Source organism: Taudactylus pleione, unplaced genomic scaffold (genome assembly GCF_031769625.1).
Source record: "Taudactylus pleione unplaced genomic scaffold, aTauple2 ptg000083l, whole genome shotgun sequence".
NCBI classification, from domain to species: Eukaryota; Metazoa; Chordata; class Amphibia; order Anura; family Myobatrachidae; genus Taudactylus; species Taudactylus pleione.
The window spans coordinates 1,128,977-1,372,769 of NW_028284485.1; the positions used below are offsets into that span (position 1 = coordinate 1,128,977).

Genomic DNA, 243,793 nt, shown 5'->3' on the forward strand with positions numbered 1-243,793 from the left:
GGAGGCAGAGAAGGTAGAATCTTTTCTACTCTGCACTCCCGGAGTCGCCAGTCAATTTGAATGGCCAAACTCATGAGGTTATATAAGGATTCCGGAGAAAGATGTTGGACTAGGATATCCTTTATTTGATCAAACAATCCCCATTGAAACTGGCTTCGTAAGGCCGGGTCATTCCAACCTGCATCAACTGCTCATTTACGGAATTCTGTACAATAGTCCTCGGCTGCTCTGTTCTCCATAGCTGCTTTATCGGGGTCATCATAAAGTAAACCCAATGCGGTGAAAAAGGAGTCCACAGTCTGTTATGCCGTACTAGTGGAGGGAAGACCAAAGGCCCAAGTCTGCGGGTCTCCATGTAAAGGGAAATTATAATCCCAACTTGTTGGACCTGCGAGCCCGAGGATCTGGGCTGGAGCTTAAAATTGAGTTTGCAACTCTCTTTGAAATTCAAGAAATCCTTCTGGTTCCCTGAAAAACTGTCAGGTAGATTAAGCTTAGGTTCAAATACCGCAGGGGCTGAAACACCTCGAATCTCCTCAACTCAAAGGAAAAGCTCCTGCACTTTCTAGGTCAGAACCTGAATCTGTCCAGCCAGAATTTGAGCAGGATTTTGTGAGGGATCCATGCTAGATTAAATCAAAATAATACCCTTAATATGGCTAGAAAAAACTCTGTATTTTGGCAGGTGATACTGTTAAGATTCAGGTATGTCAAAAGAGGATGAGTCCAGCAACAGCCTTGAGAGCTGAAATACTTGGAGCAGCCCTGAGGGCTGGTAGGCTGTAACTAGTCGAACCCGAAGGATGGAGAAGTTTATGTAGCTTTTGGGATATGCAGGACTGGATATGCAGGACTTGAGGACTGGTAAGTCTTTGACTAGTCTTGGCCCGTGGGCAGTGAAATTAGATGCGGCCCTTCAGCCGTGCAGCAGCCTTGAGGGCTGGTAAACCTTGGCAAGCAGTGGCCTGTGGGCTGTAGAGCAAGATGTGACCTTTAGGCCGTGTAGCAACCTTGAGGGCTGTTAAGCCCTGGAAAGCTGTGGCCTGTTAGCCGTAGAGCAAGATGCAGGCTTTGGGCCATGTAGCAGCCTTGAGGACTGGTAAGCCTTGGCAAGCTGTGGCCTGTGGGCCTTAGAGCAAGATGTGTCCTTTGGGCCGTGTAGCAGCCTTGGCAAGTTGTTGCTGATGTGAGACCTGTGCCGCCGAGTTGACATAAGCAATGGTATGCTGGATTGCGTAATTTGGACACTGGATTGTGGCCTGTGCTGCTGGGTTGACACAAGCGATGGTACGCTGGATTAAGTACTTAGGATGCTGGTTTGCGCCCTGTGCAGCCAGGTTGCCACAAGCGATGGTACGCTGGTTTGCGTACTTAGGATGCTGTATTCCGGGTTGACACAAGCAGCTGGACGCTGGAGTGCGACCTCTGCCGCAGGGTTGACACAAGCAGCTGAACATGGAACTGCGCACTTAGGACAATGGGTGCAGTCTGTGCTGCCTGGATAACACAAATGGCGGAAAGCTGGTATGCGGACCGTGCCGCCAGGATGACACAAACAGCAAGTAGTAAATATGCAGACCGTGCCACCTAGATGACACAAACGGCAGGTAATACAAAACTGACAGGAGAACTGGACACTCGACTGGAAACAGGAGACATCCCAGAACCAGAAACACATGAAACACTATCACTGGCATTGGAGCAGCCTTGTAGCAGGAAACAGCCACAGGAGCCAATCCAGAAAAGACCAAGGATGATGGACAGCGGATGGAGAGGAGTTCAGCAAACGATCACCTGGTGTTCTCCTCACTCTGTGTTCTCAGTTCGTCGGCTTGTGACAAATACCTTGCTAATGGTCAGAAGCTTTCAGCTGCAGCCTCTAAAAAATGGTCTGCCATATTCACAACTATGGTACTGTGAGTGGTGACAGTAAGCTTCCTGATGCTCTTAAAAACTTGTGCCAAAACCTTATCGACAGAGGATATAATGCTAAAGTGGTCAAAGAGGATATCCAGAGATTATTGCAGCTTGACAAAAATTAATTATTAACTCCAAAGATTAAAGACGACAGAGAAAATACTTTTTTCTATGAGTTTCATCATAAAAGACCAGATTACATACTCGGACATCAGTCCAAGGGTCATAAGTAAATCAAACTAGCTAACATTAAGGAATTGAACATACAAATGTGCAGGCTGTGTGAACTTCCAATTTATACAGGGGCCAAATATCGGACCAAACATCGTCTGACGTGACAGCAAATGTGTTATATATTTATATATTGATTGATTTACGTTAGCAAAATGATACATATGGTGCATCGATCTTCTATTAAGATGGCGCTCTCAACAATTGATCAGACCCTCCACCGGTGGCTAAGCATTTTGCTGATGAGGCCATACCATGAATGATTTTTATTTCTCAATATTTATATTTGTACCATCTCAATTACTCTTTGTACTATTTTTGGATTGGCATTCTTTGTGTACTTCCTTCTTTGTACTAGTACCTTGGGCTTATTATTGTTTATTTTTTATATTAATGCTTCTACAATAAATATGGCATTATTGGATGTTCAGAGCCGTAACTAGACTTTTTGGTGCCCTTTGCCATAGAGAGCATTGGCACCAAAGCGCCCCCCCTTCCCGATTTTTAAATAGGGATATGAGATAGTGCACCTGAAAAAGGCCCATGGCTACCTGGGGAAGGTCCAGGGAAGAGATGGGGGTACTCCTGGGGCATCCAGGAAATCCTGGGGATAAAAGGAGAGGAAGCTACAAGTGAGAATGATAATAAACAGGAAAATTGACAGCAGGCCCAAACAGCGCCCCCTACCCTGTGGTGCCCTGTGGCACAGGTCGCACTATCCTAGTTACGGCCCTGTGGATGTTTCTTTGATTATAATGCTGCTATGAATATGATGCTGCTTACTCTGACCCTTTTGGATTAACTGGTTACACATAGCACTTCTGTATATTTTGATTTCCTTTATAGCTCCACTGTACTAGTCTTAGGGGGGAATTCAATTAGACCCGTTATATTATTGGGTGCGATAAATGGGTGTTTTTCATGTTTTTTTATAACGCCCAATTTATTTACTGTAGTTTCTGTTTTCCCACACAAAAAATATTTTCAGGTAGCGAAAACACATAGGATCCGCGTTAACACACGGACCAATGTATTTTTGCGGCCCCAGCTGCGATAACAGGGCTGGTTATTGGGCATCTTTTTCACCCGCCTGTGACGTCCTTTTCTTTTTTTCTATAAGGGGGGCATGGCCACACCTCCCATGATTATGCCACACCCCCAACAAGTTCCGACTTTGGGGCTAATTGAATTAGCCTGGGGGATCAATTAGCCGGTGGTAAACTACTGCGACTAATTGATTTCCCCCCTTTATGTTATTTGTAAATATCACCATTTTATAATTTTTCCCAATATGATGATGTATTTAACTAGATGTGCTTTATATACAACAACAGCAACTTGGATAAGGTTAATAAATTCACCAACAAAACAGTACATTTTGTAAAGGAAAAAGCTTATGATTGCTGCACATTACATTAAAACATTTTACTAGCAGTGTTCGAAACAGATTTCGTAAGAAAGGTAAAATTTTTAAACTAACATTAATGTGTTAATAATTTTCATGTAATTAATTTCTCTTTGATGAAAAATCTAGAGCTCCCATTTCTGGAGCAGGTAAGCTTCAGGTTATGTGAGGTCTAAAGGTTTGTGACGGGATCCTTGCTTGAGCCAATGCAAATCATGCCTACTGTAGGTAATTTTCCACATTTAAAAAAGTTTTGTATTTTATTTTATGGAGGGCTACGGAAACATATTACTACAGTATGTTTGCAGAAACTTGTTGAATAATGTCTGCCAAAGTCCTGATAAGAATTCGGCAGAGTGTAATGAGACAGAACAAAACTCCTTCATTCTGAACACAGCATCAACAGGGTGTGTGACAAATGAATCAACACAGCTAAACCAAATGTGTAGGACGTTAGGAGAAACAGGAAAGGCTGGGTCACTGGAAAGTCTGGAAGTAGGTAAAAGAGGAGAGTGTACGATTTCAGAAGGACACAAAATCAGACGGTTATGATAGAGTACTAAGTTTTCCTGTAGTGGGATGGATCAAAGCCATAGAATATAATGATAATATATATTTTGATCTGGTGATGTCTGAAGGGTACAGTAGTCTGCTTGATATTTGTCATAACATGTCAACCACTGTGTTATTACATCACATAACAAACTACATCTGAAAAGTAACTGAGAAACAGACAAGTGAAGATGATAGATGCCTTCCGCTTGCCCTGCTGAGCAAAACTGGTACATTTTGTATTAATTTAAATAGAGAATGTATTTTCAATATGTGCAGAAAGACCATAGAAATGCATTACCCACAGAAATACATTGGATGAACTCAGCCAACTACAAGCTATATATACATGATGGCTGCATGTGATTGGCTGAGCCCTATTGAAAAATAAAGACACTAGCAGCAAATCAGTGTAATACAGTTTCATAAGTCTCAGCAAGGCCTGGCAGCCATGACCTGCTAACACTTCTTGTCCAATCATAGGGGCCTATTCATCATCACTTATTTTTCATAAAAGCATGCGAAAATTAACATTTGCACATACTTTTGTAACAAATAAGTGTCAGGGCCATTCACCAAATTCCAAACGGATTTTTTTCGAAACTTGATGGTGTTACTGAACGCCACTCTGAGATGGCGTTCAGCCCCCGATAATATTCACAGGCTGCCGTGTAAACGGCAATACAGAAAAAGAAATACATGCCAGCCACAGCAGAGGGATCTATTAAGACCCCTCTCTGCTGTGTCTGCACTGCAGACATCTGCCCACACTGCTTCTGCTGGACTCACTCACCGCCGCAGAAGACATGGAGACAGGTTAGAGGGAGTCTGGGGAAAGGATACATCAGCAGGGGTGGTCAGGAGTATGAGGGGGGGCCGGGTGGGGGTAAGGGGGGTACTGAGACACTGGAGGTTGCATTCAGAGCAGTAAGGGGGAGACGGGGAGACATGCAGATGTGGTACACTGCGGAGACACTGATAGGAGGTCGGGGCAGTGAGGGGGAGACACAGGGAGATGAGGCAGCCAGTGGGAGGGGAGATGCGGCGAGCAAGTGCCGGCAGATGCAGGGAAAGCGGAGAAACCGTGGACAGGCTGCGTGCAAGGAAGCTCAGAGAGAGGAGACACCGAGGGAGAGGAGGGAGGCAGAGGCTGCGGGCTGGAGAGGGGAGACACAGGGCAGAGGCAGCCGGCTGGGAGCGGAGACCGCACAAATAAATGGGAAATGTATGACTTTTTCGAAAAGCTGACTCTGTAAAAAGAGCAGCTTTTCGGAAGTGATACCTAATTAGGGAGGCTTGATGAATGCCTCCAAAACATTTTAAACTCGCAGCGAGTTTAAAACATAATTATCATTACTAGTGATAATTCTTTCATGATAAATAGGCCCCTTGGTATCAAATCTTTCATGACTAACATAGAAATTAATTTAATGAAACATTATTCCATTCATTTCAATTAGCTATGCTTTTATGCAATATGAGCTTTCTGCCTCCACTGAACCACTGAAATGCGTTGCCCATTGTAATAATTGGGAAATCTCACTAATCTCACTGGTTTTTGTGCAATCTACTGAATCCAGTGAGATTATTGTTTTTTAGAGATGTGCGGGTTCGGTTTTACTAAGATTTACTCGGTTCTTTTCACCAAAATTATTGCAAGTTCGGATTAGTTCGGATTTATTTTATTGGGGCACCAAAACAAGCGATAGCCGATAGCCAATAAAATGCTGTTTTTGAAAGCCGAACATATCTGAGTAAAACCGAACCCACACATCTCAAATTTATTTGAGACTATATCAGTGATCTTTCGAATCATCCTTTGATGTTCCACAGAATTTCAAAATTGATTATGAAAATCAACCTAATTCACAAGTCTCCATTCTAAGGGGGATATTCATGAAAGCTACAGATAAAATTGTGAAAGATAAAGTACCAACCAATCAGCTCCTGTCATTTATCAAACACAGCCTGTACAATGACAGTTAGGAGCAGATTGGCTGGTACTTTCTGTCTCCATTGTATCTCTCTCCAAGGCTTAGTGTATAGACCCCTTTATCTCTCACAATTTTAGCTCTCTCCAATCTTTCATGAATACCCCACTAAATAATTTGGTTAATTATAGCATTGTATAATATAACCAGTGGTGGCTCCAGAGGTGGGACTGCAGCGCAGTCCAAAATTCAAATAGGGGAGGCCCCAGCTTTTCTCTAACATGTGCCTCTGCAGTACCGTATTCCTCATATGCCACCGTGTGTGCCCATATTCTCCCAGCTTCTCCCTCACATACCCCGTCCACCGCAGCATCTTACCTTAGAGTTTACCTCCCATTGCAGCAGCTGGCCAGAAGAAGCACTATGCAGCAACATAACCCAGAGTGTGGGTGGGATGTATCAAGCCTTGAAAAGAGTTAAAGGGCAAGATTAATCAAAGCTTGCAGAGAGATAAGGTGGAGAGAGATAAAGTACAAACCAATCTGCTCCTAACTGTGATTTTTCAAATACAGCCTTAAAAATGTAATTATGTATTGTATATATTATCTATATAGTTTGCTAAACAGTAAAAAAAAATACAAATGTAACTCCTACTGAGAAGTTCTGGATAATTGCTTTTAAACTGCACAAAATACACAAGTAGCATGGTTCACCAGCCAAAGTAGAAGTTTGTATGGAATGTTGTGCAGTAATGTGGAGATAGACCTAAGCCCACTGTGCGATATAAAAGAGAGAATTTATGACTGGATTTGCAACATACTTGCCTACCCTCCCGATTCGGCCGGGAGCCTCCCGAAAATAGGGTGCCACTCCAGGGCCACCCGGAAAGGCAAGCAACCCCCCCGGCCTCCACACAGCGGTTATAATTGAATCCCCCTGATACACAATGACGAGAATGACGCATTCGCGGGGCCATGCTCCCCGCTCCGCCCACAAATTCCAGCCACGCCCCCTTGATTTGCCAATCTGGCTCCCCCTCCCGGAAGGGCAGCCAGAAAGTTGGCAACCCTGATTTGCAAGATGTAGATTTCTGTGTGATTGGTAAATTATATTCTCACTTTCTGTAACATTTTGTGATATGATGCAGTGTTAAGGAGAATGCACCTGTTAAATTCACTCTAAACCTTTGATGGTCCCCATGGGTATTGGTTTTGAGGTGTTTCAGTGATCGATGTCAGAGTACATTAAATGTTGGTTCACCTCTCAAAGGGGTCTATTCATCATCACTTAATTTCTACAAAAGTAGGTGAAAATTAAGATTTTCACCCACTTTTGTAGAAATTAAGTGTCAGGGCTATTCATCATTTTTGTAACGCAGGAGATATCACTGATATCTCCTGGTTACAATTGTTCCCTGATAATTTCCACAGTTCCCATACGGGATGTAGTCAATTTGCCGGTGGACGAGTAATTGGACGTCGATATACTGACATCCGGCATAATGCCGATGCCGATATCCCGAAGGTGATCAGGATACCGGTGTCAGCATCCCGACCCCCGCCATCCTGAACGTGTAAAGCCGGGTAAGTAGCGAGCAGTACCTGGGAATCGGGGGGTTAGGCACTAAGGGGGTGGGGTGGTTAGGGTTAGGCACCCCCCCTGGAGGGTTAGGGTTAGGGGGGGAAGAAGGGTAGGAATAGTATATTTGCCACCCCTGTTGGGATCTTCAGTCTTTGGGGACCTGACGTCGGGATTTGAGCTGCCGGTATTTCATACCGATCCCCCCCATATTATAGTATAGGGATGTGGAAATTATGAAATTCATCAAGTTCCGAAATATCTTTTTTTTCAGAAATTAACAGTGATAACAGTACGCCACCTTGAGATGGCTTACAGTATCCGATACAGCAGAGGGATCTGAAAAGATCCCTCCCTGCCGTGTCCTCTTACCTTGCTGGAGCTGCCTCCCGGCTTCCTAAGCTCTCCTCCAGTGAGCCGGGGTGGGTGAGGACACAGCAGTGGTGGTGGGGGACTGGTGGTGCGGGACTACACTGTCTCAGTGGTAGTCACAGACTCCTGCGACGGCTGCAGCTCTCTCTGCAGAGGGGGACACCATCAGCCTGGTTTGCCAGGAGGTGCGAGGGGTCGAGCGGGGGAGGGAGGCTGGACTCCTCCTGCTTCTCCCCTGCTCCTTCACTGTCTCTTCGCAGCTTGTCTTCAAGCTGCACATGTGCAGCTTCAAGACTGGCTGCGGAGAGACAGTGAAGCAGGAAAAACATCCCCTTTTTCCTAAAAACTGTCTCCGCAAAAAGAGCAGCTTTTCTGAAGTGATAATTAAGTATAGGAGGCACGATGAATGCCTCCAATACAAGGATTGAACAGCTAGTTCAATCCTTAATTATCACAGGGGATACTATTACCTTCATGAATAGACCCCAAAGACAGTTATTTAGTATTGGACACATTTTCCTGCACATAAAATAAATGTGTATTTTGACTTTGAGTTGCATATATTGTTAAGATCTTATGATACATGAAAGTCAAAATAGTGTGTTAAATGCATTAAGATACTGATTAAGATAAAAATAGCATACATTTTAAGAATTTTAGTGAACTATTTAAAATAAATAAATATTAAAAAGGCAAGCAGTGTGAGAGCAAGCTATGAGAGGATGTCGTCACACTATAGCAGGGAAAATAGCAGTGTGATGTCCCAGCCTATTCAGCACAAGGCTGAATTTCCCGAGAGAGGCCGATTTATCAATTACTATTTGCTGCATATCCACTGAAAACACTGCAAATATTAAGCATCTCCCGAAAGTATCTAAGTGGGACCACAGCAAATATATCTGGGTTGGGCATTATTGCCCCGTTTGTAACCGCAAACCAATAGGGGCTGTTTTCTTAAATACTAAAGCTCTGAAATGCAGAGCATTCTGGAGCTTGGCCCCAGTAGCTAACACCATATGAAGATGGTGGTAGCTTTTGTAGCCTATAGATTACAATCCACAAAAAGTACCAGGAGAGGGATCGGTAGGATCCTTCCCTGACACTTACCCCTCATGCATGTGCGGTCAGCAGACCGCACATGAGCTGTAGCGCGGCAGCCCTCAGAAACAAAAAGTAAAGTGATTGCAATCACTTTACTTTTACACATCACAGGGATGGGCTCCAATCACAACCCCTGTCTCTGCAAGTGTTTAATGATACACGCCTGTGGTATTTAATTTCTTATTGCCGCGAATAGCAGTAATAAACATGTGGATGCCACTTTAGGAAAAGCTAGCCTTGTGTTAACAGCACTGTGTTACAGTAGGTAATAATTTAAAAGTCAGAAAATTGTATATTAATATGTGCTACTAGTGGGGATAGAACTACAAGTTCCAACATACCTATGGCTGCCAGAGTATACAAGTGCATGTAGAACTACAACTGACTTCATACCCTGGGATCCAGGGCCCTGTTGGGACCCATAATGCCACATAGTAAAATACTTTGCTGTGATTGATTAGATCATGAGAATTCCGCTCAGATTGGTTGTTTGATCTCTTCCTCAACAGCATGTAAGATAACGCTTTCTGGCATAGCAAATGCTGTAATTGCTAGTATTTGTAGAACCTATATAGTTGCTGTAGGTGTCAGCGGAATGTGAAATGGATGTTAGTCCACACAGACATCCTTAACCAGTATGATGGTTTATTAGTAACAATGGTAAACACAGGGTTAATGCGGTGATAGCAGGAGGCAGTAATAACAATAAAACAAAGATGTACAAACTAGAAATGTGCGCCGACCCTCGTGTTTTGGTCTTGGATCTGGATCCCCCCTGGTTTTGGATCTGGTTTGGTTTTGCCAAAACCTCACCTCCGTGTTGTTTTTTCGTGTTTTGGTTTTGGATCTGGATTTTTTCTTAAAAAATAATAAAAACAACTAAAATCACATAAAATGGGCCTGTTTTAGTTCCTACATTATAATTAACCTCAATAACATTTATTTCCAGTAATTTCCAATCCATTTTGACCACCTCACAATATTATTTGCTTCATCTAGTTAAGGCCAAAAGGTTGCATAAAGCTAGCTGGCTGACTAAGCTAAGTGACACAGTGGGCGGCACTAACATGTGGCAGTTCAGCTTCTAATTTCCAACACGGATACAGTGTGTTATACAGTGTGGGTTGGATACACCAATAGTGCACTTACTGTGACAGCAGTGTCGGCAGAGCGGGGTTGCTGATGGTGTCCTCAGTACATGGAATGGCAGTGCTGTGGTGCTGTCAGTGTCCTCAGTGAAGGGTACTGGTGATGTTGGCAGTGCGGGGGTGCCAGCGGTGTCTTTGGTGCAGGTTTGCTGGCTGTGTCAGCAGTGCAGGGGTGTCAGTGGTGTCTTTAGTGCAGGTTTGCTGGCTGTGTCGGCAGTGCGGGGGTTGGTGGCGGTGTCCTCAGTACATGGAATGGCAGTTCTGCGGTGCTGGCAGTGTTCTCAGTGAAGGGTACCGGCAGTGTCGGCAGAACGGGGGTGCCAGCGGTGTCCTCAGTGCAGGTTTGCTGCCAGTGTCGGCAGTGCAGGGGTGCTGGTGGTGTCCTCAGTGTGGCAGTATTGGCAGTGTGGGGGTCGCTGACAGTGTCCTCAGTATGTGGGGCAGCAGTGCAGGGGTGGCGGCAGTGTCAGTAGCGGTGCTGTCGGCAGTGGGGGATGCTGCCAATGGGGGTGCCGGAGGTGTAGGCAGTAGGGGGTGCCGGCGGTGTCAGGCGGCGGGGGGTGGCGGGCGCTTTCTTATTTTTCTTCTGTGTGCATTTTCAATGGGCTTAACGCTGATTGGCTGAGAGCCGTGACAGACCTCGCGAACCTCGCGACCCGACAGCTCGGATCCCCCCGAATAACCGAAATCTCTGAGATCCGAACCCAATCTCTGTACAAACCCTATGGTGCTGCACTCCAGTGCTGCAGAGGTTAATAATAAGTCACCACTATCTAATAGCACAGAACAAATGAATCAAACTCACTTGTGCTCTGAATTGTTCCAACAAATAAACAAAGAGCCCATCAAAGGAAATGTCCCAAATCCTCCAGTGTGATGATTCACAATATGAAAATAAAAAGAAACACAATATAGTGTAATACAGTCAGAGCCGGATTTAGACCTCATGGGGCCCTAGGCAAGATACCAGTTTGGGGCCCCCCTCCCTCAAACAATCCATAGCACTTTATTTCCATTCCTGATTCATGCAAAGCATCCCTACCCTAATGCTGACCCTAACTCAACCCTAAGCTCAAACCTGACCCTAACCATAACCGCTAAACCCTACACCATCTCTAATAATCCAACTGATACACCTAATCTGACCCTAATACCCTAACCCAAACTGATACACCAACCCTAATACCTTATCCCTAATACCATAACCCAAACTAAACCTCATACCCTAAGGTTTTACTCCTCATTATCCATTAAATACAACACATAAACCAGAGGAGTGCTAAGGATTAGAGGTGGCATCTGCAGTGGGGGCTGTGGTGTGGTCATGCCCAGTATTGTGTGTGACTGTGCTCAGCTGAGTACAATGATGGGGATGAGTCGTCGGCATTACACCCCCCCATTTTTTTTAAAGTACACTATAGGATTTATTTTTTTAATGGTAGGTGGGGAGTGGACAGGACTGCATTATAGTACAAGTATATTACAAGTATCTAACATGAAAATACCATCATCCTGGATTGATGTATTAATAATATCATGATCATCATAATGTATATTACTATATGCTTGTAATATAAGGCAGTCCTGTCCACCTCCCAGACCCCACCTACCATAAAAAATAAATCCTACATAATTCAATCTATATTAGAGTAGTTGAGAATAGCACAGTACTTTACCCTACCTGTCTGGCTGCTGTTCTTCCCTGAAATCTGGATCCCCGGTCACTGTCTCACTCAACCAGACTCTGCCTTGGCCTGTTCCTCTGCTCCTCGCTGGTTGCCACCGGTGCATGCTGCTGGTGGCAAGCTGCAAGCCTGGCAGTCAGTAGCAGAGGCTGCTGTGCTGGGGATGGGCTGGAGCTGGATGGGGCTGGTTGGAGGACCCGGTGACCCTCCTCCTCCCTCTTATGCACAGTCACTCTGTGACAGTGCAGACAGGGGTGCCACAGCGGGACTCTGGGAGTATAAGCGGGTCCTCGTGAACTCATGAAGTCATGCGATACTCGCACAGTGCACCTCTGGGAGCATTTTGACTGGCCAGATTTCTTGGGGAAAAGGGGCCTGTCTAGGTCCCGGCGAGCCAAAAGGGGCCCATCCACAGGCCCCTTGGGACTCGCGGGGCCCTACGCGAGCGCCTAGGTTGCCTTGTGGGAAATCCGGGCCTGAATACAGTCACTATATGATAGACACCCGTGGATGTGAACATGAAGAAAACATGGTGGTGGTATACTGTATGTAGATCTTCTCCCAGCTTTTGATAGTCCTAATTGCCATAAGTATCACCCAGATGTGAATGAGGATACATCTTGTGAGAAGTTCTTACATGTATGCTTATTTGGAAAAGTGGTGTATAGGCACATAAAGCTATCTTTGTCGTCTAAAACCTCGACTTGCGGTCCTTGTTGGAATATGGGGGACTCTCAAGCCCGGATACACCAAGAGAAAGTCAAAAGAAAAGGCAATCATCCAATAGCATAAAAAACAGCTATTTATTGTGGTTAAAAATGCAGCAAAAACCCGTACCATCAGATGGTAATGATATTCAGAATCCTATTGCCCTAATGGAGATGGACCCAGGTCAATAAATGCAAATGGACAACATATATGGATGGATGGGGCACCACATTAGATACAGCAAAGTGATACTCTTCAATGCGTTTTGGCGCACTGTGGTGCCTTTTTCAAGACGAGTGTCATTTCTGTTACCTCTATGCTATTTCCTGCTCTGTCCTGAAGTTGTCATTACTGTGAGGGGGGAAAAGCAATATGAAACATAAATGAATTTCATGTATGTAGATAAACTTTGTTTGAGCCACAAATTTATCGAAAATATTGTATGGAATGACCTGCAGGATGTGTGTATAAGGTGTATATGAAACATAAATGCTCTTTGTGTTTAAATTTGGGTCCCATTCCCAAGAGATCTCATTATGGTATACAAATATTCCAAAATACGGAATATTCCAATATCCAAAATACCCCTGGTCCCAAGCATTTGGGATATGGGAGGCTCAACCTGTATATATATCTTCAAAATTCATGCATAGTTCTCTTTATGTATTTATAATTGGTGTAAAAAAATGACTTATGATGAGCTTATAGCTCAACTCCTAGCGAAGCCACATAAAATCAGTAATGTTCCAGATACTTAATATTTAATGTTTTGTGTAGTATCCATCTGTAAATGTATGTGCAATGTTTATTGAATTCAATATGATGATGCTTGTATTTTCCCAAGGAAATTAGTCTTTATTTATAGATTTCACCACTACAATGATTATGTAAAAATGCTTGCCATCCGCCAGTCAATCATATCACAGGACTATACATATTGTTATTTCTTTTTATTTTCAGAAAATATTTACATAATGTTATATCTCTTTATGCCATTTTGTTATTTTATATATGTGTGTGTATGTGTGTCTATCTTTGTCATATTTAAGTCCTTGTCATAACATTCTGTTTTGGTGTTCATAAGGAATTCAGTAACTAGATAGCTAATTTATACAGTATGTGCTACATAACTGATATGGTTGTTGCTTTTTTGTTTACCATAACTCTCTGTAATTTAATCTTTGATTGCAGTGGTATATAAGGTGGGGAGAACTGAAGACCATCCACAAAGTGTTAGCTCTGGAATACAAATTTGGTAGTAGCAGTATTAAACAATTATTAGGGAGTATTAAAAGGGGGCATTTAATACTTTTTAGGCTGACCAGATGTTTTGTTATGATTAAACCTTTGGCACACAAACATTGTGCAGGCTCAGGTGAATGCTGTATATGATAAGTTATATTTTATGCATAGTTTTCTTCTAGCTGCTACACTGTGAAATTCAGTTTTCCCTCAGCATCTGCCTCCAATCAATCCTTATGCTCTTCAATGGAAATTTCCTTTGACTGAGATCCTCACCATTATAAGTGCTAGCAATTACTGCTAGTACTGACATCCCAGATAAAAACAAAACTACTTGAGAGACAGAAGCTGCTTGAACAGCTAAGACGTGGGGTAAAGAAGCGATGTCAGCTCTCTCTTCTCCCAGAAGTCACACTAGCAAACTGTGCTGCTACTTTACAGTAACCGTAGATCTATGCGGTAGACCCCAGCAAAATGGAACCCTGAGGGAAATGCACCTAACTAATACATGTTGTACAAAGGTGCTCTTTTTAATTGATGATGATGATGATGATGATAATGTTATTTATATAACACTTTTCTTCCAGTAGGACTCAAGGTGCTTTATAATTGCCTTTTTTTAAAAACAATATACAAAATAAGCTTAACAGAAAAGAGAACTAAGCAATGTATTTTCTTTTAGAAATTAAAAGTACACTAAGAAAATGCTTGAGTAAACAGGTGAGTCTTGAGTCTGTTTTTTTAAGGATACCAGAGTGGAGACCTCTCGAACAGTGCGATGAAGCAAGTTCCATAGAGTCAGAGCCACAAAGCAAAAAGCTCGACCCCCAAGTTAATTAAATTTTCAAGATTAACCCATTCACTGCCATTGATTTAGGATTTACATTTAAACATACAGTACTTGCCTACTTTTGAAAAAGCAGGGTTAGGTTTAGGCACCACGTGGGGAGAGGTTAGGGTTAGGCTTTGGGGGGGATGGTTAGCGTTTGGCACCACTGGGGAGGTTAGGGTTAGGCACCACTGGGGGGGAGCTAGGTTAGGCACTATGGGGGGATGGTTAGGTTTAGGCACCAAGGGGGGAGGGTTAGGTTTAGGCAGTAATGGGGAGACTTAGAGTGTGGGGATGGTTAGGGTTTGGGTGTAAGAACTAAGAAGGGAGGGCTAGAGGGAGAAGAGGGGAGGGTTAGTATACTTACTCGACCCCTGTCAGGATAATGAGCTTTGGGATGCCGCTGTCGGCATATTGACAGCAGGCATCCCGACTGCTGGTATTTCATACCCAATCCCAATTAATTCATTAAACATCATTAGGCTTTCATGTAATCATGAATGTACTGGAGTGCAGGGATCATTTTCTTGTAGCCCACATCCTTGTTTTTCTTCTCCCTTGTGTTTCCTCCATGCTGGGTGGAGAGTGATGACATCATCATTGCATTCCACCCACCAGGCCGCCGCCTAGTCTATTCTTGACTCTACATTGCAAAAGAATCTCAGGAAATTACATGGTAATATTAGGTTTTCAAAGAATATGCAATTTCTGTGCAAACAAAACAGGTATAAAGAGAACAAGAAACTGTGTATTGTCTACTCATATAGTACGGAATATTTGGGAAAATAGTACAGATAGATAACACATCTATTTCCTTGAGAAACAAGCTTATATTATTGTGTAATTCTGTCTTCTTCACATATACTCCCTGTCACAAATCACGGATGGATAATGGATGCTAACCCGTACTTAGGGATTGACGAGACCCAGTACTGAGGCGCGGAGTCTAACGTGCCAGGGCTATTCACCAGGGCCCCCTTGCAAGGAGTTTTGGACTTATCTGCGTCTGACATGCAGGTCGCGGCGCCCAGATTTGGTTCCCTTGTACAGGTGCTGGTGTTCCTGGATCGAGCAGAATACAATACAGGCGTAAACGTAGACTACAAGTCGTGTCAACGAAGCGGACAAGAAGCAGACAAAGTCAGGTCACGAAGGACAGCCAAGGTCAAAACCGGAATACCAGTGCAGTACCAGGGAGCAGACGGAGTCAGGTCACGAACAAGCCTAGGTCAGGAACGAGTAGGCAGTAAATACGGGGAACGCCAGAGTACGATTTGGGAGCCTATAATCTGGCACAGGAGTGCTCCCATGGACTTTTTTATATTAACAGGGCTTGAATTAGACACCTCCTATGATGTCACAATGGGAGGGTATGGCCCTTTAAACTTTACGTAGCTGGCGCACGCGCCCCCAGGGGTGCCGCGGCTGTCCACACCATGACACCTGATACCGGGAAGAGGAACAGAACTACACAGCAGCGGGTGCTGGGGTCTCCCTGCCCTCTGCCCTGCCACTGATCAGCGCCGCTGGACCCAGTAAGTGCATGCTGGTGTCCGGCACGCTGTGACACTCCCACACATAATTCTACCCTTATAAACAAAAGGTTTTGTGCACCTTAACCCTTGTCATTTAATAAACCTCATTATCCCTCATCTAATGCCTTTAATAGCATAACATTTAATTATACACTAGAGATGGGTTGGTTACATTACTTAGACAGTAAAAATGTAGGTATTTAAAATATAGACACCATAATGTCAACAGGTACAATATTTAGATAACCAAAATGTTGACATGGACTGTGGGCCTGATTCAGTAAGGATCGCTATTGCGTACGCAGCTGCAATTTCATACGGAACGCAGCAGCAAAAATATGCTAATGCTTGCCAAAGCTCATCCACCATAAAGACGCCCACTGCTGCCTTCTCATATCCGTCCAACCTCCCTCTTCTGTATAAACATCAGTACCATCAATGCACATCAGCCAGTCATGCAGCATTTACACCAGGTCTGACCAGCCTCATCTATTGCAAGTCCCGTCGCACACAGTAGGCTCTCAAGCTGTGTATGCAATCGCTATGGCTAATTTTTCCATGCCCAAGCAACGGCATTCAAACAAGCACTCCTGCGTTTTTCTGACCACTCCCCTGCTTTTTTCTAATTTATAAGTTATTGATTTTAATATTAGGATTTTATATACAGATTTTATATTATTAATGATATTTATATGATGCCTATTTTTATATCTCATGCCCCAATGATTTGTGATGTTGGTATTTATCAAATATGGTATGGTCTACAATATAATGTGATTTCCCTATTTTTTTTTGGAGATAACATTATGCAACCGAAGTATTTTTAATATTTGGGCTATTTCCCTTGTGGGATGTCCGGTATGTGTGTTGCCAGTCTTTTCTATTGTGGATTTGTTTAGATGTTACTAACAAAATGGCACACTGCTATCTGTGTCAATCTGGACTCCAACATGGAGGCCCCGTAATTAAGAGACTGTTCTTTCACGATGAATTTACGCCGTATCCCCGTCCTATTCCGGAAGAGCATCACCAAGGTGTGACGCGACTTCCGGTTTTTCCGATGAACCACGCGGGCGGCGTCCTGTGACTGTGTCCGCCGGCTGGCGTAGATGGACGCCATGTGCTCCTGGGGGGGGAGAGATTTGGATGATACACAAATGGAAAGTTAGAGCTGGATGGGGATTGTTATTAGGGATACACCAGTCGTCACTTCCGGTGGGCGAATAAGCATACAAGTGAGAACAGCTGGGCTAATTTTGTGCCCAGGAACATGAATTGATACATGGTACACTTAGGTTCACAATATATATGTTTTGCAATATACACCAGTTAAGTTCCTTTGTTTAATTAATTGGTCAGACAGGGTATTTAAAGCACCCTGATATGTACCTATCCTTATACCTTGAAAAAGACCTGCAGTGACAGGTTGAAACGCGTTGGTTATAAGGAACTTACTGGACAACTAAACGGGAGACCTGGCATTATCTGCTATATACACAGGTCATTATATTTCTTTTTATTTTGATTTTATGTTTTGTGTTTTGTGTCACTTTTTCATTAAAGACATTGTACTATATTTGGCACCATTCCTCTTTCTTTTGATGACTCACTGTATGGAGATACATTACAAGAGTATCCTGTTGCAAGTCTAAAGAAACCTTTATAGGCAGAATACAAGACCCTTACCACGTGAGTAGGGTACGCATGACCTAATCCCCTTTTCATGAAAGCGGCATACATGCAGAAAATCATTTAACAAATAGAAGGGATAAAGAAACCTTTTTGGGATTATCTTTACCTATTTTAACGTGAGTCAGGGTACGCTTTCACTACACCCGACCAACGAATAGTATTATAGATACCGTAAAGAAAACCCACCAGTCCTTTAAAGACATTTTTTCTGTATTTATTCTTTTTCATGTACTAAACGAACAATATTGGGAGACCTTGAGAACTCCACATATGAGGAGATACGTCAGGATTCTACATCTGCCATAAGGACTAAGTACCACATTATCTGTCCTATATTTTTACATTTGAATATCCAGCGCCATTCGGCTACACAAAAACATTTCTTATCATTTTGTTTATATTGGGATTTTGTGAGTTTCCCTCTTTTTGTGTCAGGCAGTAGGCAGCAGGTGTTGCGCACCACATCTTATAGTTGCTTTTTTGTGATTCAAGTGTTCATTTTCTCACTCCAGACTATTGGAAGAGTGCTGCAATTTATTGTTATTTGGCCTTTTTGGCCCCTCTATTTAAATAAGAATGTTCTCCTTTAGAGAAACAAGAATAGATAGATTCGATAGTCTATTTGAAGATAACCCAGATGATGTAGATATCTGGGATGATGACTTTGAGACCATTGTAAGGGATTTAGAAAGGGATCTCATTCGAGAAAGTAAGATCTGGTGGGAGATAGCTACTTTAGAAAAATATGTGTCCCACCAGATCATCCCAAAAGGGTTAAAAATAGACAAGAAGGCCTCTTTCTCTCCAATATCTGAAAATTTTAGAAATAAGTGGGACACCATTGTTAATAAATGCTCTTTCTCATTGATTAACCTTATTATAGAAGAAAGACAGATTGAATTTGAGGAGATAAAAATAAAAATTGAGACTAATAAGTCTCTTGTACAACCCTTCATGAATTCACCGGAATGTAAAAGATTAATAGAAAGAACAGAACAGAAGGTAATGAAGATCGAAAAAGATTTGAGATTAAAAAAATTTAACAAATTCAATAGGGATAAAAAAGGGATAACTGTGGAAAACCATTCAGAAAAGGTAATGGATGGGGAAGAGGAATCAGATAATATTCCATATCAGATTACTGGTTCCTCTGCAAATCGACAGATAAAATCAATAGATCAAAATTTTAGAGACAGGGAGACAGGCAATCATCATAGGATGACTTTCAAACATGATAGAGGGAATAACCGGAACCAACTAAGATCTCGCCATGCAGACTATAACAGAACTCATCAAGGAAGATATAATAGGGATAACTGGTGGAGAAACAAATGGGAAGACCAGATCCAGGAGGATCAGAATCTTGGAACCCCTGGTCACTATAGGCATGATTTAACACCAGATGTACCTGTCTCCATTCGAAGGAGACATTTTTTAGGGGACAGATGGGAAAGAAGGGATTACAGATGAACATACGTAATAAACGTGGCAAATGGGGTGGGAAGAAATATAAAAAGAGAAGGGGTCTGATCCATAAATCCAAGAGAAGAGCTGTAGAAGCAAAAGAATGTAATCAAAATATTGAGACCGCAGACGGTAGAGTCAAAATTTTTAACCTAAGTAACTATGTTCTGAATCATAACGAAGAATCAGTCCTAGGTAAGGGTTTGAAATATGCCCCTTCTACAAAAATAAATGACTTCTCCATATATATTGATATACAAAAATACATAAGGAAACTCACAATAAAGAATTTTTTTTCATTAAAGGAGCAAGAAGACCAGAATGTATAATTGGATTCAGACACCAACCCTACGTTTAGACCAAAATCAACCTTCTTTCCATCCCATTTAAAGGGCAGCTTCATTGACACCTTTTCGTCACAAATACTGGAAGATTTAAAAGGGATAATACCAAAAAAAAATTAATTATAATTTAACATATGGAGAGAGGAATGCATTGAAAGAACTGGCAAAGAGAAAGGATCTGATTATAAAACCCGCTGATAGGGGGGGGGCAATTGTCCTGATGGACACCTCAAAATATGAGGATGAGGTCTTGAGACAACTTAATGATATCAATACGTATAAGAGGCTAAGGAGAAATCCTACAGAGAATTTCCAAGAGGAACTAAAAGTCCTGATAAAGGAATATACTGATATAGGGACATTGACAGATATGGAGTCCAAATTTTTGGTTAAGGAAAATCCAGTCATTCCGGTTATATACGTATTACCAAAGATCCATAAGGACCCAGTATGCCCCCCAGGCAGGCCGATTGTTTCTGGAATCGGCTCAGTCACGACAAATCTCTCTGAATTTATTGATTTTCACTTACAACCGTTGGTTCTTTTTAATAAATCACATTTGAAAGACACACGTGATTTTTTAAATAAATTATCAGATATTGAATGGGAAACTGATTATACAATGATAAGTGCAGACGTCGGCTCCCTATACACTATTATTAAACACAATCAGGGCATAGAAGATGTTAGATTAACATTAGAAGGATCCCTCATTGAAAATGACTTGCAAGAGTTTTTAATCCAAGGCATCGATTTTATTTTAAGACATAATTATTTCCTTTTTAAAGACACTTTTTATCTTCAAGAAGTTGGCACCGCGATGGGCACCAGGTTCGCACTGAGTTACGCAAATATCTTTATGGGTGTGTGGGAGGATTTAACCATTTGAAACCACAACCCCTATGGTGCGAACCTGGTGCTTTGGTGCCGTTATATAGATGATATATTTTTTATTTGGAAAGGGGAGAGGAGTCTTTTAGATGACTTTTGCATTAGACTAAATTGTAATGATAGAAACATCAAATTAACATTCAACATCCAGACCGAACGAATTCATTTTTTGGATGTGATGATTTACATAGAAGAGGGGAAGATACAAACCAGAACTTACCAAAAACCTACGGATTCCTCAACATACATACAAATGGGCAGTTGCCATCATAACCAATGGCTTGAATCTATTCCAGGAGGTCAATTGAAAAGAATAAGAAGGAACTGCTCCAAAATAGAGGATTTTAAAGATCAAGCCGAGGAGATGAAAAAAGCCTTTATAGCCAGCGGATATAAAGAAAATATAATACTGGAAAAAATGGAGTCAGTAACAAAGTTGGATAGAAAGGATCTACTAGTAATTAAACCCAAAACAATTAAAGATGAAAAATTTAAGTGGGCATTCATCTCGGATTTCAATTCCCAACATAGGGAAATTGAGAGGATCTTTAGAAAACACTGGTCAATATTGTAAAGGGATCCAGTTCTGGGAAAAGTAATTCCCCAGAAACCAGTCCATATATATAGGAAGGCAGCGAATCTCGCCACTAAATTAGTCAGAAGTGCACATCTAACCGAGGAAAACTCGAATACTAATAAAACCGTTGGGTTTCATCGATGTGGCTTATGTTTAGGGTGTAGGAACGTGAAAAAACCTGAGAAAGAGAAAAAAATTGTAACCATTAACATTAATGGACAAGAATTCACCATAAATGAATTCATTACATGTAACTCCAAAAATGTTATGTATGCCATTGAATGCCAGTGCGGGCTATACTACATCGGAAGAACAATAAGGAACTTGAAAACTAGGATTGGAGAGCACCTTAGGAACATTAGAAAAGGTGTAGAAACACATTCATTATCCGCCCATTTCCAAAAATTCCACCACTGTGCGACTGATGGGATAAAAAAATGTTTGGGATTAAAAATAGTAAAAAAGCCCATACGATGTACTGTACTGACAATAAGATGGCGATCGCTAGGGAAGAAATGAAAATGATATACCAATACAAAACATTAACCCCTGGTGGCCTTAAGCAAGATTTCGAGGTTAAATGGTTTATATAAGCTTATAAATCATCTTAGACTTTTTCAAATCCCTTTTAATAATTGCTTTTTTCTAATTTATAAGTTATTCATTTTAGTATTAGGATTTTATGTACAGATTTTATATTATTAATGATATTTATATGATGCCTATTTTTATATCTCATGCCCCAATGATTTGTGATGTTGGTATTTATCAAATATGGTATGGTCTACAATATAATGTGATTTCCCTATTTTTTTTTAGGAGATCACATTATGCAACCAAAGTATTTTTAATATTTGGGCTATTTCCCATGTGGGATGTCCGGTATGTGTGTTGCCAGTCTTTTCTATTGTGGATTTGTTTAGATGTTCCTAACAAAATGGCACACTGCTATCTGTGTCAATCTGGACTCCAACATGGAGGCCCCGTAATTAAGAGACTGTTCTTTCACGATGAATTTACGCCCTATCCCCGTCCTATTCCGGAAGAGCGTCACCAAGGTGTGACGCGACTTCTGGTTTTTCCGATGAACCACGTGGGCGGCGTCCTGTGACTGTGCCCGCCGGCTGGCGTAGATGGACACCATGTGCTCCTGGGGGGGGGGAGAGATTTGGATGATACACAAATGGAAAGTTAGAGCTGGATGGGGATTGTTATTAGGGATACACCAGTCGTCACTTCCGGTGGGCGAATAAGCATACAAGTGAGAACAGCTGGGCTAATTTTGTGCCCAGGAACATGAATTGATACATGGTACACTTAGGTTCACAATATATATGTTTTGCAATATACACCAGTTAAGTTCCTTTGTTTAATTAATTGGTCAGACAGGGTATTTAAAGCACCCTGATATGTACCTATCCTTATACCTTGAAAAAGACCTGCAGTGACAGGTTGAAACGCGTTGGTTATAAGGAACCTACTGGACAACTAAACGGGAGACCTGGCATTATCTGCTATATACACAGGTCATTATATTTCTTTTTATTTTGATTTTATGTTTTGTGTTTTGTGTCACTTTTTCATTAAAGATATTGTACCATATTTGGCACCATTCCTCTTTCTTTTGAGGACTCACTGTATGGAGATACATTACAAGAGTATCCTGTTGCAAGTCTAAAGAAACCTTTATAGGCAGAATACAAGACCCTTACCACGTGAGTAGGGTACGCATGACCTAATGCCCTTTTCATGAAAGCGGCATACATGCAGAAAATCATTTAACAAATAGAAGGGATAAAGAAACCTTTTTGGGATTATCTTTACCTATTTTAACGTGAGTCAGGGTACGCTTTCACTACACCCGACCAACGAATAGTATTATAGATACCGTAAAGAAAACCCACCAGTCCTTTAAAGACATTTTTTCTGTATTTATTCTTTTTCATGTACTAAACGAACAATATTGGGAGACCTTGAGAACTCCACATATGAGGAGATACGTCAGGATTCTACATCTGCCATAAGGACTAAGTACCACATTATCTGTCCTATATTTTTACATTTGAATATCCAGCGCCATTCGGCTACACAAAAACATTTCTTATCACCACCCCCAAATGCTTACAGCCTATCACTCACTCTGCAATGGGTTTCTCTGTGCATGCGTAATCACATTGCAGTTGCAGCGTACGGCAATGCGGCTTATACACATGCGCAATAACGAACAATCGCCCGATCTGCGTACGTAGTTGCATTTGCGAGCGCTGCTGAATCAGGCCCTACTGTATATGTAGACAATTAATATGGGGCTGGTTTGCAGGTGGTTTAAAAAAATGCCACTAAGTACTGTAAATTGGCAGAAAACTAAACCCGTCTCTTAGTGTGTTTGATTCGTGGATGCATCAATTCTCTCTTTAGTAAGTTTGCTCTGGAGATTTATTTTGGTTATACTGTTTTCACATTAAGGGCCGGATTCAATTAGATGCGAAAACGTAAAGTTTTCGCATGTGCAAACTTTTCGCACCCTTCGCCCGAATGTTTCACTTTTTGCCGCTATCGGGTATGCAGGTTTTCGGGCAATACTATTACTAAAGATGCAATGCGGCATTCGTTCGAAATAAAAAATACAGCGAAAAGTGCATTTGAAAATGGGGAAATGTGCCTGTACCCTAAAAAAAGGTAAACTAACATTGGGTAATTGTTTAGACGTGTTTAAATAAGCAAAATCAAAAGGTTATATTTTTGGGTCATTTAAGGATACTTTTTTAAAACAAAAGTTAAAAATACACCTGCTGCAGCCACCTGCAATCCCCAAAACACTTGTCCCATCCATACAGCCCCCCAAATTACCTACCACATTACTTTAAACCCATTTTCCAACACTTTTTACATTTTGACCCCAAAAATGACATGTCATTATTACAGGGAATTAAGTTAATTTAAAAACTAATATTGAATAATTAGTCATTAAGGGGTGTTCAAGGAGTTCTGACCAAAATAGGGGTTTTGCACATTTTGTTACATGCTCTGAGATAGTGAAAACTACCGTATTTGCCGCTTTTAGCTGCACAAAATTCACATGTGCGAAAATCCCCGGCTAAGAGGATAGCATGATACGCATTTTTGATGATAAGTTTGCACAAGTGTAAACTTTTCGCCAAACTGCGGCTTTTCGCGGCTAATTGAATCCGGCCCTTAGTGTTTGGTATGATCAAAAGCTATTTGGGATCCAGGTACAAATTAATAACTGGTAGTGGCCCTGGAAAAAAAATCTTAATATGGCTTACTGTAGACGGTACCAAATTAAAAGTAGGAGGGCCTCCACACAAATGTATATGGGGTTAGCAAATTGTTAGTCCTGGCTGCAATACAATAAAGATCATCCACTTGACCGCCAGACAATGCAGAAAGCGTCCACATGACCACCATAAAAAATAAACAGCAACCACATGACCGCTATACAGTAAATACAGCAACCCAGTGACCAGACTATACAGACAGCATCTCAGTGACATCCTATTGACCACTTTACAACACAGACAGCTTCCCAGTGACATTCATACAGTGCAGACAGCATTATAGTGATGCCATACAGCACAGACAGCATCCCAGTGAAAGCTAATCTGACTGCCAATATGGAATATAATTTTCCTCTGTGCCCAGACTGCACAGAATGCAGTTTAAACCATACATATTAAATTCCATAAAAACATAACATAAAATATTTGCATAATGGTGTATTGTTGTGTTAGGGTATATTGTGGCAAGGTAACAGTCACAGATGAAGAAGACAAAAATGAAATCCTAAAAAAAATATGCCCACTCTCGGTTTTACCCATATTGTGCAATGTACGTGATGCCAGCTGCATGGCAATACAAAGGTCATATAAGTATACAAAACTATTGTTAATAATAGTGTACTGCAAATCTGTGTGTATCTAGCAAATAAAAGCATGCAGATTTTATTCACATTATGAACAAAACATTTAAACTTGCTGCCTGTTGTCAGGGGACCCAAATTCTCTTATGTACAAGGGAAGTAGATTTGGTTACTGCACCAGTAATATTATTATCTTCAAATTTCTGAGATATAAACCCCCTATAAATCCACAGTTAGTGTATACACTTATGATTTATTTGATAATATTATTCTGGGGATGCTGCCGTCGACAACTTTCATAGGTAATAATATCAAGACAGAAAAGAGAGGTGTTGTCTTAGATGGTGCACTAAATTGAAATATAACTTTTATTATTTGTACTATTAAAAATTGTTAGACTAACAGCGAAATATAAGCACATACATGTACAAACATAAATTGGTGAATTGTATAAAAATAAAGACAATTGTGCTTAATAAACAAAAGAAAAAGTCTCACTGCGTATTTATTAATTAACAATAAATTGGTCTGTTGTGTGTTTTACAGGTATGTTAGTACATTGAGACTTAATTTTTGGTGAAAATGTACCATATTAGAAGGCAGTGTAATTAAGTTCCGCTACTATGATTGGTTTATATTGTGAATAATAGTAACCCATACAAATCATATACAGTTTAGTGGACACAATGTATATTTATAAAGTGCCTTAGGTTTAATTTAATTCAAATATTTTCACCTACATAAAGATGTTAAGTATACACCCGTACTTGCAGCTATAATGTGTGTTATTAATATAGCCTTCTGTTTTCCTAGTGGTAAATATCCAATAACAATTCCCTGTTATTGTTACTGTGTGTTGTTATTATAACAATATAATTCTGTTAAGGCAATACGTGGATATTGTGTTGAATTGTCTACTCTTTAGGTACAAATACATCTAATATTGTACTTATGTCACAATATAATATTGATAGTACGAGTTGGTATATAAGTTAAATACTCTGAGTTCAATTCCGCTCAGGTAAGGTTTGCTTAAGATTAATCAATGATTCCTTTTAAAATATTCACAGGTCATCATCTGCCTGTTATTCTCTGTATAGTGATGTTTTATACTATCCCTTTAGTGAGCTGTTACATTAGTATCTATAACAGAATGTTTCACATTTGTATCATAATGTAACTTGGCGAGAGAAAATCATAATTTGAAACTTTCCCTTGGTATAATTAGAGACTGAACACAGTACTGGTATCCACTATGTTTAGCATTCATATCACAGTGTAACTCTGTGAATAAGCAATATAGACCCGTCAATAGAATCTGTTGTGAATGGCTATGTATAATGCTGCTATGTGCCGCTCTCCATTGGTTGCGAGGCCGCTATATCAACACACATAGACATACAAAGTCATACTTCAAATACATTGCATATCAGCAGTGAGACTGCCGCCGATGCACGTTTCGCTGATAAATGCTTTGTCAAGGCTCAGACCAATATGATTGTTAATTAATCAATAAATACGCAGTGAGACTTTTTCTTTTGTTTCACAATTGTCTTTATTTTTATACAATTCACCAACTGATGTTTGTACATGTATGTCCTTATATTTCGCTGTTAGACTAACAATTTTTAATAGTACTAATAATAAAAGTTATATTTTAATTTAGTGCGCCATCTAAGATGACCCAAATTCTCTGCAAGTTTCTACACTAGCATACATGCCCAACACACCATTAAATTCAGTAAATGTACTCACCTCTCAGGTACAAAAGGTAAGATCCAGACCAGGGCTGGCTTGTGAGCCATACCCAACTAGGTCTTATATAGCCTAAAGCTAGGTACACACTATAAGTTGTTGGCTGGTTGGAATGAAAATATGGTCATTTGTGGGAGCGAATGACAATCAACATTTTCTCCCAAACACTGGAAGATGGACAAAAATGGTAGTTTGGAAAAATTGGTTAATTCAATCGGCTTTAACCAATATATCTGAACAACCATTTTTTGTCTATTTTCCAGCATTTGGGAGCAAATGGTCACTTGTCATTTGTTCTTAATCATTACATGATTTTTGTTCCAACTAGCCAGATTGGATTGATAATCTAATATTGTGTAACTAACTTAAGGGTCTGATCTTGGACTGATTTCCAATCAATACCACCAGAACAATATACCAGCTGGATTAATTATTTTCCTGTTTGCACTGTGGGACTGATTCAGAGCCACTAGCTAGCAAGTGGCCGCTCGTTGCAGACGATGTTTGCTAATGTGCGCCTGCTTGTAGTTCGAAGTGCACGTGCGCAAACTAGTATGAGCAATCGGAATGTGCTCGCTCGCCCTGCCAAGACAGCCCAGTGGAATGAGTGACAGGAGTGGCCGTTTGTGGGTGGTAACAGGGTCAGGGCAGTAGTAACAGGGGAGTGGAGTTGTGGATGCAGACGTGCCAGAGTGTTAATTGCATAATTAACAGGCAGCATCATAATACACGTCACCTGGTTGATCTTTACTCTGAACTGCTCGCAGTGCTTGTGGTAGGGTACAGTCAACCACAAGCACTGCGGTCAGATCCGATGGTTCCCGATGTACCGATGGTTGTATATACTTCCTGGAGATGACATACGCCAGTGGGTGGCTAAAGACAGGCTGGTGGGCATTTATAAACACAAAGTGATCGCTCGCCAAGACATAGTGGGTGTACTTATGTCTTGCTGTGCGAGCGGATGCCTTGACATCACTTAGCTGAATTTCCATACACTGAGAGCGAGCATTCGCATCTAGCGAGCGGGTCTGAATCAGGGCCTGCACCCACTGTCATACTACTGAGATTTGATATAAAAATGATTAAAATAATACAAGGAAGATATTTATAACTTATAAACATTTTTTCTTTCTTTATTGTAATAATTTTTATAGTTAGCACTGGAGCTCCCTGGGACTGCAGGGAGATGAGAGATGAGGCAGCAAGAGCTCAGCCTTGCTTCCATATGGTCAGACACTGCTTGCAGAGCTGGGGACGGGGCCACACCACGGGCAGTAAGCTGCACAGAAAGAGAGCTAATAGAAGCATGCCTTTGAGTATTGGAGGGCATGCCTTGAGGACTAATGAACACCTTGGATGTGTCATGTGACCAGGAAGTGCACTGCAGTGTTTAGAGACCAGAGCTCAGCAGGCAGAGTAGACACAGTGATGCAGGTAGGAGGATCAATGGAAACTGAAGCTTAGTGTAGTGAGGGGAGAGTTACAGTGAGTAGAGGGTGAGACAGACTTTCATGTAACAGACTTTCTTCACATTCAGACTGTAACCTTCAACCCGGGTTTTCCATCTCACCAGATTGAGAATGAACCTTTGTAGAAGGTCTTCTGCCTTTGGTATATTTCTTTTTATTTCCCATAATTCTTGGCACAAAATACCCAGGAACAACTTGCTTTTGTTTTCATTATATCACACTTTGTCTTCAAAAGTATTTTCAACACCGCAAAAAATGTTTCTTCATGTGGCACTACAATTACCAGCATGTATCAAGCAGTCTCAACAGCCTTTCAATAGGAATCTCTGCTCCCCAGTACCACACCTTGACTTAATTAGCTTGATTTCAACAGAATAAACCACACAATTCCTTGGCAGCGGCCATCTCCCCCATCTCCTGTGTAGCCAAAATGAGCTTCTGTGCAGAAACTCATTCTGACATGCATCTGATTAGCTGACTGCTGCACTGCCCAATTAGAGCTGAGCGGCAGTGGGGAGATGGACGCTGCAGAGCCGTGGAATGCCCCTAGGCATTTGCTTATAATGCCTATGCCTAGGACCAGCTCTGTGATTTGGTGTTACTAAGAGAAGGGCTGAATTAAACCAGTCAAACAGAACAGCAGGGCTAGTCACCTTTAAATAGGGAAAGAAGGAGCTGCCAGACTCCTGGACTCAGAAGACATGTTGAAATTTGTTAGATTGCCAAGGAGAAATTGTTTGTTTCTGCAAGTTATCTGCCATCCTGACAAAAAAGGCAGACAGTTGTTATAAGAGAATCACTTTGTAAGTTTCATTTTGGTGGTGTTACTGTCACAATAGAGGCACAGCCAAAGGACCATGGCAAGAGGGAATTGGGCTTTATTAAAAACTGAATATATGTGTTACATTGTGAGATTTTATGAAGGGTCTCTGGCCCTCATTCAGAGGTGGTCGTTAGATGCAAGCGGTCGCACTGAATCAGGGCGGCCGCTTGCACCCTGAACGGCCGCCTCCTTGTCGATTGTTAAGCTGTGGGTTACCACCCACAGCTTAACGACCGACCAGGTTGATGGTCGCGATGGTGATGCTCTGATGATGTCAGTGCGGCTGCCCACAAAACGGTAGGCGTTCATAAAGGAATGCCTCCATTTTGAAAACCATCCCCCTGGCCCGCCTACCAAACGGGGGTAGCTATCGATCAACATCGACAGCCATCCCTTTGGTAGCGAGCTCCGGAGTTTCTCTGTCACTCCGGGGCTTGCGCACGCGCAGTGCAGGTGCTGCACGTGCGCAGCCATAACCCATTGAGTCGGTTACGAGCGCATCCACGCTCGTGACCGACTCTGAATAAGGTCCTGTGTCTTAGCAGAATTGTCTGTCAATGTGTTCCCATGAGAGACCTTTATTTTATAACAGTGGTTTGTACCATGCATTTGATAAAGTTATTTCTGAGGGTAATGTAATATCATCTAGTAATAGATCTACATAGGGACTATTTTTGATTAGTACACTTCCAGTAGTAAAATAACCCCATTATTCCAACAGCTGTCCACAGTAATCAAAGGCATACTTGACGTCAGTAAAAATTAGAGATGAGCGGGTTCGGTTTCCAGAGATCCAAACCCACCCGAATTTAGCAGAACCAAGCCGGATCCAAGCAGGCTCGGAGTTTCCTGCATGACTTGGATCTCGAAACCGAGGGAAAATGATAGAGTCTGAAATCTCGCGGTTCGCAAGCTTTCGTGTCTATGATCAATGCAGTAGATAAGGGACTGTCACGGCCAGGGTATTTCAGCATGGCGCTAGGCGGGTGTTACCTGTGAGGTCGTTGTGGCGCGGGCTGTCTGGTGGCGGAGCTGGTGTTTGGCGGGGGCTTTGGCTGCGCGCGTTGTTGTGCGGCCCTGTTGTCACTCTGCGCTGGTGAGGCCTGGCGGTGTCTCCGTTTCGTTTGGCATGGGCGCCGCCATCTTGCCTTCTGGCCATGTGATGCGGCTGGCCAATCCTGGTGAGTCACATGTTACCTCCGGCCAGTAACAGCACGGCATGGGGTATTTAGGAAGGGTCAGTGCCTTCCTTCTTTGCCAGTGCAACGTGTATCTCAGCCTAGCTGAGAGGGAGTTCTCTGTGCTTTCCTGTTCCTGTGAATTCGCTGTCTGCCAGTCTGCCTGTCAGCTCCTAGCTCCCACTGGACTACCCCACTTCCTCCATCACCCTTGCCCATACCTGAGTGCCTGAGCCTGCTGACATCCTGTGCTTCAGTTCACTACCTGTATACCTGGCTTGTTTATTTTCAGTTCACTACCTGCAAACCTGGGTTGATTATTTTCAGTTTCACTACCTGCACACCTGGACAGCTTTAATTGTTTCTACTTGGACATTAACCCTTTTACTCCCACCACAGAACTCTTGTGCACATTATATATTCCTGGACTTTTATTTACTGCCATTATCTGTCTACTCAAGCACTTATTAAAAATTCTAGTTTTATTTTTAAATCTGCTTCTGTGATCACTCCTGCTACCACCCCGGGTCCACAAACAACCCAGAACATTACAGTTTGCACTGGCCACATGGAGCCGGCCACGGATCAGGAGTCAGGAGTGGATTTGTTCAGGTGCATTTCTGGTCGTTTAGAAAATCTGGAAAACATGCAGCATCAGATGGCTCAATTTCTGCAAGAGATGTCCAAGCGACAGGATAGTTTGCAAACTTCCTTTTCTACCCCTGGAGTACCAGCATCTACATCCGCTTTAGCGTCTGGGAATACAGGAGGCAGATCATCTCCCCGCTTACATCTTCCTTTACCAAGTAAATTTGATGGCAACCCTAAACTCTGCCGAGGATTCCTAAATCAGTGTGACATACATTTTACCCTGCAGCCTGACAACTTTCTAACTGCAAGAACTAAAGTGGCTTATATAGTCTCTCTGTTATCCGGCCAGGCCTTGGAATGGGCTTCCCCACTCTGGGAGCGCTCAGATCCGCTGCTGGATAATTAGGCAGGCTTTGTGTCATCCTTCAGGAGGATTTTCGATGAACCTGGGCGTACTGTATCAGCATCATCAAACATCATGACACTGAGACAAGGGGTCCGTCCTGTCAGTCAATATGCCGTGCAATTTCAAATTTTAGCATCAGAGCTCAAATGGAATGAGGAAGCCCTCACCTCGACCTTCTGGCATGGGTTGTCAGACCGACTAAAGGATGATCTAGTCACTCGAGAGCTTCCTACTAATCTGAATGACATGATTTCGTTGTGTATCAAAGTTGACCTACGCTTCAGGGAACGTCAGGCTGAAAAAAACAGAACTGACCGGAAAAGGTCATTTACCCCCTCCATTTCTACCCGTCCCATTCCTTCCCCTACTGAAGAGGAGCCTATGCAGGTGAATCATACACACCTCTCTAAAGAAGAACGTCAGAGAAGAATGCAAAAGAACCTCTGTCTGTACTGCGGAGAGTCCGGTCACCTGCTGATCTCCTGCCCCCGTAAACCGGGAAATGCCAAATCCTAACTGATCCTGGAGACATCAAGTTAGGAGTTATGAACCCGTCTCCGAAAATTTAAGATTTCACGATTACCTTAGCCTTTGATCTTAAACCCAAACCTGTCTTTGCTACTGCTCTACTTGACTCAGGAGCAGCCGGAAATTTCATAACGTCTAGTTTCATAGATAAATTTCAGATTCCTTGTTTGTCTCTCAACCATGCCATCTCTCTGACCTCTATAGACGGACGCCCTCTAACTAACGGGATAGTCACCAAAGAGACTCAACCAGTATTGGTCCGAATTGGAGCACTTATTCTGAGTCCTTGGATTCCTGGTGATATCAGAGGCCTCTCAAGAAGTGTTTCTTGGTCTACCCTGGCTACGTCAAGATAATCCCAGGATTGATTGGAGTTCTATGCAGATTCTGTCATGGGGGATGGACTGTCAGAGATCCTGTCTTCCAAAAATTCGACCTGTGAGAAAGACAGTTCCATTAGTTTCTTCTGCCATTCCCAAGGAATATCAGATGTTCGCCGACGTTTTCTCTGAACAACAAGCAAATATCTTACCCCCTCATAGGGAATGGGACTGTCCAATTGAATTGATACCTGATAAGATACCACCTCGTGGTCGTACCTATCCGCTGTCCTTGCCTGAGACTCAAGCCATGACCGAATACATCCGGGACAACCTGGCAAAGGGGTTCATTCGCCCTTCTACTTCACCTGCCGGAGCTGGGTTTTTCTTCGTTGGCAAGAAGGACGGTGGTCTAAGACCATGTATTGATTATCGAGGCCATAATGACATTACTGTAAAGAATCGATACCCTCTTCCCCTGATTACTGAGTTGTTTGATAGGGTCAAGGGCTCTGTCATTTTTTCGAAATTAGATCTAAGAGGGGCTTACAACCTCATTCGTATCCGAGCTGGCGATGAATGGAAGACCGCTTTTAATACCAGAGATGGACATTTCGAGTATTTAGTAATGCCTTTTGGATTGTGTAACGCCCCTGCTGTCTTTCAAAGTTTCGTTAATGAGATTTTCCGGGATCTGTTATATGTTTCTGTTGTTGTCTATCTGGATGACATACTGATTTTTTCACCCTCTGTGGCTAAACATCAAGAACATGTTAAAGAAGTTTTGACCCGTTTGAGAGAAAACCACCTTTACTGCAAACTGGAGAAGTGCGTCTTTGGAGTGCCCAGTGTACCTTTTCTCGGCTATGTAATATCTGGCTCCAGTTTAGAAATGGACCCCAAGAAGGTACAGGCAATTCTGGATTGGACCCGACCTCAGACACTGAAGGCCATCCAGAGATTGTTGGGCTTCGCAAATTATTATAGACGCTTCATTAAGGGATTTTCTACACTGCTGGCTCCCATTACAGCCTTGACCCGCAAAGGTGCTAATCCTGCCCAATGGTCACCTGAGGCAGAGTCTGCCTTTCATCTTCTAAAACAGGCCTTTATCTCAGCACCAGTTCTTCGACAACCCGATCTGGACAGGCCTTTTTTGTTGGAAGTAGACGCATCATCTGAAGCTGTGGGAGCAGTCTTGTCTCAACGTTATGAGGACAACCGAGTCCATCCGTGTGGGTTCTTTTCTAAAAAATTCTCTCCTGCTGAAAGGAACTACGCCATAGGTGAGCAAGAACTACTAGCTGTAAAGTTGGCATTGAAGGAATGGAGATATTTGCTAGAAGGCGCCAAGTTTCCATTTACTGTATTTACGGACCATAGAAATCTCCTATTTCTCAAAAACCTCCAATGTGTGAGTCCTCGTTTGGCCCACTGGGCAATATTCTTTCCCAGGTTTCAGTTCACCCTGACCTTCCGGTCTGGAGCACTTAATCAGAAGGCTGATGCCCTATCGAGATCTCTCCTCTGTGATGATCAATCTGAAAATCAAAGCAATACTCCTGTCTTAGAATGAAGAGTTTTCAACGCATTACAACTTACGGGAAAATCATTTGTGGCCCCGGAATTAAGGAAGCAGCTTCTCACTTGGGCACATTCCTCTCGCTTCGCAGGGCACTCAGGCACTCGGAAGACCTTGGAATTCCTGAAAAGACACTATTGGTGGCCTTCTATGAAGGCAGATGTAATGGAGTTTATCTCTTCCTGCTCCTCCTGTGCCCAGCATAAATCAACACGACAAGCTCCAGCTGGGGAATTGCTTCCATTACCTACTCCATCACGTCCATGGACGCATCTCTCCATGGATTTCGTCACAGACCTGCCAGTCTCTCAAGGTTTCAACACTATCTGGGTTGTAATAGAACGATTTTCTAAGATGGTCCACTATATACCGTTGAAGAAGTTACCTTCTGCCCCTGACCTGGACCAGTTGTTTGTCCAACACATATTTCGTCTACATGGCCTTCCTGCTGAAATTGTCTCTGACCGTGGTGTGCAGTTTACTGCAAAATTCTTGAGGGCTTTGTGTTCTGTTCTTCAAGTGAAGTTAAACTTTTCCACGGCCTACCATCCGCAAAGCAACGGCTCCACCGAGAGAGTTAATCAAGATCTAGAGACTTTCTTAAGAATTTTTATGTCATCATCCCAGGACAATTGGGCTGCCTTGCTGCCGTGGGCTGAGTTTGCACATAATGCTTCCTACCACTCGTCAGCTAACCAAACGCCATTTCAGGTTGTATATGGCCTTCATCCTCGTGTTCCCGAATTCCGAAGCCTGCCTGTTTTCGATGTTCCGGCCGTGGAGGACACGGTGCGGAATTTTGCTGCCATCTGGACTCAAGTACGGTCTGATTTGTTGAAGGCATCCTCTCGCTATAAGACCCAGGCCGATAAGAAGGGAAGAATAGTCCCACGCATGCAAGTAGGAAACCAGGTCTGGTTGTCTACTCGGAACCTTCATCTAAGAGTTCCGTCTATGAAATTCGCACCCCGCTTCATCGGTCCCTTCACCATAACAGAAGTCATTAATCCAGTGGCCTACCATTTACAGTTACCCCCATACCTAAAAATTCCCAATTCCTTCCATGTTTCCTTATTAAAGCCCCTAGTCCTGAATAAGTTCCATAATGCTCTACCTGCTTCTCCTCGAGTCCAGACGGAGAGAGGAGTTGAGTTTGAAGTCGCCCAGATCTTGGACTCTCGTCTGCGCAGAGGTCAACTTCAGTATTTGTTGGACTGGAAAGGTTACGGTCCAGAGGAACGTTGCTGGACCGATGCTCGTGATGTCCACGCTCCCACGCTCATCAGGAGATTCCATTCTGCCCATCCGGAGAAGCCTGGTGAGTGTCCTGAGGCCACCCCAAAAGGGGGGGGGTACTGTCACGGCCAGGGTATTTCAGCATGGCGCTAGGCGGGTGTTACCTGTGAGGTCGTTGTGGCGCGTGCTGTCTGGTGGCGGAGCTGGTGTTTGGCGGGGGGGCTTTGGCTGCGCGCGTTGTTGTGCGGCCCTGTTGTCACTCTGCGCTGGTGAGGCCTGGCGGTGTCTCGTTTCGTTTGGCATGGGCGCCGCCATCTTGCCTTCTGGCCATGTGATGCAGCTGGCCAATCCTGGTGAGTCACATGTTACCTCCGGCCAGTAACAGCATGGCATGGGGTATTTAAGAAGGGTCAGTGCCTTCCTTCTTTGCCAGTGCAACGTGTATCTCAGCCTAGCTGAGAGGGAGTTCTCTGTGCTTTCCTGTTCCTGTGAATTCGCTGTCTGTCAGTCTGCCTGTCAGCTCCTAGCTCCCACTGGACTACCCCGCTTCCTCCATCACCCTTGCCCATACCTGAGTGCCTGAGCCTGCTGACATCCTGCGCTTCAGTTCACTACCTGTATACCTGGCTTGTTTATTTTCAGTTCACTACCTGCAAACCTGGCTTGATTATTTTCAGTTTCACTACCTGCACACCTGGACAGCTTTAATTGTTTCTACTTGGACATTAACCCTTTTACTCCCACCACAGAACTCTTGTGCACATTTATATATTCCTGGACTTTTATTTACTGCCATTATCTGTCTACTCAAGCACTTATTAAAAATTCTAGTTTTATTTTTAAATCTGCTTCTGTGATCACTCCTGCTACCACCCCGGGTCCACAAACAACCCAGAACATTACAGGGACCACATGACGGACGCCATTTCACTTCGGCTGTGGAGACTGAAGAGGGAGGGTGGGTAATGTAGGGCTGGGAGAGGTGCTGGAGCTGTCCGCTGTGTCCTGGGCTGGTGACTGCTGACCCATTCTGGGCTGGTGCCTGGGACAGCTGTCACTGTGCTGTCTGTTGTGTCCAGCTGGGCTGTTGCTGATCCATCTGGGCTGTATGTGCTGTCTGCTGTGTCCTGTGCTGTTATTTTTATGTCTGCTGTGTCCATCTGGGCTGGTGCAGATTCATAACTGTAGATACATCTGGGCTGGTGCTGTGTCCATCTGGGTCCAAGTTGTGGACTCCAAAAAAAAATAAAAAAATATATAGTCAGAAAAAAAAATCAATCAAATGTCTTTTAGATTTTTCTGTGTTTGTATGTGTGCGTGCATGATAGGCTTAACCGCAGTACCACACAAGATGCAGCCAGCAACGCAAGTTGCAAGCTAGTGCTGCCCAACTCCAGTTGTGTTAAGTAAAAAAAATCAATCAAAGTGTATTTTATATTTTTCTGTGTGTGCGTGCATGCGTGTTAGGCTTAACCGCAGTACCGCACAAGATCCAGCCAGCAAGCAGCAATGCAAGTTGCAAGCTAATGCTGCCCGACTCCAGTCGTGCTAAAAAAAAAAAAACGATCAAAGTGTCTTTTATACTTTTCTGTGTGTGTACGTGCGTGTTAGGCTTAACTGAAGTAGCGCACAAGATCTAGCCAGCAACGCAAGTTGCAAGCTAGTGCTGCACAACTCCAGTCGTGCTAAAAAAAAAAAAATCAAAGTGTCTTTTATATATTTCTGTGTGTGTGCGTGCGTGTTAGGCTTAACCGCAGTACAGCACAAGATCCAGTCAGCAACGTAAGTTGCAAGCGAGTGCTACCCGACTCCAGTCGTGCTAAAAAAAAAAAATCAATCAAAGTGTCTTTTATATATTTCTGTGTGTGTGTGCCGGCGTGTGAGGCTTAACTGCAGTACCGCATAAGATCCAGCCAGCAACGAAAGTTGCAAGCTAGTGCTGCCCGACTCCAGTCGTGCTAAAAAAAAAAAAATCAATCAAAATGTCTTTTATATTTTTCTGTGTGTGTGTGTGTGTGCGTGCATTTTAGGCTTAACCGCAGTACTGCACAAGATCCAGCCAGCAACGCAAGTTGCAAGCTAGTGCTGCCCGACTCCAGTCGTGATCAATCTGTGCTCTGAGCTCAAGTTCTGGAGCATAAAAAAAATAAAAATCAATTGTCTTTTTTTCTAATAATTGTCTGTGTGTCTGTGCATGTTAGGCTTAGCGGCACAAGATCTAGCAAGTCGGCAGCGCAAGCTAGTGCTGCCTGACTCCAGTCATGATCAATCTGTGCTCTGGGCCCAAGTTCTGGAGCATAAAATTTTTTTAAATCAATTGTCTTTTTTTTATCTTTTACTGTCTGTGTGTGTGTCTGTGAGTGTTAGGCTTAACCACACAAGATCCAGCCAGCAAAGTAAGTTGCAACCTAGTGCTGCCCCACTCCAGTCATGATCAATCACTGCTCTGGGCCCAAGTTCTTGAGCATAATAAAATAGAAATCAATTGTCTTTTTTTTTGTCTAATATTTTGTGTGTGTGTACGACTGCACGTGTGTAAATTTTGTAACCGCACCTTGGCTACACTATTGGTGCTTGTGACACTGCTCCAAGACCACAGAAAATATGGAGGGCTGTCACATGACAGGAGAGCAAGGCCAAGAACCACATGTTGAAGCTGCCACCAGCAGTGCAAGGCCGTTAAATCTCCTCGTCCTCTATGAAGGCCCATGCCCCAGGGCTTAAGTCACACCATCAATATGGTAAAGCTACATGTACTGAAGTTAAGAAAAAAAAATGTAAAGTAAATTTGCCTTTAGATAAACAAAAAATTGGCAATATGACCTTCACTACACAAAGTGGCAAGGAAAGGATAAGGCTGCTGATTGTGATAGCCCTTCGGAAAAAACAACTGTGTGCCCTGAGAAATCGAAATCACAAATCCCAGAGGAGAGTGCAAGTGTGTCGATGGTTGCCATGTGTGAGCCAGACCTAAATACTAGTGTACTGGAGGATCCTCCAAGTTCCAACATTTGTGTGCCCTCTGTAAATGTGGGGAAGGGCAGTCAACATCTTGCAGATGTAGTCATCGAGGATGCTTCTGTGGAATTGCACATGGAGGAGGATATTTTGGAAGTTGAAGGTGCTAAGGATGATGAGGCTGTTGATGATGAAGATGTTGGTGATGATGATGTTGATGCCGAGGATGTCCTTTGCGTAAGTAAGGCAACAGCTGTTGCCTATGGATTGAAAAAGACAAAGCCCATTGTTGTCATGCCGGGGCAAAAGACAAAAAAATCTACTTCTCACATGTGGAATTATTTCAGCCCTAATCTGGACAACAGTTGTCAAGCCATATGTACCCATTGCCAAGCAAGAGTGAGTAGAGCGAGGGACCTAAACCACCTAGGAACCTCCTCCTTGCTACGTCACTTGGAACGCATTCATCAAATATCAAAGTGTATGTCACCAAGTTCCAAAACTCAAAACGTAACAAGTCCAGTGTCACCTACCTGCTCCCTCTCTGTGGGATCCAAGTGCCTTCGATCTACAACACCAACACCTTTATCATCAACATCCTCATTCATCATCAGGAGTAGTCCTGCTGCATCCAATGTTGTTATTCAAAGCATGATTGATTCCTCTCCTATCCGTGATTCCTCAGAAGGATCCTTGATGACTATTCCTGTTGCTGCTGCTGCTGTTGCTGTCAGTGGATCTTCATCCCTGAAGGAAACCAGGAGGAAGACTACTTGTAGTGTAGCCTCCAAAAAAAATTAACTGTCAAACAATCATTTGTAAGGGCAAACAAGTTTGACAGCAATCAAACAGTTGCACAGTGGATTACTGATGCCATAACAACTATGCTGGTATTAGATGTGCATCCAGAATCCGCCATTACTGCAGTGGGTTTTCAACAGTTAATTCAGGTCCTGTGTCCTCGCTACCAGATCCATTCTAGTTTCCACTACGCTAGAAGAGCAATTCCAAATCTGTACAAGGACATTAAAAAAACCTTATTAATGTCCTCAGAAATGCCGTTGTACCCACTGTCCACTTGACCACTGATATGTGGACAAGTGGGACAGGGCAAACTAAGGATTACATGACTGTGACAGCCCACTGGGTAGGTGTATTACCTACAACAGCAATAGCAGCAGCAACATCTACCAAAAGACAGCTGATACAGAGGCAGGCTACTCTTTGTATAACTGGTTTCACTAAGAGGCATACCACTGAGAACCTCTTAGAAAAACACAGGGAAATCATTGCTAAATGGCTTACCCCACTTGGACTCTCCTCGGGATTTGTGATCTCAGGCAATGCCACCAATATTGTGAGAGCATTACATCTGGGCGAATTCCAACACATCCAATGTTTTGCTCATACAATTAATTTGGTGGTGCAACATTTTTTAAAAACTGACACGGTCGTGAGGGAGATGCTCTCGGTGGCCCGCAAAATATCCGGACATTTTAGACATTCGGTGACCACTTGTCGAAGATTGCATGACCTGGTACTGTTAAATTTGCCCTTCCATCAGCTGAATCAACTCGGTGGAATTCTACCCCCTATACTGTATGCTTCAGCGGATGGAGGAACAGCAAAATGCCATCCAGGCCTATACATATATGACATAGCCTGTGGAGGGGGAATGCACCTTACTCAAGCGCAGTGGAGAATAATTTCCATGTTGTGCAAGGTTCTCAAACCCTTTGAACTTGCCACACGTGAAGTTAGTTCAGACACTGCCAGCTTGAGTCAGGTCATTCCCCTCATCAGACTTTTGCAAAAACAGCTGGAGAAACTGAAGGAGGAGATGAAACGGAGCGATTGCGCAAAGTATGCCGGACTGGTGGATCAAGCCCTTGATTCACTTCACCAGGATCCAAGAGTCGTCAATCTATTGAAATCTGAAAAATATATTTTGGTGACCATTCTGGACCATTTTCCAACAGACAAAAATCTAAAACTGTGCAAAAAGATGTTGGTAAAAAAATTGTTAGCTGCAGCCACACGTGAAACGCCATCATCTCCTCCTTCAGTTTCTGCAGCTGCCAGGAAAAGACTCAATTTTCCTTATAGAATGCCTGCTGGTCATGCAGATCGTTCACCAAAAATGACATCTGGTCAGACCTGAGAGAACTGCCTACTAGTGACATGTCTTCTACCGTGACTATGTGTGATACAGTCTACATTCACAGAATGGTGGAGGACTATTTCAGAGATAACATCCTAATAGACAGGATATACACATTGGCATATTCTATTATTGAATCAAGATCTGAAGAACCAATTGGACCAACAGGCAGCCTTCAGTTGGCATAGATCAACAAACCTAAAGGATACTTTAACTAAAAGCCACTGTCATTCAAATCCCAGGAAAATCAGCAAGATCAAAGGTAAATTTCCATGTGGAAATTGTAAAGCCTGTCCCTATATGGCTAGGGTGGACTCAATCAAAGACAGATATAATAACACCCTAGAAATAAAGCAATTCTTTAATTGCAATACTATTGGGGTAATCTACTGCCTAGAATGCCCATGCCACAAAAGATATGTAGGTATGACTACGAGACCGTTTAAGAATAGACTACTCGAACACATTGGTAACATAAGAAATGCTGCTATAGATTCTCAGAAAATGAAGAATCTTACCTCTGTCGTAAGACACTTTTTGAAACACCATGGTGGCTCCTCAACGAACCTAAGAGCCTTCGGTTTAGAACATGCAAGATTAGGCATTAGGAGAGGTGACCTGACAAAGGTCCTGTTACAGAAAGAAAGTGAATGGACCTTCAAATTAAAGACCGTTCAGCCCTTTGGCCTAAACGAATATATCAACTACATGGCTTTCCTCTAATCAGGAATATTTTAGAGTTGCATTTTTCTGTATTCTTTCATATAATAATTATATTATTGATTACTATCATATGATCCCTATAAGGTAATATTTCCTTACTCTTTTCATTTAGAGACTATGGGGATATGATTGGTCTCATCTCTTCTGATTCACCAATATGCAAATTCATTCACTGTTTTATATAGTTACATCCTTCTAACATTCAGTATAGTAATATTCACACCTTACACTCACATACTGGAATCACTATATAACATTCATTATTTATATTATATAACAACATTGATGTTCCAGCACTGCACTGCATATCTGTAATTATTCACTATCACTTTTATATTATAATTTTTTTGCAATAATATGTTGCATATTCTTTTTTATATTTTCTCTTTTTAACATATTTTTTCCATTCAATAATTATTATTAGTATATTTATTAGTTTATATTACCGGATATTACAGGATATACACTGTTCTTTATTCATGACCTATTCCCCTCCTTACATTTTATTTTAATTGTCAATTTTCAATTCTATATATTTTTTACATTTTTTTACTTTTATCCTTATCTTATTTCTATTTGCAATATGTATTTTCTATATCTGAATATTCCAATGCATTCTCTATTTATTAGGTTCTCTCTATATACCTACCTAGTTTTCCCAGCATTAATTTATAGACTGGTTACTTATATATCCACACAGTCTCCCCTAAGTCTTCCCAGAGTGTAATCCATAGAGACTAGTCACTTAGGATACGTGGTTTACAAGCCAATTACCAATAATAATGGGCCTGCATCCTAGCCCTGCATCTGATTGGCCACATGTGTAAACAAAAGAGGCCAGCCCCCGGTGAGATCACGGGACTTACTGACGAAGCCGTAGGTGAAACGCGTGTCTGCAGGTATACAGGTATCTCTCCTGTCTTATTCAAGGGACATCCGGACTGCACCACTTCACTTACTGTTCCCACTGCACTGGCATATGATAACAGTGGGGTGAGGTGCGCTCATTGCAGGTACGGGCACTGTCTCTCTCTTTCACTATTCTCCACGGTGCTGTATGTGCCGTTCATTACTAATACTTACCAACTGTATATAGCAATAAATGTTCCTTCCATATTTGACTGATGTGGTCTTTTATTCTGCTATCACTCACTGTTCATCACATTATTTCTGGACATCTCTCACTCTCCCAGTTTTCCACCAATACACCGGCATTTATATACCTGGCCAAGGTGGACATATAGGGAAGACAGTACATGTCCGCTATCACAATATTTCATACCCTCATGGTATATCTGGTGAGTCTGCTCATATCCCATTCAATACTTCGGTACATGGGATACAGAAGCCACTTAACCCCTTACCTTAAGTGAGTGGTATCTTTATTATTTGATCTTTACCCATAAACCTACTTGTGATAGGCATTGTATTAATCACTCATGTGGTCTGTTTACTAATTGTTTTATTAATGATTGAACATATGTACTGTATATCAAGGGTCAATACCGCTTAGACCCATGTGATGGTTATATTTTTTCTCCACACAGTGTATATATATATATATATATATATATATATGTACACATAAGATTTGGGTACATTCTTCTCTCTTGTTTACAGTGAATTAATTGTTTTGCCTATGATTGGACATGTGTACTGCATACTAAGGGTCAATATCGCTAAGATCAATATGATAATTTAATTCCGTGTATGTACACATAAGATTCGGTCATGTTTTTCTCTCTCTTGTTTACAGTGAGTGTTTTTTTGATTGCTTCATTTTGACCTATTCAGCTTATTTTCCTGTGTTTGTGTGTTGATACTTACACATGGTGACTCATATGCTCACTAGTATCAATTTATATCAGTATTATTTTTTATATATATTGTGCCTAGGTATATAATCCTGACGCTACAATCTAACCAAGTATACCATTGCTTGGTCATTTATACTGATACGGCAGTTGATCGGTCCAGTTCTCAATTCAGAGATTATCTGTCGATATATTTTGAATTTACATATATATATTCACCTATAAATTCGATTATATAGAGAAGTGATGACAGTATATATTATTGACTATGGGCCTGATTCAGACCCGCTCACGAGCGTTGAGCGCTCGCAAGCGGGTCGATGGTGCCCTAATGCACATGCGCACGACGGAGGGAGCTCCGTCGTGCACATGCGTGAGACCCGCATAGCGACGGCCAGCCATCGCTATGGGTCTCGCACCAAAGGGAGCGTGCTGTTGATGGTGAGTGACAGCACGCCCCCTTTGGTGGGCGTGCCGGGGGCGTTGCTGCCCAGACGGAGGCGTTCCCATGGGAACGCCTACCGTCTGGGTCCGGCCCCACTGACATCACTAGTGATGTCAGTGGGAGTGCTTTTGGCTCTGATAGAGCCAAAAGTACTCCAGGGCTTGCGTCAGCGAGACCCTACTGCAGGGTCTCGTCGCAAGCCCGATGGTCGCGATGATCTTGACCATCGCGACCATATTTTTGGCCGCTCGCATAAGCTGTGGGTGGTCACCCATAGCTATGCGAGTGGCCAGGAGGCTGCTCCAATTTTAGGTAGGAGGGCACTGATTCAGAACGAGCGCTCTTGTCAGAGCGTCCGGCTCTGAATCAGGCCCAATATCCTTTAGTCTGATTATAATAACCAATCTTTACATACTGTCATGCTCTCATGTATTATCCTATTATCCAATACAGGATGGTCATTGACAACCTTTTCTCATGTATATAGGATATTTTAGCTCATTTTTGTTTTATGTTGTCTAAGTCTTAGTTAGTGCTCGTTTTACAATTTATTAAAAGTTAAGTTTTATTTTATATAGGCGGATATTGTGCCCCAACACAAGAGAGTACTTTCTTTTCTTCTTTTTGCTATATTTTACTCTCAAGGGTGCACCTCCTTTTTCTACTATCTATTTGGGATATACACCCCTTCTAGTGAATTTTCCAATATCATCGGAGTCATATCTGTCTTTCATTGCATATATAGTGTCCTTTGGTACCAGTGCTTAGAGTTTCCCTTTATCCTTCTTCCCTTTTGTATACAATCCTAATAGGCATGTCAGGCAGTCCCTTTCAGTACTGGCAGGAAAAAGAGGCAATTTGGAGTCACATACACAAACTGGCTTTGCATTACTTAAGTTGCCCACCCTCAAGTGTGTACTCCGAAAGAGTTTTCAGTGCAGCTGGCAACCTTGTCAGTGATCGGCATAGGAGGTTATTGCCTCAAAATGTGGAAAAGATGATGTTCATTAAAATTAATTACAAATTCCACGAGGAAGACCTCTACCAAAAATTACATAAAAAATGACAGAGGCGCCTATGGTGGAATCCAGCGGGGACGAATTAATATTGTGTGAAGAAGAGGATGTACACACTGATGGGGATGACAAGGACGATGGTGATGACAACTTGTAATGTAAAGCAGTTTGTATATGGGATCATTTTCATTTCCATGTCCAATGCACATTGGCAGCTTGTTTTATGGGAGTCCGAACAAACCAATAATTTCAGCCACAATTGGCAGTCCTTGTCCCTGAAATGATTGGTTTGTTAAATTGTCCTGTTGCGTATACAACATAAGGGTGGGTGGGAGGACCCAAGGACTATTCCATCTTGCACCTTTTTCCATTACATTACATGCCTGACATTTTAAATTAATGCTATGGTTGGTTTAGGAACCAATGATTTATTTTTAAATTAATTTATTATCAATTTAATAGCCAGGGGCTGTACCAATGAATTGCTTTTTATTAATTATTCAGCCAGGGGTGCACCCAAAGAATTGTTTTTTAATTAATTCATCAATTTTACAGCCAGGGGCTGCACCAACTATCAACTATCAATTCTTCAATCCTCAAGGGTATCCCAACCATCATCTTTGCACAGTCCTCAACTTTGTTAATAATTATATCAATCAGTTTTGAGCCAGCAAGCTGGATGTAACCTTTTGGCCCTATAACTAGATAAATATAACTAGATATATTAGTTATAGATAACTAGACAAAAAAATTTAATATTGTGAGCTGTGAGGTCGTCAAAATTGACTGGAAACAAGTGGAAATAAATGTTATTGAGGTTATTACAAAAAAGGCCCATTTTATGTGATTTTAGCTGTTTTTTTTATTTTTTTAAGAAAAAATCCAGATCCAAAACCAAAACCCAAAAACAAAACACGGAGGTGAGGTTTTGGCAAAACCAATCCAGATCCAAAACCAGGGGAGATCCAGATCCAAAACCAAAACATGGGGGTCGGCGCACATCTCTAGTAAAAATAGGCATTATACACAAACAGTAATAAGCACAGCATTTGGAGAAAGAACTATGAGCTTAAGATATGAGTAGAAACTTATACTTACTAAAAATTAAACATGTTTAGTTTTAATATTTAGTAGAAGTCATATACAGTATGCCAGGAGGGACATAACACTGAGTGTGGATCCAAAACAAGAAAATAATTGGCCTCGAATTCTGGCAAACACTCCTGAGGATGAATGGGCTAAATTATTTTATATAAACCTGACATTCATGTGCACCGCTGGTAAAATGCTAAATATTACGTCCAGTGCAGGTAATGTAAAACATACTGGCCTGCCTACGGTAATTTTTCAGGAGTCCCATGGAATCTCAGGGCAAAACAATATATTGACATATATTATGACCATGTAGACACTGCGCATGTCAACATACCATACATCGACATTATGTCCATGTCGATATTCAGACCAGGTTGACATTCTGGTGTTTTTTTGTGGCATTAATAGTTTTTATGTGCTATTAAAATTTACAGGTTAAAAAGTAGCATGGCACTCAATAAGTAGAAAACAGTGGATGCCAGATTTTGAAATTAAACTTATAGAGGTAAGGGGAGCAGAGAAGGAGAGGGAGGATAAGGAGAAGAGGGAAGCTCTTGGGCGGTACATCATAATTTTCTCTTCCTGTTTTTTTAATTTTTGGCTGCTTAATTTCCCCAAACTAACTATATCAGTATCAGAGGCATTGCCGTAGCTCTAAATTCCCCCACACCCCCAAAAGGGGGCATGGCCTACCATAAAGTGCGCATGACCTCGTGGAATGTACTGTGTCACTCCCTTGGCATGCCTGGCATCCCCAGTGATACTGTCCCTGGAGACTAGTTTCTGCACTGTTGGCTCCTCCTCTGTTAGCTTCAAGTAGTTGAGCATATTTTTTACAACTGTGCATGTGTGCCATTATTTCTGAACACCCCCATACAGTGGAGTGACTACGGTATTTGGAGCCCAGGGCAAGATGAAAAATGGAGCCCCCTCCCTCCTCCCATGTGCGCATGCCAAAAAAGTAGGTGTGGTCACACGCAACAAGGGGAGTGACGACTGAAAAATGGGGCATGTCAACATGACACCACCATTTCTCATCACTCTAGGAACATTCCTTTCCATTCCATATGCACCTTAATGAAACCAGTAGTACTGCCCCTTATGCAATGCCCCCAGTAGTAGTGCCCCTCATGCAATGCCCACTGCAGTAGTGCTTCTTATGCAATGTCCCCAGTAGCAGTGCTCCTTAGGCAATGCCCTCTGTAGTAGTGCCCCTTATGCAGTGCCCCAGTAGAAGTGCCCCTTATGCAGTGCCCCCCGTAGTAGAGCCCTTTATGCAATACCCCCTGTTGTAGTGCACATTATGCAGTGCCCCCAGTAGTGCCCCTTATACAGTGCTCCCAGTAGTAGTGCCCCTTATGCAATGCCCCCTGTTGTAGTGCATATTATGCAGTGCCCCTTATACATTGCCCAATATATAGTGCCCCTTATTCAGTGCCACCAGTAGTGCCCATTGTGCAGTGCCCCCAGTAGTGCCCAATATATAGTGCCCACTATACAGTGCCCCCAGTAGTGTCCAATATACAGTGTCCCTTATGAAGTGCCCCCTATAGTGGCCCTTATATAGTGCCCACAATAGTGCCCCTTATACAGTGCCCCAATATACAGTGCCCCCAGTAGTGCCCCAATATGCAGTGTCCCAAGTAGTGCCCCTTATGCAGTGCCCACAGTAGTGCCCTATATATAGTTCCCCCAGTAGTGCCCCTTATACAGTGCCCCCAGTAGTACCCCTTATGCAGTGCCCCCAGTTTTACCCAATATATAGTGCCCCTTATACGGTGCTCCAGTTGGCACTATAGTGCCCAATATATAGTGCCCCTTATACAGTTCCCCTAGTAGTCCCCCTTATGCAGTGCCCCCAGTAGTGCCCAATATATAGTGCCCCATTAGTCCCCCTTATAAAGTGCCCCTAGTAGTGCCCAATATAAAGTGCCCCCATTAGTGCCCCTTATATAGTGCCCCCAGTAGTGCCTTTTACACATAAGACACACACAACCAGGGCTACCATCAGAAATTGTGGGGCCCGGTACTAACAAAATAGGCAGGGCCCCCCTCCCCCACGGGGGATGGGGCAGGGGTGGGCGGAGCCACATCCATTCACACCCCCGGAAACACATAGAACATCAAAACAGCAGGATCCACTTAAAAAGCCAGAAGGAAGGGGACAAGGAGGGAGACAGGAAAGGCTGGGTGGCTGGACTGGGGGTAGAGCAGGGAAGGTTGTCTGGACTAGGGAGGAGGACAGGGAAGGCTGGCTGGAAAAGGGGAGGGGGCAGTGCAGGGAAGGCTGGCTGGAACAGGGGGGAGACTGGCTGGAACAAGGGGTGAAAAGGACAGGGAAGGCTTGCTGGAACAGGGGGGAAGGGCAGGTAAGGCTGGTTGGACTGAGGGGGGAGCACAGGGCAATGTCAGGGCCTATGTAGTACCTCTTTTAGTTGTTTTCTTCAGCTGGCTGCACTGATGCAGGTGCAGCCAGCCAGGTAGAAACAGCGCTGACAGCTGCTAATAAGAGGAAGGATCTGTGACCGTCGCAGGTCACGTGGTTTGCTCTTGCTCAGTTCACTTTAGGCAGCGCCAACAGCAATTACTGCATGCTTGCTTAACCATTCCAAATATGGCATAGGCCGCCAGCCAATCACAGCGCATGGACCGACAGCAAATCAGGAGCTCCTGATTGGCTGCCATTCTGCGATCTCTAGATGGCTCGCGGTCGGCGCCGTATGTGTGAACTGCCTCCGGTGTTATATCAATAGCAACTTTTCACCCTGCGCTCCTGCTTGGGCCCCCTTCTCTCTCCACTTTCTCCGGGACTCCAGCGCCAGCAGTCCCCCCCTGATGGTGGCCCTGCACACAACACTTAATTTACTTACCGCTCCTGCTCCCGCCGCCGCTGTCTGCTGCTCCCGTCCCGCTTGGCACTGTGGGAGAGACGTCATGACGACTCTCCCATCACCCAGTGCAGGAGCCGGAAGGTGGAGTTCATGAGTGAGCTCCAGCCTGGATCCAGCCCAGGGTGCAGTATCCAATAAGAGTCTGTCTGACTCTTATTGGCTGCAATGGAAAAAACAAACACACTGCCGCCGGTGTGTTTGTTTTAATGTGTAGTGCCACGGACTGCACATGCCCTGGATTGCAGCCGGTGGCCGACAGCACCCAGGGCACGTGCCCTGCTAACCCTCCCACAATGTTACGCCACTGCCCCCATAGAGTGTATGCACGAAGGTGCCGTTGTAATCGAACTGTATCAGAAATGTGGAAGAAAAGTGATGGGCACTCCTGGCGGTTACTGGGAAGTGACTAGGAGTGCAACCAAAACTGGGCTGTTCAGTGGGCATATATAATGGCATAGTCACGGACATGTCAATGCAAGCAATTACATTCACAAACGCACAGCTGCAGGCATAGGAGACCATGGTCAGATGGAGAAACTGCACTTGCCATAGGGCTTGTGCTAGTTTCACTGATGGCATAAAAGAATGCACCAATCAGTACTATAGCTTGCACGGACACATAGCTAGCACGGACACATAGCTTGCACGGAAACTAAGGCCAAATGTAATTGGGTGATAATTTTGAAAAAGTGAGAGTTTAGCAGTAAACTCTCATATTGGTTGAGTTTTATCTTCAAAGTGGAAAAACATCTGGATGAGATTTTAAATCGTGAAAGTTTTTTCAGTTTGAAAGACAAATGAGTTTGCTCTGTGCTTTGTTCTCGGACTCTATTACATTGGCAGAGTATAAATAGTGTGAGAGAACTCTCACATTTTCTAAACTCTCACCCTATTATATTTGTCCCTAAGGACATGTTTCAGAGACGGACACAATGCCGATATTTACACAGAACGAGCAATTGTTTGCTAATGCACATGCGCGATCACCGCACTGCACACAAGCAGCAATTGTTTTACAACTACGTTTATACAGAAGAACCAGTCACCTAGTGAGTGACAGGTAGTCAAAGTTTGGGGGAGGTAATGGGAGGGTGGTTAGAAGAAGGCAGGCGTGTCTGACCGTTTAAACGACGCTTCATGGGCATGAATAAATTAGTCATTGTGAGCTCTCTGCGTGTCAGTAGAGCTGCAGTGTTTGAGGCTGGTCAGACTTGCCATACATGTTGCGTGACTGCCTGCTGCGTGTCGATGTTTCCGATATTTGCACATTGATGGACTGATATTAGGCAGCAGTAGGCGTCCCTATACAGTGCATCCGGAAAGTATTCACAACGCTTCACTTTTTCCACATTTTGTTATGTTACAGCCTTATTCCAAAATTGAATAAATAAATTTTTGTCCTCAAAATTCTACACACAATACCCCATAATGACATCGTGTAAAAAGTTTTTTTGAGATTTTTGCACATTTAATAAAAAAAAAAAACACTAAGAAATCACATGCACATAAGTATTCACAGCCTTTGTCATGAAGCTCAAAATTGAGCTCAGGTGCATCCTATTTCCACTGATCATCCTTGAGATGTTCTACAGCTTAATTGGAGCCCACCTGTGGTAAATTCAGTTGTTTGGACAAAATTTAGAAAGGTATACACCTGCCTATATAAAGTACCACACTTGACAGTGCATGTCAGAGCACACACCAAGCATGAAGTCCAAGGAATTGTCTGTAGACCTCCGAGACAGGATTGTCTCGAGGCACAAATCTGGGGAAGGGTACAGAAAAATATCTGCTGCTTTGCACAGTGACCGCCATCATCCATAAATGGAAGAAGTTCGGAACCACCAGGACTCTTCCTAGAGTTGGCCAGCCGTCTAAACTGAGCGATCGTGGGAGAAGGGTCCTAGTCAGGGAGGTGACCAAGAACCCAATGGTCACTCTGTCAGAGTTACAGCATTCCTCTGTAGAGAGAGGAGAACATTCCAGAAGGACAGCCATCTCTGCAGCAATCCACCAATCAGGCCTGTAAATTAGAGTGGCCAGACGGAAGCCACTCCTTAATAAAAAGCACATGGCAGCCCACCTGGAGTTTGCCAGAATGCACCTGAAGGACTCTCTGGCCTGATGAGACAAAGATTGAAATCTTTGGTGTGAATGCCAAGCGTTATGTTTGGAGCAAACTAGGCACCGCTCATCACACACCATTACCATTCCTACAGTGAAGCATGGTGGTGGCAGCATCATGCTGTGGGGATGTTTTTCAGCGGCAGGAACTGGGAGACTAGTCAGGATAGAGGCAAAGATGAATGCAGCAATGTACAGAGACATCCTGGATGAAAACCTCTTGACCTCAAGCTCTTGACCTCAGACTGAGGTGACGGTTAATCTTTCAGCAGGACAACAACCCTAAGCACACAGCCAAGATATCAAAGGAGTGGCTTCAGGACAGCTCTGTGAATGTCCTTGAGAGGCCCAGCCAGAGCCCAGACTTGAATCCAATTGAACATCTCTGGAGAGATGTGAAAATGGCTGTGCACCGACGCTTCCCATCCAACCTGATGGAGTTTGAGAGGTGCTGCAAAGAGGAATGGGCGAAACTGTCCAAAGATAGGTGTGCCAAGCTTGTGGCATCATATTCAAAAAGACTTGAGGCTGTAATTGTTGCCAAAGGTGCATCAACAAAGTATTGAGCAAAGGCTGTGAATACTTATGTACAAGTGATTTCTTATTTATTTTTTTTATTAAATTTACAAAAATCGCAAAAAAACTTTTTACACGTTGTCGTTATGGGGTATTATGTGTAGAATTTTGAAGACAAAAATGAATTTATTCTGCTGTAACATAACAAAATGTGGAAAAAGTGAAGCGTTGTGAATACTTTCCGGATGCACTGTACATACTCGGCTATGCTTTGGAAGACATTAGCATATTTTAGCAACTGCGACCTGTGAGAGAATGCAGTTGTGATTACCATCCATCTCTGAAACAGGCCCTCAGTCTGTGCACATTGCCGAATGGATGTATACAGGACCTCATTCAGGGCGGCTGCTTTTTTTTTTAGCCCGGCCTCCTGGCCGCTCGCTAAGCTGTGGGTGACCACCCACAGCTTTTACGAGTGGCCAGGTGATGGTCACGATTATCGCGACCATCAGGTTTGCGATGAGACCCTTGTGGTAGGGTCTCGTTTTCCGCAAGCCTCAGTGAGCTTCCTGCTCAAATAGAGCAGGAAGCTCACTACTGACATCACGAGTGATGTTTGTAGGGCCGCCCACAAACGGCAGGCGTTCCTTCAGGAACGCCTCCGTTTGTCCAGCCACCCCCCCGTCCCCGCCTACAAAACGGGGCGAGCTATCGATCAACATCGACAGCCGCCCCGTTTGCAGCGAGCCCCGGAGAGAGAGAATTTCTCACACGCTACGGGGCTTGCGCACACGCGCTGCATGTGCTGTGTGTGCGCAGTGCTCCACCATCGACCCGCTTGCGAGCGGATCTGAATGAGGTCCACTGTTTCTAGCGCCCTTTGCATACAATGGGTGACCGCCAATAGACGCTGCTGTGTCCGCTTTGCGTGCAGCTCAGATTCAGGCCAATAATATCTTTAAGCTCTAAATACAGCTCTGGCTGTATAGATTAAATATGGAGGTAGATGAGTTTTTAAATTGGTATTGTCCCAAAAGTATTATTTGAACAAAATGCTCCTAATTTACTATCACCTCTGAGGTAGAAGTATTCACTAATTGTTTACTTATACTTTTTCTGTTACTTCTCCTTTGACTATTTACCCTATACATAATCATAATAAGAAGTATGTTTTATTATTCTTCATGTGTATATCATTGTACTTAATATGTTAAAATGAAATGTGAATTAAAGGTTGACCTATGCCCCTTTGGCTCATTGGTAGTAAAATAGCTAAGGTCAAACCAGCAGCAGTGAAAGAAGAAACTGTTCCAATTAGCGAGTCTGAGTTTCCAAATATAACACTACCCAATGTTTTTTCCACTTTTGCATTCCATGGACAATGACTAAGCAGACTGTCTTCACAGAGGAAGCATAAGTTGCCCTTTGGTGTTTATGAGTGATGCTTCAAAATAGGAGCAATTTTGCATCAAATGCGCTACACTAACCTTTTGTTTACATAATTAATAACCACTAGGAAACGCAGGGCCTGATTTAGAGGTGAACGCAAATCCGATGTTTGCAGATCTGAGCAATTTTTTCATATTACGCATGTGTATGAGTCACCTGCACATAAGCCAAGTTAGATTACGTTATTAGGCGTGTCATTTTGGGGGTGAATTTGTATGCAGGCTCTGGTTGCATTCTTGCAATGTACTGAAATTTTTAGCGACTATAGGGTAATTCAGAAGATCGATGGTGCGACCGATGTGCAACCGATGGTGCCTCTTTATATGCAACGGGTAGATTTGAGAAGGCACTAGTGGGCATCTCAGGACCTGATTCAGCAAGAAATGCAGTTGCTAATACGCATGCAATTGGCCTATTGCTGCGTACTGCGTATGCGTATTCATTGCAGTGCGTATGCGCAAACTAGTCATTGTGATCAGGACTGTGATTACACTGGCTACACAGATCCATCGCACAGTGATTGACAGGAAGTGCCCTTTGTGGGTGGTGATGGGGGTGGTCGGCCGAATGTAGGCATGCCAGTGCGTTTGAATGCCATTGCATGGGCGTGCATAAATTATCCACTGCGATGTCCTACGCAGTCTGTGCACTCATAGCATGCGATGAAGTTAGCAATTCCTGAGTAAAGTCAGAGCTTGTGCAAGTTTGCGTGAGGCTGCGATGGTACTCGATAGTACCGATGGTTTCGCAGTCCTGCTAAACATTATGGATTTGTATAAGGTAGGGGTGTGCACCGGCCACTTTTCGTGTTTTGTGTTTTGGTTTTGGATCTGGATCTTTCTTCATGTTTTGGATCTGGATTGGTTTTGCCAAAACCACCATTCCATGTTTTGGGTTCTGGGTTTTGTGTTTTGGATCTGTATTTGGAAAAGCATAAAAACAGCTAAAATCACAGAATTTGTGGGTTTTTCTGCTCCTATGCTATTATTAACCTCAATAACCTTAATTTCCACTCATTTCCAGTCTATTCTGAACACCTCACACCTCACAATAGTGTTTTTATGTCCAAAAGGTTGCACCGAGGTAGCTGGATGACTTTGCTAAGCGACACGAGTGGGCGGCACAAACACGTGGCCCATCTAGGAGTGACACTGCTGTGGCAGACAGGATGGCAGTTTGAAAAACTAGGCCCCAAACAGTACATAATGCAAAGAAAAAAAATAGGTGCAAGATGGAATTGTCCTTGGGCCCTCCCACCCACCCTTATGTTGTATAAACAGGACATGCGCACTTTAACAAACCAATCATTTCAGCGCCAGGGTCTGCCACACGACTGTGTCTGAAATGATTGGTTCGTTTGGGCCCCCACAAAACAAGCTGGCAATTAATCTATCCCTGCACAAACTGGCTCTACAGAGGCAAGATGTCGTCCTCATCCTCCTCATCCACCGATTCCTCACACTCTTCAGTGTTTATGTACATCCTCATCCTCACAGAGTATTAATTTGCCCCCACTGGAATCCACCACCACAGGTCCCTCTGTATGTTCTGGAGGCTGGTCTCCCTGGAAGATTTGATAATTAATTTTTATGAACATCATATTCTCCACATTTTGTGGAAGCAACCTTCTACGCCTTTCGCTGACTAGGTTCACACTGGAGGGCAACTCAGGTAAAATAGAGCCAGTTTGTACAGAGGCATCCAAATTGCCTCTTTTTCCTGCCAGTACAGGTACTGACTGTCTGACATGCCTACTTGGATGCTGTCACCGATGTAATCCTCCACCATTCTGTCAATGGTGACAGTATCATATGCAGTGACAGTAGACATGTCACAAATTGTTGCCAGGTCCTTCAGTCCGGAACAGATGTCCAAACTTGGTCCTGCCTGCCCTGCATCCCCGCCAGCGGGTTGCTTAGGATACCTAAGTTTTTTCCTGGCAGCCCCAGTTGCTGGAGAAAATGAAGAAGGAGCTGTTGATGTGTCACGATCCGCTTCAGCTGACAGTGTTTTCACCAGCAGGTCTTTGCACCTCTGCAGGCTTGTGTCGGCCGGAAAGAGAGACACCTCATAGGCTTTAAACCTAGGATCGAGCATGGTGGCCAAAATGTAGTGGTCTGATTTCAACAGATTGACCACCCTGGAATACTGGCAAAGCGAATGAAGGGCTTCATCTACAAGTCCTACATGCCGAGCGGAATCGCTCCATCTTAGCTCCTCCTTCACTTTCTCCAGCTGCTTCTGCAAAACCCTGATGAGGTGAATGACCTGACTCAAGCTGGCAGTGTCTAAACTGGCTTCACGTGTGGCAAGTTCGAAGGGCTGGAGAACCTTGCACAACACGGAAATCATTCTCCACTGCGCTTGAGTCAGGTTCATACCCCCTCCTTTGCCTATGTCATAGGTAGATGTATAGGCTTGAATGGCCTTTTGCTGCTCCATCCTCTGAAGCATATAGAGGGTTGAGTTCCACCGCGTCACAACCTCTTGCTTCAGGTGATGGTGGGGCATGTTCAAGAGTGTTTGTTGGCACTCCAGTATTCGGCACACAGTCGCCGAATGGCGAAAGTGGGCAGAAATTTTTCGGGCCACCCAAAGCGTCTCCTGCATGCCCCTGTCACTTTTCAGAAAATTCTGCACCAACAGGTTTATTGTGTGAGCAAAACATGGGATGTGCTGGAATTTGCCCAGATGTAGTGCCCGCACAATTTTGGTGGCGTTGTCAGATATCACAAATCCCCAGGAGAGTCTAAGTGGGGTAAGCCACTGGGCGATGATTTCCCTCAGTTTCTCTAAGAGATTGTCGGCGTTGTGCCTTTTGCTGAAACTGGTGATACACAGCGTAGCCTGCCTTGGAACGAGCTGGCGTTTCTGAGATGCTGCTACTGGTGACGCTGCTGTTGTTGCTGCGTAAGGTGATACAACTACCCAGTGGGATGTCACAGTCATATAGTCCTTAGTCTGCACTGTTCCACTTGTCCACATGTCCGTGGTTAAGTGGACATTGGGTACAACCGCATTTTTCATTTTGGTGCGAGACCCGGAGCGATGGAGAGCCCGTCGCTCGCCGGGTCTCGCGCATGCGCATGACGGAGCTCCATGCGCAGTGGGGGAACATCGACCCGCTTGCGAGCGTACAGATTGACCCCCAAAGTTTGGTCCTCCATTTATGTTATATTGATATATACATGCGGCTAAAGCGCAGACAAACACAGAAAAAAAAATTTTATTTTTGTTTCAGACTAGTGCACTTTGTGGGTTACACCACCCTTTAAGAAATGAGCCAGCCGGCTCTTTACTTATGGGACACAGGCGCACACTTGGAGCTGCTACTTTGTTGATGCACGTGCAGCTACAGTGCACACAATTCACAAAGACAGAAAAAAAAGAAGAATTTTTTATTTTTTGTGGAGCGCACTTTGAGGGTTACACCACCCTTTAACAGACAGATGCACGCTTGGCGCTGCTGCTCTGAGGATGCATGTACAGTGCAGAAAATTCACAAACAGAAGAAAATGTTTTAATTTTTGTTGGAGTGCACTTTGGGGATTACACCACCCTTTAACAGACAGATGCACGCTTGGCGCTGCTGCTTTGAGGATGCACGTACAATGCAGACAATTCACAAACACAGAAGGAAATTTTTTTATTTTTGTTGGAGTGCACTTTGGGGGTTACAACACCCTTTAACAGACAGAGGCACGCTTGGCGCTGCTGCTTTGAGGATGCACGTACAGTGCACACAATTCACAAACACAGAAAATAATTTTTTATTTTGTTTGGAGTGCACTTTGGGGGTTACACCACCCTTTAACAGATGAGCCAGCCGGCCCTTTACTTATGACACAGGCGCACGCTTGGCGCTACTTTGTTGATGCACGTGCGGCTACTGTGCACACAATTCACAAACACAGAAAATAATTTTTTATTTTGGAGTGCACTTTGGGGGTTACAGCACCCTTTAACAGTCAAGCCAGCTGGCCCTTTACTTATGACACAGGCGCACCCTTGGCGCTACTTTGTTTAAGCACGTGCGGCCACAGTGCACACAATTCACAAACACAGAAAATAATTTTTTATTTTGTTTGGAGTGCACTTTGGCGGTTACAGCACCCTTTAACAGATGAGCCAGGCGGCCCTTTACTTATGAAACAGGCACACGCTTGGCGCTACTTTGTTGATGCTTGTGCGGCCACAGTGCACACAATTCACAAACACAGAAAATTATTTTTTATTTTGGAGTGCACTTTGGGGGTTACAACACCCTTTAACGGTCAAGCCAGCCGGCCCTTTACTTATGACACAGGTGCACGCTTGGCATTACTTTGTTGATGCACGTGCGGCCACAGTGCACACAATTTACAAACACAGAAAATAATTTTTTATTTTGGAGTGCACTTTGGGGGTTACAACACCCTTTAACTGTCAAGCCAGCCGGCCCTTTACTTATGACACAGGTGCACCCTTGGCATTACTTTGTTGATGCACGTGCGGCCACAGTGCACACAATTTACAAACACAGAAAATAATTTTTTAATTTGGAGTGCACTTTGGGGGTTACAGCACCCTTTAATGGTCAAGCCAGCCAGCCATTTACTTATGGGACACAGGCGCATGCTTGGCGCTCCTTTGTTGATGCACGTGCAGCCACAGTGCACACAATTCACAAACACAGAAAATAATTTTTTATTTTGTTTGGAGTGCACTTTGGGGGTTACAGCACCCTGTAACGGTCAAGCCTGCCGGCCCTTTACTTATGACACAGGCGCACACTTGGCATTACTTTGTTGATGCATGTGCGGCTACTGCGCACACAATTCACAAACACAAAGAAAAAAATTTTTTTTTGGAGTGCACTTTGGGGGATCACTCCTCATGCACAGATCACCCCCTGGACAACACTACAGCACCCCTCTAGGACTACAGCCTTTATAGGACACTGCACAACACAGTGAAGCCAGCCCCTATAGACTTTGGAGTGGACACAGCCCCTATGGACAACTGACTGCACAACACAGCCCAGCCAGCCCCTATGACAGCAGCACAACACAGCCCAGCCAGCCCCTATGGACAACAGCAGCAGAACACAGCCCAGTCAGCCCCTATGGACTGAGTGGACACAGCCCCTATGGACAACAGCAGCACAACACAGCCCAGCCAGCCGTAGCTCCCACCCTCCCTCTTCACTGTAGACAGCCGGAGTGAGAAATGGCGCTGACGCGGGGAGCTTTAATAGAATCCAAAACCTGCGAGTTCCGGAAGGCGGGATGATGACATTTTGCCTCGATTTCAGATCCGGGAAAAGTCGAGCCTGACTCGGATACGACTCGGATCAGGGGGGCTCGGGGGGTGGTTCTGATTTCAGAAATCCGAACCCGCTCATCCCTAGTATAAAGTAAAGTGGGCGTCCTTATGTAGTGCCAAGATTGCATTGTGATAGCAATGGATTAGCATACTATCGCAGTTGAACTGCGTGCGTAATTGCAGCTGTGATTGTTTCTTCAGAAGATAACTGCCATTTTAATCAGGCAGAGAAACGCGTCAAGGACATCTATAGGGACATTATTTGAACCAGTCCTGACCCTCTGCATACTTGTGGATTTTTACCGGATGATATTTGTGGAGACTCGGATGCTGGATGTGATTCCCTCTATACACGCTACACGCTACAAAGAATAGCACAGGAGCCTAGCCAGGAGTGTTCGATACAAGATTGTGAGTACGCCCAATACTATTCCACACAGGGCGGTACATGACCTATGAATGGTAGTGAATACCCATTACTCCTTGGCGATTAACGGCGGGTGCAGCGTTACCAGCGGTGACGACTGATGTCGGATTGTTAAACGGGATACTGCCAGTGAGAGCTCTCAAACATCGGAGCAGTTGTTACTATTATATCCAACTGATGTTTGCTTTTTTATAAGGAGAAGCCACTAAAGAGGTATTATTCCTCACCTGATGAAAGACCTTTCATATTTCCTCCATAAATGATTAGGAGATCATCAATTGACATTAGATAGGATATATGAACAATTTTTGCAGCACTGATTTACTGCTATCTAGAGTGAGATTGTGGAAGAATATGATCGGCTGCTTGCTTTAGTGGTCTCTAGATAAAATTTATACGTCTATTAGTCAAGTGGGGTTATATCAGGTATTGTTTCATTTTAATTACGTGTACATGTAATATTGGAATTGTGTGGTGTATTGTTTTATGAAAGCCTAGCTGAGGACTAGGTATTTTTATATCACATTATTAAATATAAATGTTTTTTTTTATATCTGTTTCTCAGTTAATCTATGTTATCGCGCACCCTCAAGTGGAATAGTTTATTCTATTCCTCTTTTTTATAAAATCTATAATGTAAATTTATGCTAATGGTGCAGGTGACAGGCTGTCTACTGAGACGCCCACCGAGTATAGCTGTAATCCGCTGCACTGCGCAAATAGTCGCACCATCGCGCTGATATCGGCCACACCATAGAACATTAGAGCAACCCTGTGGTTGCTAAGGATTTAAGACAGTACATGACTGCCAGTATCATTGAAACTGCATCTTCCAAGGTAGTCCCAGACACCGGCTCGCCCCAACACACCCACCGACATGCCTGCCGACAAAAGACACTCCCCAGTCTCTGCCCAGGAACAACTATCGCAATTTCATGGATCTCTATGTAATTCCGATCTGCTTACCACAATGTGCCTGATGTTTTAAATGTGTCCAAGTTTGAATCAGGCCCATATTCCCTCTGTGTAACACACTTACGGCCTGATTCTGAGTTGTATGCAATGCCGATGTTCACGGAGATGAGCATTTTTTTGCTATTGCGCATGCGTCTAAGCCTCTAAAAAGTTGCATAGCTCCATCCCACTGTGTGTACACACGGAAACGCAGCTGCAATTGAGATACGCGGTATTGGAAATGTATTGGAAATGTGCTGGGCATTCCTGGCCAGTGGCTAGTAAGATTCATAGAAATGGTCCATATTTTGGGTGTGTTGTGGGAGTATTGCTGTAGTGGTTGTAAACTCAAGGCCTGATTCAGAAAAGGACGTTGGTAGCATCGTTGCTGTATGCAGAAGTGATGCTTACATATGGTAATGCAGCAGGAGGCATCTGAGGAGAAAAGACGCCTCCTGACAGCATTGCGGGGCTGGATTAAGGGGGGGCCACAGGGGAAGTTGCCCCGGGGCCGCCACACACAAAGGGGACCCCACCACTAGAGCATGCAGCCCTACACCGGCTGAAGTGGGGGCAGGCCAATATGGCAAGCCCAGCCCCCATATCACTTGCAAATTACTGTGTGAGGGAGCGGGGCCTAATGAGGTGAGGTGCTCCCGATTATCATCCTGGTGCTGCTCATTAAAATGTTAGTGTGTGTGTACTAATTTATAGTGTATGTATGTGTTAGTGTGTATTTATGTGTATCAGTATGTGTTATTGTATATACAGTATGTTAGTGTGTGTATGGTGTGTATGTGTTAGTGTGTATATATGTGTATGTACTGTATGTATGTTAATGTGTATATCTGTGTTAGTGAGTGTATACTGTTTATGTATATGTGTTAGTGTGTGTATACTCTTTATGTATATGTGTTAGTGTGTATATATGTGTTTATGTGTGTGTATACTGTATATGTGTGTTAGTGTGTATGTTATATATATATTATATATAATATATACGTTTGCTATATATATATATATATATATATATATATCTATATATATATTATATGTGTGTGTGTATATATATATAAAACACCCCAACCCAAAAAATCCTATATTTGCCCCTGCCCACACAGGGTTGGTGTGGCCCTTCCGAGAACAGGTGTCCAGTGGGGGTTGGGTATGAAATACTGGCAGCTGAATAATCAAATCCTGAGAGTGGCATCCCGATGAATGAAGATCCCGACAGGGGCGGAAAGTACCCTAACCCTCAATCTCTCCGTTAGTGGTGCCTAACGCTAACCTACCCCTGGTGGGGTTTAACCCTAATCTCTCCTCCCGGTGGTGCCTAAACTTTACCTGCCTGGTGGTTGGGTGCCTAACAATAACCTCAACCCCAGTGGTGCCTAACCCTAACCCCCCGTCCCTGCAGTCTAACCCTAGCCCTCCCCTGGGGGGGTGCCTAACCCTAATATCCCCCGGGGGTGTCACAAGCTGCCACGGAGACCTCCGCATCAGACCCCGCTGCTTACCTGTCCTATCCACGAGCGCTCCTGCCGCACTCCCAGTACTGATGGGCGCAGCCATCTTGGTCCTGAACACGTGATGCTGTCTCCACCAATGGAGCAGCTCTCCCCCTGGATCTGGCCATTCAGCATCCAGCAACTGGTATAAAGGGACCTCCTGCCCCAATAGCAAATTGCCAGTGCAACTAGTTTCCTAGTCTAACTAAGTGAGCCTTCCCACTGAGCTCAATAGGTATTTGCTACCATCCAGCTTATACTTCACCTTACAGCTTCACAGCCACACCAAGTAGCCGTGCTACCACCATTCAGCTTACGGCTTCCTAAGCCGCTCCAAGCAGTCCATACTGCCACCATTCAGCTTATGGCTTCCTAAGCTGCTCCAAGCAGTCCGTACTGCCACCATTCAGCTTACGGCTTCCTAAGCCGCTCCAAGCAGTTTGTACTGCCACCATTCAGTTTACAGCTTCCTAAGCTGCTCCAAGCAGTCCGTACTGCCACCATTCAGCTTACGGCTTCCTAAGCTGCGCCAAGCAGTCCATACTGCCACTGTTCACCTTACGGCTTTCGAAGCTGCTCCAAGCAGTCCGTGCTACCACCACTCATCATACGGCTACCCAGCCACTCCAAGTAGCTTCCATGCTACCACCACTCATCATACGACTACTCAGCCACTCCAAGTAGCTTCCGTGCTACCACCACTCATCATACGGCTACCCAGCCGCACCTAGTAGCTCTCATGCTACCACCGTTCCCCTTACAGCTTCCCAGCCACACTGAACAATTTCCGTGCTGTCTTCGGCAGCCATCCTTCTACATGCATTCATTAGCATCTACAGTTCTATACTCTTTCATACGTAGGAACTTTATCAAACCAAGTCTCCTCCAGAGAGCATCTGAGTTTAATAACACAGGTCCAAGACCCTGCCTGGGAACACAGCCTCAAGATCCCATGACTGTGACAGGGGGTCCCTAAATTTAACCCTCTCCCCCCCTGTGGCTAACAGCTATCATGCCCGTTTTACCTTCGTTTGGCATGGTGGCTCTCAGGATTTCCGCATCAGCATTTTGATGCCTATCTTTAATTCCCAGTCATCCTTTAGACGCTGGGATTCTTGAGGCTGGTAAAAAAAACTACATCCCGTCCAGGAGCACCTGTTCCCAGATGGGGGCTGAGCTGCTGCAGTTTGGTTTTCTGAATGCAGCAGCATGATCAGCGATGCCGCATAGAGGCCCCTTATCTGCATCACCTGACACATGTCCATGATGCTGATCACTGATGTTGGGTCTCAGGAGCCGATATGCACTCTATGCAGCAGCGCTGACTGTGCTGCTTCATTCACAACACAGAGCCAGAAGGTAAGTAATCAGGGGGGGTTAGGATAGGCTCCGCGGGGGGTAGGCTCCATTTGGTGTGGTGGGGGCCCCCACAACTTAGTTGCCCCAGGGCCACCACAAGCCTTAATACAGCCCTGCTAAGACACCATCAGCCATCTGAGTACCCTCCATTGCCAGGGCCAGGAAGTCTGAATTGGAAAATGCAGACCCTGGACTCAGCAGTCTCAGAAAACATTAGCGACATGCTCCCATTTTCCAGAATGGAGGCAAGCACTGCCCCCAAACTGTGTGCAACAATGCAGGGCTCATTCTGTAGATGAGCAGGCTCCCCACCATAGAAGATGTATGCAATAATTGGGTTTGCATACATTTCGGAATGAGGCCCTCAGGCGCATAATTGTTCACATTGGAGGCCTGGTGCAAGTTTTGATGGTGCATCTGATGGTTGCATCTAAAGGCGCTCAAAGTGGGCGTCTCTGACCTTGCACATGCAGGTGCTCAAATGTATACCAGGGGAGGGCTTGTAGTGGAATTGGCATACAGTTGCACAAGCAATACAAGCACACACAGACGCTGCGGCGTCTGACTTAGAATTAGAGATGAGCGGGTCCAGTTATCCAAGAACTTGACCCACCCGAACATAGAGGATCCAAGTAGGATCCGAGTCCGGCTCGGGTTTTCCCTCCCTACTCGGAATTCAAAACGAGGCAAAACGTCATCCTCCTGCTGTCAGATTCTCTCGGGTTTTGGATTCTATAAAGGTCCTTGTGATTGGCGCCATTTTCACTATGGCTGTGGAGAGTGTGCTGAACAGACGTGCTCTGTTATGACCTGTCTATGCACGTGTTCTCAACTCCTCAAGGGTGCAGTGTTGTCGGGCTGGGGCAGCTGTTGCTGCTGTACTGTCAATCAAGGGGCTGGGGCTACAGTACCATCAAGGTGCTGGGGCTGCAGTACATAAAGGGGTGCTGCTGTGTTGTCCATAAAGGGGCTAGAGCTGCAGTACATAAAGAGGTGCTGTGTCATCCAGGGGTACTCTGTCTATCCAGGGGTGCTCTTCCCCAGTGCATAAAGGGGTGCTGCTGTGTTGTCCTGTCCATCAAGGGACTGGGGCTACAGTACCATCAAGGGGTTGGGGCTGCAGTACATAAATGGGTGGTGCTGCTGTGTTGTCCATAAATATGCTGTGGCTGCAATACATAAAGGAGTGCTCCTGTGTTGTCTTGTCCATCAAGGGGCTAGGGCTGCAGTACATAAATGGGTGCTGTGTTGTCCAGGGGTGCTCTTTCAATACAGGGGTGCTCTTCCCCGGTGTAAAAAAAATAAAAGTTAAATAAAATTATCATTCCGCATAAAATAGAAAAGAAAGGATATTTTTTTCAATTTTTTTTTGTATGTGTGCTAGCTACGCTATTATTGTTCGGTGACACTGTCGGACAGACCGCAGTTTATCATCCACGTATTGTGACACTATAAGTCATAGCGCAGTGGGTTATTCTTATTCATAAAAAATATTGTGACACTGTAAGTGGCAGCGCAGTGTGTTCTTTTCTTCTTATTCATAAAGAAATCTTGTGACACTGTAAGTGGTAGCGCAGTGTGTTATTCTTTTCTTAGTCATAAAAAATATTATGACACTGTAGGTCAGTGATACCACAGTGTAATATTAAAATTGGTACAAATTGACGTGTGTGCTGTAGCCCATTTCATTCATGCTTGTTGATATGGAGAATGATCAGTTGAGAGGAGAGCACCACATATTAGTGCTCGAGCTGCTGCCAATGCCACCAGTCATAAAAATACTAGTCCGTCTACATCATATACTAAAGCTGATGCCCAAGGGCATACATGGCTTAAGTCAGGGCATCTAAAATCAAAGAACCAATCTTTTACAGTGGTAAAGAAAAAAACATCAAATGGAAAGTTAGCTGCAATAAGACTTAAAATTGGCAATATGCCTTTCACTACACGAATTTGCAAGGATAGGCTAAGGCCTTGGTCTTTATTTATGACTGTTGGTTCTGCCTCTTATGATGATGTAAGCCCTTTTTTCTGTAGATGTTTGAAAAAAACTGAAAATTGTTAAGGCACAGGAACCAACTGGGCGCTCAGAAATGTCACAAATCCCTGAGGAAAGTCTAAAGAGTATATTTATTAATGTGAGAGTCTTTAGAAGTGGAGATGTTGCCCTTACTAACCAATCAGATTCTAGCTGTTATCTTCTAGAAGGTGCTAGTTAGATGTTAAGTAGAATCTGATTGGTTGCTATTGGCAACATCTCCACTTCTGAAAACTGTCACTTTAGTAAATATACCCCAAAGTGTGTTGGCTGGTGCCATGTGTGAGCCTGACCTTTCCAATACTGTACTCAAAGAGGAGCCTCCTTCCACCACTTGGGCATCCTCTGCAAATGTGGGGATGAGCAGCACAAGTCAACATGCTGACATAGAAATTGAGATTGCTTCTGTAGAAATGCACCAGGATGAGGAGGATATTTGAGTAGCTGACGCTAATAAGGATGTTGATGATGAGAATGCTGATGATGAGGATGTTGTTGATGAGGATGTTGTTTGTGTAAATCAGACCCCAGTGGAAACAGTTGTTGTCCATGATAAGGAAAAGCTCATTGTCATGCCTGGGCATAAAACAAAAATATCCACTTCTTATGTGTGGAATAACAAGCAGTCCAGCATCAGCTAGCTCCCTTCTCTCACCACCAACACCTTCAACAACAATATCCTCAATCATGTTCCTCAATCAATATCCTCAATCATGATCCTCAATCATGATCTGCATCCAATTTTATAAGGCTAACTCAGTCCTCCCCTATCCTAGATTCCTCAGAAGAATCCTTGAGCATAGCCTGCTGCTGCTCCTGCTGAGTGGATTTTCATCCCAGAAGGGGACCAGGAAGACTACTAGTAGTAGTTCTAAAACACAATTAACTGTTATACAATCCTTTGCAAGGGGGAGCAAGTATGACAGCAATCACCCAGTTGCACAGCGGATCACTGACACCATAACATCTATGCTGGTATTAGATTTGTGTCCGATATCCGCCATTAGTGCAGTGGCTTTTAGACAGTTAATTGAGGTCCTCTGTCCACGCTACCAAATCCTATCTAGGTTCCACGTCACTAGAAAAGCAATTCCCAGCCTGTACAGGGACGTTAAAAAAACATAATTAGTGTTCTCCAAAATGCCGTTGTACCCACTGTCCACTTAATCACAGATATGTGGACAAGTGGAACAGGACAAACGCAAGATTACATGACTGTTACAGCCCACTGGGTGGGTGTATTGCCTTCAGCAGCACCAACAGCAGCAGCAGCATCTAAGAAAAAGCAGCTCATCCAGAGGCAGGCTAGAGGCATACTGCTGACAACCTCTTAGAAAAACTCAGGGAAGTCATTGCAAAATGATTTTCCCCTCTTGGACTCTCCTTGGGATTTATGATTTCTGACAACACCACCAATAATGTGAGAGCATTACAGCTGGGTGTATTCCAACACGTCCCATGTTTTGCTCACACTATTAACTTGGTGGTGCGATTTTTTTTTTTTAAATGACAAGGCCATGCAGGAGATGCTCTCTGTGGCCTGCAAAATTTCCAGGCATTTTCGCCATTTAGCAGGTATATGTAGAAGATTGCAGCACCTTCAAGAAATGTTGAATTTGCCCTGTCACCAGTTGAAGCAAGAGGTAGTTATGAGGTGGAACTCCACCCCTTTTATGCTTGAACTGATGGAGGCAAAAAAACATCCAAAGCTACACAACAAAGCATGACATAGGAAGCGGAGGGGGCTGTACCTTACTCAAGCTCAGTGGAAAATACTTTCTGTGTTGTGCGGAGTGCTGAAACCCTTCCAAATAGTCACCTGTGAAGTGAGTTCAGACACCAGCTTGAGTCATGTAATTCCCCTCATTAGACTGTTGGAAAAGCAGCTTGAGAAACTGAAGGAGGAGCTGAAACGAAGTGATTCTGCTAGTATGTCGAACTTGTAGATCAAGTCCTTTATTTGCTTTACCAGGATCCAAGGGTTGTCAGGATCTTCCAATCGGAGCAATACATTTTAGCAACCATGCTCGATCCTAGGTTTAAGTCATATGTTGTGTCTTTCTTCCCAATGGAAAATGATCTGATGAGATGCAAAGAGCTGTTGGTAAGCAAATTGTCAGCTCAAGCGGCATGTGATGCAGCGAGTGCGGCTGCCAGGAAAAAACTGAACTTTCCCAAAAAAAGACCCACTGGTGATGCAGATGAGTCAACATAACCAAGTTTTGACATCTGGCCGGGTCTAAAAGAATTGCTTACAATTAATGAGACATCTACTGTGACTTCATCTGATATGGTCACCATTCAAAGAATGGTTGAGGACTATTTTAATGTTAGTGTCCAAATAGGCATGTCAGATAGTCTGTTTCACTACTGGCAGGAAAAGAAGGCAATTTGGAGGCCCTTGCACAAACTGGCTTGTCAGTGAATGGTGTAAGAGGCTACTTCCTCAAAATGTGGAAAAGATGATGCTCATCAAAATGAACTAAACATTTCACGAGGAAGATCTTTACCGCCAATTACATCCAAAAATTACAGAGGCACCTGAGGCTGTATCATATATCTACCGCAATGTGCTATACAATCACATAGCGAACTGTGCATGCATTACAGTGCAAAACAATAACTGTGAATTTTGATTTATTTACTAAAATAGATGCTGCTAATAAAAAGCAATATTAATGCTATAACTACATACTGAGTTAATATAACAAAGTAAATATTCCTGCATATCACTTGCACTTTTTGGGAACCAGCTTCATGGCAATATAATGCACTGTATGAAAAATATTATGATCGGTGCAGTACATGTTTTAATATATTGTCCAAAGCAAACATTGAGTGGCCCTGTGCTGGTTGCACTCCAACAATGACTGTAGTTGCACCAGTGCTCACAAAGTCAAATATTTTTCTACCACGATGGGCTTTATTCAGAGTTGGACACAAATGTATCAAGCTTGCCTACCCTCCCGATTTGGCCGGGAGCCTCCCACATATCGGGTGCCACCCAGCCCCCCGGGAAAGGCAGGCAATCCTCCTGGCAGCTGCCATCCCTCCCGACCCCCCCAGAATAAATAGAGAAACTCTCGCAGTGGGGGGCCCTGGGGACGCAATTCGTGCTGAATTGCATCATTGTGGCCCTACCCCCTGCTTTACAACGCCGTTAATTCCTGCATTGTGAAGAGGGGAGGTGTCCACGATGACGCGATCTCGCAGTCACACCCCAGGCTCCGTCCTGTCAAAGTCAAATAATTGGATGTAGTCGTTTCCAATTAATATTCATCAATACTGTTATCTTTGCATGAAAATATGCGAATAGCACGCTATGTCATGGAAGGGCGTATTTAACCACAACACATGTGAACATTTCTACACACAAGTACACTTACACATTCACTTATAACATAGATCACCTTAAAATAGTTCAAACACACAGTCGTTTATAACCAAGGTTAATAGAAGTTTATAGTTAAATATAATAATGTTAAATATACTTTAGGGAGATCTAAGGTTCAGGATACAGAGAACATATCATATTTGGTATCATTCTAATCCCCTTTTTATCCTCAGAGATCCGTTCCTATCGGCCAAGAGATTGCACCTTGTGTATGCGAGTTATGGATGATAGGGAATTAATGATCAGAATGGTATTGTGTGTGTGTAATGTAAATAGACAAGTTTGAACTAGCTTTTTGGAGGGAAGTTACATATGCCGCTGTTGGAGAGCTGACCCCCACCCTTGGAGGGCATCATTTGAACTGACCTATGTCCTTCATTATACCAGACTGACCTGAAGCCTGAACCAATGGAAACATTCCCAATCATCTCTACTGTTTTCAATGTAACACCAGCTGTATATAGACTGAGCTTTGGGACTAGCATACAGTCTCTTTGTTGACCACAGACTTCAGGATTGAATGACTGTATTCTGGATCCAGAGCGCCTGCATATGTAATTGGCTGTACTTATTTTATTAATTGTTACTCTGCTACCATTTGCTATTAAATCATTTTGTGAGTTGGAACCACACTATTGTAATTGAAAAGCATTCATTGAATAGTGACTAAACAGACATAACAATTTGGGGGCTCTTCAGTGGAGTTCACACTACCGGAAGTTCACAAAGCCTACAGATTTCGGTTCCTCAACAAAGGTGGAGAGGCGTCATATAGAGGTAAGAACACAATGTGTTCGAGGCCTGTTTATCATTCTGTGTTGTGAAACCGAATGTCCATTTTTGTGTAATCCAAGGAGCGCTGATTAGAACCTAGATTTAAGAAAGAAAAACTGTTTCTTTTTATTGTCACTGTGCAATTTAATGTGATTTATTTTGCATAGTGTATGTGTACTTCCTGTATTGTGTTTAATAAATCATTTTGATAGATAGTCCTGTTGTATTTATAGAGTGATCACTTTTTAAAGCCTCTGAACAGTTATTAAAATTATTTGGGAAAGTATTTTTCTGCGCAGTAAACAAAGGTGTATGTGAATTGTGTGGTTGTGAAGTGAAAAGTTGATTTACTGTTGAAAGAGACAGGGAATGTCGGTTACTGTTTGACGAGACAGGTATACTGGAAATGAAAACAAGGGATTTTTGTCGCACTCCCAATAGTAATCGCAAAGTTTATTGATAGTTAGTATCTCTAAGCGGTGCAATCGGACCGCATGGTTGAGCTTGCAGCCGTGATTGTGATTTGGGAGTTGTGGGAGGAAATATACGCTGGCAAGGCTGGTATTAGTAAATACTTAGTGCTACCAGTTGTAAAATACTCAGCAGGTGTGCTGGAAAGGCAGGATATTGCAAAGTTGATATTTTTGTTCTCCCAGTTTCTGTGTCAGGGACCTCGCTGGATACACTGACAATCGCGGGTGTTGTTCAGTTGTACACAGTTGAGATGAAGTGAGTGTTCGCAGCTTGTGTAAATTCGTCCATAGCCAATAAAAATATCTAGTGGTAGTTGTGTGCTGCGAAACATTGGAAAAGTCAGTTTCCACATGGGTGCTAAGGAAACGCTAAAGATGGTCGATGAGGTGCTGCTTATGGAAGGGCCGATTGGTTCAGCAAGATATCTTATGTGTGTGAAATATGGTGTGTATGCAACCGCGTACAAATGGGCAAAATGACCAGAGAAGTTTCGATTCAGAGGTATTAAGTACTGTTAAGAGATAAAATATGTTTGATTAAATCACTGAAAAAGAGAAATAAAAATAATGACTGCTTAAAACTGTGACAAAAAGAAGGGAACACGTGGCAAGGTAGTGCTTGCGAACCGGAAGGAAGTGTTACAAAGTGAGGAGAAGGGAGTGCAAGCATGACCCCGCCGCCATATGCTTTTGGGGAGTAAGTACAGCCGATACCAAAAATAAAAAAATGAAACAAGTAATATATAACCTGTGCTAAGCTGTTTTAACGGTAATGTTTCTAAAGAAGATGATGAACCCACTGTTATTTCAGCCATTGCCCATGCTATTAACATGCAAGAAGTACCACGTAGGCAAGGAAAGGGAGCAGTCCCAACAGCAGGGGCAGCGGCGGAAATTGGTGAGAGTAGTGGAGAAAGTAATGGTTTGAAGAAATATTTCAAAATGTATTGGGAACAATTACATTAGTTTAATGTGTGGCCAATCAAAATAATTTATCATGGCCACAAAGGAGCAACTGTTGACATTTAGGTATTTAGGTAATTATTCATAATTTTGGAATATTAGGATTAAAGGGAAATTGTTTAAATCAAAATATCATTAATGGTTAGTTAGATATATATATTTTTTAATGTAAGGCTTAGTCATTGTGCATCTTTGGAGAATCAGGTTTCCTTTTTTTGGGTAAATATTGAGATTAGGACCTGAAGTCAGAATAGTTACTATATGTTAATAATAACTGGTTTTCCTTTGATCTACCTGGAAGTTTTGACCATAGATCTATTTGTTGTTTACAAGAGGTTCACTTTGATCAAGTCATTCATAAAGGTCTTTGGCAAGGCCTCATGGCAATTTAATATGCAAAGTAACACAGGCAATTATCATCAAGTATTGACCTAAATTAGGATTCTAGGTTACAATAGATTGATTGTTGATTAGGTTATTTAACAAGGGAGTGTCTCAATAGAATGGAATGAGGGTATTCCTTTGAAGAGAGTGATGTATGCATATAGAGCAAAGAAGTGCACACAGAGGTAGACAAATTTTCTAAGGTGCAAATTCCAAAGGTAATCAAAGGTGTTACACTTGTAAACCCTGAAATGAGTTCAGCCACAAAAATGTTTAAAGAGCTGAACTTTTAAATTAATTCAGAAGTGCAGACATCTAGTGACACACACAGCTCCAATATCTATGTAAAACCCACACTGCACTTAGAGCCATCTAGTGGTAAAGTAAATGTTTTCAGTCTCTTAGAGAGACCACATGCAGCTTGACATTCTGAAAACACCACACCAAATTACAACAATGACAAAAACAATCACCAGGAGAAAATGATTTTTGTGCCTTGGGGCCACAACCATTTTATTGTAGATCTGAGCAGCCTGAAAGCCCTGGGTCCTACAAAGGATATATGGCCCAGTCTAACAAGTTTTTCTCCACATGAGAATATTTTCCAGGACGCTATGACTGAAGAATGGCTGGATATTGACTAATTCACAAGGGAGTAAGATCACAAGTAAAGATGGTGCTATCACTTCTTTACTTGGTTCACTTTTTATATCAAATGCAGCCACTATGGGGATTGAAATTAGAGAGTGCCCTATAGACCTCCCACATGGTGAAATAATCTCTCAATTCATGATTGAATCCAACCTGCAGATTATCTGCAGCAAAGTTTGTGTTGTCAGTGACCAGTGGCATAACTAGGGCAGGGCGAGTGGGGCACGTGCCCTGGGCACCATGGGACCAGCAGCATGGGGGAGGAGGCAGCGCCGGCCACAGTGCCAGCCTGTCCTAGTTACCCAGTGTTGTGCCGACTACAGTGAGTGCGGTCAGCACTACACATTTACACAGGACCGGCTCTAGGCTTCCCAGAGCTGGTCCTGTGCTGCATAGCCGTGCCCCTTCCCTCCCCCTGAGCTCTTACCCAATAGTGCCAGGCGGAGGATGGGAGGCGGGCTCAGGTTGTGCATTCTAACACACACATCACCGCCAGCGTGGCGGTGATGTGTGTGTTAAACAGCAGCCAATGAGAGTCAGACAGACTCTCATTGACTGCTGCAGTGCCCACTGCAAGAGCCGGGCTGGAGCTAATTCATGAGCTCCGCCTTCCAGCTCTTGCAGTGGGTAATGGGAGAGACGTCATCACGTCTCTCCCATAATGCAGAGCGCGCCAGCCTGGGAGGGTTGATGTGCGGACGGTGGCAGGAGCTGTAGCGGGAGCCGGAGCCAGAGCAGGAGTGTGGATGCAGGTAAGTTTTATTTTTATTTAATTTTTTTGCTGTGTATTTGGGGGGGGCACTAATTGGGGGACTACTACTGGGGGCACTAATCAGGGGGACTACCACTGGGGGCAGTAATCGGGAGGACTGCTACTGGGGGCAGTAATCGGGGGTACTACTACTGGGGGCAGTAATCAGGGGAACTACTACTGGGGGAACAAATCAGAGGGACTACTACTGGGGGCAGTAATCAGGGGGACTACTATTGGGGGCAGTAATCGGGGGGACTACAACTGGGGGCACTAATTGGGGGGACTACTACTGGAGGCACCATTGGAGGGACCTCTACTGGGGGCACTAATCGGGAGACTTCTACTTGGGGCACTCCATCAGGGACCACTACTGGCGAGACTACAACTGGGGGCACTATATAAAGGGCACTGCATAGGGGGGGACTACTGGGGGCACTATATAAAGGGCACTGCATAGGGTGACCACTACTGTAGGCACTGCATGGGGGGGACTGCTACTGGAGGCACTATATAAGGGGCACTGCATAAGGGGGGTCTACTACTGGGGGCACTATATAAAGGGCACTACATAGGGAGGACTACTACTGGGGGCACTAAATAAAGGGCACTGCATAGGCGGACCGCTACTGGGGGCACTGCATGGGAGGGGGGACTGCTACTGGAGGCACTATATAAGGGGCACTGCATAAGGGGGGTCTACTACTGGGGGCACTATATAAGGGGCTTACTACTGGAAGCACAAGGGACACTGCACTGGGGGCACTAAATAGGGAGGATCACTCCAAGGGGCACTGGATAGTGGGGACCTCTACTGGGGGGCTGCATAAAGGTGATTACTACTGGGGGCACTGTATAAGGAGCACGACTGGGGGCCTGCATAAGGGGGACCACTACTGGGGGCACTGTATAAGGGGAACTAATGAGGAGCTGCATAAGGGGGACCACTTCTGGGGGTACTGTACAAGGGGCACTACTGGGGGCCTGCATAAGAGCCACCACTACTGGGGACATTGGATACTGGGGGTACTGTACAAGGTGCACTACTGTGGGTCTGCATAAGAGGGACCACTACTGGGGGCACTGCATAGGGCGGACTGTATAAGGAGCACTACAGGTGTTAAGGTGCATATGGAAAGGAATGTTAAGAGTGAAGATAAAGGGGTATATGTGTCCTGTTGACACGCCCCATTTTTAAGTGACCCCGCTCCTTGTGACCACGCCCTTCGGCACGCGCATACAGGGTGGGGGGTCCATTTTAAAATTTGCCCTGGGCTCCAAATACCCTAGTTACGCCACTATCAATGACACACAATATTATTGAGATAAAAGACTGGCACAGGCCAGAAACTTGATGTTAGTAAATCTTTAAAGCCCCAGATATATAAACCAACGCTAAAATCATTCCTTAAATTGCCTTGATATTCAATGTGTTTTTTTGTTTGTTTGAATTCTAGTTTACAAGTTCAGCTTCACTGCATAACCCATGATGTTGGTGATGTCAAAATAGCCGAAGATCGTCAGCCCAGCAGAGTTGATACCTGTCTGAATATACTGACACATGGAAAAACCCAAATTAGCTTTAGTTCCACAAGAAAGGGACAGTTTCTGTTAACCCTTTCATTAAAGCAATCATTGTTTGTCTTGTTTTTCAACCCATATCCATTACAGTGCACCTTTCAGTTCTGCAATTGTACTGTATACCTTTGAAATCACATGCCTGTATACAAGTCCAATGTGCATTGTTTATTGTCACAACATCATAGCTTGTAAATAGTTTATTTAGTTTTAGTTTATATTACACAGTAGATGGTTGGTATACCTCATTGGGACAAATTTATTAATTGGGAGAAATTGTTCTCTTAATACAGACTTTATGGAGTCTAGGAGAATTTAATTTTAGCACATAAAGGGTCATTGTAATTATATGCTCATTGCGGCATATTGCATGATGCTGAGTGGGGTTACACATAGTGAAAGCCATTCCTGAAAGATATTTTATGTCTGTATGTCTGTATGGAGTCATTTATTTTATTGATAGGATGTTATGATAAACACATCAAAGCATTCCAAATAGTATTAATAATTGACTTATAGATTAGACATAGAAAGCTATTAAATAGGGTTTTCCTGGTGTAGGGTTATATTAGTTTTAAGTTAGTAGATAGATACTATATAGGAACATGGTAAGAATGTGACCTGACTGTATGGAAGTTTATTCAGTGAGGATAATTATACAGAGTAAACATGGTAGAGATTCTCTACCCCAGCCATTTGGAATACCACTGTGCAAAACAATTAAGATACATTATCTACAATTAAAAAAAAAAGAAGAGACTTTGGCCCTCATTCAGAGCCGCTCGTTAACAGCAGTACGCTCGTTGCGTTCCGATGTTGACTAACCGCGCATGCGTCGGTGTTACACTGCGCATGTGCGTACGGCAGATTGCGAGCTTATTTTGTCTCGTTCGTCAAATAGCGTACAGGAAGTGACATGTCAAATGTGATTGACAGAACAGGGCGTTTTTGGGTGTTGACGGGGGAGGAGATGGAAAAACGCAGGCGTTTTTGGGGCGTACATACATTAACAAATGCGAACGTCAAATGTGTTCGTACCAACTCATACGTCACTGGATGATCCTCTTTCCCTTCAAAATGCTTGCACAGCTTAGGGGCTGGTTAACTCGACCACAGTGGCGATGGCCTTCTCCTCCGTCCCGACACTCCACGATGTAGCATCGATTAATCACGGCTTGTCAGAAAATCAATTAGTATTGGATTGAAAACCGGCTTGGTATGTGTTTGGAAAGCAGTTTTTTTGGATAGCACAAAACCGAACGCAGGTGGAAATCATAGCTGCTAATGTCTGGATTACACAATCAATTAGCGTACATTTGTGGGGGTGTATTTTGGCCGCAATGTGTTCTTTTTGGACTATTGTAACAATAATGTCATCATGTTTAGGTTTGGTGCCTCATTTTGTGTTTGCAAGGTGATTTTTCCTCCTTAGGTAATGTTTTAAACGTTCCTTAACGAGCCCTTTTTTTCCAATGTGTAATTTTTTAGGTTGAACGTTGTTGGCTTGTGGGCCCGGATTAAATGTAACCCTTTTTTACAATAATGTCAGAATACAAAGTCGTACATTTGATGTAAATTTATTGGTATCCCCAAAAAAATTAATGCACATATTTAACACAAACATTTTTGGCAGTGTTCATTCCACAATATTTATTAATTGTGCAAATAATAAATTGTTGTTAAACGTAAATGCAAAAATTAAAAACAATTCACAAGAAAGGAGAGGGAAGTTTTGGCCAGAAAGGAATATGAGGCAAGCACAGAAGGAGTGTGGGAAAAGTAGCCAATGCTGTCAACGTTTTTTCGGCCGTTTGGCTGGGGGAGGGAGGGCGCCAGACCGGGTCCGGGATGTCATCGGGCTGGCCTGTCCAGAGGCAGATGTTGTGGCCTCTGGACTAGGCACAGGGCTAGGCACATTTGGAGGATTGGCTGCTGTTGTGCCAGAGGTGGAGGATCCTGATGTTCCGGCAGGAAGGGAGGTCGGCTCCACCATGTGCTGGCGAACGAGCTGCTCCAGGGCATTGGCGATGCGGATGTTGGCCCTGGTATTTTCCGCCAGGGCCTGACCAATGGTCACGTTGGCCGCAGCATTTTGCTCCAGGGCCTCAGCCACCCGTACCAGACTGGCGTCCATCCTCTGCAGAATCTCTGTATGGAAATCCGATTTAAAATTGAGTTCTGTGAGGAGGGACACTGCCTGCGAGGGGGATTGCCCAGGACTGGCTTCTGCAGGGTCCTCAGCCGGATGTACTGGTTCATCCCCTGCAGAGCCTGCAGAAATTCTGCAGCCAAGGCTCCCCTCTGGAGCAGACTCATCCGCCTGTGTCTCTGTTGGAAAAATGAGAAAAGAGTCACATTAGAATCTACATATTGGCACAATAACATTTCAGAGTTGGTGACATCACAATATTTACCTGGGACAACATGAGGAGCCGCAAAGTCTGGCATGTCCGTATCCATGTTGGACAAGCCAAACACCTCCACAGGCTGCACACACCCCTGTGCCAGCTCTTCTAAATCAGTCAACTCCAATGACACAGGGGTGGGACCCCCACCTGTCCCCCTTGCATGCCTAGCCCTGTCCGCCAGTTTTTGCTTCAGGCGATATTTGAAGTCGGCCCATCTGTGGGTGAAATTGGAACCATTATCCTTTTGTTTAAAATGGGTTTTGGTTTTAGGGTGGTCAAGTGTTTACTTACCGCCGTTTGACATCCCGGGCTAGACGGACATAATCACCCACCCTATTGACATCAACGGCTACCTCTTCCCACATTCTCCACTTCTGGCTTGCACTCATATTCCTGTCTGCCTGTGGCAGGATGTCCACACACTTCTGAATCAAAACCTCCATCTCCTTTCTTGTGAATTGTGGCTGCCTTTTCTTTTTGGCAGCTTTGCCCGGAATACTGGGCCCAGCAGCCTCTTCCATGTCATCCTCCTCACCTATTTGTGTAATTTTGGAGAATTCTCAACTTCACAACTTGCACAATATTATGTTTCTAATTAATCATTGAGTCAAAATGCCTGAAATACTTACCGCCAGACTGTTGTCCATTGTTTCCCTGGTCTGTAGCCATGTCTGAGCTCCAAACAAGAAATACACCAGAATGTTTGTTTTGGCTCATGACGTATTTATACATGCGACCTTATTTTTCGGCCGCATCATTGATTGTGCGTTCCTATGATCCCTCCTTAATTTGTGCGGGAAACTAAACACTATTTATGGCTTGGGGCGTCTCGAGTCGAGGTGGCGTTTTTTGAATGTTGGAGGTTACGTTGGTTGTAGTTTATTGTTGGCTGGTGTTGGAGTTTGCGTTGTTGGAAGTAGTTTTTTTGGATATATTCGTTTTTTTAGTTCTGTTCGCTTTTTTTCGTTTTTAATTTTTTTGGGGCGTTTCCAGTTTTGGTAAGTTTTGGGAAGTCAAACTTTGGTACAATTTGTGTCTCCTTCTGTTTAAGATTTTTCTAACTTTTTTTGGGCGTCATTTCATCTCTCTTAGGTTTTATTTTGGCTCTGCCCCAAAGACCTTTTGATCCGGATTCTTATATATTATCTCTTGGTAAGTTCATTTGTTAAATTGTTTTGTAAATGTTCTTGTTTGTCTTTACACAACTTTGGTTGGCCTTACACATGTAACCTTTGATTTTCAAATTCCGAAATCTGTGTTTTTTGTTTTTTTTAGCTGCGTTTTTATAACTTGTATTTGCGAACTAATTAGCGCATTTTTATTACTTTCTATTGTGACTTGTATTTGCGAACTAATTAGCGCATTTTTATTACTTTCTATTGTGACTTGTATTTGCGAACTAATTAGCGCATTTTTAATACTTTCTATTGTGACTTGTATTTGCGAACTAATTAGCGCATTTTTAATACTTTCAATTGTGACTTGTATTTGCGAACTAATTAGCGCTTTGTGAAATGCTTATTCATCCCTTAAAATTGTTTGTGTTTTCTCTTTAGCATTTGTTGCTTACATTTGGCCTCAATTTGACGTAGTGTGTGCAATGTCATTTTGCTCTTTGCCCAAATATGTGTTTCTCCCCTTTTATGTTTTGTCTTGCTTACATTTTTGAAACAGAAATGGCCAGCATAAAATGATGTATATTTATGTTGTGATTATTTCCAGTTTGCACATATCATGACAATACCCCGGCATGTAAGCATCAATGGATGGTATCTTCAAGCTAAGTAAAAAATGTTATTTTTGTGGGGGTTAAAAAGCCTGACATTCAAATCTTGCCATTTCAGGTTGATATGGGTCGGATTGTTCTGGCCATGCTCCCGGAAGCCGACCAACCTCAATCTCGTCCCAGGCGTAGGCATCGTAGGCGTGCAAGGCCCCAGATATTTCGAACACGTGTCACCCTTTTTGGAATGCCCGATGATGAGGTTTTAAGACACTACCGTCTTCCTCCCAAAATCATCATAGACACTCTCTCATTAATAGAGAGTGATCTTGAGCGGCAAATTGACAGTCCTACAGCAATACCACCACTTACGCAATTTATGGCGGTGTTACATTTCTGTGGGTCAGGATCGTTCCAAACAACGGTGGGAATAGTGGCAGGCATATCACAATCCTCCTTTTCCCGGATCCTGAGGGCAATGATGGAGGCACTTTTCAAGCACCTCCATCATTGTATTCAAATGCCTTAGGATATGGGTGCCCTTAGTGTGGCCAAGGCCAATTTTTACCAAATAGCTGGCTTCCCACACACCATAGGGGTTGTGGATGGTACTCACATACCACTTCAGCCTCCAGCACGGCTGGAGGCAATATTTAGAAACCGGAAACACTATCACTCCCTCAATGTAATGGTGGTATGTGATGCCTCCCTCCAGATCCTGTCCCTGAATGCAAAATTACCAGGAAGTGCACATGACTCCTTCGTCATCCGGCAATCAGGGATATGGCACAAATTAACCAACCTACAAGCTGGTGATGCGTGGCTTCTGGGTAAGTGGAGACCTTTAGTACATAACAATGTTAAGCTTCATACAGAGTGATCCTGATGTTGTATATTGTTTTTCACAGGAGACAGTGGCTACCCTTGCACGCCCTGGCTGCTCACTCCTTATTTGGCTCCCACACCAGGGCCACAAAGTGAGTATAATTCCGCACAACATCGCCATAAGGAGTGTTGTCCCAATGCAGCCAGAGGATGCCTTACCTGAGGATGGCCCCCCCGAGGTTGGTCGGAGGTCAGTATGTGGGGGGGGCCATACGCGATGATGTGGTGGCCAGATTTTTTAGGTAATTATTGTCAAAACAACAGTGTTTATACCCAATGTGGTAGGGTTTGTTTGAGAACATCTAATTATTTTTTTTTATTTTCTCCATCTTCTGTTTTTTCACATAATCTTTGGCACTCCAACGATGACTACTTCCTGCTACCCTTAAAAAACCTGTATGTGGACATTTTGGGGATATATTATGGAACCCATATTGCACCGCCATATTTGTGGAATCATGTTGGCATGGTCCTTCGTCAACCAGTTCTTGATTTGTTGTTTTTTTATTTGGTTTTGTTGGTATGTGTTGTATTTGTGATTATCATTGTGTGTTTTGTTTGTGAGTGACCACTTTGATTTTTCAGTTATGTTGTGAATAAATGTTTTGAGAGTGAAATTTTGTACCTTTTTTGGGACGTTACAAGCAAGTGTAACCAGGTTCACACACGTTACATTTGACTAAGGGGTAATCCAGTACTGACGCCAGTTGAGCTAAAATGTAATATGTTTTCAGGGTCCAAACCAACACCCAAAGGAATCCTGTACAATCATTTGGCTTCGTAATATTGGCCTAAGCAGCTTGCACCCCAACTAGGAACCCCCCAACTGTAAAATGTACTAATATCTAATTGTGACTACACCAAAAAAGGGAAATGAGATTGTTACTGTTAGGTGTTTCTTGTGGCTGTTTTACATAAAAATACAACACAATCTTAGTGACAAAAATTGCTAATCCTTGCAGGAACAGTCTACTTATGTCAGGGTAAACAATCTCTGATTTTGAAATAACGAATGAGCCAGAACGTTACTTAGAAAATAACACTTTATTTATAAATGGGCAAAAAACAAAAAAAACTAGTCCCTAAGGAGGACCGACATATGGTCAAGGACCACCAGCAGACCGATGATATTGTGGCGCATCCGGCCCACACAGGCGGCTAAATTCTGCCCGACGCCTCTGTTCCTCTGTGGGTGAGAAAAGTGTGGGGATTAATACAACAATAATGAAACCACATTAAAAAACAAGGCAAAACCAAAACCCCCCCCAAAAAAAAAAAAAAAACACCATTAAAACCCATCAACCAAAAATGGTGTAGGCCAAAAATACAAGGCCAATGTACAAATTCCGACAGGTGTGATATGTGTATGTTGAAATCAGCAGTAACAGGTAAAGGCAATCTGCAAAATCTCCAAAAGTCTAGCAAAAAACCCCCAAAAAAGGAACGACACATGATTACATACAAACAGTTTGTGTGGAACAAAAAACCCATAGAAAAACATACCGGAAGATAAAACGGTTGTTCCGGAAGGTCCTCCCTCGTCCTCCTCGGAGGTGCCTCCATTCCCCAACGATCGGGGCGGGGTAATTACCGATTCCGGGGAGGGGGTAATTTGAAGAGGGGTGGTTGAAGGAGAGGGGGAATTGGGACGGAGGGGAAGGAGCCCCGAAATTTCAGCCAGAGGGTCTTGGAAGGCTGGGGAGGAGTGGGGAATAGGGGGATTTGTGGTTGTGGAGTGTTGGCTGGGGGTTGGGGAGAGTGGCCATGAGCGCCATCTGGGCTGACGATGATGGCGTAGTCTTCGCTGGGCCCCTAAAAGATGTGAAACAAATTGTGGTTAGTTTCAACACAAATCCGCGAAAAACACCATTTTCTAATCCCCCCCCAAAAAAAAAAACAACATGCAGATATGAGTACAATGAATAAATATGAACTACAGGGAAAACATGGCCATACAGATATGAGTACAATGAATAAATATGAACTACATGGAAAACATGGCCATGCAGATATGAGTACAATGAATAAATATGAACTACAGGGAAAACATGGCCATGCAGATATGAGTACAATGAATAAATATGAACTAGATGGAAAACATGGCCATGCAGATATGAGTACAGTGAATAAATATGAACTACATGGAAAACATGGCCATGCAGATATGAGTACAATGAATAAATATGAACTACATGGAAAACATGGCCATGCAGATATGAGTACAATGAATAAATATGAACTACATGGAAAACATGGCCATGCAGATATGAGTACAATGAATAAATATGAAATACAGGGAAAACATGCACACGCAGATAGGGCCACAAAGACAAACATGAAAACCACAGTCCATAAAACTTACTTTCGGCGATCTGCATACGAAAGCATGCCAGCAAGCGGGGCGTCCGCCGTTGCAGGTCCGACCACCTGCGCTCCAGCTGCCCGATCTGGCGGCGTGAGCCGAAGGAGCGCAGGCGGGCCCGTACCTCCGCATATGCGGAACGCTTTTCGCGGTTGGTGATGGGTGGAGGCTGGCTGGTGATCCGCCTATCCATGACCTCCGTTAGCACCAGCAGCTCGCGCCTGGTGAATGCGGAGGCTCTCATGATGGCAATGGTGTATTTGTGAAAATTCATTTTTAATAAAGTGCCCAAAAAATTTTTGATTGGCTAATGTATTTGGGTAATTAACAGGACCAATTCTATTGGTTAGTGTATGAGTCATGTGTTCGACAGGGCCAGAAATCTCTTGAGACTTATGATAGGCTTGATGCAGTGACATGCGTAAGCAAATTTAAATACAGAAATGAACTCCGGGAAATATGCGGGTAGAAAAACAAATAGAACAATTGTTTAATTGGGGCTAACATGTATTTTGACAATTAAAAGCGAATGTTTAAGACGTACGTATTCTGCGGGTAAACACAAACACAGACATGAATAAAGTTTATTGCATTGTGTTAAAAAAAAAAAAAACAATTAAGCTAATTGATATATTGATTGGCATGATACGATTGAGGGAGGTAGGCAGAATAAACGAGCAGTTAATCGAAATCTGACAGTCCAACTTCCGGGTAGTACTTGTGCGTGCGTTCCCTTCAAGCCACTTCGGGGATGTACGCTCGCTATTTGGCACGCTCGTTAGTTAGAGGAGGGGTCGCTTCAGTTTGGGGAGGATGTTTGGCTGCGAGCGAAAATACGAGCGAGTGCTGGAATTTAAATATTTTTTTACGTACGCCGAACGTACGAACGGCCACTTGCGTCCGGGTCTGAATGAGGGCCTTTGTTTCATATATTTACCTGCTCTCTATTCAATATCAAAATCTTGTTTAAAGCAATGAAGATTTGAAGATATGGACTCTTGTCAGAACTGCGGCATTTCATAATCGTGAAGTACGCACAACGCATTTCTGGGAAAGACTATTACTGAGAGTGACACTGGAGGTACTGAATGTTGCAGCATTGTGGTAAAGAGATAACAGATGAAGACCACAGCACTCACAGTACACAGCCCTATGCGTAGCAAGCAAAATGGCAGCTTTTACAAAGAATTCTACTGCCTCGCGTCTCCAATGGCAAACAAGACACACAGATGACAGTCCTAACAGGAACAAATTGTTGTTGGCACAGTACCGAAGATGTATCTTAAAGACATCAGCACAGATAGAGAACAGTATATATACCACAATGGTTATTACTGTTATCTTTATGGTTAAAATCCTGGGTAGAACGAAAAGTAATGGTGATGAGAAGCACAGGTATCAAAGTTAACGAAGAACTGGATTATAATCCTGAAATCAAAAGCACAATTAGGTGATAGTTTTGTGCACTATCAAAGAGTGGAGCTGTCAAAGTCAAATAATTGGAAGTAGTCGTTTCCAATTAAAATCCATCAATACCGTAGTCTTTGTATGAAAATATGCGAATAGCACGCTACAGCATGGAAGGGCGGATTTAACAACAACACATGTGAACACCTCTACACACTTGTACACTTACACATTCACTTCTAAAATAGTTCACCTTAAAATAGTTCAAACACACAGTCGTTTATAACCAAGGTTAATAGAAGTTTATAGTTATATATAATAAAGTTATGTATACTTTAGGAGATCTATGGTTCAGGATACAGAGAACATATTATTATTATTATTATTATTATTATTGTTTATTTATATGGCACAACAAGTGTTCTGCAGTGCCTTACAAAGTACATAAACAAATAGGTTGATTTACAGTGACTTACAGTACAGTACAATACAATACAATACATTACAGGACATGGATAATATACATTGCTACATTCGCGACCATAACACACAGATAAGCAACAATGCAAAGCAACCAAGTGTTAGGTGCCCTGGTAGAGAGTAAGAAGTAGATGAAGGTAGAGTAGGGAGAAGCACAAGAGGGTAGAGGGCCCTGCTCATAGGAGCTTACATTCTAAAGGGGAGGGACATACAAACAGGTGTGACACAGATGGGGTAGGCAGGGAGGAAGGAGAATGTAGCAGCAAGTTAAGATGAGATCTGGAAGGCTTTGATGAAATAGTGGGTGTTGAGAGCCCGTTTGAAGGATTGAAGAGAGGTGGAGAGTCTGATGGGAAGCGGGAGAGAGTTTGAAAGGTGGGGAGCAGCATATCATGTTTGATATCATTCTAATCCCCTATTTATCCTCAGAGATCCGTTCCTATCAGCCAAGAGATTGCACCTTGCGTATGCAAGTTATGGATGATAGGGAATTAATGATCAGAATGGTATTGTGTATGTAATGTAAATAGACCAGTTTGAACTAGCTTTTCGGAGGGAAGATACGTATGCAGCTGTTGGAGAGCTGACCCCCACCCTTGGAGGGCATCGTTTCAACTGACCTATGTCCTGCATTATACCAGACTGACATGAAGCCTGAACCAATGGAAACATGCCCAATCGTCTCTACTGTTTTCAATGTAACACCAACTGTATATAGACTGAGCTCTGGGACTAGCATACAGTCTCTTTGTTGACCACAGACTTCAGGATTGAATGACTGTATTCTGGATCCAGAGCACCTGCGTATGTAATCGGCTGTACTTATTTTATTGTTACTCTGCTACCTTTTGCTATTAAATCGTTTTGTGAGTTGGAACCACACTATTGGAATTGAAAAGCAGTCATTGAATAGCGACTAAACAGACATAACAGCCCCCAAATCATCACTATCGCCTGGCCACGCCCCCTGCTGCAAGCTGACATTCACCTTCCGGAAGGAGGGAGCTGAATGTCGGCAAGTATGAATGTATCCGCAAAATCTGTCTGAAATTTGCAACTGCGGCTTCCTCCTCTTATATGTACTGGGTCAGGAATACCACAAGATGGCTTCAGTGTAAGTACCAAATATGCTAAAATTTGCAGTACACATTGCATACACATTTGGTGGCAGAATATTGCAGATTATAAGTACCTAAGTGGCTTGGAGCATCTGAAATGCAAAATGAACCAGATACAAATATACTGTAGCAGTTTATTTTCTTTAGACATTGGGCCTGATTCAGAGTTGTATGCTATTGCTGCTGCAGCTGTAATTTTCACAGCTGTTGACGTACGAAAATATGCTAATGCAGCAGCAGCCGAAACTTATACAGAGACGCCCATCTGAGCCATTGTAGCGGCCCACAACTGAGTTCACATACGCAGCATCAGATGCAAATAATGCAAACATCGCCTCCTTGAGTGAGTCTACTGTATGGTCAGAATTGGTGCCATAAATGAGACACCGGAGCCATGTTAATTGCGTACAGATGTGACACGCTCCCAAAACGGTCACAACATGTTGGCATTTTGAGCTGACACTCCTCATTGCCACCCACAAAACGCTCCCTGTGTGTCAATCACACTGCGATGAAAGACTTGCAGTGTGTGACTACCGTAATGTACCATGGCTCCATTTGTGAAAACATCGGCATAGCAGACCATAAATCAGGCCCAATGTGAGAGGTATCAGGGTGATGATGAAGACCTGTTGCCATGCAGGTGTAGTTGGGCACTTACCTTACTTTTCTCGCTCTCACCTTCAGGCCGCCAAAAAATGAAGGTCCAGGAATGCAGGTCAGATGTAGACAGTGCAAGAGAGACAATCCCGATCCTGAACCCTGCAAAGGACCCTGCCCCAAATGCTGCAGCATGATTGACAAGCTGGTGGCGTTTGGGGGTGGCGACAGCTAGCATCCCAGAAAACAGGGGTGTGTTGGCCCCATTTTGTGGGCGTGTTGAAGCCAGTGGTTGCATCCTTGGATGCAACTTTACTGACTTCAACAGACTGAGGGCCTGATTCAGAGATGAATGCTAATGTGCTTTTGTATGCAATGTATCTGCAAAAATATGCTAATAGTTACAAAGCTTACTTGAGCATAAAGACGCCCACAACTGCCTTCTGATATGCATACGATGTTGCATACCTGCGTAAATATCCATAACATCGATGCACATCAAGCGGCCATCTTGCCCTTGTGGCAGTCTGACCAGCCAGACTTTATGAAACTTTAGGGTTACAGTGTTTTGGATAATCAACTTTGTTAGCATTATTGATGTTTATTGTTTGACATGTTCGTTGTTGGACATGTTTTCTGCTTTACCTTTATGTCCAATATATGCTGTCTAATTGCCTTCGACTAGCATTCTCCATTTGTGGCAGGTGGATTGAGCGAGAGCTATTCACTGACAGAGTCCCGTTAGGGTCATATGAAGTTAGTGGTATTTTACTATATGACAGTCATCTGTATTTAGCCTAGCCTGGCATCTCACAGATCTATTATTATTATTACAGTATATATCTGTTTATTATGCTAGCACTAGGTACTGTGTACTAACTGTTTTGATATCTATCATTATATGCATGCTGTATTTTACAGCTATTTTAAATGTATGTGTTATTTGTTCATTTATTGTTTGTATATCACTATGGTAACAGCAGGGCTTTGCCATCACTTCCTGTAATGATGGTTTCCGGCACTGGATGCAGCCAGTGGCGTCGAGCATGCATGGGTGATGCTTGTTATTTAAAGCTTGGTAAGTCAAGTTACTGTTTATATTTGGTTTGACAAAAACGCCAATAAAGGCGTTGAAACGTTGCACTTCATGCCGCATTGAGTGTCATTTTATTTAATAGTCCGGAGTGCCTCCTATGGGACTTTGAATTTCGGCAACCCTGCTTTGTGGTTTTGCTGTGGAAAGGCACCCGGCGCAATACTAACAGACTCCTACTGAGTGCCGGATCGTGGATTTTTATTCTATAGACAAAAAACCTTATGGTTTCACATGTACCATTAACACTTCTTAGACATGATCTGAAATTTCACAAAACCTATTGAATTTCTGCCACTCAAAATTAAAAAAGCTATGAAATTCCGATCATTACGGCTGATGCCTTAATGGATGTGTTCCTTGCGCAATACAGATATAGTATGCCATTACATCCTGTGGTTAACTGCAGATTCAGCACTCTCACAGAATGAGATTGTCATCACTCAAAAAATGGTAGAGCTGCTAATTCATAGAATTGTGTGCTCATTGGAATACACACATGCAGTCTATGCAACTGAGGTCTGAGCAGTTATGTGGCACACACATCCCATTCAGTGCCCACAGTCTTCCTATTCATTCACCACAACAATCCCACTGGGTTCCAACATCCTTCTCATTCAGAATACACATTCAGCTCCCTAATTTCTAAAACTATCATACTCTGTCTATGCATGTACACTACCTGCGCCTCCATTGTGCTCGATCTTCCCCTACCACTGCAGCTGTGTGGTCTCCTAACTGTGCTAGTTCTATATTCCCTCATCTGCACCAATTTGTCTTTCCCCACCTGCATCGCCTTCCCCAATCCCTACTGTTGTGTTCTCCCATTTGTGCTAGTCTGTATTCCCTCATCCGCACCAATCTGTCTTTACCCATCTGCACTGCTCTGTCTTCCCATGTTCATGCCACTCTGTACTCCACGTCGCTCTGTTCCCTCAAACCATGCCACTCTGTTTCCCCCCCATCCGCACCACTGTTTTCCACCCATATGCATCACTTTGTTCCTCCCCCCTATCTGCACAACTGTTTTCCACCCAACTGCATCACTTTGCCCCCCCTCTGTACTGCTTTATATTTCCCCCTCTACCTGCCTTTCTGTCTCACCCATCCACATCACTCTGTCTCCTCCCCCCATCCACACCACTCTTATCCCATCTGCGCAGCTCTTTCTTCTGCTCAGACCTCAGTTGCATAGACTGTATGTGTGTATTCCAAACAGCACACAATTCTGTGAATTAGCTGCTCCACCATTTTGTGAGTGACAGCAATCTCACTCTGTGAGAGTGCTGAATCTGCAGTTAACCACAAGGTGTGATGACATACCATATCTATATTGCGCAAGGAATATAGATATATGTCTATTAAGGCATCAGCCTTAATGATCAGAATTTCATTGCTTTTTTAAGTTTGAGTGGCAGCATTTTGTAAAATTTCAGCTCATGTCCAAGAAGCCTTAATGGGAAATGTGAAACCATAAGGTTTTTTGTCTATAGAATTTCATTGCTTTTTTAAAATGTATTAACTATCAGGGTTTGGAGGTGCAAACAAGGCCACCTGCAGGGCAGAAGGGCAACAAAATGGTACATTAGCACAGGTGGAGGAAGGCCGGCACACAGGAGGTGTTTTGGGAGTGCACAGGGAAAGACAGCTGAGGGGGAGGGCTGTAGGAGTGCAGGGCAGTGGCAGCAGTGGGGTCACGGAGCAGTGGCAGCAGTGCACAGGTGCTGAGCATTCATCTAAGAGATGCATGGATGTATCAGTGAGAACCATCTATGCATCTGTGTTAAAAATTGAATATGTGTAAAAAAAAAAAGGACATGGCTTCTCCCCACCCAAAGCACAACCAGCCCCGGGCTTTTTACTGTGAGTACTGGCTGTGAAAATACAGGGGACAAAAAGCATAGGGGTCCCCTGCATTTAGCACAACCAGCACCAGGCTTTTTAGAGCCAGTCCTGGTTGTCAAAATACAGGGGACAAAAGACATAAGGGTCCCCTGTATTTAGCACAACCAGCACTGGGCTCAGCTGAGCTGGACCTGGTTTTGAAAATACAAGGGACAAAAAGCATAGGGGTCCCCTGTATTTTCCATAACCAGCACCGAGCTCTTTCTAACTAGGGGATAATGCCACATCCAGGGGAACCCTTCCACCGAGTCCCCCGGCCAAAGCATTAACCCTGTTCGCTAGCCAGCCCAGGCTGGAGATCCCTATAGAGCAGAGGACCCCCCAAAAAAGGGGTCCCCCACTCTAGGGCACCCCAGATATGGGCTGATAGCCTGGGACTATCGCTGACACCCCTGGGCGGTGGGTGTCGGGTTGATTGTGTAAAGTAGCCCCATTCCCCTAAAGCACAACCAGCCTCAGGCTCTTAACTGCCGGTCCTGGTTGTAAAAATACAGGGAAAAAATGACATAGGGGTCCCCTGTACTTACCACAAATAGCACCGGGCTAATCAGAACCAGTCCTGGCTGCCAACATACAGGGGACAAATGACTTAGGTGTCCCCCATATTTAGCATAACCAGCACTGTGCTCTGAGCCAGTCCTGGTTCTTGAAATACTAGGGGAAAAAACTGCGTAGGGTCCCCCTGTATGTTCCAAAACCAGCACATGACTTTTCTAGTGGGGGGTAATGCCACAGCCAGGGGAGTCATTTCACTGGGTCCTCCTGCCAAAGCATCAACACTGACTGCTACTTAGCCCAGGCCAGGGATCCCTGGGAGCTGGGGATGCCCCCAATAAAGCGGTCCCCCTCTCCAGGGCACCCCAGGCCTAGGCTGATAGCCCGGGGCTATCCTCGGCACCCCTGGGCGGTGGGTGCCAGGTTGATTATGTAACATGGTGCATTTGAAAGAATATTATCTTTTGCAGGTAAACTATAGGTCCCAGCAAACCTCACCCGCATGCTGGTACTTGAAGAACCACAAGTACCAGTAAGTGGGGCATTTAGGGCCCACTGGTACTTGTAGTACACCTGCAAAAAATTTTTTTCAAAATAAATAGACTACACTGATCTTTTTAAAAATAATTTATTTAGTATGCACAGTCACCTGGGGGGCGGCATCCTATATGCTCATTTTCATGGCCACCGCCACCCCAGGACTTCGTCATCTTCACCTGGCAGGCACTAACCCACCAGGGCTTTGGCATCTTCACATGGTAGATGCCAACCCGCCAGTACTTCAACATCCTCACCTGGTGGGCACCAAACTGCCAGGGCTTCGTTGTCTTCTCCTGGTGGGCACCAACCCGCCAGAGCTCTGGCATCTTTGACTGGGGGGAGCAGCAACCTTTAAGCTCTTTTTCACAGCCGTGCTATCCCAGGACTTCACCTGGCAAGCACCCAACCCGCCAGGGCTTTGACATCCTCACCTGGTGGGCACCAACTCACCAGGGCTCGGTGTCTTTGCCTGGTGGGTACCAACCTGCCAGAACTTCATCATCTTTGTCTTACCTGGAACCAATACACCAGAGCTTTGGCATCTCTGCCGGGGGAGCGGCGGCCTTTAAGCTCTTTTTCATTGCCATGCAACCCCAGCACTTCATCATCTTCACCTGGTGGACACCAACCCGCCAGAGCTTTGGCATCTTCACCCAGTGGGTGCCAATCCGTCAAGATTTTGACATCTTCGCCTTGCGGGCTTCAACCTGCCAGGGCTTCAGCATCTTTGCCTGGGGAACGACAGCCTTTAAGCTCTTTTTCATGTCCACCGCCACCCCAGGACTTAATCGTCTTCGCCTGGCAAGCACTAACCCACCAGGTCTTCGGCATCTTTGCCTGGCAGATGCAAATCTGCCAGGGCTTTGGCGTCTTTGCCTGGCAGGCACCAACCTGCCAGGGCTTCGTCATCTTTGCCTGATGAGCACCAACCTGCCGGAGCTTTGGCATCTTTGCCTGGGGTGAGCAGTGGCCTTTATGCTCTTATTCGTGGCTGCCACCAACCCAGGACTTCGCTGTCTTCGCCTAGTGGGTGCCAACCTGCCAGGGCTTTGGAATCTTCACATGGTGGACCCCAACCTGCCAGGGCTTTGGCATAATTGCCTGGTGGGCACCAACCTGCCAGGGCTTTGGCGTCTTTGCCTGGTGGGCACCAACCCACCAGGACTTTGGCGTCTTTGCCTGGGGAGCGGCGGCCTTTAAGCTTTTTTGTAGCCACCACCACCCCAGGACTTTATTGTCTTCACCTGGCAATTGCCAACCCGCCAGGGCTTCGTAATTTTTGCCTGGTGGGCACCAACCACCAAGGCTTTAATGTCTTTGCCTGGTGGGCGCCAACCTACCAGGGCTGCACTTTAATATGGCCACTGCCCACTAGGACTTCTGGCATCCTCACCATTTGGGCAGCAGCATGTGCCAGCTCTTTTGCATAGCTGCCGCCCACCAGGACTTCCAGCATCTTCTTTCTTCAGGAGCTATCCACTGCTGACTCCCTGCCATTGGACTGCCATGCCGCCTCCTCGCACTGGCTTTATGTCACAAGCCATGATTGGTGATGATTTCATATGCCGTGACTGGCTCGCGGCGGCCATCCTTGAATTTCAAAAATGGCGCAGGAGTGCCATTTTTGAAATGGGCACCGCTGTTGAACTCTGCGATGGCCGCTGCAAGCCGTGATTGGCTCGCAGTGGCCATCTTTACATTTAAAAAATGGTGTAAAGGCTCCGTATTTTAAATATGCACTGCTGCCAAACTCTGCAGAATGGTTGGCAAGGACTGGATCCTTTCAGATCCAGACCTGCCACCAACACCCGCACCGCTGCAGGGTCCCACCACCACAGAGTTCTGTTGCCCCATTGCCACTGCTGGTGCAGTCAATGCACCCGGCCAAACCTAAGCAGGGTCCTGCTGCCTCAAAACCCCGCACCTAAGCCGGGTTCCCGCCACTGCCGGTAACACCAGTACTTAAGCTGGGTCTCTGCTGCCACTAATGCCTGCTACCTCTGCCGGGTCTCAGATGCTGTTAACACCCGCTACCTTTCCCGGGTGCTACCGCTGCCACTGCCCGCAAAGGAAAGCCATCTTTTTGCACCCAAGTGAAGTCACAGTACACTCCTTGCTGGAGTCCCCTACTGAGGCTGCACAACAAGTTGAAGCTCCCTATCTATATAATGGGGCATTTGTGAGGTAATAGTTTAAAAATTGTTACTTTCTAATTTACCTGACATAGAAAAAAATCCAACAATAACAAACACAGGAGTGTGGTTCCAAATAACAGCCTTCTCACCAAGGTTCAGCACTGTGGTTAGCTGGTGCTAGATTACAGCATAAGATCCCTGGCTCAGCAGCTTGGCACCAATGCAGGAAGCCCAAGGTTCACATGCAATCATTGCTGCAACGCATTTCCAATCATTAGGATCCTTCAGGCAATGGTTAGCATGTGGTAAAGAGTAAACACTATTTATACCTTCAAGTAGTCCCTGATTGGGAGTTCAAATCCCACTTTTATGTCTGATTCTGGTTGTTACAGCTTCGTTACGTCTGGTCCTTACCAGTAGTAGGTTGCGTTCCACCAACCAAATTCCAGCAGAATCAGAAATTTGTGCATTCCACCTTGTGGACATCTTTAGTTTTGTATTCCACCTTTACAAGCTAGAGGATGAAATATAAGGCTTCCACTGTGGCCATTTTATTGAGGTTACTTAGTCTCTGTATAAGCGGTATTGTATGCATCTCCACAGACATAGATGGAGATAGAAAGATGCTATTTTATAGAAGACTGATTGAGGTGTCAGATATTTTTTATTCTGCTGGATATAACTATACCATATCTGCATATTTGAAAGACTCTGTGGTTACCCTAAGAAAATTGGACCAGATCAAATGGGATAACAAATGTTTTTTAGGGACAGCTGATATAAGTACTTTGTACAACATGATTGCGGAAGAGAAAGGCTTGCAAAGTACTTACCAGGAAGATCTCAAAGAATTTATTTTAGAAGCGATTTGATTTATTTTAAATAACAATTATTTTTATTTTAATGGTACTTTTTATTTGCAGATTTTAGGTACATCTATGGGCACCAGGTTTGCCCCTAGTTATGCTAATTTATTTATGGTGTACAGGGAAACCATAAACATCAACCCTATTAAAGGGGAAGGGGCAAACCTGGTAGCCTGGTGGCATTTTTTTAATGATATATTTTTTATTTGGAGAAGAATCTGCACTTTTAAGTACTTTTTGTGATGTTTTAAATAACAATTATTTTAATATCAACTTAGTTTTTAATATCAGCCAGGCAGAAGTAGTCTTTTTAGATAATTTATATAGATGATGGGAGTATTTGTATAAAAAAACAACTGACTCTAATTCATACATTGCAACCACAAGTGAGCACCACACCAAATAGCTAGAAAACACACCACTTGGTCACTGCATGGATGAAGGCACTTTAAGTATGCAACTTGATGAAATAAGTCAAAGGTTTAGAGCGAAATGATACTCTGTCTCTTTACTTTCTAATGCTAAACAAAAAAATAGCAAAACAAAGAGAGCTGTCCTACAAGATAAATCAAAACAACAACAAAATACTAAAAATGGTTATAAATGGGTATTTATTATCCAATATGGGGCATACCACAAACAAGTTGAAAAAATAATAAAGACAAATTGGAAAATCCTTAAGAACGATCCCGTTCTAGGTGAAGTTTAGCCCCAAAGACCAGTATATATTTATAGAAAGGCTACCTCTTTGATGGACAAGTTAGTTAGGAGTATTCTCTCAGAAAAAACTTACAGTGAAAGGAATGTAGGTTTCCATAGATGTGGCACTTGTTTAATGTGTAAAACAACTGCATCAAAAAATATTGGTAAAAAGAAAATTACCGAATTTGAAGTGAAAGGAAAATCATACAAAATAAAATTATTTATAATATGTCACTTCAGAAATGTAGTGTACCTGCTGGAATGTACATGTGGATTATTTTATAAAGGTAGAAGTACTAAGAATCTAAATATACGACTTGCTGAACATATTTATAAAGTTAGAAAATGTCTTAGTACCCATTCTTTTTCAGAGCATTTTTCATCTGTACACAATAAGAATGAAAACCATATAAAAAGTTTTTTAGGCATTCAATTAATCAAACCACATTGGACATCCAAAAATATGGAAAAATACCTTTCCACAAATGAAATTAAATGCATATTTAATCTTGATACCTTATCACCGAAAAGTTTAAATCTTGATTTTGAGCTCAAATGGTTTTTAGACTAAATTATTTTTGACATTATTGTATTTTAATTGCTTTTAATGTTTTTACAGTATTATTATAGTCTTTTATGTTTGTTTTTATTCTGTAATGAATTACTGTTGTGATTTTTATTAATGTATAATTTTCTCTTTTTATTTTTCATGTCATTTATTTTCATGTCAACCCTTGGATTTGGGAGGTATATGTATATGTTCTGCCTGTTGAGGGATGGACATTACAGGAATACCAAGTATGGTATAGTTATATCCGGCAGAATAAAGAAATCTGATACCTCAGTCTTCTCTAAAACAGCGTCTTTTTATCTCCGTCTATGTCTGTGGAGATCTATACAATACCACTTATACAGAGACAAAGTAACCTCAATAAAATGGCCACATTTCAAGCCTTATATTCATCCCCTAGCTTATAAAGGTGGAACGCAAAACTAAAGATGGCCATGAGGTGTAACGCATGAACTTCCAGTTCCGCTGGAATTTGGATGGTGGAACGCAACCTACTTCCGGTAAGAACCAGAAGTGACGAAGCTGTAACAACCGGAATCAGACATAGAATCGGGAATTGAACTCCCAATCAGGGACTACTTGAAGGTATAAATACTGTTTACTCTGTACCACATGCTAACCATTGCCTGAAGGATCCTGATGATCCGAAATGTGTTGCAGCAATGATTGCATGTGAACCGGAGGGAGTCTACTGGACCCAGCATACCTTGGACTTTACTAACCTTCCTGCAGTGGTGCCGAGCTGCTGAGCCTGGGACTTTATGCTATAATCTAGCACCAGCCCACCGCAGGCTGAACCTTGGTGAGAAGGCTGTAATTTGGAACCACACTCCTGTGTTTGTAATTATTTGATTTTTTTCTATGTCTTTATGTATGTTTATCATGGAATAAATGGAATTATTACTTTCCCATTAATATTGTGGGTAATTTATGACTATTGACCTATATAGGGCACAATTAAGCACCAACCAGTAACACATACAGTATCTGCATTTTATCTGAATTATCAAAGTTTGATGTTAGTTCTCCTTGTGTTAATGGGGGCTGCATGATTGTTTTTTGCACACAGAGTGGTATTACTACATTTTTGGGATAATTCTCCCCTCACTAGACTAAGCTTCAGTGTCCATTGATTATCTTACCTGCATCACTGTGTGCTGACTGAGATTTGATCTCTAAACACTGTAGTGCACTTCCCGGTCACATGACACATCCAAGGTGTCCATCAGTGCTCAAGGCACACCCCCACTCTCAGAGGCCTCTATTAGATCTCTTTCTGTGCAGCTTACTGCCCATGGTGTGGCCCTGCCCACAGCTCTGCAAGCAGTGTCTGACTATACAGTAGCAAGACTGAGCTGTTGCTGCCTCATCTTGCGTCTCCCTGCAGTCTCCCTGAAGGCTGGTGAGTGTTAACTATAAAAATGATTACAATAAACAAAGAAGTTGTTTATAAGGAATAAATATGTTATCTTTATTATTCTAATCATTTCTATATCAAATCTCAGAAGCATGACAAGGGAGGCTCTGCCTCCTCTAACTGCACATCCTATATATATATATATATATATATATATATAATATATATATTAGCTGGGATACCTGACGTTGACCGGGTTGAAGACTGGACCCTGAAGTACACCTGCAGCCTTTATTTGAGGGGTGGGAAACCTTTTTTTCTGCCGAGGTCCATCTGGAGATATATATATATATATATATATATATAAAACATTATTTGCGGGCCTGGTGGAGGCCACGTCCCCTCCTTCTGACATCACACAGGGCGGGGCCTCAATCATTACAGCAATGCCAAGAGCATCCTGAATGATGCTCCAGGAGGCACTGCTGCATAAATTCTGGCTGCAGGTTGCCATTCTAGGCACCATGCTAGCCATAAGAGGCTAGCTGAAAAAAGCTCAGAGGGCCAAACCAAATAATTCCACAAGCCTTATACGGCCCCTGGGCCTGAGGTTCCATATCCCTGCTTTATTTGCTTACATTGTCCTCGCCTATAACCCCATTCCATTGATCCTGAAAGTACCCCACTGTTTGCAACATGCTTGCAAACAGTGGCGTAACTACCGTGGCTGCAAGGGGTGTGGCTGAAATGGTGACTGAGCTATCTCTGTGGTCTACCACTCCCCCTGCATAAAGTCATGCACAAAAGGTGGGCCGGTCCAGTCAGGGCCGCCGAAGGGGCCCCGGGTGTCACAAATGTTGCCGGCCAGCTGATTACATATGGCACACTGGCAGGCAGTCATGGAGAGACAGCGCCACCGGTCGCGAGACAATCAGAGCTCGCAGAATGGCAGCCAATCAGCAGGACCCCGATAATTAACATTCTAACTCACCGCAGCTGCTTCGGCGCGGTGACAGCTGATGCAAAATCCTTTTTGGAGCAGTGAATCTTTTCACTGCAGTGATGGCGGTGCGCATGCGCGACCTACAGGTCATGCATGCGCACAAGAGCCTCTACATCCAGCTGAAGGAGTCAGACAGGGGCGGAGGGATCCGACTCCCAGGTAAGGAGTGGGTTGCGATGCCGGAGCAGGAGCATTCGCCATCTGAAGATGGCGAATGCTCCCGCAGTCAAGTTCCGAATATATTATATTTTCGGAGCTTGATGAATTCTGTCCCTATACTAGTGTATGAGGACAGCGGGCCATTCCTCAAAAGGAAACTAAGTAAAAGATATCTGTGACAACTCCTGCTTTACCTTCTTGATGACTGGCCCGATAACTTAATTTTTACAATTGCAGGTGAAATGTGCATTTTCACCTGCTTTTGTAAAAATTAAGTGATGATGAATAGACCCCTGAGGCATGATTTGAGAGGGGTATCTCTCTGATCTAATGGCATATAAATGGGCATAGCATAAGGGAGCTCTGACATATATATGGGCATAAAGAGTCTCTTATGGCATAAGAGAGATTTGATGCTATATAAAGAGGCAAGAGTTTATTAGACTGGTAAGAAAATGGCCTGAAACCTTAAAATGGTCATAACCAGTGGTGGCTCCAGAGGTGGGGCTGCAGCGCAGTCCAAATTTCAAATAGAGAAAGCCACACCAACTGTCATTTCAAATACTGCCAAACATAGGGGGGTATTCAATTACAGGCGAAATCGCCCGTTTTCGCCGTCGTTGGCGAAATCGGCCGTACGATTTTGCAGCCGATTTCGCCAACGACGCCGAAAAACGTCCGTTTTTTACCTACAACTGGAGAACACTTTTCTCCAGCCTAGTGCAGGTGAAAAAATTAGCAAAATCCCTATTGTTGGGTAAAAATGTGGGGATTTCTTACAGAACACTTTGGACAGCCCCCCTAATGATACTTTAGCGGAAAAAAAATCGTAAGTTGCGCACTTTGGCGAAAAACGACAGCTGAAATTTCGGTCAAAATGATTTTTTTCCACGAATAATGCATTTAACGTATTGGGGCTGGTATTTCAGAAGGCCATAAGGAGGCGCCAATTGTATTAAACATCGCACGTGGCTGGCAGAGGCGGTTTTTTATAACCGCTAAAAAAATGCCTGCACCAGCCACGTGCAATGTTTAGAACACTTGACGCATCCTAATGGCACTCCGAAATACCAGCCCCAATACGTTAAACAAATTTTTCACAGAAAAAAAAAAAATGTGAACAAAATTTCAACGGTCGTTTTTCGCCAAAGTGCGCAACTTACGAATTTTTTTTCACTAAAGTATCATTAGGGGGGCTGACCATAGGGTTCTGAAAGAAATCCCCACATTTTTAGCCAAAAATAGGGATTTTGCACTTTTATTCGCCTGATCTGGGATGGAGAAAACTTTTCTCCAGTATTTTTCTACAGTTGCGTTTTCGCCTGTTTTTTGGCAAAAAAACGGACGTTTTCGCTGCTAATTGAATACAGCCCTTAGATGGCTGGGACTCACTGGCAGTTGGTGTGGCTCCCCTATTTGAATTTTGGACTGCGCTGTAGCTCCACCCCTGGAGCTGCCACTGGTCATAACCTTACTTCATTTTTAGCCACGCTCCCTGTATTGGAATCTGAAAATGAAAAGGTGGTAAGCCTACTGCTAGTATATATTAATACTCACCTGTCCTGTGAGGTTCAAAGGTGTCCTCCTCCTCAGCATAGTCCTCTTCTGTGTTGCTAGCAGCCTAATGTTGCTGGGTAGTCAGGGGTCTATTTACTAGGCAGTGTTAGGAAAAGTGAAAAGTGATAAGGTGCCAGCCAATCAGCTCCCAACTGTCATTTTTCAAACACAGCCTGTGAAGATGACATATGGGAGCTGAATGGCTGGCACCTTATCACTTCTTTATCACTTTTCACTGTGCCTCCTAACACTGCTTAGTAAATAGACCCCTCAATGTGAAATGCGCGTCACTTCTCTGCGCTTAGCTCTGGTAAAGATTCATCAAAGATGGAAGAATTTGCAGACAATGAGGTCTTTATCGGCAATGGGTTTTATTCATGTAGAACATGAACTGGTCGCTGAAAAATGCCACTATATATCGCATCACATCAGTGCAATATATAGTGATGTTTTGTAGCCGTTCATGTACACTTACTTGTCTGGCGTCTTCTTTTGGTAACTTGCCCCACCGCGATCACTGGAAGCAGTGTGAAGACAGATATGTCAGGAGGCCGCTATTTCTACTTCTCACTGGGCATACACTGGCATCTGAGAGCAGCAGCTCACATCAGACCTGCTGCAAAGAACGCTGGTATAAAAGAGGCGGAGACAGCACTGGGTGCCGGCCCAGGCAGAGAGCAGGGAAGTATTCAACTTCTCTGCTCTTTTCGTTTCGTTGTACAGATTACTACATCCTGAGCAGTGGAACGGAAAGCTGAACTTTCTGATCTTCTATGAATCGCTCTCCCCATACTAGTCTATTGGGAAGCGATTCAGCCATGGAGCAGGAGCGCCGATGCAGAAGCCAACTTCTTCACAGCAACCCACTTCATGAATAGAACGAAGCCGTGAAAAGTCCTGTTTTCATTACTTCATGAATAGACCCCATTGTCATCTATAGACAGCGTTATTATTTTAACTAAAACAATGGTGAGCTTTCTGCTGTTTGATAAATAGCAACAGCATTGCATGCCCCTTACACGTGTATGGAGAAGTGAGAACAACTCGTAAGTAGGTGGCCGCCTTACAAATTGTTGATTTCTCAACAGGAATACCCTTGATAAATTTATGACTCATGATAAATAGAGGTTATCATTGGGTGATTTATAGAGTCCTTTGTTATAAAAGCATAAATATTAAGATTTGCAAATAGAAGGTAAGCGTTGAAGTTAAACTCAGCTAACAGCCCTCTAGACACCATTACTAAGCACAGAAAAGCTATAGGGGCATATGTATCAAGCTGATTTTTCCATAAAATTATGCAGAAACTGCAGTTTCTGCATAATTTTATGTATTGTTCCTATGTACTAATAGCACAATGCAGGAGATTTCACAGAAATCTCCGGCAAAGTTCTAATTTACACTGCAGATCGCAGTCCCCATTATTATCAATGGAGACTAAGATCTCACCCCTATGTACTGAACTCCAATAGTGAAGCTTTTCGGAGTTTAGCACTGGTAGTCTACACCATTTTCAGTTGGTGTAAACTACTGTTTGTCTATGGGGTCTCCAGGGGCAGGAGATTTTTCATGTTCAGTGTCAGCTTCCCCAGGGGAAGTCTTTCACTTCTGTGAAAGACTTCTCCTAGATGCCAGGGATATAACTCATGGGGACAGCGGTTATCGCAAACTGCTGTCCCTGCGAGATCCCGGTAGTACATAGCCGGGAGATTTTTATTAAAAATTAAAATATCCCCGGTGATTTGGACCATTAATAATCGCGGCAGTACCACGATTATTAATACTTCCCTTAGAATGTAAGCTCTCATGAGCAGGGACCTCTTCCCTCATGTGCTTCTCTTTACATTTTCTTCTACTCTCTACTCCCCATTAGGGCACCTAACACGGGACTGCCAACTCCCGGCAGCTTATTGTGAGTGCTTTAATCACTATTTCAGCAATGTGTATAAGTCGTGTCCTTGTCCTGCACTGTAATGTACTGTAAGTTACTTGTTTCTTGTTCACCTATTAGTTCTTTGTACGGCGCTGCGGAACACTTGTGGCGCCATTTAAATAAAGGATAATAATAATAATAATTAGGGGGAGAATTAATAAAGCTTGGAGAGAGATAAAATTAGAGGTAAATAGCACCAACCAATCAGTGACAGTTAGGAGCTGATTGGTTGTTGCTATTTACCTCCAATTTTATCTCTCTCCAAACTTTATTAAATCTCCCCCTCTATCCCTTAATCCGTGCCACCCTATGGAATTATTCAATCACTAGAAACTAGGAGTTTATTTATTAAAGTGAGAGTTTTTAGAAGTGGAGATGTTGCCCATAGCAACCAATCAAATTCTACTTAACATTTAACTAGCACCTTCTAGAAGATAATAGCTAGAATCTGGTTGCTATGGCAACATCTCCACTTCTAAAAATTCTCACTTTAGTAAATTTACCCCTGAAACAATTCCTTCTGTCAGTGCTGTTAGCCTGGCTACTACCTGTGTCACTGTGCTGTCTGGCAGCGAGAACTACAGAAGGAACAGAGCGCTTTTTGTACCATGGGCACTAGCTGCCCTGGCATCCAGTAGGTAGAAAGCATGCACCGTGATAATGTGGGACTGGGAAGGAGGTACAGTACTTGTTGTACACACATGTGGCCGCATGGTGTCCTCTCCGAGCAGAGGATACCACTCTGTCCTTCCCCTTTCATTGTCATGTCATCATGCCCTGATGAAGGGGGGAGGAGAGAGGACTCAGCAGCAGCAGTACAGCCATGCACACACATGACTAGTGACCTCCAGATTATGCATAAGCACAACACAACCTGGCTCTCACATTATACCGCAGACACCGTGCTTGCTTTACACACTATTTCCAGCTGGGATTTGTATTAGCCTGCTGCTCCTGTTTTCTTCCTATTCTTCCCTATCTGGTGATGGAAAATCTGTCAGCAGATAGCTGTGCCGTGCCCCCTCCTCCTGGTTGCAGATCATTGCTGTGTGGGAGGGCAGGGATGGTCCTGATCTTTTGCATTTCTTGCTAGACATCCACATGCGGACCGTTATCCTTCTGCAGGTTGGCTGCCGCCAGGGGTTTGCTGTGCATAGTGCTCCTTGGCTTCCTGCTGTATCAGATGCGTATGTGTTCTCCTGTGTACAAGAGACATCATGGTGAAACTGCCAGCGCTCACTCCTTACTGGCCTCTCATCCGCTTCTTGGTTCCTTTGGGGATCACCAATATAGCCATCGACTTCGGGGAGCAGGTAAGACTCACGAGGCTTCTACACTGGCAGCCATGGATGTGTACAGTGTGTGTGCACACAGATATTACTGACATACACAATATATATATATATATATATATATATATATATATATATATATATATATATATATATATATATATATATATATATATAGCCACAGTTAATGAATGCAGCTTCTATGCAAATCACAAAGGTATAGCTAATTTGTAATTTATTAATGTCAGAGTTGCATTTGGACATCACCGTGTATTCATTTTACACTGGTATTAGTTTATAGCGAAATTAGCTATGTGAATCCAGTTTGGTGTTTTCCCATGGGTGCATGGAATCAGTGATGGAGGTGTGATACAGATGCAGAGTTGTGTGTGATTATGGGATGCTGGAGGAGAAGGGAGCAGGTATCAGACACACAGAGGGCACCTGCTCCAGTCCCCAACATATATATCCCACACAGTTATGAAAGACATGCACAATGTATTGCACTATCTAGTAAGAGTTAATAGACATTTGCCTCTGTTGTGTGGCCTTGTTCCCACCTTATCACAAACTCCCCAATGTTCCAAGTATTTGACAGAGACTGAGCTGTATAATCTCCCCTGTACAGTCATTAAAAATGTACTCTGCCCTGACTGATTATGCAATTTAGCATTATGTAAACCTTTTCTTCTCACTACTAAAATGTATTTACTGTTATTTTATTTATTAAAATGGTCTGCGGTATATCCACACTTGCTATCTGATATAGATATTTTATATATTATATATTGTAATACTCTAATAATATAATGAGATATGTAATATAGCAATAATAGCCACCATTTTTGTAATTGTACAATATTAATGACTACACATTCTGCCAGGCCAGGAAGTTGTGAGTTGGTGAAGTACTGAATGCCACAATTTGATGGGCATATGTATCAAAGCTTGATGTGAGATAAAATTGTGAGATATATATCACCAACCAATCAGCTTCTAACTTACATTTTGCAGGCTGTGTTTAAGAAATTATAGTTTGGAGCTGATTGGTTGGTGATATATATTTCACAATTTTGTCTCACATCAAGCTTTGATACATATATCCTATCTGCCTGTCTGTCTGTATCTATCTACAATTAGGATATTATTTGAGTCCAAAAATGCACACATTGTTTAATATGTTTATTATTCTCACATGTTAATTGTACCCAAGAGACAGTGCATATGGTGTACAGAAGTGTGACAGAAATAGCACAGTTTACTGGGTGGCAACAGCTATAGAGCACTATTGGTTCATTCTAATCTAATTTTTACCCACAAAGGTAAAACTGAGACTCCCAAACCATAGACATGAATTGTTTTTTTTATTTCAGAATATCAAATTTAGAAGCATATGTTATACAGACCTGTTTCTTTGTGCATTTATTAATACTCTTTGATAACAGTGACATACCGGTAGATATATCTTACGAGCAGGGCTCTCTACTCTCTTGTGCTTCTCCCTACTTTAGTTTCATCTACTTCTTACTCTCCACTAGGGCAGCTAACACTTGGTTGCTTATGTTCTGTTGCTTATCTGGGTGTTATGGTCACTAATGTAACAATATATATTATCCATGTCCTGGTCCTGTATTGTATTGTTCTATAAGTCACTTGTCTACAACTTGTTTATGTACATTGTAATGCGCTGCGGAACATTTGTGGCGCCATATAAATAAATGATAATAATAATAATAATAATAGATCCTATACAAGAGTCACACAGATCAAAAAACCTAGTACTAAATGGCTGTTTTGTTTTCAGAAGAGTGACTGCAACTGACCCTCTGGGATATAGTAAGCTTCAAAAATGAAAAGTAGAGGTGCTACCAATAGCAACCAATCAGAGTCTGTGTATCATTTCTCTATTGCATTTTAGAAAATGATAGACTGATGGGTCTATGTACTAAAGCGTGATGAGAGATAAAATTGTGAGAGAAAAAGTATTAACCAATCAGCTCCTAACTGTCGTTTTTCAAACACAGCTTGTAAAATGTAAAGGCCCCATACATCAGCAATTGATTGCAGCAATCATGCAATTTGCAATCGATTGTGTATAAAAATCTTTCCCTTTTTAAATCGATTGCAGATTGCAGAATTGCCACAATCGATTGAAAAGGGAAAGATTTTTATACACAATTAAGTTAGAAGCTGATTGGTTAGTGCTTTATCTCTCACAATTTTCTCTCTCTCCAGTCTTTGATAAATACCCCCCTGAATCTGGCTGCTATGGGCAACACCTCCACTTGTCTGTTTTAGACAAGCTTTAGTAAATCTGTGCCTCTGTCTCATTATGTTGTGGTCACTGCTGTGAGAATGGGAGGGACATGATATCTCTAATTAGGGATCTCCTGACTCTGATTACCTTTCCAATTCAGTCCCCTAATCTTTGATTCCCATTGCTTATTATTGAAAGCACTAAAGCATCCAAAATAATTGTATAAATGGAGAGAAATACTTAGTACTGCTTTATTTCATTTGGCCGCCAACAGTAAGTCAACAATGGATTTGGTAGCCACAACAAATGTCAGTCCATGCGGGTGTAAAACTGGCTACACACTATACAATGTGTGTACCCAGCGATGGAACAACACGATGTGACGCCATACACACTGTGTGATCCGGGGTGCAACGGCACAATATATTGTTACATGCTACATGTAGCAACATGGCGTTGAACGGCGGATTGGGCGTACACACCACACGATCCGTACGATATATCGTTCTGATCCGCAGTGGGACAATATATCGTATGATGGATCGTATAGTGTGTACCTAGCTTAATAGTTATTCTTTAATAAATGTTGGGTACCCTGACATAATTTCAGCACAACAAAGTCTCAAAATGTAAATGTAATGTAAATGTAATTGTAAGATATGGACCAGTATGGTAAAATCTATTGTTCGGGGTTACTGTGAGATTGCAGTTGTTACATAAAGTGTGAACCTCCCACACCACACATACGCACACACAGTCTCATTATAGACAACTAAAGCTCCTACTACATATTAAGTACAGTGTCCTAATGGGACACAGGTAAAAGAAAAACCCCATCTAAGTCACTGTGCCTTAACTGGCCCAGCCGCTGTGTATTAATCGACCATTCCACAAACTGCATTTCTGCAGAGCAAGTCTGCTGAGCTATAATTTAATAGAGGTCCTCTAGGAAGCTCAAATGGGCATAAATGCAGCTGTGCTCCTCCTGTTTGCACACTTGCAATGAAGTTCTCTTTGAGGCTGATAGGCTAATGTAGAATGTGGCCACGTTTGAGAAAGCAAATCAGTTTGCCCAGGCAGATAAAAAGAATTAAGCGGAATGAAGGCATTTGTAGTGGTTTGGAATAGGCACATCAGTGTTCCGCCTTTTATAGGGCAATAAAAACAGAAAACGTATGAGAATTTTGTGATGAGAAAAAGGCCTGAAGAGGGCATATTTCTTCTAGTTGTATTCCTTGCCTTTTCTACTCTGTAAAAGTCATCAGGTGTTAAATAGCAAGAGCTAGTTATGTTCAGGTCTCGTCCTATAGCTTATATGGTATGCATTTTGCACTTCTATGCTGCATTTGTGCATTTCTATTTTATTTGCACTTGGAGCAATGAATATAAATTCTCTAGTTATTTAATGTATGTTATTCAGCTCTGTTATACATAGCTTTTGCCATATATTAATATTAAATAGTGGCTTGCTCTTTAAACATACATTTATAATTGTCTCAAATGTGTGTTTTTTTCTTGTAAGTGTCAGCATACTAAAAGGTATGTGGGTACCCATTGAGGCAAATCTAGATAAGAGCAGGGCTGTGGAGTGCTGACAAGTTCCTTGGTACTGGGTGGTGTAGCCAAATCCAGGAGGCAAGGCGCCATGCACTGCAAATGGGGACCCTCCAGCAAGCTTGGACCTGGTTAATCAGTATCCCCCTCCCCACCTCGGCGCCCCTGGATTAGGGCAATGTTGTTCAGCAGTTTCAAATGACTGAAAATCGTTCATAAAATTGGGAATTCATTTTCCAAACTCTCTAATCTAGTAAATAGCAATTTTATTCTTTATCCTTGCATATTTTGTTGATTTAGAACAACTTGAAACTACAGATTTAACTAGTTTTGTTTTACGAATCTCGTCACTTTCCTGCCTTTTTTTAGTGGCCTATGCATTTCATTGGTTTTTTTTTTAGCATGTGCTCTACATGCAGGAATTCCAATGAAATGAATGGCACATTGAAAGGATTAAGGGGAAGATTTATAACATTTTATAAGATGACTAGTGGAAACGTTGCCCATAGCAATTTATAATAATAATTTATCTGATACATTCAATAAAATTATAGCTAGAATCTAGTTGCTTTGGGTAACTTCTCAACGGTATGCAGTCGGGCAGCCGGCGGACCTAATCCCGACAGCCAGCTTCCCGACTGTCATATCCCGGCAAGGGTCTAAAGACAGGCGTTCGATATGCCGACCACTGTCATTAGACATACGCCAGGAGCCTGACAGCCGGCATCTCAATCGAAGGGACGCCGGATCACCGAGCGCAGATAGCAGCGGGGGGGGTTAGGTTTAGGGTTTTCGGGGGGGACTTAGGGTTAGGCACCCCCGGGGGGAGGTTAGGGTTAGGCACCCCCCGGGGGACTTAGGTTTCAGGCAGCGGGGAAGGGGGGGTTAGGGTTAGGCACTTAGAGGGGGGATTAGGGTAGGTACTGGGGGGGGTTAGGGTTAGGCACCCCTAAGGGAGGGTTAGGGGAGGGGAATTAGGTTAGCTAATACTTACCTGAGGACGATCAGGATTTCCACTGCTGCCGGGATGCCGAATGGGATTCCAACCGCCGGAATCATACCGATTCATTCTCAACTTGTCCTCTTTGGAAGGTATGATACATGTCCTAGTAGGAGAGAATAGTGATTGACATGCTGATGTCTGCAAATCACCCATTACTGGATCACCAGAACAGAGTCGTGGTAGACATAGAGATTAGGTGCTGCAGCTACACAATGAACAAGCACTCTATTGAATTAAATGTTCATATTGACTTACTATGTCCTGCCCTGGAATGTGCAGCATAAGATAGCTTCACCCCTGCATTTTTCCATATAAAAATGACATACTTAGGGGGCAATTAATTTTGACAATACTTAATAAGCGCCTATTATCACGCTTGTTGCACCCAAAAGCAGCTAAACCCATCTAAACTAATAGGCGCAATGTAAAAAGTGCCTTTTGGGCGGCCAAATTACCGCCTTTTCACATATTTTTGCTCTCCACCTCAGGAGGGTGCAGGCAGATATGTGGGCACCTGCGGTAATCGCGCCCGATTGGAGAAACAATTGAATTGCTCCGTAGGGTGCCCTTTAAGAATGGGCACTCAGAAAACAATTGAATTCTCACTTAGAACCTTTCACAATATATTTAAGTGACACAAAGCTTTCAGCTTCAAAGATTGTTCCCTGTCACACGAGTATTTCAACTGTCAAAAATGTTACATCAGTGTTCTTACACGTTAAAGGATAATTCCAGCAGACACTGAAAATGCCGTTATTGGTGCACTGTCCTTAAGTGAACTCTGATCCTCAAAGCTTACTTATCTGGGGCTTACTGTACTTTGCAGATCTCGGGTGGATACCTTGACATCCAATGTACACCCATAAGTAAACGCTGGGGGGTTTCCGGTTGCGTGGAAACCTTCCTCCCCAGCCCACACCATGACCACAATACAATTAATTTTTAATACAATTTTACTAGTGCCTAACTCTTACCCTTCTGTTGCCTAACCCTAATGTCGATATTCTGAGAATATAAATCAGGGATTGCAAATTGCGCCTCTAGAATAACTAATTGTAGGGTCTTGCTACTTACATAGAAAAACAAAGAGGATGGAGTGTATATGATACAAAGCAAACTATGGGCCTGATTCAGACCCACTCGCGAGCGGCTGTCCGCTCGCAAGTGGGTCGATGTTCTGGACTGAGCATGCGCACGACGGAGGGAGCTCCGTCGTGCGCATGCGCCAGACGCGACGAGCGAAGGAAAGTCCTTTGCTCGTTGTGTCCGATCAAAGGGGGCGTGCTGTCAATGTTGATTGACAGCACGCCCCCTTTGGTAGGCGTGCCGGGGGCGTGCCTCCCTGACGGAGGCACGCCTCCCGTCAAAAGCCGGCCCACTGACATCACTAGTGATGTCAGTGGGAGTGATTTTGGCTCTGATAGAGCCAAAATCACTCCGGAGCTTGCGGTTGAAAACCTCAACCGCAGGCTCCGGCTCGCAGTTTCGATGGTCGCGATGGTCACGACCATCGCGGCCATGTGGGTGGTGACCCACAGCTATACGAGCGTCCAGGAGGACGCTCCATTTTCATGGAGACCGGCCCTCATTCAGAGCGTGCGCTCTGCTTAGAGCGTACGGCTCTGAATGAGGGCCAATGTCTTTTACTCAAATCTCGCAAGTAATAATATGAGAGAGCTGTACATGTATACAATAAGGAGATCAATAAAATTCTACAAAGATCTACCAAAATGAATATAAAATAAAAATAGAAGTGAGGGTGATGGAAAAACTCCCTACCACACTATGGGGAAATTGAAGAAGGGGGGGGGGATTGGGGGAGGAACTCAGAACACACTGTGTAGATGAATATGTCTTACTATAAATAGTCTTATTCTCCTTTAGACTAAGAACTTGTGTGAAGTAATCAATGTCCGAAAGTTCTGTTAGAGAGTGGCATCCCACAGCTCTAATACAGGTCTGGTATCTTCAGGGAATGGCAAGAGAGGCCCGAGTAAAGATGTTGTTGGTCCTTTATACTAGATAAGGGGATCTCCTATACGTGCTGGACTTGGGGATAGCAGATGGGTGTTACTACCGTAAAAGACAAGTAGCCTCAGACTCCGGACTGTCTGTCTGTCCGGGGGCTAGGTGTTCAGTCAGAGACAGCACATCACTGACCCTAAACTCCCTCAGACTGCAGTGTCAGTCTTGGAGGGGGGATTGTAAAAGAAAGAGTATAGGTGGAACGGCGCTAGAAACACATGCTTACCATTAATGAATACATTAATTAATACATAAAATGTAGAGCATTTATTAAAAATATAAATGAAGACTATATGTATAAATGAACAAAGTGTCAATAACATGTACTAAATACAAATATTCAACACTCTATAGAAGCTGTATTCTGAAACATGCGTAGTGTATATACAACCTTCACATAAAGTACAATAGAAGAGTTTGTGGCAGAACAATGATGGTGTCTGCTCAAATCATGAATGTCTCACTCCAAAGGTAAGATGGTGTCAAAAGAATGTTCACATATATCATAGATCACTGTTACATGGTATCCGCTGGTGTCTGCATAGCGGTACAGGTACCCATAGATCAATGGGTATTAGGTAGGAAAAATTATCTCACCAACCATGTCTGAGATGTCAAGCTTGCGGCTGGTCTGTGCCGGTGACACGGCGGAGATGTCACTCCTGCTCTCTGGCTGGCTACCGGAGTTGTCTGCCTGTCGGCAGTGATTATCCAGGTAAGGATGCGAGTTCAACCTGAATGCATAGGGCTGAGTCGCAGCTGGAGGATACCGTGAAGTCGGTAGCAGTCCCGATGCAGACGCGTGTCTGCGTTGTAAGGACATCAATAGGTCTGGCACGGTGAGTCACCGCTCCAGTGCACTGTCTAGCCACTCAGGCTGGGTGCCTGCCGGCAGTGAATGCTTCCCTCTCCACCGCATCACGGACCTCAGGAGAGTTACGGAACTCAGGAGAGTTTTTACATCACCCTCACTTCTTCTATTTTTTATTTTATATCAATTTTGGTAGATATTATTGTATACATGTACAGCTCTATCATATTATTACTTGCGAGATTTGAGTAAAAGATGTAGTTTGCTTTGTATCATATACACTCCATCCTCTTTGTTTTCCTATGTAAGTAGCAAGACCACACAATTAGTTATTCTAGAGGCACAATTTACAATCCCTGATTTATATAACAATTTATGGAGGGTGCAGGGTCCCTCCGCCTGCATTTCTACTGCCTATCATATATCCATATCTTTGTGAGCGTGAGGTTCATTATCCGATATTCTGAGAATGTCGACCTTATGACTGCATCCCGATAGTACAATTTTCCATCCAAATTAGCCAGCTCAATTCATTGTCCGTTACACACCCATACTGGAGGATTGTGGGGCTAATTCAGAATTGCATGCAAATTCACGATTATAGGGAATCTGTGTGTATGCAGAACCCGTTCCACAAATGTGCAGAACGGGTCCTTCGTGATCGCAAGCAGCCCCTTCTATGCCTCTGCTTGATTGACAGGCATTTAAGCGGTGGTGCGGGGGCTGGGTCGGCCGGCGTTCCCAGAAACAGGGTGTGTCCATTTTCCGGGAGTTGCAAGACCAGGGTCTGCATCCACGGACACAGTTTCCTGGCCTCGCAAGCTGGCCAGCCTGAGTAAGCTGAGGCTTACTCAGCTGGCTGGTGGCCCGTCGCTGTCTACCATGGCGACCAATGGTCGTGATGGTGATTCCAGCCTGCGACCTCGGTCACAGTGTTGGGATCGCAAATGCAGCAGGGGGTGTCATACACCTACTGCTGCATTTGCATTTTAGCAAGGACGGAATTGCAAAGCTTCCTGCGTGTAGCTTTGCAATTCCGTCCCAAGCTGAATCAACCCTTTTGATCCTTATGCAATTAAGTTTTTTTTAACATTTTGAAGTGTGACCCATATAAGCAGACACTCTACCTGTGCGGCTAATATTTACACTTTATACTATTTTTGTTTTTTTATACAGCATCTGCATTTCTACTGTCATACTGTCTACAATAGAATCACTAGGTGGACTTAATTTTTGTCTTGATTAAGTTGATGTTATGTTGATCAGTGGAATATTTTATCTAGGGGCTGCAAGGTAAATCCGACTTCCACAGGTACTGCCTAGCAGTGGATGTGACTTCCCATTGGAAGCACTCCCTGCTAATCACATGAGGCAGTCCCATGGGGAGGTGTTTTCTCTCCCTGGACTGCGATAGCCGAGAGCGCTTCCCATGGGAAGCCACTGCCCGGCTATCTTGGCAGCCCTTCTCAGCTTCTAGGTGCTGCAGCTGATGCAGGTCCTAGAAGCTGTCCGGCTTGTTGATGTGTGCGCTTGGCAGGAGCCACGGCTGATGTTAAATAAAAAAGTAAAAAAAAAAGTACTTAAAAAAAGTACTTTATTATTTTCTTTACCTCATATCTCTTGTATTCATCCTTCTTTTCTGCATTAGGATCAGCTTAACAGTATTTCAACGTTTGCCAAAAGTTCAAATTTAATTAGGAAGATAATTAGCTTTGATTATAATTATGATGAGGCTTTCTATAGTTTATTATGCACAGCTGTCAATAATACAGTCAAAAACATGTTTAAGAAGTGTACATATTCACAGAACTTAATAAGTCACAATACCAGGGCACCCACAGGCTATATACCCTGGTCAACCGCCAGAGCGTTTACCTAGGGTTAAGCACCTTCAGCTTATTACTTGCCTCCAGTAATGTGGATGTGGGAAAATATTTTTACACTCAGACAAATATCTGGAAAAAGAACATTTTAAATTTCTTACTAAAAAAAACAATGCTTTTTCTTTGTTTTTTTAGTAAGGCTTAACTTACTGTATAGTTATTGTAACATAATATATGCATACAGATATAATACCAGTCCCCTATTAGGCAACACTGGTGTATCCAGTTCCTGCTTGATCCAGGCTTGCATAGCTCCTTTCTCATTACTGCTAGGAAGAAAGGCTTTGGTCCCGCTTCACCCCACTTTTCGCAAGAACACTGATCTAAACCTGCAGGAACTGCAACCTCTGATTCTTCATTCAGTCCACCAGACACTATAACTCCTCACCAATCCTAGCATTCATTTCACATTCACCAAGAGTCTCTTTCTGCCTTCTCCTTGTCGTTTGTTCCCCTCAGTCAGGTTCGCACATTTTTCTGGCTCCCTGATAGGAAGTCCTTATCTCCCAGGGCTGATTCATGCCGTCAGCACCCTCTCCCCCCCCCCCCCCCCCCCACCCGTCACCTAACTGTCAGCTCTTATCTCTCAGGGGCATATGTCAGGTACCAGTTAGTAGACTACAGTACCTGCCAGCAGTGGCTTCATGCTGTTTGAAAGTATCAGGTTCACACAGGGAATCTCCAAAGGCGAGCTTAGTTCATGTTGATGATGTTAGCAAGGGCTTTGCGCTTTTTTCCTGGTGTGTAGAAAATCACTTTTTCCCACGGTTTTGGCGATACAACTAGCTGTGAGTTGGCCGAGAACTGCTTAACATGGGCTAAAAACTCACTGCCGCAACTTTTTGCTGTTCAATTATAAATTTGTGTTAACACAGATTTTTAGTTCGCAGCTACAATACTAGATGAAAACTAGGTAAAAATCCGTATTTTAATTCAAAATTACACAATGCAGTACCATACATGCCCACTCTCCTGGGAGTCGTGGGAGGTTCCCTAATTTTTGGGTAACCCCCCAAACACCCGGAAGAGTAGGCATATCTCCCGCATCCCGCCCACTTCCGAGTGAAGTGAGCAGGATGGGGAGATTTTCCTTGGGAATTTCGGGTCTGTGGGGAAGGGGTGGGGCCAAATGATGCAAATCGCATAATTTAGCTCCGCCTAATGATGATTATAGTCTGGTCCCGCCCCCTGAAGATGAAAGCAGCAGCTCCCCTGCGGCTGCTCCCGGAAAGTTGCCCGGCAGTGTCGGTAAGTATGTGCAGTACCCTTGGACACCCCTCCCATTTAATAATAATGTATTCAGATGTTTTAAATAGGAAAATATGCCAAATAAAGACATGTTATTTTTCATGTGATTTTCTCTAAAAAGTAGAAAATGGGTCAAATCATGTGGGACATGTATGATGTATTGTATTAATGGGAGTTGCAAGTGTTTCTTTCCAACTTTTTAAAAACCTGTATATAAAAATCACTATAGATACTTTAATGTACTCCAAAATATTCTAAACACATATTTATTTGCTGAAATACACTTGCTGGCTATCATTTTCCCATCATTTTTAAAAGTGGCAAAAATCAACCATTTGACTCCAATACTTTTATCACCATTAACAGCCTCCTAAGCTGCTCTGCTATCTTATTTCCCACTTTCTGGTGGGCTCAGGATAATTTCCCCACTCTTTTCATAGACTTCACATAGGTTGCACACTGCAGAATGAACTACGCCATCCACTACTTGTTGTTTCTAATTGAATTGCAAGGGAACCGGAACCACATTTCTTGAAAATATACTGCAAAATGCGCATAATGTTACCTCATGAGCACAGAACCTGCGGCTAATTGAATGGGCCCCATTGAGACTGATGGAGAGTGAATAGTAGGTCAGTTTGCATCATGTATTTTGTGTGATTTCTCACTTCAAACGCTCAGAAACACACATATGCATGATTGTAGAGATGCATTACGACCAGAGAGGCATATATGCTGTGTTATTAATATTAATTACCAGAATATTTCAAAATTCACATCAGTCCCTGCTCCAGTGGAGCTTACAATCTATATTCCTTACCACATGCGCACACACATGGGTTAATTTTTGTGGGGAACCAATTAACCTACCAGTATATGTTTGGAGTGTGGGAGGAAACCGGAGTACCCAGACGAAACCCTAGCAAGCACACAGTTAGGGCGATGGTGGGAATTGAATGCATGACACCATTGCTGTGAGGCAGTAACGCTAACCATTACACCATCTGTGCTGCAATAAGGGTGTGGTAGCACAAATGGGACTTATGCAAACCAGGAGGAGTATCATTTGTACCTGCTACAGGGTTTCTGTCTATCTGTCTTGTAATTTAAAAAATCATAGATAATTAACAGTAAGCATTAAGCATACCTCCCAACGTTCCTCATTAGAAATTCAGGACAAAATAGGCCATTCCTAAGATTCATCCATGTGTTATCCAATCCAATGACGTCACCAGCCCTTTTCTTGTAATTTGTCCTTTTATCAATAAAAATCAGGCCTAATAAATAGTATGATCAAAATATGAAAAGCAATACACTAAAAATATACATTCATAATAATTGCAATATTCACTTAATTGATAACACACATTTCCATTTTTTGGTGATTTCCTGTTTATTGACTATATAATAAGTTCTGTACAGCCATAGGTACCGTAGGTCATATGACAGTGTATATCTGATTGGTGGGAGGGTAAACATGGCAGCTGTGCACTGAAAATAACATTACTATGCTTATCCAAACATATTTATTATTTGAAATACTCGGTATGGAATCAACTTGAACTATAGAACATCTGATAAGTTTGGAGAAGTTTGGGAACCACTTGTGTATGTTCCCTACATATTTCAAATATTGTGGCATATTCAATTACCCATGTTGTTTACCGCCCAGAGAGAGCTCTAGGTTTAACGGCCGGAGCAATTACTCAGTTTCCATTCGCGGTAAACCAGTGGGTAGCGTGCGTTAACCCATAGATTCTGCGTTATGTGCTGGAATCTATGGGTTTGTCCCGCATATTAAGTCCTAGAGGGTGCATTTAATGCTGGTTTTCATTGTAGCTCCTGAGGCTGCAAGAGGAAAAAAATCTGCATTAAGTGCACCTGCTGGGGCTTAATGCACGTGGATGCAGCGCTTAATTGAATAGCGCATGGCTGACAATTAGCTATTGGGTTTAATTGATTATACCCCATTGAATTTATCTTTGACCGCCATGGTTTCTCTTAGCCCAACAATAACCTTAGGAGGCTAGGAATCTAGCTTCTGCTCCCGCATCCTGACCAGAGGAGCAACCATCGAGAGGGTGATCCAAGCCTGCGACATCAGTCACAGTGCAAGTATCGCAAATGCAGCAAGGAGATGTCTAACACCTGCTTCTGCATTTGCATCAGAGATGGACGGATTGGCACAGCCACTTGTGTGCATCCCTGCAAATCCGTCCACCTCTGAACTAGGCCCATAGTTTTATATTGCCACAGTACATTGTAAGAGAGGAAATGTTAGATAGCAAAAGTGAGGACATAAAATCTGCTTATTATAGGATATCTCCTCTTCGGGAATGTGCTTTGCTCAGGACGTAAAAGGTCAACTGAGACTTCCATCAGCAGCTACTGTACATAAAATGTCTTTAGGAGTAGAGCTACAAAATGTATAATTTACTCAGTCCCACATAATCTGGAGCCAGAGCAGTAGTTGGTCATTTACCACTATATAATAGTCCATTTAGTAGCCGTCATTATTAACTTGCATTCAGAGCTGACTTGCAGTTTTCCTTAATTAAAGATCTTGTTAGTGGACTGCTGCATGTAAGTCGAAACCATGGTTTCTATAATCAGACGCCTGTTGGCAGAGCAAAGTGTGTGCTCAGTGACTGATTCCCATTCACTCATGCATACTACAGGAGAAGCACTCACACAGAATAACAAGTCCTCCTCTGGTATGACAACAAGCATTTATCAGGCTTTTGCTTTTGCTAAGATGAAGATGATTACTTTGATATGGAAGAGCTGTGAATATATTGAAACTTATTTTCAGCTGTGAATATCATTAGTTAATAGGGTAGTGTGTTGCATAAGTAAGTAAATAAATATCCATCAAACAGAACCTTAGAACAGTCTACTTAAGAAAAAGGGAAAATCAATTAGTGAAAGCCTTTTTTTTTTACAAAGTTTACAGATCAACTGCATTTTTTTTAAAATTAGGGTTGACTTATTGTAAGATACGTGAGACTTAAAATACAGTTGCAGAAACTTAAGTTTACAGAAGCTTTTTAGTTCAATGCAAAAGTTGCAATTTTACGTTACACTTTAAATGAGGCCCGAAATCTCTAATGCATAGTAACATTGACTCATGCAGGTTAAAAAATTATAAAACCACAACAAATCTCAACAAAAAAATTAAAAATAGCTTAAAAAATCAATGTTCTTTTTACTGCTTATTAGTATTATGCAACTTTAAAAGTAATATAGTTATCATACAATATGCACTGTTCCTAAAGTTTCCTAATATTTTTAAATACATTGTATTTATTTTTTAGAGCTGATCCAGTTTTGTAGAGGGCTTGGGTTCCAGTAGGTTAAATTTTTTGATAGTAGTGACTTATGCGGGCATATATTATGGCAATGATTCCCAAACTGTGCGCAGTGGCTCCCTGGGGTGCCGCTGTGCTCTCAGTGGGGTGTGTGGTGGCCGGTGGCCTAGTGAGCCCACCTAATGTTTTCTCTTTTAATTATAATAATTTGTTTTGTCCATGGGAGGAGAGAAGGGTTGGTATGATGAGCGGAGAGGACCAAGGCAGGGGGATGAGCATTGGGAGCAGTCCTGTCAGTGGAAAGCAACAGGCATTGAATCGTGAGCCTGCCTATTGCTGCATGAGGCCCCACAACGCAGTGCCTGTCTGATCTAAGTCCTGTGTGATCTGAGGAGCGGTGCTGCAGAACAGCTCTGGTGATCACATCTAAAGGTAAGTAAGGGGGGGGGCAAAGGGAGAGACATGGAGAGGGCTGCAATGAGAGAGATGGAGAGGGGCAAAGGGAGATACATGAAGGGGCCTGCAATGAGAGACATGGAGGGGGCAAAGGGAGAGACATGGTGAGGGTCACCGTTAGAGACATGGAGGGCGCTACAATGAGAGAAATGGAGACGGGCAAAGGGCGAGAGATGGAGGCAGGAAAAGGGCGAGACATGGAGGCAGGAAAAGGGCGAGACATGGAGGGGGCAAAGGGAGAGACATGGCGGGGGCTGCAATGAAAGACATGGAGGGGATCAAAGAGAGTGACATGGAGGGGGCTGCAATGAATGACAAGGAGAGGGCCCATGTCTATAATAAATGTTGTTCTCTATTTAAATGCATCATGTTTGATGTAGTCATTGTAGCAGAGCTAAAAACTTGCTGGTACGTAACAATCTATTTTACCTGAGACCATTGAAGTATATATTTGGTGAAGAATTATTAGACTTTGTGACTGTACATCATAAAAGAAGGATTTTATGATGCCCTGAAGATATGCAGGAATTTCTTGCTGAGGTTTATGTGCATGGTAAGAAGAACATTGCTGCTGTTTCCTTTTTCCAGTTCCGATCTATTTATCTGTCCATATGTACTCAGTTATCTTCCCACTGTCATTTGTGCAACACCACTCCTTATAAAAATGCTATCTAGTTGTTTGTCTCAAGAGGTAAAGCAGGTACAGTGGCAGAGAGTGAGTTAGAGCTACAGTGTTGAATATAAGTAATTTGACTTTAAAAATGGCAGAAACTCATTGAGTTACTGTAGTAAAGAGTACCCTGCTTTTGTTCACTTTTGGACAACTATCCAACCTTAATATATTGCCACCCTCACACATACACTACCCTAACCTGAAACCAGGAATCCAGCCGTGCCACTCAGTCTGTGCCTAGGGCACGTCTGAAGATGGCTTCAGGACCTGTAATATATGCTGTAAACTTCAGTGCTGGTATTTACTAACAGGGCACAGGTTATATTAAGGGTGGTTGTACATAAGCAAAACCCCTTGAAGACCGAGCCTGCACATCCCTAGCGCACATTTTCTACTCCTCACCTCAGGAGTGAGTGAGCAGAAATTATGGGTGCCTGCAGCAATCTCCCCCCAATCAGAACAATTGAATTGCCTCCATAGAATTATTTCCAGCTTTCTCTTATGCACTTTCAAATGCTTCCTGCGTGAATATAATGATTATTCAGATCTACAGTACTTGATGTCCTTGTTTTCATGAGCTAGATAAATGTTTCTTTTGTTTATTATAAATGTCATGGACATTTGAGTTAGATTTATAAAGCTGAGTTTTGTGAAGGTTTTCTGCTTAAAATTACAGTTTCAACATATTGGCCCTCATTCAGAGCCGTACGCTCTGACAGAGCGCACGCTCTGAATGAGGGCCGGGCTCCTTTTTCATGGAGCGTCCTCCTGGACGCTCGTATAGCTGTGGGTCACCACCCACAGGCTATACGAGCGTGCATTTTGATGGCCGCGATGGTCGTGACCATCGCGACCATCGAAATTGCGAGCCGGAGCCTGCGGTTGAGGTTTTCAACCGCAAGCTCCGGAGTGATTTTGGCTCTATCAGAGCCAAAATCACTCCCACTGACATCACTAGTGATGTCAGTGGGCCGGCTTCTGACGGGAGGCGTTCCCGTGGGAACGCCCCCGTCAGGGAGGCACGCCCCCGGCACGCCCACCAAAGGGGGCGTGCTGTCAATCAACATTGACAGCACGCCCCCTTTGATCGGACACAACGAGCGAAGGAAAGTCCTTCGCTCGTCGTGTCTGGCGCATGCGCACGACGGAGCTCCCTCCGTCGTGCGCATGCTCAGTGCAGACCATCGACCCACTTGCGAGCGTACAGCCGCTCGCGAGTGGGTCTGAATCAGGCCCATTGATTTATAAAAAAAAAGTAAATGAAAACAAGATATACATTCAAATGTTTTAGAAATAATTCATACATTAGAAGTAAATAATAATAGCATATCATCATAAAACCAAGGATGTTAAATATAGTAATACAATAAATCACAAAAAATAAAATATAATTTTAAAATTAGCTTAAATCTAAAATTGGATTGTACATTTGTATGCAACAAGCAGGAGCAGCTTCTCACATGGCCTTGCTGCTACTTTCCCATTAAAAAATAAACCTACAGTACATTTCACTAAAAACTATTGAAGCAATTGTTTTCATTATAATATTCCGACTCAATAATAAAATATTGAAACTTTCAGTGGAATGGGTATGAAGCCCTGGCGGTTCATATCCCGACGCCGGCAGCCCGAAGGGAGAAGATCCCGACAGGGCAGGTAAGTACACTATCCCTTCCCCTCTCCACCAACCCTAACCCTCCCTTAGTGGTGCCTAACCCTAACTTCCCTCCCCTAGTGCCTAACCCTAACCTCCCTCCCCTAATGCCTAACCTTAACCTCCCTCCCCTAGTGCCTAACCCTAACCTCCCTCCCCTAGTGCCTAACCCTAACCTCCCCCCAGGGGTGCCTAACCTTAACCTCCCCCCCGGGGGTGCCTAAACCTAAGCCCTCCATACCTCACCCTAAACATAACCAGTGGGGTGGCTATCCCTAACCTCCCCCCGGGGGTGCCTAACCCTCCCCCGTAGGGGTGCTTCACCCTTACCCCCCAAAACCTAACCCTAACCCCAGCTACGCTCCCTAAACCTACCCCCCCCCCCCGCCTGCTACTAAGGGCGCCCCGGACTCACCTCATCCGGGCTGGCGTCCTTCGGCGTTTCGGCATCGGGATAAAGATAGGCGTCGGTATTAAGTTCCTTGGCAGGATTTCCTTGGCAGGATTGAGACCAGCGGCATCGCGGCTGCTGGTCTCGTTACTACATCCTCTTTCAGTATAGTGATTTTAATTCACTTAACATGTGACTAACAAATCATTTGTTTAAAGAACATTTTCAATTATCATATAAAACACTTTTTTTTTTTAATAATCTAAAAGCCTACAGACACAGCAATAGAGGAACTACTTTCCCTTTGAAACTCCTGTGTGTATAGTATGGGCAATCACAAAATGAATGCTAAATAATTTCCTCCAAGAGGGAAGTTTTTCTAGGGCACTTAGTGACCACTAAGCCTCTTCTGTGCTGAAATGGTTTGGTAAGGAGACACTGGTGGATTATTGCACACACCGAGGGTGGGATGCATGACACATCACATTCATTATGTGATGCATCCCGTCACTCTTCGCATGCATGCTGGTGTTAATTACACAGGTATGCATGTAGAAAATCACAAAGGACAGCTCTCTTGGTAAGAGCGGTCCTTTGCGAATGAGGGACTTGCAGGTCTATGACCCAGAAGTCCCTTTGGCGTCCTTCTGGACACGCTCACCACGATGAGTGTTGGGGGGAATCCGGTTGGAGCTACGGGAGCACAAACAATTGAATCGTCCCCAAGGTACATGTGAAAATTGTAAACTGGTTTCTTAAAACTGTAGCTGTTGCATCTATCTGTTTATCTATCTATATACATACATAACACTTCAGACTCAGAGCGGCCCAAAAAAAGAGACCACCTTCTAATGCAAATAGTATTTAGATGAATTTAAATACAGCCATGCTTTAAAGATCATACAATAACGCTGCTTGTCTATGCAATATGCATTGCATAGACAAACATAGTACTTATCATGCGCCTGGTGACCATATGCAAAGAAAGCCTAACGGTTGTTTCGGTGGACATCCTCTTTCATCATTAGCACAATCAAAACTGACAAAGCAGGCTGTCTAAATAAGGGAGTAGGCACCAAGTAACACAAACACAGATAAAGGTCACCTGTGACGAGGCTGCCTAACTGCACGCCAGATGCCGCGTCCCGGTAGTATCACCAAGGATACTGATGGGAACCCAGCATGCAGCGCAACAGGATGTCACGCGCAGCTCACCAGTGGGTCCACGTGCCGCGCTGGGAACATCGCTGACACAGGTCCATGAGACGGGGAGTGATGCGGCGTTGCCAAGACACACAAGGCAAGCCAATCACCGTTGACACGTGATACGTGCATTACGTAGCTACGTCACACGCCCCATAGGACAGAAACAAACAGCGCTAAAATAATCAACGTTATAGCAACAGGGTAAGCAAAAGGTGAGCTGAAATGCTTAGAATGTCTGACAGGCACTTAACTTTCCCAATAGCAAATCACACATAGGTTAATAATGGAGCAGATTCACATACAGTAAGTAACATAAAGGTATACCATATACATAGAATAATTACAGGTGGAAAAAAATTAAAGGAAATAAAAGACATTACAAATAATATAAATATAAATAATCATCATACACAGTAAACCACCACAAAGATACAAATCAAACATAAAAAAATATGTCAAGCACCCCTGAAGAATACCACAAAAAAGTAGTCAGTCAAATTAGCTCTGGAGACGACAATCACAGAAACACATTAAAGGAACAAACCTCATTCAAGCCTGCAGGCCGTAATGTCCCAAATCTGTAGATCAGTTCACACTCCTCCTGGAGTAGTTTTTTTCCACGGCCCCCCCTCCTAGAGGGCTTAATTTGTTCCAGTGGCATAAAATAGATTCAACAAAATGTCTCGCTACTGGTGGTGTGCTTTGGTCTAAGGTTGTAAGTGCCTCTTTGATGGATGAATGGTGCATAGCATTACGTTCTTTAAGCATTCGTGTAGTTTTGTCAATTTATAACATTTGGCAGGGGCATACAATGAGGTAGGTCACAAATCTACTTTTACAATTCATCTGTTGTCGTAGTCAAAACTGCTGTCCAATAATCTTCAGTCATCAAGTACCGACACTTAATCCACCCACTGCAGCGAAGGATCTGTTTTTTAACGAGAGCCAATTATTATTAGATACATCGGGGCTGATATCTGCATTGGTCTATCAAACTGCTCTGAGTCTGTAGATAAATAGGAGGTTATTCTGGCACGAGTCCTTAAGAATAGAATCTGATTTAATGATGTGCCAATGTTTTAGAATAGACTCCCAACTTCTGCCAAAGGATATTGAATATGTGGTCAGGAAGACCAGCTGGTCAGACTTACAATCTGGTTTCTTAGGCCTTAATAAAGAGTCCCTATCCAGGGACAGAAATCTTTGGACAGCATCATTAACCTCATTGTGGTTATAACCACGCTGTATAAAATCAGATCCCATTTTATTGAGGACATGAGGTAAATTGACTGTATGCAAAGTAATTCTAGCCACTCAAACAAGTTGGAAAAATGGCAAACATCTCTTGAGGGGCTTGGGATGAAAACTATTGGCCAAAAGGACTATTTTCATATCCTCGGGTTTTTTTTAAATTTTAGCCATAAAGCTGTTATTGACAATTGACTCGGCAATGTCTAAAAAATGAAGTGCATGATGGCTGATTGAATATGTAAACCTGATGGTGATGGTTAAAGTATTTAAAAATAAAATAAACTGGTCAGGAACCACTGGACCACCATTCCAAATCAAAAACACATTGTCGATAAATCTGGTGTACAATGCAGTGTATTTGTAGAATAATCTATTATTGAAAATATGTGTAATTTCATAGTCATGCATATACAGGTTTGCATAGCTAGGGGCCATATTCGACCCCATAGCTGTCCCCTGTAACTGCAAATAAAATAATTTTCAAAAAGAAAATAGTTTTTATGCAAAATCACATAAATCAAAAGTAAGCTACATGACCATGGTTCAGATATCCCACAAACTTGTCTTGAGCAAATAAACATAGCAATTATGGTTCATAAATTACTATTATTTGAAGCTATGGGCTTAGTTTTTAAGCTTACTCCTATTAACCTTTTAAGATTAAAGTGCAAATAAAAGTACAAGAAAAATAAAATAAATCAAATGTTTTATCAATTAGGAAAAGAAGCGTATCAACAAAGGGCCCACACCGCACACCCTGTACCCATTTATTCAATACTTACCCCTGGAGTCCCGTGTTGACAGCTGCACTCTGCAAATCACTGGTAAAATGGTGTGGCGACCATTTTCCTGTCGCTTTGCGCTTGTGCAGTAGGGGAAACACCAGGAAAATGGCTTCTGCGCCATTTCCCCGGTGACCTGCGTATTAGACTCTGGCATAGCACTAGAGGCTATTCTAGTGCTCGGAGTCTACTGCGCTCAGTGTGCTGCTGGCCCCCGGATAGATAGGAGACTGCACACGGGCCCCCTCTCTCTTAAATACGCCCTGTTCAGGATGTAATAAAAAAAGCTATTTAAGACTCCATTGTTTAAAATCTTCCTCAGAATCCTTCCCATTTAAAAAACTTTTAAAACCAGATTTAAGTTCTTTTTCAACAAAACATGATCATGGCATAGACCAGGCTCAGCAACCTCCCCTTCACCACTTGACATAGAACATTTATAAGTATCACATGGAAGGCTCAGAAGGTTTCCCAGCTAGGACCAATATATAAGTTCCATGAACGGGTTCGTTTGTATCACTTTTACACACAGCGATCCGGCACAGCACAATTAAACCAACCGGTTCCATACTATGTCTACTGCAGGTGAAAAGACCCATGCCAAACATCCAAAGATAAAAGAATAAGAAAATCACTGCGCTAACACATAGTACAATATATTTGATAAAATAGTTATTAGCCTTGAGTCATAAAATAACAAAAAAATGCTACTTAAAATAAATAACATATTACACATACAAAACACATAAAATTATAGTGAAATGTTTAGAATACTAGCTTCTTCCAAATTTTCTTTTATTTAAAGTGTTCTAGTTGTGATTCTTGGCATAGGGGCCCTGTTGTGGGAGTGGCCAATGTGACCAGCTATACTGACTGGTGGCAGCAACACATTCACACAACCACACATTAATATTTGGGGGAGAAGCGGTACCAGCGCAACAACTAAACCCCCATATCGCCGGTTGATACATCTCCCCCTGTGTGCCCTCTAAACATACTGCTATGTAACCTATCCTATTCAAGTGAACGTGGGCCTAAAGCACCTCGCCCTCCACCCCTTACCGGCCGCGCGCATGGTACCACACCTATCTCTTGCATTGATTATGTCATAAAATGTTGCTTTTGTTATTGCTTAGCCTTAACTTGGCGGATCTAGATGAATTAAAGTGCAGGTTATTTATAGGAGTGCAGTTTTCATAAAAATCGGTTCAGTAGTTTTTATGCCAACTTAGAACAAACAGACACAACAATTCTAAATTAGTATTGATAATGTAAAGAAAAATATAGAAATGGTACCATAAAACTTCTAATAGTTAGCACAAAATCATGCTGTATAGATTGTAAAGTGTGCTCGGACTATAGCACCTGTTAGAAATAAATACACATTCTGTTGGGAGTGGTAGTCTTTATTGCAGAGTAAATGCACAAATCTGCATCTTGTCAGCATTGATAGGTCAGAAGAAACTTCTCTAATCAGGGGATCCACTATGAATATTTGTTAAGACTTTAGGTGGCATTTACTCACTATTAAGCTCTAGGGGTTCAATTCATATACCAGTGATTCCACTCATGGTGCGAGTAAGCAATCTACTTATGGTACCTCCGGGCTCGTGGGGCGAGATCGGGCCTCGGGGGTGTTGCAGTGCCGATGGCAGAGCTTCCACTCCGTTACAGTGGCTACTTGCCCGCTTCGCGACTAATTGAACTAAGCCCTACGTATGACAAATCTATGGTCTTAAAATCCTATTATAAAAAAATTGATTATAAATTTTTTTTTTCCATTTCACCATTTAGCATCTGGGTCTGCCGAAATAAGCTCTGCAAATACCCTTTGTCTTAAATGGAGATTAACATTTTTTAAATCCTGAGTCTCACCTTGAAGGAGGAATTGTATTAAAAAGAGGACAAGCTTCTAGCTATCATTTCAGACAAACAAGTTTCACATATCCATATAAAATACATTTCACATATCTATATAAAAGTCACATCTATATAAAACAATGCTCTAATACAACGTAATCTTGTAATTATTTTCATTACTGAAGCTGGTATCTTCCCTCCTCCTTAATAAGGTAAATAGAGGAACTTTACCCTCAATGAGTTGTGTAGTGTCCATTCTACTCCTGGATAAAGGAGTCCAGGTTCATTTCAGATGGAGGGCACATGTGTATAAATAGGTTCCATAACTCACTGGGGCACCTTGATGGGTATTACCTATTGCGTTCTATACTGTAATGGTGCATACACACGGTCAGATTTTCCTTCAGATTTGAACAATAACTATTTTAAAAATCGTTCATATCTGAAAGAAAATCTGACATTTGTCCCAGCAACGATGAACGATGCGCGTTCCCATTTGTCAGATAACGATATCTGACATCTGATATGTTTACAGTCAGATTTGGATGATTCCATTCATATAAATTCAGTCAAAAATCATTCAATCGTTAAATCGTTCATCTGACATATCTCACCGTGTGTATGCACTATAACACAAGTCACGTGCGCACCACTGACCAGGTGCCAGTATGTTATTTTATATAGAAATATATTTTCTTCAGCAGAGAAGTATCATTTCAGCAGAACTTTTCATTGGCACCAAACCATATTAATAGGTCCATTTTTTCTGTGATGTCACAATAGTCCAGACTGTTTTTTTAGACTGTGCTACAAAATGAAAAATGTCTGGAGTACAGATTCAAATTAAAAGAATAAAGAAGTCTAGCAAATGTAAACAATATTCAGTGAGGCAGCCAATGTAACAGATTGGGATGATGAATTATTGAGACTTTCTTCCATCTGAAGGTAAGGGCTTCAGACCAGCAGTGCACTGGACTGTTTTTAGAACCCCACAATACCTTTTTTACCCCTGGTACCATGTTTCTCAGGCTGAAGTCCAACAATATACTTATAGACTCTAGTGCTCAGGGTTGTCTTAGCAGATCTTACTATTCGTGTGCTGAATATTTCATCCTGATTGTTTTCTCCAGTATCATTACTCACAGTACATGTGCATATGCTTATTTATCCTCAGAGAATATGGATGCATGTGTACTACAGCATAAAATTACTGACAAACTGTCCATTTTTTTATGTCAGTTACTAAAGGGCGAAATGAGTGCAATAACATTCTGCACACATATTAAGTAACTCTGTTGCCCATTGCGTGAGACAGTTTAATTAGATAAATTGCCCTTACAGGGAAGTCCGTCAGGCAAGTTTGTATTCTTCAACCAAATTGGACCAACAGTGTAACTATCGTAATGTCATTTTGTATTAAATCTGATCCAGTTGGGTTAGACTTATATGTTTAGAATGGATGTTTAATTATGCCAGGGGATGTGCTTGGGGTCATGACCAGAACTGGAGATACTAGTGACATATTGAGGAACATTTGGTCCAACTGACTAATAGGTCTGTGCCATTCAGTTCTCCACATATCGTCCAAAGGTCTAGTTGTTCAGTGATTACCATCTTTTGAGTAGTGTTTTTATGTTAATATTGTAATCCATGTACATACAGTGGTGCTGAAATGTTTAAGAACCCTTTAAAATTTTCTGAATTTCTGCATAGCCTAAATGTCACTTTCATTGTGTTTAGATCTTCATCTAAAAATTAATAAATGGAACCAAATCAATAAAAAAGAAACACACAACAAATTAACTTTTTCATTCATTGATCAAAATGATCCTGCATTGAAATTCTTTGTGAGATAAACAATGTGAATCTCTAGGAATCAATAACTGGCGTGACCCCTTAAGCAGATATGACTTCAGACAAACGTTTATTGGTATATTGTGCGGCTTGGAGGAATTTTGTCCCATTCCTTCTCACAGAGTGGTTAAAACTCAGGGATGTTGGTGAGCTTTTATGCATGAATACCCCACCCTGTCACAACATTTCTGTTGAATTAAGGTCTGGAATTTTACTCAGCCATTCCAATATGAGAAATCTATGCAGCTTCACTTATTTTATTGTATTGTGAGTTGTGTATTTAGGACCATTGTCTTACTTCCATATAATACTTCTGTTGAACATCAATTTATGGATAGATACCATAACAATTTTCTGGTACAATCCTGAATTCAATCAATGATTGCAAGCTGTTCTGGTCCCATTGCAACAAAACCACCCCAAACTACTTTGACCATCTTGTTTCACAGTTGAGACGAGGTTTCTGTGTTGGAGTGCACTGTTTAGTTTTACTGTTAACATTAAGTTTTCTCATTTAAGCCAAACAGAAAGTTCTATTGTAGATTAACCTATACCCAAAACATTCTTTCAGTAGTCTTCCGGCTCATCCTGGTGGTCTTTAGCAAACCTTAAATGGGCAGCAGTATTCTTCCAAGTCTTATTCCGTGTTTGACTGACAGTGGGTGGACTCATGAACACTGAGTTTAGTCCGTGCAAGCGAGGCCTGCAGATCCTTTGACTATTCCCTGGGTTTCTTTCTCATCTGCCAGTACATTATATACCATGCTATTGCAGTGACTTTTGCTGGATGACCATTCCTAGGTAGAGTAACAATGGTGTTGAATTTTCTACAATTTTATGTTATCTGCCTGACACCACATTGGTGAGAGTCAAAGTCTTTAGATCTTGTTTTGTAAACATTTCCAGCATGATGAGCATCAACAACTTTTTTTTCCTTTGGTACTTAGAAATTGCCTTTGATCAAGGCATAGCATGCATTCAGAAACCTGTTTGGTGAAGAGCAGACTGTGGGCGGGACGTATCAATCATCACATTTCTCCTTCATCCACTAGGGGACCCTTCGCCCCGCGCTAGTCAGCTGCTGGGTCAACAAAGCACAGCTTTCTGAGGGGTTGAGGACTGGGGTTCCGGCTGAGGATCTTATTCCTTTGGCGGAACAGATTGCTGAGTCAGCTGCTTTCTTAGGGGAAGCATCGTAATCTTTCCTCCAGATGCTCGACTTTGGCTATTTCAGACTGTAGAGGCCTTTGGCTGCGACAATGGCAGGCTGATGCGTAATCTTAGAGCGCAGTGGAACTCTCCCTTTCACGGGGGAAGTTCTGTTTGGGTCTGAACTGGATAAGTGGATCTCACAGGCCACAGGTGGTAAGTCCGCTTGTCTCCCATCAACTGCTCCACCTCCTCGGAAACCTTCTGTAGGACCGTCCTTTCGGGTTCCAGGAAGATTTAGGGGTCATTCCAGAGAAGGTCCTGCTATCTCCCGTGGCTCCAGAGGCAAGTGTAGAGTCACTGCATCCTCATCTCTCCAGGATAAGCCATCAACAAAACCCTCCGTATGACGCGCTTCCCTCTCACCTAGGGGACCCCAGGGTGGGATCGCGCCTTAAGGATTTCAAGGACGCATAGATCCAATCTTGTCAGGACGCCTGGGTCCGGGACATCATTACTCAAGGGTTGAAGCTAGATTTCCAGCTCAATCCTCAATTTTTCACAACCAGTCTACCAGTGTCCGCAGACAAATGGGTTGTGATTCAGGAAGCTATAGACAAACTTCTGTTTTCTCGAGTGGTGTTATATGTTCCCATCCATCAGCGAGGACAGGGCCTCGAGAAGGATGATTTCTCGTGTCCTTGGACATAAAGGATGCCTACCTCCACATTCCCATTTGGCCTCCTCATCAGGCATTCCTTCGGTTTGCAGTGCGAGACTCTCATTTTCAATTTCAGGCCTTGCCCTTCAGTCTTTCTTCGGCTCCAAGAGTTTTCACGAAGGTCATGGCTGTGATGATGGCCCTTCTTCAGATTCAAGGTATAACTATCGTCTCTTATTTGGACGATCTATTCCTGAAGACTCCTGTAACTCAATTGTTACAAGACATTTCGAATTACTCACAGTCTTCTCTTACGACACGGTTGGATCCTGAATTTCCCGAAATCCCATCTGCAACCTACTCGGCAGCTTCCGTTTCTGGGAATGATTTTGGACACGGTGGAGCAGAAGGTGTACCTTCCTCAGGAAAAGGTTGCCTCCATTCAACACATGGTTCGGCTGATACTTCGACATCGCCGAGTGTCAGTGCACCTCTGCATACGACTGCTCGGGAAGATGGTGGCGACATTCGAGTCCATCTAGTATGGAAGGTTCCATTCTCGACCATTCAATTGGACCTCCTCTCTCAGTGGCCCGGGTCCCATCTTTTTCTTCACAAACGGGTACTATTGTCACCCAAGACTCGAACATCTCTCCTTTGGTGGCTGAATGCCTCTCACCTAATAGCAGGCAAGCGGTTCAGAACGTGGGATTGGATTCTCCTCACCACGGACACAAGCCTGAAAGGGTGGGGGCAGTGACTCTGGGAAGACACTTCCAAGGCCGCTGGACTCAGCTACGCTGCCCATAAATATTCTAGAATTAAGGGCAGTGTTCTATGCTCTACAGCTAGCTCATCCTCTGTTGCGGGGTCACGCAGTCAGAGTGCAGTTGGACAACGCCACGGCTGTAGCGTACATAAACAGACAAGGGGGCACCAGAAGTTGGAATGCCATGAAAGAGGTAAGCCGCATTCTTCTCTGGGCAGAGGAATTTGCAGTCGCAATATCAGCGATTTTCATTCCAGGGTTGGACAATTGGGAGGCCGACTACCTCAGTCGACAGGACATCCATCCAGGGGAATGAACGCTCAACCCACAGGTGTTCTAGCAACTGGTTCAGCGTTAAGGTCTTCCTCAAGTGGATATCACGGCATCAAGATTAAACCATCAACTGCCGCGTTACTGCTTGCGGACAAGAGACCCACAGGCAGTGGCAGTGGATGCTCTAACAACTCCTTGGCGGTTCCAGTTTGGTTACCTATTTCCACCGATTCCACTCCTGCCTCGTCTTCTTCAACGAATAAAAAGAGAAAATGGCAAGGTGCTATTGGTGGCTCCAGATTGGCCCAGATGGGTGTGGTATTCCAATCTACGTCTGCTGCTGATAGAAGACTCGTGGCCTCTTCCACTGCGAGAGGATCTTCTGCAACATGGTCCGTTTATCTATCAGGACTTACGGCGGCTTCGTTTGACGGCGTGGCTGTTGAAAGGGCTATCTTAAGAAAGAAGGGGATTCCTTCTGTTGTGATACCTACTATGTGATACCTACTATGATTCAGGCTAGAAAGGTGGTCACTTCCAAGCATTATTACCGAATTTGGAAGGCCTGCGTTTCCTGGTGTGAACGCCGGGGTTTGTCTCCAACAGAATTCAGGATGTCCAGGTTTTTTCTTTTTCTGTAGGCCGGATTTTCAGCGTGCCTTCGTCTTGGATCTTTGAAGGTTCAGGATTCTGCTCTTTCTATTTTTTTTCAGAGAATGTTGGCTTTGATGCCGGACGTTCAGACTTACCTGCAAGGTGTCATCAGATTACAACCTCCATTTATTCCTCCAACGGCCCCGTGGGACTTGGATTTGGTCCTTTCGTTCCTACAGTCTCCTCTTCTTGAACCTTTACAGACTGTAGAGTAAAAATGTTTGTCCTGGAAGGTGGTTCTTCTTTTGGCTCTTGCTTGGCGTGTGTCAGAGCTCGGAGCTATTTCCTGTCGGCCCCCTTATCTTATTTTTCATGAGGACAGGGCTGAACTTCGTACGCACATGTATTTTCTCCATAAGGTGGTGTCTGCGTTGCACATTAACCAACCAGTCGTGGTTCCGGTATTGAAGGAGGATTCTCAGGCCTCCGGGTCCTTAGATGTGGTCAGAGCTCTTTGGATCTATGTTGATAGTAGTGTTCACTCTAGCTCCGGCGGCAGGCAGGGTGCCGGAGCTAGAGAGGGCAACTTTGTGCGCGCAGGCAAAAAGGGGGCATGGCCATAAAAGGGGGCGTGTCTATAAGACGCATTCCCTTTTTCATCATACTTGGGGGCGTGCCCGGCACTTACGGACATTCCGGGCAGCCCCCAAGCGCTGCAAACAGGGAGAATAGATGCCGGGCCCATGCGCCCGGCGTCTATTCTCCGGCGGTGACCGGGTCACCGCACATTTCTCCACCCGCGGGACACTGCATCCCGCGGGTGAAGACTGCACCCGCAGCCTGTGAGGGCAGGGTGCTTTTTGCCCTCCAGAAGGAGGGCAGGGTGCTTTTTGTCCTCCAGAAGGAGGGCAGGGTGCCGCACCCTGCTAAAACAGCCTAGCGGGAACGCTAGATAGGACACAGCATCCCTCCAGAAGACGGATTCGCTTTTTGTTCACTTTGATCTTGCTCCTCCTGGTTGACTGGCTTCAAAACAGACTGTTGCATGCTGGATTCGTCTGACCATCAGACAGGCCTATCTGGCCACCTCAAAACAGCCTCCTAGCTCTATTACAGCGCATTCCACGCGCTCAGTGGTTCCTTCGTGGGCGGTTGCCCGTGGAGTTTCTCTTGCGCAGCTTTGTCGAGCGGCCAATTGTTCAAAGTTGTAAAGTTTTACCATTTTGACACCTTCATGACCTTGGCCTTGCAGTTCGGCTGTGCGGTTCTGCAGGGTTCTCAGCACTCTCCCGCCCAAGATGGAAGCTCTGGGACGTTCCCATTGTACTGAACCTCCAGTGTCCCCTAGTGGTTGAAGGAGAAAACAGGATTTTGATACTTACCGTTAAATCGCTTACTCCGATTCCACAGGGGACACTGGACGCCCACCCGGCGCTGTTCTACCTGCATTGTTTGTTTGTTTTTCCAGGTTGGACTATTCATTTCTTCATGGTCTGCCTGGTTTTTCTTATGTTTTTGTATATTCCTGTATGTTCTAGCTTCTGTTTTCCTCTACTCTTCTATTTCCAGCTCTCCTCAGGCACAGCTTACTAAGACTGACCTGTAGGGGGGTATAGAGGGGAAGGAGCTAGCTACCATTCTAAATTCTTAAAGTGGCAGCTCCCGGTTATCCCACATCTATACGCCATTGTACTGAGCCGCCAGTGTCCCCTGTGGAATCTGACAAAGGGAATTAACAGTAAGTACCAAAATCCTGTTTTTGGATGCGATACATCCCGTCACTTATCGCATGCATACTGGCGTTGATAACGCTGGTATGCAGGTGCAATTGCGATTAAAATTGCAATGTCAGCTCTTTCGAATAGAGGGCCTGATTCATTCTGCATGCAAATGCCATCGCAGCTGCGTCTCTCACAAATCGCTCAATTGTCATCCAGGGCTTAGAGATGTCCACTGAAAGCATCTCCCATCTGCCTTTCCCAAACAAAACCGGAAACATCGAACGCAGATCATGTGGCCATCAGCCTTCTGAGTAAGTATAAGTTGTCGCAAACATAGTGGATCTCCAGACATACAGAGGGCTCTCCTGCTGCGAGCAAGAACGCTGTGGCTAATTTCTGCATGCCCAGAAACAGTGTTTAAACGCTAGCGACATCCCCCGTTACCTCCCCCAAACGCTGACTACCTGTCACTCACATTGGGAGTGAATCCTCTGTGCGAGTGCAATTGCAATTCAGTTGCTGCGCTTGCGCAGTGCGTCTTTCACGCATCCACAATGGCTAACAGTCGCTCAATCTGCGTGAACATTAGCAATTGCGTCCAGATCTGTATCAGTCCCAGAGCTGTCCTTTGCGATGAAAGGACTTCCGGGTTTATGACCATAGGCTTCTATTAGGCTACGCCATCTATAGATGGTATAGCCTATCTGGAACAAGCTCTGGATAGATTTAACTTTCCGGAGCTTTGTAGATATGTGAAATGCGATCAAACCCCAAAATCGTCAGGTAATGAAAACTGTGGTTTATGATTTTTAAATAGGACAGGACCACCCAAACTCTTACCTGATTGCCATCCCATTGATTGTGTCCTCCGACTCTTATTATCTCCTCAGATGAACTAATAATCCTAGAGGTCCATGTGCTGTTTCTAACAAAGAGGTTCAATGTTGGATCATTTAGACCAATAAGTACATGAAATAGTGTACAATACTTCTGCTTTATTGATTTTTTACTTAGGAGAGTATCTGAAAACATTTAAGGTCACGTTGTTGCAGAAATACAGAAAATTATAAAGGGTTTACAAACTTTATAGCACCACTGTAAATGTGTTTTTTTTTTGTTTAAATAAAGAGAGCTGTATCTGTTTGTTTATGGTTTTGACATGTGTCAAATTAAGCTTTATACTTTCATTTTCCTCAGCTCTGTACAAAGAATATTAAAATATTCATGGCAATGTTTGCCCCATTTGGCTTACAGTCTAATTTTTCATCCAGTAAATTAACCTAGCAGTATATTATTAGACAAGAGTGGGAGTGGGATGGGTGATGGGCAGGGTACCGGAGCACCTGGTGGAAATGCACACAAACAGAGGGATAACACACAAATACCACAAAGATTGAGCCCCAGTTGGAATTTAAACAATTCGACTGTCTCTGTGCCTTTCATTTCTTTATAATGGCTCCTGTAGTTTGCTTCAGTATAATCCTGTATTACTAGATCTGCTACTAAATGATAACCAGACTAGACAAGAAAAACTGGTTCGTTACAGATGTGTCCACATACATCTATCCTCCGTGTGCTACAAGACGCGCCACACATAATGCGGGAGCTCAGTGTGACTCGGTATCGCAAAGCGTCTTTTTGTACGTCTTTTTACCTTCAAATGTGTCTTATTCGCACAACAATGCGACTAGATTGTACAAGCAGCTTCTGCTGATAAAAATGATATGCAGCATGCCTATGTTCTGTGAGCGATTGCGGGTGTATCTGCATGCTATACACTACGTTACAGTGTTACAACCACTGACACTGTAACGTAGAGTTTCACATGCAGATACACCCGCAATCGCTCACAGAACATAGGCATGCTGCATATCATTTTTATCAGCAGAAGCTGCTTGTGCTATCTTGTCGCATAGTTGTGCAAATAAGACGCATGTGAAGGTAAAAAGATGCACAAAAAGATGCTCGGCACTACCGAGTCACGCCACGGCATGGCGTTACTAGAAGGGCTGTTTAACGCGCAAGGAGGCTAGGTGTATGTGGACACATCTGTATCTCTTTAAATAAAAACCTGTGCTTTATTCTCTAATGCATGTGTTATTATTCTTAATTGCTGACTTTGATGTTTTAGGGATTTTTTTTGCTAATTAAATCAAAATGAAAGAGACTGTTTAACCAAATAGAGTGTTGTGTTTTAACAGTTCGAATTGTTTCATATTCCTATTGATCATGCTCTATGTACACTACTAATGCCTGGTCATTTTATCTGTCTGGGTAGGCCAGGCACCTTCAGTTTCCCCTTCCGTCTTCTCTGGAACCTCTGCACTTCCCTTCTACCACTGTTCTCTCAGGCATTGCTAAATGGAATCGGTATGTAATGCCGACGGCTGTTTAGTTTTTTAGATTCATGAGTCAGCTCACTTTAGGGCTGCTTTTATTACATGTAGCACTTTTGTGTGTTTATAGCTTTTTTCTATTCGAAAGAGAGCTTTTGGTAATGCACTTCTATGCAAAGGTGCGATTGGACGGTATAAGATGCCTCTCTTTAAAAGCATAAGACAAGAGATCTGATCTCTGCTGGCTCTGACCTGGCGCAAACTTCAAATGCTTTGTGCAGAGTGGAAATAGCTGTGCGACTCCCAGGACAGCAACGAATGCCCCTTATAAATCCATCCACTTTATTTATTAAACTCATTCAGTAAAATTAAATCTATTGTTTGCATGGGCCCACAAAACTAGACCCTCCTGCTTAAATTCTGCCCACTGTGTATAATTTCAGGCCACCTTAACAAGATATTATATAATTACAATTACTATTTTGTAGTATTTTATTAAATAACTTGATTCATACATACAGTAATCTTTAGTCATAATATATATTTTTTATCCCCTCAGCAAATTGTTTCTGTGAATAGTTTGTAATGGAGCATCAACAACTGTGCCAAAATGAGTTAGTTGTAGATGACTGCCTCCAGAGCTATTAATCATGCCTTCCTCCTATGATGGAATACAGAAGGGTGTCTGCCACTGTCACACTTCCCATGAGACCTTCACTTTAGTGTGGCCTGCACACATCCCCTCTTGTGTGCTGTGTTTATCCATAAATTAAGTAACCTGACTTTCTTGATCCATAACACAAAATGGATTTGTTATGTGGTTATAGATGTGTTGGAAATATCTTGTGAGTCTGTTTCAACGTGAAGAAGATGAGCAAGTTGGAACAACCTACCACATCTCTTTCCACTGGTTTCCGTGTCTGAGGCTTTCCTTGGCAAATCAAAAAACAAACACTAGTTTCAAATATCTCAAATCATATTTCAGTATATTTCCATGGCACCCAACCGTTGGTTTCTAGGAGAAACTTAGTGCTCTGAGTGGCCCATTTATCATTTATCACATTCTTAATGTGATCTGTGCACGATATAGGGGCCCAAAATTGCATTGTACTGTAGTATGTGATAATGTCGGCAGCATGTTTCAATGATCACATGCAGGGACAAAGGCTCCAAAAGGACCCCGTTCCTGCTATGTGCTCGGAGTGACCACACCAGTCTGGATCTGGTCCGTACTGTCCAGATCTCGACAATAAGAACCCGGATGTTGTACTGAGTCTTAATAAGATCCAGTTTTTGTGCCTGTCATAACTTTTTTGACAGACACACCGGGCCTGATTCAGATGTAGATGCAAATGCCATCGCAGTTGTGTTATCTTAGACTCAAAATTGCGAAAATATGATAATGAGCCATTCGTCGTCCAGTGCTTAGAGACGCCCATTGAAAGTATCTCACATCCACTGCTTACGTACAAAATCAGAAACATCAAAAGCAGATCAAACGGCCATCAGCCAGACACACAGATTGCTCTCCTGCTGCGCGTTTATTACACTGGCTAATTTATGGACGCCCAGAAAACCGTGTTCAAACGATCCAACACACCTACGTTTTTCTAACCTCCTCCGTTACCACCCCCAAACACTGACTACCTGTCGACTCACTTTGCAAGTGAATACTGTGTCAGCATTATCACAATTAAATCGCTGCTTATGTGCAGTGCGGCCTACACGCATGCACAATAGCAAACAAACAATCTGCGTAAATTTGGCATTGTACCCAGAATGGAATCAGGCCCACTGTGCCTTGCTTTTATTTTTCCTCCTGAGCTCAGTGAGCAGCTATCCTTCACGTTTTTTTTCAGCCAGACAGTGATGTGCTGGCAGTGCTGCTGTGCAGGAGAGGGAGAATCAGAACACTGTAGCTGCTCCTAGTGTACAGTTTGCCCGATTTGCATAATGTCCATGACGCAGCACTAGCACCTGAGGAGACTGCTTGTTTCTTTCTGTGTGACTATATACAAAAGATGATGCTGATATAGGGATATATATATATTTAAAATAATCCCAGTGTATGGCAGCAAATATAATACACTTAATCTGTGGCCACAGAAATAATCAAATGCATGCAATCACAACTGTGTAGTATAAAAAGTTATTTTCAGGGATGGGTCAGGGAGTATGCAGCCTTTTTTTAAATTAAATCATCTAGTTAGATTGAGGCAATAGAACGGTTAGCATGGCTGTAATATAGATTGTTTGTTGAAAATACTGGAGAGTCTTGATTTTGTTCTCCAGCCCACCACTTGTATGTTAATCAGCCTCCTAAAACCAGTCTTTCAGCCCAGTCACCTTGCTGGATAAGACAGTGATTTGTCAGCAGATAAATTCTTATGTCTTCTCTAGCCCGCAGCACACAAGCAAGATAACTATACAAAGGGTCAGCATAAAGACTAAACCAATATCAGCGGCTCCAAGATATGAGCAGCTCAATGCTTTGACCATAATTAGTGAAATGAGTGGCTCATGTTGGAGCTTTGCTTGCTATGTCTTTTACCACACTAAATACTCTTACAATGCCCAGCTTCCTGGTATCAGGTCCGGTATTCCTAAATATAGTTGTTACGAGTATACAGCCATGGCCAAAAGTTTTGAGAATTGGTTTTCACAAAGTTTGCTGCTTCAGTGTTTTTAGACCTTTTTGTCAGATGTTACTACAGTATGGTATACTGAAGTAAATTTACAAACATTTCATAAGTGTCAAAGACTTTTATTGACAATTACATTACGTTTATGCAAAAAGTAAATATTTGCAGTGTTGACTCTTCATTTTCAAGACCTCTTAAATTGAGGAAAAAGGGTTGGAAGACACCTCTGCACAAGGCTTAATTCTAAAGAAATTATTGTATACAGTGGCCCCAAATTGTATAGATTTAATAAATATATTATCATTAAGTGGGGGTGCTAACATGGACAGTAAATACAGATATACAGAAGGAAAGAAGAGGAAAGTACTGTCTCTTTGCTGGTGCACAAATAAAATAAAATATAACTTTTATTCAATAATTATTAAAAAGATTTCCAAAATGCCTTGTTGATGAAATATTATGTAAATGCTTGACAATTAGTATTAAATTAATAAAAAAATATTATATGTGTTTCTTATGTTCTTTATAAGTTGTGTATTTTATTAATTGAAGATAACAAATATCAATAATATATCACTGGTTGTCTCAAAAAATTGACAGTAACTCACTATAAACTGTTAAGTCCACACTAATCTATTTATCTTATCATACCAACATATTACACGTATACATAGTGCTCAGATTATAACTATTATGTGTCTTATAAATTTGGTGATAAGCATTGCACCTTTTATTGAAAGGATCCAGTAATAAGCACAGCTTCCCCTATAGATGAGAATATCTGTTGCCACAATATATATTGGGTCCCATATATTAAAGGGTTCACAGCGCCCCCTATAGGAATAACATATCCTTAATTATAGTCATATGCATTGTAATAAACATCATCCTGTATTTAAGGGAGCTGTCTTTCACAACATCCTTGATAGAATTAAGCACTAATTTTCCAATTAATACTAACGGAAAAGCACCGTATATATAGATAGAAAGGTCTCTAATAAATAGATTCCCATACACTACAATTCTCAGCTGCGCCCTCTGTAGGGAAAATGTTGTAATATTAGGTCATATAAAATGCAATGCATGACAACCTTTTGAGAGTAGGCTGTTTTTATATATGGTATTAATTCCCATATCTTGTAGTAACACTGATACCCCTAATGGGAGTAAGGTCTCTATGGCTATAAAGTTCTGTTACATGGGAACATGTGTCCAGTTATTGCCAGAATATTGACCTCCTATTGGGATGTAATATATTCAAACCTAATAACAATTATAATGCCCTCCGTTGAAGTAGATGAGCTATTTGCTAACAAAATGGAGCAAGCATTAATAAGTGTATTACCTTAGATGTTATGCTGCATATTGACCTATATCTTATGATAGCACCCCCTATAGGGATAATTGAACAATTTGTTAGGTGCAGCATAGGTGTATTACCTTAGATAGTATGCTGCATATTAACCTTTATCTTATTCATGGTAGATCTCATGGGCAGAGATTAGGTTGGAGAAGTAGATTGCAAGAAGGGAGGAGTAAGTGCTTTATTTGTGAGGAGTTTGGACTGTGTTATGAAGTGAATAGGGAGCTAGTGTAGGAGGTTTGAAGATACCAACGAATTTACATTATCAAATAAGTGTGAGAATGTACTATAATTTAGAACACAATTGCATAATTTTGAAGACGTTGTACCATAATTTTGCATTTTATTGTTGGCAACAGCGAATCCAAAGTTACACAGAACTAACGGGAAGCAGTCGGGAAGCCGACGGACGGAATCTCGACCGCTGGCTTCCCGACTGTCTAATCCCAGCAAGGGTTAAATGACAGGTGTCGAAGTCCCGACGCCTGTCATTTTACATACACCGAGAGCCCGACACATGGCTTGCCGATCAAAGCTAAGCCGAGCGCAGACAGCCGCGCAGGGGGGGGGGGCTAGGTTTAGGGCTCCCGGGGGGGGACTTAGGGTTAGGCACCTCCCGGGAGGTTAGGATTAGGCTAGGAAAAGGGGGGGTTAGGGTTGGGCATCGCGGGGGGGGAGGTTAGGGTTAGGCACCCCCTTGGGGGACTTAGGTTTAGGCGGCGGGGAAGGGGGGTTAGGTTTAGGCACTTAGAGGGGGGATTAGGGTTAGGCACTTGGGGGAGGTTAGGGTTACAGGGTAGAATAGGGTTAGGAAATACTTACCTTGGACGATCTGGATTTTCACTCCTTTCAGGCAGCTGCTGTCGGGAATTGAACCGCCGGTCATACAGAACCCGAACTAACACATGAAATAGAGGAAATCGTTTGTCTTAGTATGCACTCATTTCAATGGCACTTGAGCTCGGGATGAAAACTTTGGAAAAGTGCAACATGTTTGCTTACTCTTCACTCAGCCTTCACATGATGGTTTTACAGGATTGTCCACGGACATCCCAGTCACCATGTCATCTATAAGCTCTGTATAATATTGTACCCTAGATGTCCTAGTCTCCTGTGCCACAGCTCCATTGATTGGTTGGATTCGCACATTTCACTGTCTAGGTAATAGAGTTATTGGTACCAGGTTGCTGCAGCACTTACAGTCCCTCTTTGGTTGTATATAACGTACCAACCCTTTGCAAATTGGACTTTGTATTTTCTGCTCTCAAGTACTCTAATGGCAATTAGATTAGTTCCTAGATCCAGGCACAAATAGAACATCTTCAATGTCTGTGGCAATTGCCTTGCCTTTAGTAATTGCCCCAACTGTTGTGCATTTAGGACTTTGGGGTAAACGTAATAGGGTCCAGGTTTTGAAAAAAATGTTTTTTGCGAGACACATGAGAGTTTGCACTCGTTGAATGTAAGCCTACGAGAACATGCATACTCGCACTAAACTCGCATCAACCGTTACCGCACCTGACAAACATGCTGTCCAGATGTTTTCCATGTTAAACATATAGTACAGCTCTCTGGATGTAATACATTGCGAGTCATAAACTCGCACAGAACTAATACAAACAAACTCGCAAAAGAATAGACGGATTCCAGGATGGCAAGTTCATTGTGCGAGTTTATTGTAAACCAGCATCTGAGGCCTATTATTCACACAAACGGCCATTTAGACTAATCAAACCCCTATATTAACCATGCCTACCTCCATTTCACCTGTGTGGGTGTAGCAAAGGCAATATATCAGAACTCCTATGAGATGTACATGTCTGTCCTCACTATTGAGGAGCAGCATGGTGGAGGGTGCAGGAGCATCACCAGATACAGTGCACCATTAGGGTATGTGCCAGACAAACCTATAGATTGCAGATGAGCCTGGACTCCCTCTCAGATCAGGAGGTGGTGCAGCTTTTTAGGCTGATGTGCTGGCCAGCCCCTGTTTTCCTGGCTTCATGTAGCTCCTTGGCCAGTTTGGTTTTGAGAACCGCTTTTTACAGTTCCCTATGCAGAGCTAACTGCATTTACCCTTTGTCGTAAAGCCTTCTTGCGGGGCAGGGATGTGCAGTGTGCGTCAGCCCCTAGCATCCTCTCCTGCACTGACACAATTGCGTGCACTAGTGCACAGTTTTCCTCATAGGAAAAATGCAAATTGCGCCCTGTTCTGGTCTTGCCTGGAATACACACTGCAGGTTCCTATTCTCCCTCTATACATCCTCTCTTGGTGAACTCATCAGCTCCTTTGACCTCCATTATCGTCTCTATGCTGATGATACTCAGATCTACCTTTCCTCCCTTGATCTCTCCCACTCTCTACTGACTCGTATCTCCAACTGTCTCTCTGCTATCTCTTCCGGGATGTCCCAGCAATTTCTTAAACTTAATATGTCTAAGACTGAGCTGATAGTCTTCCCACCCCCCCCACATAACCCCACTTCCCACTATTTCTTTATCAATTGATGGCACAACTATCTCATCTAGCCCCAAAGTGTGCTCTCTTGGAGTTATCGTGGACCTATCCCTCTCCTTCAAACCACATATCCAGTACCTCTCGCAGTCCTGTCATTTCCATCTCAAAAATATTTCCAAGATCAGACACTATCTCACCCAGGATGCTACTAAAACCCTCATACACTCACTGGTCATCTCCAGATTGAACTACTGTAACCTCCTTCTATCTGGCCTCCCCAATTCCCATCTCTCTTCTCTCCAGTCTGTCCTGCAGCTGCTCGGCTCATCTTCCTCTCCAAACGCTCTACATCTGCCTCCCCTCTCCTACAAGCCCTCCACTGGCTTGCCTTCCCTTTCAGAACCCAATTCAAGGTTCTCACACTCGCTTACAAAGCCCTCATCTAATCCTCTCTCATTTACATCTCATCTCCCTTCACTCTCATGCCCGCCCTCTTCATTCATTTAATGCACGCCGCCTTTCATGCCAACTGATTACTTCCTCCCACTCCAAGATTTTGCCCGAGCTGCTCCCCACATTTGGAACTCTCTCCCTCTCCCCATCAGACTCTCCACCTCACTACAATCATTCAAATGGGCTCTCAAGACCCACTACATCATTAAAGCCTTTCAGCTCTCATCATAACTTGCTGCTACATGTTCCTTCCTCCCTGTCTACCCCATCTGTGTCACACCTGTTTGTCTGCCCCTCCCTTTTAGAATGTAAGCTCTTATTATCCATGTCCTTGTCCTGCATTGTATTGTATTGTACTGTAAGTCACTTGCCACCTACTTGTTTATGAAATTTGTAAGGCGCTGCGGAACACTTGTGGCGCTATATAAATACATTAATAAAAATAATAATTACTGTATTGCCAATGAGGTCAAATTTGGGCGAGTTTTCCAGACCAATGCGTATATGGTTTCAAAGGCAACACGCTGCATGTAATGAAACTCACATTTTGATTTGCAAGTCTTACGTTCCTTACGACAGCAGCAAACCCGCATGTTGTCACATGCGAGTTATGTAGCCATCTTATAACTCGCATGCTATTACATGCTGCCAGTTTCAAAACAAATTTGCAACAAACTCGCAACACACTCGCAGTGAGACTTGGCGGGTGCAAACTCGCAAAATAACTTGGACCCTATTAGATTTACCCCCTTGTTTCCTAGCCCTTTGACATTTACTGACTCACCCCGCTTTAATCAAATGAACAAACTTTCATTGGAGCTAAAATGCCTTTTGGGCCCTGAGTCCATGTACCAGCACTCTTTGCAGTGCTGGCTACAAGTAGTGGCTACTGTTAAGGCTGACTCATTCCCGCTGTCATGTTTAGATGAAGAGGTGGCACTTGGTACTTTTGAGCTATATTCTGAGGCCTATTGTCCCAATTGTGACATTTGAAAGTATCGAATCATTTGTTTCTGTAGGTATGTGCTCTTCAAACTGCACTAATATAGCACGTACAGTTTATGTGGTTAGCTTTGTAGTACTAGTCTCTAACGCCACTACCAAGAAGTTGTACTCTTGCGTATGGTTTTGCAGCATCGCCATTGCAGCGTTCTTGTCATCTATTATGACACCCATTGAAGTAAATTGCTGAGAGATCGATAATGTCCTGTCTATATACTTACTTATGTTCTTCTATGCACTAAGCTTTGTATCATATAATGTACTCATTAAGTTCTGCAGAGTTACACACATACAGATGTAGCCATGCTCATCGTTGCAGCGACGCGTCCGAACGCAATGCAGCATAATTTTCTGCATCTGTCAGGATTTATGTTGAACCCTACACTATACATTATTCATACAGGTACTCACTAAGACTCTCTTATTCTGTGTCACAGTGTCTTTATTAATTTTGGTATCGGCTTGTTCCACACCAAGGGTATCTGGACATTAAGCAGCCGGAGTCGTGAAGGCCTGCTTTCAGATTCTACTTTCACTAGGCTGAGCCCATAACCTATTAGCAGAGTATGTATAGTAAAGGGTAGTGTACTGGAACCATAACTTGTAAGCAATGTGTGCCTGGGAACATGATTGTATTAGAAAAGTGGCCAGGGAATATATATATGAATATATAGATGCTGGTGGTGGTTAGTCTCCACGTGGAATAGCTTCACCAGGTTTTAGGTTTATTAACCAAGTAGAATAAAAAGTGGCATGTAGATACAGGGTTAAACAGGTGTAACAAGGTATCGGATGCAGCCTGGAGCGTAAGGGTGTAGCTGGGCGATGTAGTACGCCGGGCGATATGCTGTTATACACCCTTGTGGTTAGTGGCACTATGTCTCCCTACACAAATGGTGGTGGTACAGGGTACTTGTCGCTCTGTATGGCTGGCTAACTCTGGGAGTCTCAGAGGGCACGCTCATAACCATAGAACGCTGGGAGGAAAGACGTGCATACAAGGCGTGCATGCACAGTCGTTCATGTCAGAGGTCAGGTCTTGCTGAGCTGTGGTGGGTCCTAGAGCTCACGGGGTCTGCTGCTTTAAGGATTAAGGCAGCATAGTGCCCTTCTCATACAACAAGTTTCTCCTTGGCTTGAAATCTATTGCTGGTGATTGACCAGTTCTGGTCTCAGTGCTGCTCAGATCATGGAACTTTTGATGGATTGGTAACAATAATTTGGCGCTCTTCTTTTATTAGATACTCATTAGGACAGTGTTAGTTTGTCAGTAACAGTGGTGGCTGTATGTGTCTTTTGGCACATAAGACCCCAGTCATGGCAGTATTCCTGGTCATTTGAATTGCCACTACCATAAATTTAAATCATCTTTTATACTAATAAGGGCTTTTTTGTGCCACTGTACAAGTTATTAAATGTCTGAAAAATACATAAAGGTTATATCAAATATGTCAGTGGTGCCATTCTCCCCATTTCACCATATCTACAATGTTAGAATGCGGCATTGTATTATTCAAATGCGCACTATAAATAGAAGACATTGCACTGGTAAAAGCACAACGTATTATAAAACATGGAAAATAGATTAAATGCATCAATAAAAAAACATCTATAGCAAATATTAGTTTTCACACGTTTATCTAATATCCCAGTCTATATCCTTTATGAAATGACTGCTCACTAAGAAATAATGTTAATAAATTGAGTATGATGAAAGGAAATGATCACAAAATGTCTCAATCTGGAATGGGAGTTAATCCCTGTTTAGATGTAATGTTTATTTTTTTCATGTGACATTTGCCATGTGTTTGCAGTTATGTTTTTGTATACCTAAAGACTTTAATAATACTAAGCATACAAGCAAATCCACATGGGTCACCAACTATCGCTCGCTGACAGATATCACTTTGGAATTCAATATACAGATTTTTGTATTGTTAGTGTATAAATTATCTTTCATTTTGTTTTAACTTGACTGTCATACTGTAGTTTATATTTCTGCTGGAATTGGTATGATATACCGGTAGACGGGATGCTGACGGTCAGAAGACCGACAGCGGCACCCCGATGGCGAAGATCCCGATAGGTGCCGGTAAATAACCTAACCCCCCCTCCTCCCCCCCTAACCTCCCTCCGGTGGTGCCTAACCCTATTCTACCCCACGGTGGTGGCTTAGCCTGACCCCCCCTTCCCGCACCTTAAACCTAACTTTTCCTAACCCCCCCCCCCCCCCCCATATTCTGGGGTTGTTGACATCTGGTGCCTGTAGACCATTTGAACTATGTTTACATTCTAATGTCAACATTGTGGTGTCGACAAGGTTACTGTCGACCTTCTGACCGGATACCGTTATTATGCCTCCTTATGTATCAAGCATTGCAAAACTTCTCCGATTTTAAACTCATCTGGGCAGGGCCATCTTTACCTTCCATGTCTGGATATAATTTGTATTATGATATTCTCAATATACGGTTCTGTGTAATATGTTGGAGCTTTATAAATAAATTATAACAATTATAGCCTCCAAAAGCAATTCTCCATTTACAGGCGAATAAGAAGCAGTAAGGAAAAACTTAAAATTATTTAAATAATTTTCAACTGGAATGAAAGATGACTTTCATGGGAATCGTTATGACATACTGCAGGACCTAAGCCCTGCGGATGAAGATACCAACGACGCCTGGTAAGTACCCAACCCTCCCCTCTCCCCCCCCTAACCCTAACCCTCCCTTACCTACCCATTCATGATGACACCAAGAAATAACTCAGTTATTTATTTTATTTCACCGCTGACGTCATTCCGCCAGCGGAAACATCCCCGTATTCAATTGTGGCGACTTTTCGCCGGTGGAAAACGCAATGCAATGTACCCGGTGGAAAAGTTTTGCCTATGAATAGCTGTCGGAAAAAGTGCAAAATTGCGGTTTTGGGGTGCAAAGGTGGGGAAACCACCCTGCACCCTTAGGACAGGTCCCCAAAGGTAAACTGCGTCTAAAAATCCTAAAAAAAAATAAAGAACACCCCAAAAAATTACTTTGAAAAAGGCGGCGAAAAAGTTCAAAGTTGGGGTGCAAACTTAAAAACTAGCTAAATAGATTTTGGGGTGGGGTCTGCAAGTATGGAGGAGGTGTATTTTTGATGGCAGGTGCTTGCTGAAGGTGCGTTTTTTAAAGACCTCACTGTTGCAATTTTAAATCATGCTTGCACCCATTTTCATGTACCCCAAATTTGCTGGGACTAGTTATTTTCACCAAAAAAACTTGCTAAATGCTATTCTTCACCACTTGTACAAAGACGCAAATTAGCAGCTAATGAGAGCATTTAAGTACCCCAAATAGCTTCAGTAGGGCTCTTCGGGGCATCTACAATGATCCCAATGTTAGTGCATCTATTGGGGAGTGTCTGGCTGATTTCCCCAAATCTGACAGCACTTTTCGCCTGTTTGAGTTTCGCAGGGACGCGATACTTTTTCGCACGCAAAACCAACGATGTCGGCAAAAAGACCGGCATGCGAAAAGTACGGGACTTTTCACGGCTAATTGAATATGCCCCTTTATGTTTTACTTGCAGTACTATAGCTAACTGCATGGTTTGCTGTGGAATCATTGTGAGCATAGGGTTGAATTCAGAACCACAGTTTATAATAAAAAATACATGAGCAACTTCATTTAATTTGAAATGAAAAAATTATGCCCTATATTGCTTAACAGTGACTGTTGGAGGATCATGTCTGTGTATTCAATATGATCATTGAGTAGCAGCAATAAGTTCCTATTACTGTGCATCTTTTTGTGATATATTTAGAATTACTTATTAAAAGAAACAAACAAGAGTAAAGTCGTTTGCAGCACACACAATACACTGATTTCATTGCTATGGTAACAGTGATGGCAGAGAGGCTGAGAGAATGGCATTGGAATTATAATGGGACCTTTTAAACACGTATAATACAGACCCTCCAACATGACCCGTTCCATTAGGTACAAAATACTCTGCTCCTGGACTTCCCACCTAATTGATGATTGCAGCCACCTGTGCTGAAACACCTGTCTCATCAATTACCTAGTTCACCACAGGTGTCTGCAATCATTAATTAGGTGGGAAGTCCAGGAGCAGAGTGTTTTGTACCTAATGGAATGGGTCATGTTGGAGGGTAGGATAATGGTATATAACTTGCATAAAAGGAGAGACATTAAGTGTGGTTTTCAAAATTAATATTTAATGACCCAACTGTGCAGTATATTTAGAAGCTTTGTAAATGTTTTTGAGAATTACTTAAGAGCCATAAAGATGCACAACTTGTAAGCATTATTTACATACTGCAAAGCTGAGCAAATTGAAAAAGCACACATCCATATAATCTAAACACTGGGACTACTCCTTTTATATAGTGTTATATTATTTGTATGTCATTGCTTCTCATGCATATTTAAATAGTTGAAGCATCTTTACATTTGTATAGGTTATTTCACTAATTTCCTGTGTTTTCCCTTCACTTCTGTATTACCCTATAAAAGCACCACTATAGCAATGTGTAACAGCCTGTTATGTGAGGTATTAGGTCCGATTGCTTAAATATATATGTATATGTCATTACATAGATAGACATTTCCCAGCAGCCTCAGCAGCTGCTGATGATATCAGGAGCAGGTCACATGGCGAGTTTGGTAAGGCCGGTGACAGTTGACAGCAAGCGGCAGTTATGAGGAGGCTGAGGTGAGTGACCAGGAAGCCAGAGCTGCACTGCTGCTGAGATAGGGAATTGGCAGAGGGGCGAGAAGGGACTGAAGCCCCTGCCAGTTTCCTGGGGTGGTGCCTGAAGTGTAAGGAGGCAGTCAATGGAGATTTACAGCAGTTTCACATAGACAGAGAATCTAGGGCAGGGAAAGACCCATTAGTTTACAGAGGACCTGTGTGCAACAAGATGGCAGCTGACCTCATAAGGTCTGTACCCTCACACTGTACTCAGATTATCCCTTACAGCCCAGGCCGTAGCTGAATGAGAGCTTGCAGAGACAGTAGCTAAATTCAGCAGCACCCCTCAGAATTCCCCTTATTTTAGTCAGAACTGTGATTACCTCCATGGCAGGATAAGCTGACATTTACACAGACCTTTGTATTAAAAAAAAGCAGCAGCGGACATCTATAACTTGTCAGAGACAGAGAGACATACTGTAGCTACACAACATAGGCCCGTATTCAATTTGAAGCGTTAAGTCCGGATCCGCGTTAAGTTTCCGCCGATGACGTCATTATCGCCTGTTTTGTTTTTACCCCGTATTCAATTTCAAAGACTTTCGGCATAGGCGTTAAGTCAGTGCAATGTTAGGCGTTAAAGTATCGCCTATGAATGGCAGGCGGTAAAAAGTGCAGAATTGGGGTTTTGGGGTGCAATGTTGCGGGATCCCCCGTGCAGCCTTCAGACACTCCCCCAAAGTTAATCCGTGTCAAAAAATTTTTAAAAAAACCTTAAGGACACCTCAAAAATTGACTTTGAAAAAGGGGGCGAAAAATAAAAATGTTGGGTTACAAACTTAAAAACTAGCGAACTTGACTCTGGGGGGTCCCCAAGTATGCCACAAGTGTTTTTTTGATTGCAGGTGCTTAAATATGCTGGCCCCATTTTCAAGTACTCCAAATTTGCTTGGATAACTTATTTCTGCAAAAAATATTCCGATATACTATTCTGCATCACGTATAGAAAAACGCTATTTAGCAGCTTTTGAGCCCGTTTAAAAACACCAGATACCTTCAGCTAGCCAAATCGGGGGTAACCATAGTGAACCCCCATGTCAGAGCATCATTTGAGGGTGTCAGGCTGATTTCCCCAAAACTGACAGTACTTTCCGCTTGTTAAAAGATCGCCGGGTCCCGTTTACGCATACTTTCAAATTGAATACAGGGTAAAGCGTGCACGCGCGCAGTACTTTTCCGCATCCAAAACAGGCAAAGTCTGCATTAAGTCCGGGCCGCGTTAACTTAATGTGGCTCGGCTCAAATTGAATACGGCTCATAATCCCCTCACTTCTGTGTAGGTTGTCCAATGCCATTATATTAACTTAACTAATTCAGAGCTGACTGAGAACTAAGATGTTTAGTCAGAGTGAGTCACCTGTGGCAGTATTGCCCTTCATCATATACATTCTTTACTAAATAAAAAGGTGCTTCTGAAGCAACTTGCAAAGAAAACCTTCATTAGGCAAAGGATTTTATATAAGAACCCTTGTTCAGAGTAATAAGTGCACCACCGAAAGAATGGCTATTTATATTTATTTATAGTTGCAATAGAAAATAGCAATTGTAGTAAAATAGCATAGAATACGGGAATCAGACTGAGTGGTAGAAATGTTATAGGTAGTTAGTCTGATATTAATGTGTCTAAGGGCTTGATTCAGACCCGCTCGCAAGCGGGTCGATGGTGGCCAATTGAGCACTTGCTCCGGCGCTCGCAGGAAAATGGGGCGGGTGTCGATGTTGATCGACAGCTCGCCCCGTTTCGTAGGTGGGTAGGGGGGTGGCTGAACAAACGGAGGCGTTCCCAAAGGAACGCCTGCCATTTGTGGGCGGGCCCTACTGACATCACTCGTGATGTCAGTAGTGGACTTCCTGCTCTATTAGAGCAGTCCACTCGGGCTTGCGAGATCTGAGGGGGTCATTCAGACCCGGTCGTTAGCGCCGATGCGCTCGGACCGGGTCGATGGCCCCCCACAGAGCATGCGCGCGCCGGTGCCGTCGTGCGCATGCGTGAGACCCGCTACGTGAGACCCAACAGCGCCGGTCGTAGCTGGTCTCGGTCCAAAGGGGGCGAGCTGTCGATGTTGATTGACAGCTCGCCCCGTTTGGAAGGCGGGCCGGGGGGGTGGCAGCCCAAACGGAGGCATTCCCATGGGAACGCCTACCGTTTGGGGGCGGCCCCACTGACATCACTAGTGATGTCAGTGGAGAGCTTCCGGCTCTGACAGAGCCAGAAGCTCTCCGGGGCTTACGACAAGGGAGACCCTACCTATATAATGATATACTTGTTGTATATCATTGTGCATGGGGATTTAACTTCCTTACCTCTCTGCTGGAAAAGAAAGAGAATGAATCCACTTAGCTACAAGACACAGAAGTAAGTTTTCTTTTAAAGAACTTAGTAGGGTGTTACAAATGTGTAAACAACTGTCAGTTTCATGTTCATTTGGAGAAGATATTTAGGGCTAAATATACTAAAGTGAGAGTTTTTAGAAGTGAATTTTAGAAGAGATGTTCCCCATAGCAACCAATCAGATTCTACTTAACATTTAACTAGCAACATCTAGAAGATAATAGCTAGAATATGATTGGTTACTATGGGCAACATCTCTTCTAAAACTCACTTCTAAAACTCTCACTTTAGTAAGTTTACCCCTTATAATCCGATTAGTCTAATTTTTTTTTTCTAAATAAATATAAAGTTGCAAAATTGTCTATAGAAAAGGCATATGGTAGTTATGCATGTGTAAAAGAGCCATTTACAGTGCAAATCATCCTGGGAAATCATCCTGGCACCCCCCTAAAGATGTCCTGACATGGGGGATCACTATGGGTATCCCCAATTTGGCCTGCTGAAGGGAAGTCGGGTTTTTACATAGCTGCGGCAGGTGCATACATGCGCCTGTGAATAACAGATGAAGAATAGCATTTAGCAATTTTTTGTGGGAAAAATAACTATGCCCATCAAATTTGGGGTACATGAAAATGTGTGCAAGCATATTTTTAAGTCCCTAAAATGTTATTTTCAAAATTCTTCAAAAATGCTGCTACCACCAGCAATGAAGAAAACATATGCCGTATACTTGGGAACCCCTCTGGAATCAATTTCGCTATTTTAGAAGTTTGTCCCCTATTTATTTTTTTTTCACCTCCAAATTAAAGTTAATTTTTTGGGGTGTCTATTGATTTTTTTTGACACACATTACTTTTAGGGGATATTCCCAGGGATGCAGGCTATTTTTTTTTAAGTCTGCACCCCTGAACCCCAATTCTGCACTTTTTTTTACCATGTATTACATGGAGAAAAGTTATTTCTGTTTTTTAACAAAGGCTTTTCGCACCGGCGAAAAGTCTTTGAAATTGAATACGGGGATAATTGAAATAGGCGAAAATGACGCCTCAAATTGAATATGGCCCCAAGATATGAAAAGTGCAGTTTTAATGCCATGTTTGACACTAGTCTATTTTGGCTAGACTTTCTAAAACAGGATGTATTTAGTAAGTAAACTGTGAATACTCTATGTCAGTGATTTTCAACCTTTTTCAACTCGAGGCACACTAGGCAAGATTTTAAAATTGCCAAGGCACACCATCCGGCGATGCGGCGTGCGCGACCTATGCAAAAACATACACATTGGCTCTCACATAAAAAAACACGCATTGGCCTTCACAGGAATAAAACACACATACAATGGCCCCAAAGATATAACACACACATACATTGGCCCCCACATAAAAAAACATAACATAGGCCCCCACAGAAAAAAAAAACATAGGCCCCCACAGAAAAAAATTAACATAGACCCCCACAAAAAAAAAAACATAGGCCCCCACAGAAAAAAATAACATGGGCCCCCACAGAAAAAAAAATAATAGACCCCCCACAGAAAAAAAATAACATAGGCAACCACAGAAAAAAAAAATAACAAGGACCCCCACAGAAACAAACAAAAAAACAACAACACATTGCTCTCCACAAAATCAAATCATACTGGCTACCACATCAAAAATAAAATGTACATTTTTTTATGCAGAGCTGTCAGCAGTGGCTGGCTGGTCGCGGGCGGCTAGGAGGAAAGGGCTTCCTGGCCGCTGGAGGGAGAGATGTACTGGCTGGCCACGGGCGGGTGGGAGAGAAGGGGTGGCTGTTCGCGGGCGGGTAGTACTGGTTGGCCGCAGGCAGGAGTTAGTGAAGGGGTGGCTAAACGCTGGCGAAGGTGGGAATACTGCCTGATCGCAGGCGGGAAGGAGAGAAGGACTGCCTGGCCTAGAGCGGGAGGAAAGGACTGGCTGAGACTCTGTTGGGGCGGGCAGGCAGGCCAGGCAGGCAACGCGGCATGCGTGACCTGTGTTGTCACGCTGCCGCGTTCAGGCAGGTCACGGCCCGGGCGTGCCCATGAGCCTCCCAGAGGAGCTCAGTGGCAGCGCTGCCCGGGCCGCAGCTCTTTAATGTGACCGGCGGCTCTAGCGCTGCGGCACACCTCACAACCGCCCGCGGCACACTACTGTGCCGCGGCACAGCGGTTGAAAACCTCTGCTCTATGTAGTATTCATAGAATGTGCCTGTAAATAGCATGTGCATATTTTGTTGAAATTTGAATCCTTCTGTGAAAATTACTCTTGTTTCTGATATATTTGCACAACTGCATATATTTTTATGGAGCAATTGAAATATGTGGAGCATATGTGCAAATCCAATATTCATTATATTCAGGGCTTTGAAGATTGGGAGGAGGCCATTCTTGTTCTTCAAACTCACTGGTTCCCACATTCTGTCCTCAGAACACCAAACAGTTCATGTTTCCATATCACCAGTGAATCTTTAAAATGTGACAGTTGCCAATACACCGGTGCCCATCTAGGTGGTATGGAAAATGTGACAGTTGGCAATACACCAGTGCCAAGCTAAGTGGTATGGAAAATGTGAACTGTTAGGGATTCTGAGGATCAGAGTTGAGAACCACTGATCTACTGTATATAATAAAATTGATTGCTAATAAAACTTATGTCATCATGATGGAAAGTTTCACCAATGTTAGCGATGTTACTCTCAGAGAGTTGTAGCATAACATACATCCACAATCTCTCAGGGGACAGACTTTCCCAGAGCCATACATACCCTCAGAGTGACACAAACATGCCAATGGTGACACATACAGGAGGGACAGACACAAATGCAGGATCACACATTATAATGTCCCCCCTTCCCCTCACTCCAAGGGGTAGGCTGACAAGGCTGTCACCCAGAGAGTTGTCTGGAAAGGCGCAGCTGCAGTCAGCCCAGGCCCCTCAGTCTCTGCATTGTTCCGCTTTCCCTCCTGATCCGTGCAGCTACTGTTGGAGGCACTCTCTTCGCTGCCTCTTATTCCCGTTGCCGCCAAGCACTAGGATCCAGAAGCTCTCCACAGATCCATGACCTCCGACCCATCACTTTTGCGCATACGCGGATCCACCACAAATCTTTCCTTCAGCATCTTGAATGAACGGATGTGCCCCTGAGGTACTCCATATAAAGGTGAATGCCCTGAGGCCCCAAAGTGCCCAGAATGGCACCCTGCAGCCAGAATCTATGCAGCAGTGCCGCCAGGAGCATCCTTAGGACCCTTTTGACAATACACTGCTGCCCTTACACCTCCCCGGAGCATCCTCAGGATGCTCTGGGTATTGCTGTAATCAACGGTGATTGTGACCCCGCCCCGTGTGACGTCATATTGAGGGTCCGTGGCCTGCCATAGGCCCGTGAATGATGTTATATATATCAAAATGGCCCTCGACGGAAAAAAGGTTCCCCACCCCTGCACTAGAGCCTTATGGCCCCTAATAACGGGAGATAAAGATTTTCTCCAGTTTACATAACAAAACACCTATGGCAAGTTACAAAAGGGATGAAAAGCTTAAGGACCTTTAGGTAAAAAACATTATTTCTGTATTGCAACAATTAACAACACTATTTACTACAACCACGAAGAAATCCGGATGTCTCCTTTTGTAACTTGTCATAGCTGTTTTGATATGTAAAGTGGGTAAATCTTTATCTCCTGTTGGAATAACTGGGCTGCCAACGTGTACTATGTATCATGGGATTTTTATGGAAAACTCTCTGTTTTTGAGCACATAATGTTTCGTAAATACTGAATATCCTCTTTGTGAAAATGTAAATAAAAATAAGAAAATCCAGGCAATACTGTACGCAACTTCTAGTGTCTCATAAATGTTACCTTAAAACCTGCTAAAGAATTAAGATAGCTATTTACAGTAGGCTGCTTTTCTATAACATATACTGTACATACAGTGTAATCAAAATATTTTCATTTATGTCCCTTTTTTTTCTTATAGCCGACGCCGTTATATTAGTTTGAGAAGTGCACAGGTATATACATAAACTAGGAAACAAACTTGCCTATTTAATTAAATATTTAGTAAAATTCAATTTAATTACATTGACTGTGGAAGTATTTCAGACAACTGCTACTCAGTACAATACAGTAGACACTGGGTGTGCATCTGCCAGAAACCCTCTACCTCCTTACCTGAAACCAAGAGTCAGATTTCTCCTGTGGAAAACGCAATCCCTCCAAGTGGAAAATAAATCTTTTTTTTTTTTAAGAGCTCTGTAGCTATTGTAGCACCCTGCAGTTTCCACATAGGGAAAATGAGCAGGCAACTCCGCATATTTGGCAATATTAAAGATTCCAGCCCTCCCTATAACAATAATGTCATTGCACCACTTTACTTTAAAGTAAGAGTACTTTACTTAAAAGCAGGACCACCTATACGGAATAGTATATTGCAGGAGCATGAAACACAATGGGGGGAAGTCACCAGAAATTAAGATGGGTTTAGCCGTTTTAGCCAGCTAAACCTCCTCTTTTAGGCGGCGAAGAGGGCGATAATTAATGAGCGCCCAGAACAATTGAATATCAAACTGGGCGCTCATTAATTATCACACCCAAAAAAACATTTGAATCGCCCCTAATAAGTTCTGTTTGTGTTAACAGTAATATTCAAAACTTTTTATTCTAAAAAGTAATTATTGCAAAGATAAAATGTGTATGCAAATGAAAAAGCAGTACAAATAATAATATATATAAGTTAAAATGCGGAACAAATTAAAGGCACATAAACAGTGTCAGCTATAAAATAAAACTATAGATAAATAAAACATGGTTTGCGTACTTCTCTGAATCAGGCCCAGTATAGTTAGGTCTAAAACTGAAATGTGGTCTTCATCAAAAATGAAGTTACAGTACCTCTGAGTAATCCCATTTGACGCATTTGGATATCTCTCTTACATGGTAAATATCCATGTATACTTTCCCTTTGTATTTGTCTAATTTGGATATTAAGACACAGCTAGTGACACTTTCTACTGTTTTTTTCTTTACTCCACTTTCATAGATATCCATTGTGTTGATTAATGGATCTAATAAATAAAGCATAATAAATCTGTGTTACAATAAAGACTAGATAATTTGCTTTTCTCTATAATATCAGTTTCAGACTTTTATTTTAAATACCAGTTTGAACAAAACAGATACTGAACAGTACAGATTGGCTTCTATTAAAAGACTTGAAGTTTTCATAATGAATCTGTGAATACTTGTTGAAGTTCAAAGGGCACATGAGTAAAGACAGAAGTATTTATGAAATGAATGTTTCCGCAGGCCACCTGATCCATCTAGTGTGTATTCTCCTACTGTATACATTATATTGGCCCTATTTATATCTTAACCAGTGTAAATAAAATTAACAATGGCCAACTCTGTAGTACTGTATATTCATAAATATAAGTGGTAAACTGCTTGTTAGATGATATATTAATCTTAGCACCTGGAAAGAGGGCACATGAAATAACAGTAAAAGCTTCATGTTCAGCTTTTTATACCAACCTGTTCTATAGCACAGTTGCATGCCTGTAGAGAAAAGTCATACAGTATGTCCTTTTCATTTTAATATTCCTGGACAGAGGGCAAGACCAAAACCGTAGTAGTAGAAGCCCCCACATGCCATCAGACCCCTCCACATGCCCCTTTATGGGTCATTCCATGCTAAATCATCACAGCTTCTAACCCGGCCATCTCAGATTTTCCTGAAATTTGATAGGATTATAGACGATATAAAGTAACTTTCATTTGTAAAATTATAGCCCTCAGTGATACACGGTGTTTAAAAAATATTTAAATTTATGCTTGCCAGGGCAACTAAAATGAATCATAACTTTGCTACTAATTGTGGTAGAACTTTCATGTTGGTCTTGTTTTGAAGCTAAGGGACCATAGTTTAATATTAAGTAGGGCAGTTGAACCCTTACACTAACCATGCAACTGGCTAGTTCAGACTTGTCTTGTAGTGTCTCTCTCTGTGTTGTATGGATGGCCATCGGTGGGTCTCCATCGATGATAACCATTGATGGTACAATAACAGTCTATGGTTAACCATCGATGGTTTGCACCACTGAGTCTAGCTGCAGCTTCTGCATTGAGAACTAGTAATACAAGAAATGCTTGCCTCCGGGAGGGTGCAGCCAGGGGGGGGGGGCATGGTGTGGCATAGGGGTGGTGCTAGGGATACTACACGGCATTAAAAGTGGAGTGGGGGGGCTTAGCCACGCAATCACATAATTTTGGTCCTGCCACAAAGCACGGGACAGGGCAATTATGATGCGAGCCTTGCTTGCTTTTCCTGGGGACCTGGAGCGCCACCTGATTTTCAAGAGGCTCACAGCCGGTTTGGGAGTGTAGGCAAGCATGATACAAGGGACTAAGGGCCTGATTCAGAGCCACTCGTAAGCGGCAGCTCGTTCGCTCCGAGCGATGTTTGCCCAACTGCGCATGCGTACGGATCGTTATACGCATGCGCGAACCAGTCAGTGCGGTCAAAATTCATGTGCTCGCAAAATAGCGAATGCCTGCTAATTTGAGTGACAGAATGAGGCGTATGTGGGTGGTAACAGGGGAAGGTGCTTGAAAACGGGGAGTGGAAATCCGATCGCAGGCGTGCTTAAAGGTCAAAACGGGCGTTTTAAAGGAGTGCATAATTAATCCAGCAGCGCCATTGACCACGTCACTTGTTTTTTTTTAACTCAGAACTGCTCGCAAAATACTGGTTGAAAAAACCAACCACAAAAATAGCGAGCAGTTCATACGCTGGTCGATGTACTCGATTAATCTAATAAATAGCGGACATGACGTATGGTGCGAGCGGCCAGGGGGCGTATTTTCCAAATTTACGTTCGCATGTTTTGCTCGCTCGTTCAGACTTAGAGGCGTGAACAGACCGCAAAGTGCGAACGGTTCATTTGAATAGCCACCCCTTTTTAGAAAACGAACGACCGCAAATAGCGAGCGGCTCTGAATGAGGGCCTAAGACAGTTTATCTCAGAGGTTCCCAAACTCAGGCCCTCATTCAGAGGCGCTCGCAAGAAGCGAGCGCTCGTTCTGAATGAGGGCGGCCGCTTCTATTGTTAAGTGCGTCCTTCTGGTTGCTAGCTAAGCTGTGGGTTACCACCCACAGCTTAGCGACCGACCAGGGTGATGGTCGCGATGGTCAAGACCATCGCGACCATTGGGGCTTGCGACGATACCCTAAGGTTGGGTCTCGGCAACCGCAAATCCCAGGGAGCTTCCTGCGCTGATCGAGCAGGAAACTCCCAACTGACATCACTGCTGACGTAAGTGCGGCCGCCCACAAAACGGTAGGTGTTCCTTAAGGAACACCTCCGTTTGTGAAACCGAACAAAACGGGGCGAGTTGTCGATCACCATCGACAGCCGGCCCTTTTGTAGTGAGCTCCGGAGCGAGAGAGTTTCTCTCTCGCTCTGTGGCTTGCGCACGCGCAGTGAGGCCGCTGTGCATGCGCAGACCAAAACATTCGACCTGGTTGCGAGCACTCAGCGCTTGCGACCGGGTCTGAATGAGGTCCTCAGTCCTCAGGGCATCCTAACAGTCCAGGTTTTAAGGATATCCATGCTTGACCACAGGTCAGTCAGTTTGATTTAACCACCTGTGCTCAACCATGGATATCTCTAAAGCCTAAACTGTTGGGGTGCTTTGAGGATCGCGTTTGGGAACCTCTGGTTTATCCAATACAGTTTATCAGTGAAAAGTGGTAGTTTGATCAAGAGTGTGACAAATGGAAAAGAAGTACATTAGGACTCGGGGCCTCATTCGCAACCAGGTCAATGTTTAGGCCCTGCGCACGCGCAGCGGCCGCACTGCGCATGCACAAGCCCCGGAGCGAGAGAGAAAGTCACTACAAAAGGGGTGGCTGTCGATGTTGATCGACAGCTCGCCCCGTTTTGTAGGCGTGGCGGGGGGGTGGTTTCACAAACGGAGGCGTTCCTTAAGGAACGCCTGCCGTTTTGTGGGCGGCCGCACTGACATCAGCAGTGATGTCAGTTGGGAGCTTCCTGCTCGATCAGAGCAGGAAGCTCCCTGGGGCTTACGGTTGCCGAAACCCAACCGTAGGGTCTCGTCGCAAGCCCCGATGGTCGCGATGGTCTTGACCATCGCGACCATCAACCTGGTCGGTCGCTAAAGCTGTGGGTGGTAACCTACAGCTTAGCTAGCGACCAGGAGGCTGCACTAGAAAAGAGAAGCGGCCACCCTCATTCAGAGCGAGCGCTCGCTTCTTGCGACCGCCTCTGAATGAGGGCCTCAGTGCTGTAACCCATTTGATGTTAAAGGACATAGCAGCAGTAGAAAACAATTAAGGATGATGCTACCATGGATGATTAAATACAGCCACATGTCAATAGTGATCAAATGATCTTTGATAACGGTGGGAAACAAATTGAGAGGGATTCTGAATTGATGAGGAAAGTGACACAGAAGTGGCAACATGCAGGACTGAATCAGCTTTGCAGTCATTAAATTAAAGTTTAAGCAGTGTGGGAGCATCACCTATCAAGACGAAAAGAATGAGAAGGAAAAAGGAAAGCTGTAAAAATTGCAAAAGTTATAAAAGAGGATATATTCAATATTCCAGCTAAGGAACCTGTGCCTGATAATTGTTTTCTTCTGCGGCTGTGTCCTTTAATATCAAATGGGTTGCAGCACTGAGTGTTAATGTACTTTTTATCCATTTGTCACGCTCTTGAGGAAACTACCACTATTCACTGATAAACTGTATTAGGTAAACTGTCTTAGGGCCTGATTCAGAGCTGAACGCTCTGACCAGAGCGCTCGCTCTGAATCAGGGCCCCCCTCCATGAAAATGGAGCGAACCTCTGGAGAGAGAATCATTGTCTAGGATCTGATCCGATTGGGGCAACCCGTTCCATTTGGAGAGGATTAGGTGTTGTTCACCAAACTCCAGTGGTAAATGTTTTTTTTATTTGCAGGGCAGCTCCAGTATAAACTGCAGACACAGCATAGTCCCAGTGGCAGTTGGTGGCAGAAAGTTGGCAACTTGACAAGTGCAGTCACCTGTCAGACAAAGCATGTTTCTAGGTCAGGAGAGGATGGGGTGCTGGGCTGATGCCGCTTACGCCCACTTCTGTCACTTATGCCCAATGGGCGACAGTGGAGCCACCTTTTTATAGTTGCTTAGTGATGTGCCTTTGTACTTGGAAGTGGTTTCTAATAGTCAATTATTAAAAAAGATTACTAAATCCCGGCTGACACTCCAGCGTTGTGGGATTTCCGGCATTAGCAGGACTCCGGACAGAGCTTCTGGTTTCCATACTGTCTGGAGGAACCACAGTCGGATGGCACCCCTAAAATAAAATACAGCCTTTTTAAAAATCCTTCTGCAACCTCTGCATCATTTTCTGTGGTACAGATGTGTCCACATACATCTATCCTCCAAGTGCTACAAGTTGCGCCACACCTAATGTGTGCCTTGGTAGCGCCTAGCATCTTTCTTGTGACTTTTTACATTCAAATGTGTCTTATTCACACAGAATAGCTAGCACAGGCAGCTTCTGCTGATTAAAATGATATGCAGCATGCCTATATTCTCTGTGCATCTGTGGGTGTATCTGCATGTGAAATGCTACATTACAGTGTCAGCAGCTGTAACACTGTAACGTAACGTTTCACATGCAGATCCTATGGTGCCTGACCCTAACCTCCCCCTTAGTGCCTAAACCTAACCCCCACACCCTAAACCTAACCCTCCCCCCTTAGTGCCTAAACCTCCCCTTAGCACCTGACCCCTAAGGCTAACCCTCCCCCCAACACCGCTACTTACCTTCGGGATTCCAGCAGTCAGGATGCCGGCGCCGGGATTCTGACAAGTGTCTGGATATTGACCGCATCCTATTTCTCTCTTAGGGGTCTAATATAATATACAAGGCCCACATAGGTAGGTTCCAACAAATTATTACATGTTTTTTTCAGGGAATAGAAGGAAAAATGACACAACAGCCCAGACAAATAATCTTTACAATTTAATTTCTGTGAAAATGCATATTTTGGGTCCAAACTCATGAACAGCAGGTGTTGACTTAAGTCACTGACTTGGTCAATCCAATGCTAGGAGTAGGAGCTGGATCGCACCACCTCACAGGTTCCCTCTGAGTCCTGCCCCCTGTGTTCCACAATGCTGCTCTGTCCCCTCCAAGTCCTGCCCCCTCTATATCCTACAATGCTATTGTACTCTCTCCAAATCCCACCCCTCCATATCCCACAACCTTGCCCTGTCCCTTCCGAGTGCAGTCCCTTCTGGAATTTAACATGGCCATTTTGCCACCCTCCAAGTTCTGCCCAAACTTCCTTGCTCACTTCTGCAACGGAAGCAAGATAACTATTGATAAAGGAAAAAAGAGGATTTCCAAACATGATGGTGGCTGGCGGTAGGCGGGCCCTCTGGGCTCCACGTACCGCCTTGCCAATAATCTAGCCCTGGGTATAAAAATAGTATAGCAACACAAACATGAGAAATGTACACTATCAGGATGGAAAAATAGTTTTAGAAAGAAATAACCTATTTTTGAAAGTTTATTTATGAATATATAAAAATGTGGTTAATTCTCGGGTTTAAAACTTGCTTATGTCACATTTTAGCAGTGTTAATGTTTTCTGATAGTTTGCCACTTTCTATCTTTGGCTGTTTAGTTTGTATGAATGAAAGGTATATTATGTTCAGTGCCTACTGTTATATAATTTTTTCCTTTGTAGTAGAAGCATGATTCTGTTGTTTTATAGTGCTTTCTCGCCATTGTTGTGTTCTGTGGTTTTATACTGTATGTTTGTTTGTCCTTTTGTAATACACAATATACTGCCTTTCTTTTTAGTTGGGGATTACATTGTTTATTCTTCCTAGCATTTTTCTTTCTAGAAAGATAGCAGTGTGGTATCTTTATGTGTACCTAATAGATCACAGCCACAGTCCTGTAGCAGGGGGCGATCCTAAGGATGGCCCATCAATCACTGCTGGCAGGAAGCGGAAGATAACAGGGGGAGGTAGGACTGCTGCAGTGCAGTCAGCGCCGCTAATAGGCAATCCTATTAGGATCACCGATCACAGCCTCTCCCCGGCAGTGCCTGCAGCTGGGGGAGAGAAGGGAAGCTGCAGCCTTCAGCTGCAACTGAGCTCAGTCTGCAAGAACAGTGTCTGTCTTCTGCGGGTGGGCGACCCTTTTAGGACATAGCGCGGTCAGCAGAAGGAGGTAAAATGTGATACCACAACTGTATTATATAGACAAATATTATTATTATTATCATCTTTATTTATATGGCGCCACAAAGGTTCCGCAGCGCCTTACACAGTACATAAATGAGCACACGAGAAAAACAGTTATTTACCGTACAATACAATGCAGGACAAGGACATGGTTTATAGACATTGCTGCATAACACAAGCAGCAGGACATAAGCAACCAAGTGTTAGGTGCTGTTGTGGGGAGTTGGGAGTAAATGATACTATAAGTAGGGGGAGGAGAAGCACAATTTGGACGAGGGCCCTGCTCGTGAGAGCTTACATTCTAAAGGGGAGGTGTAGACAGACAGGGGTGACACAGATGGGGTAGATAGTGAGGAAGGAGCATGGAGCAGTGGGTTAGGGTGTGTGTGCTGCAGAATGTGTGTGTACAAGATGACCTGATGTTATGTCAAAATTAAGTCCTTCATTCATATACCGTGTTTCCCCGATAATTAGATCTACCCCAAAAATAAGACCTATCCTTACTTTTGATGAATGGCCCAAAATAAGCCCTACCCCGAAAGTAAGACCTAATAAAAGGAGAGGCACAGGCTGTATTCAACAACAGGGTGGGGAGAGAGGCACAGGCTGCATTCAACAACAGGGGGGGGAGGGAGAGGCAGAGGCTGCATTCAACAACGGGGGGGAGGGAGAGGCAGAGGCTGTCAATGTTAAATAAAATAAGCCCTACCCCGATAATAAGCCCTATGGTGTTTTTTTGGCCCCCCCAAAAAAATATGACAGTGTCTTATTATCGGGGAAACATGGTATCTCTATGTAAAAAAATTGATTTTGAGTATATGTTATTTACATGAGAGATGTACAAGATAAAGTTGTAGCACCTTAATTATTGTGTGTTACATTGTAGCATCTAAATACAGTACATCCAGATAAAAATGCATATATTATGGAACTGTCCCGCCATCCTTATTCAATAGTGACTACTTTAATCCCAGGTGCTGGGTGCTATGCCATGCTCCTGTGAGTAGGTGCATCTCACATGCTAGACCCACCCACAAATGGGTGCAGCCATACCCAACATGCTGTGGTCCCAAAGGTTGTTGTTGTTCCCGGGCCCAGAATTTGTCTTGGCAGCCCTGGAGGTGACAGGCAGAACCAGAAGGGCATAGGGCTTAGTGGTGGGGTAGCAAGGCCATGGAGGAAGGGAGGTGGAGGACCAGGAAAGGTGGGGCAAAGAAGCAGAGGGTTGGAAAGCAGACTGATGAGAGAAAAAGGGGGAACAGTAAGTGGAGGAGACAAGAGGGGGAGGATAGGGATGGATAAAGTAGAGGATTATGGTCCTCATTCAGAGCCACTCGCTAGCGGCAGTACGCTCGTTCCGAGCGTTGTTCGCACATCTGCGCATGCGTACGGATCGTTATACGCATGCGCGAACCAGTCAGTGCGGCCGAAATTCATGTGCTCGCAATATAGCGAATGCCTGCTATTTTGAGTGACAGAATGAGGCGTATGTGGGTGGTAACAGGGGAAGGTGCTTGAAAATGGGGAGTGGAGACTCCGAACGCAGGCGTGCTTAAAGGTCAAAACGGGCGTTTTAAGGGAGTGCATAATTAATCCAGCAGCGTCATTGACCACGTCACTTGGTTTTTTTTAACTCAGAACTGCTCGCAAAATACTGGTTGAAAAAACCAACCACAAGAATAGCGAGCAGTTCATACGCTGGTCGATGTACTCGATTAATCTAATAAATAGCGGACATGACGTATGGTGCGAGCGGCCAGGGGGCGTTTTTAACAAATAAACGAGCGTATGTTTTGCTCGCTCGTTCAGACTTAGAGGTGTGAACAGACTGCAATTTGCGAACGGATCATTTGAATAGCCACCCCTTGTTTTTGAACGAACGACCGCAAATAGCGAACGGGTCTGAATCAGGCCCAATGTGGGCACTGAATAAGGGGGTGTTTGAAGTAAGAGTGTTCATGCTGTGGACGAGGTAATAAGTGAAATGAAAACTGGAGTTAAATGTTCAGAAATACAGGTAAAAGAACAGTGCTGCTAATGTATGAGCACAGCTCCAATAGTGATATATAAAGAGAGGTGTGTGAGTAGTGGGTGCAGGAATTAGTTTTTAAAAGAATGATTAAGGTGAACATATGTGACGCAAAGGAAAAAGGCAATACAAACAAGATTTTTTGTAGTATGAAGGGAAAAATTACAATGTACAGAGCCAATCCAGTCAGAAATGTTATGAACAACAAAGATCAATCAATAGGAGCAGCACGCAGATAGAGGGGTACTTGCAATGTACAAGCAGTGAGTGCAGCAAGGATTGTCCTGGATATTCATACAACAGCAGATGGTGAATTTGATAACTCACATAAATATGTTGCTTGATGTCGTTCAGAAGGTGTACTGGTTTTGAGGATGTTTTCCCTCAGTTTTCCTCCAGCTTAACTCCAGCGTAACTGCTTCTTAGTTATTAAATTGTAATTACACTTATAATCTAGCACTTTGAATCTAATGCAGCCTCCGTCTATGCAGCCTTACTGATCACTAATAAATAGTTGGGGATTTTTATATATTGTTAAAACAATTCAATGGGAAAAGGCTTATCCAGGTAGTCACGCAGTACTTCTGGCTGGTTATACCTGCGTTGGAGTAGGGATGGACATCGGAAGCCCACCATCATATGATGGCAGTGCTTCCACCATTGAATCTTTCGATGCGATGGTAACTAACCATTGCATCAAAAGCATTTTAATGGTGAAAACTATTCATATGAATAGTAAAGGGGCGGGGTTAGGGGAGGGGCTAAGACGCAAAGTTAAAAAAAAAAACCCAGGCAAGACAGGCAGAGCTGACTGAGGATGAGAGGAGGATGGGAAACACTGCCATGCTGCTGCTGTTGTGGGCACTTAAAGTAACAAGAATGTGAAGTGTAAAAAGATTATAAAATATACTTCTAACACACGGAAAAGGAACCTCTTACAGCAGCAGCAGTGACATCACTCTCCATCTCTGCTGGTGTAAATGTTGTTAGCTGTGAGTGACAGCTGCTGCTGGGCCAGGGCTGCACACTGATTGGCTCTCACAGTCTGAGAGAGCCAATCAGAGCTAGCAGAGAGGGGAGGGAGGGCCAGGTCTGAGGCGGTGAGAGACAACCTCCAATGATCCCAGCAGCATGAGCCAGAAAGGTTACCAGAGGCAGGAGACACATCACACAGCAGCCAGTGGAGGCAGAGCTTTTAGTTTTTAAAGAAGAGTAACCACCATCGAAACACCATTGAATGATTACCATTCGATGGCAGCAAACATCGGAATGCTGTCATTGAATGGTAAAAAACACTAACATCGGAAGAAAAACATCGATGGACCGCAAACATCGACCATCAATGTCCATCCCTACGTTGGGGGGGATTGAAAAATCAGCCTGTATCCCATAAAAGTGCAAACTAGTATTGAATAACAGTATAGAAGTGTATTTGTGACCAAAAGCAAATTATTAGGAGCTCACACATCATGTCATGTTGCTGATTTTTGCATTCAGTGAAAATATAATAGAAAGCAAATTATTGCTCTAGATAAATTTGGTGTGCATAAATATTATTTTGTGTTTCCATCCTTTGCTGAGGGTTGCTGACTAATGCAGATACTGTATGTGACAGCTGCCAACCTGAATTGTAATCAAGAATGCCTTGAAGTCTCCGCTCAAGCCGTAAAGTATTTACTTGGTCCCTAGGTGGCATAAGAGGCACAGTATGCAAACATACCACAGACATGTCATGTCATGTTTTCCCATAATGCTCAGGTGATCTGTGCTGAGCAGAAATTCCATCATGTACTTCAGTGATTTGCTGCTTTCTGCTGTATTCTATTTTCCCTCTAATGAACAGTAAAATAAAAGTACATTGTTACAGATACCCGCTGTTACTTATACATATTTTTATTAATATTAGGTTGGTGGGAAAATTGCATTAAATGTTGAAATGATGAGAGTTTTAAGAAATTCACTGAGCTTATGTACATGAATTATTATAAGCAATCCGCTTACTGGTGATTGATAATTTATTGTGTATGGATGAGGTGCCCACACACATACCGATGTCCTCACGATACGATTTTATGGCCAATTTCCTCATGAACTTTCACGGGAGCTCCCTTGCCGTCGTGATCACGATTTGGAGTTAAAAATGTCCAATCTGACTAAAGATCCATCTTGCAGTCAATGCATTGTATCCCAGATTGGCTAATCTGCCCTACAGCACGGCAGATCAGAAGATGCGATGTACGGCGAGCGGGGACGCGCATCGGCATCGTGCTCGTGAGTATAAACTCACGATTTGTAGCTTTTTTACCCGATTCGTCGTCACGATTCATCGAAATCGGCCAAATCGTGTAAAATGTCGCTATGTGTGTGGGCACCTTTACTGTTTGAAAATGCAGTTCAATGATTGTGAGATGAGGAATACAGGTTTTCCAATAGTATGTCAAACTCCTTCAAAGATGATCATGGGCCTTATTTGCTACCCTTTTTACATTACACAAATATCCTCCGAGGTTTCTCTGGGTGCTTAATTCAACAGGAACTAGGTTCTCAAGGGGGGTACACACTGGACGATGTGTACCGGGAGGATATTGTGGCCCGTCAGGCCGACATAATGTACCGCAGGTACACATCAGAACGATGTAATGTACGATGGAACGATCACTTGTTCTGTCCTTCATTGACATGAATGGGGCCGCATGCGATATCGTCAGGTGTGATGTGCATTACATCACACCTGACAATGTCGCATGCGACCGCAGGCATCCTCATTCCACGATATATCGTTACGATTTGGCCAAATTATAACAGCATCATCCCAGTATGTAGCCTGCATTACAGTTTGATGTGATCTAGCCTGGGTGGCACAAATGGATCTGCCATAAAGCTTTAAATGACAGCTTTCTTCCAATCAAGAGCAAGCTTTCATATCTAAGAGCAATCATCCTATTCTCTGCCAATTAGAGATAATTATGGAGGCTTACCAGCAGCTTTCCCCAATTACCGCAGATACTGGAATCACTGTGAATTCAGCACATTATAGAGTCCCATGGGAGGGACCAGTGCTGCAACGGCACAGACGTGCCCTGGGCCAGCACCCCCCAGCGCACGTGACATCACTGGACAAGCGCTGGTGGAGAAGGAAAATGGATGTCTGGAGTGTACTAAAGATGTATTCTGCGCTTTTCCTTGCAACAGGGTGTCTCTCCAGGTGGGAAAGATCGCTACAGTGGTAGCAACCATGCAGACCTCTTGGCCTCCAAGGCGTATCAATAATGAGTGCAGGGTGTGCGTGCACATGGGTCCAGGTGGCCCCACCTTGCACACCCTACACCATACCTGCCTACTTTTGAAAAAGCATTTCAGGGAGATTGAAAAAACGCAACCTATGAGCGTGGCAGTAAAGTGGGCATGTACTGCTACATCTGAGAGGTGTGCCATAAAATTTACTTATATCCAAATGTAAATGAGCCCCAAAGCAGTTAGTAAGATCTAAATGGTGATGAAAACACACTGATACATCATTGTGCATTATAACCAATGCAGGGAAAGGACACTAATCTCTTTTGATTGTATATATTTTTGTTCTTTTGTATATAACAGCTTCATAATGGGGGTAAGATGCAATCAGGGAGATTGCTAGAGTTTTCAGGGAGTCAGGGAGATTGCTACTATTTCAGGGAGTCTCCCTGACAATCAAGGAGAGTTGGCAAGTATACATGCGATACATTCCGGAGCTTGGACACTGTGGGTTAACACCATATCAGTGGGATATGTACTACACCTTGGAGAGATAAAATGTGGAGAGAAATAAAGTACCAACCAATCAGGTTCTAACTGTCATTTTTCAAATACAGCCTGTAAAATGTCAGTTAGGATTCTGATTGGTTGGTACTTTATCTCTCTCCAAGGCTCAGTACATCTACCCCCAAGGTCCCATCTATGTGAAATTGTATGTTTAAACTCAATATTGGCTGATATCAGCCCACTTTTCACAGGCAGTTGACAAACAACACATACTTATCTAAGGTAAAGACTCACAGCCTCATTTATCAATGTGTATCACTCAAAACTAGTGATAAATTTCACTTTTTATGATTAATGTTTCTCCAGCCAATCAGCTCCCAACTGTCATTTTTCTAACAGTTGACAGTTGGGAGCTGATTGGCTGGAGCACCATTTATCATAAAAAGTGAAATTTATCACTAGTTTTGAGTGATACACTCATTGATAACTGAGGCCCTCAGGCAGATATTTGTTGGTAGTAGGGTCAGCTTTTATTTAATTTTAAATTGTTATTATTTAAAAGGAGTAGTATTATTGCAATAAAAGAATGCCCCTACAGACAGTGCAACCATCTGCAAAGTTCACAGCCAGGTCTAGATGGGGGCCTTCTGCTGTCCCATCATACTCCATGCAAGCTATCCAGCTCCCCTCCCAATGACACAAATCCATAAGGCCCACCTGGACCAGTGTGTGCCGCTGACCCCAGTAGGGTAGAATCAGTTTAACCCGTGTGTTGGCAAGGAGCTCACCTCTAAAGCTAGACAGTCACTGCAGCCACTCTTTCAAAGTCAAAAAGCCGACAATTACTAGGGAGAGTGGGTGGGATGTCCAACACGTAAGAGAAACTAGAAAGTTCCACAGAGCATTAACATTAACATAATTAATATTAATCCGTGGACCTGACTTGGAGATGGACGGTATTGCACAGTCGCACAGAAGCGGCTGTGCAATACCGTCCAACAAAATGTAAATGCAGCAGGAGGTGTACGGAGGATATAGACACTGCCTCGAATCACCATCATGACCATCGGCCACGTAGGTTGCCCTTTTGGCCAAGCTGCATAAGCTGAAGCTTACCTCATCTTGGCCGGTGCCTGGTCACTTACGAGGCCAGGAAATTTATTTTTTTATTATTTATTAACAGTTTCTTATATAGCGCAGCATATTGCGTTGCGCTTTACAATTGGAAACATTTATAGAACAAAACAGGGTAATAACAGACATATATATAGGTAGAAAGGCCCTGCTCGCAAGCTTACAAGCTATAGAACTATAGGAAATCTGCGTCCACTGAAACAGACTCTGGCTTGTCCCTCCTAAAAAGCAGGGGCAGCACGTTTCTGGGCATGGTGGCCAGGAGCGACCCCGCTCCGCCCTCCCAAACGCCGCAGTCTTGTAGATGGAGGGCTGCACAGTGTTCTGACACATCCTGCACATGCACAGTCCTCCAACAATCAGAGATGTGCATTAACCATCGGCTTAGTGTCATCTCTGAATCAGGCCCAGTGTGTGCTGACCCAAGCCTCATATTATATACCTGTATTTAAAAACCCACCAGGCATACTGTATTAAAGCCTTCTGTCACTCTTCTCTGTGTTTGTGCAGATTTTCTATGGGTACTTCTGGTAAAAATAAAAATAAAATAACATTATTGTGTATATGTGTCCATGTGATATGGAGTATAAATTGTAAGCTCCACTGGGCAGAGAAAGATGTGAATGGCTAAATATTATCTGTAAAACACCATGAAATATGTATGCCTATATAAATAACTTAATAAATACATTTTGTCATGCTAGTACCACACGGTTACTGCAGCTTTAAACAACATTCATGCTGTAAATCTACCATATACCAAAGGATTGAGGTCTGGTGAATATAGGGCCTGATTCAGAGCCGTTCGCTATTTGCGGTCGTTCGTTCAAAAACAAGGGGTGGCTATTCAAATGATCCGTTCGCAAATTGCAGTCTGTTCACACCTCTAAGTCTGAACGAGCGAGCAAAACATACGCTCGTTTATTTGTTAAAAACGCCCCCTGGCCGCCCGCACCATACGTCATGTCCGCTATTTATTAGATTAATCGAGTACATCGACCAGCGTATGAACTGCTCGCTATTCTTGTGGTTGGTTTTTGCTACCACAATCTTGCGAGCAGTTCTGGCTATAAAATAACCCAGTGACGTGGTCAATGACGCTGCTGTATTAATTATGCACACCCATAAAACGCCTGTTTTGACCTTTAAGCACGCCTGCGTTCGGATCTCCACTCCCCATTTTCAAGCACCTTCCCCTGTTACCACCCACATACGCCTCATTCTGTCACTCAAAATAGCAGGCATTCGCTATATTGCGAGCACATGAATTTCGGCCGCACTGACTGGTTCGCGCATGCGTATAACGATCCGTACGCATGCGCAGATGTGCGAACATCGCTCGGAACGAGCGTACTGCCGCTAGCGAGTGGCTCTGAATGAGGGCCATAGTGGCAATAACATTATATTGAACTCATTGTCTTTATTTGAAACTAACCTGAGATGATGTGTGCTTTGTTGTCCTGCTGAAAGTAACCGTTAGAAGATGCATAGACTGTACAACAATAATTTGATTGGCTGTGGTATTTAAACAGTACACAATTGTATTAAGAGACCTTATGTGTGCCAAGAAAACATTTCACACCCTACACCACTACCACTACCTTGGACTATTGACACAAGGCAAGTTGGAATCATGTATTCACGTTGTTTATGCCAAATTCCAGCCCCACCATCTGCATATTGTGGCAGAAATAGACTAGTGATGTCAGTGGGGCCGGCCCCAGACGGTAGGCGTTCCCATGGGAACGCCTCCGTCTGAGCAGCCACGCCCCCGGCACGCCCACCAAAGGGGGCATGCTGTCAATCACCATCGACAGCATGTCCCCTTTGGTGCGAGACCCATAGCGATGGCTTGGCCGTCGTTATTCGGGTCTCGCGCATGCGCACGACGGAGCCGCCTCCGTCGTGCGCATGCGCACTTGGCTAACATCAACCCGCTTGCGAGCGCTCGCGAGCGGGTCTGAATCAGGCCCTCTGTTTCTTCTTAGCAGACAAAAGTGAACCCTGCTGTTGTAGCAAACCCACTTCAAGGTTCAGTTTGCTGGATGTTCAGAGATTCTTTTCTGCACACCACTTTTGTAAGAGTTATTTGAGGTACTGTCAACCAGTCTGGTTATTCTCCTCTGATCTCTTTTATTAACACAGCGTTTTCACAGAACTGCCGCTCACTGGATGTTTTTGTTTTGCTCACCATTCTCTGTAACTCTAGAGAAAATTGTGCCTAATAAAGGAGAAACTATGCAGAACGCAGATTCCCGATGTTTGGGAATCTGCTCAGGTGCCTGCGTGTTCTCTTGCAGAGCGGCAGCAGACTGTCAGTGATCATCAGTCTGCTGCCATTGTGGGTGGGAAGGGGGCGGCGACGGTCTCCATTTCCCGAAACGGAGATGTGACTCTGCCATTGGGGGTGGGGGAAGAGAAGAGACCAGGATCTCCGTAGGCTGATGGAAATTTCCTAGGCTTTTTCTCTCATCTGCGGCGGCCAGCTTTCGTGACCCGATGTTTTTGCAGATTATTCGATGCTGTATTGCATCTCCATTGCGGTCTGGCTGCCTGTGTGAGCGCTCCTCCCCCGAACCCGCCTCCTCCCAGCTCCTCGGCGGCCATTTTTAAGGAGTGTGCAAACGCTGCTAGACGCTTGATACAGGTAGCATCGCGGTCCGGGTCCCCCCACATACCTCTCCTCCGATAAGGTCAGAGTATGCAGCACTGTTTCCTACCAGACTCTGTGTCTGTGTAGTTGATCATAGTGCTGGTAGTGCAGGGATTTATTTCTGCATTGTATGTGACTATATGCTAGCGCTATCTGCCTGTACTTTCACTTTTGATTGTCAGCCATTTCACTATCCCTGTTCTTCCTCTGATAAAGCCCTTGTGGTGCGGTGTTGCAAGGGATTTATTGCCTCACAGTAAAAGTATTTTTTTGTGTGGGGAGTCACATACACTCCGTTTACACTCATTATGTCTGAGAGTGAACGTGATTTTCCTCTTCAGCTAAAGTGTACCACATGTAATGTACCATTAGCGGAGGGAGATGGGAATGCTGAGTGATTATGTAGGGCATGTTATCTCATATAAGTCCTGATTTCTGTCACTGCGCCTGTGCAGGAACCGCCCTGGGCTTGTTTTGCTAAGGCACTTACAACCCTTGTGGGCCAGCTGGCGATGCCCCCTGCGTTTCCCCAGATGGGGTTATCGCAGCAGGAGGTGGTTTCATCACCCATGCAGGGGTTCCCCAGGCAGTTGATGGTACCCCAGTGTCTCCCGCTTTCGCCCCCCAGGTCTCGCAGGAGCCTGTGTGGGTGAATTCATTGTCCAATACAGTACAGCACCTGACAGATGTTTTACAAGGGGAGTCACCATTGCGGCCTTCTAAGCGGCCTTTAGTGTCTCAGACGGCTCAGTATGATGAGGATGACATGACGTCTGATGACGGTGAGATTTTTGACTTTTCAGACCAAGAGCCCCTTCGTACTAAGGAAGCGGAATCTAAGTCTAAAGTCTACATACCTGGCCTTATGCGGGCAGTCCGTACGGCCTTGGTTATTGAGGATGAAGATCCCAACGTGGCCAAATCCAAATACTTCTTCTTTAACGATGTTAAGGGAGATGCCACTGTATTTCCTCTATCTGGTCAGTTAGTGGATCATTTAGTGGAGGCGTGGAAAAATCCGGGTAAACAGTTCCAGCCTCAAAAACGCTTGGCCTTTGCATACCCCTTTGCGGATAATTATTTTATCCAAATGGGAAACCCCTCCACAGGTGGAATCTCATGTCACATGCCTAGTGAGGAGTACAACATTGCCCATGCCCTCTATGTCCTCCTTGAAGGATGTTATGGATCGCAAGGTGGAAATATGCCTGAAATCCATTTATTCCCTTCCTGAAGGGTCTTCCAGACCGGCTATGGCCGTGTGCCGGGTGGCCAGAGCCATGGAGCGCTGGGCAGATAATCTGCCAAGCCAAAGAAGCAGGCTTGGAGTACAAGACATCCTACTCCTAAGTCGGACGATAAGCCTTCAGCCTGATGGGATGGGCCTCCCCTTGGGGGACCCCAGAGTGGGAGGCCGACTTCTTCAGTTCACCCAGTGCTGGTGTCTGACCACCACGGACACTTGGGTAAGAGAGGTGGTCTCTCAGGGGTACGCCCTCTCCTTCCAGCGAAGGCCTGCCAGCCGGTTTTTCACCACAGGCCTTCAGTCAGATGAAGACAAAGCCCTGGAATTCCGGAAAGTGTTGCACTCTATGCTCCAGGCTGGAGTTATAGTGCCTGTTCCGTTGCCCCAGAGGAGAAACCCAGTGCGTCTTACTGGCCCATCCTCAACCTCAAGTCCCTCAACAAGTCCTTGAGGGTTCCTCAGTTCAGGATGGAGACCCTGCGTTCCATCATTTTAGCAATGGAGCCTGGGGATTTTATGGTGTCGCTGGATATTCAGAATGCTTATTTGCATATCCCCATTTTCCCAGCAGACCAGCGTTTCCTCAGGTTTGCAGTGGTCGATCAACATTTCTACAAAAGGCACTGCACTTTGGTCTGGCCACAGCGTTTCGAGTGTTTATGGCAGTCATGGCAGCCCACCTGCGGATGCAGGGGGTTCGCTTGTTACCCTATCTGGACGCCCTCCTGTTGTTGGTAGGTTCTCCAGAGATGCTAGAGTGCCATCTGCAAAAGACAATATCTGTGTTGCAGAATCACGGCTGGCTGATAAACTGGAAGAAGTCCTCCCTGGTTCCCTCACAGAGGATGCTCCATCTCGGAGCCCTGTTGGACTCCCAACATCAGAGGATCTTTGTGACGGAGGAAAAGATCTCTGCATTACAGGCAAAGGTACGCAGTTGCCTGCAGGTCGCCGAGTGTCTACTCACTCGGCAATGAGGTTACTGGGCTCCATGGTGTCGATGTTCGACATGGTAGAGTGTGCCCAGTTTCACTCCAGACCTCTGCAGAAATTGATCCTCTCCAGATGGAATGGGTTGCCCCATCGGATAAAGACACAGACAATAGTGCTTTTCCTGGAGGTACGTCTGTCTCTGGCCTGGTGGCTGCAGCAGGCTCACCTAAACAAGGGGCGCCCCTTTGGATTGCGGACTGGATCCTTCTGATGACGGACGCCAGTCTCCGAGGCTGGGGAGCAGTGATGGGTCCACATTTGTTCCAGGGAAGGTGGACACCAGCAGAATCTGCGCTTCCAATAAACATCTTGGAACTTCTGGCAGTATTCAAAGCTCTCCAACAGGCAAGGCATGTTCTCACTGAAAACCTGTGCAGGTACGGTCGGACAACGCCACCATGGTGGCTTACATAAACCGCCAAGGAGGAACCCGAAGTCAGGCGGCACTGACAGAGGTGTCCCGCATTCTGGCTTGGGTGGAAGGCAATCTCCCTGCCATTTCGGCAGTGTTCATACCAGGAGTCCTCAACTTGGAAGCAGACTTTCTCAGCCATCTCACTTCTTCCTGGAGTACTACAAAAATTCCAGCAAGAAGGCAGCACGCTCCTGCTGATAGCTCCAGTGTTGCCCAGACGTCACTGGTACTCAGATCTTCGGAGTCTCTCCATAGACATTCCGATGCTGTTGCCTCAACGTCCGGACCTGTTGTCTCAAGGTCCTTGCCATTATCTGGACCTGAGTCGTCTGTCTTTGACGGCATGGCTGTTGAGACTGCCCTCTTAAGGTCCTGGGGTTTTTCCATCTCTGTAGTTAACACCATGCTCAGAAGCCGGCTTCTGCAAGAATTTACCACAGGGTGTGGCATACTTTCTTTGAATGGTGTCACCCTAGAGGCTATGGGCCTCATTCAGAGGCGGTCGGAGGATGCAAGCGGTTGCTCAGAAACTGGGCGGCCGCCTGCATCCTGACCGCCCGCCTCTGTTTCGGTCGTTAGGCTGTGGCTTTACACCCACAGCTCTAACGACCGCTAGGGTGATGGTCGAGATGGTCAGAGACCATCGCGACCATCGGGGCTTACGACGAGACCCTAGGGTAGGGTCTCACTTGTCGTAAGCCTCGGAGAGCTTCTGGCTCTGTCCATGGGAACGCCTCCGTTTGGGCTGCCACCCCCCGGCCCGCCTTCCAAACGGGGCGAGCTGTCAATCAACATCGACAGTTCGCTCCCTTTGGAAAGAGACCCGCTACGACCGGCGCTGTCGGACGTAGCGGGTCTCACGAATGCGCACGAAGGAGCCGGCTCCCTCGTGCGCATGCGCACTTGACAAACATCGAGGCAGCCGTGCGGTTGTAGACCGTACGGCCGCCTCTGAATGAAGGCCTATGATCCTCAGGTGTTTGGGATATCCAGGGTTTTGGCTTTCCTACAGGCGGGCTTAGATCACGGTCTTCGCCTTGCTTCCCTGCAGGTGCAGGTTTCTTCCCTCTCAGTGTGGTTTCTTCAGAGTAGGATTGCTACTCTTTCGTATTTTTATATTCAGAACATCAAGCTGTTGAGACAATACTGACATGGTAAGAATGTCTGTATATTCCTATTGCTGCTAAGTACTTTTTAACACTGAATACAACACTTGATGCTCATATGTGTGTGTTTTAATTATATTTTCTATAGTGTCATTGTGCTTTTACTGTTCATTTATTTTCATATGGTTACAACATCAAATATACAAACGTAGAAAGTTTTGCAGAGTGAATCTCTTGAACTAAAAGCCATTGTTCCATTAGCAGTGCATTCCCCTAAGATCATCACCTGGCTGAAATGAATCTGTGCTAAGGAGATGAGATTTGCACAGGATCTTTAAGCTGGCATTTGCTCTCAGCTGGCTCTCTCCCAGATCAGGAGCTCAGTATGTGTGCATTCTTTATGCTGTGAATGGACAAAAACATAATAGAGCTGGTTAGTAGAGAATACTACAGTCTGTTCACACAGAATGTCATCTTGAGAAAGCTTTACTGTAATATTTCAATGATAGGGTTGAGACCAGCTATAGTCATTAATTATCTGAAGGGCATAAAGATAGAGATGCACAATACATTCTCTGTACAGGGCAAAATCTGCAGGTCTAGCTATTAATGCTTTTACTGTACTTCTTTATACTACCTGAAGTATAAAGACAATATTACAAAACCTGTAGATATTACGATAAGGTAATATAACACGATAAGGCTGTATAACACTGAAACATTCCTCCTCATTCCTCCAATCAGAGCCGGCACGATATGCTCAGTAAGCCCTGCATAACAGGAAGGCTCCTGGCTTTAGAGGTGCCGCCGTCGCCTTCTTCATTTGCCGGGCGTCCGCTGAGATTTTGTTTTGTGTGCCCGGCAGCTCCCTCCCTGCAGCCAGAGGCTGAAGCTTACGCCTGAGCTCCGCCTTCCAGCTCCCACAGTGGTTGTAGGGAGACATGTCATGATGTCTCTCCCACAGTGCCGAGCGCGAGGAGCTGTCGGACGGCAGCGGGTGCAGATGCGGGAAGTCAGTGTTGTGTGTCTGTGTGTCTTTATGTGTAAGGGGCATTATTTCTGTGGGCATTCTATACGGGGCACTCTACTGCGGGCATTGTATAGGGGGCACTACTACTGTGGGCATTGTATAGGGGCACTACTTCTATGGGCATTGCATGTAAGGGTCACTACTACTGTGGGCATTGCATGTAAGGGGCGCTACTACTGTGGGCTTTGCATGTAAGGGGCACTCTACTGTGGGCATTGTATAGGGGGCACTACTTCTGTGGGTATTGCATGTAAGGGGCACTACTACTGTGGGCATTGCATAAGGGGCACTACTACTGAGGGCATTCTGTGTAAGGGGCACTACTACTGTGGGCATTCTGTGGAAGGGCCACTACTACTGTGGGCATTGCGTGTAAGGGGCACTACTACTGTGGGCATTGCCTGTACAGGGCACTACTGTGGACATTGGGTCTCATTCAGACCCGCTCGCGAGCGCAGGACGCTCGCAAGTGGGTCGATGTTACCCCAATGCGCATGCGCACGACGGAGGGAGCTCCGTCGTGCGCATGCGCGAGACCCGGACAGCGACAGCCAAGCTGTCGCTCCGGGTCTCGCACCAAAGGGGGCGTGCTGTCGATGGTGACTGACAGCACGCCCCCTTTGGTGGGCGTGCCGGGGGCGTGGCTGCCAGACGGAGGCGTTCCCATAGGAACGCCTACCATCTGGGTCCGGCCCCACTGACATCACTAGTGATGTCAGTGGGAGTGATTTTGGCTCTGATAGAGCCAAAATCACTCCAGGGCTTGCAGCCACGAGACCCTACCGCAGAATCTCGTCGCAAGCCTGATGATCGCGATGGTCTTGACCATCGCGACCATCATCATGGACGCTCGCATAAGCTGTGGGTGATAACCCACAGCTATGCGAGCGTCCAAAAGGCCGCTCCACATTTAAATAGGACGGCCCTGATTCAGAGCGAGCGCTCTGGTCAGAGCGTCCGACTCTGAATCAGGGCCATTGTGTATAAGGGGCCTGTGTGTAGTAACGTGAATAAGGGACACTACTATGTGGTGTAATGTGAATCAGGGGCACTACATGTGGTGTAATGTAAATCAGGGGCACTATGTGCAGTGTAATGTGAATAAGATTGTGCTACTGTGTGGCATAATTTGAATTGGGGGTACTATTGTTTGGCCATGATGCTTTCTTGTGAGATCATGCCCCTTTTTTACAACACACGCCTTTGGCGTACGCTGTCCCTTTATTAAATATGGGAGGGTGCAAATTTTATAGTTTGCAGGGAAGGCTGAACACCCTAGCACTGGCCCTGCCTCCAATACAGCATATACTGCATAAATTGTTTATTTTTTAATTTCTGTAATATACATGGTCTGATTCTGCAGCTAGAACAGCCTGAATTTCAGCATTTGATTTACATTACTCTCAGTTAAATAAGTTCTATATCCAACTTTAACATTCAATAATAAAGGTTTTAGCTTGTGACATGTTGAGACATTCTGAAATGTGAGTTACAGTAATGCTGCTTTCATGCAGAAGCCGGGGCTTCGACCCAGCTTTGACCTGGCTTTTGGAGCACAGGTCGGTTCCCAGTGCCAACTTTCAGACAGAAGATGAAATTGCCGGGTCAAGCATTTCGAACCGGTAATTTGCTGGGTCAGCTCGGGTCCTTCTTCTGTGAGAAAGGGTCAACCCGAGTTGCAGTTCCCGGGACCAGGGTCGAAGTCTGGGGAATTGTAACCCGGGACGATTTTGCACAGAAAAGGACCGGGTCCTTTTCTCTGTCTGAAAAGGGTATAAATAATCAACCCAGGGCCTGTTGGTTGCAAATCTGGATGTAATTAACAAAAAACAACAAAAATGCACGTGAAAATATAGCATTTGAAACCCATATGCCGAGACATATTTTTATTTATTTATTATAATTATTTATATAGGGCATGCATATTCAGCAGCAGTTTTCAGAGAATATTTGGTCATTCACATCAGTACCAGCCCCATTGAATGCATGAAAAGTTTTATGCAGGGTGGTGCTAGAAGTACATGTGACCATCTCACGCCAGGAATATGTCACATACACTTTCAACAATGTAACTGTTCATTTTAATGCGAAATGTGCATTCGCTATTAAGTTTCAATAAGACTTAAACTGCCTCTCTAATACCGCAGATAAAACTCTCCGTCTCATGTAATACATTGCTAAAAGCCACACCCAAATGTATATTCTATGTCATATTCTCTCGGACTCAATTTTTCTAGAAAGTCCATTGCACATCTGGAAGAGTCTGTGGATCTCCCGCATCCCGTCCACTTCCTAATGAAGTGAGGAGGGTGAGGAGATAATACTGGTAATCACGAGTCTGTTTGCAGGGGGTGGGGCTTAAATGTCGCGAATGACGTGAATAGTCAGACCCCGCCTCCAAAGTGGTCAGAAGCATCTCCTGGAGAGGAGAAACCAAAAGTAGGTAAGTATAGTATATACTGTATGTCCAAGCAACAAATAAAACACCTATCTGGGTTAGTAATGCAGTCACAACTAGCCAATTACAAGCGGGTCACTAGTGCTGACGACCATCGTTCTATATTTGCACCTATCCTTGACCACCCACAAATAATATGGCTTTTTCAGGGGTATCTGCAACTGTTTGCAATTGTACAAACATACCCTTACTATACTATAATTTCACCCCACATACAGATGTGTCCTCAATAGGCCATGTGGCGCAAGACTAGCGACAGTGCTACATTTCAGCTCGCAGCCCCAGGGGGGGTGAGAGCTGAAATGTGCGAAAAGTGACATGTTTGGGCGCCCAAACATCACTTTTCACGATCGCGCCCAGCACTTTGGTCGGGTTTAGCTGCTTTACGCGGCTAAACCCAACCACTTTGGGCGCGATCAGCACGAAAATGTGGAACAATTGGATAGCGGCCCGCAAACTCCTGTCACTTTAGACGGGAGATGCGGGCCGCAAAAACAATTGAATTCTGCCCTGTGTGTCTTTAAGGATGTTATATATATCTGTATTTATATGTATGTAGAAAAAATAATCGGCACTCGCCAAGTGTATAAAAAGGCTTGTTTATATATGCAAAAAAAGGTTTAGAATACCCATAGCATCAAGGTGCAAAGGTTCAGTCCAGTCGACGTTTCGATCCCAATCCAGGATCTTTATCAAGACTCAGCAACCATATAGCAGCAGTTCCCAATAGCAAAACAACCAAGTGCAAGTGTATTTATAATTATATGTATATATCTGTATAATTTTTGTTATATTTTGTAAGTATTTATACTAGTATATTATATAAAATATTATTTTTATATTTATTTTTAGTTCTATAGTTATGAAGGGTGTATATAAAATTTAGTTTTGCAGAGTAATAATATACAGAAACATTTTCTCAATATTATTTATACAAGTGATAGAGAGTTTCCATTATGTTTGAATAATTTAATTAAATCAACCAACCCATATACTGTATATGTGTGTGTGTATATATATATAAAATATATTTTGATTCTATAGGAAACAAAATTGTGAATGCAGGTTTTTCTGAATTAATTGAAACATGAGGAGATTGGAATCCAACCAATTAGAAAAACTCAGCTGACAGATAATGTGCAATTTAAAACTTCTCTATATATATGATGGCATGCTATCTGGATATCCCTGTCTTGAAAGAGCTCCAAGGTGCGAGTAAAACGCGTCGATGGGGAAATCCTTTTTCACCTAACTACCTAGGAATAACCTATCCCTCTATTACAATCAGCGATTCATTTGTATCTCCCAGTGGCAGCCCTTTAACACCAATAGGCTGTGCACTCCAGGAGAAGGCGGAAGTAGTAACCATTAAGTTATTCACCCAGAATTTTACACATGCCGGACGGCTGTCCTCGATCCTCGTACAGCGTTACCAGCCAAGACACAGAGAGCCGGGACGCAGCACACTGGGACCCACAGCTATAATCTCACAAGGAAGGTGAACTTACCATTCTATTTGCTGCAGGGGCCCGATGTACAATGGGCATCTATGAATTAAGTCCACGACCAACTGGGACAGATATATTATCATATTGGTCATTTACAAATTTAATAATTGACCATAGACTCTGTTGATATTTATACATATGGTCATGGCTAATTAAACTCTGTGGAATGTTGCTGAACTGGCACACTACAAGCACCAGCCTGTATTAATAAACTGGACATTTACTGGAAAGATATCCCATGGAGTAACTGAGGAATTCCAAACAATATCCATTGTGAAATACTGCAGTATATACAGTCAGGTGCATAAATATTGGGACATTGACAGAATTTTCATATTTTGGCCTCTATTCACCACCACAATGGCTTTGCAATGAAACAAACAAGATGTGCTTTAACTGCAGACTTTCAGATTTAATTTGAGGGTAATTACATCCAAATCAGGTGAACGGTGTAGGAATTACAACGGTTTCTATATGTGTCTCCCATTTTGTAAGGGGCCAAAAGTAATGGGACAAACTAAACAATCCTAAATATAACTTTCACTTTTTAATACTTTGTTGCAAATCCTTTGCAGGCAATTACAGCCTGAAGTCTGGAACACATAGACATCACCAGACACTGGGTTTCATCCCTGGTGATTCTCTGCCAGGCCTCTACTGCAAATGTCTTCAGTTCCTGCTTGTTCTTGGGGCATTTTTCCTTCAGTTTTGTCTTCATCAAGTGAAATGCATGCTCAATCGGATTCAGGTCAGGGGATTGACTTGGCCATTGCATAACATTCCACTTTTTAGCCATAAAAATCTCTTTGGTTGCTTTTGCAGTATGCTTCGGGTCATTGTCCATCTGCACTGTGAAGCGCCATCCAATGAGTTCTATAGCATTTGACTGAATATGAGCATATAATATTGCCCGAAACACTTTAGAATTCATTCTGTTGCTTTTGTCAGCAGTCACATCATCCATAAATACAAGGGAACCAGTTCCATTGGCAGCCATACATGCCCACGCCATGATACTACCACCACCATGCTTCACTGATGAGGTGGTATGTTTTGGATCATGAGCAGCTCCTTTCCTTCTCTTCTCTTCCCATCACTCTGGTACAAGTTGATCTTTGTCTCATCTGTCCATAGGATGTTGTTCCAGAACTGTAATGGCTTTTTTAGATGTTGGTTGGCAAACTCTAATCTGGTCTTCCTGTTTTTGAGGCTCACCAATGGTTTACATGTTTTGGTGAACCCTCTATATTCACTCTTGTGAAGTCTTCTCTTGATTGTTGACTTTGACACATATACACCTACCTCCTTGAGAGTGTTCTTGATTTGGCCAACTGTTGTGAAGGGGTTTTTCTTCACCAGGGAAATAATTCTTCTGTCATCCACCACAGTTGTTTTCCGTGTTCCTCCAGGTGTTTTGGTGTTGCTGAGCTCTCCGGTGCATTCTTTCTTTTTAAGAATGTTCCAAACAGTTGATTTGGCCACACATAATGTTTTTGCTATCTCTCTGATGGGTTTGTTTTGATTTTTCAGCCTAATGATGGCTTGCTTCACTGATAGTGACAGCTCTTTGGATCTCATATTGAGAGTCAACAGCAACTGATTCCAAATGCAAATGTCACACCTAGAATCAACTCCAGACCTTTTACCTGCTTAGTTGATAATGAAATAACGAGGGAATAGCCCACACCTGCCCATGAAATAGCTTTTGAGTTGATAGTCCCATTACTTTTGGCCCCTTAAAAAGTGGGAGGCACATATAGAAACCGTTGTAATTCCTACACCGTTCACCTGATTTGGATGTAATTGCCCTCAAATTAAATCTGAAAGTCTGCAGTTAAAGCACATCTTGTTTGTTTAATTTCAAAGCCATTGTGGTGGTGAATAGAGGCCAAAATATGAAAATTCTGTCAATGTCCCAATATTTATGCACCTGACTGTATATCTATTATTAAGAAAAATTTGGGACAGTCAGTCTGGACAAATTAATAGGAGTGTGTTGATTTAAAAGTTTGAATCTGCTGATGAGAATGGTTAATTGGATAGGAAGCACTGGGATTATATGTTGCTAATATCACTATCCATAGGTATTAACAATATTTGCTACAATTTATCTACATGTTTACATTTTTAGAATTTCTGTATAATAAATTGTTACATGATACAGAGAAGCCTGCCTGTGATCATTCAAGTGTAATTTATCAATTGGTGAATTGTCAGCAATAGCACGGTCTACATTTGATTTACAGTCAGGAGTAAATGCCAGAATGATGCAAGTCTTCGTAGGCGCATATGTGTGTGCCGTGATTTTGTGCAATTTACTGTACACAAACTGTAATAGTACTCACTCTGCATCAGCTCCACTGCATCAGCTCCATATTTTGCACCAAACTGTGCTCAGTCAATACAAGTGAATGTTGGCAGTACTAATGGGTGCTCTACTGTCTGCAAAAGAAATGAGCAGTGATGCGATGTGAAGTCTAGACTCCGCTAATCAATTGGCTTTCTCATGCTGCAACCAATCGGAGCAATGCCAGTCTGGACTATAATTTACATTGGGGATCCGCAAGGAGCACTTCAGTGTCTTCTACCAGTGTTTCTTTTACCCTATAGTTTTACATAGAAAATAAGAAAAGGATCCCTGTCTAATTAGTTTAATAAAGTGGCAAATTACATGTTGGGATAGTGTTGTGATTACAGGACTTTTCTCTAGTTTCCTTGGATATGCTGACACTTATAGTTCTACAAGTTCCAGTATAATAACCTAACCTGCTTATGAATTGCAGATACCAGTAGTTCCACATAATCCTGTTACCCATACCGCCGCCCCCCCACATTATTTAACTTTGCAAAGGTGCAGAGTATGAGATTTGAAAAATTTGTTATGCTCATTTTTACAATAAACCAGTGCTGAGAAGGTCTCAATATTAATGAATAATGTGAAAACCACGATTCCTACAGTAGGTTGGCATCAAATGCATGATTTGCATACCAGCTTCCCAAACCAGTAAAGCATACAGTATTTGTAGAAAGCATCCAGTGACGGCATTTAATAGAGTCTATTAATTACTACAGTACTGTATGTTCATTGGAAGGATTTATTGACAGTGCAGTTCCTTAGTTGCTAAAAGACTGGAAAATAATAATAATAATAACAATTCTAATAAAGAAGAAATTATCAATATACAGTAAATCACCTCACACTACTGTAACTAACAATTTAACAGTCACTACGAAGAATTTACAAACTGACCCCAAATACGGAAGTGGCTGACTAATGCACTCCTTATACAGTACAGGGGTGTTTGTGTTATTCCTAACAAACGCAGTTCAGCATAGAGACTTACAGTATATACATCTGTCAAAGCCGTATAATGTGCAGATGCATCTGTTTGACAGATGCAAATAGTCGCTGATGTTGGTTGCCAGCTTTACTAAACTGCTTCAGATTGGCTGATTGCAAATTCATCTCTGAATCTCGGTGCTTCTTCAATGTGTGTGCCTATGTTATGTTTTTGTCTGTGTGTGTTTTTAGCAGTTTGTGTTCTCAAACTAGATGGAGAGTTGTACCTTCTGTATTAGAGGGGTTTTTCACGTTTATTTTAGAGAAACCTGATAGCAATACATACACTGCATGGGTATATGTGTTTGATGTGCATTGTTGTAACACTTTAAAAAATGGGCTGTGATATCATGGGGTTGTGAGCTCATGGGGCTTGTGGCTGCTCCTGCAAGAACTGACATTATAGAGAAGCTTTTAATAAAGGAGGCCGAACCGAAAAGGTTTATTGTTTTATTCATAACATATTAAAACTGTTGTTCACAACCTTCAGTTTTTTTTAATTAGACGTTGACATATATTTTTAAAATTCTTCTTTCAAGGAGAGGTTAGGTTAAATCATACATGCCTATATGCCCGGAAGTCGCGGGAGGCTCTCGATTTTTCAGGTAGCCCCCACACTCCTGGAAGTGTAGGCAGATCTCCCGCATCCTGCCCAGTTGCTAGTGAAGTGGGCAGAATGGGGAGATTAATTGGGGAATGTGCAGGTCCGTGATGAGGGGGCGGGGCTAAACGACACGATTTGCATCATTTACAAACACACAAAGACACACAGAGATTCAGACAGACTGCGCATATACAAAAACTTGTCTTTGCAGTTCTGGAGCCAGAGTGATTCTCACTGCTAAAAACTGGACCCCTTGTGTGTCCCAAGCCAGTGTATCCCGCCCCTCAGCTCAAGCTCAACCTGTTAACTGTACGGATCCTGAAAGAGTTAATTGTTTAAGATTTTAGTTGTATACTAGTGAATAAATAAATTCTTTATCAACATGTGACAGTGTTTACATCATATATATCGTATACCCAGATTAACTATTGCTGGCAGTGTTTTGTTGTATGAGGAGCTCTAATCACGATTTATGTTCTTGACATTCTGAGAATAATGAGATATAACAAATGCTTTATATTAGTACATTACATTTTATCCTGCACCTCTGTCAAAATATCTTGAGCTTCAAGACGTTTTTCTTGGAGTGTAGACAGGGCTACATTATAAAATGGCTCAGTACATCAATAACAATGTCTGTGATATACAGACAGTAACATTGACAGATGGATTTCTCCAGCTCAGACAGGTTTAGGGGAACATAATAAAATGTTCGTGGTTGTGTTTATGATTTTTTGTGTCATGCTGTCTTCTGTGTGACACTATTTTCATTTGTCTAAATGTCTTATGTGAAATTGTATATTGCTGTGGTTTTACCTGCGTTAAGGTTTTGCTTATTTTAACTGATGATATTGATGTTTTAGCAGGCCAACTGGGCACATGCCATTCAGTGAACAGCATAAATATGGTTTAAAGTAAATTAGAATTACTCATCCTTTTAAATAATATTTTTTGTTGTTTACTTGTATAGTCCTATAATCACTTAAATATATGCACTAGTGGAAGAGGGGATGTTAGATATGAGTTATAAGCGTGTGGGGTATATTAAACAATGGCGTATTCATTACCAATACCAATCATTACCAATATATATATATAGGACTGTAACACCTTTACACACTGATAAAATAATCAAAGATACAGCACATAGTTAAATCATCAGATAACTTTAAGTGCCCCAAAACACACCCCGTTATATTTATTCATGTAATTTTGTCTAAACAGAGGCAGGGATACCTCTGTATGTGGAGCTGCTAAGGACACTGACAGATTAACCTAGAGCGCTGTACCCCCCCTTCCCATTTCTATAGTATTCATTACCAATGCCCAAGGCAGCATAATCTGTGCTCTACATTATATTAACAATTTAAAATATGCAAATAAACAAGTCTTCACTTTTGGAATATGCTTAACAGATTTAGCTGTAATGCAGTGTTATACAGTGGCACCAATGCAAAGTTATATTCTAATGAAGTCTCCTAGGATAGGGCTTAATCACAATTTTTTATGCTACTTGTTTACTATACGCATACACATTGGAAAGCCTGCAGAGAGCTTTAAAATGCTAGTAAAATACCAGTGGGTATGAGGTATGGTACCTTACACACAGGCATAGATGAGAAAAACTGGTTCAGTTAAATTTGTTTGACTATTGCTAAACCAAATTTGTGTAACTGACATATTTGGGAAAAATAAAAGTAATTTAAATAAACAAAGCCCTGTTTTGGTGGTCATATCTACCAACATAATCATCAATAGTTCACACAGCTAAGTTGGACACTAGAAGAGATGCATTGTGGCTTCTGTGGAGCCGTTGGTGTTGCTACTTGTCTATTCGCATGCATGCTGGAGTTTTTTTTACTCCGGTGTGAATGAATACTTACACCCCAGGATAGCAATTCCGACACAGTACTGACTTCCAGTTTTATGACCCAGGAGTCCTACCTGTCCCTCAGCCAGTGTATGCGGAAGCCGTAGGGGGAAGGGGGGGGGTGGACAGATAGGGAATCTTTGGATCCCTCTCCGGTGACTCCATTCAAAAAGAAATCCATAGGCTTTTACAGACAACATTGTCTATAGATGGTGATCATGGTGTTGCCTATTGGGCTCCAGAGTTTTATACATATGAGCACATCGCAGCCATAAAATTCTATGGGGCTTGCAGTTGCGAGGAACTATGTTATACATATGGAGATTCATACGTATTGTTGTTTTACCGCATTATTAGTAATGATAAATCCCACCCTCGCTCATTCAGTTCCACATCTGACAGTCCCAATGAAACCTCACTAGACATATGTCTGTGGAGTGGATGGACACAAATCGGCCCCACCTCCTCCAACTTTCCTTTTGTTGGAAGGAGTGCACTCCTGCGTTGCCTCCACTCAGTATCCTGACAAGGTTGGCTCACTCTGCGGTCACTAGGTCCTGCCGGAGTCAGTTAGAAAGTTCTGATCTTTGACATTTGGGCTGACCACAGCTCCTCATGTTTTCACTAAGGTCATGGCTGCGCACTTTCGATGCAGGGGCGTCCGCATCCTATCCTATCTGGACGACCTCGTTCTCCTGGCCCAGTCTCCAGATGTTCTGTGAGACCACATCCGTCTGATGGCGGATCTTCTGCAGTAACACGGGTGGATCATCAATTGATGGAAATCCACCTTGACGCCTTCACAGGTGAGGCTACATTTAGGGGCTCTACTAGATTCTAGGACTCAGTGGGTCTTCCTTCCTGCAGACAAGATACTGTCTCTGCAGTCTCAGATTCGCACATTCCTAAGCCACTGCTGGGTGTCAGTGCACTGCAGATCCTGGGTTCCCTGGTCTCCACCTTCGACATGATAGAGTCTCGTCTGCACCTCGTCATTTAACCTCAAGGTGCAGAATGCTCATTCTCTCTTTGGACGTTCATCTCTCATGTGGTGGTTCGATCGGTCCCACCTGGGCAGTGCTCATCCCTATTGAATCTAGGACTGAGTTCTACTCATCATTGACGCAGGTCTCAGAGGGTGGGAGGTGGTGATGTGTCATCAGACGTTTCAGGGTAAATGGATGTCTCAAGAGAGTTGACTGTCCATCAACGTCCTGGGGCTCCAAGCATTGTTCAGAGCGCTTTGCCAGACGCAGTCTCTCCTTCAGAGTTGTCCGGTCGATGTACAGTTGGACAACGCAACTGTCGTCGCCTACATAAGCCACCAGGGAGACAGTAGCGGCACCATGAAGCAGGTCAGCTTCCACTGGGCAAAGCATCATCTTGCATCTCTGTCAGCAATCTTCATCCCCGGAGAGCAGAATTGGGGAGCGGTCTTCCTAAGCCACCAAGACGTGCATTCTGGCAAGTGGGCTCTGCCTCCAGACGTCTTCCTGCTACTGGTCTGCTGTTGGGGCCTACAAGATATAGATATGATCGTGTCTCAACACGACCGCCAGTTGCCAAGATACTGCTTCCGCACAAGGGATCTAGATGCTCTGGTAGACGCTCTGGCAGTTAGGTGATAGTTTCCATTCATTTCCTCCTTTCTTGATGATCCCGCGACTTCTCAGCATGTTCAAGCTAGAGGGAGGCATGGTGATCCTCGTTGCGCCAGATTGGCCATGGTGGGCATGGTACGCCTAATTTCTGGGCCTCTCCATTGACGACCCATTTCGTCTTTCTCTACAGCTGTTGTCTTCTCCGATTGGCTGCTGGTCCGCAAGCTGTGATTGGCTCACAGCCGCGCCATATTTGAAATGCCGATGCATGGATGCCGCACTACTACGAGAGCCACCTGGGCCGAGAGCCACCTGGGCAGGTACCCTACTACTACCCCCCCCCAGTCCAGCCAGCTGCCCCTTGCCTGCTCCACCCTCCATTTTCCTGCCATTCTTCCTTGCCCTATGCTTCCCCCCTAGTCCTGCCAGCCTTCCCTGACCTGCCCCCTCCTCACAGGTCTTAGTAGTAAATAAGACAGACCCTACTCCATATAGTTGATTAACTATATGGAGTAGTGTCTCATTATTTACTACTATTGCTACTAAGACCTGTGAGTGCCGCTCGTGACCCTCTCTTTATTATATATATATATATATATATACGCTGCTTTACGGCTTTTTTAATTGGTTTACGCACAAATTGGTGTCCCACCCTCTGGTGTAGCTCCACCCACCTCTGCCAAACCCCTCCCCCCTGGTGGGGACCCTGCCTATTTTCTCAGTACCGGGCCCCACGAATTCTGATGGCAGCCCTGCCTGCATGCACGGGCGATGGACGATATCGATCATCCGTGTCCGCGCCTCGTTTGGTCGTTTGAGGGGGCAAAAAAAGGACGATTCAAATGATAAACGATATCGTTATCGTTTAAATCGTCCTTTAAATCTGACCGTGTGTATGCACCATTAGAGTGCCCCAGAACACTACTGGATACTTATTCATTTTCTCCTCTTTTTGTGATGTCTATAAGCACCACTCATAAATTAAAGAAAAAATGTATATCGTTTGTCTTTATAAATTTCCAGTGTGGATCTTCAGGGTTCTCAAAGAGTGTTTTGTTGTAGGTCACAATAATCGTTTCCTGTGTTGATACCTAAATTTCATGCTTAAACATTTTTTCAGCCCACTAAGAAAAAAAATATATATATATACTGTATATGTCCTCAAGATATATTAAAATAGTTTCTCTTCAGTGTCTCACATTTCATTATTTCCTGTCTTTTCAGTTTCTTGTGATCAGTATACAGTATGAATTTATTTGTTTTGATGTGGTAGGCAGATGGAGAATTTCTCATTGTTATTCCACTTCCCCTTTTCAAATCATGTGTTTCATGTCACAATTTTGCCATTAATGAGCCAAATGCTGAGCTCAAGGTATAAAATCTGTGCTGCAATGAATAGGTAATGCAGCACAGATTTAACCCAGGGAGCCTGTTCTGGATCTTCCACTGGATGGATTTGGACGAAAACTTCACAGAGGGGTGGCAATTGGTATGGGATGCCTAATGGAGTGGTTGGGGTCCTGGTTGGACCTCACGATGGAGTCCACCGGGCAGAACTTTGACCCAGGGAGCCTGTGCTCCTGTGCTGGGCCTTCCACTGGATAGATTTGGACGACATCATATAATAAAACTTAATTGTCAGGTTGCGGCCTGGGATCGGCCGTTACTCACCAGTGCCGGCTTCCCCTGACCTCTCGAGCAGTCAGATGCTAGGTGCGGCGGTGAGTGAGACGCTGAGGATTATACCTGGGCTCTGCTGGGACATCCATGTGCTCACTCCGCTGCAGCTGACACTATCCTCCAATGGACTACTACCTTAGGGTATTTAGCCGGGCTCCAGACAATAGGAAATTGCCTGTACAACGTTGTTACTTCCTGTGTATATTTGCTGTTGCAGCATCCCAGGTTACAAGCTCCTTTCTTCCAGTGATACTCTCCTAGTGTTTACCTACAAAGTGTCATCATCCTGTGCCAGTTCTGCATCTGGATCCGCAGTGCATGTACTCAGTACGTCAGTACGTCATCTAAGTACAAACTCCTAGTGACATTCTCCTGTGCCAGTTCTGCGTCTGAAGCCACAGCGTGTGTACTTAGTACGCCATCCAAGTACAAACTCCTAGTGACATTCTCCTGTGCCAATCCTGCGTCTGAAGCCACAGTGTGGGTACTTAATACACAATCCGAGTACCATCTCTTAGTGCCATTCTGTGTCAGCCCTGCATCTGGATCAACAGGATGTGTACCCAGTACATCACCCAAGTGCAAAACTTCCAATATCATTCTTCTGTGCTTTCCCTGTGATAGTGTTCTTCCATTTCCCACTTGTGCCGGATACCTTAGCAAGGGGTCGCGACCTGCTTGCTGGGTGCATCTTAAGCCCAAATCCCACTGGGAGGGGTCACTGGCGAACACCTCCCAGTACGTTAGACTCCACGTCTTTGGTCAGGTCTAGCCAACATCCAGTAGTTGTGGATAAGGAAGCCATATATCCAGGCCCCTCGCCTAAGATTCCTTTCTCAACCTGGGTCCACGTCTTCTAATACCCCTACAGGGGATTACCATAGCCCGAACGTGACATTAATAACTTGAAGATTTAAACCCGGGCAACGCCGGTTACTTCAGTTTATAATATAATTAGAGTGGAAGTCCGATCAACTTACTTGGAGTTCCAAAGTCCAAAAGATTTATTTGCACAAAGAAATAGAAAGGGTACCTCCAATACAATGCGCATACGCAGTTGGTACCAACACAAGGCTTCAATTCTAAATGCACTGACTTGCTGGGTCAGTGTGGTACAATTTATACACAACAAGCTATATAGGAGTAACCTTAGAAACAAATAGTAGAGTTTAGATAAACTGTTCACTACACAATGTATTTAGTCAAGCTTTCAGCTGCCTTCCTGAGCCATAATAACCTCTTGCTTGTAATTATTGTCGGTGCCATGTGTGCATATGTCCTGAAGCGATCACCAATCAGAGTGGCAAAGTGGCAGGTATAACAGTTTACAGTTAAAAGCAGGTTCTTATTACAAGCATTTAACAAACAAGTCGTAAGTACAGGCAGCCTTAAACTAAAGAAATGTTCACAAACCTGTGATCACTTACAAAATCAAATATATATTCGTACATGAAATTGTGGTGCAATATTTGCAGTGTTATGTGGGAAATTGTGCAAAATTCATAAAGTACATAAACACTAATATACAACTACTTGTGATATTGAAAAGGAGTATTTAAGTATATGGGAAATAATAAAATATGATTTAAACATACAGAAAGTTGTTTTATTGTACTTCATCCAAATTTATATATTTAACTTTAAACATATACAGTTAGATATACAGTATAATTATTTTGTGTGTAAAAAGAAAGAACTTGACACATATTTTAAGTGAGTAATTGAAACTGGTCTGCAACTGAAACTAGATTTAACAATATAATTTACTAAAGATGTTCAGTTTGCTTTTCCTCACTCTTTATGGGTGGCATGCATCCACCACTCATCGCATGAATGCCGGCATAAATAAAGCCGGTATGCATGAATAAAATAGCAAAGGACAGCTATCCCGATAAGAGTTGATAAGAACTGTACTTTGCGAGAGAGGGACTTCCGGATTAATGACCCAGAAGTCCCTCTGTGCATGCACAGAAGGACACGCGTGTCACGGAGGACACTGCGAGGGATCCAGTTAGATCCCTCTCAATGAACTTTGCGATGAGGCGCCCCTAGGCTTTTGTTGGGAAACGTCATCTGAGGATGGTGTTGCCCACCGACTCCAAGCTGTAGAATGCTTTGCTTTCCAAAGCTTGGTGTATGTTAGAAATGTGGTCAAACGCCCGAAAAGGGCATTTTCGGGAATTTGACCACTTAATTGATCGTTGTGCATCCCGCCCTGTGTGAGCCTGCTGCTCTGCCCTGTCCATTCCATGCTTAATACTTGCCCCGTACATTGCTCCCGCACAGTGATCCTCTGTCTGTCCCGTCACTGAAGTGGGAGCCCTTGGCTACTGAGGCACGACCCAGCTCCTGCTGTGCATGTCAGAGAGGGGATACACCTAGCGAATTGTTTTATATATATGCTTTTTATTTGCCACTACATCTAACTGAGCTGCACTTTGTATGTATATGCAAATATGACAGCTCAGTGTTGGAGGCCAGTTTCTATGCTAATCTGTATGAAATGCTCTAATCATGGCTGATATTACAGACATTTTAGTTGTTATTTTGACATATTTATTCATGTGAACCACCTATTAGATAGTTCTCCTGTGAATTCAATGCCCTATCACAGGCATAAATGCTTTGTCTCATAGTGGTTGGTCAGTTCAAAGATACTCCTCACTCCATTTATTGTGTACCAACAGGAAATGGTTACTGATATATAATCATAATATTTCACAGAATGTATAAAAAAATTAATTACTGGTATATTGCTTGCAATTTTGCACAGAATAATTATTTTCATTATACCGGAGAAATATGATATGAGAACAAATATCTGTCACACAAAATGCATCCATTTCAAGCCGTTGACAGGTACTCAACAGGCAATGAGCAAAATCAATCATTTTATTCTTTTGTGCAGTCACTTTATCTTGACTTTACAGTCAATCATTACAATGCATAACTTGTGGCTGACTTATTCCCTCTGTATTAGTGAATCTGAATACAATACTTTGCATGTAGGAGGCAGAGGAAATTTACTGCATGACATGTTACAAAACTTTGCTGTATAATGTCATGTCACCCAGTTTATTACAGTATTCATAATAACACATTTGTGCCAACATTTCCTATATAGCAATCAATTAGTGCACACATGTAACATAGCTTAAAAGCAATGAAAGTGCTCTTTATTTTAATTTATCGTTCTACAGTATCAATGTAAGTTTAGTAGCATTCATTCAGTTTATTGAGGAACATACACAATTTGTGTTAGGTATTCATGTGCACTCAGTGTTACTTCATTTTCTATAGGGGTTGCTCAAGCAGTAAAGTAAAACACCTGTGTTAGGTATAACGCTGCCTCAGAAAGACGGTAATAACTCTTCATACTGTAAATTGCTGTTGGACTCTTTAATGACATGGGTGTTGCAATTATATAGTACACTAGGGGGGTAATTCAATTAGCCACGGTAATTTGCTGCATGCTAATTGATCCCCCCAGGACTATTTAATTATTAACTTAACAGGGAACGGAGGTAAGGTATCAGCCAATCAGCTCCTAACTGTCATTTTTCAAACACAGTCTGTGACTTGGCAGTTAGGAGCTGATTGGCTGGTACCTTACCTCCGTTCGCTTTATCGCCTAACACAGCTTAGTAAATAGATCCCTAAGGAGTCTATTTACTAAGCCTTGGATGTAGATAAAGTACCAACCAACCAGCTCCTAACTGTCATTTTTCAAACACAGCCTGTGACATGGCAGTTAGGAGCTGATTGGCTGGCACCTTATCTCTGTTCACATTATCTCCATCCAAGGCTTAGCAAATAGACCCCTAAAAGAAATGGCACTGCTGAAGATCAAAAGTGGTAAAATATTGACTGTTGCACATCACAACATACAGTATGTTGGAAATTCTTAGTATATATGTATATATAAACATTGATTATTAAAGAAGGATAAAAGCATAAACTGTAATAAAACTGGGTAATGTGTTATGTTTTTACATTATCTTTTTAAATTAATCCGAACATTACTTAGAAATAAAATTTACTTTGCTAGTAAGCTCCATTTACTTTATATAATAATGGCACTTGTAGTGTACCCTTTGGAATATTTTGATTATGGAAATCCCAAGCCTGATCTTACTGTACACTATATTGCACTACACTGCCTTCCTCTGGTTGTCATTAGTAATTACATTTTCATAACTTAAGGGCCCCATACACGGTGCAATGATAAGTTGGTAAGATGTGTAGTACGATTTCCCTTGAAATTCCTCATACGATGTGGTCAAATGCTGTACGACTGATCGTTACGATCGCCCAATACGATGCATAGAAGTGTATTAAAGTGTACGATGCATAGATCTGTATTAAAATTGTACTCCAGATCGTAGATCTTACTGTTTTGCAGTAAGATCTACGATCCAACTAGAAGAATTTGGGGATGCGCATTGGCATCGTATGCACACTGAGACAACACAGGATGTGCGAGATTGATCATTACGATTAATCGAAATCGTGCACATCGTGTAAAAAATCTCACCGTGTATTGGCCGCATAAGATCCAAGAACAGCAAATATTGGGGATTTCTATGTTTTCAGTTTTTAGAACTTTCATTTACATCATGCTGTCTCCACAGGCTTTAAATCGGGGTATAGCTGCCGTCAAAGAAGATGCTATCGAGATGCTTGCCAGCTATGGCCTGGCATATTCCCTGATGAAGTTTTTCACGGGTCCTATGAGTGACTTCAAGAATGTAGGTCTCGTGTTTGTGAACAGTAAGAGGGACCGAACAAAGGCCGTACTGTGTATGGTCGTGGCAGGCATTGTGGCTGCTATCTTTCACACGCTCATAGGTATGTGTCCTCCATATTATATATTTAGTGCATTGTGGTTGGGAAAAGAGCTGTGTTTAGATAACATTTACTTTGCAATTATAGTTAAATATTTGCTTGGAAAGTTTAATGTATGAGTGCAGTAACTGAATCATATGTGAGATCTAGTGCATGTTAAATACATCTTGTTTCATTGTATGTTTTACTACAGTTCTACAATAACAGTGATGATGAGAACTTTGGGGGTTATGTATCAAGCATTGTAGAGAGATATTGGGGTAGATATATGAACGGGAGGCTAACGATCTTTCAAGGCATGTGTCTGCTTAGCCCATTAATGAAGCAAAGCAGGACCACTTACTGACGGCATGTATTATAAAAGCAGTTGCTGAAGAGGGAGAGTGTGATCTCACCTGTCTGGCGTGGTCCACTCTCCCTCTTGCGGCTGCTTTTACCGGTGCTTGCAGGGATTCTGCGCATACGCCAGTAAAAAATTCCCATCGGCATCTGTGGCTAATTGGGGAAAAAATACTTTATTTCTTTTTGTAAACACAATCCCCGGCTGCATATTCCGACAGCCAGGAATAGTGCTGTGTGTGCGGCAATGACAGCTACAACTGTTGAAATTGATAGCTGCAGTTGTTGGAATGGACAGTGCCACTGACCGTCATGTGTTGCAACACCACTTTGGTGCAGTATCCTCGCATAACAGCCCTGTCATTCTGACCACTTCCGTGCTTTCAGGGAAGTGGTAATTGCAGCATATAATGTGTGCAGTTATTGATTTTGCAATTAACACCCATTCATACATCTCCCCCAAAAGTACCAACCAATCAGCTCCTGTCATTTTTCAAACACAGCCTGTAAAATTGCAGTTAGATGTTGATTGTTTAGTACTTTATCTCTCTCCAGGCTTTGATAAATCTTCCCCTATACCAGTGGTTCCCAAACTTTCTTTAATCATGGTGCTCTGGAGTATAACCATTTTTTTCAAGGTACCCCTAGGCAAAAAAATTCTTATTGAGAAAGTCAGAAAAAAATATTAAAATAACATCAGCTGTGCTTATCTGTCATCCTAAGGTTCAGTTATGTGGTGATGGACAGAGATGGGCTTCTGTTTGTCCACATATCTTTTGATTGGCAGCCACAAGCACTGGTTTTGCCTATTGCGCTGATCATAAATAATTTTATTTGGTCCTGGACCACCAAATCGTGGCACCCTTGCAAGTGCCCCGTGGCACCCCAGGGTCCCACGGCACCCATTATGGGAACCACTGCCCTATACTGTATACATACAGTACATATGTGCAGGGCCAGTTCTATCACTTAGCTGTGTGTTTGTTTTAGCAGCTGATGAGAGTCAGACAGACTTTCATCGGCTGCTGCGCCTACCGCCAAAGCTGGGCTGGAGTTCACTCATGAGCTCCATCTTCCGGCTCCCACAGTGGGTGATGGGAGAGACGTCATGACGTCTCTCCCATCATGCAGAGTGGGCAGGACCGGGAGGACGCCGGACGGAGGAGCAGATGCCGGACCGTGGATTAAGGTAAGTGGAGGTTCTTTTTCTTCCTGTGTGTGTGTCTGGTCGGGGGGAAGGTGACGGACTACTACTACTAAGGTCACTGCTGGGGGGGGACTATTACTAAGGGCACTGCTGGGGGTAAGGACTACTACTGCTAAGGGCACTGCTGGGGGGGGACTACTACTAAGGGCACTGCTGCTTGGCGGTGGACTACAACTAAGGGCACTGCTTGGGGGAAACTACTACTAAGGGCAGTGCTGGGGGGGACTACTAAGGGCACTGCTGGGGGGAGGACTACAACTAAGGGCACTGCTGGTGGGGAACTACAACTAAGGGCACTACTGGGGGGGCTACCACTAAGGGCACTGCTGGGGGGGTACTACTAAGGGCACTGCTGGGGGTACTACTGGGGGCACTGCTGGTGGGACCACTACTGGGGGACACTGCATAGAGGGGGATTACTACTAGGGGCACTGCTGGGGGTACTACTAGGGACGCTGTTATGGGTACTACTGGGGGCACTGCACACTGATGGGACCACTACTGGGGGCCACTGCATAGAGGGGGAGAACTACTAGGGGTACTGCTGGGGGGAGACTGCTACTGGGGGCACTGCTGGGGGGACTACTACTGGGGGCACTACATAGGGGGATCACTGTTGGGGGCACTGCTGGAGGGGCTACTACTAGGAGCACTGCTGGGGGGGCACTGCTGGGGGGACTACTACTGCTGGAGGCTCTGCACTGGTGGGACCACTACTGGGGGCACTGCATAGGGAGGGATTGCTGCCGGGGATACTGCTGGGGGGGACTACTACTAAAGGCACTGCTGGGGGAGGGCTGCTACTGGGGGGATTACTAATGGGGGCACTGCTGGGGGGGAGACTACTACTAGGAGCACTGCATCAGGGGAACCACTAATGGGGGCACTGCAAAGGGAGGGTTACTACTGGGGGCACTATATAAGGGGCACTGCATAGGTGGGGGACTACTGGGGGCACTGCTTAGGGGGGCCACTACTGGAGGCACTGTATAAGGGGCACTACTGAGGGCACTGCATGGGGGGACCAGTACTGGGGGCACTGCATAGGAAGGACCACTACTGCCGGCACTACTGGGGTCACTGTATAAGGTCTTGTGTAGCTATCGAGGGTGTGGGGGGGGGCGTAAGGATGAAGAAACGCCTAGGGTGCCAAGAAACCCTGCGCCGGCCCTGTATATGTGAGTGTGTGTGTTATACAGTGGGAAGGAAAAGTATGTGAATCCTTTGGAATTACCTGGCTATCTGCAAAAATGAATAATAAAATGTGATCTGATCTTTGTTTAAGTCACAAGAATAGACAAACACATGGCCTGATTCAGAGCCGCTCGTAAGCGGCCGCTCGTTCGCTGCGAGCGATGTTCGCACATCTGCGCATGCGTATGGGTCGTAATGCGTATGCGCCAACCAGTCATTGCTGTCCAAAATCGAGTGCTCGCAAAATAGCGAGTGCCTGCTAATTTGAGTGGAAGGATGAGGCGTTTGTGGGTGGTAACAGGGGAAGGTGCTTGAAAACGGGGAGTGGTGATCCGAACACAGGTGTGCCAAATGGTCAAAACGGGCGTTTTAAGGGTGTGCATAATTAACAAAGCAGCGTCATCGACCACGTCACTTGGTTATTTCTTAGCCTGAACTGTTCGCATGATTGCGGTAGGAAAATCCAACCACAAGCACTGCGAGCAGTTCAGATGCCTTTCGATGTACTCGATTAATCTAATAAATAGCGGAGATGACGTATGATGCGAGCAGCCAGGGGGCGTCTTTACAAAATAGCGAGCACATGTTTAGTTCGCTCGCTCAGACATAGAGGCGTCAACAGACCGCAAAGAGCGAGCGCTCACTTTAAATAGCCGGCCCCTTTTTCTGAACGAGCGAGCGCAAATAGCGTCCGGCTCTGAATCAGGCCCACAGTCTGCTTAAACAAATAACACACAAAAATTATACTTTTTGTTGTCTTTATTGAATGCACCGTGTGAATCATTGGATTTATTAACTGATTGGCCCTTCTTTGTCAGCTATATCCTCAACCAAAAGTTTCCTGTAGCTGTGGGTCAGAGCTGCACAGTGGTCAGGATTTTGGACCCCCTTCCTTCCTACAAAGCTGTTTCAGTTCAGCAATATTTTTGGGATGTCTGGTGTGAACGTCTTTCTTCAGGTCATGCCAAAGCATCTAAATAAGGTTGAGGTTCTGACTCTGGTAGGGCCACTTCAGGAGACACATTTTCTTCTGGTGAAGCCATTCAGTTGTTGATTTACTTCTGTATTTTGGTTTGTTCTGTTGCATCACTCAACTTCTGTTGAGCATTATTGGCGGACAGCTAGCTTTACATTCTCCTGCAAAATGTTTGATACATTTTTTTATTTCTTTTTCCTTCTGTGCAAACTGTTCAGGCCCTGAGACAGCAAAGCAGCCCCTAACCATACAGCCCCACCATGCTACAGGTGGGATGAAGCTTTGATGCTGGTGTGCTGTGCAATTTTTCTGTGTTCCTTCCAAACAATTCAACTTTCATTTCATCTGTCCACAGAACATTTTGCTAGGAGTGCTGTGGAACATTCAGATTTTCTGTGTGCAAACTTATGTTTTTTTGGAGAGAAGTGGCTTTTTCCATGAATACCATTCATGTTCTATGTTTAACATACTGTAAATTCACAAACAGATATTTTTGCAATACACATACTGTAATGTGTGTTAGTTTAAGAAGAATGTTTTAGTTTATTCTTATGACTTAGATGAAGATCAGGCTACATTTTATGATCAACTTATGCAGAAATAAAGGTAATTCCTAACGGTTTCTACTCTATTTAAGAATAAAAATAGTAAGATACACAGGTTCGTTTTGTTCGAACATTAAAAGATAATAAACCAAAGGTATGTTTACTTAAGCATATAAACACAATGTTTCAGGTGTCTTCATTGCTCTTTCTCAAGTCACTTGGGGCAATGGAGACACACAAAACATTGTGTTTATATGCTTAAATAACATATATTTTGTTTATTGTTGTATTTTAAAGTTAGAGCAAAACAAGCTTGAGTGTCGTATTGTTACACATATGGTTCATAGCCCCTGTCATCGAGTCGAGCGGTGTCACGTCACTGCCATCTGTGTCCCCGCTGGCCACCTGCGGGATCCATGAGACCTGTGTCACTCATCCGTAAGCATGCAGTTCCTGCTATTCTGATTCATGGGTGCAGCCATCCTGGGCTGTATCACATGACCCTTCCTGACAAACCAGTCTCCAGCAACTCCATGACGCAGTCAGCCTATCTGTGCACAGGGTGCCCTATTTAAACAAAAACTGCTGACTGCTTGTTGCTAGAACAACACTTTTCTCTCCCTAGAGATCAGTATCCTGGCTGCAGTGGCTTCTGTTCAAGACTCTGGTTACCTGCATTCAGGGCCAGTTTTACTTATACGCTGGTTACGTGGCTGAGTAGTGCGCCACATAGTGGAGGGCGCCATGGCTTGGTTGCGCCAGCAACATGCAAATAAGAAACCCACCCTGGTGTGCCGCCCTCGGCATTGCCTGGCTCAGAGACTCGCACAGCAGACAGTGTTAAACTGTTAAAAAAACAGCCCTTGCTGGGAGCTGTAGTTTATATTGAGTTTCTTCACTGTAGTGTAGTACTGTGCCAGATACCAACGCCAGTAACACTGCCTGCTGTGCGAGTCTCCAGGGCCAGGCACTGCCCAGGGAAGCACACCAGGGCAACATCTATTTGATTTTATCCCCTGGCCGCAGGAGAAGCATATCAGGATTACTTTCACCAATATTATAGCCTCGATTAAAATGTGGTGAGCCAATATTATTTCTCTATAAATAGTATGTCAATAACATATTATGTACATTTATTTTGTTTTTTATTTAGAAGATTTTGACTTTTTCATTTGCCGAAAATGAAGGCTGTAATAATTATAAGACTGAAATGCACTCCCCCTGCAAATACAAATAAACATAATCACCTTTACGTAATACAAATCCTTATTAAAAGTAGAGATAAACGGTTTGGTTTCCCTGGCATAATGTGTAAGGAGGCACTACTACTGTGGGCGTAATGCTTAAGGCGCGCTACTACTGTGGGCATAATGTGTAAGAAGCACTACTACTGTGGGCATAATGTGTAAGGAGCACTACTACTGTGGGCATAATGTGTAAGGAGCACTACTGTGGGCATAATGTGTAAGGAGCACTACTATTGTGGGCATAATATGTAAGGAGCACTACTACTGCGGGCATAATGTGTAAGGAGCACTACTACTGTGGGCATAATGTGTAAGGAGCACTACTGTGGGCATAATGTGTAAGGAGCACTACTACTGTGGGCATAATGTGTAAGGAGCACTACTACTGTGGGCATAATGTGTAAGGAGCACTACTGTGTGCATAATGTGTAAGGAGCACTACTACTGTGGGCATAATGTGTAAGGAGCACTACTACTGTGGGCATAATGTGCAAGGCGCACTACTACTGTGGGCATATGTGTAAGGAGCACTACTACTGTGTGCATAATGTGTATGGAGCACTACAACAGGGTTCTTCCCATGAGACCACAGCCCATGAATTTTTTCAGACGCGTGCCTTCGGTGCGGACAAAAGTACGCCAGAGGAAGCAAAAATATATATTTTGCTTTCCAAAAAAATTGGTCTTGGGCCGATCTTGTCTGCTTTGCCTTGTGCATTCAGCTACTGTTCCAGATTCTGCTTACCTGCATTGCCAAGTCCATTCTGCTGCTTTACCAGTCTCCTGTTACCTGAATTTGTCAAGTGACCTCTGCAGCAGATCCAGTCATCAGTGACCTGTATTACTACACTGCATCTATCACAGTCTGCATCCATTCCAGCCTTTCACCACCTGGGCAGTTCTTCACTTTGCATCTATAACAGTTCTGAGCCACCTGCAGACCATCACAGGTACTATAGACTGTATCTGTTTATCTTCTGGTCAGGGTATTTGAGTACCTGCCCGTTCTCAGCCATCCATACCATGACATTATGCTGGGTACACACTTACAGATATATTAGCTGACCAATTGAACGGAAAAAAAAATCTTGTGTGCGTCGGCCAATGTGTACCAGCAATGTGTCTGTGGACGACGTCGTTCACAGACATATCGCGTTGGCTGTGCACTTGCTGCAGAGGCCATGGGGAGCGGGGCACGTCGCGACCCCTCGGCCAGTGGAACCTGTGGCCAGATAACAGATGATGGTTGTCCAGTATGTACAGGGCTGTAGAGAGCACCGCCGGGCCCGGTAAAGAGGGGGTGTGGCCTAATCGTGGGAGGCGAGGCCACGCCCCCTTGAGAGAAGAGGGGGGAAAACAATTTTGCGTGGGGCTGCGTGCTCGGGAGGGGGCGCTGTTAGCCCCTCTGCCCGCCGCAAAGCTGGGGGGGGCGCGATCAGTGTGAGAGGCATAGAAGATTGCTGTGGCTGCTGCTTAGCAGCCGCGAGCAATCTCCCACTGCTGCGAGGGAAAGAGAAGGGAGGGGGGGTGGCGCCGGATCTTGGCCTCCGCTAGGTCCCTCTGGAAGCCCGGGTAAATTGTTCTCGCTCCCCCCCTCTTGGCGCCCCTGAGTGTGTATGAACAACCATAATCTGCAGATATATCTATCATAATATGTACACCCTAATGTTGCCAGAGTTGAAGTACACAAAATAATTACAAACAATGCAACATGTATAAAGCAATGATGGCAATTCAGCAAATGGCACTCCTGAATGAATTGAATGTAGCAAATAATCTCATTTATTTAACATTATTTTCTTGTGGAAGGTTTTAATTTTGAGCTGAAAATATTGAACAAATGTTATGTTCAATCACGTTATGTCTGCTGTTCCTTCCTTGCATGGCCTGATACAGAATACGAGTACTTTACTGCTAATTAGTTTTAAAGGATGCATGTAATATATAACTGAAATGATCTGTTCTTTTTATATTATTCACAGCATATAGTGAGCTGGGCTATTATATTATTAACAAGCTTCACCATGTGGATGAGTCTGTGGGAAATAAAACACGGAAGGCCTTCCTTTATCTGGCAGCGTTCCCCTTTATGGATGCCATGGTGAGTACTGTGTTATTCAAAAGCATCTTCTAGTCCTGACGTAGGGAATATGTGACAATCCAACTAGTTAATTTTCCATGATGCTTAGCCATTCAGTTAGCCAAAGTTTATTCATCATAAAAATAGTTACCTGTGTAAATACAAAAAGTATTCATCCGCCAGCATCCCGATCGTCGGCAAAGTAACTACAGCCCCTGTAAATTCCTATATAGGCCTACAATTGCAAAAAAAGAAAGCATATGTATTTATATATTAGTACTTAACCTAATATAAAGAAGGATTGAGAATCTTTATTTATTTGTCCTTGTACTGTATACCTATTTTTTGTTTTTATTGTTCAGTATTGTCTAAACCTATGGTCCCCTGATCACTGATCCTCTTTATTTGACTCTCTGACAGGCCTGGACACATGCTGGCATTTTACTTAAGCACAAACACAGCTTTCTAGTTGGATGTGCCTCCATCTCTGATGTCATAGCACAGGTAGGCAAGTTATATTATACTTGTGTTAAAATTATAGGATTATTTTCATGTACCTGATTAGTAAGGGAGAATACACCATGTTGATAATATTAAATTGCATATAATTATGCAATAATAATTGCATAATTATTTTGTTCAGCAAATTAAATTAAAAACACATGAAGTTGCCATTTTATTAGTTACACATTAATTTGACTGGGTAGTAAAAATGCAGATGAAAGGGGTTATCTTCTCCTTGATACATCTGTCCTGATGTTAGCACAGAGATGTAATACAGATGTGTCCACACACATCTAGCCTCCTTAAGCATTAAACAGCCCTTCTAGTCGTGCCATGCCATGGCAATACTCTGTAGCACTGAGCGTCTCTTCGTACGACTTTTTCCCTTAAAAAGCATCTTATTCACAAAGTGATGTGAATAGTACGCACAAGTATGCGACATGCCTATATTCTGTGTGCGACTGAGGCTGTAACTGCATGTGAAATGCTACGTTACAGTGTTACAGCCGCTCACCCTGTACGTAGCATTTTGCATGCAGACATAACCGTAGTTGCACACAGAACATAGGCATGCTGCATATCATTTAATCAGCTTAAGCTGTTTGTGCATCCTATTCCCATCACTTAACGAATAAGACACATTTTAAGGGGAAAAGTCGCATGAAAAGACGTTCTCGCTACCGAGTCACTCGGCGCTCACTCGTCATATGTAACGCGACTTGTAGCACACGGAGGATAGATGTACAGTATGTGGGCACATCTGTAGCTGCTACCAGCTACTAACTGAAATTTAATCTGTTTAAAGGCTGTAGCTGTTATGTAAATAACACAGGATCAGTGTATACAGCGAGCACATGTTGCCACTAACCACACATTGCGAAATATAACCTGTTTATAGCCTACGTAGCGCTTGCAGCAACTAGAAGTACCACAAGATGTGTGCCCAATATCAGCCTGTCTGTAAGTATAAAAAAAGCATAGGTTAGGTCACAGGTTCTCAAACTCGGTCCTCAGGACCCCAAACAGTGCTTGTTTTGCAGGTCTCCTCACATAATTACTAGTGAAACAGTTAGCTGCACCTGTGGATCTTTTAAAACGTGTCAGTGAGTAATGAATACACCTGTGCACCTGCTGGGTGACCTGGAAAAAGTGAACTGTGTGGGGTCCTGAGGACCGAGTTTGAGAACCACTGGGTTAGGTGGTGAAAACCCATGGCAATATGTAGCTGTTTCATATGAGTTTTAGTAAATTCCCCACTGGTCTGCCTAAAAATTGGTAAGAGCTCCCAAAAACTCATGTTCACTACTAAATGTTAATATTGCCACCATTGAGATTTGCTTCAAGATCTGCCATACTAAAGACCCCCATACACGGTGCGATTCAAAGTTGGTAAGATGTATTGTATGATTGCCTTTGAAATTCTTCATACGATGTGGACCAAATGGTGTACGATCATAGGATAAGATACATAGAAGTGTATCACATTGTACTCAAAAGATCATAGATCTCTCTGAAAAACCATCTGATCTACTATCCAACAAGAGGATGGCCGGGACGCGCATCGGGGTCGCAGAACACACAAAAAACACCCTTCGAAACTGTCCATATCGGGTAAAAAATCGTACTGTGTATGGGCACCATTAGAGGGTCTTGTGTCACTTTACTAATGGATCATTTTTAAACTAGTAATACATGTAATATGTATGCTGTCCAATCCAGTTCAATCACTGTGCCATATATCAAAATGTCCTGCTACTCTTCTGTTTTTAAATTAATTCTTTTATAGCCATGTTCTTGTCATTATGTTGCTCTTTCATGGTACAGATGTGTCCTCATACACCTATTCTTTTTGTGGCATATGGTGCAAGATATCTAGTGTTAAGCTGGCCACACACTAGACCAACTTACATCCAACCAGCCAACTAGTTGATTGGTTGGAATGAAAATCTGGTAAGGAATGGGAGTAAATGATGATCAGCAATTTGCTCCTAAATGCCAGAAAACAGATGAAAATGGCGTCAGACAAGTTTGTTAAATGTTTGATCTAAATAATTTGTTCAAACAACAGTTTTTGTCCATTTTCCGGCATTTGGGAGCAAATTGCTGATTGTCATTTACTTTCATACCTTACCAGATTTTCATTCCAACCAATCATCTAGTTGGCTGGTTGGACAGATAATCTTTAGATGTGTGGCCAGCTTAAGTCCTGTGCTGTACAGTATTTCTTCAACTTTGCTACTTTGTCCTCAATTTTGCATTTTACTTTGCTAACTAATGGCTCGATTCAGACCCGGTTGCTAAGAAGCGTTCGCTCGTAGCTGCCGATGGTTCGCATCCTGCGCATGCGTATGCAGTGCGCGTGCGTGAACTAGTCCGAGCAAACGGGAAGCGTACGCTCACCAAGCATAGACAGCCCAGCTGAATGAGTGACACGAGAAGCCGTTTGTGGGTGGTAACAGGGGCAGGCCACTAGAAACGGGGAGTGGAGGTGCGAACGCAGGCGTGCCTGAGCGTCTTCACGCCGTTTCAGAGGCATGCATAATTAACAAGCAGCGTCATTGTACACGTCACCTGGTTGAATTTTACACTGAAGTGCTCGCAGTGCTTGCTGTAGGGTATAGTCAACCTCAAGCGCTGTGTTCGCTTCCGATGGTACCCGATGTACCGATGGTTGCATACACTTCCTGCAGATGAAGTGCACAAGTGGGCGTCTTAAGACAGGCTGGTGGGCGTCTACATACACAGGGCGATCGGATGCCACGACATAGTGGGCGTGTTTATGCCTTGATGTGCGATCGCCTGCTTTGCTATCGCTTGGCCGAATTTGTATACGCATCTAGCGAGAGGGTCTGAATGAGCTCCGAAATTCTTAGTTGTTGTTTTAAAGTGGGGGGGGGGGTAGAGGTGGGTTATGCCCAGCACAAAGATTTTTTGGCTGGGGTGGTTATTAAAAGTATACAATTGCATATACAGTGTCTCATGGGGAGAGGAGGCACTAATACAGTGAGGGCCCATTGGCACTGGGGTTGGGGGTGTGGGCTCTGCAGCTGAGATCTATTACCAGTAGGGAAGTGAGGGGTTATAATGATGGAGATTTTTTTGCCACTGATGGGGCTCTTTCTACTGGGGTGTGGGAAGTGATTTTATAATCGGGGCCTATGGGCATGGGGGTTGCAGAACACCCCCTAAGTATATATATATAATTTTTTGAATAAAATATTTAAATATATCTTGAAAAACACATTTTAAACTTAAATAAAAATTTGTCAATACTTCAAGTACTTTGCTTATGGCCACTAACAGCCTTCTATATGGTCCTGCTATGTAAGTCGTAAATTTTTTGGGGTCCTAATTAAATTGACCCATAGTATACTAGGAATTTAGGATTAATATTTTGGTGTTGCTAAATCCGTGGCACACTAAATGGGGCTATATGGTGTTATTTGAGTATAGTTGTATGTGGACACATCTGTACTTAAAACAATTTTTTCTGGTATACACAAGTATTTTTGTCTTACAGTATACATTGGCCCTCATTCAGAGCCGTACGCTCTGAGCAGAGCGCACGCTCTGAATGAGGGCCGCCCTCCATAAAAATGGAGCGTCCTCCTGGACGCTCGTATAGCTGTGGGTCACCACCCACAGCCTATACGAGCGTGCATTTTGATGGCCGCGATGGTCGTGACCATCGTGACCATCGAAACTGCGAGCCGGAGCCTGCGGTTGAGGTTTTCAACCGCAAGCTCCGGAGTGATTTTGGCTCTATCAGTGGGCCGGCTTCTGACGGGAGGCGTTCCCGTGGGAACGCCCCCGTCAGGGAGGCATGCCCCCGGCACGCCCACCAAAGGGGGCGTGCTGTCAATCAACATCGACAGCACGCCCCCTTTGATCAGACACAACGAGCGAAGGACTTTCCTTCGCTCGTCGCGTCTGGCGCATGCGCACGACGGAGCTCCCTCCGTCGTGCGCATGCTCAGTGCAGAACATCGACCCACTTGCGAGCGGACAGCCGCTCGCGAGTGGGTCTGAATCAGGGCCATTATCTTTACTGTAGAGTACTCTTGTAAAATTAAAAAAACCTTTATATAATTTGTTACATGTAATATGAAAGGATAATATTTATTACATTAAATATCATTAAATTGTGATAAGTCTATTTTCAGCTTTATACAATGAATAGCTTCCTTAAATGATTAACGTCTGTTATCATGGCAGGTGCATACTTTTTGCAATGCCGTTTTATTTATATTCATTAATAAAACATGTTATTTTTTATTCTCTTTCATTTTAGGTTGTGTTTGTTGCCATTCTGCTCCACAGTCACCTGGAATGCAGGGAGCCGCTGCTTATTCCAATCTTGTCCTTGTACATAGGAGCACTTGTGCGATGTACCACATTGTGTTTGGGATACTACAAAAACATACATGATAAGATTCCTGAAAGCAGTGGACCAGAGTTGGGAGTATGTATGAGATAATAAACGCGGTAGACATATTTCAAGATAGTTCATAAATGGCACAGCTCTATAGCAGTATATAAAATGTACAGCAATTATTTGACATTTGTCCAGGTTCACTGTAGTTATAGGCACTTTAGTAAAGTACTGAAAGCTCCAGAACTCTTACTGAAAAATAACAAAACAACTAAATCAATTAACTGGTATAATTCCCTAAGCTAAAGTTGCATAATGTGTTTTTTTTATTTGTTTGATTATTTATTTCTGCAATATATGCTACATTCTTTAAACACAGCGCTGGATTAAGGGCCACATGGGCTTGGGGCTGAAACTGATGAAAAGCCTACTATGAGAAGCAGAGGAGCTGTGACCAGTGCTGTGTGGGTGTGGCCAGTGGCATGTGGGCGTGTACAACCCATACACTATCTGCCCCAATGTCTCCCTAATACAGTGGTTCACAAACATTTTCAGTTCAAGGCACCCTTAAGGTCTCCTTCATTTTTTCAAGGCACCCCTAAGCCAAATTAATACCTGTAGTACTGCCCTTTATGTAGTGCCCCCTGTAGTACTGCCCATTATGCAATGCCTTCTGTAGTAGTGCCCCTTATGCAATGCCCCCAGTAGTAGTGCCCATTATGCAATGCCCCCAGTAGTAGTGCCCCTTATGCACTGCCCAGAGTAGTAGTGCTCCTTTTGTAAAGGATAATGCAATGTCCCCTGTAGTACTGCCCTTTATGTAATGCTCCCTGTAGTACTGCCCATTATGCAGTGCCCTCTGTATTACTGCCCATTATGCAATGCCCCTGTAGTTGTGCCCATTATGCAGTGCCCCTGTAGTTGTGCCCATTATGCAGTACCCCTTATAGTAGTGCCCCCACACCCCTGTGCAGAACTTAGCTTACTGAAGTTCACGCTGGGGACCGCTCCTCCTGCTGTCAATCCCGCTGCCGCTGCTGCTGCGCTGACTGGATCAAGCTGAATCCAGCAGGTTCCTCACAAGTTCCCAGTGATGCATTGCGCGGGGGTTTATGAGTGACGTCATGACATCACCCGCGCACTGCATCACTGGGAACGCTGAAGCGATCAGAGGCTTCTTTAGCATCTGATAGCTTCAGAGGCCAGCGATCCAATTTCTGCAGGAAAGTTGATCGCGATCTACCGGTGGGAGCTAAGGTAGATCGTGATAAACATTTTGGACAGGCCTGCTGAGATGACAGTAGCTTCCCTCCGGCCACGGCACCCCGGTGACAGCGCGTGCCACGGTGCACAGTTTGGGAACCACTGCCCTAATATTTAAAAGTATAACAATTGTATAATTTTGTGAGAAAAATAGAAATACCATTGTTAATCTGGCTATGCCTAAACACTGCCCAAAATTTAATAACTAGTATTTAAAACATTGTAAATTGCCACTGATGTGAGTTATCTGTTCATAGGGGCGAATTCAATTGTTTTTTCCCATCAGATCTCCTGTCTAAAATGTCAGGAAATCGGGGGCGATAGTCAATTGTTTTGGGCACCTGTGACTTTTTGCACATGTAGCGGTTAAACTCTTGCAAAGTCCTCATTAGCTCGCCAAAATAACCCGATTTTTTGCGGATTTCTGCTCCCCACCTCAGGAGGGTGCGAGCAGAAATCTGTGCATCTGCGGCATTAGCGTCTGATCAGAGCAACAATTGAATTGTTCCATTTGGCGCCCATTACAAACACTTGCGGGCGAAAACAATAAAATTCCCCCTACAATGGTTAAGTTCAATAAATGTTAAGATATGGGCAGCACAGATGGTGTAATGGTTAGCATTACTGCCTCACAGCACTGAGGTCACGGGTTCGATTCCCACTATGGCCCTAACTGTGTGGAGTTTGTATATTCTCCCTGTGCTTGCGTGGGTTTCCTCTGGGTACTCCGGTTTCCTCCTACATTCCAAAAATATACTGGTAGGTTAATTGGCTCCCAACAAAAATTAACCCTAGTGTGTGAGCATGTGGTAGGGAATATAGATTGTAAGCTCCACTGGGGCAGGGACTGATGTGAATGTCCAAATATTCTCTGTAAAGTACTGCAGAATATGTGTGCGCTATATAAATAACTGGTAGTAATAATAATAATACTAATAATAATAAAGATATCAGTTCAATTTAAGATATTTCAGTAACCACTTGTATACAAGCCTGCTGTCTCTTTCCTGGACATACTTTTGTATCTGATTCACGTATCCATTGTCTTACACCATTTAACTCACATCTGCTTAATGACAACATAAATCTGGTCATAAATCAGCTGCACTGAGCATGTAAGACGTTCTATTCTGCACTTTTTATGATCTATTTGTGAGCTGTTTTTGTTATAGGACTTTAACATTGTAAAAATACATGTAATGAGGTAATAGATCAGTAAAAACAAGCTCCAAAATGTTTATTATCTACAACGTATCATCGCTCTGACAGAATGTGTTTCTCTGCAGGGAGATGCCACAATAAAGAAGATGTTGAGTTTTTGGTGGCCTTTAGCACTTATATTGGCCACTCAACGGATCAGCAGACCGATTGTTAACCTTTTTGTTTCACGTGACCTAGGTGGCAGTGCTGCAGCCACAGAGGTGAGTCAGGCTTCAGGACTCTTGAGTGATGTTGGGATTTAATGTACTGTAGTATACAGACAGTTCTAGATAATGAGTAACTAATTCATTTTGTTGCAGCAGCGTTGAATGAAAACATTTTTTATTCGAAAAAATCTATATAATTGTATACATAGGGGAGAATGCAGTTGGCAGTGGTAAATTACCTCAGGCTAATTGATCCCCCGTGACTATTTGATTCTACCTGAAGGCAACCCGCAACCTGCACATAATGGTGACCCAAAAATAAATCCCTGTTTAAGTATGTGTTACCGGGTACCGCGACCCTGTTAACGCATAGGTCCGTGAACTTATCACAGATTCTATGGGGTCAATCCAATTAGGTGCGAATTGCGAGTTTGCAATCCAATTAGCAACAAGCACTGAATCAGTCAGACTGAATTCACATCTTTCCATTCACACCTCCCTGAGGGTGAGAGATGGAAAGGAAAATCTTTATTTTAAGGTTAACATGTCGGGACACTGTGCTGAACCTTTTAGACACCCCCCCTAATGACTAATTAGGCAATTGGAAGTTTCCAATTAGCTTAATTAGTCCAATAATTCCGTCATTTTTGGGGGTTAAAAAAATTGTCCTCAAATTACCCCAAAATCAACTTTTTCGTTAGTTTAGGCACCCCAAATTTAATTACAATAATTTTTTAATTGAAAAATAATTGTTTCTATAATTTTTTTTCAAGATGCGCTCAAACTACCCCCAAATCACCCTTTTTTCCTACTTTGTTTTAGCATTTTTTGTTTTATTCGTTTGAGATTAAATGAAAAAAGTTTGTTTTTTATAATTTTTTAGCATTAAAAAAAAAAACACAAATCAGCCTTTTGACACCATTTAAAAACCTACAGTAACTCCCTAATGCCCACAAACAGCCGTCTATACGGTCCTGCTAACGAAATTATCCATTTTGGGGAGTCCAGGATGGTCTCCCCACATTTTCATGCATTTCTCGCAAATCTCATTTGGCAGTCAATTCTCACCCCTCCGCTGCGAGTAGTGTGAATAGGCATTTTTAATTGGATTGGAGAATTCTCGAGAGCGCGTTTCGATGCGAAGTCTGCAAGTTTCAAGAAACAAACTCACAATTCGCACCTAATTGAGTTGACCCCTATGTGTTAATGTCCGTTAACATGTTAATTTAACAGGCATTAAAAAAGGGTTTGAGTGGAAAAGGGTCTGCAATTGAATAGCCCAGGCTACTACCCTTTGCACTCCCATTAAGTAAACCGAGCTAATTGAACTACATATCACATCCAGCGTCATCGCAAGTTTTTCCCCATAGAGGAGCGCAGAAAAACTTGCAATGTCGCAGCTTCCTTGTATGGCAAATATGTGCGAAGTCTGTAAGTGAATTATTCCCATTGTTCTGGATAAAGAGCTGTGATAGAAAAGGATTCCACCTTGTGCAACACTGAAAGAGTTTAATAAGAAATCAACCTCACCTATGAATTTGTCAATTATGTCGATACTGGGCATTTTCAATGAATAGTTAATATTTCATTACTAGATTAGAAAGATATATTTTCTTAAACTGATGATACTGAACATAGCGCAACCCCTAATAAACAATATCCTATTCCCTACCATATGTTAACATTGACAGGTACTGTAAATTGTTTTTCCTTGTTTACTGTGGACCTGATTTCTCATTACAATAAATAAAATAATTTTTTTCTACAAGTTACATAGTTCAGATATTAATGACGGCAATTCTACAATTGTCCATGATAGTTTGTCCATTAGGGGGCTAATTTGATTAGCTGCAAGGTCCTGGCAGCATCACGCGTTATTTTTCCAGGTGATATTTAAGTAATCATCTTCATTCATCTTTGCTCATATTACAAAAGGAGTAATGTTTTCATAACCGTAATTGCCTTTGATGTGCACAGAAACATCACTCACTAGACTACTGTGGAGTCTCTCAGCAAATATATGTCACCATTCCCGGAAGACATATGGGATATACAGTGCATCATTGTATCTGAAGAAAGCAAAAAAACTCCTACTTAAATGAGTAAATTAATATATTAAATAATGTCAATAATCTCAAGAGTCATAGGGGAGAATTTACAAAGCCGCTGCTTCCAGGCGAGTTGCAGGTACATATTTAAAACCGTACGCGGAGTCAGTGTAAAGCACGCCAGTTTTACACTGACTCCGGGTGCCATATTAAATATGTACCTGCAACTCTATGGGAAGCAGCGGCTTACAGAAGTCATTCCTTCGTAAATTCTCCCCATAGGCTTAATCGTGCATTGCAATAAAAATCATTACTTAAAGCCGTATGTGTATATTAGTTTAGATTATTTTTATATTAGTGAGGTAAGAGAAGAAAGCAGGACTTGTGTTGAGTATAGATTGTCCCTGTCTCTTGCTACAGTAATTATCAGTTTTCATCTTAATTATTTACAGGCAGTGGCGATTCTTACGGCTACATATCCCGTTGGACACATGCCATACGGTTGGCTAACAGAGATCCGCGCGGTCTATCCTGCCTTTGACAAGGTACTATACACTATAGACACTACTGTCCTCACAGCCATGATGTTTTCCAGGCCGCGGTGATCATATAGTAGAGAAACAATTGTTCAATACTGCTTTCCTTGCCCCTATCCTGCCCTTTTACCAGGGTTTTTCATGAAGCACATTATGTGATGGATTACTACAGATTATGGGGTCTATTCATGGAGCAGTGATAAATGGGCTTTTCACTACTTCCTCGATATTCACAGAAGTTGTTACCGTGGAGAAATCTCAGATTTCTCCAGCGGTGCCCCAGCTCTGTGTCAGGATCGCTTCCCCATATAGTAGTATCAGGAGAGTGATTCATAGAAGCACGGAAATCTCAGCTTTCTCCAGTGGTGCCCCTGATAAGTATACACATTGCTTCCCCATATAGTAGTATCAGGAGAGTGATTCATAGAAGCACGGAAATCTCAGCTTTCTCCAGTGGTGCCCCTGATAAGTATACACATTGCTTCCCCATACAGTAGTATGGGGAGAGCGATTCATAGAAGCTCTGCTTTCCGTTTGGCTTCTACATTCTTTTTCTCCATCTCAGGATGTATGAATGGGCCTCCTGAGGGGAGAAAAGCAGGGAAGACAGCTGTCTCCCCACCCCCTTCCCTGTACCCTCCGCCCTCTTCCCTGACACTGGCAACCAGCGGTGCCCAGGGAGAAAGTGGGAGGGAGAAAAACTTTTTTGCTCCCTGTGTGTTACCAACCGAACACAAGAGGTTTCCGGAGAGTGTATAATAGTGAAGTGACCCGACATATGCTGGGTCACCTCATTCTGCCCCCGCTATATAATAGTGAGGTGACCCGACATCTGCCTATGCCGGATCAGCGCTGAATGCCCGTCTCACTCCCACTTCCCCCACCCCCAGACCCTCCACCACCGCGACCTGTTAGGTAACCTGGCGCATGCGCAGATAGGACCTGCTTTCCACTCACCGGTTACACGGGGGACAGAAGGTGAAGACAGGATAGCCGGAGCCCTCATTTTTGGATCACTTCACTGGAAAGGTAAGTATGCTTGAATTGCTACTTAACAAGGCTATATATTGCATCGAACTGATGCAATATACAGTGAAAAGTAACAATTCTGTTTTCACAATCTTTATGAATATACCCCGTAAGAACAGAAAGCCCGACTTATATATATAACTGAATACATAAATAAATAAATAAGTCCTTTTTAATGAGGAATTTACATTGTGTAGCTTTTGTTCAGTTAACATTTAGTCATATAGGAGGTTTGGGTATTATACCATGAAACATTAGAAATAATAACAGACAAGTGTCCTATGGGCAGTGGGATCAGGCAGCTTTGTATTGAACAATTAGCATATCTTTGGGTTTCTTGATTCCAGTGCTCCAATGCTGATCATGCTTTTAACTCACCAAAGCCCGAGCGGGAAAAAATTAATCCTGAAAAAACTAGTGCAGTCCATCACTACATCATATTGATTCACAGTCTGAATGTTGGGACCAGCTAACTCTGCAGAAACATTTTAAACCATTGATTAAATGATTAGTTATTTAATTTAAGACAGCCCTGAGATGCTGTTCTAGAAAACAGTTAAGCTACATATGTGTCCTTGCTCATCTAGCTTCAAATGCCATGCAGCGCGATATGCCTGGCGTGAGTGAGCTGCCAGGTCCCGTGCTACTCTGCTAGCGTCGGGCGGCTGCTTTTGCCGAAGATGCATCTCAGTCGCAATGTGATTAGGATGCAACAGGAGACTGTGCTGATTAATGTACACTAATGTTCAAAAGTTTGGGGTCACTTAGAAATTTCCTTATTTTTGAAGGAAAAGCACAGTTTTTTCCAATGAAGATAACATTAAATTAATCAGAAATACACTGTATAGATTGTTAATGTGGTAAATGACTATACTAGCTGCAAACGTCTGGTTTTTAAAGGAATATCTACATAGGTGTATAGAGGCCCATTTCCAGCAACCATCACTCCAGTGTTCTAATGGTACATTGTGTTTGCTAAGCGCTTTAGAAGACTAATGGATGGTTAGAAAACCCTTGAAAACCCTTGTGTAATTATGTTAGCACAGCTAAAAACGGGTTTGCTTGTTAGAGAAGCTATAGAACTGGCCTTCCTTTGAGCTAGTTGAGTATTTCGAGCATCACATTTGTGGGTTCGATTATACTCTCCAAATGGCCAGAAAAAGAGAACTTTCATGTGAAACTCGATAGTCTATTCTTGTTCTTAGAAATGAAGGCTATTCCATGCGAGAGATTGCCAAGAAACTGAACATTTCCTACAACGGTGTGTACTACTCTCTTCAGAGAACAGCACAAACAGGCTCTAACCAGAGTGGAAAGAGAAGTGGGAGGCCCCGGTGCACAACTGTGCAAGAAGACAAGTACATTAGAGTCTCTAATTTGAGAAATAGATGCCTCAGAAGTCCTCAACTGGCAGCTTCATTAAATGGTACCCGCAAAACACCATTGTCAACGTCTACAGTGAAGAGGCGACTTCGGGATGCTGGCCTTCTAGGCAGAGGGGCAAAGAAAAAGCCATATCTGAGACTGGCCAATAAAAGGAAAAGATTAATATGGGCAAAAGAACACAGATATTGGACAGAGGAAGATTGGAAAAAAGTGTTATGGACAGACGAATCGAAGTTTAAGGTGTTTGGATCACACAGAAGAACAATTGTGAGATGCAGAACAAGTGAAAAGATGCTGGAAGAGTGCCTGACGCCATCTGTCAAGCATGGTGGAGGTAATGTGATGGTCTGGGGCTGCTTTGGTGCTGGTAAAGTGGGAGATTTGTATAAGGTAAAAGGGATTTTGAATAAGGAATTCTATCACTCCATTTTACAACGCCATGCCATACCCTGTGGACAGCACTTGATTGGAGCCAATTTCCACCTCCAACAGGACAATGACCCAAAGCACACCTCCAAATTATGCAAGAACTATTTAGGGAAGAAGCAGGCAGCTGGTATTCTGTCTATAATGGAGTGGCCAACGCAGTAACCAGATCTCAACCCCATTGAGCTGTTGTGGGAGCAGCTTGTTCGTATGGTACGCAAGAAGTGCCCATCAAGCCAATCCAACTTGTGGGAGGTGCTTCAGGAAGCGTGGGGTGAAATTTCTTCAGATTACCTCAACAAATTAACAGCTAGAATGCCAAAGGTCTGCAATGCTGTAATTGCTGCAAAAGGAACATTCTTTGACGAAAGCAAAGTTTGAAGGACAAATATTATTTCAAGTAAAAATCATTATTTCTAACCTTGCCAAAGTCTTGACTATATGTTCTATTCATTTTGCAACTCAATTGATAAATAAAAGTCAGTTTTCATGTAAAACACGAAATTGTCTGGGTGACCCCAAACTTTTGAACGGTAGTGTATATCTGTGTGCAACTGAGCCTGTAAACAGAACTTGCCGTGTAAAAAAGCTGTGGCCGCTGCATCGTAGCACTTCGCATGTTGGTTCAGAGACTCAATCGCACACAAGTGTCATATATAAAATGGGCACAATCTCCTGGTGTGTCCTACTCACATTGTATTGCTGTTTGGCGCAACTGCAGCAAAGACGAGTGAGAACACATCTGTAATGGTGAACTTCGAGCACTTTACCAAAAATAAAGCATGGTTAGGCTGGATTGGGTGGAATTTTTGTGTAATTTGATGGTGAGATTTACACTAATCGATTTTGCCTGGGCAGATGTTGGGAGATATGGTCTAGGATTCCCCATCTTTCAATCATTCAGAGCTGGTACAAATTACTGTAACCTGTTCTAATCTACATGGCAAAAACGGTAAATCTATATGGTACATCTCATTCCAAAACCATGGGCATTGTTAATGAGCTGGTATAACCGCCTCCATTCTTTTAGGAAGTGAGGTCCGGCATTGATATTGGGTGATAGGCCCTATCTTTCAAACAGCTTTTCAGTTAATCCCAAAGATGTTTGATGAGGTAGAAGTCTGTACTTTGTGTAGGCAGTCAAGTTTTTACATACCAAACTCTGCAAACCATTTTTTGATATACCATGATTAGTCCATGAGGGTTATAGTTCTACTGAAATAGGAAAAGGCTACTGTTGCCACAAAAAGAACACACTTTTTACAATGTCACTGTATTCTAAACCATGAAATACATCCCCAGGCCATTGTTTCTCTTCCACAAAACTTTACAGTTGACAGTACAGTTTTCTCCTGACATCCTCTGTTCTTCTGCTATAATTCTAGAAAGTGAAATGTGATTTCTCACTCCAGGGAAGCTTTTTCACTGCTCCAGACCAATAGTCGTGTGCTTTCCGTTGCACATGGGATCTGAGACTTGAGTGTGGTGCATTGGCCATGGAACCACAATCCAAGAAGCTCCCGACAAACAGTTGCTTTGCTTAAAGAGGCAGGTTGGAATTTGGTAGTTGGTATTACAACCTAGCACAGATGAACTATGCACACTTCAGCACGTGACAGTCCTGTTTTGTGAGTCTGTGTGGTCTACAGCTTCACAGATGAGCTGTTGTTTCTATACGTTTCCAATTCAAAATAGAAGAGGGCAGCTCTAGTAGGGGAACAATTTGATGAACTAACTTGTTGGAAAGGTGACATCTGATGTCATTGCCATATTGAAAATCACTGATCTCTTTAGTACGACCCATACTAATACTTATGTTTGGTTATGGAGATTATATTGCTGTTCATATACATGATTTTATGCACTTGTTGCCAATGGGTGTAGCGGAAATGGCCCATCTTTTGGCCATGTAGTGTATGTTTAGAAAAACTCTAATTACAATGCTGTAAATACATTTCCATTTGCTTTTAATAAGAGAACATTTTATTTCTGTCAAATAGTGGTCTGTGGGGCTGATTTAGAGCTGCTAGCAAGCGCACAGAGCTCGCAAGCGGCTCGATGTTACCCCACTGTGCATGCGTCGCCTCCTGGCGTGCGCATGCGCGAGACCCGTCCAGCGACTGCAGCTCAGTCGCTACGGGTCTCGCTACAAGACAGGGAGGCTGTCGATGTTGAGTGACAGCTCGCCCCGTTTTGTAGGCAGGGAGGGGGGGTGGCTGCACAAGCGCAGGCGTTCCCTTAGAAACACCTGGCGTTTGTCGGCGGCCCTACTGACATCACTAGTAATGTCAGTAGTTGACTTCCTGCTCTATTAGAGCAGAAAGTCCACTCAGGCTTGCGGGAGCCGAGACCCTACCACATGGTCTCGTCGAAAGCCCTAAGGTCGCGATAATCGCGACGGAGTCCAGGCCCACAGCTTTGCGAGCGGCTGGAGAAAAAAAAAAAATAATAAAACGCCCTGATTCAGAGCGAGCACTCGCCAGCAGCGAGCAGCTCTGAATCAGGCCCTGTATCCCTTTGTAAATGGGGAACGTTTTGCCACATTCTATTTAGCCATCCCATATTATCTCAGACTGATCCACAGCTTATTCTAATTGTTTTACTGCAGCCCAAGAGGGAGAGATTGCTTCAGGGAACATGACAGTAAACATGTGGTAGAAGAGATAAGCAGCCCTAGCCAGCTACCACATGTAAAGATTCACTTTCACATACACATTTATTCACATTCACTACACATTTATTTACATTCACTACACATTTATTCACATTCACTATACATTTATTTACATTCACTACACATTGATTGACATTCACTACATATTAATTCACATTCACTACACAGTCATTTACATTCACTAAACATGTATTCACATTCACTACACATTAATTCACATACACTATACATTTATTTACATTCACTATACATTTATTCACATTCACTATACATTAATTCACATTCCCTATACATTATTTCACATGCACTACACATTTATTCACATTAACTATACATTAATTCACTGTCACTATACATTAATTCGCATGTACTACACGTTAATTTATATTCACTACACATTTATTCACATTCACTACACATTAATTCACATTCACTATACATTTACATTCACTACACATTTATTCATTCACTATACATTAATTCACATTCACCACACATTAATTCACATTCATTTACATTTATTCACGTTCACTATACATTAATTCACATTCACCACACATTAATTCACATTCACTACACACTTATTTACATTCACTACACATTAAATTACATTCACTATACATTAACTCACATGCACTACACATTCACATTCACTCTACATTAATTCATATTCACTACATAGTAACTCACATTCACTACACATTAACTCACAATCCCTATACATTAATTCACATTCACTATACATTCATTCACATTCACTTACTTTAATTTACATTCACTATACATTAATTCACATTCACTACACATTTATTTACATTCACTACACATTTATTCACATTCACTATACATTAATTGACATTCGCTATACATTTATTCACATTCACTACACATTAATTCACATTCACTACATATTAATTCACATTCACTACACAGTCATTTACATTCACTAAACATTTATTCACATTCACTACACATTTATTCACATACCCTACACATTAATTCACATTCACTACACAGTCATTTACATTCACTATACATTAATTCACATACACTATACATTTATTTACGTTCACTATACATTTATTCACATTCACTATACATTAATTCACATTCCCTATACATTATTTCACATGCACTACACATTTATTCACATTAACTATACATTAATTCACTGTCACTATACATTAATTCACATGTACTACACGTTAATTCATATTCACTACACATTTATTCACATTCACTACACATTAATTCACATTCACTATACATTTACATTCACTACACATTTATTTACATTCACTATACATTAATTCACATTCACCACACATTAATTCACATTCATTTAAATTTATTTACATTCACTATACATTAATTCACATTCACCACACATTAATTCACCACACATTAATTCACATTCACTACACATTAATTTACATTCACTATACATTAATTCACATTCACTATACATTAATTCACATTCAATACACACTTATTTACATTCACTACACATTAACTCACATGCACTACACATTAATTCACATTCACTATACATTAATTCATGTTCACTACATAGTAACTCACATTCACTACACATTAATTCACAATCACTATACATTCATTCAATTTCACTATACATTCATTCAATTTCACTATACATTCATTCACATTCACTTACATTAATTTACATTCACTATACATTAATTCACATTCACTACACATTTATTCACATTCACTACACATCTATTCACATTCACTACACATTTATTCAAACATCATTATTTATAGCTGTGTTAAACACTTAGTTATGTTTCTCTTTAATTTTGTGATCGTGCACTATTAAGAACTGGATTCTTCTGGCGTACTCTGTTCAGAGTAACTTTGCAGCCTCCAGCTGATTTTCTTGAATAGTAAATATCTCTTAATGTTTAGTACTATACACATTTCATAAGTTTGTTTTAACTCTTTCAATTCGCATGCCTTGTGGTATCAGAAACAGAGATTTAAATCCAAATATGTTAACTTAATAACATCAAATTATTAAATACTTACAGCACTACACATTAATTCACATTCACTACACATTAATTTGCATTCACTACACATTAATTTACATTCACTACACATTAATTGACATTCATTATACATTAATTCCCATGCACTACATGTTGTGTCACATGCACTACTCATTAATTTACACTCACTATACATTTATTCACATTCACTACACATTAATTCACATTCACTACACATTTATTCATATTGACTACACATTAATTCACATTCACTATACATTATTTGACATTCACTATATATTAATTCACATTCACTACACATTAATTTGCATTCACTACACATTAATTTACATTCACTACACATTAATTGACATTCATTATACATTAATTCCCATGCACTACATGTTGTTTCACATGCACTACACATTAATTCACATTCACTACTCATTAATTTACACTCACTATACATTTATTCACATTCACTACACATTAATTCACATTCACTACACATTTATTCATATTGACAACACATTAATTCACATTCACTATACATTATTTGACATTCACTATACATTAATTCACATTCACTACACATTTATTTACATTCACTACACATTAATTTACATTCACTACACATTAATTGACATTCATTATACATTAATTCCCATGCACTACATGTTGTTTCACATGCACTACACATTAATTCACATTCACTACTCATTAATTTACACTCACTATACATTTATTCACATTCACTACACATTAATTCACATTCACTACACATTTATTCATATTGACTACACATTAATTCACATTCACTATACATTTATTCACATTCACTATACATTAATTGACATGCACTACATCATTAATTTACATTTACTACACATTAATTCACATTCACTGCACATTAATTCACATGCACTATACATTTATTCACTACACATTTATTCACATTCACTACACATTTATTCAAACATCATTATTTATAGCTGTGTTAAACACTTAGTTATGTTTCTCTTTAATTTTGTGATCATGTACTTTTAAGAACTGGATTCTTCTGGCGTACTCTGTTCAGAGTAACTTTGCAGCCTCCAGCTGATTTTCATGAATAGTAAATATCTCTTAATGTTTAGTACTATACACATTTCATAAGTTTGTTTTAACTCTTTCACTTGGCATGCCTTGTAGGATCAGAAACAGAAATTTACATCCAAAGATGTTAACTTAATAACATGAGATTATTAAATACTTACAGCAGAGGATCCCAAACTCGATCCTCAAGGCACCCTAACAGTCCAGGTTTTAAGGATATCCATGTTGACCACAGGTGACTTAATTTGTACCTTAGTCAATTTTATTTAACAATTTGTGCTCAACCATGGATATCTCTAAAACCTGAACTATTGGGGTGCCTTGATAACCACGTTTGGGAACCTCTAATTTATAGTAAAACAGATGTATATTTTAATATGTCATAAAACTAAATTATATTGTCCTTTTTCTAGACTAATCCTAGCAACAAAATGTCTAACAGTTCGAATATGGTGACTAAAAGCAATATCAAGAACTTTACTTTTGTCTGCATGGCTCTTTCCCTAACGGTAAGGAGACAAGTACAGTATCTAATTAGCAAATGACTTGTACAGCCTAGACTGCATTGCCGAGCACAGGTTTTATAGTCCTTTGTTTATTTTGTTGTCCGAATATTCCTTTTTGGTAAAATAAGAATAAGAAGTATTGGCTGTTCTGCAAATATTTGTATAATGGTAATTCTTCTTACATCAAAATGCACGGATTATAAATTTCCCTTTAACCGTACACAACACAGACTGACCTGATTGGGCTTTTTATTGTATGTCATGTATGGTTTAACTTAATTGCTATATGTTACTGTCCAGATTATTTCTCAAACTCTGACTGTTTCCTGAATACTCTGCACTTCCAGACACGCTGCTTAAGTGCAGGGAAGACCAGCGACCCGTGGTCAAAGACCTCTCCGCCATTGGGATAGGTTAGATCATTTTAAGCATATACCAGGTATAAAGACGGGATAAGGGTGAACGTGAAGCCAGTTAGGTTAATAATGAAGAATAAGAGAAGAAAAATAGTATATAATTGGATATTGTACCACTACTATAAATTATAACAATTTTAGATGACACCTCAGAATTTCGAAATCTATAGGAAAGTACTTATCTTGTGGCTTTTATATGGTCCCTGAAATCCTCTGGGAATTCTGCTATTGCTGGACTTTACAGTACGGTTATAGTATCCTGTATATAGGGAGGCTGGACAGAACTATCACATAACTTTTATATTCTTGTTATATAAAGCAGAAATATATAATTCTTTATAATGCACAAATTCATGATAAAAGTAGGATGTATAACTAATCAGTGCTCCCATTGTCATGCAGCCCTGTGTATTAAACTTGAATTGGTTAGTATATAACATGTGCCATAAGTATGTTATGTTAATATGATGCAGTTCATTGTTGACAATCATATTTCCTTATTTGCTTCACCCATCAGCAGCATCAACTTAACCACTGTGATAATACTGGTGTGCGTAATTTTCAGAGAACACATTTAGAAAGGAAGGGAAATTGCAAAACCATAGTCTTATTGTAGGAAATTTAGGTAACTGTTGCCTGATTAGTTCTCTCCCATTACTCAGATAACTTTGAAATAATAATAAATCTTTCTGCCTCCCTATGGCAACCTCAGCTGTGCCCTGTCAGGTACAGTGGTAAATGTATTGCTGTGTGTGTGAGCAGAACAGTGCTGAATCACTGTGGAAGAACTGCTGATAAGGCCTGTTGGAGTCAGCACCTACTGACCCTGACAACCTCTGTTTTGTGTTGTTGCTCACTGTCACAGGGAGATGGAAGTGGAAAGAGAGTCATGTGAGGCTGAATGTAACTAGGAAAGGTAACACACTGCTGGTCGCTGGGATTATTTTTTTTAACTCTCTTTACTTTTGTATGCACTTGCAGTATTACAGTATGTATTTAGTAACTGTACGGTGAATAGAGAAAAATGCATATAGAATATACTGTTATTATTATTATTATTATCGTAATTTATCTATAAAGTGCTTCATGAGTCCACAGTAGTGGAGAGTAGTGTATATACAATAAACATGGAATAAGATCGAACAGGCGAAAATACATACTGTAAGCATAAAGAAACTTAAAAGTGTAAGAAAAAATGCAAGGTGCAACACACAGGGCTTAATAGTTGATATAAAAAAAAGATGCAGGAGGTAAAGGACAAGGATGCATGGGTAGACAGTATGGGGCAGGAAAGAACAGAAGAGGAAGGAAGGCCCTGCTTGTGACAGATTTCAATTTAAAAGGAAGGGACTAACACCAGGGAGAGTGACCTGGAGAAGGGATGTGAGTGGGGAGACTTGGTCAGCAGAGGAAAAAATAGAAGGTGGAAAGGTAGACTTTGATGAAAAAATTACATTAGAAGCTGTTGTATAGTCTGATGTGGGAGTGAGTTCCATAGGTGTAGGGCAGCTTGGAGACAGAAGTGTGGAGTGGTGGAGAGATGGGTTGGAAGGAGTTAGCAGAAAAGAAAGGGTGGGTATGAGTATGGAAGTTGAGATTGGAGATGTATGAGGGAGGACATGCTGAGGGATTTGAAGGTCAGGATGATGTGTTTGATTATGTAGGGGATATTAAATCAGTGTATTGATTAGCGGAGAAGGGATGCAGAACAGGGAGATAGGAAAATCAATCTAGCAGCCGTGTTGCGTATGGGGTGAAGTGGGAAGAGGTGGATGGCTGGAAGGGAGGCCAGACAGGAGAAGGTTGAATAGTCGAGGTGAGAAATAATGAGAGAGTGGATAAGAGTTTTGGGGACGATAAGGGTGAGGAAGTGACTAATACTGCAATGTTGCGAAGGTGGAAGCAGCAGGTTTGGAAGAGTGACAATGTGGGGAGAGAACAAAAATGAGGTGTGAAGTCTGAGTATAACATTGTCAACATTGATGGAGAACTGGGTGTCAGGAATCGGTATAAAGCTCTGCGGATCTTACCTGTTGGTGTATGGGCCTGCGCAGGTCAGCTATGCAGGCTGGCTGTTCATTTCCTGGTCAGTGTTGCTGCTCCCAGTGTACCTCATCTCGTTCTGGTACCCCGCAATGTTCCCACCATTTCCGGACCTTGGCGCCACCATGACACTTTCAGTTAGCTGATCCTCCAGTCCCTGTCTCAGCAGTGGTCACATGATCTAACGCACCATTCAGCTCCAGTTTTCCTTTCCATCAATCATGCTTCCTACCGTGGTCATCTGATCCTGGTAGCTAATCAGGACTGACCAGGAGGGGATATTAGGAATTCACAGACAAGCAGCAGGTGCCTTGAACAACACGTCTCACTTCTGTGCTACGACTCCAGACTCCTGCAGCTGTGGAAGTCCTAGTCAGCATAATCTGTTCCACGGCTTGACAAATTTTTTTAAAATCTAGGAGCCAGCTTAAAAGTTTAGGAGCCAAACTTGTATAGACCACCACACATGCCCCATCAATGCCCCTCAACCACCCCACATGCCATCAGACCACCACACATGTCCCCTCAATGGTCATCAGATTCTGCTACATGCTCATTCCTGCCCCTATATCAAAATAAGCCACACAGTAGGGCCCAAATACATATCCCAAAAAGTAGGGCCCAAATTCATATTATCCCATATAGTAGAGCCCAAATTTATATTATCCCATAAAATAAAACCCAAATTCATATTATGCCACATGTGGCATAAGTAATATAAGTACATAGGATGAGACATGTAATTTGGGCAAGGGGTAGAAAAGAAGCACACTTGGGAGTGACAATCAGAGTCACGCTTAGGGTGGGATGGTGGCAGAGGCACACTTGGGGAGTGGGATCAGGGCACACTTGGGGAGGGTTGAGGCAGAGGCACACTAGTAGAGGCTACTATAACTAGCTTATACTTGCACACAGGGACCCTGGTCCACAGTGTGATGATCACAGGTCACTAAGCAGCCTTCAAGGGCAAACCTTCTAGGACTGCTTTAATCAGTGCACACATTTAAGAAAAAAAAATATTAGAGCACACATGTTGTAAATGGTAAATACTTATATATTTACTCACATGTATACGAGGTAGTTGGAAGCCCAGCCCCGAAGTCTGTCCAGCACATTGTACAGTTTGTTTTGCAGCCTCCTGCACTGGCTGCTGTTATAACGACAGCGGCTTTCCCAACAAGCTCATGCTTGCCCCCTGCTTCTTGCTGCAGCTCTCCTGGATGCCTTTCCCCCCGATCCCCACACCACCCATGGCCGCTTAACTTGTCTCCAGCAGCAGCAAGCCATCCACCCTGTTGGAAGAAGCACCTGGATATCTGGACTCTACAACCCACAACCTTCATGCCAAAGTAGAGGTCTCTGCCTCTCCCTCTGGCGCTGCTCTTCATCCGGACCAGAACTGAGTTTCCCTCATCGCCTCCACTGTGGTTGCAGGGCATGGCATCTCTGGTGCTGGCGGAGACTGCAGAGCCCTGGGCGCATGCAGGCAGCAGCGTAGCGGAGGGCAGGAGGCTATGGAGCGAGCTGTATAAACAGTGACATTCGGAGCCTCACTCCTGGTATGCAATCGGGAAGCCGACTGCCTAAATACCGGCAGCTGGCTTCCCGACTGTCATTTCCCGGCAAGGGTGAAATGCCGGGCGTCTAGATGTAGAGAGCCGCATTTCCCCGACGCCAGGAGACCGGCGCCCGGCATCCCGATCGTAGTGATGCCGGGCGCCGCGAGCGGACAGCCGCGGGGGGGTGGGTTAGGTTTAAGGCTCCCGGGGGGGACTTAGGGTTAGGCACCCCCCCGGGAGGGTTAGGGTGAGGCTAGGGGGAGGGAGGGTTAGGCACCCCCCCAGGGGACTTAGGTTTAGGCAGCGGGGAAGGGGGTGGTTAGGGTTAGGCACTTAGAGGGGGGATTAGGGTTAGGCACCCCTAAGGAGGGTTAGGGGGGTTAGGTTAGTAGATACTCACCTATCCACGATCGGGATTTCCAGCGCTGTCAGGCTTCCGCTGCTACGAACTCTGCTCATGTCGGGCTGACGCTGACGGGAATCGTCATACCCATTCCCACACCTAGGTCTCCGCGGCTTCCGATGCCAATCTCTGCATGGTCTCCATCTCCGCTTTACATTTCCCACGAGCAGATTAGAGGAGGCAGAGCCACGCTGATAATTGAATGGGGCGGGAACATGCTGCTCTGCTTAATGAATGCCTGTAACCACTTCCAGGGGAGCTTTTTTTTTTTTTTTTTTTTAACAGTTAGCTTTATTAGAAGTACCTGGCTTGTAAAAGTTAGTCGCCAGGACTAAAATCCTGGTCGCCATGGCGACCTGGCCCCCGGGATTTGTCGAGCCCTGATCTGTTCTTATCTGATAACCAGCATAATCATTTCTTATCCGATAACCAGCATAATCAATTCCTAACTGATAACCAGAATAATCAGTTCCTATCCGATAACCAGCATAATCCGTTCCTATCTGATAACCAGCATAATCAATTCCTATCTGATAACCAGCATAATCCGTTCGGATCTGATAACCGGCATAATCCGTTCCTATCCGATAACCGACAAAATCAGATTTTATCCGATAACCAGCACCATCAGTTCCCGACCGATTACCAGTACCATTGGATCCAATTCCATCGGCTCCTACTGTAACTACTACCAGTTACTCCAGTCCATGGATCTGGTGCTTATTCCTCAGCATTCTTGGATAGGCCCAGATAGCGTTACTGGGAGACACAGCCAGAGGACCACGACCTGCACACCGTTTACAGCGAAAACCAAATCTCCTTGCGAGGCTTCCTGGAGAAACCCGCCAGTGTGTTAAAACTACGCGCCTCTGGCTAGGGTATTTGTCAACTTCTTCTGCCTGCCTGGGTCTCTGAACCTGTGTTTATCTCCTGAGCCTCGCCAACCTGAGTATACCTCCTGAGTCTCACCAACCTGAGTATCTCTCTTGCGTCTTGCCAAACTGAATATATCTCCAAAGTCTCGCAAACCTGAGTATATCTCCAGAGTCTCGCCAACCTGATCATTTCTCCTTAGTCTTGCCAACCTGAATATATCTCTAGAGTCCTGCCAGTCTTAGTTAGTAGACTGAACATGCGCAGTAACTATATAAGACCTGCCAGATGACTGACCTCAGATTCCATCACTGAACCACCAGTATCACAGTCAGGAACACAAAACTCCTCAGTTCTGACACTGGGCAAACGAGTTCTGTTTTGGAAATGTTAAGTTTGACAAAGTGCTGGGAAATCACTGAATAAAATGCAGAGAAACAGCTAGAGTGGATAAAAGGGGAGAGGTCATGGCAGACGAGGTAAATTTTGGTATTAAGGGGTCGAGTACATTGGGAAGAAGAGTGTGGACCTTGTCACTGGAGATGGGGTGAAATAGTCGGTTTACCAGAGGGAGGTGCCTGACAGAAAGAGATTTTGTGATCAATGGTGTAGATTTTGGAGGTGAAATGGATGACGAAGTCTCTGGCAGAGAAAGAAATAAGAAGGGGGGAATGTAGAGGAGGGTGTTGAACATAACAAAGAGGCAAAAGGGTTGGAAGACTGGTAAGAAATAAGAGACTATGGGCCAAATGTAATAGGGTGAGAGTTTAGAAAATGTGAGAGTTTAGCAGTAAACTCTCACATTGGTTGAGTTTTATCTTCAAAATGGGAAAACATCTGAACGAGATTTTAAATCGTGAGAGTTTTTTAAATCTAAAAAAACATGCAAGTTCGCTCTGTTACTTTGTTTTTGGACTCTATTACATTAGCAAAGTTTAAAAAGTGTCAGAAACTCTCACTTTTCTAAACTCTCACCCTATTACAGTTGGCCCTAAAAGTGTAATTGGTTAGAGACAGAGGACAGAGCTGTAGAACAAAAGAAAAAAATCTGAATTGGAGGAAGTTGGAGTGAGAGTGACCCTTCCTTCAGCAATGCAGGAGCATGTTTGCAGGTAAATGATCTACAGTTTGGGTTTAGATCGCTATGGAGTGATAGCTAGGGCAGCAGAGTCCAGAGCAGTTTTAGAGGGAGACAGTCTGATTGGGGCAAGCTAGGGCAGTAGTTGTATGTAGAGAGGAAGAAAAGATGGCAATGTTGGAGGCATTAATATTACACTTGGTGAGTCTGGATTTAAATCATGGGAAGGGAACAGGAGGAGGGGAGAGGCAGAATGATAGCAGGAGGGCGAGTGGGAATAGTTGGAGATGACACATAAGTGAAGGAAATCGAGATCAAGGGAGGGACTATTAGAGTGGCAGAGAGAAGACGTTGCCTGCGAGAGGCCAAATGATGGAGATGGAAAGCAGTCTGGTGGCTGCAAGCTCGGTAGGATTGTCAATAGGGATATAAAATTCACTCAGGATAAGGGATGTATTCTCAGAGGATAGGTAGTTGGAGTGGACCAGGGACTAACAGAAGTGGACTGGGTTGAAGAGAAGAGTTGTGTGGCCCTCAAATGGGGAGAAGAAAAGAGAGAGATCAGAGAGAGTGACATAGAAAGTGTAGAACTTATCGTGCTCAAACCCCCACCCCCTCCGTTCTAGTTTTCTTCTTTGCTCCACTATTAGTGGAAGTAACAATACCACATTGGGTGGCAGCATTGGGATCTAGAAGAAAAATGTACAGTTAGAAAATGTATTTTACCATTTGGAAAGTGCCAAAAATACTTTTTCCCTTCTCATTTTAACACTTATGAAACTAATTAGAACCTAATCGAAGAATGAATGAGTGATACGTAGTTAGGACCTAAATTAGAGTTTGATACATTTTGCGCCCCAAACGTACACGTGAATATTGCTGTCGTAAATGTGTATTTTGATTCCAACATAACTCAAGATATGTCCAAATAATAACACAGCAGTATGTCTACATTAGGCATACAAATTAATTTACATACATTTAGCGTGTAGTAGTGTAGAGATGCAGCTTAGTTAGTAACAAATGCAGAAAGTCACATAAATAGCCACAAAAATAATTTAATGATGTGTCATATGCATAAGACAATAGTGTCATGACAGTGCTATCAACAAATGTTGTTAGCAAATGTTAAAGTTGCATGTTTTATATAAAATGTAATTAAATGCAAACACCCCCACATGTACTTTTTAACACTTTTTAAATCCTTACAGCAGTAATCCAAATAAAAATAACAAATTCATATGGCGGAGTGCAGGTTGACACAACAGGGCTGCAAGGCTAATGAATGAAATACTATCTGGAGGGGTCAATACGCAAACAGCCAATCAGAATCAGCTAGATGGTGGTGTTGATTACATCATCATCAGATCTGCTTACACCAGGATTATGTCCAAATCATATTAAGTCATATCTCCAGAAGGTGTGCTAGCCATATGTGTACATGCCCTTACTATACTCCACTTACACTTGCCCATTGCTATTGCACCTCTCTAGCCATAAGTGGCTGCAAGTGTAAGATACACACAAATTTAAATGTAGACGCATATTGTTAGGCTTTCACAGTACAGAAATGTGTAAATTTACTCACCACAAATGTACTTACGTCACATGAGACCCTTATTTTCATAGCAGCTTGACCAAATATCAGTACTATTGAATTATTTCATGGTAGTTCAATTTCAAAAGCTTTGATTATGTTAGACAAATGTGTTTTATCACATTATACAAAATTGGATACTGTAAAATTTTGCAAATACACAGAAATGATAGTTAGATAGGCAGACACACAATGTATGTCATAAGACAGCTTTGAGATGCAGTTTTTTACAGGTATAGTAGAACCTGAACAGTAGAACCTGTTTGCATGAGTATTGTACAGCTATTAGTTGGAGAGCAATGAGTTCATTGTCACCTTATTATTTTTGTCCTCTAGTAAAGCAAAATGCAAACCTATGTATTTTTGTTTTGTATAAATGCTAAATGATTATTTTTGCTAATATCTTAATTCAAGTCTTGCTACCATAAGCTTTAACTGGAGCTTGTAGTTTAGCTGTGATTTACATGTTAAACAGAAATATTAAACAATAATATTCACTTCCATACATGCAAAAACTGGCCTTTTCTACTTCAGGGTCCATAGGGTATCCACAGGATACCTTGGGGTATAGGCGATGGCGGAGACATCAGGCACCACAGAGTTAAAGTTTTCAGCCTCCCAGGATGCACTGGGGTCCCTCTCCTATACTCCGCCCCCGAGTCAAGGCAAACCAGTTTCGTAGGTGCCCGGCTTGGAGTCGTATCACCATTTACAGAGGGGGGCTGTACTGGCCCCTGACGTTCTTCAAGGCAGCTGTGGCTGCACAAGATGAGCTGCACAGCATAGACAGTACTGACGTCTATGCTGTCACTCCTCCACCAGAATGTTGGTACTGATCCGGGGATGCTGGTGGGTGTCTGGGGGGTCACAGCTAGCGGTGACCCCAGATTACCCGGACTGTGGCCGGATTCAAGGGGGCAGGTAAGCGGCGGGGTCCCGCGGAGGGTACCCGCCGATACACAGTCCTAAGTCCCCAGGCAGGGGTCTCCCTGGGGACTGGCTGCACATGGAGCCAGGTATTAACCTGCAAAAAAAAAAGGGATTTTAGTTAATGCAACCTGCGCCCCAGGACCGCAGCTTAGTCCACTCTTAGGAGCACCACTCCTCCAAAATCGCACAAAAAAGACAAATAGAGTGATCCAAAGAAGCGCGATCCTCAGGAAGTGTATATAGATTGTCCGCCTTGACAAAGATTCCACTTAAAACAGAAGAGAAGATATGCAGTATATCATACTTCTAAATACGGGTACACTTTGAATATTCTGGAGTCTACTGTCTTAGACTCACCCCAAACAAATATGATGCTTTCACATAAAGGTATCTTTTTGTCAACTGTGGAACTTGAAATATTTCGTTCCCAACCAGAACCCCTCAAAAAGAGCACTCACCTGAGATCAGGTGTAAGCGTTCTCATAAAGGTTTGTATACACACAAAGAAACCTTTATGAGAACGCTTACACCTGATCTCAGGTGAGTGCTCTTTTTGAGGGGTTCTGGTTGGGAACGAAATATTTCAAGTTCCACAGTTGACAAAAAGATACCTTTTCCTACCAGGCTCTGGTCTGTGTAGTTGATCACAGTGCTGGTAGTGCAGGGTTTGTTTCTGCATTGTATGTGACTTATTGCTAGCGCTGCGGCCTGACTGTCAGCCATTTTACTATCCCTGTTCTTACTCTACTAAAGCCCTTGTGGTGCGGTGTTGCAGGGTGTTCATTGCCTCACTGTAAAAGCATTTATCTGTGAGGGGAGTCACATACACTCCGTTACACTCATCATGTCTGAGAGTGAACGTGATTTTCCTCTTCAGCTAAAGTGCACCACATGTAATATATCATTAGCGGAGGGTGATGGAAACACTGAGGGTTTATGTAGGGCATATTATCTTATATCACGCCCAATTTCTGTCACTGCGCCTGTGCAGGAACCGCCATGAGCTTGTTTTGCTAAGGCACTTACAACCCCTGTGGGCCAGCTAGAGTCGCCCCCTGTGTTAGTGTTGTCACCCATGCAGGGGTTCCCCAGGCAGTTGGTGGTAGCCCAGTGTCTCCCACTTTCGCCCCCCCCAGGTCTCGCAGGAGCCTGCGTGGGTGAGTTCATTGTCCAGTATGGTGCAACACCTGTCGGACGTTTTACAAGGGGAGTCATCATTGCGGCCTCCTAAGCGGCCTTTAGTGTCTCAGATGGCTCTGTATGATGAGGAAGATTTGTTGTCTGATGACGATGAGATTTTTGACCTTTCAGACCAGGAGCCCCTCCGTACTAAGGAGGGTTAGTCTGTCTAAAGTCTATATATCTGGCCTTACACGGGCAGTCCGTGCGGCCTTGGTTATTGAGGATGACGATCCCCCCGTGGCTAAATCCAAATACGCCTTCTTTAAGGATATTAGAGGTGATGCCACTGTATTTCCTCTATCTGGTCAGTTAGTGGATCATTTAGAGGAGGCGTGAAAAAATCCGGGGAAGCGGTTCCAGCCTCAAAAACTCTTGGCCTTTGCATACCCTTTTGCGGATAATTACTTTTCTAAGTGGGAAACCCCTCCTCAAGTGGATTCTCATGTCACACGCCTAGTGAGGAGTGCTACATTGTCCATGCCCTCCATTTCCTCCTTAAAGGATGCTACAGATCGCAAGGTGGAAATATGCCTGAAATCCATTTATTCCCTTGCTGGAGGGGCGTCCAGACCGGCTATGGCCGTGTGCTGGGTGGCCAGATCCATGGAGCGCTGGGCTGATAGCTTGAAGGCGTCTCTGGATACTGTCTTCTGCTGAGCAGGTGGAGTTAGTGGCCAATCTCAGAGACTCAGCCACGTACATTAATGAGGCAGCCTTAGATATAAGTCTCCTCACTTCCAGAATCTCCTCAGCAGCAGTGGCCGCTCGCCGCGCCCTGTGGTTGCGCTCTTGGAAAGCGGACACAGATTCCAAAAAGGGATTGGAATGCTTGACCTTTAATGGACAGGTCCTGTTTGGCCCTGATCTGGACAAAATTGTGGCCAAGCTGGCAGCAGCTAAGTCTGCGTGTCTGCCATCGGCTACAGTCCCATCAGGGTCTGGTACTTCGTCCTTTCGGCCCTATAGGGCCCAGGGTAAGTCCAAAGTGCAGTCCTTTTCAAGACAGTCCGGGGCCAAGAAGTCTGCCAAGCCAAAGAAACAGGCTTGGAGTACAAGACACCCCACTCCCAAGTCGGACGATAAGCCTTCGGCCTGACAGGACGGGCCTCCCTTTGGGGGATCCCACAGTGGGAGGCCGCCTGCTTCGGTTTGCCCAGTGCTGGTACCTGACTACCAAGGACACTTGGGTACACAAGGTGGTCTCTCGGGGGTATGCCCTCTCCTTCCGGCGCAGGCCCCCCAGCAGGTTTTCACCATAGGCCTTCAATCAGATCAGAACAAAGCCCTGGAACTACAGAAAGTGTTGCACTCTGTGCTCCAGGCTGGATTTATAGTGCCAGTTCCATTCTCCCAGAGGGGCATGGGTTTCTATTCCAATCTTTTTCTGGTGTAGAAACCCAATGGGTCTTACCGACCCATCCTCAACCTCAAATCCCTCAACAAGTCCTAGAGGGTTCCTCGGTTCAGGATGGAGACCCTGCGTTCCATTATACTGGCGATGGAGCCTGGGGATTTCATGGTTTCGTTGGACATTCAGGATGCTTACCTGCATGTCCCCATTATCTTAACACACCAGCAATTCCTCAGGTTTGCAGTGCTCGACCAACATTTTCAGTTTCAAGCACTGCCCTTTGAGCGCCTCGAGTGTTTACCAAAGTAATGGCAGTCATGGCAGCCCACCTGCAGATGCAGGGGGTCCGCTTGTTGCCCTATCTGGACGACACTGGTTCTCAGATCTTCGGAGTCTCTACGTAGACACTCTGATGCTGATGCCTCTACGTACGGACGTGTTGTCACAGGGTCCTTGCCATTACTCGGACCTGTCTTTGACTGTGTGGCTGTTGAGACAGCCCTCTTAAGGTCCAGGGGTTTTTCCAGCTCTGTGGTTAACACCATGCTCAGAGCTCGGAAGACTGCGTCTGCAAGAATTTACCATCGAGTTTGGCATACTTTCTTTGAGTGGTGTCGTCCTAGAGGCTATGATCCTCAGGTGTTCCGGATATCCAGGGTATTGACTTTCATAAAAAGCGGGCTTAAATCACGGTCTTCGCCTTGCTTCTCTGAAGGTGCAGGTTTCTGCCCTGTCAGTGTGGTTCAGCGTAGGATTGCTACTCTTCCTGATGTCCGCACCTTTCTGCAAGATGTACTTCATATTCAGCCTCCTTTGTTCCACCAGTGGCTCCTTGGGATCTAGCTGTGGTCCTGAGGGCTCTCCAAGGACCGCCATTTGAACCGCTGGGCTCAGTGGATTTGAAATGGCTTACAGCTAAGACTGTATTTCTTCTGGCCATTGCTTCGGCCAGAAGGGTTACCTAATTGGGGCTCTCTCATGTCGGCCTCCCTTTCTCATTTTTCATAGGGACAGGGCGGTGCTTCACACTCGCCCTAGTTTCCTCCCGAAGGTGGAATCTAGTTTCCACATTAACGAAACTTGAGGCCACCTTGGATGTGGTACGGGCTCTTAGGATTTATGTTGACCGTACCAAATCTTTTAGGAAGTCGGACTCCTTGTTTGTCCTCTATGGCTTCCGAAAGAAGGGTTTCCTGCCACTAAGCAGACTTTGGCAGGATGGATTCACATGGCTATTTCTGAGGCTTATATTCATGAAGGCCTTCCTGTTCCATCCTCTGTTAGGGCTCATTCCACTAGGTCTGTGGGTCCTTCGTGGGCAGCTCGAAGTGGTGCCTCTGCTGTTCAGCTGTGCAAGGCTGCCACGTGGTCTTCTGTCCATACTTTTGTGAGGTATTATGCTTTTGACACCTTTGCCTCTCAGGATGCTTCCTTCGGGCGTCGGATTCTCCTTTCAGGACAGGAGCGTCCCCACCCTTAAAGGATACTGCTTTGGGAAATCCCCAAGGTATCCTGTGGATACCCTATGGACAGTGAAGTAGAAAATATGAGATATGGTAAGAACTTACCCATCTTATCTCTATTTCTACGAAGTCCATAGGGTTTCCACAGGACTCCCGCCCTGTTGCACCTGTACTGTACTGCAGATGGGCTTTGCTTTGGTCACTGGTTTTTCCGTCTCCTTCTGGTGAGAATGTGATTTTTGTGTGTACCAGATCTTTCTTCTCTCTCTTTCTTCTCCTCCTCCGGCCTACGGCTTGTTACGTAACTGGTTTGCCTTGGCTCGGGGGCGGGGTATAGGAGAGGGACCCCAGTGCATCCTGGGAGGCTGAAAACTTTAACTCTGTGGTGCCTGATGTCTCCGCTATTGCCTATACCCCAAAGTATCCTGTGGAACCCTATGGACTTCGTAGAAATAGAGATAACAAGGGTAAGTTCTTACCATATCTCATATTTTACCCACGTGGAGCAATTTGCATCATCCAGTGTCCTGTCAGTAGTGTAATTATCTTTTAAAGATCCAATGTGGTGACATGTTTGGGTGGGTGAGCACTTTTTTCAGTGGATTCTTCAGCACTGAACAAGGAATCCCAGATAAGACTATACAGGTACACAGCACTTAATTTGGAAGTGAATGTAACCTTTAACATCATATTAATCCTCAAATGTGTTGCAAACAGGTTGGTTCATATATGTTCTTATGTTCTATCTTTACCCTCAGCTGTGCTTTGTGATGTTCTGGACTCCAAACGTCTCAGAGAAGATTCTGGTTGATATCATTGGAGTAGATTTTGCATTTGCAGAGCTGTGTGTGGTTCCTCTGAGGTTATTTTCCTTCTTCCCTGTGCCAGGTAGGTTGACTAGCATCATGATATAGCTCTACAATACCAATAATCTACCAAATTATATATTGATATGATTACAGTCCCAATGTGATTATAACATTTATCCCAATTAAGTGCATTGTATATAATTGCATCATTTGTTATATTGTACTTGCCAGTCGCATTGGGCATTTTATTTTCTGTATCCTACTGCAGCTGGGATTATTAATCTTACATGTACTGCTAACGTTTAATATTGTTCATGATCCTTGACCATAGAGAATGAAGCAATAAGGTTGGCAGGCGCTATGTGAAAAGACAAATGTAACCTGAGTTCTTTTATGTTACAATGCATTCCATGCTGACTAATGTAGTCATATATATATAAATATGCACAAATGCTAGGAATTTACTTTAGTTGATAAATCAGATACATTACAGTATGTTGTTCATACTTCACCTGCAACCAGAAGCAGTTATGTTATTTGTTAAATATTTTTTTGTATTACCTTATACTTTTTTCCCTCCATTAAGTCACTGTGCGGGCCCACTTAACTGGCTGGTTGATGACACTCAAGAAGACATTTGTGCTGGCACCAAGCTCTGTTTTAAGAATTATCGTCCTAATCTCTAGTCTTATTATCTTGCCTTACTTAGGGTAAGTTTCCTTATTAGCATAACAGAATGGAAAAACATGACCTTGTGTACTGTGCTACAATACCACTGTAGTGTGCTTGTACAATTTACTGTACATTCTACAATTTATTTATTAAAAATAACAATTTAGTGCCTATATATTGTGTGTGTGTGTGTATATATATATATATATATATATATATTTATAAAATGCAGCACGTTACAGAGAATATCTAATCATTTTCATCAGTATGAATAAATATTTGATCCATACAGTGGTGCTAAAAAGGGAACACTTTAGACTTTTCTGAAATTCAGAATTATTGTGACCTTAAATGTGTTCAGATCTTCATTGAAGTCATAACCAATAAAGCAAATAACACACAAAAGGAAATTATAAGTGTTCCAACTTTACATACAGTATACAAAGTATGCAAATCTCTAATTATCCTCTTAACTGCACTGATAATCCTAGAGTCAGAGGTGTAAATCAATGAGATGACAATGAGGTATGTTAGAGTGACCCTCTCCCATGTAGAAAACATAAACAGTAATATTTACTACCAAAGCCCTATCTTCACCACACAGATTTGTGAAAGCATGCCTTGACTTGATCAAAGGGAGTCCTGACGACCTAAGAAAAAAAGATATTGATACCAATCAGGCTGGAAATGTTACAGAATGATTTCTAAAGACTTTGGCTTTCCTCAAATCACTGTTAGACAGAAGAAGAAAATTCAGTACCATTGTTATTCTATCGCAGAGTGGTCATCCAACAAAATTACTCCAAAAGCATGGGGTGTGGTATGATATGTCGACAGTCATAATGACGACATTGACCATGTAGACATTAATCATGTTGACAGTGGTAAATGTTGACATGTTAGAATGTCGACATAACGTAGTGTCCCTTGTAGGATGTGGAGGGGGCAGGGTGCTTACCAAAATTGGGCACTGTTGTGCGCGTAGCCGAAAAAGGGGCATCTACTCACTTGCCCAAATCACCACTGATTGTTTCACAGGAACATTTCCCCCTCCGCAGAACACTTTGGCCGGTGGGTCTGGACAGCTGTTTCAGTGGGGGGCGCCAAAAGGGAAGGGCACATTTTAAATACTTCAAACGGGCAAGGCGTGGTGCCCCATTGAAACAGCCTAGCGGAAATGCTAATAACGTCTCTGGTGGCACAGCGGTGTTTTACATGCTTTGGGTGGCTGCAGCAGCTTCCGGGTCCCGGCGGTCATGTGACCATCACTTCCGAGTCAGACTCATCTGGCTTTCGGGTATTTTTCTGCTACTTCTAATGCTCCCTCTAGTACCTAACCCTAACTTCCCTTTCCCCACTGTCTAAACCCCCCATCCTCAACCTAACCCTCCCACCCTTAGCCTAACCCTCAGCTTATCCCTAATGTTGACATTCTGACAATGTCATCATTTTACATTTACGTTGCCTGTTGAAAATTTTACAATGTCGACATCATAACTGTCTACCACAGGCAAACACTGAACAAGAATAGTGTGCATGGGAGGATAGCAAGGTGAAAATCACAACTCCCTAAGAAGAACATTGCTGCATTTTAATGTTTGCTACAGACCACCGGGATGAGCCAGAAGATTGTGCTGTGGACAGATGACACAATAGAAAGTTTTAGATTAAAACACAAATGTTGTTTAAAGAAAACACTGTATTCCAAGATTAGAACCTTATCCCAGCCTAAAAACATAATTGATCAAAATATGTATGAAAAAGTATATAATTTTGTGCATTATTTGATTGGAATCGGTATGATTTACCGCTGGAAGCAAGTCCGGCGGTTAGAATCCAGACACCGGCTGCCCGACATGGGTGAAAATCCTGATCGTCCCTAAGGTAAGTATTCACTAACCTAATTCCCTCCCCTAACCCTCCTTAGGGGTGCCTAACCCTAATCTCCCCTCTTAAGTACCTAAACCTAACCCCCCTTCCCCGCCACCTAAACCTAAGTCCCTCGGGGGAGTGCCTAACCCTCCCTAACCCTAACCTCCCAGGGGGGTGCCTAACCCTAAGTTCCCCCCGGGAGCCCTAACCCTCCCCCCACCGCGCGGCTGTCCGCGCTCGGCGCCCGGCATCACTTCGATTGGGATGCCAGGCGCCGGTCTCCTGGCGTCGGTAAAATGACAGGAGTCTACATTTAGACGCCTGTCATTTAACCCTCGCCGGGATAAAGCAGTCGGGAAGCCGGCCATCGGGATTACTTCCGCCGGCTTCCCAACTACATACCATTTGATTTATCTATTTCTATGACTTAAACGTGCTCATATTTTTAATCTATGGACACATTTATGCAGTTTGTACTATACATTATATTTATGTAATCCTATGACCTTTCACTAGTTGCACAACATCCTATAAAGTTAATGATTTTCTCCCGTGGAATGTGGACTGAACACTTATGTCTTACATTTTAGACTTAAAGATCACATTATGTAACCTGTAAATGCTTATATTTTTCACAGTATCAGAAAATGCTGTAGCTTGGTTGGAATCATTGTTCTGTGCCTGCTACTAAACAAAAAGATACAAAGTTAATTGTCAAAATTGTTTTTGACACAATAAATCATTCTGTGATATCTTATTTAGAATTACATTTTCAATTTCAGTTGCCAAAATAGAAACTTGTTGCATAACATGGAAAACATGGTACAATTACTTTTCTAGTTACAAAGTTACAGTATGTGATAGTACTGATTTTGTATGTATAATTGGAATGGACGATATCAGCTGATTGGCCGGTAGTTGCATAGGTGTGTATGTAGGAGTGTTAGCCAATAACAGCTTCAAAGAGATCAAGATTTTTAGTTCTGCTTAAACATTGTGATGCTGGACCTCTCAGTAATCTTAAAGAAAGCACATACTGAGCTAAAAATACAGGGTACACAATGCTCTGAGGATTGGTACTTTTTTGAGATCTGCAGAGTGATCTGCAAAGTGTGTACCGAACTTAAGTCTGATCTTGCATATACTGTAAGATACCTTATAATAGCAGCCATAGTAAAAAGAAAATGAACACACTTCTCCATACTGTGCACAGGCACGGGATTAATATGCTGCCATGAGATCAGTGTAAAGAAAACTACTTTGCACAGTTCTTTTAGACATTCAAGGTCCAAATGAGTTCAGCCAAGGGATAGTCTTAAGACAGTTCACATTGCAGGAGGGTTAATCTCCTTGAACTGTGCTTTACTACACTGCATTTTCTAAAAATGGTCTCTTTCAATATGAAGATTGTGGTCAATAAACAATGACTATTGTTCTTGAACCACTAAAGACAGTTCAATATGGATCACAATGAACACACAGAAATGAACACTGGTTTATTTAGACTGGAGGGTTTTGAGAGAACAAATGAATGATGTTTAATTATAAAGTTGCATTCTGTTTGATGAGTGACTTCTGAACTAGCAGATAAAGGAAACTTAAGGTAGCACATCAGCTAAACATGTAGATAAAAAATCTGAACACTATATATATATATATATATATATATATATGTGTGTGTGTGTGTGTGTGTGGTCCTGCAATTATGGAACAATTCTCCCCTTTGTTCTGTTTAATTGCGGTTTTAGAACATATATTGGTGTGCTCTTGTTCATTTATGTTCTACATTTAAATGTCAGTGTAAAGTTTTTGCTTAGCATATGCTTTATTTAACTGTTATGATAATGAAGCACTTGCAGCATTCATACAAATTGTACAAAACAATGATGTTTACAACTACTGTAACTTAATATATGACAACCATTAACCAAATTTATAATTATATTGCAATAAGCAAACATCTGTCTGGCTGACAAGTTGGTAGTTTACTAGAGGGACTGTGTTTGACCTAATTTGTGATTTGCTCTTGGATCTAGGATTTTTGTCACCCAGGGTATGGCAGTAATTTGGCACCCCTCCCCCCCCCGAAAAAAAAGGGTGTTCTTGCTCCTGAAAAGGGTGTGTGATTTTGTGCACAGTAATGCCCCTTACACATTGTGCCATGCTAAGTAATACCCCTTATAACACATTATGCCACATTGTAATGTCTCTAACACATTATGCCACACAGTAATGCCCTTTATAGCACATGCCAAAGTAACGCCCAGCATTCTGGGAGACTGGGACTCCCAGCTGCCACACAGTAACTGTTCATACTATGGCAAGACCGAGCGGGCACCGTCATATTAGACGGCGCTGGCGGCATGATTGCGGCCGCACCCCCTGAAATCCCTTGCATGCCCCCTAGTTGCGGCCCTGGCTCTTGAACAACCCAGTCTGGTAAGGTTGATACATTATATTTACAGTAATCTACTAAAACTTAAATTAGTGTTGCCTAGGAACATTTTCCGACTTTGTCCAAATGGGTGCATGTTATGCTGTTCTGGTCAGCAGTCTAAAGACCAATAGAAGCTCCCTCACTCTGGGCGGGATGTACTAATCACAAACGTGTGGTAAAACCTCCAAAAATTTCTGTTTTCCAAGGATTATCGCAATACATATGGCTCACCAATATACCGGGCTAATACAGATAGACACAATGTAGACACAGTAGGGACCAGTAACATAATATGTGTTAATTGTGCTTTATAATTCATAGGCTGCAATATAATATAGATATATAGTTTTGTCACAATTCACAAAAGGTCTGCCTCCATAAAAAGGGTTTGTACAAACTGTGATATACATATACTATGCTTATTTTATTTCTTGATACATGTGCATTGTGCCTGTTTCTTAAATGCAGGGTCCATGGAGCCACATTAGGAGTAGGATCCCTCCTTGCAGGCTTTGTAGGAGAATCAACAATGGTTGCTATTGCATCTTGCTATGTATACCGAAAACAGGTAAAACATGAACTCTTGTTAATCAATAAAGTCCTCAGACAGCAAAATATTAAATCCTCTCTAACTGTAATTCTTTTGTGGCATCATAATGTTTCTTATATTGATTTAGAGCTTAAATATATTGTGTATTGCTGGTGTCTTGTTGCAAACACAAATGTAACTGCTCTGGGCCAGATTCAGAGGTGCACGTGGCTGCGTCTGTGTGCGGAGTCGCTCTGGCGATAATATGTAAATGCTAGTATCAGCCTTCCCCAGGTGTAGTATCCGCCATGTGCAAGCACTGAAACGCATCTGTGCACACTGTAATACAGCCGGTGATTCCTGACACCCCACCTATGAAACTTGCACCAGCCCTGTAGCAGGTGCAGTATCTCCATCTGAACATGGCCTCTGTGTCTGCGGCTCTGAGTCTGAGAACACAGTTGCTTTCACTGACACGCCTGTGACACAAACATAACACGCCCATGGAACGTATAGTTTTTACATTCATTTCAGGCCACCTCAAAGTCACCACCAGGAATGCCCATCACTCTTCTGCTCCGTATCTGATGCATTCTCTCCCGATCACAATAGAAGCAGTGAGTGTACTCTTTGTGTAACACGTGTTGTAGGGTTTTCAGGACTTATCACGCATGCGCAGTAGCAAATATTTGCTGAACTGCCTGAACACCGGCATTGCATGCACCTCTGAATCAGGCCCTCTGTCTCCAAGCTGTTTAGTACAATGGCTGTCCTGACCCGGGCTACCATGCTGGGTAGCTAAACCATATTTCTATACTGATATGCAAACAAAAAATGGACTTTAATAGGATGCATGCATGTTGTTAGGTAGCAGCTTTCTCATGAGCCTGGGTTTGCCAGCACATACTGTGCACACAGAACAAGACTAGGAAAAGTGGACCTTTTCTACAAACATGGAGGACTGGATCAGTATGCAGAAAAGGAAAGGGTGCACCTCTGCTAAACTAGTAATGAAATGTAATGAACAGAATCAATAATGGTGAGCAAAGTAATGTAGAAGGCAGTGTGCAGCAGGAACAAAAAAGCCAATATGAGAAAAAGTTGTCCTGCACTGCTAACCTACCTCTGTAGTGCAATTCAAATACTGAGATTCTTTGGCGTAGGTTTACTTAAGCATATAAAACAGACAAGTGGAGGTGTTGCCCATAGCAACCAATCAGATTTGTGTCCATCATTTTCTAGAATGCAATGGAGAAATGATAGCTAAAATCTGATTGGTTGCTATGGGCAACATCTCCACTGTTCATTTTTAGAAGCTTTAGTAAATCTACCTCTTAGGGGTATATTTACTAAAGTGAGAGTTTTTAGAAATGGAGATGTTGCCCATAGCAACCATTCAGATTCTACTTAACATTTAACTAGCACCTTCTAGAAAATAATAGCTAGAATTTGATTGGTTGCTATGGGCACTTCTGTAAACTCTCACTTTAGTAAATATACCCCTTAATGTTAGTTTGGCCAAGTTGGTAATCTCCCCCACCAGTGACGAGTGATCTAACACTGACCTATACTCATGACTGTGTCATTTTTATGAACTTAAGGAGAGTTAGCTCAGGTGCACTGCCTTACTAATATTATTGAGTCCTGTCTTATATTCATAAGTTAATGGTTCCTAGTAAAATTAGGAATAATACTCATAAATGTCAGCTGACAAAGTGGTTGCTTCATTGTGTGTCGCAATTTACTTTATAGATAGTATCTTTGTAGGAGACACCAGCCAAACTTGTCATGTAAGCACTATCCAGCACTGATAGCTACCGCTATTGGGTCTGCACGGATCCAGTGACCTGCTTGTATTATGTTATACTTACAGCATTTGACAGATCGGTAAAATAAACATTTAAAGAGGAAAAACTATTAACCTATGTACAGCTTAACACAAAACACTTCTATTCTAAAGAAACTTACATTTATTCTGTTCAGCTTCTTTACGTTTGTATGAAGTTATTTGAACTTGAAAATTGGTTTTCAGTGTTTTGTATAATTATAATCTAAACTATACAACATCCTATCTTTTAACATTGATTAAGTATTTCCATGCTCTATATATAATTAGATCGTCCTGACGTGTGTATTCTTTTTCCAGCCATCTGCTTGCTTTGTGACGGTTACGTCTTACTCTTTCCATTTGTCACCCTAGAAAAAGAAGAAAAATGAGACGGAGGCTGCGGTGGAAGGAGAAGATTCAGCGATGACTGACATGCCTCAGAGTGAGGAGTTAACAGACATTGTTGAAATGAGAGAAGATGGAGAATGAACAGAATATTGGGTGGTTCTTTGCCACAGAAGTACAGATGGCCCTTTCCCATCTCTGGTCTTCAACCAGTTTTTATTTTATTAGTATGGAAACTTGGTTTCAGAAGGCTCCAATGTTTAGCATACTGGGTATGCTTGCTATAGAGTGAGCCGGACAGAGGCTCATCGCTTTACAAATACCATGCATTTATCTTCCCAACCATGGATATTTAATTAGCAACATCCTACTGGATAGGCATTTACTACATTGAGCTTCATTGGACAATCTCCATTTGTCAACCAAAGCATTGCTGTCTGTCTCTGCTGTTAACAAAGCTGCCGTCCTATTTACTATTTTCTTTATTCCATTTCTGTTTTTTAACATTAGAAGATAATCCAACATTTGTTTTTCTCAGCTAGACTTCAAAAGGGATTTACTATTACGAAAACAGTTGCAAACGCGTACATAACACACCGAGTATTCACTACACAACAGAGAAGTGTGCTTTTATACCAGGCCTAAATGACACATTTTTCATACATTTGTTTTTTATTCCAATTCATACAATTTGTATAATGTTGTCTTTGCTTAAAATTATATTTCTTCATGGTTTGTCACAAGCTGTTTTATCTGCTTGTGTTACTAATCAGGTTAGTAGATGGCTATTAACCAAATATCTAAATGGTTTAACAAGAGGAATTAAAGTCAACTGCTATTTACAGATATTTCTGAACCTGCTAATAGTTTTGTGATTAGAAACCAGTGCTAGGAGACATTTGTATGTTGGATAGACTCCATTACCCATCTTTCTTCCAGAAAATGTATTATTTATATAGAGCACAAAATACAAAATTATTTATCATCATCACTAATAAGAAAATAAACATTTTTTGAAAAAAAGCTGGTACCAGCTACATAGTGCTCCAATGTACTAAAACACATGCTAGTAAAGCATTAATATAGGCATATTGACAGGGGCATTTCTGGGATGGTAACTTATAGCAGCATTTTATACTCATGATTTTTTACCTATGTCCAATCGAGGTACTTTTCCTACACTATATTATAATATTTATTTAGTGCCATAAGTTATTTTATTTCTTTTGTTCTGGTCATAAAATTCTATATCGCATGTTTATGTTGTCTTCATATAGACACTGACTGCATAAGTTAGTTTAGCACTTTAAGTTACGAGGTGAAACATTCATTGAAATAACTGTTGTATATATTTCAGAAAACACTGCAATATGCCTTTTATTTTCTTATAATGTTTCCTGCTATGGTCTTTGCAGATCACTGAACTGGCATAAATGTGGTATACAAATACATACAACATATGACATATCATATGTATCTCTGCTATACTCACTCCATGTTGATGTTAGATGTGATCTGTAGAGAATAGTTATTTCCAATGAAGCTCCATCTTCCTTCTGATCGTATAGAACTCAATACCTTTCTGGACACAGAAGACAAAGTGGAATATTTTTTTTAATAATATTTTTTTCTCTGGGTACTTGACTAGAAATATAATCAGCAGTATTTTTGGATATTTGTGAATATATTTAAAATGTGTGTGGGGTTATGACTGGAAAAACAATTACTTTAAAAACTATAATAAAAGAAATGTATTTGAATGTGTTACACAACAAAGTTACCGAATGCTGGAAGAGTGAGATTCATTTTGTGCAGAGCTTAAAGGGAATACAATAAAACATTTAAACGGAGAAACCATAAGCATGTTGTCTTTTGTATATATTATATGTAGTATCGCTATCATCCTCTCACCAGATACTCATAAAGGGATCAAATCCTGACGCCGGAAGACCAGCACCAGTGTAGATCCCGACAGCTCCAAAGGTAAGTATTAACTAACCTTCCCCCCCTAACCTCCCTCCCTAGTGCCTAACCCCCTTCCCTGCAGCCTAAACCTAAAGCTGGCCACACACTAGACCAACTTACATCCAACCAGCCAACTTGTTAATTGGTTGGAATGAAAATCTGGTAAGGAATGGGAGTAACTGTTGATCAGCAATTTGCTCCTAAATGCCAGAAAACAGATGAAAATGTTCGTCAGAAAAGTTTGTTAAATGTTTGATCTAAACAATTTGTTCAAACACCAGTTTTTGTCCATTTTCTGGCATTTGGGAGCAAATTGCTGATTGTCATTTGCTTTCATCCTTACCACATTTTCATTCCAACCAATCAACAAGTTGGCTGGTTGGACAGATAATCTTTAGATGTGTGGCCAGCTTAAGACTTCCTGGGAGGGATGCCAAACACCCCCTTCACCTAGCCTAACCCACCCGGGGGAGTGCCTAACCCTAAGTCCCCCCCGGGAGCCCTAAAACCTAACCCCCTCCCCTGTAGCTGTCCGTGCCCGACGCCTGGCTTACCTTCGTTCAGTATGTCAGGCTCCCGGCGTAGGTCTAATGACATGCATCGGGATTTCGACGCCTGTCATTAGTACCTTGCTGGGATTTGACAGTCGAGAAGCCGGCGGTCGGCATTTCAACCGACGGCTTCCTGACTGCATCCCCTCATGAATTGGTGCCATAGGATGCTATGGGTACATTGTTTTGACGTCATTCACCTAAATGAATAAAATATTTTTCAGTGTAAAGGGCTGCATGTAATACAGCTTGGCTTAGTTATTAACATAGCTATTAGCACAAAACTATGTGGTCAGGTTAGTGTCCATTTCCAAAACTCTGTTTTAAAAAACATTGGACACCATCAATTCCCTTGCCAGATTTGTAATCTCTGGTATGCCGTAAACTTATTGCAAAGTTTAATTTAGATCTTGGTTCCCATTAGGGATTGTAAATTAACGAGCAAATAAATGAAAATAATTTTTTATCAATGTTATCATAAAGTTAGTAATTGTTTTGTAATGTTGTGATAGCTCCCATTTTAATTTCTGGCCTTCACCTTAATAAATGTCTATATCCAAATACATCACATGCCACAGTTCTCCATTACTGTATGCCATGCCCCAAGCTGTTGTAACGTGAGGACTCTGACAAAGATTTTCAGTGTTTTAAGAAGAGTGTCCTGGTATCACTTAAGATCCTTTTAGCTTCAACATTTTAATAATTCTTGTCTAATATGCCTGTCTCCATGTAATTTATCTAACACTAATCATTTTAGTTTATAATGTTATTGTTTTCAGTTACTCCATTGCCATATTGTTGTTTATACGTTTAGTCATTTTTATGTTTTTGCTAATTTTCTATTGCTTGTTTTAAAGAGAGGAATGCTCAAACATTAATACATGTCATATTGTTGTTTATCTGCTAATTGCCCTTCCTCCATGGCACTTAGAGGACTGGAAAAGAAGACATGTAGGTACAGTATATGCGGTTCCTACTCTTACCTGTGTCTTTTGTTTTTGCACAAGCTGTGAAATAGCTCAAGCTCAACATATTGGAAACAATACACCTAGAGAGGGTGAAAAGATGCTGCCATAGAGGAGGAACTATAATTAACCACATGCCTCTCATGGTCACAACGTTTGCAACCACACCAGGCTGTGCGTTCCCTGACATGGTCACACACACAACGCCAGCAGTCAGAAACGCCCACTGAGTGGACGCCAGAAGATAATCTTCCAGCAGCCGCCAATCGCAGATGGAACTCCCGGCCCTCTGTATCCTTGCACTCTCCCCCTAATGTCTGCCCTTATCACTGCTGAATGGGCAGCACGGCAGGACCCACCACTTGGCGGCTGCAGAGAGGAGCAGCTGCTTGGGAAATATAAATCCAGCAGGTATTACCTGGGCAGTTACTTTAATGGGTGAGGCTCCTCACCGAAGCAAATGTAAATTAAAAGATGAAATGGTTACTTTAATTTATTTTTTTGTTACAGAACTGCACAGTGGTAGAAAAGCACTAAGGGAGGGTATTCATGAAACCTTGGAGAGATAATATACCAATCAATAAGCACCTAGCTGTCAATTTCCAAACACGGCCTCCCTCCAAGCTTTCATGAAATCCCCCCTTAGTGCTTTTCTACCAATGTTTGTAGTCTCTGCTTTACATACTATACTTTAAATAGTTCTTCAATCGAGTCAGACACCCTCTCTGTCCAGGAGCCTGCTATGATGATTGTGCTCAATTGCCTGTTAATCTGATATTTTAAAGTTCTTCATGTTATAGGCTTCCTGAATGTATGACTGTACCCAGTGGCGTAACTATAAATTTTGCTCCCCCATGCCAAAAAAGTTTCAGGCACCCCCCCCACCCACCCAAAGATCAAACACACCCAAAGACTACGTTTAAGGTGTGTGGTTACATGATACAGCAACGTGCCTTACACATTATGACACACTAAGTAATGCCACTTATAACAGTGTGCCAAACCGGAATGCCCCTTACAACACATTATGCCACACCGGAGTGCCCCTTACAACACATTATGCCACACAGCAATGCCCCTTACACATCCCACACAATAATGCCACATATAACACATAATGACATACAGTAAAGCACTTATAACAAATTTATGCCATGCTGTAATGCCCCTATTTCACATTATGCCACACTGTAATGCCACATACAACACATTATGCCACACAGTAATGCCCCTTACACATTATGCCACACAGTAATGCCCCTAATAGCACATTGTGCACACAGTAATGCCAAATACACATTATGCCAAACAGTAATGCCCATTACATCCCACCCTGACAGATCTACTTCACCAACCCTCCTTTCTGCTCCTGCCAGTCCGTCACCTCAGCTCAAGACAGGTTGCACAGTTTTTATGTCCGTGTAGAACCAATTATTGGGAACATAGTTTATAACCTGTAAACTGTGCATCAAATTAGTGCCCCCTGTAGTTGTGCCCCAAAATGCAATGCCTCCTATACTAGTGCCCCTTATGCAATGCCCCCTGTAGTAGTGCCCCTTATGCAATGCCCCCTGCAGTAGTGCCCCTTTTGCAATGTTCACTGTAGTAGTGCCCATTATGCAATGCCCCCTGTAGTAGTGCCCCTTATGCAATGTCCCCTGTAGTAGTGCCCATTATGCAATGCCCCCTGTAGTAGTGCCCCTTATGCAATGCCCCCTTTAGTAGTGCCCCTTATGCAATGCCCCCTGTAGTAGTGCCCATTATGCAGGGCCCCCTGTAGTAGTGCCCATTAAAGTAGTGCCCATTATGCAGGGCCCCCTGTAGTGCCCCTTCTAGTAGTTAGCCCCCTGTAGTGCCCCTTCTAGTAGTTAGCCGCCTGTAGTTAGCCCCCTGTAGTTGCTCCCCCCCTCCGCGCGCACACAAACAAACACACACACAAAAGAAAAAAACACAAACTTACCTTTATCCCCGCTCCAGTGCTGCTGCTGTCCATACCCCGGCGTCCGCTCCTCGGCACTATGGGAGTGATGTCATTACGTCACTCCCATAGTGCTCTGCGGGACCCGGAAGACGGAGCTCACTCCTGAGCTCCGTCCCCGGCATCCGCTCCTCGGCACTATGGGAGTGACGTCATTACGTCACTCCCATAGTGCCCTGCAGGACCCGGAAGACGGAGGGAGCTCCGTCCTCCAGCTGCTGCCGGGGGTTTGAATAGGAGCCGGGCGCCCTCTGGTAACACATTGAGCGGGTGCCCGGCAGATGGAGGGTGCAGGGGGTGCGACCGCACCCCCTGCACCCTCCGTAGTTACTACTGCCCCCGTCGCCCCCAAGCTACCCAGCGCCTCCAAGCCACCGCGGGGGCAGTAGTTACGCCACTGACTGTACCCATCTAGCAATAAATGTTTTTGTGGCAACTCGCCATTTCCATTTGCTATCAAACAAAATAAACCATTGTTCTAGGCAATTATGTTATTGCTGACATCAAATTAAACTTTTGTTCCTTTGAACACATTTGACAAAAAGAAGGGCAGAGTGATCTCTTGTTTTATTTGTAA

General features: G+C 43.2%; 1 protein-coding gene across 1 annotated transcript; it reads left to right on the plus strand.

The window, feature by feature from the left end:
* Positions 1-98,834: 98,834 nt before the first annotated feature.
* On the plus strand, positions 98,835-239,602 carry ANKH (ANKH inorganic pyrophosphate transport regulator). The gene is made up of 12 exons (XM_088468258.1): positions 98,835-99,335; positions 189,351-189,567; positions 197,055-197,173; positions 197,573-197,656; positions 201,948-202,118; positions 204,578-204,712; positions 207,159-207,251; positions 216,278-216,373; positions 230,024-230,153; positions 230,661-230,784; positions 235,524-235,623; positions 237,785-239,602. The coding sequence occupies exons 1-12, from the start codon at positions 99,240-99,242 to the stop codon at positions 237,899-237,901; spliced, it is 1,482 nt and encodes a 493-aa protein (XP_088324384.1). The 5' UTR covers positions 98,835-99,239; the 3' UTR covers positions 237,902-239,602.
* The last annotated feature ends 4,191 nt before the right edge of the window (positions 239,603-243,793 follow it).

Bases quoted from the DNA above. Each gene is read 5' to 3' on its own strand.
- ANKH (XM_088468258.1), top strand. From the start codon at position 99,240: ATGGTGAAACTGCCAGCGCTCACTCCTTACTGGCCTCTCATCCGCTTC. The intron at 204,713-207,158 runs GTGAGTCAGGCT...AATTATTTACAG, and splicing joins GCAGTGCTGCAGCCACAGAG to GCAGTGGCGATTCTTACGGC. The intron at 235,624-237,784 runs GTAAAACATGAA...TTGTCACCCTAG, and splicing joins GCTATGTATACCGAAAACAG to AAAAAGAAGAAAAATGAGAC.